Source organism: Rhipicephalus microplus, chromosome 1 (assembly GCF_043290135.1).
Source record: "Rhipicephalus microplus isolate Deutch F79 chromosome 1, USDA_Rmic, whole genome shotgun sequence".
Lineage (NCBI taxonomy): Eukaryota > Metazoa > Arthropoda > Arachnida > Ixodida > Ixodidae > Rhipicephalus > Rhipicephalus microplus.
In genome coordinates this window covers 155,630,766-155,919,123 of record NC_134700.1, presented here as the reverse complement: position 1 = coordinate 155,919,123, position 288,358 = coordinate 155,630,766, and the positions used below count along the sequence as shown (strand labels likewise).

Below are 288,358 nucleotides of genomic sequence, written 5' to 3'. Positions count from 1 at the left end.
GAGCTCTGAGCGCTTTCATTATCAGAGAATTGCTCGTTAGTCTATCCTGAACAGAAAAATTCTTGGTTAGATGCGTGAGCCTTACCGGAGGGCTCTTCATTATTCTTCACTGCTGAGGTTCCTTAACCAGTATTTAATTGTACGAGAGGAGTGTTCACTTCCCACGTCCTCCCCCTTACACGATAGGGAACCACATTCATGGCCGCGTATTGAGAAAGATGACAGTACAGACATCGTGAGCACGAAACGAGTCACATACATTATTATTGTTTGATTGCTGAAGTGGCGCTATACAAAAATGATTGGCTATAAAGAAATTCTCAATGTCACTTTTCATTTCATTTTGAGGGTCTAATTATGATGTTAAATGCTTTCTCTGCACAACAATCTACGTTAACGCAGAATGAAACATTTATGAGCGATTTCACGAGGCAGCATGCTATACATGGAACTCCTAAATATAGAGAAGGCATGAGTTTACTGTGCTGTGACAATGGCCCTTTTTTACGAAGCCTCCAAGCAAGCGATCTAATAAACCACTTCTTTGATCATGACAACGCAAGTACCGTTTGTCGATTCGGAACCTTTTATTGATGCTGTTTACAAATCATTTACGGTTCAATACATCAGCGAAAATGAAACAATAGCGTCACCATTATGCCAGGAATTGTAATGGAAAATATCTCGGCAACGATGATCGAGTGAGGTTCATAAATAGACACCGTGGATGAAATGTAGTGCGTCTGCTTAACCACTTGTACCATTATTGGGCCACCATCATTTAGGCTGTGAACAAGGAGAGGCACCAGTAAGACACAATCGTGGTACGCCTCGCTCCAGATCGACCTTGAAGAACAAGTACTCGCTCTGCGAAAAAGATCGACAGAGCGAGCCGCAAGATTGCTTCTGCCATTTGCCTGAGGCGGTGCGTCCATCAGTCTAGACATGCTGTAGCGTTGCTTCGATCATTACAAGGTTTGATATGTATATACAAGTGCAAGTCGATCGGTGCAGACGCTAAACGAATGGATTTCTTCGGGGGTGACAGGAACGAGGCCCTATGTCGGGGATGATTCAAGCAGGAACAAATGAACGTTGACATGCAGGAACGCACCTTCCAAGCGTATCACTGGAACGTCTCACGCAGTGGAGGAGGAAAGCATCGAAAAGTCATGATAGAGCCACTGTATTAATGCGTATAGGCTAGTTCGGCGTGAAGTGTATAACAGTAAGAACAGTGCATCATGGTGCCAGTACAAAAAATATTTTGAAAAACACAATTTATAGAATCCACGCTACAGCAATGGGAATTCTCAAACTGCTTCCTCTTGGACGTATTTAGCAGCTCACATGTATTAAGCACTGGTAAGTTAGGCATTTGGTCTAACAAAATGTGGGGAAATCTTTGTTTACAGAGCTCTTATCCATAAGACTACAAAATACAGAATATGCCTCCGACAAACTTCTAAACTTCTAAGGAAGTCCAGTAGACCGGGTGCGGCAATGAGGTTAAAGAAACCAACATCCCTCGAGTTTTGGGCTGGTTTACTACGCAGGAAAGATGTGAACAGATAACTCATAATTGAGGAATCTGAAACTCTGCAGCAGCGCAGCGAAAGTACAAAACAGGATTCCACTTACGAAATGTCGTGACCTCCTTGTGTGTCTCCACAAATAATTCAACTAGGGAGTTATGTACGAGTTAGAATGCATAGATTCGAACTTTCTAGTGCATCCTGTGGTAGTACGGTCAGCTGGTAGCAATAATTCATTTCTGATATTTTAGCCAAACGCATCTCAGTGTGAATGAGCACACAAGTGGCGTATAATGAAGCAAGACAAGATGCATACGGAACTTCCGTGCTGTGATGTTCTTACGCAAGAACATGTCGAACGCGCCAAGAAAACAGGGCAATGAGGTAATGTAGCGCCACGGCAGGTGGTATTAGTATTGCGACTGCATATGTAAAGACTTCTGCCGGCGTATTTGTGGTGATGGAAGTGGTGAAAGCAAGGATCAATAAGTATAAATGTGACATCGCACTATCACGGGCATCTGCTTTCTCGTTATTCATATGCGGCAGCTGTGACGAGTTGTATGTATATCGCCATGGCTTTACGTTCGTCGTTATTCTTCGCAGCTGGATGCTAACCGCGGTAAGCGCAGAAATCAGCCTTTTCCTGGTCATATCAAAGCCTGTTCGTGCAACATTCTCTGCACGACAAGGAGTAAAACGGCACAAAGCTGCACCACTATTTCTGTTGAAAAGATCTTATTTTGCATTTTACGTTCTGAAACACTGAAGTGATGTGGGTCCAGTGTCAGTTTTTTTTTCTCCGTTTTTTTAACTGTGCAGTGGCTGGGCCGTCCTATGCAGTCATCATCGCTTGTCGTAACAAAGCAAAACTACATATAACTTACAAACGCCTTTAGTATACTGAGCACACATTCAGGCCAAAGAGCAGCCTTCATGGCCTTCTTTTTCGAGGGCTAAGATGATGACATTAAGGGTGGACATTACCAAAACACAACATAATCGACGTATAAATACTGAAAAAGAGGAAGCAACTGAAAAATACAGGAAAAGATCGAGGATGACAAAGTTGTTGCATTACAAATCCAACTCCTAATGAAGCGAATTATCTTTTTTATGAAGTAAAATGCTCCTCCTTTGGGAATTTGGGCTAACTGAACTCAAGCTTGGGGAACACGCTAAATCGTAAAAACTATTTTTTATATATTGTAGCGTTTGTAGCATTTTGTATCATGTTGCACCTTACATGCATGCCATGATTTTATATCAGCACCGGTCCTTATGCAGAGGTATGTCATAATAGCAATTTTTGGGTGTACCGAGTTAAGGAAACAGCTTTAAAAGCACCACGGCTGTGTATAGTGTAAAGCATACTATTCGGGACTCATTAGACATGATTTTTATATGGTCAGCCGATTGTGTTCTTCACACATTCCTGTTATTCCATACCACTTTCAGTATAAAGAGCGGGACGTAAGGCGTTTATAGGTTGAAAGATAGATTGATAGATAGATTGATTGATTTATATGTGGGGTTTAACGTCCCAAAACCACCTTATGATTGTGAGAGACGCCGTAGTGGAGGGCTCCGGAAATTTTGACCACCAGGGATTCTTTAACGTGCACCCAAATCTGAGCACACGGGCCTACAACATTTCCGCCTCCATCGGAAATGCAGCCGCCGCAGCCGGGATTCGAACCCGCGACCTGCTGGTCAGCAGCCGAGTACCTTAGCCACTAGACCACCGCGGCGGGGCATTAACAGATAGATAGATAGATAGATAGATAGATAGATAGATAGATAGATAGATAGATAGATAGATAGATAGATAGATAGATAGATAGATAGATAGATAGATAGATAGATAGATAGATAGATAGATAGATAGATAGATAGATAGATAGATAGATGCCAAAAAAGCTTGTAGTACGCAATCAAATGCTTCATATTTAAAAGATACCATACGAATGTCATGTAGTGGAAGGTGGCTCCTTAACGCATGCAATATTTAGTGGCAGAAGCGCAGAATTGCAGAGTGTGTCACAACCTGTGAATTGGAACAAATGGGGCTTTGAGAACCAGCTAATTACGAGGCGCTGAGACGTATTCAACATTGATCAGCTACAAAAACATCAACAGAGTGAGCAATGGCGATGGTTTGCGTGTTGCTTTAGGGATGCGTCGTGGGTCCTTCACTGGTTCTCAGAAAGAGTTGTGGTGCAGTGCGCACTTAAAAACATTACTTGTAGTGGGCATTCCCGTTAGAAAAATAAAGTTCTCTCTCTCTCTCTCTCTCTCTCTCTATCGCAAAGTTAGAAGCGGTCGGAGTTTCGCACATGGTCCTTCATTTCCATACGGCACAGTTTATACGTGCATCGAGAACGGAAGCCAGGCTAGCACTTGAGAGGGCGAAGTGCCTGGTGCCCGATTACGCTATCCCGTGACATTCTTGAAAGCAAAGCTAAAGACTTCTCCAAGTATCTGATTGTGCGAAATTCGAGGCATAAATTTCTACAAGGGCACGCACATGTCTTTCGGTGACAGCGTAGATATCCAGGTGTGGTGACGTGAACGTCAGGATCATCCCGTTAGAGGCGCTGTAGTCAATTGACACTTTATTTAACTAGTTTAAGAAAGTTGGTTACAAGAGTCGCACGACTTGTTTCATGGTAGTCATGTAATATTTTAGTGCTTCCACTCTAATTGGAGTCAGACCAGACTTTTACAACACACATGATGACTCTCAGCCAACAGATAGTTCTCGTGTCTCCTGAAAGAGAATCACTTACGAGGCAAGTATTCATTCAACAAAAAAAATTAACATATATCCTTTTTTTCACTGCTCTGAACAGTGTTTCGAGAATAAACGTTTATTTATCTTTCAGTGCGTAAAAGCTGTTGTCTTGCGTAGTTAGGGACAAAAAGTGGTGCCATTCTTATAAGTTTGATTCGAATCGCTCATTGAAAACACCTCGTAACAGCCCTCTTGAATATTTCTGAAAATATACTCGCAACCAGATAAATGTTTACAGACGCTACGTAGTTACAGAACACGTGCAGCGACCCCACATTACACGCAGTCACCACGACGAAGTATCCCAGAACGAGCTTCTTGCGTGGAAGCTATGCAATCGCTGAGACGGAACTACGTGACGTTTGCTCCTACATTGGGCAATCTGCATAACTAAACGGGGCATACTGGAACAAAGTCTCAATTGAAGATCACATTGTCGCAGCACATGAATTGACTACACAAGCAAGAGTTGTGGCATAGACGCAATCAACACCGTTCTCAGGCAGGGATGCTCTGTAATATGGCAAACTCTTTCCCTTAAGTTTTAACCAGAAGTTCGTTAAAACATTAAGTCTCTATATACTGTGTGCGGTCAGGAAATTTAGTTCTTATTCTTTCAAATATTGGGGCTTCTCCCAATCAATATTCATTAAGCGGTGTCGTAGTCACCGTTTGTTTACAATTACTCTCAGAGAGTATTTTCACGCAGATTTTTTTTTCTTAATCTCATACATAAACTATTGGGCTGGCGTGCGACTGATGCCGGCGCGGCGAAAGGCGCTTGTATATTGTTAATTCGGTGATTCGCGCGCTTTCGCTTTGAGGCCTGGTGCCGTACAGAAACCACCATGTGTGGTAAAGCTCGACATAGAAGCAGTCCAGTTGGTTATTTTATGTATGATGGCAACTGACGCTGTTCGAACAACCGTGGGTGTCAGCTTTTAACTGATTTTCAAAGCACGGCGCTTTGTTTTATAGCACTGCGTGCGGGTGCTTGTCTCCACGGCAAGTACTGTGCAATGTTAAATTTTAAAAGGCATGTATCCATTATGGTAACTGCATATTACTGCAGTTTTATCGGCCTTCCAAGGCTCATGCCTAAAATATAAAGTTATTATGCGCCACACCAACCAGCAGTCTTATGTTGTAATGGAAATTAAATTTTGAAGCCGTAAAACATGTGTGGTCTCTTTTCAATAACAGGATTCTGTGAAATTTCTTGCACTCCACTTAAATATTTATATACTAGGTTATGCTTGGCGGCAAAAATAAATATTTGAACTAGTTCGGAGTTGTAACTAGGTTTCTAATTTAGAAACATTAACACAACGCAAAATGTAACATGAGCTCGACAGCAACTTCAGACGAGCAGTGAACACATAACTTGCTTGATAGGTTACAAGAAGAGATTGCCTCAGCCAGCTTCACACTTGTTGATTTACACGCGTAGACATTGACTCATCCTCATTTGTACGAACAGCGAGCATTGGCCACTTCATCGCAGTCGATCACGACGGAGACGTCGTGTGCCGGGTTTGCAAGTCCACTTATTTGCAGGAAGAGAGTCGCAATGGTGATGTGGTTTCCGTTGACAGCCTCGACCGCGCATTCAACACCGTAGCCTGCGTCGTAGACCGCCTTGCCCTCGATGTGACACGGCGATGTTTCACGAGCTTTATCTATGCTTGTAGTTGCTGGAGAAAGGCACGATTACTGAAACGTAAAAACATTCCTTAACAGATAAGCATCATATGGTGGAAAGTATGGTGTGACAAGCGAGAACGCCTACATATGAAGTTTCACCATTAGTTTCACTTTCTTACCCGCAATGCGGTCGGTGGCTTCGGCGCACTCATCGGCCATCCGGGGGATTTCCTGGCACTCTCAATGGGGCCGCAACTAAAACAAGATTGTAATTGCACTCTAAAACGGTCGTTGAAAGCGTTCGTTGACCTCCGCAAGGCTGTTAGTTCGATTAAGTTTTAGTCTGAAGCAGATGATCTGCGTACAGGCCGGAGTTGTGGCGGCTGCAGCGCGTTGAAAAGTGGAATCCTGAAATTTACGTCACATTCTAAAGGGCGCCACTCAAAGATCTCGAGGCCAATGCTTTGGGCTAAATCTGATATAAGGATATGCCATTTTCTTTCTTAACGTGCTTTCTATACGCTTCCTTTCCATTTCAGTGAACTTGCTAGTCGCTAGCATCACCAAGTTCATCGGCCAAAGCTTGATGACCTGCACTTCGCCACTGCTGGAAGCAAAAAGCAAACTGGAAGCTGGAACATGTGGTAACGTGCCGCAGTAAGAACCACAAATATCACACGCTATGACGTTCGCGTGACTACTCCAAACGTTTTAAGCATACAAGGACACGCGTGTGATAGGAAAAGCTGTAAAGCAGAAGTTGTTGCAGCAACTAGCTTAGATTTGAAACGCGGGGTAAAAAGGCAACGCAAAGACCACAACGCAAATTACTTGCACTGAAATGCAACGCACAACATATCTTGGTGAGTACTTCAGCAATATTGGTGGCGAAATGGTGTCTACGACACAAAGGGCACGACAGGTTTACGGTCTAGGAATACACATGACTTTCGGGCAAACGAATGAGGTCTAGCGCGGACCAACTAGTTTTGGAAGTGAGTCAACCTCATTTTTAGGTTCACATGACCTTGCTGTGTGACAAAGCTATCGTAAGCCGGGTAGCGTGCATGAGCGAGCCCCTGAGTGAGCACTTTCAGCGACAGCGCGCTCAACTGCGCGCCGCATAGAAATCGTTCTCTCGAAAGCCCAGGCCACACCCACGAATTGAAGTTCATGGCTGCTTGTCGGTTGTGAGTTTCACTATGTCTCTGATCTTCAAGCAGCTTTTTTACAATACCGGCACGTAGGAATGCTGACAGCGGGATCCCTTGAAAACATTCAGCACTGCGGCACCGATCAGTGGCCTACCACTCTTTAATGACAGTGATCAATTGTACTTGTGGTTCCAAGTATTTTTAAGCACCCACCCAAAGCTAGAAAATCTTCACACATAACTAAAACCAGCAGGTCAAACGGCACTAAAACATTTCCTTTTTAGGTCGCTTCAGCACTCCCGTAGCACCTGTCGCAGCCGCTATGATCACGTGATATCTCACGAAGCGTCACGCCTAAAGGTGATGCCCACTTTTCTAGCAGTAGCCTTCACCCCTAATAGAGGGCATACGATCGAAGCAGCATTACTTTTGCTCTGTCGCTGAGCCCATAAGTGATTCGCAGGACACAATTCAAAGCCATAAATACAGTTCAACGCATTGCATTGCATAGGATGTTAGCTCCACACACTTTCCTTAGACGGCGCTGTGTATGGACGTCAAAGCAGTCTATAGATGAGTACTTAAGGTGTTTCTTTAAATGCATTAGAATAAAAATTTTTCCTAACTGACTGGCCTCATTACACGCATTACCAATACCTACGAAGCCTCTACCAGTGAAAAAAATTATTTTGAAAGCATTAACTTCCATGCTGCCTCACCGGACACAATATTCTAGAATGTAAAGGCACGCTCTACAGATATCTGCTTTGTGGCTTCTTCTTTCAATGGCCCAAGTTGGCAGCATATGTTATCGTAGGAACATCATTCAATTCTCGGCCTTTAGGGTTTTCTAGATTGCAATTTTGTTTGGTTTTCCTGCGGGGAAGACGCTTGTCATGAATGACCAAGTAGACCAATTGATGTTTGTGGGCTATCACTCAGATTGTTGTGAACATGCTGGAGCGCAAATCCACGGCATCAAATACGAAGCCGATCGGACATGCAATGACTTGAAACATAGCTTTGTTCCTGCAAAACGCAAGAATACACATGTACATAGAAAACTGCAGGGAGGTTACTCGCACGAGCACAGGTCTCCGTCAGTAAACTTCTTACAAAGAGCTATCGCGGCGTCACCGCCATCGGGTTCTGTGATAGCGTACCACAGGGCTAGCAATTGTTCGCAGCACCTTTGCGCTGAAGTGAGCCGCTACAGCTAGTATCTCTAGGCGATGATATTCGCAGATGTTGTCCACATGAAGCACAGGGATGCAGTTTGTAATCACGGCAGTCAGTCTTCGACTACTCTATGACATAACTGGCGTATCATATATATATATATATATATATATATATATATATAAATATATATATATATATATATATAAGTTTTGTTTATGGCAGTGGATTTATTGACATACATACTGTCGCTTGCAACCCTTCACTTGAGTGCATGTGTTTGCTTTCCCCCTTGCAAACTCTTTTTACAAAAGGGGGGGGGAGGTCAATAAGGAATCACACAAGGAGTTCTTTAAATTAGTTGATGTTTTCAAGCACCCACTTGTTATCTGAAAAACGTCCCTGACTACAGGCTTGGTGTACGTGTTACATCAACCTGCAAAAAATAAAGTTTCACTATATATTGTCACGAGATCGTGACACACGCCGCACTTGAGAGGAAGCACGCAGGAGTCAGGGCGGTGTCAGGCGAACTGTTTATTGGGCGAACTTGTGCCCAGCAAAACAAGGCGAAACACAACTCACAGCAACAGCGGCGTGAACAGTCGTCGGCCGACGGAAAAAGAAAAAAAAAAAGACCCCCCAGTGGCGCACTGCGCCGGCTTTTATCGTCACCCCCGGAAGAAGATTTTCCGGGGGTGACGCTTTTATACACGCGTCGTAACGCGTTCCAGAGTGGCATACAAGATAAACGCGGCCTGCGTTGCGCTTAACAGAAAGTGATAGCGGCTTTCATCGTAAACCAAAAGAACCGCACGTGTCAGTCTTTTATACACGCGTCATAACGCGTTCCAGAGTGGCATACAAGATAAACGCGGCCTGCGTTGCGCTTAACAGAAAGTGATAGCGGCTTTCTTCGTAAACCAAAAGAACCGCACGTGTCACTACCCCCCTCTGAAAAAGCATCGTCCCGATGCTAAAGACAGAACATAAGAGAGAGTACATGCAATAAATTACATTAACAATGCGTCACAGCTAATCAGCGCGCGTAATAAGGTTTAAGTCGCACCACGTGTACGACTTCGGGTCGTGCACGGCGTCGTTGGGATGACGTTAAGCCATCGGGCACGACCTCATAGTCCAGTTCACCACGACGTCGGACTACCTTGTAGGGTCCAAAGTAGCGTCGCAGGAGCTTCTCAGACAATCCCCGTCGTCGTATCGGCGTCCAGACCCAGACAAGGTCACCGGGTTGGTATTCGGTGTGGCGTCGTCGAAGGTTGTAGTGGCGCCTGTCGACCGTCTGTTAGCTCTTGATACGCAGGCGGGCTAGCTGTCGAGCTTCTTCAGCGTGATCCAGGTAGCTGGCGACGTCGAGGTCTTCTTCGTCGGTGCCGACCGGTAGCATGGCGTCAAGAGTCGTTGTTGGGCTCCGTCCGTAGACGAGCTTGTATGGAGCAAACTGCGTCGTTTCCTGCACGGCCGTGTTGTACGCGAAGGTTACATACGGGAGTATGGCGTCCCACGTCTTGTGTTCGACGTCCACGTACATGGCCAGCATGTCAGCGATTGTCTTATTTAGACGCTCGGTGAGGCCATTCGTCTGTGGGTGGTACGCGGTGGTTCGGCGGTGGCTTGTCTGACTGTACCTCAAGATCGCCTGCGTTAGGTCAGCCGTAAAGGCCGTACCTCTGTCGGTGATGAGGACCTCGGGGGCTCCGTGGCGGAGGACGATGTTCTCAATGAAGAACTTGGCGACCTCGGCGGCAGTGCCCTTGGGCAAGGCCCTTGTTTCGGCATAGCGGGTGAGGTAGTCAGTCGCTACGACAATCCATTTGTTGCCAGAAGTTCACGTCGGGAACGGCCCCAGTAAGTCCATGCCGATTTGTTGGAATGGCCGTCGAGGTGGTTCGATGGGTTGCAGAAGTCCGGCTGGCCTAGTTGTCGGCGTCTTGCGTCGCTGACAGTCTCTGCATGTCTTTACGTAGTGGGCGACGTCGGCAGTGAGGCGAGGCCAATAGTACTTCTCTTGTATTCGTGACAGTGTGCGGGAAACACCAAGATGTCCGGCTGTCGGGTCGTCGTGTAATGCTTCCAGAACCTCTGGACGTAACGCTGAAGGCACCACGAGGAGGTGGTCGGCGCGGAGCGGCGAGAAGTTCTTCAGGAGGACGTTGTTTCGCAGGAAAAACGAAGCCAGTCCTCGGCGGAATACTTTCGGCACGTCGGCGGTCTTGCCTTGCAGGTAGTCCATGAGGATCTTGAGCTCTGGGTCAGCTCGTTGGCGTTCCGCGAAGTCGTCGGTACTTATGGGTCCCAGGAAAGAGTCGTCGTCCTGGTCATCCTGGGGCGGCGGATCGACAGGGGCGCGAGACAAGCAGTCGGCGTCGGAGTGCTTTCGTCCGCTCTTGTAGACGATGGTGATGTCAAATTCTTGTAGTCTGAGACTCTACCGTGCGAGGCGCCCTGATGGATCCTTCAAGTTAGCTAGCCAACACAAGGCGTGGTGGTCACTCACGACTTTGAAAGGCCTGCCGTACAGGTAGGGGTGGAACTTTGATGTAGCCCAGATGATGGCAAGGCATTCCTTTTCTGTCGTGGAATAATTGGCTTCTGCCTTCGAAAGTGACCGGCTAGCGTAACTGATGACCCTTTCAAGTCCGTCGGTCCTCTGCACGAGCACGGCGCCGAGCCCTGTGCTGCTTGCGTTCGTGTGAATTTCGGTGTCAGCTTCTTCGTCGAAGTGCGCCAGTATTGGCGGCGTTTGCAGGCGTCGCTTTAATTCTTGAAATGCCTCGACTTGCGGCGTTTCTCATTTGAAGTCGACGTCGGCCTTCGTGAGGTACGTCAGTGGCTCGGCGATCCGCGAAAAGTTTTTCACGAAGCGCGTGTAATAAGCGCAGAGGCCAAGAAATCGGCGTACTGCTTTCTTGTCGGTGGGTGCAGGAAAGTCGGCGATCGCAGCTGTTTTCTGTGGATCAGGGAGCACTCCCGACTTGCTGATAACGTGGCCAAGGAACAATAGTTCCTCGTAGGCGAAGCGGCACTTTTCTGGCTTCAGGGTAAGTCCCGAGGCTTTGATTACCCGAACAACAGCTTCAAGGTGCCGGAGGTGCTCGTCGAAGTTGGAAGAAAGTACGACTACGTCGTCCAAGTAGACGAGGCAAGTCTGCCACTTCAAGCCTGCGAGTACTGTGTCCATAACCCGTTAGAACGTCGCAGGGGCCGAGCAAAGACCAAAGGGCATGACCTTAAACTCGAATAGGCCGTCTGGTGTTATGAAGGCAGTCTTCTCTCGGTCTCTCTCGTCTACTTCGATTTGCCAGTAGCCGGTTTTGAGGTCCATCGACGAAAAATGGCGTTGTAGAGTCTGTCCAGAGCATCGTCTATCCGTGGGAGGGGATACACGTCTTTCTTCGTGATCTTGTTCAGGCGACGATAATCGACGCAAAAATGTAGGGTTCCGTCCTTCTTCACCAACACCACGGGTGATGCCCACGGACTCGTAGACGGCTGAATGATGTCGTCACGCAGCATTTCGTCGACTTGATGCTTGATGGCCTCGCGTTCCCGTGTAGAAACTCGGTAGGGGCTCTGACGGAGCGGACGGGCATATTCTTCGGTTATGATGCGATGTTTCGCGAGAGGGGTCTGACGAAGCCTCGATGACGACGAGAAGCAGTCCTTGTATTGGTGGAGTAAGGCTTTGAGCTCCTTTTGTTGCTGCCTGGAAAGGCTTTGATTGACGTCGAAGGCGGGCGCGGACACTGCTGTCGACGTTGCGGCTCCCTGAGAATCGGTGAGGGCGAAGGCATTGCTCGCTTCCACAAATTCGCTTAGATGTGCTACCGTCGTGCCCCTATTCAAGTGCCTATATTCGTTGCTGAAGTTCGTCACCATTACCTTGGCTTCGCCGTTATGAAGCTTGGCTATGCCTCTTGCGACGCACATCTGACGGTCTAGGAGCAGGTGCTGGTCGCCTTCGATGACACCTTGTAAGTTGGTAGACGCTTTGGTGCCGACGGAAATGATGACGCTCGACAGTGGCGGGATGGTTACCTGCTCTTCTGTTACATTCAAGGCATTGTGAGCGACGTTGCAGTCTGACGCCGTTGCATTATCCGTGGACAGCGTGATTGACCTGGATCTTAGGTCGATGACTGCGCCTTGCTGGTCCAGGAAATCCATGCCTCAAATGACGTCTCGCGAGCATTGCTGCAGGACCACGAAATTCACAGAATACGTCTGGCTGTGAATCGTGACTCTTGCCGTGCAGGTTCCAGTCGGTGTTATAAGGTGGCCCCCTGCTGTTCGGATATCCGGTCCTTCCCATGCAGTCTTTACCTTCTTGAGCTTAGCGGCGAAGAGACCACTGATGACAGAGTAGTCGGCGCCGGTATCGACTAGTGCGGTGACACTGTGGCCGTCGATGATCACGTCGAGGTCGGTGGTTCGTCGTCTGGCGTTCCGGTTAGGTCGGGGCGTCGGATCACGGCTGCGTCGGCTTGGTCCGGTGCTGCTATGTCGCGTCGGCGGCGAGGCTTTGTCGTAAAGACTCTGCTCAGGCGGCATACTGCGACTACGTCGGGAAAGTTCGTGCGTCGTGGTCGTCGTCATCGGCAGCGGCGGCGGCGGCGGAGGAGGATCTTCGGCATTGCGTCGTGCAGCAACCGCACCTCCATCGGTTGCTGCCTTTAGTTTCCCGGGTAGGGGCTTGGGGATCGGCCCCGGTTAGGGCCGGTGTACTGGCGGCGATCCGGGGAGACGTAGCGGCCAGGCGAAGGTGAACGGGATGGTCGTCGTTGTTGCCACTGCGATCCAGCGATGTAGTCGGCGATGTCGCGAGGTCGCTCACCTGGGCGCGGACGCGGCGCGTTCACGTCGAAGCCACGCAGTCCCATCTCACGGTACTGGCAGTAGTGGTAGGTGTGCCCGGCTTCGCCACAGTGGTAGCATAGTGGGCGGTGTCAGTCTTTTATACACGCGTCATAACGCATTCGAGAGTGGCATACAAGATAAACGCGGCCTGCGTTGCGCTTAACAGGAAGTGATAGCGGCTTTCTTCGTAAACCAAAAGAACCGCACGTGTCAATATGTCTTCACCAGCTCATTGGATTCGTATTTCCTTTGCTGGCGCTGTAATATTATGTCCTTCCTTTCAGCTAGCTTTTATGAGAGTTGCTGTTCCCAAGACCTGAAAATGAGCCAGAACTGTAGCCAAAGGTGCTCAAAGTAGCAATGCCAGTATATCATTATGGTCAATTTTGTAACAAAATAGACCAAAAGAGATATTATGAGTACAGTCATTGACATTGGTCACCTAGAAGATTTTGAATAAGCAATACCATGAAAATAGGACCACAATCTTTTTCTTGCTAGGTTTTCAGCCCACAGATAAAGCGCATATAAATAAACGAATGTCAATAACTTCATTCACCACACGAGCATCGTGTGGCATGCGGCACAACACCGCATGCCACACGATGCTCAACGCTCTGTTAACCTTTCAGGCGATGGTGTCCTGGCTCTCTGCTAATGCCCCAGTGTTTCCCAACCCACCACGGGTACCTGGACTGGTCCGTGAGCTTCAATCCTGGAGCTTCGAACTTCCCTTGAACCCACCAAACCCGCCCGGAAATCCAGTTTTGGCTGCATCCCGCTTTGCATGGCAACAACCACCAGCTTCAACGTCATCGGTCACATGGCCCGAAAGAACGCAATATATTCTTGCAAGTGACGCCGTCTGCTCGAGGCACAACACCGCATGCCACACGATGCTCAACGCTCTGTTAACCTCTCAAATTAGTTACCTCGACTGTTCGAAACAGTATCGTTCTAGCGATCGTTTTCTCGTGTTGGTGTTGTGCCCCGGCAACACTCAACACGTTGTCATTTTTCTTTTGTGCTGCGACATGCTCACCTGTCTTTTGCTTTCTGATTTGATATTACTGCTTTCCGGCGACATAGAACTTAACCCCGGACCCCCAATTGCTGTTGACCTCCCATATGTCTTGAGCACTTTTAGGCAATCAGAGAACGAACAGGCAGCATTGCGCACTGAACTAAACCAGATTAAAGAAGCATGCAATCAACAATCCATTCTTCTGACATCTTTTGACCAACGCGTTACAGCACTAGAAACAAAACAACCGTTTTCACCCACGCCTTTAATTAATGCTGAAACAGGCCAGCTAAAGCAAGAAATTGCCACGCTTAGAGCTGCTAACATCGACGTAAGCAATGGCATGTGTCGAAATAATCTTCTTTTTTTCGGTCTTGATGACGACCCCAAGAAAACATGGCAGCAATCGGAAGATAAAGTTAAAGCGTTTTGTTCGACGCAGCTCTCCTTGCCGCTGCTTTCAAGCAACATCGAGAGAGCCCACCGTATCGGCACCTTTACGGCCAGCAGAAAACGTCCTGTTATTGTTAAATTTTCCAGCTTCAAGGCTAAAGACAGAATTTTATCTTGTGGACCCAAGCTGAAAAACACCAACTATGCGAATAGAGAAGATTTCGCTGCCGCCACTCACTTGGCCCGCTCCAAGCTTCTTAAGTACTTACGTCCCGCCAAATGCGCTTTTAAACTGAAACTTGATAAACTTCTTGTAGGTAAACGTGTTTACTATTACGACTGTGTCAGCGATACCGTTGTAGAATGCACCCAAAATGTCTCTTCTGAGCCTTCACGTACTGAATCATCTACAAATGCAAGAATTATCACTGATTGACAACATGTGAAGGCGTCCACGACCTTGCCACGCTATATCGGCCCTTAACATACCATCTTTTTAACATCGCTTTCACGAATTGTCGCAGCGTAATCCCCAAACGTGACCACCTCCATAGCCTAATTGAAGACCTTGATGCAGACATCGTACTCTTAACAGAAACGTGGCTACATCCTGACATTAGTGATAACGAAATACTCCCATCTAATCTGAACTTCAGCATATATCGTCGTGACCGGCTGCACAGGAGAGGGGGTGGTGTTCTCATTGCTGTCCGCAATACCTTGTGTTCCACTTTTTTATTCCACGACGACACCCTCGAACTAACATGGATCTGTGTACGAAACAGCACAGTTACGGCTGTGTTTGGTATCTGCCACAGGCCTCCCGACAGTCCGAATTCTTTCTGTTCATTCTTCGAGCGCGCCTCAACTAAAGTCAAAGAAAAACTTCCTGATGCCTCTATCTTTTTGTTCGGCGACTTTAACTACCCTTCAATCAGCTGGCCCCTCCTCTCCACTCCAAACGCCTCCCCAACAAACGAAGCTGATCAGTTCATCCACCTTACTCTAGACTTTAACTTGCACCAAGTCATTCATGCCCCACTAGAGGGAACAGCACAATAGATCTTTTACTAACCACGAACCCTGATTATGTAAATAGTGTAACGGCGTTACATGGTATCAGTGATCATAGCGTTTTGCACATTTGCTTATCCTTGCCTCTCATAAAAATGTCACCCAAAACTAAAACGATCACAGATTACAAAAAAGGAAACTACGACGCCATAAATATGGGACTGACACAATTCCACGAAACCTTCAGGCATTCCTACCAAAATTGTACCGTCAATGCTGACTGGGAACTGTTCAAAAACAAGCTCATAAGTCTCAAAAATACATTTATCCTTACTATTCTTATCAAAACCGACTCACTCAATCAGTGGTTCACTAAACGCCTAAAATCCTTACTCAACAGAAAAAAACGCCTATACCGATCAGCGAAACTACGCAACAATACCGACGCCTGGGAAAAATATCGCCTGTGCACCGATCAGTACATGAAAGAGGTAGCTGAAGCAAAAGCTAAATACTTCTCAGTGGATCTGCTATCTATCCTAAAATCGAATCCTAATAAGTTTTGGCGTTTGCTTTCCCCAAAATCAAGTAGCAACCAAATCGAACTTGTTGATTCAGGAGGTCAACCGATAAACAGTGAGGATTGCGCATCCGTCCTTAATGACTACTTTGCATCAACATTTAACCCCGCCAATAGCACTGCCATCTCGCCCTCTCCCTTCAGTTCCCCTCGAGAACTCTCCCCATTAGTCATAAATCTTGATGGAATTTCTAACTTAATTCGTAATCTTAAATCTTCTTCATCGGCTGGCTGTGACTGTATCACCACCAAGCTTTTGAAAAACACTGACCATTATTCTAGCCTATTACTTTCTCTAATATTTTTGCAATCCTTAGAGCTGGGCACTGTTCCAGACGAGTGGAAAAAAGCCCAGATTATACCGATCTTTAAGTCAGGCAACCGGTCAATCCCAGCTAATTACCGTCCAATTTCTTTAACGTGCATTTGTTCTAAACTATTTGAGCACATTATAGCATCTAGTCTCATGAGCCACCTTGAATCAATTAATTTCTTCCATCCACTTCAACACGGCTTTCGCAAACATTTTAGGGGCGAAGCTCCTAATGGCGTGGCTTGGGCGTCCCTCGTATGTAACCACCAGAGGCACATACCCGAAATAGGTATAACACTTGACCTCCAAGGTGGTGCCAGTGAGAGATTTCTTCTGTGCGTTGTTTAACAATAAAAATAGTGCTCAATGTACATGCCAATGGCTGCTAATGGGGAATGAGAGACATGAGCTTTCGGCTTTTAGTCAACGCGCACGCTGCGATCCCCATTAGCAGCCATTGGCATGTACATTGAGCACTATCGGACAAGAAAGGGATGCTACATTATACTCGCTAGGTGTAACCTCCTTAGCTTTAGAAAGGTTTAGCGAGCGTTGAGCCGCAGTGCCACGAATACAATGAACTTGTATATACCATGAATGAACTCAAGGTGGTTAAAAATGAGAAGTAGATACGAAGCGCAAGCCGTAAGAAAGTAAAAGCCGAATTCTCCTGCCTCTGATTTCTCATTAGCAGCCATTGGCATGTAAATTGAGCCCTATCTGACAGGGAAAGGTTGCTACGTTATACTCGCTGGGCGTAACCTCCTTGGTTTTCGAAAGGTTTAGCGAGCGTTTGGTTGCAGTGCCATGAATACAGTGAACTAGAATATACCATGAACTCGAGGTGGTTAAAGGTGGGAAGTGGACCCAAAGCGCAGGCCGTAAGAAAGTGTGCGTGTGCCACCTCTCGTTTAGTCCTTGGAATGTCCGCTGGATGGCGGTGCTTCTATATGGGGAATATATGATAAAAAGATGCGAGATGGTGGGACTTGGAGTGTTGAATAGATGAACAAACGGACACACAAACAGATGCATGGATGGACGCATGAACGGACGCAGGGGCGGATGCATGAAAGAACGCAGGGATGGGCGCACAAACAGACGCATGGACGGTCACACAGACGGACGCATGGATGAACGAATGCTTCGCCCCACTCTCCATCATTCACTCCGTGGATATGCTGCCATTTTTTTCCTGTGATACCCAGCTCACCGAATTTACGCACGACTTACTTAATTCCATGGATAATAACCTTCAGACAGACGCCATTTTTCTTGATTTTGCAATAGCCTTCAACCGCGTACCTCACAATCACCTGATTCGCAAGCTAACTTCTCTTGGTGTTTCTCCGAATTTATTAAGCTGGATTAAGCACTTTTTAACGGGACGCATGCAGTTCACGTCAGCTAATAACTGTCAATCAGCATTTGCTAAGGTAACATCCGGCGTGCCGCTAGGTGCCGGTGTATTACCCCTTGTGTTCCTCATCTACAATAATGACTTGCCGGCTAACATTAAATCTAATACCCGACTTTTCGCTGACGATTGCGTCATCTACACCGTCATCAATAGCCCTGCCAATGCTAATAAGCTACAACGCGACCTCGACTCAATTGCTTCATGGTGCAATAAATGGCTCATGCCCCTAAACATAGATAAGTGCAAATCATTATCATTTACTCGTAAGCGTGCCGTACTTGCCAACATATATTCTATTAACGCCGTGCCCATAGCTTCCGTATCATGCTACAAGTATCTTGGCGTCCACTTGACTTCATCGCTATCCTGGATCACCCAAATCGATTCCATCTGCTCTACAGCATCCCGTACACTCGGCTACCTTCGACGCAACATGAAGTGCACATCCTCCGACGTAAAAAAACTAGCTTTCATCACCTTCGTACGACCTAAACTTGAATATGCTTCAGCAATCTGGCATCCTTCACAAGCTTACCTAACAACTAAATTAGAGTCCATCCAAAATCGCGCAGCTCGCTTCATATCTTCGCAATACTCACACAAAACCAGCGTTACCGAGCTGAAACACTCTCTTTCCCTTCCAACTCTTGAATCCCGCCGCTTGATCACCCGTCTATGCCTTGTGCACCGCTTCTACTATCATGCACGCTCAAGACATCAGTTGCTCCAATCTGCTCACAGAACTTCATCGCGCAGAAGTCACAGCAGGCCCATTGCACGCATAAATGGCCGGACGACAGCATTTATCACCTCATTTTTTCCTAATGCAATAGTCCTCTGGAATGCCTTACCGGATGACTCCGCTTCATGCGCCGATAAAGAAACATTCCCCGCAAAACTGAACGAACATTTTTTCAAGCCTCTCTCCTGATAATCCCAACTACTTCGTGTTCATCGCCAATCGTTTTAAAATTGTACTTAGTTTTGCTCTGCAATTGTTTAACATATGTAAAGCATTGTGTATTCTTTTTTATCTTGTTCTAGTTCGTTCATGTGATTTCTGATTCCTGTCTCCTGTGTAAACGTATTTGCTTTTATTCATTTATTTACTTATCCTGTTGAACATTGTACCCTATCTTGTTACTTGTCCCCCCTTATGTAATGCCTTCGGGCCTTTAAGGGCGAAATAAATGAAAAGTAAAATCTGGTTGAAAATGAACACCTCAGCTTCATATCATCGGGGATCTGTGCCTTCGGAAGGTTTACACGAAAACGTTCTGCACCTCAGTATTAGAAGCTTTCACGTAGCATCAGCATAGACGGCGCGTAGCATCAGCATCGAGAGGGCCATGCGTTTGACAACACGCTCTCAGCTTGGCTGCTTCCTATATATGCAGGCACCAACCAGTGCGTTAGGTGGCTTCATTGAGCACCAGTCGGCTGAGGATTGGAGGACGCAAGCGCATTGGCTGAAGCAGCGGAAAACCTCAAAAAGAGTGCCTTTAGAAGTTTAAAACTAGCCAGATAGTAGCCGTTCAGCAAATTAGAAATGTCCGGCATGAAGTGGGCTAAAAAATTACCTGGTTTTGGTCTGAAGTAACCACGCATGGCCACATTTACCTATCTCCGCCTGCGAGGCGACTGCCATGAAAATGAATTAATGAAACTGCTACAGAAAAAAAAAGTCTCAGAGGAAACATTTGCCTACACAACTGTTCCATTTCTCTTTTAGGTTTGTCAAGAAAGCAAAACAGTAATCTGCATTGTTCATTGTACTTCGCAGGAGGTAGTACGGCAACAGATGATTGCTTGTTATCGTCAGAACAATTCCATTTTAATTTCTTTTTGCACTTGCCTTTGTGCACGCAACTCATTCGACATAAGATTACTGTTTTATGGTGACAATGTATATTTATTTCATCGTGTATCACACACGCAAGCAGCCGTGGCCTTATCACATATTATCAGAGTAATAGTATAAATAGTGTGCGCGGAAAAGAGGTAGAGATATGCAAGGAAAGGCAGGGAGGCTGACCAGGAGCAAGTCCTGTTTTCTACCCTGCAATGGTAAAAGAATAAATAGGACGAAAAGACAGACAGAAGGGGAACAGAAGAGAGACGCACAGAATCACGGGCACACTAACGGTGGGAGGTTTTCCTCGAGGCCCGTTTGTGCGGTTTTTCTGCATCTTATCCACCTCCATTTATCACTATGTACATGTGGATTTGCGTAAAAGGACACCAATCAATCAAATAAAATGAACTACTTGAGGGAGCCCATTCAGTCAACGGGGTATCGTCCAGATTTGTTAATGCCTGCGCTGTTGAAGCACACGTCTGAGGTACCAGAACCTTCACTGCAGAAAATGGTCTGGAGTCCGGCTGGTTCAAATGCATCCGGCGTAGGCACAACTGGGCGAAAGGGCGAGTGCAGCTGCACAGGACGTGTTTCACTGTCTCTTGATTTCCTCGGGAGTCGCATGTAGAGGGATCCGCCATATTAATGTGAAACGAGTGCGTCGATAAAGCGAAATTCATTTCCGAAGTGGGCGACTGACTGATTTACTACAGTTAAAATACGTGGGCTGTTACTCTGTCTGTAAACTGTAACGACAGGTCTATATACGCCTTCTCAGCAGTTGCCAGTTAGTAGTGAACACCGCACATTCTCTTAAAATTAAAAAAAGCAGCGTAGCCTGTTAAGTTGACAGAAGTTGACAATAAATTTTGCGGCAGGCCTTTTTTTTTATTTCGCATTCGTTGGAGACAAACTGATTACCTTTCTCCAGCGCTGCTTCCAGATAATAGCAGTGCTGGTGGATGATTGACTATCCGCAATCATCACTTACAATGCTTCCTAACACCTCAAAGCGACTCACGCTATAACAGATGCTATCCTGGAGGATATACTTTCACTGAGTCGAACCCTCGCGTAGTTGAGTCAGAGGGCAGCGCTTAGAACACGTGTTCAAATGGTTTATTGTTTTTGTCGCTCCCGTTTCAGCGTCGCTGCATTGGTTCCGCTGCGTTGCGGCGGAGTAACCATACCTTTGAAAGACTATGGTCGAGCGGCTATCTTTGCACGTTGCGAGGGGCCCGCGTGTGTACAAAGAGCCTCCCCGGAGGTGCGCGTCGTTCGCGACATCAGGGAAACAGAGACGTGGGCCACATCTGGCTTGGCACGGAAGGCACAGTTTGCTATGTATTGGGAGCGACTGAGGTTTTGAGAGGAATGTGGCCGCGCCGGCCCAGTTTCATGTAAAATGGTGAACGAGAGGAGAATGCTCGTTTCGCCGGTGGTGAACAGGCGTTGATGTGGCGGGTGGCATCGTTTAATGAGGGGAAGCCCGAGTTCCAGCAAAGGAGATCCTTCGGCAGCGCCCATCTATGACTTCAAAAGGACAGCAGGGAGGAAAGATCTCGCTTTGGCTTTGCGGGGGTGAAGGACAAGCTAAGTTTCTTAGGATTGGCGACATCCTAGCCAGCTAAGGGACTCACAAGCGATGTTGTCGTGCTAGGTCCACCAATATACAAAGCCTAGCTAACGAATGGAAAGGCTTCCCGAACGCGGGGCAATCGCGCTATTCCGTTTGGCTCGTTAGGCAAAGCCGAAGTGTTCTTGAAGTTTTTGATGTCCTCTTAATGTCTTCTTAGCGGTGGAAAGAAAAATGATAGGTGTAACTTTAAGAGACAACAAGAGAGCGGAGTGGGTCAGGAAACAAACTGGAGTTAAGGATATAACAGTTGAAATCAAGAAAAAGGGAATGAACAGGGGCCGGGCATGTAGCGCGTAGGCAGGATAACCACTGCTAACTGAGGTTAACTGACTTAAATACGAGAGATGGCAAGCGAGTTAGGGCGAGAAAAAAAGGTAAATGGGCAGATTAGATGAAGAAGCTTGTGGGTATAAAGTGGCAGCAGCAAGCACAGGACCGAGTTGACTGGCAGAACATGGGAGAGGCCTTTGTACTGCCTTTGTACCGAAGTGGACATAGTCAGGCTGATGATGATGATGATGATGATGATGATGATGATGATGATGATGATGATGATGATGATGATGATAAATGTATAGTGATATGCTTAGCAATAAGAGATCGCCGACTTCAAGCGAAACAAATTGACCAGGAAACACCAGGCCTGCGTGGAACGCGCCACACAGTCACATCTAAAGCTAGAAGAGTGGCCTTTCAGAGCCTTTTCAACAACTATTTAAGCACACTTCCTCGTTACCCACCACGCCATTAATAATCATAAGTTTTGCCACATTCACTATGCTACGCTTCTGCATTCTTTCGAGAAGCGTGGTATTCGCTACACACTTGTTAGGAATGTGCAACTTTTCATGCAGTGGCTGACGAAGATAAAGAATTATGCCTGAAGTGGACATGATCCAGAGTTCTAACTGGTTGAAGCATTGGACGACTCACTCGATCGTTATGCAGTTCTGATTGTGTGACACCTGCTTGTTCCTTCAATGCTCTAAAATGCTTTATTACTCGTTTTAACGCAATTATTCTCCCGACATCAAGCCTGCGTAAGGCCAGTTTAGAAACAAGTTCCAAGCATTGGCGTTACTCAGTCGTAGAATACTGGGCTGGCACGCAGCGGACACGGGTTCGGATCCCATTGCGCCATTGGTGTTTTTTTATTTACTGAGTTTTGTTGTCCTTCATTCTTGCGATACTGGTTACGGACCCCGGCGGTGGCGGCGCACAACGACGGTGCCGCCCGTGAACCGTGTTCTGATCTCATAACAGCTATCACTGCAAAAAACAGGGGATCACGTAGAACGAAAGAATGAACGCCAAGAATGATAAATGCAGCAAGAAGCGCCACAATTTAGGTATGTTAGAATTTTTCATAGTGGCAAGCATATTATAAAACCACCTTGCGCATAAAAATGTAAGTTTAATATTATTGCGTTCCTCCTCCACCAACATAAAAGTTTGTTGTGCTGCTGCTGCAGATGATGGTGATGATGAAAAGAAATATTTTGATGTATCACGCTTGATTTTAAACAATGAATTGTACCATGCATCTGTGCAGAATGACTGCAATCCTACAGCAGAGGGGTCTGTGGCTTTATTTGCAGGTTTATTTTTGTCATACCTGCATGTGATTTTTTTCACTGGTAGCTGTGGTTTCATCAATACTCTCACGACCAACTGTAAGCATTGACGAAATCCTAGGTCGTTTCGACGTACCTACGCTTCAAATGTTCCTCTTTGCTTGCGCAGATTCTGGAAGGACCTTTCAGCGGTGCTTTCCGTGGTTGCTACAGCATCCTCTTGTTGCGGAACCGCCTTCGTTGCTGCCACACAATGAGTCAGGCACTCTCAAAGTGGATCGATTTCCCCCTAGGGAGTATAATCATGGCGCCATGGGACACTTGGAAGAACGAGGTCAGAGCGTTTTTTTTTCTTTTTTTTTGCTGGAGGAAACAGCGTGACAGTGGAATCCGGGTTGGGACAAATTGTTTGCGAAATGTGGGAGACAGCGACTTTCTGCGATGCGGCACTATTCCGCCAGACACGCGTGATTCGATGATAGTTTGGAGATATAGCTGGGCCGTACACTAATACTAAAGGTGCCTCAAGGTGTCCCTTATGGATCGCTAATGGATAGCTTAGGCTAGGTACGGTTAGGTCCAGGAGTGCGCGCATATTACAGTGCAAGTGCAGTCGACGCACGAACTTGTTTGCTGCAGTATGTCTTTGTACCAAGAAGCCAGGCTAACTGACATAGTTAGGTTGGGGTAATGAGCCATTAAACGGCTTAGCGCTGGCTAAAGTCACTTAAAAGCGCGTGGCTGCGCCCATAAAGAAGGTGATTTTCAACAAGCTTACTTTAATGGGACAACATGAAAACATAAAGCAAGCACGACACTTCAAAAGCCTTAGCGACCTTCCGAAAGTGCACGGTGCAGATTTCAGGGTAAATGTGTTTACTTTCATCCTGCGTGCACTCGTACGCACCGTGCAGTAACTCGGCTGTTTGCTCATGAGATACAATATGCAAAGCCACCGCGGCTACTCTCCCACATCCTGCTGACGCAAAGAAGTTCGAGATTCTGGCGGTGCTTTGGTATTTGCACAGGCCGTCTCGTTTGCCCAGCGTCCGTCATGCGGAAGCATTTGGTGAAGGACGTCTGAGAGGGTCCTGCGAGTCGAAGAAAGAGCAGAGGAGAGGTTTTGTCACTGAAACGTGCGCAGTCTTCTTTGTTAAGATGCTGACGTCAGTCGTAGACTGACTGAAGCGACCGAACTCAAACAGTTTTGCTTCTTGGGACTTTCCTCGATGACAGTACACGGGGAAATCGGGCACCTGCAGTTACTTGCTATTTAGGAAGATGTGCGTGTTTCCTAACTGCAATGCTGTATGACATTGTGTGATTTCACTTTCAAGTACACCAAAGCATGTATAACAGCTTAGTGTGGCGTCGCAACTTATATACATCTATTACGCCTCCATTGGATCGACCGTAAGTTTAAGCGGTGGCGTCGATGATGCGCCACGTTGCTTATTAGCATTGCCCTGACTGCATGCCAGCAGCGCGAGTGACTGAACCAGTGGGGTATAAAAGAGATGACTCTCTCAGATATGCGATTTCTTCAATATATTTTTTGTTGAACTGCTATATAGCGCGAAAATCAGGGATGACAGATAAAAGAATTCGATACACACAAGTGTTATGAATTAGAAATATCACTTATCAAAAGCTTGGGCTAGTTGGTGCTCTATTGAACTTGTTTATAGCGCTAAGTTCAGGGACAATAGAAAAGAGAATGCGACACGCACAAGTCTAGTGTGTGTTACATTCCCTTGTCTGTCGCTTCTGCAGTTTGCGCAATACAGCAGATCAATGGACTACCAATCTATAGCCCAAGCAAGCACCTTGCTGAAATACTCTTCATTCCAGATTATGACCTTTAATGGCATTTTCTGAGCCAGATTAGCAGTATCCAGCAAATACACGTTCTTCAAGTTAAGTGGCACATATAAGAAATCTCGAATGTTTCTATTTATAAACAAATGTTTATGTCGCCATTGCATAATGCACGGGTGTAAGGATGTCTTGTCCACCCATGAACCATCCGCCTTATCTACTTGACAGGAATACGTTGAAAACTTGCAAACATTCGTGCAAGAGTTGGAAGTTTGAGCGAAACAACATTTGTAATATAATGCCACAACTGCAGATAGCTATGTCTTCGTGCGTGAGCTTCTATTAAGGCATCTCATGCTGACATAAAATACGAAGATGATCAGAACATCTCTCTGGAATGTTAACCGAAAAAGCAGCCTTCACTACTTACGCCGCAGAATTCTGACTAGTCTTTATGTTCTTTTTTCTTCATTTTTTAAAAAGTGATTTTCCTTCAAAATTATGATTCCCAGAGAACACGTTATAATAAATGGGCCGAAAATAATTATCACATTTATTCTGAAGATACACCTTTTGGACAAAACTGAATGTTTCTTATTCTCTGAGGTCAACGCAAATCGTATAGGCATGACGTCTATAATTAATTTGAAAAGATAAAAATGTCCACCTTCTTTGAAAGTGTAGATATTCTGGGAGCTGCCACAATTGCAAGTTACTTATACGAAACGCTTGAAATTGATAATTACGGCATTCACTTTCGCATCGCCCTGGTACACTGTAACGCAAGAAGCATACCGACATCCAACACACAGAGCAGCATACATAGTAACTCAGTAAGTACACTAATGCTTAGTGAACTGAAATCTGGGCGAGTTTGTAATATTGCAGACTTAAGTAGGTAGCAAAACATCCATGATATCTAAACATGTACCAAACCGAACACTATTCTCCGAATACACGTCTCTTATCAGTAAATCATGTGATATTATTAGCTGTCGTTTCCAATTCACTTCTACCACCCCGACACGGAAGTTTCGCAACCAGAGTTGGAGTTTGTTTTTGCTTCATTAAATACTACACAAAGTTAAAATGTATAGATCACATTGACTTAAGGTGTAGTTTATTGCCACCATTTCGCCATTTGCGCAAACTTAAGCCAATGGGCGGCCCCTTTGTGCGAAGAGCGTAGAAAGAAAAAAATAGGAGCCCATCATGACAGCTATAGAATAACGTTTAGATTCCATTGGGAAACACAAAACAACACATGGGTCGAGAAGGACTTTCTTCAAGCGTCTGTCTTTCGCTTCCGGGTCCTTGCACTAAGCGAAGCGCAATAAGTGGTATTAATGGCTCCCACTCTAGACTCAAACTGTGTGTAGCAAGACACAGTCCATCAGAGTCCACTCTCTTCTAAGCAGTGGAAATACTCACAGCCACTTGGATCTCGGTCGAGCGCACCATTATACACGCCTGAAGAGGCAGATGGTGCCGGCAGCGATTGCGAAAGGGCTTCTTTACTGTTCATTTGCAATGAGCTCTTCACGCGGTGACAATGCTTGAACCCAGCGCCTTTATACTTACAGCATTGGTAAGTTTGTCGAATGACATGGTCGTGTTCCTTAACATTGTTTCTAGGAAGCTGATCGGAGATAGTTGCAGCAGGATAGTTTCGAAGTTGGACAAGAAGACAACTGAGCGCTTTTAGGGATCGTCTTTTGCAAGACAATCATAAAAAAAGCTGCCGTAAGAAATCTCATCAGATGAACTCCAGCAGAATATAAAGAGATAAACAGAGACCAGTGGCACGAAGCTCTCTCGAACTGGTTTCTTGACGTTCCAGGATAGCTTTGAGTGCCAGGAAAGACCGTTTTCATAAATCAAGAAAGTAAGAATGAAGCTTGCCTCAGTGAATGAGAAATAACAAAAAGATGAAATAAGCATGTTGCCTCGCTGCTAATAAACAGAGTGTAACCGCGTGTGCGATGGGAGCTCATCACAGCCCTGCCGCTACGTTTGCCTTTGTTCGGATTTAGCAGAAAAGGTGCATCGAGATCATTTGTGCAAGTTCTCGTCTACGGAGGCAGGGCTGTCCGATTATAAGCCAGGCCAGGAACATGTGCCGAAAGAACACATTTAAACTTACGATGGCATGTAACATAATGACGGTACGATATGCTATGCTCCGACTTGTATGGCAACAAGAACAACAAAGCAGTGAGAAACTAAAGCATCTTGTAGGGTACGTACTTATTAATTCGTTTCGCGACTGCCTGTGTACTTTACTTCCCCGCAATTATTGCGCCACTTTGCCAGTAATATTTCTTTCACTTCTATACAAGTGCTCAGCTTACCCTCAGAAGGCTTCTTTTGACAGCTATAGCTGGAGCGATACAAGTTTACTTATTTCCTTTAGCGACCTACACACCTGAATACATATGAGCACCAACTTTATTGTTCTTTTTTTTTAATCACGTGGGGATTCAACAGCCTGTGTACTTTACTTTCCCGCAATTATTGCGCCTTTTTGCCAGTAATATTTCTTTCACTTCTATACAAGTGCAAAGCTTACCCTCGGAAGGCTTCCTTTGACAGTGATAGCTGGAGTGATGCAAGTTTACTTATTTCCTCTAGCGACCTACACACCTGAATACACTTGAGGACCAACTTTATTATTATTTTTTAATCACGTGAGCATTCAACAGCCCCCTTACATCTCGTTCAGGCTCAGAGGGAAAACAATTTTCAAGATTCTAATATATTTCTCTCGCAAGAACTACTCCGCGTGAAGGAGAAGAGGCTGGCGAGTACGACGAATCAATCGATAGCGCAGGCGGATATCTAAGCAGATCACAAATTTATGTCCCTATCCAAGGAGACAAAATTTATGCCTTTGCTCCCTCATTCGATGGCTCATGAAGAAACCCTAAAGACGTTGGCATGCTTTCAACATGGCTTTCTGCACGAAACTCGAGAACAGATTGGCGTAGAACGAAAATTTAAGCGTGCCGCGTTGTGACAGCTCTTGCAGCTTGAAGTGATAAGTGCCTTTTTTCTTATCTCGCTAATAACTTCTGTCACTACACACCTGCCAGAATTGTGCAACCCTGCCATTCTTTTTGTGCACGTTTTAACAACCTAGCGATATAAAAAGTTGTGAGGGACATAGGTGAAGGCGTGTTTGGTTTGCGTAACATTATATACTTTCCCCTATTTTATAAGACATTATTGCTGATTACACGGGCCCCCAATACTTTGGTGGGGGGGGGATGCACGCAGTATTAGTAATGGTAGTCGCATACAGAGCTTGGCTTCAAAAGCAATACTTTCGTACTGCATTGCTGCACGTTACACTTGAGAGCGTTTGAGAACGAGAAATGCGTGCTAAGTAAATACACTCGTTTGCTTTTTTTCTTTCCTGGTCTTGCTTTTTTTTGGTTGCTTTTATTTGGACGCAAAAAATAATCAATGGCATAGCTGTGGAACTATGTTGCTCGCTCTTTATGCTTCCTGCGTATTTGACAGTTTCTTAGCGCAATACATAAACACCTTTAATTTTTATTTCTTTGGCATGTCGCCCGAATGAACACGTCTGTGAATTTCGCATAATCAAGAGAGATATACAGAGACATGCAAGGAAAGGCAAGAAAGTTGACCAGACGCACGCCCAGTTCCCTACCCTGAGAGAGAGAGATACAAGGTGTGAAAAGTGAGACGAGGAGAGAGCTGGGCAAAATAGCGTGCACATTTGGGAGAGCACACCCAGCCTACTGCCAGTGGCTCAGATTTATTGACTTCAAGCACTTCAGTTGTGCATGCTCAAGCCAGCGTAGAAACCAAAGGTCAACAATCCATAAAAATACATCTGACGCACCGTATCACTTCTTTAACTCTTTATAGCCTTACCCTCCTCAGTCCCAAAAATGCACAAATGAAAAAAAAGCTTTTTGCAAAACTGTATTATTTAATTTTCTGTTCTTGCAAACAAACGCAGAAAAAATATGAATACGAAAAACTGAACGGTTGTCTCACTATGTGATGGTAGCCATTTGATTGATTGATATGTGGGGTTTAACGTCGGAAAGGCACCTTATGATTATGCGAGACGCCGTAGTACAGGGTCTCGAAAATAGAGACCACGTGGGTTTTTCTACCGTGCACCCAAATCTGAGCTAAAGGGCGCACAGCACTTTCACCTCCACCGAAAATGCAGCCGCCGCAGCCAAGATTCGATCCCGTGACATGAGGGTCAGCAGCCGAGTACCTTAGCTACTAGAACACCGTGGCGGTGTTAGTACTCGTTTGCGTACTCCTGTTCTTTCGAAGTCTCTAGTATTCAGTGCAACAAAAATATCAGACCGAAATAACTTGCAATGTGATCTACAGGATGTTCACAGTTAATGGAATGTACCATAGACGTTGTCGTTCGCGCTGACACTAAGAAAAAAAGCTTTCACTTATAAAGATGATGGAGCTGAGCACTCGTGCAGCACGCATTCGAGCTCTCGTGCTGTAATCAGTGGTTTTTGTTCACTCGTTTTGCGAATATGACTTAGACACAAGGCACCACTTCTCTGGTTTTCGTGAAAGCAACTCATCCATATTTGTACCAATACAAATTTGGACACACGGGTACAGATTTGCGATGATCTGCGGCCTTTAAAACAACGGTACCCGACTAGGTAGCCAGGAACCGAGGACGTTATTCGCGTGTTGAAGTGGATGTCCTATGCCACACGTAGCATCTCATATGTGTCGACGCGTAATTTGTGCCTACACTCACGAGAGATATATGCGTCATGTTTTCTACCTTTCTTTTGTTTTTTGTTTTTCATTAGCAACTTTTGTCTTCGCTTTTTCCCTCGTATTTTAGAGTGCAGCACATAAGTCTATAGCACACGAAGTCTTCTTCGAAGTCTGTGCTGACCTCACTCTGTAGCGCCTCTCGTTGAGCATTTCTTAAATAAGAACGTACTGGGATTCTCCAGCTGCAAGTACATTGAACTACAGCGCTACCTAGTCTTACAAAACCAATGTACTGTATGTTGTCTCCTATATTTAATTCGTAATTTTACACACATGCGGAGATCATTTGGACTTGAAATGCGTGATATTTCCAAATATCAATAATTGTGCAGTCAAACTTACCATATTTATGTATAAGTCCAGCATTTTGTCGAACAAAATAGGCATCACTGATGCATAGCCCGGAACGCATGTTAGTGGAGACAGCAAGATAGCAATCATTGTGCATGTGGCGAGTTCAGTTCTCTTTAGAGAAATAGGCAAAGTCAGCAAGTATGTCATAACAAAAAGAAAAGGCAGCAGCATGCACAAACTGCACGAAATCTTTTATGCCCAACTGTAGTTTTTGAATACTACTAAAGTTAAAACATTTTTATTTATAAAGCGATGGCTATTTGTGCAATAACAATTCTTTGATGACAATTTGTACCCGTATCTCAGATTATTTTTTATTGCATTGGATAGATATGTGTATTTCCCCCCTCTATATTTTTTATCAGGTTAGTTTATCGCAATATGGTCACGCCAGGAGAATACGAATTATTGAATGCATAGGAAACATTAAATGTGTTATTTTCTTTAAAAGAATGCTAACTGTACAATCTCTATCTTTATTGGTGTTTTTTTTCAGGCTCGTATATAAACAATATGTAAATTGTCAGACGCTGCTTTTCGTAAATGCAGTAACTTACCCGTCAAGATTGCGTGAAAAAAAAAAGCTAGCGTGTTTTTTTTTCTTTTACCGTTCCTAAACTATGAGATTTCTTTCGTTCTTGGCGCCTACAACCTATTGAACATCCCCGAACAAAGACAACACTGTGATCACAGAGTTGTGTTATTATGTTTTTTCTGCTTGCTTGTTTTCTCTCTGCTGCGTAGCGCAAAAGGCTCGGAATACGTCGGTTGAGATGTATATTCCCGATCGCTACAAAGCCGGATTATAGGCTTACGAGACACCTTACTGAATAGGGCTCAGATTTTGGAGGAAAGCGTTTGCATTATTCAGCAGGCAATCATTCCTTTTGGCACTGATATGGCAGCTGCTCTGGCGTTTCGTCGGGCTGCCCCTTTTCCGAGAAATAAAAATCCTAAAATAAGCAGGGCCTTAATTAAAAGCAAAAGGAACGCGGATTCTAAAACGAAATGACACTTGAATTACACTTCCGTCCATCTTGTACTGGTCTTGCTTGCTCGCTCGGTGATAGGAAGGTGGTTTTCTCCAGTTGGAAATAATTTCTTTTTGTTTCAGTACATAGAAAGACGGCCTATTTGGAACAAAGGTCGAAACCTGCATCAGTGCCGCTCTTTGGTCTTCGTCCCTCATGCTTGGTCACGCATGAAAGGAACAAGGGCCACGCTGGCGCCAGAGAGGACTGTATTGGACGCTGGCTGGGTCAGGAGGCTGAGCTTGCAGGAAACACCCTGGCTTTTGTCGCGGTATAGGAACGACGACAACGTGACACGGAGGCGCAGGATTACGCGCTAATGAAAACTGCAGCCTATAGGCTCCCGCCTTGCTTTCTCATCCGGGTCAACCGGGTTGGATGAAGACGAGAGGTCCGGGCTGATGGCCGTATTCTCTGCCTTCACGGCAACTTGCACCCGTCGGGACCAAGGGCGAAATATGGGATCCTCCAGTACTGTTGATAGAAAAGAGATTCGGAACGTTGTTTTTTTTTTTTTCGTGAGGTGGTACGAGTGCGCATGGATGTGTGTGTACGTCTGCGTGTACCTGCGAATACGCGAACATCGTTTGCGACGTTTGCGATAATTTATATAGGCTGTTCCGGCACGTGCTCGAAATAGATCGGTCGTCAAGCTTTCTATTGCACATTGCTGTTAAATAATATTATTTTTGAAAGGCAGAGGAACAGCACTGAGAAACTACTTTGTCTTTTATCATTATGATGAAATGGGTGAGGTTGGTGCCATTATAATGGCACCAGCTACTCCTTCTTTTTTTAGAATACAAGATATATGCCGTAAGATAAACAATATGGGTACAAAATGCGAGACTGTAAACTACTTCTTGCTCCCGTTTCTTGCCCCCTCCCCCTCCTTTAGTTTGTTTATATTACAGTTTTGTGTAAATTATTTGTATAATTCTCTAACAGGGTTCCAAAATCTTTAATTTGCCTCCGATTCCCTACGCATGCGTGTATCGTAAATGGAAGTGGGAAAATTTACAATGTTTATTATTATTACTATGTAATTATTATTATTATTATTATTATTATTATTATTATTATTATTATTATTATTATTATTATTATTATTATTATTATTATTATTATTATTATTATTATTATTATTATTATTATTATTATTATTATTATTATTATTATTATGACGATGCTTCTAAGATGATTGACACCTACCCACTCGTAGAGATTGGCCAACATTTGTGTGGATCACATAATTGTTTAAGTGCTAGTGGAGGTTGCAGTGTCAGCTAGAATGCACTCGGTCACCGCGGGATACGCCTACCATTCTCGCCTCCGTCGAAGAGTATCCACCCTGTTATCTACTTTGAAGTTTTCTCACGAAGCTACCCACGTCATGGATTGCATAGGGTTTGAATTCGATCCACAGCTGATGTACAACGCAAGGAGCGACGTTATTTTGGGCTCTCGGTGATAACAATTGTGTTAGAATTCTGTCCATGCTGGTAAAAACTGCAGGAGAAAGCTTTTTCTTTTTTTTCAATTCAGTCCCGCTTCGAAAGTGCGTGAAAGCCAGTTTCGGCTTTCCGTCAGCTGTGATCAGAATACATCGAGGAATTTCAGAAATGACTTCGACCTTATGACTGTAATAGTTGCCTCATACTCTGTCTCGTCAGGAGTTCGCTGATCTCTTCAAGAGCTTATTATAAGTAGTTGGAAGTTAGTGCTCGTGTCCTCCTTGTCTTTTTGTCGTCGTTCTGTTCTCGCGCTATAACTATCATCATGTCATACCAACTAGCCCAAACTGCCACACTTCTTATTATGGGGCACGTATAAAGCAACGCCCATTTCCGGAGTAAATACCTTTCCTCTGCTATTTTGTTTTGAAGGGGCCCAGCAACACATCTTCACAATGGCCTCAGAAAACGCTGACGACTCATGACGTCAGCCTGCCATGACGTACGTTGAGATTCTGGAGGCGGACCAAATTAAGATCGCAGGAGACGCGTGTAACATTAGACCTTCGGTACACTTTACGATGAACCAGACGGAATTTGTTCACAGTACATCGATTTCTAAACCAATAATGTACCCACTTTCAAGGTATCCTAGACTGTTACCCTGTTTGCCAGCGACATGGAAAAAAAACTTTTTTGTGGCAGTGTTTCTTGCCAAATGCGCATGCGCATAAGCTTCCTTGGCGTGAAGCTTTCTGGAGTAAATCCAAGTATAAGTGAACGTCGTTTCTGTCACGTGTTCTTTTCTTGACGAAATCCGCGCTCTCCAAAGCAAGTGGACGTTACTGCCTCCCTATACACCTCGGTATTGCAGTACGCGCAGAACAGAAACGTCATAGGCAGATGATGCAGCATGAAGAATGCAGGAAAGAAAATCATCGCCCAAGCACTCTGTACAAGTGGTTAACCAGCAAAAGGGGAAACGTGCGGCCCCGGTGTATAGCAGTGGGTTCAACCCGACGCTACACTGGAGCCTTTCACAATTATTGCTTACAATTACGTGCTTCTTAATAAGGTCTGACACACGTGTGGGCTTGGGTTTACAACAGTGCTCATTTCACATGCCGCACGCTGTGCCTCGCGTGATCGTGGTAATGGTGGAGCGTAAGGCGAGGTTATTGCGTTTCGCAGTGCATTATTCATGGTGGTTTTTCTCGGACGACAGGTGGTCGAAAACGTCGCAGCCGAAGCCGAACTGCCGCTGGAGAAACTCCCGTTAGAGGCGGGAATTCAAATCATGATCCGCTGCGTGCCCGCCCGGTATTCTACCATTTAGCCACGCCGGTGCTTGGGACTTGTTGGCAAACTTGCCTTAGGCAGGCTCGATGTCGAGAAATCAGTCGCGTTAATATGAGTAATAAAGCGTTTTAGAACAGCAAAGAACCAATCAGGCGTCACACAATGCGAATAGCGTAAAGAGTGGGTAGTCCGATGCTCCAAACATTACAAAAGCTTGTTCTTGATCAGCTATTACCTTTGGCGCATACACACTTCAGGCATACTTCTTCATCGTCGTCAGCTCACCGAGGAGTCGACTGCATGAGCAATTAGTACAAAATTCCTTGCAAGTATTTAGCGTATATACCACGCTTCCGCCCCGCCGCGGTGGTCTAGTGGCTAAGGTACTCGGCTGCTGATCCGCAGGTCGCGGGTTCGATTCCCGGCTGCGGCGGCTGCATTTCCGATGGAGGCGGAAATGTTGTAGGCCCGTTTACTCAGATTTGGGTGCACGTTAAAGAACCCCAGGTGGTCAAAATTTCCGGAGCCCTCCACTACGGCGTCTCTCATAATCAGAAGTGGTTTTGGGACGTTAAACCCCACAAATCAATCAATCAATACCACGCTTCTCAAAAAGAATGACGAATGATATCATAGCGAATGGCGGCCAACTACTCAGAAATTATTAATGACGTAGTGGGTACCCAGCAAGTGCACTTGCAGCTGTTACCCAATGAGTGTGTAGAAAAGGCTCTGAAACGCCACTCTTCTAGCTTTCGCTGTGACTGTGCTGCGTATTTCACGCAGGCCTGGCACTATTAGTGCCTGGACTTCACCCTCACCCCGGCGAATGCGAGCTCTCTCACGTTTCCACTGTCGACGTTCTTCTAGATGTGTCCGTGGCTTACCCATGTGGAAGCTCTTGGTAGAAACTGATGCGCGCGTGCTCGGCGCCAGGTCTGCGACAAGATGGAGGACGTCACTCACAACGCAGCCAATGGCGTGCCTGCTTGGCTACGACGCTGAGAACGACGTAACTAATAATACAGCCAATGGACACCTGTCGTGGCACCGACGCCGAACGGTCGTTCGTTTCTCCCAGCCAAAACAGGCGGCGCACTGCAAAATTTACCAGCTTTGTGGCTCAAGGAATCTTCGGGACGTCAAGTCAGAGAGGCTGCTTGAATTGAATGTCTTTTAAAAATATGCAAATGCAAACACAGAAAAGAAATTACTAACCAAGCCGCCATTATCGATCATTTGGTTATCGACATGCAGGCCGGCTACCACCATGTGAAGCATTCCTATCTCTGAGCTTACGGTAGCGAGAACTAATAAATGAACCAAGAGCTTGATAAAAAGTTTAGGACGGCTCATTTTACCCCGTACTAAGTTCGTGCATATTGGTGCATTTCAGCAAGCCACTGGGGCGCAAAGCGCCAGTAGCCGAGCTGCATACGTAATAAGAAAGAAAAAGAACGCAAGAAACTATCAATATTTGCTCTATCTATAGGCTATATATATATATATATATATATATATATATATATATTCCTTGCAAGTATTTAAAAAAGTGGGCCCGGCGGCACGTTAAGGATGCATCGCCCTAACTGGCTTCGTTTCTTCGTAACGCAGCTCGTCGTGCTTTCCTGGCAGCCTTTCCCGGTTCGGATCGAGAGGCAGCCCGTCGGTGTTCTACAGGATGCCGGCGTTCCGCACCCCGGACCTGCAGAAACACTCAACAGTGACTACAGTTTCCACGAGGATGGCCGTGATGACTGCATGCCTGCACAAACAGTCTGCGCAGAATCATCTGCGCGGCAGGCTCATCTTTGGTGGTACGGCCCGCGCATGGATCGGACTTACTACGTGCTATCTGCAACCAGCATATTACCCTCCCCCTTGGAAAAGTCTATAAAGCCTGGTGAAACCATCGCCGCGACCAGTGGGCCCGGCGGCACGTTAAGGATGCATCGCCCTAACTGGCTTCGTTTCTTCGTAACGCAGCTCGTCGTGCTTTCCTGGCAGCCTTTCCCGGTTCGGATCGAGAGGCAGCCCGTCGGTGTTCTACAGGATGCCGGCGTTCCGCACCCCGGACCTGCAGAAACACTCAACAGTGACTACAGTTTCCACGAGGATGGCCGTGATGACTGCATGCCTGCACAAACAGTCTGCGCAGAATCATCTGCGCGGCAGGCTCATCTTTGGTGGTACGGCCCGCGCATGGATCGGACTTACTACGTGCTATCTGCAACCAGCATATTACCCTCCCCCTTGGAAAAGTCTATAAAGCCTGGTGAAACCATCGCCGCGACCAGTGGGCCCGGCGGCACGTTAAGGATGCATCGCCCTAACTGGCTTCGTTTCTTCGTAACGCAGCTCGTCGTGCTTTCCTGGCAGCCTTTCCCGGTTCGGATCGAGAGGCAGCCCGTCGGTGTTCTACAGGATGCCGGCGTTCCGCACCCCGGACCTGCAGAAACACTCAACAGTGACTACAGTTTCCACGAGGATGGCCGTGATGACTGCATGCCTGCACAAACAGTCTGCGCAGAATCATCTGCGCGGCAGGCTCATCTTTGGTGGTACGGCCCGCGCATGGATCGGACTTACTACGTGCTATCTGCAACCAGCATATTACCCTCCCCCTTGGAAAAGTCTATAAAGCCTGGTGAAACCATCGCCGCGACCAGTGGGCCCGGCGGCACGTTAAGGATGCATCGCCCTAACTGGCTTCGTTTCTTCGTAACGCAGGTAACGAATCAGCATTGCCTCTATGCTAAACGTACTAGCTCTCGTGCATTGTTTGTGCTGCCGGGCCCACGGCGATCGCTTGTGATAATATATGACTGTACATGCATGCTGATGAGAGTACTTTTGTTAGCAGGTGATGTCGAAACTAATCCCGGCCCCGCTACTAAAGCGTCGGGCGACTTACTTGAAATGCTCAAAGTGTTACAAAATGGGCAGTCAGCTATGATCGAACAATTAACTTCCATTAAGGAGACGCTGTCCGAAAACGAAAAAAAGTTTAATGACATCAATAACAGACTCTACAAGATTGAATCCGACCTTAAGTCAATTCAAAGCATCAATCTCAAGCTTGAAAATATAGAAACAGTCACGAACAACTGCGGTGTTCAGGTGTCTCAGCTGACTGCTCGCGTTGAAGATATGGAATGTAGATCTCGCCGATGCAACCTAGTGTTCTATGGCCTCGCAGACAAACAAACGGAGACGTGGCGCGATTCAGAGGAATTAATCATCCAGCATTGCGAAAAAAATCTTGATATAACAATTCAAGCACGCAACATTGAAAGGGCTCACAGGCTTGGCGCTTTTAAAGACAGAAAGAATCGACCAATAATTGTCAAGTTTGCCCATTTCAAGGACAAAGACCACATTCTTTCTAAAGGCGGCAAGCTGAAAGGCACTGTCTACGGTATAAGTGAAGATTTTCCTCCGCATACGCGCTTGGCCCGTAGACGCTTGGTTGAATTCGGCAAGGCTCAAAACATGCCCATCAAACTGCGCTACGATAAACTTATCTGTGGTAACAAAACATACGTATTTGATCATCCTACTCAGACTGTTGTCGAGTACAAACGTTAGCAACTAGCAAAGAAAGTCGGCAACCCAGATAAGCCTTCTAAACATGATGTATCAATTCTTTACAGTAATATTCGTAGCCTCATACCGAAACGTGACGCCATAAGCAGCCTCATTTCATCCTCTTCTAGTAACGTCGTACTAATCACCGAAACTTGGCTCAATTCTCTGGTCTCAAGTCCTGAGCTCTTTCCCAACCTGCCTGAGTTCGATATCTTCCGCAAGGATAGGGACAGTTCTCGCGGTGGCGGTGTACTAATAGCCACTAATCGTCAATTGCAATGTTCCCTTGTAAGCGTGCAAACGCCTTTAGAAATGTTGTGGGTCCGCAGCCACGCAACCACGCCGCATATGCTCATTGGCGTCTGTTACCGTTCACCCAATTCTGAAAGTTCGTTTGCATCTGATTTTCATGACGTATTACATGAGATAACGCTTACTAATCCTAGTGCTCCCATCTTGCTTTTTGGCGATTTCAATTTTCCTTTCATTGACTGGTCCAAGCTATCCACCTGCCAAAACACTGATAATGTCTCCAATGAATTCTTACACACGTGTTTAACGTTTGGTCTATCACAGCTTGTCACTCCTCCTACGCGCACAACCGATCATTCAAGCAACGTTCTTGACCTTCTGCTTACGTCACATCCTGATAACTTTTCTTCTCTTTCTTATATTAGCGGTCTCAGTGACCACACCGCGATCCACACTACGTTTCCCGGTAACATGATAAAAAAAAGCGTCAAATCGAAGAAATTACTGACTCTTTACGACAAAGCCGACTATGTCGCTATGAACAACGACTTAGCAGCCTTTTATAGTGAATTTTCCTCAACTTACGATCAACAATCCACTGAATCTAATTGGGCTTTATTTAAATCCAAGATGCAGGACTTGATCAAACTTTACATTCCAACAATCACTATATGTGAAAGATCTCGTTCTCCCTGGTTTAATGTCAGTCTAAAACGTATGAAAAACAAGAAGAAACGACAGTTTCGTTCTGCCAGACAATCGAACTCTCAACTAGCCTGGGACAAGTATAAAAGTACAGCCAAAGAATACATGGCATTATTGGCATTGGCAAAGAGAAACTTTTTTTCAACCACACTACCCAACATGCTTCGGGACAACCCACGCCGCTTTTGGAAAATAATGAAACCGGATGATAAAACTACACTTTCTCTTTGTGACAATTCTGGATCCCCTATTGCCGATTGTGACGTTCCATCTGTCTTGAACTCTACATTTTGTTCCGTTTTTACTAACGAAGCTAGCGGAGAACTTCCTGAATATCCGCATTTTGCTTTTCCGCAAATGCCGAAGATTGAGTTCAGCTCAGAGGGAATCGTTAATGTAATCAATCAATTAAAAAATTCTTCATCATGTGGTATAGATGGCATCAATGCCAAAATTCTTAAAAATACTAAGCATATCTCTGGTTCCATACTATCAATCATTTTCCAACAGTCGCTCGATACAGGTGAAGTCCCATTGGACTGGAGAATTGGGAAGGTCATTCCGGTCTTCAAGAAGGGCGATCGTTTATCTGCAGGTAACTACCGCCCCATCTCGCTCACTAGTGTTTGTTCTAAGATCATGGAACATGTCATCTTCTCTCATGTTGCCAGCTTTTTATCATCTGCAAGTTTTTTTCACCCAAACCAGCATGGCTTTCGTAAAGGTCACTCCTGTGAGACCCAACTAACATTATTCCTGCATGACATCCATCTCCACATAGATCGTAACATCCCAGTTGATACACTGTTTCTAGATTTCGAAAAAGCATTTGACAAGGTGCCTCACTCTCGTCTCCTACTAAAAGTCTCGCGTCTAAGCCTTCACCAGTATGTTTTCAACTGGATCAAAGCATTCTTAACAAACCGCAAACAATTTGTGCATGTTAATAACCTTTCTTCCAACCTCTCCCCAGTTCTGTCTGGCGTGCCCCAAGGTACCGTCCTCGGGCCTCTCCTATTCTTGATATATATTAACGACATTCCACTTTCTGTTCAATCTAACATTCGCCTTTTTGCCGACGATTGTGTCCTTTACCGTCCAATACATAACTCTACCGATGTTTCTTCCCTACAGCATGACCTCTTACGCATTCAACAGTGGTGTAACACTTGGCTGATGTCTCTGAATACGAATAAAACATTGCTCATTTCTTTCCATCGTCGCAGAAACTACGCGCCGGCTACTTACACCATCAACAACTGTCCTATAGCTGCTACTAACTCAATCAAATATCTAGGTGTCCATCTTTCGAGCGACCTATCATGGGGTGACCACATAGATCACATAGCTCACTCCGCTAACCGTGCCCTTGGTTACGTACGCCGCAACATTTTCATGGCACCACCTTCCGTTAAACTACTCGCTTATATCACCATTGTCAGACCTAAACTTGAATATGCATCTGCCGTCTTTGACCCCCACCAAACAAATCATATTAAAATTCTGGAATCTGTCCAGAACCGAGCAGCCAGATTCATTGCTTCAGATTACTCCCGTTACTCTAGCATCTCCAACCTAAAAAACCAGTTAAAGCTTCCTACCCTCGCTTTTCGTCGTCATATTGCACGTTTGTGCCTTTTCCACAAATTCTTTCATTCAGCCACACGTGACAACCAGCTCATCCAACCAGTCCATCGAGGCCATCGCAGAAGTCATCCAAACGCTGTAATTCCGCCACGTGCTCACACCACATCATTTCAACAGTCATTCTTTTTGCGCACCGCCCGAGACTGGAATGACCTTCCGGAAGAGGCGGCAGTCATCCGAGATTCTGCGCGCTTCAAGAATGCCATACAAGCAGCAGACTCAACTGCATCTTAACCATTACTTTTGATACCGCCTTTCATCGCCCACCCCTCATGTAAAGTTCCATACGGAACCTTTGAGGATATAATAAATAAAATAAAAAATAAAATATATATATATATATATATATATATATATATATCGTAAAAGGAAACCGCAGATACGCTCCGCAAAGTATAGTATGCACACTGCTCCGGCACGGCGCGCGCAACTCGTCGAAAGTTGCAGCGAGTATGCATGCAGACATAGGCCGAAAATGCCATGGGCGAACTAGGTTTGCTTTCGCATGCGAGATTTAGGCCTACTCGGAGGGATTCCACGAAACGCAGTCTCGTGTTTCCAACGGGCTGCGAAACTCAAAACGCCGCCGCCTGTCTCAAGTGGCGTTGTTATATAACAGCCGTAGTGCACCGCCGCTTCAGCCTCACCGAGAAATCGACTGCGTATAAGTCACGAAGAAAATACGAAGAAAAGAAAACAGAACAGCCTAGACAGTATGGTAAGCACGAGCACGATGTTGGATCCACATTAGTAGTTGCCGTCAGGCTAGAAATATCTTATTACTCGTGCGGTGGGCGCCATACAGTCGCCTTTCCCCTGCATGAACACGCACCGCACTGCATAGAGCACACAGCTGAGATGAATGCTCGCGCGAGAGTGCTTGCTGAATATATTCCACACAACCATTTCGTTATCTTCATTCCCGTGTGACTATAGCCACTGCCTTCATTCGCTTGGTATAGTTTTTTTTGTTTTTGCCGGGTCCTAAGGACCCGTTCAAGTTTTTTATTAAGAAAACTCAGTGCCCTAACCGGCATTCGCGGTTCACTTCCCTCTTCCCTATAAGTCTTCGCCGGAAGTAATAGGGTCAGCGACCTATCTATCTATATATATATATTGTCGTTGGAGAACTTCACTTCACTTCACTTCGTTTCCTTAAAGACCCCTCAAGGGGGTATTACATAAGGTGTGGGTATACAGTGTAGCCAGGTGACTTTACTCGGTAAGAAAATTTGTTACTTTGTCCAAGACGTTTGATGGATTAGTAATGGCTGCAATGGTGTGAGAAAGGCTATTCCAATCTGTTGCTGCTCGGGGGAAAAATGAAGAGTAAAATGTGAGGGTGCGAGCACGTGGGCATGACACTTGCAGTTCATGTCCGCGGCGATGAGGTATGTGCGTAAGGTGAACGATGTAAGGTGGATGACAGAGATCACTGTAATAAAATTTCTGGAATAATGATAGCGTGGCAATACGACAACGAAGACAGAGATTAGATAAACCGGATTCCGCTTTCAGTGATGATACGCTAGATCGGTAATAATAAGTGGAATGAATTAATCTAGCAGCACGGTTTTGGACAGCTTCCAGGGCATATGCGAGGTAGGACTGGTGTGGGCTCCAGATAGCGCATGCGTATTCCAGTTTCGGTCTGATGAGTGATTTGTAGGCTAGTAGTTTTACGTGCGTGGGGGCATGACGAAGATTGCGTTTCCGGAATCCCAGTGTTTTATTGGCAGATGCAACGATATTTTGTAATATGAGTGCGCCAAGATAGGTCATTGCATAAGGTCACCCCTAAATATTTAAACGAGTTAACGGCTTCGATGCGAACTTCAGAAATTGAATACGGAAAAGAAAAGGAAGCAGAAAGTCGAGAGAAGGTTACAGATTTACATTTACTAGGATTTAGAGTCATTAGCCATTGCTGGCACCAGTCTATGACGTGGTTAAGATCAGTCTGTAAAGCATGTTGGTCGAGAGGGTTATTTATAGTAGAATAAATGACGCACTCGTCTGCGAACATTCTTATGTTATCTGAAACTGTTGAAGGCAAATCATTATTATAAATTAAGAACAGAAGGGGTCCAAGGACGGATCCTTGAAGCACACCTGAGGTTACTGGGAGTGGGCAAGATGTCGTGCTATTTATAAGAACAGTTTGAGAGCGCTTTGTTAGAAAAGCTTTTATCCATTCGAGAATATTGGGATCTATGTTTAACTGACCAAGTTTTAGTATTATTCTCTTATGGGCTATTTTGTCAAATGCTTTGGGCATAATCTAAAAAGATGGCGTCAGTCTGAACGTTGAGGTCAAGGTTAGTGTGTAAATCGTAAAGGAAGACGACTATAGTTGGGTTTCGCATGATAGACCTCTGCAGAAACCATGCTGTGAAGGGTGAAAGAACCGGAGCAAGTCTGGATGATTCATGATGTGAGAGTATATGACGTGTTCCATGATCTTGCAGGGTACACTGGTTAATGAAATGGGTTGGTAGTTAAGTGGAGAGTTTTTTTACTGGCTTTGTAGATTGGAAGGACCTTGCCGACTTTCCAATCCTCGGGTAAAGTGGCAGTGGCAAGACACTGCCAAAATAACAAACATAGATAGGCAGCAGAGATACATATAGTATTTTTAAGAAACTTTGACGTGATTTCATCAATGCCCGCAGACGAGGAGAGTTTGATCTTTTCAATCCGAGAAGCTATACCACAAACAGAAAGAACAACCGGTGGCATTTTCGATTGAATGAGGCCGGAGAGAACTGAATAAGAAAAAGACGTATCATTCTCTATGGTATAAACAGATGAAAAACAGTGATTAAATTGATGAGAACAATCAGCATAGGACAAACCTTCATCGAGCTCATTCGTAAGACTTACTGTATGAGCACTGTGAGGGTTAATTACTTCCAAAAACTTCTTAGGATTATTTTCTGATAGTTTGGGAAGTTCAACATGAAAAAAGAGATATTTAGCGGTTCGAGTTTCTTTCTAATATAAATTTTCAGCTCCATAGTATTTTTCCCAAGCGTGCGCACTGTTTACGAGTTTAGCTGCACGATAAAGCCGTTTCTTTTTGTTTTCTAATCTTTTGAACGATCATGTGAACCATGGTTTTTGAGAGTTAGAGTGAAAAGTGACTTTAGGTATGTACTTATATACAAGTTCATTTATTTTAGCTTTGTAGACGGTCCAGTTTTCCTCACTGCTTCGGCTTTGAAAGTCGACTTCAAACAGAGGATAAAACTTGATTAAATCGTCATTGATTGCTTGATAGTTAGATTTATCATAAAGGTGAATGGTCTTTACAAATGTGTGATGTGGAACTAACGCAAACTGAAATATGGCTTGGATAACTAATTTCTTTCATTCTAATTTCTAAGGTAAGTAATGGATGATAAGCATTCGGGACTGTTTGTTAGTATCAAATCCAAAGTGTTTGCCGATTCCTGCGGGATGCGTGTTGGTTCAGAGACCAATTGTGTAAGATATAATTTAAGGCAAACGTCAATGAATTTGATTGCTTCGGAGTTTATAGTGGAGACTTGATTACACCAGTCAATACTTGGATAGTAAAGGTCACCTAGAAGTACGACACTGGCGTTACTGTGTGTTGTAAGAGGCTGGCTTAGCATATCATTCAGTTTCTCTGGAAAGTAGGGGCTGTTTTGTGGTGGTCTGTAACACACGCCAAGTAAGACTGTTTTTGGTCTAGCCCGGCATAAAAGCCATAGTATTTCTACGTCAGTCACGACATTAATAACGGAGCATGAGAGTTTCCGACTAGCAGCAATGAGCACGCCTCCCCCTCGGGAGCCCTCGCGGTCTTTTCGGAAAATATCGAAATTTGGCAAGTCAGTGAGAAGTTCGACGTCGTTGACATCATTAGACAGCCAGGTCTCTGTGAGTACTAGCAGATAACTAGCGGAAGACGATAGAAGATTTGATATGGCCTCCCTTTTTGGTAAAAGCTACGTATGTTTGTGAAAATGATAGAAAAGGACAGATCATTTGAAGGGGTGGTTTTTGCGTGACAGTGCGTTTTCTGTTCACGAGGTGATTGCTAGATAGTGGATTCTTTTACCATTTGGGAAGATGAGTCAAAAATGTAATGGTGCTGCCCGATGTGTAGCGTTTTGTACCGCAGAGAAAAGGGAGCTGCTTTAGATTTAGCAAACGCAAGAAGGTGTTTTCACGCAGTACGGACTGCAGCAGAAAAATCCTCTCCCACGTTGTATGCTGTGCCCTTGAATTTGCGGCCACAGGAAAGAATTGCGAATTTCGTCTTGTAAAAGGTAAACTTCACTATTATAGGACGACGTCGGTTTTCGCCGAATTCACCTAGACGGTGTGCACGGTCGATTTCCTTTGGGTCTACACTAGCGCCTAATTGATTGCGACAGATGTCAACAATTAATTGCTCCGACTGGGCGAAGCTTTCTTTTGTGATTGCTTCAGGAATACCATAAAAATTAGGTTATTTCGGCGCAAATTATTTTCCGCTTCATCCAGACGGGCTTCAATATTGCCAACTAGCTGTTTGCGTACAGTCAGCCCTCAAGCTATCAATGTCGGTCCTGATTGACAGGAGGCTTTGGTAGTGAATTTCCAAGTCAGTTAGGCGTTGGCTTACATTACTTATCGCTTGTTCGGTAGATAATAGCTGATCTTTCAAATTTTTTACCTCCAAGATTAGTTGAGACTGTCCGGTGGTTAGTTTTTGCAATTCAGACAATACGGCAGATGTATCAGGACCAGGATTAGACTCGATATCTCCAGCAAGTAACAGTAAACATCGAATTGCATGAGCGATTTCAACATCAACAGCAAGACAACACCGTGGGTCCGGTAGCTGAACTAAAGAGTAATTGCTTGTTCGTTTAGTAAATAGGGAGTATTGATTACACACCAGTGCGGCAAAGACGAAAGGATCAGTGGACATCATTGTGGCACAGCCACCAAGCCCACGAAACGTTGAGTGCGGGTGGTGTTCTTTTATAGGTGACTGAACGATGAGTGTTGATGACGATGGCACCTCCCAAGCAGGACCGAGGGATGGATGCCCAACAGACAGCGCCGCCGGGAGGCCAAACGCAAAGGAGCAGAATTCGTTGTCGCGTCCAGTGCGCAGTAGCTGACTCGTTGTAATGCGGGTCAGGCATGCATTTCCAAGAGAGTACAAGACGATCTGCGTGATTACGGGAGCGATCACCTGTGCGGCGAAGACGAAAGGATTAGTGGTCATCATTGTGCCTCAGCCACCAAGCCCTATTGCTTAGCATTCTCAGCCGCCTTATTTGTAGAGCAGACTGCAGGTCTAATTCCACGCAACTACAGAGACGAAGGTTACGCGGAGCGCCCGGTGTTGCCTTGCCAAATTAGTTATCAGTTTAAAATTTTTTGCGAAGAACCAGAATCTGTATTTCATCCTTTCATGGAAATGCAAACCACGAGGCCTTGATATGAACCAGGTGCCACGTCCATGTCGACGCAGTTTTTTTTTTGTTTTTAAACTGTTAGTCCGTTGCCACGTTGTCACAATGGAAATGCGCAATTCAATTCTTTACGCTTTTCAGCAAATGAGTTGTGTCGCAGTACTTTTTATCTGCCGTTGCTCCAGTAGCGGCCGTCTCAAACGGTGAGCTGGCCGCTGCGCCTTAAAGGATCTCGGTTAACCTCTACGAAGGAAGCCTGACGACTTTCTTGGTAGTTTGCTGCGTGTTTTTAGAGCCCATTTGTATATGGCTAAGGTATTCTACTAAGTGCTCGCACTGCGCTGTCTCGTCATCTCGTACCCTCCTTAGTGCGGTTAACTGGAAAATCCCCTCAGTATGCCCGTTCGATTTTGCACGCATAAAGTTCGTAACGCCCTCTAGGCATCACTGAAAAAGATAAGTTTTACCAAGGCAACTCGAGTCATTTGAGCGGCACCCCGTTGAATCCTCCATAAAGTGGTAAAAGAAAACCATGCAGTGGATTGAAAGAAATCCCGTCATAAAGGCAGGGATTTAAAAATGGAATGACATACCACACCCTGAAGGCAAGTTGCTTAACCATGGCTTGAATTTGATACCACAGGGGTTAGGACCATTGATCTCTTTAAATGCCTCGAAAAGCAACTCATCTATGAGGAAACGCGAAGAGAACCACTCAGAAATCCTGGAGTAATAACAATAACGTACAGATGCCTTTATAAGTTGGTATAAAATTGCCTATATAGCCCCTGGAAAAATAGCTTGCCAGTAATACAGTTGGGTTCAGAAATGAAACCTAGACGAAGAAGATGGGCGCAATTCGTCCTTCAAAGCTGGCTTTTCCACATGTGAAATTTCATATTCGCCGTTCTACAGGGCGGCTCGGGATATTCCAATGAGAAAGTTGAATATTAGTCTGTAAAAACATCGGATAAAAAGTGCTTAGCCTAGTATCTACGAAAAAAATATTGTTATTTTTCTTCTACCTGTATATGCCAAATAAATTGCAGTGCTCCGTGAGCTTCCGCCAGCAAACAACCATAACATTCGGCCACGTCGGCGACGGCTTGAAAAGGGACACGACAGGCACGATGATGGTGGATGTGCATTGAAAAGCTGTTGCCTGCTGCATCGGAGTGATAACTGCTGGTCTGCGTATCGGTGCCAGGAATGACTTCGAAGGAATCATATCGTTTATTCGCGCAACGTTAGGGAGCACCGCATCAGCGGCGTGCAGGTAGGAATGTTACGTAGCATTTATTTACTTCTAGGTAGCAGAAAAATTCTAATGCGCATAAAATGTTATAAAAAACTGTCAGATGGAACTTACTGCTAAGCGAACTACAGTTTTTCAACTTCAATCCTCGCTCTCTTTTCTTGCTTTGCCTGGTTAAGCAGTTACGCAGAGCGCGAAAAATAGTTGACCTCACTCCATGCGAAAGTGAGTGACATGCATATGGAAGCATCATTACAAAAAGAGGTGGCGTGCTTTTCAGTTCTATAGCTCGAGCTATCTATAAAACCATGCATATCCACAGGAGAGTGGCACAGGCGTCACTGTTTTGTGTGCATGTGTGTGTGTGATTGATCGATTCATTGATATGTGAGGTTTAATGTCCCAAAACCACTATATGATTATGAGAGACGCCGTAGTGGAGGGCTCCGGAAATTTTGACCACCTGGGGTTCTTTAACGTACACCCAAATCTGAGTACATGGGCCTACAACATTCCCGCCTCCATCGGAAATGCAGCCGCCGCAGCCGGGATTCGATCCCGCAACCTGCGGGTCAGCAGCCGAGTACCTTAGCCACTAGACCACCACAGCGGGGCGTGTGTGTGTGTGCGTGTGTGTGTATGTGTGTGTATGTGTGTGTGCGTGTGTGTGTGTTTGTGCGTGTGTGTGTGTGTTCTTGCATGTGCGTGTGTGTGCGTGCGCGGGCGTGTGTGTGTGTCTGTGTGTGTGTGCATGTGTGTGTGCGCGTGTGCCTGTGTGTGTGCGTGTGCGTGTGTGTGTGCGTGTGTGCGTGTGTGTGTGCGTAGGTGTGTGTGTGTGCGTGTGTGTGTGCGTGTGTGTTTGTGCATGTGCGTGTGCGTATGTGTGTGTGTGTCTGTGTGTGTGTGTGCGCACGTGTGCGTGTGCGTGTGTGTGCGCGCGTGTGCGTGTGTGCGTGTGTCTTTATTTGTGTGCGTGTGTGTGTGCGCGTGTGCGTGTGCGCTGTGTGTGTGCGTGTGTGCGTGCATGCGTGTGCGTGTGTGTGTGTGCGTGTGTGTGTGCCTGTGTGGTTGTGCGTTTGCGTGTGTGCATGTGCGTGTGTGCGTGTGTGTGTGCGTGTGTCTGTGTGTGCGTGTGCGTGTGTGTGTGTGCGTGTGCGTGTGTGTGCATGTGTGTATGTGTGCGTGTGTGTGTGGGCATGCGCGTGTGTGCGTGTGTGTGTGTGTGTGTGTGCGTGTGCGTGTATGTGTGTGTGTGTGCGTGTGTGTGTGCGTGTGTGTGTGTGTGTCTGCGTGTGTGTGTGTGTGTGCGTGTGAGTTTGATAATGAGAAACTAAACTTGCTGACAAAATCTGCCGTTTTTAGGAGTTTTGTCACGTTTTCAAAGTTTACTCGGCCGAGTTTGCTCCGGCACATGAATCGGTTTGATGTATAATTAAGTAAATATATGAGGGAGTTAAGCAAACCAGTTGTCGTAAGTAATATGCCTCACTGGTTTCCTCGGGAGTAATTAGCCTGTGCATCCTTTGCAGCACAGCAGGGGGAAAGAATGTGCAACTGTCTAGCAAAAAAAATAATATATCTAACGCGTGCTCTGAGAGCTGTCGGAGTGAAGGACTGAAAATTATGTTTCACTGTGCGGAGGCAGGTGCGTTATGTTTCACGTGTTTACCTGGCTCCTTCTTACTTTGCAGATTTAGGTGCAACCACTATTGCAGGAAATGAAAGCTGGGGCGTTGAATTCAAGTAGAAATGCGATGGGTGGTAAAAAATGGGAGAATTCCGGACAAGAGCTGTTTTTTTTTTCGGCACAGTTGAAAAAATCGGACTAAATTTTTGTGGGGCGAAAAACGCACAGATAAAGGTTTAGGTAACACCCAGAGTTGAACGGGAAACCAAAACGTCGCACGAGATACCAAAACACCAAACGACGGCTGACCAATCTCCATCGACATCACATAAAGTCCACTTCGTTGTTTGGGTCTGGTGATGTTTGAGACGATTTCTATTGCTTTCGTATCCGCTATTGTGCAGTTTCAACTTTCCTTCCTACACTTCTGTGACCTGTGGTGAAAGTCAGCTTATAAGGCTGCGTGCCAGCAGATTCTGCTATGGTTGGGCTAATTACCGACGTGCGCATGCACTTCACGGTATAAGGGAGACTGTTGGCAGAAAACGGTGCACGCTGTCTGTAAGCACTGCAACAGCAATTACGCTTTTTCCGACGGTACATCTTAACACGATGAAGGAAACTACAGAAGAATGCAGTGAGACCGACTCTAAATGATAGTTTGAACTTCATTTTTTTGACATCTTCATGAATGTTTTCACAGTCGAAGTGACGACGAAATAGACGTTTCTGAGTTTTTATTCTAACTGCCATAACGATTTTAAGAAGCCTTAGCCATTCACAGAGAGCTATATATAAATGAGTTCCCGGTTATGCTTCTGGCCTGCGTTCGATCTGTTAATGTCGTATTCGTTAGAAAAAAGAAAAAGGGCATTTCACTTCTGTTATTTCCATAATGAAAGTGAGTGATTTTGGCCCTTCACACAAAACTACAACCATATCACCAAGAACTATTCGCACATGCTAAAGAAAATATGTTGTTTTTCGTTTTTTCAAAATTTTAGGGAGAAAAAATGTGAAAATAAACAGTTTTTTATTGTTACAAATTTCTGAAACTTTTGCATCTATAGTCCACAGACATTCATATAGCCAACTGAGCTACTAACTTTTATTTCACGGGTAAAACAAGCCCCACCATAGTGGTCCAGTGGCTAATATAGGTACTCGGCTGCTGACTCGCAGTTCGCGGGATCGAATCCCGGCTGCGGCGGCTGCATTTCCGATGAAAGTGGTGGGAATTTCCGGAGCCCTCCACTACGACATTTCTCGTAATCATATGGTGGTTTTGGGATGTTAAACTCGGCATATCAATCAATCATCGCAGTTAAAATAAAATATCAGTCTAGCCACAGGACGTAGTTCCGTCAGCACTACAACAACAGCGAGTGATCGTGTTACATAGAGAAGTAAAGAACGCTACAATGCGTCGTTTCATTACGGTGAACCACGCTGGTCGTGTATTTACCGGACAAACTAAACTCGTACACGCCGTCTCCCGTACACGATATACGCCTGGTTTCGTTGACCGCAATACGGTAAATGAATGCAACACGAGTAGCGCTGTCGACATTGCACGAGAACGTATATCGTTCCTATGGGACCGATTGGATTTTACCGAGCGCTCCAAGCTCGCCTCGCGCGGCCAATAGCCACCGCTTTCGTCATCGCCGTTGAGCAATGCGCGAAAGACGGAGGAATAAACATCGGTCACTGTCCGGACACCGGTGATTTTACCGACACACTTACGCTTTACATTTGACTACGCTTTTTTTGAAGTTGTAACAGTGTCATCAAAGCTGCGTGCTGGCAACAGGTCGTCGTGCTCGCCGTGATCCTATTTCGCTGCAATTCGTCGCTATCGCGCGAATTGTGATGCAAGACACTGGGTTGCCTGTGTATCTGTCTAAAGATGGTTCTCTATTTCTTGGTCACTTCTATGCATAGCTTGGACGTCCAGCAGTACGAAGTACCTTACGGGTCCTATGACCCGAGTTACTAGTTGCTGCGCTGGAGAAGTGCAAGACCGCTTTACGAAAACGTTTTTTTTTTAGCGGCATATTCTGTTTAAGGATTTTTCAACTTCTCTTTTTCGAACGAGGTCAAATGTTCCACAAAATAGTACATTCATCCTCATTATTCAATGTTTGTATAACAACTATTTGTGGTCCTAACTCAGCTTCACTTGGCCTTTTCTGTGGAAAACTTTGTTACATCCCTGCGGCCTTCTAAGTGTAGAGGGGAGTGACCTCGGGCAACATAAAAATGATGTCAGAGAAGACAGTTGCTGTTACGAGAAGAATGAATATCCGCGTAAAATCTCTCGCTGCAGCCACACAAATTGTTTGATGATTCTTGATCACTTGTTCCCGTGACCTTCTGTCTTATTTTAACTATGCAACACGAAGTTTGGGTTTACGAGAAACCTTGTGGTCTTGTTCAAATTTTCTGACTTTTCGACTAACGCATCGTCACTTCGCCAAACTTCGGGACACAGGGCAGGGTAATCAAGAAAGAAAAAAAAACAGAAATGTTTGTGCTTGTTTCAAATGACGAGGACTTTGTGAGTTCTTGCATGTGTTGATGGAGCAAAAAGACAATGTCTTTGAGACCAGCTAACGAGCATTGAAGCCCTCTTCTCATAAAACGTGCATTACCTGACCTTTATGCCACAAGTGACTTTTTTTTTTAGCCTGAGCTTTGCCGGTTTTTGAAATGTGTTCTGGCTGCATTCGGGAACGTGGTGCAGTCTTCTTTATTATCGTGGCATTTGCTGAGTTGCGACGAATATGAGTAACGTGAAGGTGGCTGAACTGACCATGTCAATCTCGTCACTTTATTTTGAACCGCCGTAGTGGAGCTGCTGCGGCTGCCGGCATCTTGTGCACCAGGATCACGAGCTCGTACTACTCAGCTAGCGCCTCGAGCTCTAGAATAAGCTGCGCAGGTGGTGCGGTGCGGTGCGGTTACTAGTAAAAAAGGCGATGGCGATAAGGGGCGGTGACGAGATGCTACAGCTGAGTCCAGGTTGCCTTGTGTTTGTAAGACGCTGTTCTGTGAATTGTTGCGAGTTTAGTAGCGCCTTTATTGATTTTGTTGTGGTGGCAACAGATATTTTTGTGTTGGAAATTTAGAGGAACTGTTTATAAAGCTTAGTGTGATTGGAAGTCGCCCCGATTCGTGTACTAACAACAAAAAAAGACCTGTAGTAACCGTTTGAGCGCTTGAGCATAGCTTGTAGACTATGCCCTTTTCTATCACGCTGTCCGGGCATTGCCCACTGATAACAGAAGCCGATGTAAGCTTTGTCTTGATTCCGCGAGGCCGCAAAGACAGACCCTTACTTTTAGTTATAATTTCTACGCCTTGATAGATGTCTTGACCATACAGAACGTGATTAAAAGACACTGTCTGCACAGAACGTGGAAGAACTGTGGTACTCACAGGGACAACAATTTCCCTTAAAATTTATGCCCTCAGAACAGCCACATTCGAAAGCATTCAAACTTTCGAAAATTTCTGCGATGCCCAAATGAACGTTCTAGAGAATGCTTAGCATATCACCGAGCTGCAACGTTTCAAGAACTGATACCGACCAATAAAATCAACTAAACCGGAACACTCCGTATATAGTAATTTAAAAGAAAAACTGGTCTCGTAGAAACCCTAAAGTACATAAAGGTATAGAGCCAAAGTGTGCCTTTCAAAAGGTGTGTGCTGGAATGCGAAGCGGTCTGATATATCCAGCGCAATTTGTTTTTCTCAAATGTACCAAATATGCTCATGGCTGGTTAGTTGGCAAAACAGGTGCCAACTGAGTCATACCTTGTCTTCGAATAAGTATATTTTAAAATTCAAAATGGGTGGCCTTACACAGTGACATGCCTTTCTGTAGAAACATGCCTTCTCCATGTACCATTCAGCGTGGCGGCTGTATTGACGCATCCTCTTGGCTCAGGCTCTTGGTTAAGTGCACCGAAACATCAAGTGTGAATTAGGGTGTGTGTTAGAAGCACGTCTTGCAGATATGTAAACCGTTCCTACAGCGATCCTTTCTTATGTAGCACCCGCCCCATCGAAATGCATCGGATGGGGGGGAGGGGGGGGGGGCTGTCATGTGTGGGTTTGCAGCGGATATAAAAGTACGGCTTTAGAACAAATGAGACTCAACGGAAACGCATTGTCTGCAGAATATGCAGAGTAGCAAGTGTGCTACTACCATACTAAAGAAATAACATTTGATGAATGGCACCGATCCATGCTACCAGACATAGCTAATGGATTCGACCCTTCGATGAAAAGGTGTTTTTGTTCTAGGATAATAATTTCCTGCTATCTTGTTGTTACGAAAGCTACACAGACACAATGATCTAGAACACAACTCCCTTCAAAGGCTGTGAGAAAACAATGAATGTACTTCCAATCAAAGGGTTACGATCAGCCTTCCACGGGGTGCTGATGATGATAGGTAGGAACAATATGAGGTTCTATAGTGAAGAATGGAAACAGATGACGCTAAATGATAACACGGAAGCTGCCATGGAAAAGAAAGACAGACAAAAATTACGTGCGCCTACAAGGGGATAAAATAATCACTCAGAAGGTCCTTGGGTATAAGAAACTTTTACGTCTATGTCATCGTTCACTGTAACTAAAAGCTGACAACTTACACCGCCCAACGAGTGTCGATGATGGAAGGCAGGGAAGATATAAGGCTTCATGATTAGGAGCAAAATCAGTTGAAGATAAGGAATAATATTATGACAAAAAATAAAAAGGCAATGGGCAAAAAAAAAAGAAAGAGAAGGTTAACCAGAAGATGGTATCTGGTGTATGCCACCTTGCAGTGAGCTGGAGAAAATGGAGAGTTCAAAGACAGAGAGCTATAACAAATAAATAATAAAACACACACAGGTACACGCACATGCGTACACACAGAGAGACACACGCACGCACGCATGCAATACGTCGCAACACGCACATACACGAAAGTGTCCAATCGCAGTCGTTTGACAGGCCAGCAGATCTGGTGATGCCTATAGCAGCAATTGTAAGGCTTTCTACTGCGACGTTATGTCTAGTCGTCGGTGCACTGGTCTTCTGATAGCACCTGGTAAGCTAATTCATTGAAAGCACAATAAAGAGACTCTCTCTGTGTGCTATGGTGCAGACAGAGAGCACGTGATCTTGTCATATTATAACACATGAAAAGGTCGCCGCGTTTCTGGAGAACCTATAACTAAAAAAAAAAACTGGGATCGGTTTCGTAGCATTTTCTTTCAAGGCTGTCCCTCAATGCTGGTGAGTTAAAGAGAAAGCTCCTTTTTGATGTTATAAACTGTACCACAGAACGTCGATATTTAGGTATTCGAATGAACAATTGCGTGAATAAATTAGAAAATTATCCCACGTGTAGTTTTGATTACATCTCTATAACGCCTCTTACAACAATATTGGCTGAATAAATAATTAAATATTATATTTTCACTTATTATACTTATTCATATTTCTATAAATATTGTGATTGATAGATAGACAAGTTGGGATTTACGTCCCAAAACCACCATTTGATGATGATGGACGCCGTAGTAGAGGGCTCCGGAAATTTCGACCACCGGGGGTTCTTTAACGTGCACCAAAATTTGAGCACACGGGCCTACAGCATTTCCGCCTCCACGGGAAATGCAGCCGCCGCAGCCGGTATTTCGTCCCGCGACCTGTGGGTGAGCAGCCAAGTACCTTAGCCACTAGACCACCGCGGCGGGACACTGTTCAACATGTTCTAAATGCTACCCGATGAAAGTGGTAGCCACCTAGAAATCTGCTTCTTGCTATTAAGTAATGTAACACTCGGTATACGAACACCCTAATGTCACTCGAAAATGCAGCCAGACACTTTTATGAAAAAAACGAAGCATTCTTGCGGGCGTTACGCATTAGCACTGGAAGAGGAACGCGGGGGAGTTGGACTGTGATAACGATCGGAGGACATAGCAGGATCGTGAGGAGTGTCGTCCCCATTTAGGAGGAGAACACTGCTTTGACGGCGCAGGACGCACCCGACAAGGTGTCACGACACCTGCGCCTGGCGGATCGCATGGGCTTCTCGTTCGGCGTTAAGCTGGTGCGCGGTGCCTACATGCACGGCGAGCGCAGAAAGGCCAGGGAGCACGGCGATTCCGAGAATGTCTGCTGCAGCTATCAAAAAACGAACGAGAACTACGACAGGTACGCGTAGATCCTTGCCGCCGCTCATTATTTGTACGAATTGCCAAGAAAACGATGGAAGTGTCATTTCTTATCTGCGTGTGCAAATCCTTGGATCTGCGCAGTCGGCCGTTGTCAAAGCATACCGCGCCAAGCGAACGTTACGATCATGTGATGTGTAATTATATGAAAAAAGACCCGCAACATGTGCAGCTCATACAGTTCGAGCAGAACTCCAAGAAAAACTCTGCATCGTTGTTGCGAATGACGTTATTTGGTCGAAGTACAATGTTAATACGTTATTTGGTTGCCCTTGAAGTTGCGGGTTAAAGTGGTATGCGGAAAAAAAAACTGACGTGTACTTAAAATTCACTAAGGTTGAGCGTTGGGCTAGTCTGTATCGCATAACTTCAGCGTTTAACAGTGACAGCAAAATGCATCCTTGGAGCAGGCCGCAGGCCGTGCCTGCGCTTTATTCTCTTTTGTTCGGCGCGTCGGGACGCCTTATCTCAGTGACTGAGCATTGTGTCGAAACGAGAGATGCACGTAGTACTTTTCATTATTTTTTGCATTTTCGTATTTGTAAACCGAGCATTGCTATGTATTCCGCTGAACACTGTTTAAGGTTTGTAAGAATATATACGCAGCAGTTCGACACACATACTGGTGAACTATTCAACATGTTGATGATTTGATGATTGATTGATATATGGAGTCTAACCTCCCAAATCCACCCTATTAATATGAGAGACACCGTAGTGGAGGGCTCCGGAAATTTCGACCACCTGGGGTTCTGTAACGTGCACCCACATCTGAGCACATGGGCCTACATTTCCGCCTCCATCGGAAATGCAGCCGCCACAGCCGGTATTCGGTCGCGCGACCTGCGCATAAATGTTGTGGTATAATTATTTAAATAACTACATTTATTTATGTGCGTTTGCGGCTGACGTTGAACAAGTAAGTGATGCGGTTGATGAAGAGGCAGAAGGTTACACCTTTGCTAGCTATACCGCGTTGCCTACATGCTTGTGCTGATGCAGCGGCGAGTACAGGGTCCGTCCAAATTTCCCAGTCCCCTTTGCAATGAAACCACATGGAATAGTGTTCTGGCAACTTTCGATCGACCCTGTGTATGGAAATCACCAAAAAAAAAAGAGTTTACCTTTTCACCCCTTTCTGACACCTACTACGAACGCTAATTTGGGCATTTCAGTCACCTTACATACACACACATCTCTCTCCCTCTCACATAGTAGCGTCACTTGTTGGATTCGCTGCATGTGAACAAACTTCAACCTCTTCATATACCAGCATCGACATCGCCGGTATGAGCTCTTGGTTCAGAATGAACGGAATGGCCGGCGTCATTGCAGGCGCCACTTCTCGAAATGAACATATCAATAGGGAGAAAAAAAGGAAAAATAGAAAGCGTATGCAGAGATGGCGCCGACCATCACAATAGAAACGCGTTCGTTCCGTGTGCCGGGGGTGTCTGCCGTCGGCCACCACCGAACGACTTGTGTGAAAGCGAAGTCGAGACAAGGCAACGCGTGGAAAGAGAGAGGGAGCAAGTGAGAGGCAGAGAGGAGGAGGGGAGGACGCCGCTTACCGTCGATCGCCGTCAGCGCCGGCACCGAGCGGGCCGCTTAGTTGGTAGCGACCGCGCGACCGACAAACAGTGCGCCGTAGTCGGCTCTTGCAAGACGTGCGTGTTGGTGTGTCTGTTGAGTGCGTGCGCGCCCCCATCGCACGCGTTTCGAACGAGACGAAGCGGCCGCTCCAAATAAACACCAATCATCGGCCTCATCTGTCATTGCTCGCTGAGGACTCCGCTGAAAGGAAGCTAGAAGAAGGCCTCCTCCTTGTCTTGCGTGGAAGAGCTCCTCTTTGAAAAATTATCCCCCGCCTTGTAACTGCTTTATCTCAGTTCAACATCGCTTCCCATTGGTCGCCCGGAATTTCCGTTTCCACGTACTCGCACTTTCTATTTTGAAGCGCGCCCAGAAAGTGTGCGTCCCGTGCAGGACCGAATGCCTTGTCTCGCTTCGCTCGAAGCGATGTAGCGTCCAAACGCGCGCGCCGAATTCATCGGGGTGTTCGGCTCCTACGTCAAACCTCCATCTGACTGTCTTCTTCGCTTCCTCGTCTCTGCCTCTATTTTTTTTTCCGCTGAAAACCGAGGACGCCAACATTTCTCCATGACCTGAAGACTGCCAGAACAACTAGTGTGTGAATGTGACGTACTACCGCTTAGAGATTACTTTTTCGCTTTCGGCGTCCAGTGGATAGGTGCGACAACGTCAACAAGCACACGTCCAAGACGTCAGTCGCCTACCGACCACTGTAAGTCACGTCAAGTTTATTCACAGCCTTACATATATTTGCCTCAATTCATAGCTCTCCCGCTTACCTTTGAAAGACGATGTTCTGTTAACTGCCGGCGCGAATGTCATTCTTCCTCCAATTTGCCCGATTCTACGATTCATATGCAGATAAGCATAAGAAATAAATGTCCTACGCCACTAGTTGCGTCCGGTATGTTGCACTGAAACTCATTTCATTTAGTGCTCCGAAAACTCACTGGAAGATTAAGCATGCGGAACTATAATACATGCAACATGCATACACAAGCTTGCATATATATATATATATATATATATATATATATATATGTGTGTGTGTGTGTGTGTGTGTGTGTGTGTGTGTGTGTGTGTGTGTGAAACAGCGCGCTATTTGGAAATAAATAAATAAATTTTTATCGAAAGAGCGCGCAAGGCATGGCACACATGTATGTAGTCTATCTAAGTGTTTGAAAAGCACAGGGAAAATAGAACCTTTCCATCGTCACTTAGCGTGAATACGGACAGCTGTATGCGAACAGATCGTTGAACCGACGCTTACGTGTTGTTAAGCCATTATTTGAGTTCAGGTACGTCGACATCGACAATGATGGCAAGACACTGCCATTGATTGAGTTCTGTGGATTTTTTTTTTGTGATGCGTGTACTGCATCCTACCAGATTAAATGCAATGACAAGCAGTATACAACATGAGTGCAATTAAAATGCCTCGCTTATGACCTATACCTAAAAGAGATATTCGGGAACAGAATTTTTTTGCAAGTTTTGCTTCGATACAAGATGCAAGTGACGATGCAGGCGATGGCATGACGCGTCAATGTTTGCGGGGTTTGCAAGTCACTCCGTACAAGCCACGTCTAATATTCACAAGTGTCTTGTGCTGAAATTTTTCACACGAGAATATTTCAACCCATCACGATATGGGAGGCCTAATGAGCGAAGCCGGCTGATAAGTGGGAAAAACATTCAAGCAAAATTCGCCATGTCAGTGCCGAATTATTTATATGCAAATGCAATTTACCGACTCAGCGTCGAAGCGTAAGCGAGTTTTCATTGCGACAGCAGTGAATTGCTCTAATTTGCTTCGCCTTGCATTCGTCCAGTCTAGCTCATCTACAGCGAGCTTCTGTCGACGAATTGGCAATGATGATTCTTTCAGTGGTCATTATTCATTTGCTTATTTGTAGATCTACGCGGCATTGAAATAGCCAGAGAGTTAAGAAAAGTTTTCTCCACTGCTGCACTGGACTTCCACACGTACGAGTGACGCAAGGCTCGTTTGAGAGCGGAGTGCGATAACCGCTGAGCCACCCAGCTTTTTTTTCTATCTCTTTTTCGCGTCCTAGTAATTTCTGTTTGCATGTGAAAAACCATCGCAGTGGATGTGGCATCAAGCACGTAAACATTATTAGTAAAGAAAACTTAAAATGCGCCGTTCACTGTGATGCTTGTAACATTTGGATAGAATCTATGGGGCTTACAGTTATCTCAAGGTGCTCTACAGCATGCACATTGAGCGGCGCATGTACAAACAACACCGAAAATGGACGGGACCTAGTTCCCGAAGAGATGGGAAATTTTCTTATTCGATTATTCGCTATTCTTCAAAACCAATCAGTTTAACGTGCAGGTATCAATAACGACTTTCTGCCGGAGGTCGTGTTCTTGAGTGAAGCGAGAAAGTAGATTTCTGGAACACTTCAAGCCTCACAAATTTTGCTGATGGGCGTAAATGTACGCGTAGGCTGGTATAGAGAGAGAGAGAGAGAGAAAGGAAAGGCCGGGAGGTTAACTAGATATTGGCATCTGGTTTGCTACCCAGCGCTGGGGGCGTGGAAATAGGGGCAAAAAAAGAGGGGGTAGATGGAGAGGGGAAAAAAATAAACACGCACGCGCACTCATGTGAAAACGAAAACACACACAGGAAGGGCGTCCTATAGCTACAACTGTTCAGTAAGGCCGGTCGATCGCAAAAAGTGTAGTAGCGCTTTCAGGGCCTTCTTGTGTGAAGTTGCATCTTGTCGATATTGTAGAATTTCTTGCTCCGACAGAGGTTGATTATCTAATTTGCTGAGTTTCTTGCGAAGGCATAGTCGTTCTTTACTATGCTCTAGGTTTGTGTAAATTACTGTACATACAATGAGCTCTCATTCTCTTCGAGGCGGCTTGTGATGCACGCAGTGCAGTAGGCTTTTTGTCTACAGGTCTGCAGCGTGTTTACAAGTACAAGTACAAGTACATGTTCAAGTACAGTACAAGTACAATACATGTACAAGTACAAGTACATGTTTACAATTACATGTACAGCATGTTTAGAAGTACAAGTACAAGTGATGCGCTTGCTGCCGCGTCAGAGCGTAAATTGCTTGAAAGAGGCATGCAACAGAATCATGACAACTAGCCAAAATCTTCGAACACGTCCCGTACAAACGTATCAGCGCCCGTTAGTCATGATAATGAGCAACGATACGAGCATTTAAGGTTTCATCAGGCGTCACACACACGGCACGGGAGAACGTCGAATTCATTGGGGATGACACTTAAAAAGCTAAGATAATGTGATGAACAATGAGAGACAATAATTTTTGTATTCATTTCTTGATGCCCCATACTTAGAGCATACGTCGCATCACACGCTTACATCCTCGTTGAAGGAGAAACTTACTAAATCTCATTTAGCTAGTACGAGCCTTTACCTTGAAAATGAAGTAATAACGCAAAATGGGGTAGGTGAAATGCGCTACACTCGCAGTACAGTAGTGCATATTCTAATCGGGGAAGACAGCTTCGTCTTGCTTTTTTTACAGCATAATCCTCATCGCAAATCAAATGGCTGGATGAATATTTTCACAAAACATTTCTATGAATGTTCTGGGCTGAAATCTTTGCTTTGCCGCAACGTGCGAAACAAAAATGTGAAATTTAAAAAAAACTTACATTCAGCAAGATGAAGTTTCCGTACTGACTCTAACCACTGTGACAGTGTGATTCACAGATATTCTGAAAGCGTCCCTGCACCACGTTAACTTGAAAAATAAGACAGTAGTCTCTATCACCTTCGCTTGCCTTCTTACCATTCCTACCTCCCAATCGCCACTTATTTCTGCTTAAAACACCCGGAATGTCACGACTAAGCGTTGAGCCAGACAGCATTTCGCGCTTCTCACTGTATACGCTGCTGTCTGCGCTCAGTGCGCAGTCACAGATACGTAAAACGAAGTGAAATCAGCTAATCGCTCCTGATAGGCACGCGATATAAAATAAAGTGAATGAACATAGAAAAGCAGGGTATAATACAGCTCACAACGCATACATCTTGTATATTGACCAATCAAAAGCTTATTTCATCCGGACGTCACCGGAGCAAACTGCTGGCGTCACAAATTGTGTCTTTCGCGTCCTTAGGGCAAGAGAGAAGACCGCGCTCGTTTTTGGTATATACAGAGGCTGTTCAGAGCTCTGGAAAGTTACAATGAAGGGCAAATTTGATCATATGTACAAAATTTTCGAAATATACAAGGATTTTGGAGTGCCCGGAGGGATTTAGCCGCGCATATAACCTTTCTGATGTCGATTCACCGTCTTTGCGGAAGGTAATGTGCTTCCTAATGACTCGTCGAACGAATGCAGACTGGCCGAGAGGTAGCACTACTAAGGTGAAATTGTCTTGGCGATCGAGTAGCATCAGCTCAATGTGGCACTTGTATTTCTCGCCAGACCTGCGATTGTTGTCGTTCTGCCTAGAACATATATCTAATCTACTGCTGTTATGGGATTTGTACACATGCGCTAAACCTTTATCGTAACTTAATGCCTGCGGTTTTACGTGCCAGCAGCATGATGTAGTTACGAAACACGTCGTAGTGGGAGGGCTTCAAAAATTTGCATCATCTGGTGTTATTTAGCTTGCGCTAGCATCGCCATAAGCGAGCGTAGAGTTCGCCATCAGGCGGCAAAGGGATAGATAGATAGATAGATAGATAGATAGATAGATAGATAGATAGATAGATAGATAGATAGATAGATAGATAGATAGATAGATAGATAGATAGATAGATAGATAGATAGATAGATAGATAGATAGATAGATAGATAGATAGATAGATAGATAGATAGATAGAAACGAGAAAAAAGGAAGGCAGGGAGGTTAACCAGATGCTAGTATCCGGTATGCTACCCAACACTGGGGTTGGGGAATAGGGGGTTGAAAGAGAAAGGGAGAGTTAAAAAATAAATGAGAGAAAAACACCGATACACACGCACACACAAAATCAGTCCACTCAGAGGCGTTCCGACAGGCCAGTAGTTCGTAAGAAGCACAGTAGCGCTTGCACGGCTTTCTTCCGTGACGATGAGTCATGACGATGGCGCAGTATACTTTCTTCTGACAGCGGCTGGTCATCTAACCTGTTTAGTTTATTAGAAAGGTGTTGTCTTTCCAGGTTGTATTTCGGGCAGTCACACAGGATACGTCGAATTGTTTCTTCATCTCCGCAGTGTGCACAGTCGGTGGTGTAGGCCCTTCCTATGCGGAACGCGTACGCACGAGTAAACGCGATTCCCAACCATAGTCTGCCTAGAGCAGTAGCGTCGCCTCGTCGAATTTTTGTTGGAAGCTGCATGGGAAAAGGGAAATTTATATTGCATTGGCCCCCTGCCTCTTAATCAAACGTATCGGGTATAGACTTCGCGCCCGTCCCTCTTAGACAACTGAAATGTGCTACCCCAGTCATCGCTCTTCTATCAGCCCATGGCCCGCGCGTTATAATACGGAAATCGCACTGTACATGGTCCTCCAGCATTTTAACGCAATCGAAGTGCGACCGCCGCAGCCTAAATCGAAACCTCGACATGAAGCCGACCACAGTATACCCAGTGTACCATGGGCGTATATAGCCAGTCGGAGAAGGGGTCGAAACTCCTTCAGAATGTTTTTTCGTTTCGCTTGCGTTTATATATACACGCACACGTACAAACGTACGCCGTGATGGCTGAAATACCCCCCTCCCTTCGAGAAAAGCATTTGTGGCTACGCCTTTTCACTGTTATCCAGGCGGACTGACCGCCTGTATTCGAAATTTATTTAAAGTTACATCGTTTCAGAGTGTTTTTTTTGTGTGTGTTAGACAACCACAGGAATATTTGCATATACGCCTTCATGGATTCTTTTGATGTTGCTTGACGCCGGGTTGCAAACTACCCGTCGGCCGCAATATTATAGGTGAACCGAGCTCCTCACATTCGATGAAAGTTGGCATGCAACAAAATTTACATGTATATATATATACATATATATGCCTTGAAAAAGACGGGGTTCTCATCGAAACGTCGGCACAATAAACAGTTGTTATGTGAAAGCGCATCTACTTTCATATATATATATATATATATATATATATATATATATATATATATATATATATATATATATATATATATATATATATATATATATATATATATATATATACTTTCTCTTGCTATGCCGGCCACGCCACAAACACTGAGCTAATAGTAATTAGGTATTCTTGTTGCCTAAAATCCGCTATATCACTCTTTGTCCAAATATGTCGCCACACGTGATAGATTTGGTGCAGGCAGTGCCTTTTTCAACGTGACGATGAATGAGGGGCGTTACGACTAAGAATTCAAAAAAAAGTTTGTTTTCACATTTTTTAAATTCTTGCTTCCAGCAATACTTACCTCACGAAACTTGAGTTTTCTGTTGAGCTCAGCGTATGAAAAAATGTGGCATGACTACTTGCTCAATAATTAGATAAATATTCCCAGTTTAGTTGCTATGAATCGCTGTAAAGAACACCAGACATGGACTTGCTTTATATGTATACAGTCTCGTGAGCTTTGGCGTCGAGGTATGCGAATTTCACGCACTTATACTTAGATGAACAGTCCAGCATAACGTGTTTCACGAGTGGTTGTAAGGCAAAATTGTGCTGTGAGATCACACCGATGCAATAAAACTCTTACTTGAATTAGAACCATAAATTTGTTTGCAACTTCATTAAAAAAAACTGTCCTAATAGTTGGAAAACCGGAGGAAAAGGCTTGACTGGAAGAGCTTAGAACATAAACAAGAATGTCGCTGATGGTTCTTGCATTTCAAAAAGCAATACAGAAGCCGCGGCTATGGGAATTATGAGCCTCAGCGAATTCTGCCGCGTATGTTTTCGTCGTATCATTTCACAATTGAGTCGCGCTGGTCTTTCAAAATTCGCGGGTCTTTACTGCCCCCCGCGACTCCGCACACACTATCTATCCTCCGCTCGTATAACTACTTGTGTAACTTGCAAGAAGATAAGTGGCGAGGTGGCGCTCAGAGACGACGACGCAAGCATGCTTGAAATAATACTGATTGTTGGCCTAGTTGGTATTTACTTAATGGCATGATTTGGCCGCAAAAGAGACACACACAAGAAAAGGAACACCCGCCTGTGCTTGTCGTTTGAGTGTTCCTTTTCTTGTGTGTGTCTCTTTTGCGGCCAAATCATGCCATTAAGCATGCTTGAATTCCTCGAAACCGCGAGTCCCGCGCGCCTTAGATCCAGTGTTTTCTTGAGCGAACAGATCCAAGCGCGAAAAGCAGTGGCGTCATTCGGCGTATATCCAGTGGGACCGCTGTCTTTCTCGTTTGGTCGTTTCTTTGTGTTCGCTCCGGCGTTTTGCGGCGAAATAGCTCCCTTGTTTCCCCTGGTGAAGCACCTACCTAATAATTCGCTGTGGCTGCGGCGTCATTATAGAGTCGCAAGACAGCGCTGTCGGGTGGCGCATTATATGGCGGCTTTGATGGCCGCCGTGGGACGCCGTTGCTGCCAACGTTGGTTGCAACGTCCACATCGTCGTTAACGCGCTGATGGGACCCGAGCAGAAGAAGACAGCCCGCAGAGAGGTAGAGGGAGAAAAAACGAAACTCTGTTTCTGAAAGCAACGCCATAAAAGTAATAACAAAAAGAAAAGAGTAGTATATATCCGAACATAAAGCGTAGCTGAAAGGACTAATTGCTCCTTTATTTTGTCTCCCTACACGGCAAGTATGAGAGTTTCGCTACCTGAAAACTGGTTCTTGTTTTTTTTTTGGCGCCGTGAAAGATGAAAGGCGAACGATAAGATGATGAAACTTGAAGCCCGGCTGGGAAATGTCGCAGTCATGTTCAAGAATGATGTGGTACTCCTCTTGCATTCTAGAAAAATAAAAAAGACAGTCATTTGAACCCCCTCCACCACCACAACCTCTTTTGGCCGCGTACATTATTCTCAGATATATATATATCTTATTAAAGAGACCCCCTTAACTTTGGTTTCCATAGTCGTGCGTCCAGAAAGTTTCGAAGACAGAGTTGATATGACTCTTTAGAAAGGGTTATATAAAAAATTGAATGACTCTTTTTTTCTTCCTTTCTTTTCTTTTAGGGTGCACATTCAAAGTACATGTACTTCGTTTGGTTACCCTTTCCTCTTTTTTCTGAAGATTGCGCAAACATTTTTTTTGTGCAAGGGGATCAGGATTGATCTTCGTGGACTTGCAAGTAACAAAAAGTGAGACAGTTACCCCATTTTAAGGAAGCAGCGCACCGTGTCGTTGAACTAAGAAATGGAGAACGAATTCGGTTCGTTGATACCACCTAAGTAAGCGATAATGCAGGGTGTTTTAACAAGATTGCGTAAACATATTAAAACAAACGTTCGCGCTAACGTGTAAAGTTGGCCGGCTATTGTTTCGAGGTTTATGCAGCACTTTGCACAATTTTTTTTACAGCGCAAGCTGTTATGAGATCCCAAGGGTCCTGTGCCCTGTAGTTGCCCGCCGCTGGTGTCCGTAGTCACTATCGTACAAAACAAGAAAATAAAGACTGGTAAATAAACACACCACGGACACAACGAGAATAAAAACCCGGATACCCTGCGTGCTAGCCCAGTATTCCACCGCAGAGTCATGCTGGTGATTTAAACCCCATTGCGAACTTGGCATTAGGAAGGCCTAACGCCGAGAAATTAATTGCGTTAGTGCGAGTAATAAAGCGTTTTAGAGCAGCAAAGGAACAACCAGGCGTCACATAATGCGAATTGTGTAACGAGTGGGTCGCCCAATGCTCCTGTCCATTACGAAGGCTTGCTCCTGTTCACCTATTACCTGTGACGCATATCCAATGCAGGCACAATTCTTTATCGTCGTCAGCCACTGCGTGAAGCATTTCCGCAAAATTACTTCCAAGTCAGTAGTGGTGGCCACGCTTCTTCGAAGAATAACGAAAGATAGCGTAGTGAATACCGTCCTATATACTACACAAAAACTGACTATTTATGGCATAGTTGGTGTCCTGCTAGTTTGCTTGTAGCTGTTACCCAAAGAGTATTTAGAAAAGGCTCCGAAAGGTTGCTCTTCCAGTTTTCGCTATGACTGTGCTGCACGTTTCGCGCAAGCTAAGCGTTTTTTTTCCAAGCTGCTAAGCTTGATAATGAACAAATATTACTTTGTTAACTTTACAAATGCTATCGCTATAGCGAATAGCCTCAACCGCAAACGTTTTAGCTCTTGCACCTAAATGTCAGATTTTTCATCAGCGCTAAGATGACTACCAGTCCTCCATGATGCTTAGTTTACATAGTTTACCCAATTTCTATTTAAAATACCCACTGTCAGTGGAAATATTCAATACACAGGTCATAGTCCTTCTTCGGGAACGTCAGTTAATTTAACCTGTGGTAAGACAACTGCCACCAACTGCAGAGGCGTAGTACTGTTAGTGCTCCACTACTTATCCAAAATTCACGAGAAGAGGGCGACAGCAGATGTGAAGATGTAGTTAAAAATGCTTGAGGTCTGCTTCTTGGATTTATCTTCATGGTAAAGATATTAGGGTGGTTGATATTTTCGGAGCAAACCCACTATGGTGTCCCTCATTCATATCGTGGTTTTAGTGCGTTAGTTAGATAAGGACCTTGTTTCATTTTTCCCCGCCTTTATCTAGAATGCGCGAACCTTTAAAAAATAATGCTGTGAGCCGAAGGGCCCAGCGGCTTCTTCGCGGCTAGTCCCTCGAGACTTCACTACTGTTATTTGTCTGTATGCCTGCCTCAAGCTAGCCAAAACGCATTAAATAGGGTATTTTACAAAGCAATAAGGTCAATTTTCCTGACGATAGTTATAGCGCGAGAACAAAACGACGACACAGAGACAAGAAGGACACGAGTCTCTGTGTCGTCGTTTTGTTCTCGCGCTATAACTATCGTCATGCCATACCAACTAGCCCAAGCTGTCACACTTCTAAGTTTATTTTCCTATTATGGTTCACTTTGACAAGCATAGTTCTCCAAGCACTTAATTTCATTGCAATCAAATAAATTATATACGCTAAGTCGTCATGGTGGTAAGGCAGGTGAAAGGTTTTGAAGATATAGTTTTCGATTCCTAACCTGTGAAAGTTTCTACGTTTATATAGACGGTACACTGTAGAGGACACCTCAAGGTGTTATATCTTTCCTGTATAGCTATAGCTGTGAAAAGATTGTCTGATCGATAAAAAATGTCACATAATCTATGATGAGATTTTCTTCTAACACGCAATACTGTATGTACGAACTCACATCTCCATGGTGGGCTATTAATTTGTGTTATGCGGTTTTTTAATAGTTTAGGCTAGTCTATCGTTTGTTGTCGTACGTGTGCAACTTACTCATTGCTGCTCGAGCTTGACTAGTGCAGACCTTGAGCTTCTTTGCATTGAGGGCGTCCACGCGTGACTTTCTTAAATGGATCGCCGCTTGTTCAATATTTATTGTTTGCCTCAAAGCCAGGGACGCTGAAATCCTTATTGTGACGCTTGAAACGGGGTGTTGAACAAGCAGGAGTTGACTCGATGAACGAGAGATAGTGCAAGGCCTAACTGAATGCAAGTGAATGCAGCCGCCACAGTCGGGATTCGATCCTGCGACCTGTGGGTCAGCAGCCGAGTACCTTAACCACTAGACCACCACGGCGGGGCAACTTATCAACTTCAAAGACTATATAAGCCATTTTCTGTGCGTAAATAACGCGAAATAAGAAATCTACTTTGTAACAATCCGTAAGGCGTAGGCGACAGCTTCGTAAATTGCTCCGAGAGGGGCGTTTTATTCTGCATGAAGAAACCTGCCTGTAAGCTAAGAGAGGACAAACACATATCTGTAACGACACGCGTGAGATTATGACACGAAATTCCGGCAGGTATATTTTTCAACGCGTTTTCGCCGGTCACCTTTAACGGCTCGTCGCCGCGCGATCGTGTTACCCCCGAGCGCAGGTAAATCAGGCGATGCGATACGGTGGAGGCATTTTAGAAGGGAGGAGGGGGGTTCACTGACTGCATTATTATTATGTTTTCGCACGCAGCGTATGCGTATGGAATCGAAAGATGCACGCATATGGTACTACGAAGGCGATGAAGAAAAAGGAGCAACTTCGGAACACGAGTCCGAGAGGATGACGCCGCTGACGCAGACGCCGAGTATCACGTTTCCTTCGCGTCATACGCCAGGCCTCTCTATCCTTTACGACACCGGGCGGCACGAGACAGAATGAAACGATGACACCCGCCTGCTGCGAAAAAGCGTCCACCGGACGTCACCTTGACGGCAGCATCGTATATTGCGATTCAAGGAGGCCCCGAACAGTAGCAGATGAAAAGAAAGAAAGGAAGAAAAGAAAGAGGAAAAGAAAGAAAGAAAAAGAAAAGGAGAAAAGAAAGAAAGAAGAAAAGAAAGAAGAAAAGGAAGAAATACAGACAGACAAGAAGATAGAAAGAAGTCGTGTGTGTCCTGTCTTAATATTTGCGCTTATGTAAATCTTGAACGACGTTTGGCATGGCGTGTTGGAGAGTAACAAGGCGAACCAAATGGCGCGCTATGGCCCACAAGAATATTCAAGTGGAGAGCATGCGGCGTAGCTGTGCGCACGTATCTAATGGCCAGCGATTTCTCATACCATGCATTCATTCTGCTCTGTCTCGCTCGCTGTATATATATATATATATATATATATATATATATATATATATATATATATATATATATATATATATATTTCCAAGCATGAGCCTTTGCGTTCGTCCGCCATAGTTCACCTTATCAGGAATTATAAGCGCCCTGAAGGCCTGGACGCCAAACCGCTACCGGCTGCGTCTAGTAGCCGGCCGGCTGTGCCGTTCGGAAAGATCGGTGCGCGATAGCGATTGGTGCTGGCGGTGCAGGGACGGACGAGAGGTGTGTACGCTGCCCGAATGATGAAAAAGAATGGCTGCATTGCCTGAGCTCCACTAGAACGGACCGTTCGGCTTGCGTTTTTCCTGATCGTGTTAGGACACACATCCATTAGTGCACTTAGGTTGTGTTTACTAGCGTATACCTCACAAAACAGGTACGGGGGAGGTGAATAGTTCCTAAGCCAATATCCCATGTATTTCTACAGGTACCGCATACTGAACAGATGGAGCTGGGTAGCTCACTGTGTGCCGTCTCAAAGTATTTGATAATCATCGTTAGGGGCACGCAGGAAATAGACGCGTGCTCACGTCCTGTGTGTATTCCGGCTAGAATCCGCCGTCAGATGCAGGGCGCGCGCGTCGCGTTCCATTTTCATGGAGTCCGTCTCAAGGTTGCTTTTAGATGCGGAGCATCTAATACTCGAGGCTTGTAGTGCGGCGCCGTCCGCAAGCTTCCTCCTCCTTCTTCCACCATCTGTGCATCCCTTCCTCCTCTACACACCGCGCGCGCTTCACTCCTCCACCATCTGTGCACCCTTCCTCCTCTACACACCGCGTTCGACATCTACAATTCTCCTGATTCTCCAGTGGACGCGCATGCGCCGTCGCGCTTCGAGAACATTCAACAGCTGACAGTGCATGCGCCGTCGCGCTGTATATATACTCAAGGTCGGCGCTCGCTCGCTCAGTTGCCGCTCGTCGGTTGGTTTGTACGGCGCGTCGACGTCCAAGGTCGCGGTGAAATGAATTCCAACGAATCCACAAACACAATGATCGACGTCCCTTCGACCAGCGCCGCCCTTTCGCATACGTGTGTACGTGTTCACTCATTTAACACCCCCTCCTACAACCACGTTAACCAATTTAGCCATCGACCCAAGTAAGTCGCAATTTAACACCCCATTTCACAACCACGTTAACCAATTTAGCCATCGACTCAAGTAAGTCGCACTTTAACACCCCGTTAACCAATTACATGCTCCGCATCCTCCTCAGTGTTCCCCCGAGGGAAGCTGCGGGCAATTTTTTTTTTATCCGCTAGGGTATAGAATCTGGCGCTGCAGTCAGACTGCAAAACTCGACTGAGCGGTGCTTCAGCGTGGCCAGGGAAATTTTGACCAGGACTGTACATTATGTCGTATAACGTTTCATACACCTCGGCCTTTATTTAGCGCGATGAGATTTCTTAGTCGACGCTGTGTTCCTCAGAATATAAACCGGCATATAGTTCACAAGGCATGGGCGCGCGCATCTTAATCATATTGTCATTTCATTATGCAGTGCACTACCAAGTAATATAAAATAAATAGTGCACATTCACGTTTTAGGGGCGAAGCTCCTTATAGCGGCACCTATTTGTCCCTCGTAGTCGTAGTAGTCGTCGTAGTGTGTAACAAGTCTTACATTTTGACTTTCAAGGTGGTGCCGGTGAGAGATTTCTTCTGTGCGTTGTTGAACAATAAGAAAATTCGCAGCGTGCGCGTTAGCTAAAAGCCGAAATCTCCTATCTCCCGTTCCCCCTAAGCAGCCATTGGCATGTACATTGAGCACTATCTGGCAAGAAACGGTTGCTACGTTATACTCGCTGGGCGTAACCTCTTTGGTTTTAGAAAGGTTTAGCGAGCGTTGGGCCGCAGTGCCATGAATACAGTGAACTAGTATATACCGTGAACTCGAGGTGGTTAAAGGTAGGAAGTAGACCCGAAGCGCAAGTGGGCCCCAACGCTCTCTGCGTAGCAACGGAAAACACTGTACTGTAGTTCTCACATACACTCATCACAAGTCGTATCCGGCATGTAAAGAACCGCTGTATACGCCTGGAAGAGGTTGGTTGGCTGGTTGATTGATTGATTGATTGATTAATTATTTGATTGATTGATCGATTTATTGATATGTGGGGTGTAACGTCCCAAAACCTCCATATGATTATGAGAGACGCCGTAGTGGAGGGCTCCGGAAATTTCGACCACCTGGGGTTCTTTAACGTGCACCCAAATCTGAGCAAACGGGCCTACAACATTTCCGCCTCCATTGGAAATGAAGCTGCCGCAGCCGGGATTTGATCTCGCGACCTTCGGGTCAGCAGCCGATTACTTTAGCCACTAGACCACCGCGGCGGGGCACGTCTGGAAGAGGTCCATCCGTAGTTTTAAAGAACAACACCAATATGAATATGAAAAAAAACATACTTAGAAGTTGAGTAAGACTTGTTGGGCGAGTATGTTAACATCTAAAGGGTACATTATAACACGACCTTACAAGAGAAACATTCGAGAAAAGAAGTAGGAGAGAAAATTACTTATCTCTAAAGAATAAACAGAATGCGCACTTCCGTACGCATTTTCTGGCATTCAGATGTGAACGTCAGCTTCGTGCAATCAAGATATTACATGCAAGAGGATGGACACACCAGCGCAAGAGTTATTGAAGGAAGACAAAAGAGAAAAACTTAATTTTTTAATGGAGTGTGTAGAACATGGGGAACTAAGGAACATATTGGTTGGCGCGCAAGTGCAGGCCCCACTTTCTTGTACCGCTCGCCTCTGACTTCACTCAGAAGCACTAATTTTGCATTTGGGTCCCAACAGCCAAGTTGTGCCTCCCACTATTCCAGACTGCTTCAATGCGTTTGCCTAAAAATTATTTAAGGTTCCGTAGCTTTCCACCACACTATCGAGAAACGCGGTGTAAAGTTGGAAGCGTTTCACATTCAGAAGAGGTGCACGAGTTGCATCAGTGATACGTCCATATCGCTTTTTCTAGATGAGATGCAGCTGCTTAATGTGTGAGTGTGGGCACAATTTGACGCACGCATGCCCATATAGCTGTAATCTGGTGATTTGTTCTTCAAATAAACAGTTGAAGTTAGCGGTCAACCTATCTGCACATACTTGCTTTCTCGCATGTCTTTTCTAAGTTTTTATGTGCTATTATAGGCAACCCTTAATGCGGAAGTTGGACACGCACAAATTGTGATAGTAACAATTAACGTTCTTGTGCTGGTGCAGCCAATGCTTCTCTTTTCTTTCGCGTCTTATCTGGTGCGGTATGAAGTTATCCCACGCAGCATTTGTCCTAGACAGAGTCAAGTGAGTTGGCGAATTTAATTCCGTATGGTAAGCACCACGCACCTTGACGGATACCATTATTTTCTAGTTGATCGATATGTGGGGTTGAAAGTCCCCAAACCACCATATAATTATGAACGACGCCGTAATGAAGGGCTTCATAAATTTCGACCACCTGGGGTTCTTTAACGTGCACTCAAATCTGAGCGCACCGTTATTTTAGAGTTGAAGATGTATGTAAGACCGTATGCGAAATTTCATTATGCTTACTCTGGCAGCCCTCAACGTCAGTTCTTGAGGGCTTCAATGAATTTTTGTCATGTCATGTCTCCATACCAGGTGGCGATGTAGAAGACGTGGATAATGAGCTGGTACACGAGTAAGCAAACGTACGTTATAAAAGAAAAAAATCGCGAAGGTTGCTTGAAAAAAAAAAGAACACTGATAGCTATAGGATATGCTAGACGGAATAATAAATTATTGTGACCAATGGTCCTCATCGGCAACCCGTTTGGATATGAATGCAAATCAATGTCATCTTCTACATGAGCTTCATCATAAGGTACTACGTGCCACCACTTCTGACCTTTCGATTTGAAAGAATCTGACAAAGAAGCACTTTGGGAACGAAAAAGCTTCGACTTGATCGCATGCATTCATAGAAGCGCGATAGCTAGCCCGAGTACGCAGCACCTCGAGCAAAGAGTGTACAGAGCGTAAAAAGAAAAAAAAAGAAAAAAAACACTCATATATTTAATTATGCGAAATGAATAACAATTAAGTGCTGGATATTGTGATGTGATATTTCTCCCTTTTAATCTTCGTCATCTGTTTCCATCGTGAATTTCAGCTGATATTCCTAATACACATTTCTTCGACAACTTACGGCAGCGAATTATCCAATCTCCTTCGATTTGACATTTAGAAGTATAAATTTATTAGTTTGTTTTGAGCGCGTAAATGAGTAAATCACAACTGCGAAATACGCTGAGACGCACAATTGCCGCCAATAACAGACTTATCATATGCGCAACAAACCTAGCAATGAAAGGAATTGAGAAAATTATCGACGTTGTTAAGATGTATACCATGCCTAACCATCGATGACAGGAGTTGCTTTGTTCGAGACAAATAGTGTTCAAAGGCGTCGCTTAAACTTTAGCAATTGCACCACTTCTACTGTTCTAGATGTTTAGATTCAGTTTCAGTTTTTCGCAATTGAACGTACAATGATCGGTACAAAATATGGGCGGATGAGGTTCCCAAAGTCGGTGATGGCAAATGGAACCCTCGGTTAAAAAATACCCACAGGTTGCGGGATCAAATCCCGGCTGCGGCGGCTGCATTTCCGATGGAGGCGGAAACGTTGTAGGCCCGTGTGCTCAGATTTGGGTGCACGTTAAAAAACCCTAGGTGGTCAAAATTTCCGGAGCCCTCCACTGCGGCGTCTCTCATAATCATATAGTGGTTTTGGGACGTTAAACCCCACAAATCAATCAATCAATCGGTTAAAAAATACAAAAAAAGCAAAGTTGTACAGTAAAAACAGAAAAGATAGAAGATACAATTAAAAAGAAACAAATATAAAAACATCAAACAAGCAACATTATACAGGAAGAAATGATCAAAAATGATTGCAAATAAAGCTATTGATGAAACCATTTACAAATAACATGAAGCTCTATTGCACGCCTAAATCTGTTTGAAGAAGTTGGCTGTATAAGTGATAATAGATGGTGATTCCAAATTTTAAGCACGAAAAATGATGATACCATTTTACCGTGATTGGTGTTAGATTGAGGAAGCAGAAAACTTGGATTGTGTGCAAACCTAGTCCAGTTTTTATTACTATGCAACCTAGCATCACTAAATACATCAGGTAGACAACTATGCATTTTTTAAGTGGATATATGAATGATAGTCAAACAAACCATGCACTGATAAAATAAAGTTATTCAGCCGAAGTATGGAAGCATTCAATTGGAACGAACTATTAGTGATGATACAAGAAGCCATGTTCGGAAAATGCTGAATAGATGAGAGGTGAAGAATGTGCGTGTTTCCTTATGGAGTGATCCCATAAGTAATCTGACTATGAATTAACGCAAAGTATAAAGATATAAAGCTTGCCGTAGAAAACAATTTTGTGCTTTGATTACTGTGCTTATGCCAAAAGCAATTTTGTGTTTAATGAATGCAATGTGGCGGGTAAAAATCAAGTTTGAATCTAAATTTATTAAACGAATTGATACACATTCAGTTGAAGATATGAAATGATTGTTGATAGTTACTTGAGGTAAACCTGACAACAACCTCTGATTATATATAAATAACATGAATCGAGTTTCTTTAGGGTTTAAAATTAGATGATTTGTCCTACAGCACTCAACGACTCTTTCTAGCTGATCGCGTAGTTTAGGAGTTATGAAGTTATGAACGTATCATACACGAAAATAGTTGTGTCATCGGCATATAGAACAGTGTTAGGGAGCTAATCAGGTGAATCATTTATATATAAACAAAACAACAATGGACGCAATATTGAACCCTGCGGTACGCCTTGATGCAAAAGTTTCGATTCAGAAAATACTCCACCAAAATATACTGATTGTTCTCGATAATATAAGTAACTGTTCATGAGAGTAATAGCAGGGCCAGGAATACCTAAGGATTAAACTTTAGCAAACAGTGTTGTTAATGTTTTCGAGAGCTTCACTAAAATCTAAAAACTCTGAACCAACAAATTTGCCTTGCTCAATAGAACTTCATATAAAATCGGTTAACGTTATCAAAGCTAAGCTGGTCGAGCTGCTCGGTCGGAAATCAAACTGGAATGGGTTCAATAAATTATACTTAGCGAGATATTTATGTAAATGTATTGAAAACAATTTTTGAGTGAGTTTCCTAATAAATTACACAATTGAAATGGGACGATAAATACACACTTGAGATTTGTTTTCTTATTTAAAGACAGGAATTTATTTTGCTTTTTTAGAGATATGCGTTACATACCACTTTAAAGAATAAATTAATTAGATTGCACAAGCATTTGGAAACATTTCAAACAATAAGTATTAAGTGATAAGCGGAGATGTTATCTCTACCAGATCTGGTGTTCTTGAAGGGGTAGTGCCACCATTTTTGTGGCTTGCATGTTCTTTGCTGCAAGCGTTTCCTATAGCTCCACGAAGCAGGATACATGCGCCAAGATTCGTTTATTCTCGCTAAATAAATCTATATCGCCTCTTCTACACGTGGACAGTTTTCGGTTTGTGGGCGCCGAATCGGGCTGTGACGTGCACGGAAGCGTAGCTTGGTCATGCGGCCACGCAGGGCACGTCGGGCGGATTATCGTGTGCTCTCGCTGGCTTTTTCGTACGCACACGGTGCCGCACAGCAGCTGCAAAACGAACGTGTAGCAGTCGTGACGTTTAGCCGGGCTCGGCCGGTACTTACGTGGCGGAGGTCTCCGAAGGTGAGTCACCTCGCTACAATAGGCATGCGCACGAGAGGGGGGTAAGGGTGCGGCCACTCCCATGGTCACCTACGAGGAGGCGGGAGGAGGGTTTGCAAACACATTCCCACATATTGACCTTATAGGGTGGAGGCGCTAAGTCAGACCCGTGCATTGACATAGTAGGGAGGAGGTGTGCTGCGATGAACCTTTGTTCGCCGTGGAAACCTGCGCACGCCTACGCTCACTACAGATCTGGTGCGACGTCACTTCGAGTTTCGTCGCCCTTCCTACGGATCTACGACAGTTCTGGATGCGCTGTAAATGGGCTTCGGTCGAAAGATTGAGAATTCAGCCACAATTTAGAGGTTAAAAAATATGTGTTTTAAACGTTTGATGTGTCCGATCATTCGTGAGGCGTGTCCTACCGTACAGAGGAAACCCACAAGAGGCTTGTTTTAGCTTAGAAATTTGATGGCACAACCCCTTCAAAATTCAACATTACAGAATAGAATTCGTCGGCTGACACTTAAAAAGGAAAAATGCATGATTATAAGAATCAGGCAGAAAACAAGAATCTTGCGGGATGTTGTTGTAAACATCATGAAAGTGATTACTAAATGCATTAGCTATACAATATGATTCAGTGTAGCCCATATCTTGATAGTATATTTTATCTATTGCGACGAGTTGTTGGCGAGTTAAGAAAACTATTAAAAAGTTCTAATTGCTTTTTTTTTTGCTGTTCTTAGCTTCATGAAACATTTTTCAGAGTAAAGCCTTTTATATTCGTTAATTAAATTGTTAAAAAAAGTATTGTAGTTTCTATAGCGCTGCAGAGCATCAAAAAGTGGTTTTTAGTTTTCTTGCATAGGTTATCTTTTAACGCAAGCTGGTTAACAAACCATTTGTTGTCTGAGGATTGTGAATGAATTTGTATATATTTTTTGCATTTTACGCTTGAAGTATTAGCGTACATGGCTTTGACAAATACGGAGCAGAATTTATGTAGAGCTATTTTAGGGTCGCATTGGGCACACACTGATGACCAATCTACCTAACCTATTGAATTAACGAAGTTATCAATGTTAAATCTGGAAGTAAAATAACTTTGGTTGCATTTAGGTTTATTTGTATCAAGAGTAATAAAAAAAGGTGATGATATGTAATTTGCATGTCCATAACCCCTGCAATTGGAGAAGAAGTGATAATACACAAAGCTTGATCAAGAATAGTGTTATTTACAGAAGCAGAATACCTAGTAGGAAAAGTGGTCAACAATTCTAATCCTGTGCGCCTGATTTTTGTCAGCACAAATTAATTTAATGCTTAGATTTCTCTATAGCCAGTGCATGTGTCACTGGTTATTTTTTTTTACTTTATGGCACTACGGCTACTTGAAGACCCAAAATAAGGGCATGATAATGGTTTGCGTGTGTCGACGTGATATGGTTACTTTCGGCGTACAGCTTTTTTTTAACGTTTATTGGTGTTAGAGCCAGAGTAAATGTGGAAATAAGTACCTTCGTTTTTTTTTCTATGTGCATGTGCTAGCGTAAAATAAAATGAATATAGCAAACAAACCATACATATAGAAACGTTACAGCTTTATGTATTTATCTGTTCTTTTTTCGAATAAGTGCCAAAACGATTCGGCGGGGCTTCGGTCCATCAGTTCAATGGCACGTTTATTCTTTATACGTGTTGATTCAATGAAGGACGGTGAATCAAAACAACATAAAAAACTAACATTTGAAGCCCAGAATTGTTCTCTGATAACATTAGTGCGCGCGCTTTTAAAATGTTTTCGACAGACTGATTGTTTCGGAATGAAGAGCCACGCTGGAGAAATCTTGCTATACGGCGTTCATTGCGCGGTGCTTGGCCGCCGAACCGTGTCGCAGAACTTGCCCTGCACCGGTACATTTACGACTCTCGCGAAACCACGCACGTATACCCACGAAACATAGCACGCAGGTGAATAGAATCGGCTGAATTTCAAGTAGATAGATATGTATGTGGGGTTTAACGTCCCAAAACCACTATATGATTATGAGAGACGCCGTAGTGGAGGGCTCCGGAAATTTAGACCACCTGGGGTTCTTTAACGTGCACCCAAATCTGAGCACACGGGCCTACAACATTTCCGCCTCCATCAGAAATGCAGCCGCCGCAGCCGGGATTCAAACCCGCGCCCTGCGGGTCAGCAGCCGAGTACCTTAGCCACTAGACCTGAATTTCAAGTATTCGAATGCATCTTCCCCATGGCTCACCATTCTCCGCGCTTTGTGATCAGCGATTGTTTCAATCGCTTTTTTTTTCATTTCGGCTTCTCCGCCCTTGTATTCGTCGCGCTGCTCGTAATGTGTGTAGACAGACAGACAGACAGACAGACAGACAGACAGACAGACAGACAGACAGACAGACAGGCAGACAGACAGACAGACGGACGGACGGACGGACGGACTGATGGACGGACAGACGGACAGACGGACGGACGGACAGACAGACAGACAGACAGACAGACAGACAGACAGACAGACAGACAGACAGACAGACAGACGGACGGACGGATAGATGGATAGAAGAGTTGTGCAAGTAAGCCTTTTGTAGCGTAATCAGTAGACTACGCCGAAATCCGAAACTAGGGCATGCTTGGTGGAAGAGACAAAGCTATGCTTAATCAACTACATTTTTGTTACCTGCTACAACCTGACCTCTATCGATGTTAATAATATGCATGGGCCGTATGATGCACGCGCCGCGTATGTGGGCCGCGAACGACGTTTGCGTTTTCAGCGAACGTTGGATGCGCGGACAGCGCGATGCGAACCACTGCACGCCTAGTACAACTGAGCGTTTGGGTAAACACTTCTTCCAAACAAACGATGTGCTCGGCTATCCTTGTATCTATTCGATCGCATCGAGGACATCTTGTATACTTGCTCCCCATAGTCCAGCTCTTCTGTTTACGGAGCCCACCGAAAAAAGAGAGAGAAAACACATGGTAGTTTTCACGAAGGCTCGTGAAAATGCAGCCGCGACAGAGCGCTTCTTTGAGTGATATATCGTGTAGCTGCGGATGGGATTTTGTATGCTCGCGTGGTTTCGCCATTTGACTTCCGGCCGTCGAAGGCATCCCGCTCGCGTATTTCGTGAACGAATTGAATACATTTTTTTTTTCTTAGCGTAGACGCCTGCATACGTTGCTTATTTACAATAGATCTTGGTGTTTTTCTGCATTGTTTTCATTAGGGAGATAGACAACGCATACCAGACGAAGAAACAAAACATAATAGTCATTAGCAAAAGATTTCATCGGTTAAAATTCCTAGCTATAGGCGATGAAGATAAACTCCACTATAAGAACAAAAAATAAGGGAGAAGCGTACTCAAGAAGAACCGTTGAAAAAGTGTACCAGGACAAAAGAAAAATAAAACGTTCTGCCGTCATATTTGAATAGTGAGTGTTGGTGCGAAATTTTCAATCACAGCTAACGTGAAAGTCGGTTTCCGTTTGTAATTGTGCTGTGAAGCATGTACATCCATGAAGTGCCCTCTATACAAGCACAGGAAGGAAGCCGATGAAGAATTCAGCAGCTGGCGCTCGTTATTTCCTAACGTGACGGTTCTTTCTAACTTTTGAAGTTTCACTCGGTGAGGGCATTCTCGCCAAGTTTGCTGGAAGTTTGCCTGGTTTCCTGTAAAACGCAAATGACGCAATCTTTTTTTCCTATGTTGAGCGGGTCGAGATAAAGAACGTCGAGGATAAGCGACAAATATCTTCTCTCATCGCGAACGCTGTTTGATTCATTCTCTTTTATTTCTTATTCTTTGCTTCAGTAATTGAGTTATCTGCATTGAACACATTTCTTCGGCTCTCGAAGTAAGAATCAATATTTCAGAATTTTCGAAGTAGGTATCGTAGCCATTTTGCGCGCTTGTTAATTTCGCCAAACGTGCTATCGCAATTTGTAAAAGATGTAAATAACGAACTCGCACCTATAGGTAATTAAACACTCTCTATTTATTGTCAACTGACACATAAACAGCTGAAAACTTTACATTGGTGAGCTATATGAATTAAACTCCTTCAGCAGGGATAAAAGATTTTGAAATCTCAAATGACTGCTGTCATCGTCGTTAACAAATGTGCTAAAGCCACTTATCGCAATTCTCTTCAGGCACAAATTGTGCTCAACTTTTTTTCTTAACGCCGCGTCTTCTAATCACGAAGACGCACAATGAGATACGTCATCGGGCCCTTTCACACACACCAAGATCTGTGTGAAATACTTTATATCCTACAGAAACTATGTCACTTCCAACCACGATTCGGCGAAAAAAAATTGGAGCGCACTTGGACTGACCCTCACAAAAATCTGCCTTAACCGGATTCACTAGTACATAGGTTTACAGAACTATATCACACCTGGACTCACTCGGACCCAAAATCTCGCCTTTAGGGGCATAGTCAGGCAATGGCACACCGGGCCCATGCAACCCCCCCCCCCAAAAAAAAAACAAAAACGTCCATGGTTTGCCCCTGGACGCCCGACTTGAATCTGAGATTGCGTGAGTGAATTTACTCATGATTAGGTTAGCCGTATCTATCATGCTGCCAATGCTTTTTAACGCCAGTATTGCACGTAGTCCGCGCTCCACGATACACATTTTGATCTTTCACTTGCCGAAAACCAGTCAATAATGGTTGCAATCATGTAAGGACATTACTATGAAGTACATGACTCACGTGAGAAATCTTCATCAAGAGCTTTCTATGAAAGAGTTTCCGAAGGAAGTCACAGCAATGCACCCCTTCCCTCCCACACTTTGTAATTCACACCTGTGATGAAGAAATATTTAGGTGGTGCATGAATGCGAGTGCATTGAAATATGTGGGAATAGACTTGACTAAAAACCGATGCAAGGCTGATAGTAATCAGTAAGTAATCAGTAATCATTATGTATATAATAATCATTATGTAATGATTAATTATTAGGTCTACAATCAGTATGCCCGCATTATGATAGTAATCATAGTAATCATCAATCATTATGTCCGCAATAAAAGATGGAGCTCACTCGGACTAAATCAAGAAGTATATTTTGCGCTGAGGGATCGCTCGGAATCAGGTTCAACAACATATTGCAATATATATAGTGAATTATGTACTCAGTTTTCGTGATGAATAAATGTACTGTCGAAGCATGTGTTTCCTTTTGTTTGCTAATAACCGACTCACTCAGGCGGCCTTTAACATCGGCAGAAGAATGCTGCTTAATTGGCTCGGAGCTCATTCCGCTAGGCTTTGTTTCAGTTTTTGTTGGGAACTTCACCCGCTTTGCGGCATGTGCTCATTTGTGGGTGGTTTTACGCCAACATAAACTGCTCAGCTTGTACTCGAGCGAAAAGCTTGAAAGCTCACGACTTCTGCCATCTTGTAAGTGCAAAGGAGCATGCGACATTGGGTGTGTAAACATTCCTGCCCACTCTTCAAGGATGGCCAGGTTCTACTGAGCAAGTCAAGAATTATACAAGCGCGACACAATAACTGAAGTGAATGCAAGATTCTGTAACACAAGGCTTGAGATGTGATCCAATTAGAAGCAAGACGAGTCAGCATCAAAAACAGCCCATAATGAGAGAGAAGCCGCGTCGACCGAACGTGACCGGCGTATACGTCTGCGGATAAACGTCGAGCTACAGAGTAGTGCCGAGGCCGGTGCGAGAAAACTGAAGTTGATTAAATTAAAGTAAGAAATTTTTATAGCAGGTGCGTTTTTTTACATTAGCCTCTATATTTGCTGCTACGGCATTTCTTCATTTTAAGATGACTTCTGTCATATTTTTGTAATACGCATAACCGTGTTCGATGTGGAGCTAATACTTGCATTGATATTAAATATTGAAATAAGAGCGCGCGCGCGCGCGCGTGTGTGTGTGTGTGTGTGTGTGTGTGTGTGTGTGTGTGTTTCTACTAAGCCTCACAATATGAATAGATGTGTTTGAGGAAGTAAGCAAGCCATTCAGAGTGTCATCAGCATACTTCAAGATAACAGTGTAATATCTAATGTTTTACGTCCCTAAAACCACGATATTGGTATGAGAAACGCCGTAGTGGTAGGCTGGGGTAATATCGACCATCTAGCGTTCTTGAACATGCACTGACATCAACACTGCCCAGTCCCGTTCCACCTCCACCAAAATGTTTCCATGGTAGCAGGGACTGAACCCTTGACTTTCGGGCCGGAAGCTGAGCACTGCAGCCACTAAACCACCACAGCGGGTCATCAGCAGACAGACTACTTCATAACCCAGCCTTGTGGCGTGGCAGAGCCCCAAGCTCCCTTTACTGTGCGTCGGTTACCTTCAAGAATGGTATCTTCATCAATCTTAATTATTGCCGGGGCCATACGATGCACGCACGCGCAGTGCTTTTGGGAAGGTGGGCGAACAGAGGAGAGGAGAGGTGAACAACGCCTAAGTTTTGTTTTTGTTTGTTTACGCTCAATGCGCGCGCAAAGCACGATGCGAAACGCTGCACGCGTCAGCGGTAACCGAGAGTTTGCGAAAGAACGCTCACAAACAAGCGATGTACCACCGAAAAACCGCAAATCGGGTAATACTTCTTACAGCATGAAGCAGCAGTGCTTTTGGAAGATGACTTCCGCACAGTTCATGTTAGGCGAAGAATCTTCAATACCTTCACCACGGCCACAGTTTTCTCATTGCATTGCCCATATACCTAAGGCGCCTGACATTCAGGAGAAATATTTCATTAGGAAGTTATATTGATTAATTTACGATCACCAGCTTCACATATGCATTAGCTAGGCACTGTTCCCTCTGACTTTGTCTGTATGTGTGCTGTGTTTTTTTCATCTTTCGATCTCTCCCAACCCTTTCCTATGTGTAGGATAGGAAAATAGTTATTATCAACTAGTTGGATAATAAACTTTCCTTCTCTACTAGTTCTCTATTTAGGTCATTATTCAGATTGCTTTTTGATTGCCTCTTACTCGCAATTGAAATTCTGAATATATACACTGGAAGATGATATAGACTCCAACTTTTGGTTGGAGTCTATATCATCTCCTAGTTTCACACCCAACAAGACAGACTTCTGTCGAATGTTTACATTCAAATATATACATTGTATGCAAGCGAAATTATCGTGAGGCTATCGCGTACGCATAACCTGATATTGTACTGAAGTCTACATGGTATCTCATTATGGAAGTTGTGCCCGCCCCCTTTTTTTCAGAGGGCTCATTTCGAATTATATCGCAATGCTTCTAAAGTGCGTCGATATTAATCTTGTGCCTTTAGAAAGGCGTGCCGATCAAGAAATCACTCTTATCTGTGCTAGTGCCGTATCCTTACATTTATTTACTTTGCAGAAAGCTTCCTTTATGCCGTATATCTCCATAAAAGTTGTTTGGGAATATATGGCATATGTATGGAATATATACGGAGCCTCTAAAGAAACCTACGGAGTTAATCGAATGGTATCCGGATTCTTTCAGTGTACGGTTGCGTGTGATTCCTGCATTTTTTCCGCCTTGAATGCTGCTACGGGTCTGTGTGGCTTTCTGAGTTATATCGAAACAGCAAATTCGTGGTTTGCATGTCAAACCCATCGTTAGACGAAAAAAGAATCTTTGAGGGGGAAAAAAAGCCAAATTCGTATTACCAAAGCATTGACGGCACTTTTACGGGGGTCCACTTCACTCAAGACGTGATCGAGTACGGGAAGTGTCTATATATAGAACTTGGGGCCGCCGTAGCGCGCCCTTCAAGGTAGTAGCATCAAATTCCCAATAGGAAGGCGTGCCTCTTTCGACCGTTAGAAGCACAAGAGTACTAAAAACAAAATGCGGGCAGTGTGCCACTATGAATTGAAGATGACTCGAATTCACCTAATGTATTCCGGGTAAGTCCCGTGGGCTTATCTGTAAATCCGCGAGTGTGTTTTTATTAGAACAATCTTATTTCTTTTCTTTGCACTCCACGCAAACGAACAAAAAGTGCGCTCAAAAAACCAGCGCAGAAATTGTGACACCCCGGTTCAATCATCGTATGGTAGGTGTTCCAGTAAGTGTGCTCAATATTGCGTAGCGAGCAATAGATGAACGCCAAAAGGTGATACGGCAGGTACATTGAGTTTTAGTCCCAAAAATAACCACCAAAAGCTTTAGACCTGTACTGCGCTCGACAAACTGTAGACACACATACTGCATATTACATACTCGTATACAGCATTGATATTGACAGCTCGCGAGTTGTGACCGACAACAAAAAACGGCAAAGCAAATTGCTACAGGTATATGACGTTATCGCATTCACTACTGATTATTTATTAGGATTTATCACAGTTGGTGAGAAAGGATCCCCGCAAGGCATTACGTCTGCGCTTGCGTAAACAGCATGGCCACCTGGAAATGTGATGATAAACTTAAAGAAACAATTATTAATATTAGCATTACGAAGGACAAAAGAAAACAGCTCGAGGGCAACAAGTTAGGTTACGTATTGAAACCTTCCCAAGGTTTCTGGAAGGCCCGTATACATTTAAAACGCGTCGGTCTTTATTTATTCATTTATTCAGGTTACCCCTAAAGGCCCTCTAGAAGAGGGTATTACATAGGGGGGGGGGCGGACAATACAACATGGTTTGCCAATACAACATACAGAAATACATGGGGAATACAATACATGGGGTCAGAAATACAATACATGGGGCCAATACAACAAAACAGAAAAAAAGCAGTACAGCAAGATACAGTGCAACCTGACAACCGCAACAAAGCACAAACGCCGAGGAGCTTCCCAACTAGCGCGCATGCGCGAAAAAGGTAGCACGAGAAAAGCGCGCGTTCGATCTTCTCATCCGTATTCGTCATCCAACCGGCACGCCTGAACGGAAACGCCGCGATATCTTTCCGCTACGCTCGTTAGGCGGCTGCGTGGGCCCGCTCCGCTTTGATCAGAGTCCGCGACGAACGCGAGACACAACCAGGACACGTGATCGCCCGTGGCGGGATCATTGGTGAATGACGTCATTCGAGTTATTTGCCGTTAGGCCTGGCCTAGCGTCGCTTTCTGGGACAGGATCGCCTTAGATAAATCAGAGATTCATAGGAAGGAGGGTGTCGGCAGGAAGCATGATGGAATAAAAATAAAAGAGGGAGCATTATGTCGCACGAGTGAAGTCCACTTTGTCGGCCCAACATGTGATCAAAGCGTCAGAGCTTGCGGTAGGTTTTAGTACTCTCGGTGCTGTTCCGTCTTTGAACCATGCACCTGCGTGAGCCGGCCTGTCTGCGTCGAACCAGCGCGTTTCAATTAAAAGCTAACGAGCACCATGCTCCAAAGTATCGCCAAGTCTCGTTGCTGGCGTGAGTTTGCGCACAAGGTCACGTGTTGGGCCAACAATGCTGGTTTTAAAGCGGCACAGCTTGCCAAGGCGGTCCCCTTGACGTCACGCTCCCTCCTTTCTTTTTTTTTCCATTCATGACAGGGATGGTAAACGAAAACGAGAGACCTGTTTGCTACAATTTATATATAGTCGCCTTGGGCTCTTAACGAAATGTTCAACAAACCAAGGTGGAGGCAGCGTATATCACGAAGTGAATTGATAAAGTCACGTGACGACACATGCACGGACTGAACCGCTCTCATCTAAATGCATCAATCATATACCAGTGTTGGTTTTGGCTATGGCCAAATATAGCAGCATCGAAACTCATTCCGTAAGATTGGTTTTCCCTCCACAGTATAGTGAGGATGGCGGGAGGCCCTTGTTTAGGATTATAAGCAAGCGAGATTGCTGATACCGATCATAGACTCGGGATTTTCTCGCTTCAGTTCGAGCCAAGAAGAAGTACAATTTTCGTTTTCTATGATCAGCGTAGAGTTTCACACTCACAAGGCACACCAAATACCACTCTGGGGTATGACATACATAGATTGATATGTGCGGCTCAAAACATCTCAAAACAAACAGTCTCAAAAGAGCACATGAGAGGCGCCATTGAGTAAAGCCTTGGGGATTTCAACAACCTGTTTTTTTTCTTTTTTTTGACGTGCACTCAAATCTGAGCACACGGGCCGAAACACTTTCGCCTCCATCAAAAACGCAGCCGCCGGAGCCGGGATACGATTCTGCGACCTGCGGATCAGCAGCCGAGTACCTCTGCCGCGGCGGCGCTACCATCCTCGGATGTTGCGAATGGGCCCTTGAAGTGCTAACCGAACATTGTGCTGTGCTTCCATTCTAGCCTACGTGCGCCAGCGGATGAGGCGTGAGCACTGATAGAGGCGACGTGCAGTGGGTACACCGTATACTGTTTCCTACGTATACAAGCGCGTCGATATCGAAAATGAACCTGTATGCGTGAAACAAACAAAAAGCAAACTAACAGAAGTTGACAACACACCTTTGTTTTTGTGTACTCATATATAAAGGTCACCAACAAGCTTGGAACAATGCTTCTGTTTAGTCAATCCAGCGTAACAGCGACGCCTTCAAGGGTTCAAAGGCGCATCCACCGGCCATAGCCTCGGCTTCGCTCGCGATATGACGCAGGGGCAACTAAACGTGAGGTTACGGCCGGGTTACGGACGGCATAGTGGAGTACAAGAGCAGAAATGGTCTTAGTAAAGAAAAGCTTTCTAAATGAGAACCCTCACTTTTTTAAAACACAACTCAAACATCCTTAGAATTACGTAATAATGTACAGCAATTGTTACGCCTTTCAACCAGGTAGCATGGAAAATCATCAATTTTATTGTGTACGCGTGTTCTACAGGTACTTGGGCTGGCCTTCTGTATAGATGAGTTTCTTTCTATTGTCATTTGGCGTAGTTCTTTTTTGCGCGACAGTTGTCGACGATGTCCGGGTGATACATGACGTCAAGGCTTCGTGGACATTTGGAACCCATGTAGTCCTATGTTTGAGTTACAGACGTTTGCGACAAGCAGCAACCGGTACGGAACGTCACTCTTGCAAGAGAAGCCGGTGGTTCCACGAAGAGCCGCCGCCTAACAAGGTGATCCCCGAACCGTAACGTCTACACGCCTCAATACGTCCCTTGCGTATTTAGACGAGACCAAGCCGTATTTATTTCGCGTGCTTGCCGAACAAAGCCCACGCGTTGGACAAACGATGGCGCGAAAAACTTGCGTTTGAGGGGCGTAAATTCGGGAGCCCCGTAATTTCACTGAGCACGGTAAATTGATGGCTTTCGTAACACGTCGCGCCGCCTGCCGTTCATGGCCCTTCCCGAAAACAGCTTGATAGGGTATGTGCCATTTACAACTATGCAAGCGTGCGAATGAATCTTTTCTGTTTGAAGTACCCTGAAAAAATGTCACTCGCGTGAAGAATACAACGTGGTTTGCCCGGTTGACGTAGATTACATGGACGGGTGGCTAGCGGAAACGCAATGAATTCCAACGTTAAAGTTAGCTTCTGAAAACAAAAAGTGCAGTGATTCAGTTTTTTTATTTCTTGACATATTAGCTTAGCGAGAAGCTAAAACTGTCATGTTTGTGCCGCCTTTCTCTTTTCACCCTTTCTTTACTTTTCTTCCAATCCCTTCTCCGTATGCGGGGTAACATATCGGTTAAGCTTTACTGGTGGATATCCCTGCCTTTCCTCTCACTCTTGTTTTCTTTCCTTCCTTTCAAACACCAGTATTCAGGAAATGATCCCAGTGTCACTGTTCAAGGCCGAAACGAACACGATTTCGCTAGCTCAACTTGCAATCAACAACTTCACCTGAATTGTGCGCCCTTGTTGGTGCGAGAATGTTTGCATTAAATTGAACGTTTCCACGTTTTTGCCTTTTGCAATACTTGCGGCGTGGTGTAAATGGCACTGCGAGCTGCTCAACTGACGTTTTTATTTCAATGTCGCTTGTCGTAGATGGTTGTCACAACATACCACGCAATGTGAAAAAAAAAGCTGCTCATCTCAAATCATCGATAGCTCTAGTATACACCGAGATTGACTACAGTTACACAATGACTACAATCACACTGACTACAGTTAATCACAATGACACAATGACTACAGTTACAATGACTACAGTCACAATGACTACAGATACACAATGCATTAGCGAATACACGACGGTACATATTATAACTCCTCATTTTAGTAATCCCAGAAAACCTTCGGTTACAAGAGAGCTACTTTAATGTATCTTGAAGAAAAACCAACTTCACAAAAGAGTAAATTGTGAGCCATTTAACTCTGAACTTAAAATTCGTTTCAAGAAATATTCCAACACGCCTGCAGCCGCACTTAAATGTGCAAAACGAGAATATTTTTTGAAAATTTTTTTGGGTAATGGCAATGATACGAGGCGCAACTGGAAGGTCATAAACGAATTCTTAAATAATAAATGTCGTCAGCAGATAACGAAAATTAGAACTGAAGCAGAAACGTACAGCCATCCAACTGATACCGCCAATGCGTTCAGTGAGTACTTTAGCAGTACCTGTGAATCTCTGAGAAATTCCCCATTACCAACATCACCTCGCTAGCTTTATTCTTTGTTCTTGCGACCTACGAGTGCAGAGGAAGTTCTTCGTGTTATAACTTCGCTCAAGTCCACGGTACCTGGTCTTGACTCTGTTCATCCATCTCACATGAAGTTAGTCTCTAGTGAGCTATCTCCTGTCTTTGCAGATATTGTTAACAAGATGTTTAAAGCAAGCATATTTCCAGATTCCCTAAAAGTTGGTAGAATAACACCTGTTCACAAAAAAGGAGGATCGCAAATGTCTGAGTAATTATAGGCCCATTTGTATTTTTCCATTTTCAGGAAAATAATCGAACGTCTTATGCATACAAGATTAATATCCTACCTGACAAAGTTTAATCTGTTTACATCTAAACAGTACGGCTTTCGGCCTGGCTCTTCCACTGAGCTTGCGCTTCTAGCCCTCACCAATAAAATAAAAGGGGCAATCGACCAAGGCTTCGTAGTTGGTGGCGTATTCATAGATTTAACAAAAGCTTTTGACACAATTAATCACAAAATTTTTTACATAAACTTGAATCGTATGGCATAACTGGTCCTGCACTTCAAGTTATATCTAGTTATCTGTGCAATCGCACTCCAGTTGTTCAGATTAACGGTAAAGTTTCAGCAGCTAAAAAAGTCAATCAAGGTGTTCCTCAGGGCTCGATCCTTGGCCCACTGCTCTTTTTGCTATTTATTAATGATCTACCTAATGTTATGACCGCTACAGACTGTATCTTATATGCAGATGACGTGACCATTTTTACTTATGCTAAAAATGCCGATGAGCTAAAACGAAACATTAACTTGGATATACATAATATAAGTTCCTGGTGTCGAATGAACATGTTAAGAATTAATCCATCAAAAACTGTTTTTATGGTTTTTCATTCCTTCCTGACTATACTTTCAAAATCTATATCTGTACGTTTCGACGATAATTTAATTCCCATGTCCGACAGTACAACGTTTCTCGGTGTAGTTCTTGACCGGCATATGAAATCCAATCGTCACGCACAGTCACTCATTCGCAAGATAACCTTTGGAATACGCGCCATAATCAAAACTCGTTCATATTTTCAGCCACACATAATCCACTCCCTTTATCACGCACATATTCACAGCCATTTATCTTATTGCATATCAGCCTGGGGTAACACATATTTGACCCACCTCAACAAACTACAACGCCTACAGAATCAAGCACTTCGACTCATGTCTTTCAGCCATTTCTTAACCAATTCAACGCCACTTTATCAGGATTTAAATATATACATACTCTTTATCACCTCTTTCAGCTGAAGTTACCAGTTGTCATGTATAGGCTTTTTCACGGTAATGTGCATCCGTGTACTCAGATTTGGGTGCACGTTAAAGAACACCAAGTGGTCAAAATTTCCGGAGCCCTCCACTACGGCGTCTCTCATAATCGAATGGTGGTTTTGGAACGTTAAACCCCACAAATCAATCAATCAACGGTAATGTGCATATAGACGGCAGTGTCGTGGAGAGCCTTGTAAAGAATATTATTACTAGGTTTTATGAGCTTGATAACCGCCTTCTGCCTAAAGTTCGCACAAACTATGGCAAGTTAACTACCACATTTACGGGAATCAAGCTGTGGAATTCACTTCCTTACGTAATAAAGTCATCAACCACACAACATGCATTCAAAAACCAAGTAAAGAAACATTTTTTTGCAACAGTTGTCTTCATTTTAGCAACTGCTTTTTAATGTAGCGATAATAATTGCAACATGTTATATTGTCCCTACGGTTTGTATTATAACTTGCGCTTGTTTGTTCTTCAAAGTTCTCTTTTTTTTTGTCTTGCTTGACATATATGTATTTTCTTCTTACGTTTTCTCGCACTGTACTTTTTTTTCTTGCTGAAGATACCGTAACAACTGAATGTTGTATATTTTGTTTCTTCTCCTGTTAACATCATGTATGGGAGCACCCCTGACAGTTTCTAACTTTGGGTCTCTTGTGTGTGTTACCAATCCTGTACGCACTTTTCTGTAAACTGACATCGTTGTTGAATAAACTTGAAAACTTGAAACTTGAAAACTTGAAGATCAGCCGATTGGGCAGTGAGCTTACATGTCGCGTGCAGTGGAAATATACTTTCAAGGCTGTAAGCGTATCATTGCAGTGAAATACCCTCTTGTTCAGAGTGCACCAGTCAACAAACATTGCGGAAATGTCTGCAGCCTTCGTTGCAGTGGCGCCTTCGCGTCACAACTCTCTCAGTCATGGTTAGATCCCACCGCGAGCACTGGACTAATTTCAGGAGCACGGATCGTATAGCGTGACCCTATTACTTGCATTATAGCCCCATTCCTTTACACGGTGAGCTAGGTGCGTCGATCGGACATATACGGATTACCTCGTAATCGCATCCGTCTGAACACAACCGGTCTCGCCTGAACGGCCCCAAGAAGCAAACAGACCGATCCGTTTAGGGAGATCGAGCACCCGACCATTTGATTGCTTTCTTTTATCTCGTAGCGTTATTGTTATTTTTGAGACTGCTACCCCTCCCCCCCCCCCCTCTAGATGTTCTGTATGCGAGCTCACAATAATTTCGCACCCTCGTTCCGACCCACAACGTTCATCCTGGCGGAAACGAACACTGCAGATTGATCGGTATCCACTGCCGAGAGGCAATAAAAGCGGCGCTGCAACCGTACCGATTTTCTCTGACTTATCGGGGCCATGCAGGATTACTAGGGTGCTTAACAACGTGGGAAGCAACACGTGCACACATGTACTGAAGGTTGCGCAGCGAAAAACAGCAACAAAGATGACAGATTTTAAGCTAAAATGCTTTACTTAATTTAAGCTGAAAAAGAGCAAAAAAATTAGCCAAGCTTTTAGAAACAACGTAAACCATTCTGACGACTAATCTGATTGCTTCTGTAGGCTATTTGTGGAGCTTGGCTAAGCGGGGCAGCTTCTAGGCTGCTACTATATCTAGGCTGCTACTAGGCTTTGCCTAGGTGAGGTTAGGTTGTCTTTGCGTTGATACTCAACGCAGGGAAGTTCAACACCAGTCACAGGCGTGAAAAGTTTGTTCACACTCCAGGGAAGGAAACGCGCTGAAACCGAGTGCTAGCACCTCTAATAAGTCTGTGGCGACTTCGTCGTTGGTGTAGGTCTTTCGCGACCTCGTTGTCTTTTGATAGCCTCTGTTGCCTTCGTCTTTTTTAATGAAAAACACACACACTCACACACACACACACATATATATATATATATATATATATATATATATATATATATTCATGTGTGTGTGTGTATTGATACTGCACTTTTGACGAAGTGTAGAAGAGAAGGAGGCACTTTAATTGTATTTTAGCTGGGGTTAGCGTTCCACGACCACAAGACCACACAGGACCTCGCCCTGTAAGATAAACATATCCAACCGTAACAGTATTGGGGGCGGTGAGGGGTATGTTTATTTACTATGATATCATAGGCTAGGATGGCGTACAGTCGGCAAATGACATCGTCCGACATTGCCATACCTTCTAGGTACTTAAAACTCGGCGCATTTCAGCAAAGTTTGGTCGGCTTCCTAACGTCACCTTTGTCGCGAGCACTGACGTGGGCCCTGCATCCAGTGATCTGGGGTCAACTATACGGCACATATATAGTCCGTGAAGAACTCGATCGACGGAACGCTGCCGCTACGTCAACATCACATGTCCAGGGCGCTTTTATGCAGTGTGAAACCCCGCCTGTGTCTATCAATACTGCAGGCTTCGACAACTCAAGGGCGCCGGAGCAGCCGCGTCGTCATACCTACAATTATGAGCCGCGAAAGACTGCGCCCAGACATAAGCTCTCTATCATTACAGCGTAGCAAGTTCCCGCTTTCTACCTTCGGCCGCATGTGGCGCGTGAACCACCTGTGTGCTTCCACTGCGGCATCCGTGGAGTAGCTTTTGCTCGGAACGCCGTCGTGCTCCTCTATACTGCTGTATGAACGACCGCCCGCATCCTCACGGTGCACAAGAACACGAGGTAATTATCGCAGGCCACTGAAGAGCTACCGCGGAAATGACTTCCCTCAGAACTACCGCAGTGATTCGCCTGCTTCTGTGCGGAGTGTGAGACAACCGACTTCCCGCCGTCCTCAATCACCGTCACCAGGCCGTCGACACCACACCTCGCCTCCTCCACCGGGAAACTATATAGAGGCCATTACCTATATATGGAGGTGAAGACATTTTTCACTGCACAAAGACATGCCTCCACCAGTTTCCATGCTTCATAACACGGTCAGCGTTCTCGTAGATGATGTTCCAACGTCAAGTTTAGTCGACACGGTAGCAGCTGTTTCTGTTATGAGTAGTGGTATCAAGCCAGGAAATGATGTTTTCTTGGTGAAGTATAACAATGTTTTATTCAGTGAGTGGAGGAACGTTGTGCCGAGGTGAGAGTCTGTACTGCAACTGTTATTTTCGGCACGAAATTTTTCGAGGCAAAGTTTGCAGTCCTGCATTATTCTATATTTACAACGTTTACCTAGAGATCCACTTGGTTAAAAAATGCGAAGTCACTGTGAACTGTGTTGCTGGTGAAGTTTCACCGTCTACATTTTCAGCGGAGCTTACACAGTGACAACAGGCTGTTGTCATCGTTGAGGACATTATTCTGCCGGCGCAGTTCATCGTTCGAGTGCCTGTTGATGTCTGTATTGTCGCATCTGATAACGTTGATGTCATAGTTTAGTCAATCAAGCTTAGCAGTGCAAAAAAGAATGTAACTGTACCACGTTGTGTAATTTCCACGAGCAGCAGGAGCCCGTGTGCTCAGATTTGGGTGCACGTTAAAGAACCCCAGGTGGTCTAAATTTCCGGAGCCCTCCACTACGGCGTCTCTCATAATCATAGAGTGGTTTTGGGACGTTAAACCCCACATATCAATCAATCAATCAATCACGAGCAGCAGGAAATCATTACTGTGTGTAACTAACTCCGTCTTTCGAGCCGATTGTTTTGCCTAGCGAAATGCGGGTGGCAGTGTTTAAACAGGACTCCAGGGATAACCTTACCAATGCGGTAATTGGCGACCGCAAAAATATGCTTCCGATGTGACGTACCCCTGCGATGAGCTATTACTGAGCACGTTGAATAAGTCGCTATCTTCAAAGATTAGGGAAACATTAGTGAGAATTTTCTGCAAGCAAGCATTCGTCTTCGATTTTACGCTGAATGACCAAGGAACTTCTATACCAGCCTCACGGACTAGCCATGTTATCAATACTAGTTCCGCCCATCCCATCCTCCACAGATTATACAGAGTATTTCCGTCTGACCACAAGATAATTGCCCAGCAGGTGGAAGGCATGCTATAGCAAAGAAAGTTGTTCAGGAGTCGTCTAGCCCCTGGGCAGCACCTGTTATACTTGTTAAGAAGAAAGATGGTTCCGGGAGATTTTGGGTGGATTACTGGTGGCTGAACCCACTTACAACAAAGATGTATATCCGCTTCCTCACATTGACAATGTCATCGACTGTCTACACTCAGCGTATATTTTTCGTCCCTAGATCAGAGATTTGGATTTTGGTAAATATCTAAGCACCTTGCCGAGAAGGAAAAAAACAACGCTTGCAACTCCAGTCTACTTGAGATTAATGCCATGCCATTTGGTTTATGCAATACGCCTGTCACCTTGAGCGTTTTATGGACACAGTAATGCGCGGATTAAAATGGAAAATATTTCTTTGCTACCTTGACGATGTGGTAATCTTTGAACGCACGTTTGCCGAAAACCATCGTCGCACACTATTCTAACATGCCTTTAGAAAGCGACTCTTACCATAAATTCGAAAGAAAAAAAGAATGACTTTGGTGACCGTAATACTATTATCCTTGGGCGTCTCGTAGACAAGCACGACACCCTATCTGATCCCCATAAAGTAAAAGCGGTGAGCAGCTTCCCTCAACCACGTTCACAACGAGAGCATCGCAGCTTCTTTAGTCTGTGCTGATACTTCCGGCGCTTTGTGTTTAAATTCGCTTATATGTCTGAGCCCCTTCCTCGTCGGCTCAGCAAAGTTCAGCCGCCCCAGAGAACGAAAGATTGCCAATAATAATTTTCTAAGCATAAGTTTCAATTAATTTCCGGGCCTGTCCTTTGCCACTTTTACGCATAAGCCTGCTTTGAAGTGCTCAGTGATGCCAGTGGAATCGGCATCGGCACAGTCTTCGTCCAGCGTCACGGACCAGGCGAAGATGTCATTGCCTACGTAAGTTGTTCTTTGAGCAAATCTCAACGCAATTACACCGTTACAGAGACAGAATGTCTGGCGGTCGTCTTCACCGTGCATATGCTTCGACCATACCTCTACGACATTGCACTAGTTTTCCACCATCACAGACCACATCTCACTCTGTTGGCTCACTGGCGTACGGAAACCTTTCAGCCGCCTTGCATGATGGGCTCTACGTTTGCAAGGACGTGAATTTGATGTGTACTTTAAGAATGGTCCCCGTCACGCAGACGCTGACTGCCTGTCATGGCTTCCCCTTCCTTCGACGTAATGTAACGCCGACAAATTTGATGACTGCCTGGCAGCTCTGGACACAGCGTTTCTATATTTGGCTACACTTGTGCTGAACAACATGAATAATATGGTTTGGATTCTTTTTTCTCACCTGCCATTGTGAAACTGCACCAGTCCAATTGGCCAGTCCGCTTTTGTTTTACAGGATATTTTTATAGGCGAAATTTTTCTGCAAAGCAGACCCGCCTACTTTTAGTTGTCCCTGAAGCTCTACGATTCACTGTGCTGCAAGCTATGCATGGCGACCCAACATACGGCCATATGGGATTTGCCTGGACCTACGACCGTAAATTGTAACGTTTGTATTGGCCGATAATGCGTCAAGCTACAGCTAAGTACATCCCGAGCTGTGAGCAATGCTAATGATACAAACGTCCAATTAGTGCACCACCAGGACTTCTCCATCCCATACCACCTCCACGTTCCTTTCGATGTCGTTGGTATCGACTTAATGGGCCCTTTTCCGCGGTCTATCACTGGAAACCGCTGGATTGCAATATGCGTCAATCACCTCACTCGTTATGCTAAAACCGCCGCGCTTGCCGCCGCTACGACTGACCACGTTTCCGACATTATCCTCCGGCATGGGCCCGCTCGCGGCATTATCACTCATTGTGGCCGACCGTGTGTAGCCGATGTCGTGAAGAAGCTGCATCGCACGTCTGATTATCAGTTTTGACACGCCGCTTTGTACTATTCACACACTAACGGGCCCACTGAGTGCGTCAGCAGGACACTCATTTCTATGCTTGCTATGTACGTTGACTCTAAGAACAAAAAATGAGACGCAATTTTACCTTTTACGACATACGCCTACAATACTGCACTCCACGATACTACCGGTTTTAGCCCGTTCTACCTGCTCTACATCCGTTGGCCACGCACAACTCTTGACAGATTTATCCCGTTTTTGAAAAAAAAAAAAAGCCTTCTCTTGCTGAGTCACTCTTTGGCGCAGAGGAAGCTAGGCGCATTGCGCGTTTCCGGACTATTGCATCCAAAGACCGTTAGAAGGCTTGCTGCGATAAGCGACTATGATATTTCTCTTACATCAAAAAAGATGTGGTGTGATTGCGGCTTCCATACCGCAAGCGAGGTTTCTACCAAAAGTTTCTGGCCCTTACACGGGTCCCTTTGTCGTTTTGTCTAACTTTAGCGACGTTACGCACATCGCATTATGGCTTCACATCTACCGGCCATCGCTCCATAAAAGCGGAGGTTGTGCATGTCCCCGTTTGAAGCCACATCCCGCTCGCGATACTGACTGACTCGCCCGGTGGGCATCGTCTGCACTGGGGGAACTGGTACCGTACTTTCAACGAAGTGTAGAAGGGTAGGAGAAAATGCAATTAGAATCTAGCTGTGCTAAGCCTTCCGCGTCCATCTGTCACCTCGACCTGTAAAATAAAGATATCCTACCGTAAGAATATATAGCTCCAAATACACCCAACAACTATACATAGTCTTCATAGATTACAAGAAAGGATTTAAACAAGTAGAGTTATCAGCAGTCGCGCAGGCACTGAGGAATCAGGGTGTCGACGAAGTATATACGAACATCCCGGAAGAAACCTACAGTGGATCAACTGCCCTCATAGTGCTCCATAAAGAAAGCGACAGTATACCAACAAAGAAAGGTGTTCTACACGCTTCCCTCGCACCAGTTCACGACAGCGGTAATCAGTCACAGTGGTTATTGCTTTTGTGGCCGATAGCAAAACGTGTTCATCGTAAACCTCTTCACACCACCATTATCGTTCCGGCTTTGCCGAGACAGCAAAACGGGGCAAATGGTCGTTCGTACGAGGAACGTTTGCGAGCACTAGAATCATTGTGCGCACTGGCGCACGAGCGGCTTTATCACGTGGTATTTTTCGCATTTCGCGGGCATTTGTAATTAGCAAAAAAAACACTAATACCTAACAGATATAAACTTTAAAACTGTCTAATCGGACGTTTTCCAAACCGATCTACAACTTTCTTATTGAATTTTTTATCTATATTCGTTTCTTCCAAAGTTGGTTAACTAAACATATCTAATAAACAATATTTGAGAACACAAAAATAGTCTCACTAACTCCAGGCGAGGGTGAGCAACATGCATTTGGTTGCGTCGTAATTACAAGTTCCGGCATATTTTTAAACTCTGGCTAAAGTTACGTGGGACACCCTGCATATACACCGCGTACCACTGGAGGTCTTCAGAGTGCGGAAACTTGGCGCGTTTCAGTAATCAGTAGCGAGACGGCACGATGAATGTAGGTTGGGCACGCGCGCTCTAAGGTCGTCGTGCCCGGCACCCCGCACGTCGCGGTGCTCGCGCACCTCCATATGGCGAGGTCTAAGTGCGTCTCTATGTTTTCCAGCGTGGTAGTACACTCGCGCGATTCTGCTTACCACGGGATTCGGCTGCCTTGAATCTCTTGTGCTTCCATAGCAAGTTTGCTTTGACGTTACAATAGATAAAGAGAGCACGACGTCAATTCCCTCGCAGCCGTGGCCGCGTTTACCAAAGAAGCACGCGGCTCACAAACAAAATGAAAATGGTGGCAGTTGTTTGTACGTGCTTGCCCTGTGTATACTTATTTCATGCGCGTTTCCTACTTGAGGTGTACGCTGCAAGCTTCGAGCTGCTTGCCGATATTCGGTGAACGTGCAATTAAGTACTGCAGCATTCATTCCTTCGCCATTGTGGCTAAACAGTGCACAATTAATAGTGAACTATGCATTTCTTCGAGAACATGTTTCACTTTCGTGTTATACCGATTCCGAAAAAGAGGGATCAACCATGTTTTTGCATTGTTTCACAACTGCTCCATGTTCGAGAACAATGATACGATTATGAGACACGCCGTAGTAAGGAACTCTTCATTAATTTCGGCCATCTGGGGTTCATGATCTTTTTTTATATATAGGCAGATGGGTGTTTTCGCATTTCGCTACAGTCACAATGCTGCCTCCGCAGTGGGGAATCGGGAAGTTATTTCTGATAATATCATTACTTACTACACATTTTTATTGCGCCATATCTGCACTGTTATTCGCATATGCTGGTCCTAAATGTTTTTAATATTTTGATATTTTATCTCGATGTGGTTTTGATACCTTTCTAGTTGTAATGTTTTCCAATTATTACAGTGTATGTTGCGCTTACAAAAAAGTTAGTTAAATTTTGAGAAGAACCTATTCGAATGGTATACTTAAAGTTTTCGCTTTTCGCGCAAGCGCCATATTACTGCTTTTCCCGAATGTACTTTCTTCAGAGAGTCCCAGTAAAGACTAGTCTAACTAGACGACCACTCAGCATAACATGCATGTTCCATCACCCGTGTGCAGCGATTACATTTTCGCATCTACTACATTTTCATTATGGAATTTTCAGTCATGCGTAAAATCCTTAAGATTCGGCCGAAGAAGTTGCAGCTGGATGCACTCCCACTCCTAACCTTGCACCTACTACTAAAACTAAAATTGAGCGTGCAGGCGATACCAGCGTTTAGAATGTATACTCATTTATATTTTGGAGAAATAAAGCGTTCTGGCCAGACCTCTGACGCATCGCACCACTCGCTGGCAAAAAAACAACCCATAGAAGTTGGAATGTGCGCTGAATAGTAAAAGAGTTCCATGAGAGGTTAGACGAAATGTCACGCATAAAGCAATTTAGGATTAGCGCATGTAAGATAGTGCTCTGTGTGACCCCCCCCCCCTCCTCTCCACGTGGACATTCCTGGGCCGGAGCACGTAAGGAAACTGCACTCCACCCTTCCACCCTACTTCTTCCACGAAACCGCGTGTCCGGTCTTGGCGAGTGTGAATGACCGCGGGCCAGGCAGGGAAGGAATGAAAGGAGTGGTTAGGGGAGCGAACGAGGTCTTTTTGGGTACAAGAAGCTTGCCGGCTTGACACCGGCCCTGCTGCTGTCGGACCCACTAAGGACCCCGTTTGCTGTACATGCCTGCATCAAGTTCTTGTTCTCTCATCGTCCAGCGGTAATTCGGCTTCCTCCGAAGCCATGGAAGACGGCGGCGATCGCCACCGCAAAGCTCCGGCTCGGAATTGCTTCGCACGGAAAGGACTTGCGCAAACGCCTGCCATTTGGATGACAATTTACAGCGCCTTTCGGGTAATGTTGGATTCTCGGCTTTTGTGTTTCATAACTAATTAAGGTGTGATCACGAATCAAGCCGCAGTGGTGGGTTTCAAATTAGTTTTGTCCGCTTACGTAAGCGCACCTAAGTCAACACACGCGAGTGTCTGTTTCTTTTTTTCTTTTTTTTCACTCTGGACCCTGATCAGAGTATGCTCTCTGTCACCGGAAGCCATGAAAACTAGCAGCTTAGCATCGTAGACGCCAAGCCAGCCGACTGTTTAGATCTCGAATGACATTAAGCATAAAATGCGGCAACGGACACTGAGCCACTTGCTTTCCAGATAACTCAAAAATATGCACGAAAACTTTCGTTTCGTAACAGATAATACTTTCATCAGCGAGCTTAATTTTTTTTCTTACTGATGACGCGCTTTCTTAGTGCGTTCGCTGGATTATAAACGTTGTGCCGCATTCATATATAAGAGTGAAGGTGAAGAGCTGCTTATCATTCGGGCCCAATTTTTAATGCATCCCCCCAAAGAGGCAAAAAAAATAGTTTTGTATGCGTACAAGAGCATAATGTCCGTGAATAGCATACCGGCGCATATTGTGCGTAAGCGTATCCGCCCTTAGAGTCCTTAGTGCACATCATGTAAAGTCGGAGCCGTGCTCACGATGCGCAATCTCAACAAGGTTTCCCCCTTTGATATGCCGCGGTGCACTTCAGTGATTGAGTGTAATGATATGCAAATTTCTTTACTAGAATTCCCATGACACGATACTGAAAGGCGATGTTTCGTCATTTTTCAATGGCCATTAAGCCGCCGATCCTTCCGGTTTTCAACAGCCCATGCATGCAAGGCGAACGTGCTCCCTTCAAAAGCGACCGCTCAAGAGCTGCCATGCCCTTGTGCGCAAATATCGCTTACAATTTCTACAGCATCTTGTTGTAAACTCGCTGTGGGAATTTTGAATTACTATATTCTTTCCTCCAATTATTGTCAAGACCTTTTATTTATTTACTTTGTTCGTGTGTGTGTGTGTGCGTTGCGCGCGCGTGTATGTGACGCACGTGCACCATAAATACGCGACTTAACATCACCCTCAATGGTGTTTCAACTTCACACTCGACACAGTCTTAATAACGCAGCCTCGTCATTGAGAACGTTTCTCTAACTCACGTTACGAATTCAATTTAAGCCTGGTGACGTGGTCGAAACCTTGGTAAGGCCGACACAACATATATACGCGGTGAATGTAGCCCACTTTTCTTATACGGACAGCAAATACGCTGAAAGATCGCAGAAAAAATATAGGAACAAACGTTCTGTTTGTTTTTTCTCTATCGTTACACCACGAGAGCTCGATCATGGCCGGACAGTGAAGACTGGCGCAGACAGCGTTGTGCGGTTGTAACGCGGAAGAAGATTGCATAAATGTTTTCATATCCATATTCACGCCGTTGCCGACACAGAAGTTCACGTGTATGTGCAATAATGAACAATATTTACGTTCCACTTCTTCCTGAACACACTGAAATGGTTTGAGAATAGTTCGCACGGCGTACAAGTAATATGGCTAAAGATTTAGATAGAAACAACCACAACGAGAGACCACCATGAAGCGAGCAAGTTCTCTGATAGTTTCATGTCGTGTACCTAATCTCTGCTCCCTCTGGTTTAATGCGCACTTATGGCAGGATATTCGTTCCCAGCATGCGTATAGTGGCAGCAAACGCCGTGTATGTAAGTTAATTTTTAATGACATGGGTAAGGGTATATTGGCGCACTCGTGCTGACGAGTAATGAAGTATATCCCTTATGCATAACATTTTGCGAAATAAGTCCTGCAGTTTAAGCGGATCAATCTTTACTTAAACGTAATTGTAGGCATAACAGTTGGAACTATACGCCTACAGATTGCAGAAACCTATAGTATATAAAAAAAGAGAGTGCACAAAAACAAAAAGAAAACTCGGCCCATCTCACTTACATTAAGAATAAATGTTATCCGAAACATGCGGAGGGAATAGGTGACCGTTTCAATTTTTTTATCAAAAGTCACGTTATGAAATAACACTAAATATATTTAGAAATGTTGCACGCACCTACGAATGTTGAACAGTTGCCGATGTTTATATAAAGATGTTTATATATAGGTCCAAGCCAGTTAGTTGTTTGCACTTGTGCAACGATGCGAACAGGAACACCAAAAGCGATAAGCTGATATGATGCACTGTGCTCGCGAGGATGGTAGCCCTGGGCACTGCTACCTCAGTCAAATTCAGGGGATGGCACCTAACTAAATTCATGTTGACTCGATATGACGGCTGTATTATAGGACTACATAACTAACGCTTATGAAACTGCATAGGCTGCACTGCAACAATTGACGTTTCACGAACATTACGGTCTATTTGAAAAGCATTTCCGAGCCCCGGTGTGGCTCTGTAGTAGAATACTTGATTCCCACGCAAAACGCTGAGGTTTGATTCCTGCTGGGACCTCGACATTTATTCTTTGCTTTACTCGGGAAGACGCTGCAATTGTCAACTTTTTCTTAGCGCTTACGCGTTAAGAGTAACCGTGTGTGTTTTCGCCATTCCTGGGTAGATACTAACTGTCAATCACCTGTGGCACATATCCTCATACCAGAAGCACATACCCACCAGTGGTGATGTGCTACTGTTTGGTGGGAACAGTAACGACTTACGCGACGACATTGTGACACGGTCCATGTCTTGACCAGTGCGTCATATTTGTCAAACCATCTTACCCTCCCATACCAGTCTTCATTCACTTTAAGTTAAGGAGGTGATCACGGGAGCACCCATACTTAACCGGCTCGATAGATAGATAGATAGATAGATAGATAGATAGATAGATAGATAGATAGATAGATAGATAGATAGATAGATAGATAGATAGATAGATAGATAGATAGATAGATAGATAGATAGATAGATAGATAGATAGATAGATAGATAGATAGATAGATAGATAGATAGATAGATAGATAGATAGATAGATAGATAGATAGATAGATAGATAGATAGATAGATAGATAGATAGATAGATGCCAAATATACTTTCAGTACGCAAAGAAATGCTTCGCATTTACAAAAAAAAAGTCAATTTCGAGTGGCAACGTCAACTTCGCTGCCGCTGGGAGGCGGCACTAACCAGTGACGACATGGCCGACCAGCTTTGGACCGTCCGGCAAGCCGAAGATGCCGCCCGGCACCAAAGACTTCGAGCGGTCACCTGGAGCACCGCCACCATAATCGACGGAGGGTGGGAAGGCACAGGGGTTAATCCCCTCTTCTCCCACCTCGCCCGGAGGGAACTGCCGGACATAAAATAAAGTTCATTCATTCATTCATTTATTATTTCATTCATTCATTCATTCATTCAAATTCAAACGGATGTACATAGGTTTATTACGTTTAGAGGTGCCGTGGTTGGTGAAGCAGTCTTGTGGCGCGGGTTGAGTTGGGTAACTTCAGCTGGTTCATCCTTAGTATGCTGTTTCCACTTTTTCAAAAGTCTGTAAATAGCTTGTCCGTTACATCAAGACACTTGCCCTGCTGGCTTGCCCAATATGTCTGTCGACCACCAATGAATGTGGCGTCTCTTTATTATGTTCTGCATTATTAACTCCCGGAGACTCATAAGCATTACAATAATACCATTGAGTGACTGTGGAGCCGGAAAAAAATAAGCTTGGTGCCAATATAAACGCCTCTCTGGTGGCACCTCAGCCATTGCAGGACTTCTTCCAACCCGGCAGCAAAGGCAGCGACGAGGAATTAATTAATAATCTCGGATTCAAACAACAAGCCGTTGTCCAGAAAGCTACAAATTAAATAACGCGACGGCATTTGCTGGATACTCGGCCATTGCGGTGAAGACACGGAGGCCTGAGCTCTTACTATGTACATCAAAGCCCATAGCCAAATGCTCACGATTGGCCTACAATCGTAAATGCCATTCGTTTTCCCGAGTCTCACTTCCGCAGAGTGTAAATGAGTGGGCCCGTGTACTGCGGAAAACTCAAAGTATCTTCGGTAGATTTATTGCAAAGACATGCATTCAAATTTTATTTCAAACAAGAATACGGCTCTCGGCCGTAGTTTGAGAATAGGTGGAGAAGGGATTGTTAGTTGTACAGCATAATCATTATATACTAAATTGATTTGATGTTAATCTCTTTTCAGTAGAGGTTCAACAGAGTCGCTCTCGCGTGATATATTCTACCTCTTCTACACCACTCGAAACAGGCCCGTTATACCAGCATAGGTCGCAAGTGCTTTTTGTGCTTCATGATGACGTTGTAGAACAAGGCATAAGCTTATTTCATCGCGGGGAAGGTGTTGGATGTGTGTTCTTCCTGGCGAGAAAGCTGAGCAAACCCAAATCTGCTTTGCATGATTCTTGACTATGTGGGCATCGAAGTGAAGCGTTTGCAATCACTTCTCTGGTTCCAGTTTTTTTTGTCAAGTACACGTGGTGTGTGTGCTACATTGGCCATAGTCTTATTCAGAAATATCTCGCGCTGGATTGTAAGTCTGCATTTGTCGCTTAAAGTAGGGGCTGGTGTAGTTTTTAATAGCCTTCATGTACTCTCTCTTTTTGATTTTACACGAATATAAGGCATAGATGCTATGCTAGAAGAGCCTTGGCACAACATTTTAGGTAGAGCTAGAAGGGGTCCGGCAGCTTTGGTGAAGAACTTGCTTGTGGGGTGCAGAATGAATAGTCAAGCCCACTCGCTTGCTCGGGTGGTCATTATTGGGCACTGGGACACAATGGCAGGGATGTTTCAGTGGCACGGATTTGTCAATATACAAAGTTATTTCGAAGAATGTCGCTTGCAGTGTTCGCTGCTGCAATAAATAAATAAATAAATAAATAAATAAATAACTCAAAAAGTTCTGACGAAGTGCTCTGTACAGATGATTAACGAGTGATGTTCAAGTGTGAGGTACCGGTGTTTATTACGAGCTAGGATCTGTCGAAGCGTATTCAGTTGTAGCGTTTGCTTTCTCTATCAGTGCAAATAGGGATGCAATATTCCAAATATGCGTTTGATTACGTCGGCTTGATGGGATACCAAACAGAAATACTATTAGTCTAACATTTTCCAATTCATATATCAATACTTCAGAATATCCACTGTATTCTTTCTGCGGGAAAACACTTAGCAGCCCAGAAAACAGGCGAGAAGATAATGAAGCTTCCGACCCCCCATTGAAAGTCCCGAACCAATGGCCATGACATCAGAGATTTGGAAAGCCTGCACTAGGTCACAGGCAGTTCTTATCATTCAATGAGCTAACCTTCCTGTCTAACCGCTTAATTTTTTCAATGAAAATCAAGTAATATGTCTCCTAATGAGGCCATAATCTTAACGAACCACCTTTCAGGCAATCTTATTCAGCTATTGTTGACATCTAAGAAAAATAAATATTGAAATTCGGAACATCGTGCATAAAAAATTTGACGCCAAACTTACGGAGGACACTTGTTTTTGGTTTTCTTTTGTATTTAAAACCAATGATTGTTTAATATGTCGACATTAAGGTTATCCAAGTTCAGTTTCTTACTTTACCAAAAGATTTTTATGTGGAGCTATTGATCCCAAGCGGCGTGTTTCCTCCTTATGGCTCTATAAGATGACAGAATCTGAAGAGGAAAATTATGGACCACCTCCCTGAAAGGAAGCCTAATGGGATGCGAAGCAGCACTGGTGCGCACAGAGTTGACCCGGTTAAAACGGGCGTCAACGCGGGTGGTGGAAGTACGGTTTGAAGTGAAACTTGGTGTAGCGCTTACTCGAACAGACGTTTGTTGGGAAAGCAAATACGTGGAAGTCGAGTTGGGTTTAGTGTAAGTTTCATCGCAAATAAACGCGCAGAAAGAGTGTTTCTACTCGATGTGTGGTTGAGCGTTGCGAGCGGGGGAGAGCGTGAAGAGAGATAGATGTTTGTTGCGAGTGGGCGGAGGAGCCAGCACCTGCGGGCACTGCGGCGAGCGTGCTGCGAGTGAGGGAGGGAGTGACGTCAGCGTGCACCTGCGAGGGGTAACGTGCAACGTGCAGGTGTGGTGTGACCTACTTGGCACCGCTCCAACAGTTGCGGTGAGGGGAATGCATTGCGGCGCGTTCGTACGGACACATGTACGTACGGCATTACACATATGAGTTAAAGAGCTGCTTCGTATCTAGAACAAAAGCAAGTGAGGAGGAGGCCTTCCTAATTATCGTATGCTAGCAATGCTTCTCCACAGTTCTTGTGCCCTTCCTCACCCTTTCTCACGGCCGCACTTCCTCCCCTTTCAGCCATATAAAGCATCGTTGTACAAAATTACACCCGTCTGTCTGCATCCAAAGTTAATAGAAAGAAGAGAAAGAGAAGACGTTTATTATTATCATGGGTCAACAGTGGCAGCTCTGAATCAGAAAAAAAAAAGATTTCTTTGCCCGCCGCTCTAACAATATAATATTTCATCCCGAGCACTACAACCGATTTGGGATGAGTATGTCGTATGGCCTAACATTCAGCAACATATAAGGTGAATCACCCCTCACGTAATTCTCCCACGGCGTTCGGCTAGGACATGACGTGTCTTATCCTTCTAGACCCCGTTGTTGATCATTTAAAAGTCCACTCTCAGTCGCGTGCAATATTCGGAGGCCGTGATGAACAGCCCATTAGATAATCTTGCCTCAATAAAAAAATTGCCCGCAGCTTCCCTCGGGGGAACACTGAGGAGGATGCGGAGCATATAATTGGTTAACGGGGTGTTAAAGTGCGACTTACTTGGGTCGATGGCTAAATTGGTTAACGTGGTTGTGAAATGGGGTGTTAAATTGCGACTTACTTGGGTCGATGGCTAAATTGGTTAACGTGGTTGTAGGAGGGGGTGTTAAATGAGTGAACACGTACACACGTATGCGAAAGGACGGCGCTGGTCGAAGGGACGTCGATCATTGTGTTTGTGGATTCGTTGGAATTCATTTAACCGCGACCTTGGACGTCGACGCGCCGTACAAACCAATTGACGAGCGGCAACTGAGCGAGCGAGCGCCGGCCTTGAGTATATATACAGCGCGACGGCGCATGCACTGTCAGCTGTTGAATGTTCTCGAAGGAGAAGCGCGCGCGCGGCACAGATGGCGACGGCGCGACGGCGCATGCGCTGTCAGCTGTCGAATGTTCTCGAAGGAGAAGCGCGCGCGGCACAGATGGTGGGCGACGGCGCATGCGCGCGCGTCAGCTGTCGAATGTTCGAGAAGCGGTGCGGACGGCGCGGACGGCGCACTACAAGGCGCGAGTATAAGATGCTTCCGCATCTAAAAGCTAAGCCTGAGCAGGTGGTAAAAGCGTCTTCACATAAGCGTAATCTATATGGCATCCGCGCGTTGGCAAAGACCATTTGAGCAAGCTCGTTTATCCGGCAAAATGCTGCTGTCAAAATCTTCCGTTTGGCTAGCTGGTTTCGGCAACGTGCGAATTTCATAATGTATGACGACCCCGCCTGAATGCTGTCCTGGTATTTTGTATACGAAAAAAAACAAGCACTCGAAGGAGGCCCGAAAGTTTTGGAGATGTGAAGCAGCGTGTGGCGGAATTGAATGCGTCGTGCAGCTTGACCACCCTCTACACATTTTGAGAATGGTCAGAAAAGGCTGCCGATCTCTAGTAGAGGCTCTGGAGAACACACGAGCCAAATGTTAAAGCACAGCGCGCGGCCTGGAATTCACAATAAATTATCAAAGTCAGCTGAACATTGCTTTCTCTTTCCTCGACAAATGACGGAACACGCTTAAACGTCACACGTAGATTGCGCATCTATCAGCCATTGGCTGATTCGAACATAGCACGCTCGGTTGTCAGAGCGTGTGTTTCAATACTCTCCTTAGACGGCTAAACAAACAGCTAAATGAACGGCGGCCATCTTAAGTCCCATTCCAATTTTCACGTAGCCGTCAAAATAGACAGCTTCGAGAAGACCGCATCGTAGACAAATACGTTTCAGGCTACTTTGCTGTCTGAACAAGATGGCGGCTAATCGAATCACTCAGATACATCGGATCTCGCCGAAATGGTCGTCTGCACACAAGCAAACGCTTCTCCAGTAGCTCAATGTAAGTAACTTTCAGTATTTTTGAGATTTCTATACGAAATAAGCCAGAAAATGCAACTGTTACGTTTGTTTATTATGGCTTTTTCTTCTCGACGCGAAGTGGCACCTTGTCACCTAAAAGCCGTTCAGACGTGTTCCGCTTCTCGGACAGCATGGGCTCGATGCAGTCTTCTAAGCTGTCTGAGTAGACTGTCGCGCTGTCTGAGAATTGGAACACAGCCACAGAGATCGTCGCGAGAGGCCATCACTTGTACGCTCGTGCACACGCCATTGCACTGAAAAAGCCGCGTATTCAAAAAAAAAGAAAACGTGCTCAAGGTTACGAGGCGTGCATGACGTTTTCTGTTTGCCTTTCCGACCCCTCGTTGCTTAGCTTCCCCCGCTGTCGTCGGGACGAGAGAAGAGAGAATGCGATTGCAGCATGTGACACATCTTTGTAACTCCGCTTGTACTGGACGGATTCTTAAATTTTTTGCGGCGTTGAATTTGTGAGAAAATATACTTTTCAGTGAATTAATTTCATAGTTACTTAAAAAATTGTATCAGGGCCTCTTTAAGAAACTCTCACGGTCTAAGACGACTCGCGGGCGAGAGAGACATCCACTGAGGCCATCTTAGCTTGCATTCTGTGTCACCGGAATGCCAGCTGTCACCTCAATTATTAATGAAGTCTTTAATGAAGCCGGCGTTTTTTACCACTGATGTTTCTTTTCGTTTACATGCAAAAAATCGCGAGTGCTCAGCTCTTTTTTATTTTATATACCGGCCTGAAGGTGCGATGGCTGGTAGGCAAAGTCAAACAGCTGCCAGGCTACTCTGACGGCAAGGCACCGACGTCTTGTCTGCTTACGGCACACAAGGGAAGGTATACTTGCAGTTACAAAAATACGGCGTTGTTTATATAAATATATATATATATATATATATATATATATATATATATATATATATATATATATATATATATATATATATATATATATATAGTGAGAGAGAGAGAAACTGCAAGAACTTGCGTTATGATTGAGGAAACGCCATACGGGGCGGGCCTCAATTTGCAAGCTCCCAAGTGGCGGCTTATTGCTTCCTTATGTGTAGCATCTCGCTACGCCGACGTGTTTGATGTACACACTTTGGCCCACGTTGCAGCGATGCCCTCAGGTGAAATGAAGCACCGGTCATTTCCTTCTCGTGTTTTCTTTTCTTGTTTTTTTCTTTCCGGCAAGCCTAATGATTGCGCCAAAGGGAAAAATCGCAGTCTCTGTTTTGTTACCCTCGTTGCACTTGCCATGCGGCTGACGGTTGGGAGCTGTGGAGGTGGTTTGAGGCACAAGACTCGGATCAAACGAGCAAAAAAAAAAAACAACAACACTGACCCGTTGGCACGCCTCGTGCAAATGGTGGAAGATTGTACGCGGCGCACACACGGTATCACATAATGACTCGCGGACGCAATCAGAGAGACAAACAGTCTCGCTTTCATAATCCAAAATTTCACTTTTCCATTAGGCAGCACGCGGAAAACTAGAAGAAAAAGAAAACTGTGACATTATGGCGTAATTGAAAGCTGCGAGCGAGCAGTATACCTGCTTCTACAAGAAAATGTCCCATAGAAAAGCAAAAAAAAAAATGTAATTGACGAAAAGAATATAGACTAGAAACTATCACTGAAAAGATTCAATTATTCGAGGCCTAGGAGTTCTTTAATGTCACCGCCAGGATAGATAGGGTACCACTTAATTTTGAAGGGCATGAAATCAACAAAACAAAAGTGCATTTTTACAAAGTTTTCTGTTGTTATGCTTGTAGCTCAGAGAATAAAGCGTTGCCTTGCTAAGCTCACACACCGGAGTTCAATTTTCAGCCACAGTGGCCGCAAGTTGATATAGGGGGAATAAAATAATAAGAATACGAACAAGAAGATGAAAAAAAAGAAGCATGTGCACTGCTTCTTGACGAGACTAGTCTCAAGCATAGTTTTCGTGAGGACCCTCATCGAGTGACCATGCAACAAGTACTATATATATTTCAGAATTGGCTAGATTTCAGTAATTCTGTAGATCAATGTCAATGTCAAATTCACGAGCCTGCGATGTGGGGGTTAGGCTTGGTCTAACTGCCCCCCCGTGGGAGCGGCATGCGGTGTCGCCCTAAGGGGTGGCACGTCTTTGGATCCTTAAAGTTGTTCGTACAGTACCGTATGTGCACTGCTCTTGGTTCATGCTATGGAACCATTGGTGGACAAATTAACATACAGTTTGCTTCGACGGCACTATCCTGATTTGAGCACGCAAAGCCATGAATCAGTTTGTTATTTCACCTTTCTAAATACTAACGACGTCTCACAATTTGTAAAACTGACAGAAATGCCTGACTGATGCTCAACTGGGATGAAATTATTCTATCCTATATTGCAGAATTCTCAAGCACGCTGTCCGAACCACACTTGACTGTCGGTCATTGCCACACCTTTTCACTTTTTAAACTAATAAAATGCTCAGGAGCTACCGAGACGTGACTGGTCTCAAGCATAGTATTCGCCTGGATCACCATCGAAGGATCACGGGTACAAGCACTCTGTATTTATAGAATCGGCTAGACCGGCAATCTAAACTCCGAAGATCAATATCAATACTATCAAAATGCGACGTCTTATCACCTCCAAAAATTACCCATAAGTTGTGTCAGATTAAAATGACAAAAGAGACCTTATATTTGAACGGCACATCTTTTCTTTTTCGTCAACTGAGGAGACAGAGACGTGCTCTTAAAACATAGTACTTGATGTATTCGTGTTATATATGCGCTGTTAGGCCTATGCAGTGCACGAATCGAATCGGTCTTTTATGGAATCTGTCGTCATGCATTCAATTTTCTTGCTCTCTATCTTTTTAACGTCTTGCTTATTGACTGAAGGAGATAAAAGCGAGTGGTAGCCGCGCAGTGTGAGCTTGTGAGCTTGTTTTAAGAACTGATGTACAGGCGACGAACTTCCCCGCTTTATTTCCGATAAGCATTCATTGTTACTTTCGAATAGTTCAGCACCTCGTTTCCTGCAAGGCAAAAAAGACAAAGACAATGCATTCCACCTATTAACAGCTGCGGCCCAGACAAAAGGACTTATTTTTGGGCTAGTTGGTGCATACTTGGTGCAGAAGACTGAGGCGCAAAAACATAACGTTATTTTTTCACGTTACGCTTAAAGTTATGTTTTTTTGCGCCTCAGTCTTCTGCACCAAATACCCAGACAATTCGCTTTCTAACAGCCCTTTGGCTGCTGCTAATGGTGTTTCATGCAGCGGCTATAGCACACCTCATTTAGCAAATACTTGCAACAATGTATGCATACCTTACACGGCGCCAGCATTGCTCCCTTGGTGTTTTCGGAATTCCTGGCTGCTTATTCAGCCATTGGCGATATACTCCACTATATGCTCCCCCCACCCCCTCCACGCACCGTGTGCGACCTTTATGTTGTTGCTGCTCAGACGTACAGCGAGGGGGAGATGAGGTAGGTGTGCGAGGGGGGGGGGCAGTTCTGTGGAGGCCTCTGACTGATAGCCCATTAAGCGCATTCTATCAGCCGAAATTGAAACGCCCCCTAATTAGGCACGAAGCGGGTCAGGGGGAGTGGAACTATGAGAATGCGTCACCCTCTCATTCCTCTCCATTCGCTCCGTGGTGCGATTTCGTAGAGCTTCGTTAAAGCACCCACGAATAGTGCTTGTTACATCGCCCGTACAGCCGTGTAAATAGGAGCGGCCGGAAATCGGTTGACATTGGTGGGTGTAAGGTTGTGCTACGTGTATACAGTGGTGCGTTCGGTCAGATATATACTAGTCAAGTGGGAGGCTTTTGCCATGACCGATATACTGTGGCTCAGTTTGGTTACAGCTGCGGTTTTGTTTCTACACTGCGCGCTTTCAGCGGCTTTCAGAGGTTACAAATACGTAATGGCTAACTCCAATGACTGCGTCCGGCTGAGTCATTGGAGCAGAAGAATAGTTCGCTTCCTGGGTAAACATTGCTGACTAGAAGAAGCTGCAACATACTAAATATTTTGCGTGTAAGCAGAGGCACTGTTGTGTAGTTCAGGAACATTTGTTTTTATTTTGTCGCTCTATAAGTAAAAGGTTGCAGAGAAAAAAGAAGACCAACAATCTGCGATTGGTTCAAACAAGAGATTGAGTAAACACAATAAAAAGAGAGGATCTTTCAGGGGCGAAGCTCCTTATGGTGTAGGTCATTTTCTCCTCGATAGTAGTAGTATAGTAGCAGTAGTAGCAGTATGTAGCCACCTCTAGTTTACGAAATGCTCAATAAATGGTGTTGTGTGTATGTGTGCTTGGAAATAATAACACTAGATGACGTTAGTGGTTTTTATATAGTTTATGGCTTCGTAAAGTTGACAGACAGACAGACAGACAGACAGACAGACAGACAGACAGACAGACAGACAGACAGACAGACAGACAGACAGACAGACAGACAGACAGACAGACAGACAGACAGACGGACGGACGGACGGACGGACGGATGGACGGACGAACGAAAGGATGGATGGACGGATGTTTCGTCCCACTCATCATCATTCGCTCCGTGGATATGCTTTGATTTTTTTTGTAAATGAAAACTGCGTTTGAATACATGCTCCACGTGAGTTTCCTTTCTTTACTCTGCTCATTTGTACTGTTTGCCCTGCGCAGTAAAGATGCGTTATTAGACATAAGCGCTGCATACTTACAAATTACTGATTGCGGTACCGATGCAGACCATATCTCTTATTATCGCAGAGCTTGCAACGCCGAATAAAATGCTATACAAAAAATCTAATTTGCAGAAACATACTATAGCTTATTCAGTTACGCCGCCATGCCTGAGCTGTGGTAAATTTCCGCGAATAGCCGTTCCTACTATTTGGTTGATGCCAGCGAGATGGGCTCCATGTAAATAGGTGTCCCCTATTGCACCAAATTTCTCATTATTTTTATCGGAAATGACTTGCACAAACAGAGCAGAGCTACGCAACTTGAAACGTACGGTTCGGCACGGGAGAGTACTCAGGAGTGCGTGATGCCGTAAGGGAGAACATTGGACGAACTTGTGACAATGTTTGATTACCGCAGGTGACCCCACTCTAACAGTTCTCTGAACTTTTATGCTGATTCGGGTCTCCATCAATAGTTCGAATGTCTTCGCTCTTGTAATAGAATGCTTTCAAATGAATTTTAGATATTGCTGTTTTTTCTAGATAATTATAACATATTCGACGGGCGAGTGAACATGTTCCCACCTAATGCAGATATGCAGTACATGGATCATGCCGTTCGTAGCCAGGAGGAGACGAGGGGGAGATAAGAGGTAAGGCATTGGTTCATTGATTTATCGATTGATATGTAGTGTTTAGCGTTGCGGAACCCCCATACGATTATGACCGACGCCATTGTGGAGGGCTCCAGAAGCTTCGACCACCGGTGGTTCTTTAACGCGCACCCAAATCTGAGCATACGGGCCTACAGCATTTTTTGCCTCCATCGAAAATGCAGCTGCTGCAGCCGGGATTCAATCACATGACCTGCGGGTCAGTAGCCTAGTACCTTAGCCACTTGACCACCACAGGCGGGACGAGAAGCAAGGCAGGCAGCTTTACCAGTCCTGAACTCGGTAGTCAACCCGATACTGGACAAGGAGGGAAGAGGAAGAACAGTTAGAAAGGAAATGAACGTTCACTTTTGCCCTGCGCCACGGCGTCTCTCGTAATGGTATGGTGGTTTTGGCCCATAATACACCAACAATTGATATTACTGAATGTCGCTGTTGGGCGCCGATGCAGCAACAGTTCCGTGCTTGATACCACAGGAGCACCTAAAGCGTTTATAAAACGCCGTGAGTGCTAAATTTTCGGGAAAAAAACGCTATAGATACTCAGACTATAGGTCTGTAAATTCAATCATACCTTAACACTATCCGGGAGGTCACATTACAAATAAACGATATGAATATGAAGCACCACGTTGTGGACGTTAATGAAAATTTTGACTATCTGGTGTACTATAACGCGCGCTCGCACCGCAAATTACGCGGGTCTGTTGCAGTTCACCGCCATTAAAATGCAGCCGCCACGGCCGAGATCAAACTCTTGACCTTTGGGTCCGCACGCGAGCACTGTAACAACTACACCAATGCGGAGGACATATACTTTAAGTTGGCGCACAAAAACATCATCGCACTTTGACTTCGCCCTTATTTTCGCTATAAATACTTATTCACATAGAAACAAACAATTTGATTGATATGTGGGGCTTAACGTCCCAAAACCACTGATGATTATGAGAGACGCCGTAGTGGAGGGCTCCGTAGAAACAAACAATTTAGGCCGGATATAACCACATTGTGATTTTGAAGGTCAGGTTCACTTTTCAAATGCCGACGATGCTTTCTCAAAAAAACTTTTGACCAGATGGATGCCCGTACTCTTTGCAGACCCTTGTTATTCGAGGGAAAACTGTGACGCGAAGATGCACGTTCCGAGACTATAGTATACGTGGAGTGTCATGCAGCTGTTATTAGATAGCTATCTATTTGATTCCACCGCAGAGAACTCAAGGTGCCATTTAGCTTCAGCCAGGTTTCCCTGTGAGATATACCGGCACTTTCTGCGCAAGCGCACTCTTGATTATGCACATTAATCACGCTGCACGTCAACTGCTCTCATGGACATTTTTTATTTCTTGGCGGTAGAGCATGCGGGACTTTGGTTTTGTTCTTGGCTAAGCCTTGCAAAGATCCTTCCAGGCCCTCATTATACCCATAGACGTCTAAGCGGCATAAGTAGAGGTCTCTCCAGGCTTAACGTACGGCGCACTTCGTGAAGTCCTGTATCATGACGCACCATCGATGACCTGGTTCGATCGACACGCCCTCCCATTCACGCCGTTCCAAAGTGCGAAAGGCTAAGTGCGCGGCTTCTTTCTTAGTGCATTTCACATCGTTCGGCTCCCTAATCAAGGTTGGCACAGCCCTGCTTCCGGAGAACAGCGCATATACTTGTGTCCTACGTCAAAGGCATTACTTCCTAGAAATATCGTGATACAAAAAGAAAGTGTCGCCTGCGGTGATGTATGGAACTTTCATGCATGCCCGCTAGTGTGGTCTACAATTAGCTTGGCGCGCAGGTGTTGAAATTTATCTATACCACCGGTTCACTTCGTTGACGGTGCCCTCGAGGTGCGGATGCATTATACTGAAGGGTTGGAGGTCGTCGAAGTAAAGAAGAAGAATGGGTTTGGTACAAAAGCTGCCATTCGCTCAATAAGTCACCGATCTATATCACTTTTTTCTCTTTTCCTAGAAACCGGGCTAGGCGTATAATGCAATTACCGTAATCTGGATCCCCTATCTTCTTTATATTATGCCGATATTTGAATTTCCTTGTGACCTTCCACTCACCTGCTTCAGAAACTACAGGGGAGGAGAAAGGAAACTAGTCCCGGAATGCAGTGCGATGAAATGTGGGGAGTATGTGAGACATATCGTCACCTACTTGACTAGCGTGCAAATTCGTAAGAAATTAGACGGCAACTGGAGGTGTCGGGGAACGCACTGGGATATTTTACTTATGAATGCGATGAATCATTTGTGGTGACCTAACTGGATTAACGACAAAGAGACTAAACTTTGTCAGTTGGGATCTGTCGAACTTCTGCGATATGGTGAAGAATAAACCTGCGAGATGATTTTTCTTGTTTATCCCCTTCAAACTCTGATGGCAAATTAGACCTTGACGCTTCCTAAGTGCTGAAGGCTAGAAGTTCACGCTGCCTCTCCCTTGGCGCTCAACGGAAACACCGGTATAAACGGGGCCGGAATAGAAAATGCTTTTTTCTTGCACATTTGTTGTGAGTGGGGCAACTTCGCTAATAATATATTGAGAGCAACACTTTACTCACTTGTTTGATCCTATTAATGCTTCGAGCAAATTTTTCGTCTGTGCATATCATTAGCACCTGTACAGCTTCATTTTCATCCACTCGCTGAATACAAAGTGGTTCATTATGCTACCTACAACACCGAGAATAACATTACCCTACTGTTACGAAAGCGAACTTTATATGTCTAACCTCACTGTTTCGTGAACTTTCTAACCACGTCACGCCGTGGTAGTCGCGCCGTGGTAGTCTAGCAGGTGAAGTGTCTCACTGTTAAGCTCGATGACACCCTTACGTCGCACTTTTACAGCCATATCATTTCAATGGCGCTAGAACTAAATAAGCACTGCGCTCCTAGATTTAGGTGCACGTCAAGTAAAACCTATGCTGCGTATGTTATTCTGCCCCTGCCACCATGATGCCTGATTATCAAACCATAGTTTTGACACGTAAAAACCGCGCAAGGGTCAAGATCGGCTCAAAATTTTGCCTCTTTCAGAAATCCCAGCGTGTGAACTAAGTTTTTGTCAATAAAAGCCCGTATTAAAAGCAAAAAAATGTTTCTGAACACGTGCGGTGGACAAGCGTCATGAATTTGTTTTCAGCCTTCTGTGTTATTTTAATAGCCCATTAAACAGACTCACTAGGTGCAGCACCTTATGTTTATTGAAACTGTTGGATAGCTCAGTTAAAATTTATTCCGAAAATGGTTTTCTTGTTTTGAGATCATCATCTTGTTAACCACTGCACTGTAATATTTTGCTTTACCGTTTTGTATTTAAAAATAATGTTCTAAATGAATTCTCTCGGGATGACGTAGCCAAAAACAAAGATGAACGCTTTCATTTATACCCTACTTCAATTTAAATTTGAATGAAAATTTGGGATAAGTTAAAAAACGGCTGAATTAAAAGTTTTTATGTCATGGGGGCGCAATCAAGATGACATTTTCTCTGCACTTTATACGGTATTTCAGGGGCGATTTAAAAGCTGTGTTCCAAACAAACTTTCGCAGCAAATGCTGCATTTACTTCAATGCTAACACGTCAGCACTCGTTTGCAAGTTTATTCGTACTCAAAATCAAGGCCTTTATTTACTTTCGCCGTTCCTGACTAAACAGAGCAGCTTCGTAGTGGCATCTACAAGGGCCTTTGGTAAGCCTCCTCTATGTAAGATATTCGGGAGCGTAAATCATTCGTGACGTATTGAGACACATATAACAAATGAGCGAAACATTATTACGCAGACGTACGCAACAGCTTATACCAAAAACGTTGTCGCAATAAAATGGCTTTCATAAGAAAAAAAAAACCTACCTTTGGCATACTCAGAAGAGCGAGCAGTTTAGGCTTACTTGTCACAGCTTTTTGGCAAAAACTTAATAAATGAAGTCACTAATTTGCTGCCTATTTTGGCAAAAAAGATAACACAAGAAAGTGACAGTTTTTCTGCAAACCAAACAAGCGCGGCCTTGATTTGCCTGTTTTTCTTTCGCTTTCTTCTGTGAAGCCATGTGCGATGATTTCATTCTTTCAATAAAAACGGCCTCCAACTCGCGCAAGGTTTCACTCCTCCCTTTTGCCCCCTATTAAAAAGCCAAACGTCATTTAGGCAGTTCTCGAACCAAGCAATTAAAAAAAAGTTCCTGGAGTGAAATTAATTGCCCAGGAGTGAAGCCGTGCCTATGGCAACATGGCGGCTGCGGTGGTCCTCTTACTAGGGGCGCAATTAACTATTAACGTTTTGCGATTGGAAACGAACTATCTTCCTCGCACGCCCAACAAGTTTAACGTGGAAACTTTTTCGCGTCACATAGTACTTCAAGTGCATCTTAGGGTTACTAACTTTCAGTTTCAGTTTATTTAGCATTTTTTTTTCAACAATCGCATTAAATGACAGTGTTACAGTTTCAAACATTGGATGTTTTCATGCAATGACAAAGGTCAACACAAAATATTGCAATTCAGATTAAAAAGTGCAAAAAGATGCAAGGACAAGAATTCAAAGCTTCTAAAAAGCAGCTTGACAAAATTCCTGACCTTAAAACAGTTTGGCCTCAGACGCATGGCCATGCAGAAAAAAAGCAATACAAGCAAACATACAAATTACAAGCAAGCAACATGCAAGCAAGTTAAACATAAGCGAATTCAGCAGCAAATAGTAACTGAAGGTTCAATGTAAAAATTAGGAAACACCGAAAATAAGGTACAGATATAGAAGAAGAAATTAAAGAATATAAATGAAGCATATATATAAGGCGTTTTTTTTTTTTTCTAAAAGAGCCAGATGCAAAAACCGAAACTTGGCCAAATTTCTGTGGAACGCAAAGCATGCCTAATTATCTTGAATTTCTAGAAGAGTTATAATCAAAATGGGGCAATTCTTTATTGTAATGTCAGCTCAAAAAGCCAGTTTTTAATCAAAAATGAGCCAAGTACTCTAACTGTTTCAATCAACGTGAGGTACATTCTTTAAACAAGCATTAAGCCAACAAACATGATCAAAACAATCAACATTGTCCCACCCAAAATGTTTCATTTGTCTCTTAGTTACTTTGTTATCGTGTTTACATTTGACAGGTTTTTAGCGCGGGTGGGTGTTCACTGAAAGACATGATGTTTAATGAAAAAAACTCGATTGTAAAGAGTATGAGGCTGACTTGCTTACTACGTTTTGCATTTTACTGATTCTTTTCGACTTTAGCGCAACACTATCTTGTCCTCCGTTCACTCCAACACGGTATATTTGAAACAAAGTAGGCACCAAATAAAATATTGGGCTTCGCTAAATAAGAAGTCGTCAGAAATGGCGTCGCATAAAACTAAGTGGAACACTTTTCAAGGCTTTTAATAGATGTCAGGAACAAGAAAACGCCGATGGCAGTTCAGAATAGTGCGCCTTTTTGCCAGGAAGGACCCCTCGCTCTTCAAGTCAAGTAATCGCCATTACGCCCGTGCGTCGAAGCACTGCACCGGCTGAAGCAAAAGTATGATGTCGATTCTATCGCAAAATACTGCTATACCGTGCACTCGAACCATTTTACACTTACTTTAGGAGCTAATTCGTGTTAAACGAATTGTTTCAATATATATAAGCCAAATACAAACTTTACTCCCCCAAACTGACGATATTTGGCACTGTATATTTTAGCCACAATATAGATTTGTGGTATTCAAGGGAGAAGAACATACTGGAAAAAAGTTGTTTCAGCAGGCCCAATGATAGTGTTAGTAGAAAAAAAAAGTGCGTTTTTTTTAGTTTCATTTAAAGTGCATTTGGCTCTTTTAGAAAAAAAAACGCTTCCTATGAAAGATAAACAATATTGCGTAGAAATGCTACGCATAACAAAAACTTATGTGCATAATACAGCTCATGCTTTGGCATATACATATGAAAAAGCAAAATGTACTAGCTACTAATCAAACTTAAGTAAGCCTCAAATTGAAGAAAAATTCATATTCACTCATTCATACTTGTTTCTATGTGTAAATTGGTCGGGAACAACTATCTTCAAATATAGAATTAACGTAGCATTTGCACTAACATATCAAAGCAACTTGATATTTTACTGGGCACTACAAAAAAGAGCATGTTTTCGACATCTTTGGAGGGCAAAAGCTGGGTTCATATTTGCTGGCAAGGCATTGAGAGAGCTTCCACTCTAGCAATTCGTTTCGAACAATTTCTTTTCCGCGTGGCGAATTTGTAGTCGCGTGAATGACAGGCGCCAAAAAGGTCCTGCACCACTCTCTTGTCATTATTTTTTTTACCACCACCATTTACTTACTGCCTGCCACAGTTCAGTCGTTCCATAGCGAAAACACGCAAGATCGAACGGCATTTATAAAAACCAGAGTTTCAGCACAGCAAAACAAGTACGCACTTTCGCATGAATTCGAAAGTTTGCTTCAGTACAAGTAGAAATAGAGCCAAAAAGCCATAAGTTTCATCGAATGTAAGCTGATTTAGTTCGTCTTTTTTAAAACGATTGAACTTTGCCTCTGCTAATTGAGAGTGATGTATACGCCACTTACTGAATATTTTGTCACTGCAAGCACAGTTTTGTTACAGAAGCTGCTTTGTTACGTCGCCGCTAAATAAATATTCCCAGTTTTTCAATCTAGTCATGTTAAACGAGCAATATTTAGCAAACTATAGTGAAATTATCTGCTCAAGATGAAAACTGAGGGTCCTTGAACGAATCAGAAACAAACTGCAAGTGAGCATTTGTCACAATACTTCCTGGTTTATTAAGGTCACCATAACAAACATTCACTTATACGGACTCAGTATCAGAAGCAGTAGTCAGACGTTGGTTTCAGATAGGAAAATAACCTTATTGTTACGTGACCTATAAATGATCGTAGAACAGCACTGTTAGTGAGAAAAGGAACGGTCACATTGTCGAGGTCCCCCGCATCATTCAGCACCCGGTCAATATCAGGAACATCGGTGGGCACCAGAATCGGATACAGTACACCTCGTTGGAGGCGTACGTTTCAACCTAAATGTTAAGGCATACCTATGAGTTATGCCTTAAGCGATAATGTATACTGGCGTGTGATGAGTAGGCGAGTTGTGCCGAAGGCAGATAAAATGGTATAGCTTGAGTTGAATTCTGTATGTTGTATCTCGCATGCTGCGTACTCTATTTATCCCACTCTCATGTAATTAAGTATATCTAGGACAGACGCTATCTAAATGTTCGACTCAAGGCGCATGACTTTTCTTTGAAAAGGCACTTAAGTCCTAGATCTATATCGGCACATAGAAAGGGTGTGGGTTCTCACCACTCTTTGGTGATGATTCGACTTTGTTTAGAGAGCATTTTAAAATGAAAGGTCAAGGGAGCTCGTTGAGGCCGCTCATATCGGCAAGTAGTCGCAGTTGTGACCAGCCATCACAATTCACGAAAGAGAATCACATTATCTGAGACTTGCTTGAAGAGTAGGCCACGTGTAGTGTGTCGTAAGTTTTTACACATCCGGTTGCATCTCGCCTTCTCTCCCTCCCTCTTCCCTGAATCTCTTGTGTATTCTTTTTATTTTCGTGAACTTTTTCGGCATATTGGCTTGTTCTTAGGAATGAGGCTTCGGATAGTAGCAGTGCACGTATGTGTCTCGTTGTCTAGAATTCCGTACTTTTTCTTCTTGTGCTGTTCAGCGATTACTATCAATTGACCAAGCTTACCACGCCTAAACATGGCCACCATTGGCAGCGGTGGTCAAAGAGAGCCACCGCTGCATGTGCAGCAGTTTCCCTTCTTTCTAACGAGCTTACTCCTTCACTGAAGTATGTGAACAAAAACAAAAAACCAAATGGTAACCACGGCTATGCAATCAAAAGAGATATCACATCGGAATATATCTCGTGTATCTGAAAGCGTACGACGCCGATTTTGGTGCCGCGGCACAGCCGGGAAATTCAACGACGCCATTTTATCCGCTCCGCGGCTCTTGGTGTATAGCTCGCGTCATTTAATGTTCTATTCCGAGTGACGCCTTCCACTCGCCGACTGACCGGGGGCCCCGAGCCGTGCCCTGGATGCGTTTTGTTGCTCCACTCCGAGAGCCACGTTCCAGCGGAGCCACCGGAGCGTGTCGAAATGAGGGTTGCATCTGGCTCGGTGTGGGCGAGCGCGGGCGCAGCCTAATCCGATCAGCCCGCTGTCAAGCCTATCAGCGGGGCCCATAAATAAAGTGCAGCCAGCGGCACAGATGTTCACTGCCGCGCGGTGCTCGTGGTGTCGGCCAACAATCTCGGCATCTTCTGCTCGCCCACCACCTCTGTACAAATGCTGCTCAGATTGTTCGGATAGCAATAGGAGGCAAGGATAACGTCATTGCACTCATGACTTATACGCTTAGATATTGGTAAAATTAGGCTGCGCACTTGAGGCGTAATTACAGTGTTTATGCAAATGTTCAGCTCAACGGGTCGAGCTGTTCTGAATGCAGAGCCCGTCTCTGCTTGACGACACGAGACTGTGCTTGGATCAAGACGAAGCAAAAAAAAGCAAGTGCATTTACGCAGATTTGCATCGGTGGTTAGAAAAAGGAAGACTCGAAACCCCGAAATCAAATTTCAGCTATCCGCTATAAGACATCAGTCGTAGTATTCGCGCCAGAGGTAAGTCAAGCATGCAGGCGCAGTTAGAAATTGAAAGAAACTAACGATGCTTGTGCACGTTCTGCACACCACTAAATTGCTTTTGACCAAATATTGTATTTGCGCGCTGTCAGCGTTTACGATGTTGCTTTGTTTCAAAGGTATTACCGAAGATGCATTTGGTTCGTATACCTAATACGTATGCCGTCCTAACGTACGTGGCTGCCGTAGGATCCGTATAACTCTTTCGAAACATTCACGGCTTCAAAAAACGATAACTTTGTGCGGCCCCCCTCAAGGGCCTGCGGCATCCACTGCAGATATTTATTGCACTTTCGCAATGTATGATCCAATGCAGGCGCACTTTGAATACTGTTGTGTGAGCTATTCCACTTGGAGCCAGTCATTTTTTTTCTGTTTTACTGGAAGCGCGCGATAATGCTCGATGTTTGGCGCTCGTAAGTGTTGTTATGCTAAAGGAATAGCCAAATAATGGCGTTTTATGAATGCTATAACCACGACATGACTATGACCCAGGCTTCTTACGCCCGAATATTTTAGATCCCACCATGTTTTCAACGCTCCACTAAACCTAACCACTCGGCTGTTCTTGCATTTCGGCAGTTCGACTTCATCAAAATGTGTTCAGCATGACTGAGAATCGAACCCTGGACCTTGAGCTTAGTGACTCTGTGCTTTAACCTCTAAGCTTCCATGATGGGTTCGAAGAAGGCGACCAATTATCGACTTAAGTGCCCTATAGTTGACAATAAAAGCAATAAAATGTAGAACTTTGTCGTTGCATTATTATGAAAATATGGCAAATGAAAGTAATAATATGTAAAAATAGCAAATGAAGAGTATTAGGTCATGTCGATTGTTGTGTAACCCACAATTTACAGTATCATAGAGGGGCCGCAGTGTAGTAGAAGGTTATCAGGTGTGGCAGCCATACTTTTTGAGGTATCGAACAGATGAACCACGTACAGAACTCGACTGAAGGAAGCCCGGTGTACTATCCTGAATACTGCCCAAGAGCGCCACACTTTCAATTTCTGTGTTGGTAACATTTTAGGCCAATAACAGAAGCTGTAGCATCTCCCTGAGCCAATAAGTGCTCTAATATGGCTAGTTTGATGACGTGGAGCACTTGGCAGTATCGAGAATAATGCCACGTTTCATTTCCCAAGTTTTTGTTATCGTCCCAGAACACCACACGATTCTTAGCGCAAACCGCGCCTGCAGTTTTCTAGAAGGTTCCGGACCGTAATAGATCATTTCGATAAGATCACGCCCAATGTGCGAACGGTACAGATTGTTCTGGAAGCTACGTCACCGCCAGCGATAACGCTAGAACATTCGACGGCAAGAGTATAAACGCCGACGCGCTTCGCCGCTGGTCAGTTGTTGATCGAAGGCCGACGCTGCGTTCGCCGCTATCAGTCCGAGACTGCTATCTGTGCAAGACTGCTGCTGTACTTAGACTTTCTCTTTACCGGGCACAGGTTCGCCCAAATAAACAGTTAAATACCAACACGAAGTTTCCTGTCTTCGGCCACGTCACGACCCCGTGACATCTGGTGGAGGTGCTGCTTCGTTCATGTACCGGACGCCCCCGTCAAGCCGTGAACCCAGCCCCCGTCGCGGAGAAGACACCGACGCCAACCAAGGGCAGCGAACGAGCCGCCGACAGCAAGGTCTCCCACCGGAGTACGGCCTTCTACAAGACAAGCCGCGGAAGACCAAGACCATGACCTCGACTGCAGCGACAATGACAACCGGAGCGTCCCAGCCCGCGATCGTCTTTCATCAACCCAGGGAACCACCAACGTTCCATGGCTCATCGTTTGAAGACCCGGAAACCTGGTTAGAAACATACGACCGTGTGGCCGCCCTCAACCACTGGGACAACGAAGAAAAGCTCCGTCGTGTGTACTTCTACCTGGAAGACACCGCAAGGACCTGGCTAGAGAATCGGGAGTCCACGCTCCGAACGTGGGATGTCTTCTGCGGCGCATTTCTGCAAACGTTCGCGAGCGTCGCTCGCAAAGAGAGGGCCGCTGCTCTACTCGAGACCCGGGTTCAGCTACCAAATGAAAAGGTTGGAATTTTCACAGAGGAGATGACCCGCCTATTCCGTCACGCTGACCCAGACATGCCTGAGGAAAAGAAAGTTCGTTTCCTCATGCGAGGGGTCAAACAGGAGCTCTTCGCGGGACTAATGAGGAATCCACCGAACACCGTCCAAGAATTTGTATCCGAGGCGACCACCATCGAAAAAACGCTGGACATGCGCACCAGACAGTATAATCGTCGCCTGACTCCAGAATGCGCTGCTGCTCAAGCCAGTGACTCCGACGACCTGCGTGAAACGATCCGAGCGATCGTGCGGGAAGAGCTGCGCAAACTGTTGCCTTCGGCGCAGCCTCAAGTGGATTCGATCGCAGACATTGTGCGAGAAGAAGTCCGGCAATCGCTTCGAATTCCCGAAACACCGCCGCCCGAGCCAGAAACTATGAGCTACGCCGCTGCAGTGCGCCACAACGCTCCTCCCCATCCACGCCGAAACGCCGCTCCGTCGCACTTCCGTCGCCAGACGCCACCGCCGCCACCACCCCCACCGACGTCCTACCGTTCCCCAGCGGGCCGGCGCAGCGCACCGAGGAAAACGGACGTTTGGCGTGCACCTGACAACCGCCCGCTCTGCTACCACTGCAGCGAGGCCGGGCACACATACCGCCGTTGCCAGTACCGACAGATGGGACTGCGTGGCTTCGCCGTCAATGCACCGCGTCCGCGGCCAGGAGATCGGCCACGTGACATCGCCGACTACCTGGCAGGAACTCACTGGACACCACGAAGTCCTTCCCGTTCGCCGTCGCCCAGCCGCCGCATGCCACCGCACCTCCGGCAATACTCTGGCCCAACGCGGGGCCGGTCTCCTAGCCCGTATCCGGGAAACTAAGGGCAGCAACCGATGGAGGTGCGGTTGCTGTGCGACGAACTACCGAAGATCCTCCGACGACGACGACGCCGCGACGGAGCTTTCCGAACACAACGTCAAACAGGCAAAGCCCTGACGGCGAAAGCTCACTTACCGAAAGTGGCCTGCCGACGCAACATGGAAGCAGCGGAACAAGCCGACGCAGCCGTGACCCGACGCCACGCCCTAATTGTAATGCGAGACGGCGAACTAGCGACCTCGACGTTCTTATCGACGGCCACAGTGTGACCGCTCTCGTCGATACTGGAGCCGACTATTCTGTCATCAGTGGGTCGTTCGCCGCGAAGTTAAAGAAAGTTAGGACAGCTTGGAAAGGCCCTGAAATCCGCACAGCCGGAGGTCATCTCGTAACGCCTGCAGGAATCTGCACAGCGAGAGTCACCATTAACGGCCGTATTTATCCTACAGACTTCGTAGTCCTACAGCGTTGCTCGAGAGATGCCATCCTTGGCATGGACTTCTTATGCCGCCATGGTGCTGTCATCAACCTAAAAACAAAGTCGATAACGTTATCCACAGAAGAAGCACTACCGCCGCGCACGCCGTCAGGACACCATGCCTTGAATGTGCTGGAAGAACAAGTCACCATTCCGCCCCGCTCAAGCGTCATTATTTCAGTCGGCGCTCCTAAATCACCTGACTTGGAAGGCGTCGTTGAAGGCCGTCAGCATCTGTTGGTCACCCGGAATATTTGCGTCGCAAGAGGAATTGCAGAGCTGCGGGGAGGCAAAGCAACGGTGATGCTCACGAATTTCAGCAATGAGTACAAACATGTGAACAAAAGAACAACGGTCGCATACATCGAAGAAATTATCGAAGCCACCAGTGCTTTCGCCCTCGCCGATTCTGCGGAACCTGCTCAGAGGAACCAAGCCCCTCCCATAGCTTTCGACGTCAATCCCAGACTTCCGAACAATAAGCAAGAACAGCTCAAGGCTCTGCTCCTGCAATACGAAGATTGCTTTTCGTCGTCATCGAAAATTCGGCAGACCCCAATCACGAAACATCGCATCATAACCGAAGAAAATGCCAGACCACTCCGTCAGAGTCCGCACAGGGTTTCGACGCGAGAACGTGAGGCCATGAAGAGACAAGTTGATGAAATGCTGCGGGATGACATTATCCAGCCGTCCAAGAGTCCATGGGCATCCCCCGTGGTGTTAGTGAAGAAAAAGGATGGGACCCTACGTTTCTGCGTCGATTATCGCCGCCTGAACAAAATCACAAGAATGGACGTGTATCCTCTCCCACGAATAGACGACGCACTTGATCGGCTCCATAACGCCAAGTACTTTTCGTCAATGGACCTCAAGACTGGCTATTGGCAAATCGAAGTCGACGAAAGAGACCGAGAGAAGACGGCGTTTATAACACCGGACGGCCTCTTCGAGTTTAAGGTGATGCCCTTCGGCCTTTGCTCAGCGCCTGCAACTTTTCAACGCGTTATGGATACAGTACTGGCAGGATTGAAGTGGCAGACTTGCCTTGTGTACTTGGACGACGTCGTCGTGTTTTCCTTGAGTTTTGACGAGCATCTTCGGCGCCTTGAAGCTGTACTTCAAGCCATCAAGACTTCCGGACTCACACTGAAGCCAGAAAAGTGCAGATTTGCGTATGAGGAGCTCTTGTTTCTGGGGCACGTTATCAGCAAGTCTGGAGTTCGTCCTGATCCACGGAAAACAGCCGCCATCGCCGACTTCCCGCCGCCCACCGACAAGAAAGCCGTGCGCCGATTTCTGGGCCTGTGTGCCTATTATAGGCGGTTCGTGAAAAACTTCGCCCGCATCGCCGATCCTCTTACTAACCTTACCAAGGCCGACGTGGAGTTTAAGTGGGAAACGCCACAGGAACACGCTTTCCAGGAGCTTAAACATCGCCTCCAGACGCCTCCGTTACTTGCCCGTTTCGACGAATTCGCCGAGACAGAAATACATACTGACGCAAGCAGCGTAGGTCTTGGCGCCGTTCTTGTGCAGAGGGCTGACGGACTTGAAAGGGTTATTAGTTACGCCAGCCGATCGCTATCGAAAGCAGAAGCAAATTATTCCACAACAGAAAAGGAGTGCCTCGCCATCATCTGGGCTACGTCAAAATTTCGCCCCTACCTCTACGGCAGGCCCTTCAAAGTTGTGAGCGATCACCACGCATTGTGTTGGCTAGCCACCTTGAAGGACCCTTCAGGTCGCCTCGCACGATGGAGCCTGAGACTTCAAGAATATGACATTACTGTCATTTACAAGTCCGGCAAAAAACACTCCGACGCCGACTGTCTCTCTCGTGCGCCTGTAGACCAACCGCTACCCGACGACCCGGATGACGACTACTTCTTAGGAACGATAACTACCGACGACTTCGCTGAACGACAGAGGGCCGACCCGGAACTTAAGGCCCTAATAGAATACCTCGAAGGCCGGACCGCCGAAGTCCCGAAGGTATTCAAGCGCGCACTTGCGTCGTTCTTTCTACGAAACGGTCTTCTACAAAAGAAAAACTTTTCACCGCTTCGAGCTAAGTACCTCCTTGTGGTGCCTTCAGCTCTGCGACCAGAACTCCTGCAGGCCCTGCACGACGATCCGACGGCAGGGCACCTCGGTATTTCTCGCACGCTCGCGAGGATACAAGAAAGGTACTACTGGCCACGTCTTACCACCGACGTCACTCGTTATGTGAGAACATGCCGGGACTGTCAGCGACGCAAGACACCGCCGACAAGGACAGCGGGACTGCTGCAGCCAATTGATCCACCTTGCCAACCTTTCCAGCAGATTGGTATGGACCTACTGGGGCCGTTCCCGACGTCGACTTCCGGAAACAAGTGGATCGTGGTAGCAACCGACTACCTCACCCGCTACGCCGAAACAAAAGCCCTGCCAAAAGGCAGTGCATCCGAGGTAGCTAAGTTCTTCGTCGAAAATATCGTCCTACGTCACGGCGCCCCGGAGGTCCTTATCACCGACAGAGGAATGGCATTCATTGCCGACTTAACTCAAGCGATCTTGGCATACAGCCAAACAAACCACCGCCGGACGACAGCGTACCACCCACAGACCAACGGCCTCACCGAGCGGCTTAACAAGACGATCGCCGACATGCTGTCAATGTACGTCGATGTCGAACACAAGACGTGGGACGCCATTCTTCCGTATGTGACCTTCGCATACAACACGGCGGTGCAGGAGACGACGCAGATATCTCCATACAAATTGGTCTACGGAAGGAGCCCGGCAACGACGCTCGATGCCATGTTACCCAACGTCACCGACGAAGAAAACCTCGATGTGAGCGAGTACCTTCAACGAGCCGAAGAAGCCCGGCAACTTGCGCGTCTCCGTATCAAGAATCAACAGACGACCGACAGCCACCGTTACAACCTTCGACGACGCTTCGTGGAATACCAGCCCGGTGAACGTGTTTGGGTGTGAACGCCGATACGCCGACGTGGACTAAGTGAAAAGCTTCTGCGACGGTACTTCGGACCGTACAACGTGGTTCGACGTCTCGGCCCACTTGATTACGAGGTTGTCCCCGACGGCATCACGAACTCTCAACGACGCCGATCGCGACCTGAAGTCGTCCATGTCGCGCGCCTCAAGCCGTTTCATGCGCGTTAACAAACTGAACCAGTGTTTTTTTTGTATTATTGTTGTATCGGAATTTATTCATTGTACTTTCTTGCATTATTATTGAACTTTCATCTTCAGTTAAAGCATCGGGACGATGCCTTTTTTTCAGAGGGGGGCAATGCCACGTTCCATTTCCCAAGTTTTTGTTATCGTCCCAGAACACCACACGATTCTTAGCGCAAACCGCGCCTGCAGTTTTCTAGAAGGTTCCGGACCGTAATAGATCATTTCGATAAGATCACGCCCACTGTGCGAACGGTACAGATTGTTCTGGAAGCTACGTCACCGCCAGCGATAACGCTAGAACATTCGACGGCAAGAGTATAAACGCCGACGCGCTTCGCCGCTGGTCAGTTGTTGATCGAAGGCCGACGCTGCGTTCGCCGCTATCAGTCCGAGACTGCTATCTGTGCAAGACTGCTGCTGTACTTAGACTTTCTCTTTACCGGGCACAGGTTCGCCCAAATAAACAGTTAAATACCAACACGAAGTTTCCTGTCTTCGGCCACGTCACGACCCCGTGACAATAACATACCCCGGAAGATATCTTCTCCAGAATTTCGAAGTTTGCAGCCATTACGCGAACCATTGTCTAGATTTCTGACTAAAGAGCCGTTTGTTGTTATGAATAGAGTGACGAAATGAAGCGACACGTTCATGTAAGGCGATGAATAGGATAGATGACGCCAGAGGGCTTGTGAAGACGGCATCGCATGAACGACGAGTTCCTGACAGCAGAATTGCGCTTAGTTGAGGAGGGAGAGGAGGGGAGGGAAGCCTTTGTTTCGCGCAGCTTTCACCTTTAAAATACGACACGGGCGACATTGGTCGACGTTTCCGAGATCATAGCAGTCCCACTTTTCAGGCGGGACGTGGTCAACAAACGGTCTGCTCCGACGGAACCCGGTGTTGCGGCGGCAATGAAATGGTGCGAACGACGTTCGCCTGAATTGGAACTAAGGAATAACGTGACAACATGTGCCCGTTAAAGGACCATGGTTTGAAGCCAGCTTAGCCCGAGTAGCCTTTTTTCTTTTTATTTTATTCATCAAGGGAGGCATGGTGAAAGATGAAGCAGTACGGAATGAAAGGGCACTCCATCAACAGCGATGCTTCAAGAAGGGCGTGTATCGTAAAACAATAAATTGACGCGGTCATTCTCCCTCGAAGAGTGGGTTTTCGCTCAGTAACGTAAACGTTTTCGCATACATTGTGGTTGCTGGCGCACTCACTCGAGAAAGCAGGGTACATCTAGTTCGTGTTTATTGCCATGAAGGAGTCGGGGTGTGCTTGTTTATTTTAGGGTTCCTTGAATGTTTCTTAAACGACCTTTCGAAACACAACAAATAAACGCGTTATTCTCTCTTGGCGCTTCCCTTCTTTTCGACAGAATTTGTGACGCAACAGTCTTTTCATTTGATGTCATGCAGAAATCACTCCTCGATTGTCTTGTGTACCAAGAGTACCAATTATAATTTGATTGATATGGTGAATTTAACGTACAAAAACAATTATATGATTATGAGAGGCGCCGTAGTGGAGGTTTCAAAATTTTTGACTACCTGTGGTTCTGTGACGTGCACCCAAATTACCAGTTAAAGTTTGTATTAAACCCGGCTTTGCCAGGTAGTCGTACACCCGTTGCTGCCTTCTCTCACATGTGCGCGATAGACTGGTTTCATTTTGTTTTGTGCAAGAAGAGACAACAGCGTGGAGCCAGAAGAGCGCGCAATCCTGATAGACTGAACGGTTAGTGCGGGCATTTGTCGACGTGCTTTGTGAAGAAATATGTAGTGAAAAAGAGTTAGCGCCTCTGGGACTGGCATTGAAGGTGAAAAGGAAACCTCTGATGCTTTTCAAGCCGGGGTGGTCTGGGGTTTTGCTAAATACAAATTTCAATGGCGCATTGGGACAGATAGCTGCGTACGGCTGGGGGACATGAAGTAGGTGCTCCATTCGACCAAGACAGCGGCTGCTCCTTATCGCAAGTGTTGCGCCAGTGTTCGCTCGTCGTCAACTCTGACGTAACCGTGCCCCACTGCCCTGACACTGATTGCACCGACGAGTAATGTGCTGAACGAAAACTATGCGCGCTTGATGTAAACACGTGTTTAAAGAAAGTAAGTGGTATATAAATAAACCAGTAAAAATTTCAACCAGCCAAGGCAAAATAACTGAGCCCGTTATCTAAATGCACGCTTCAAAAGACTGTTATGTGCTGGAATTCCTAACCCACGACGCAGCTTAAGATGTTTGAAGCGACAGGCATCATCATTATATTTATAATTTAGTGCCCTTAAAGGCCCTTTTCGGAGTGTTACGTAAGCAGGGGGCAAGATTATAAATAACACTATGGCTATGGTAGTGCAAACATCACACGCGAAGGGCATTTAGTGGCAGCCCCACCACGGTGGTCTGTATACTCGGCTGCTGACCCGTACGTCGCGGGATGAAATCCCAGCTGCAGGGGCTGCATTTTCGATGGAGGTGAAAATGCTCTAGGCGCGTGTGCTCAGATTTGGGTGCACGTTAAAAAAACCCAGGTGGTCGACATTTCTGGAGCCCTTCACTGTGGCGCCTCTGATAATCATGTGGTGGTTTTGGAATGTTACACCCCACATATATATCAACCATCCAATCAGTGGTGACAAACTTGGCAAGTTTGTCACATGGTTAGCACATTTCTATATTTCTTGTCAGGAACCAGCGGCACTCACGCCCCAAGTCTCTTTTTATAGCCCAGCATTCGAGCACCATGCAAGCGTTCAAGTTAAACAATTTCAAGAAGGAACATAGAACAGATGGTGGCCATGTGGACTTTTTTTTTTCGGTGACGGCTGCTACCAGGGCTCGTGTAAAATCACTTGTGCTTGATCTCTTGTCAGCAGTCTTCGGTGTCTGTTGTGTCTGTTTAATATAGAAGCATTTTATTCATGTTATTTCACATTGCGACCAACCACTCAGCTCGAAATAGCTGCTTTCACGAGAGTGCCCTGATTTTACCTTGATTTTCGCGTGAACACTATTTTATTTCTTTGCGAAAGAGGAACTTTATTTTTGCTTTAAACCGTTGCACCCTACAAATTTAACTAAACCATACGCTGGCTTACACCACCCACGCGTTCTAGACTTATGTGGTTTTCTATTTGGAAAATATCTTGGCAACAATTCCTCCAGTCTCTACCTTGAACACAGTATCAACGATGATGGCCGTTTAGTGCGGAGAGAACTTACATAAAAAGCAACAAGGCATTGGCAATTCAGCCAATATTTCCGCACGTCCGTATGAACCACGTGTTTTCTTGTGTATGGACAAGTGAGTTATTTTTCACCTTTACCACCAACATAGTATAGATGCGTGCGCGATGGGTTACTTGTTGAAGAAGTCGTCCAAAGCAAATCAACACAAGATGTCAGTGAGATATAATGGGGCAGATCACCAAGAAATGAGACTCGACTGCAAAACCACAGGCCGTGGGATGAAATATCGTTCGCGGCAACCACCTTTTCTATTGAGGCGGAAACACTTGAGGACTGTGTGCATATATTTAGGTTCACCTTAAAGAACCCCTTGAGGTACAAACTTCCGGAGCCCTCTTGCAGTGTCTCCCCAAATAGTATTGTGGTTTGGGACATTACACCCCAATATTCATAATTATTAGCATATTATTAGCACCAAGAAATGCGAAGAATGCGCGCTGTCGATAAAATTGTGTATATTTCTTCAAAAAAGTTCAATTCGAATTTTACACAGCCTACGTAAGGAGGCCATAATCATGTATGTCTCATGGTATGCTGAGAATTTGTATGTAAAAATTTGGTCCGTGCCCCCTAAGCAGCAAGCAGCACGTGACATATATTTTGTAGTATATTCCGCAATAATCCAAGTTTTTCAGAACATAGCTAATTGATTGGGCCATGAATTAGAAGCTAGCGGACAACGCTCCTTCTGCCCGTGCCTCCCCAAGAGCATAACCATGAAAATCGAACAGTTACAGGACTTGTAACAAAACACGGGAGTGTGTACGTAATAGAACAAACACAGTTATATAACAAGTTGCTTGGACAGTATCGTACTTTGCAATTTTAGCGGGATGAAAAGCGTCGCTACATTCGGTTGAATTAAAGGGGGAAAAGAGCGAGTTATGAAATGCTACTTGTGCTGTTAACTTTCAAATTTCGGGCAAATACCGTTGAATGTAGCGCGCACTTCATACACTTTGCTGATAGTTAAGCTGAACTTGATGCAAGTCAACGGCGCTGTACATACATGGTGAGGCATTTGGTTTGTTTATGCGTTTTATGTTGATACACCCTTTGACACTAACGCTTGGTGGTACGCCAAGGAGACTTTTAAAGCACCTGAGGCGACTACCGAAAGCTGTTTTCAAATGGCTTTTCGTTATGGTGTGGCGTGGGTGTCAGTGGAAGTACCTGCGCCGCGTGGAACACCTCGACACCTCATAATTATGTATCAATCTCGGTGCCAACCTTATTTGTGACGTAGAGATTTCTTAGCCATGTCTTTACGAAGTAATAATCATTCTGATGAGCAGCGGTACATGCGATAGCAATATATACGGAGCGATGAGAACGAGACTGATAAGGACGTCGACGACGTGAGTGCAACGTTATCTTTTTGTGGTCCAAGATGGCATGTCTACGAACTCTGCATGTACTGGTAATGGTTCCTAATAGAGTTGTTGCGCGATTTGCTCATCGGAATATCGGTCATGCCTTAAATGCATCGCCTGTTTGCATGACCAGTTGCCGATAAATCGTGGCCTCGAGCAACTGACCCTGAAACTCAGGGGTCAACTTGCGTTCCTGTTTTGTGAAACTTCTGAAAGCGTGCCATGCGTGAACTGTTTAGATAGGGTCTACTTAGCCAATACATTTTCTGCTGAGACAAAGATGCACCTTCGGGCTATGTCGAAGAATTCTAGGTATTGACAAGGGGCATGAAGAAAGCATGCACTCCAGTGCATGTTTTCGAAAGAAACTACATGTGGTTTCTTTCTTACCTAGTTGGGTTGGGTTAAGAGGGTAGCATAGTGAGCCCGTGTAAGTACTCTCCACGTGCTTTTTAATATTCTGAACTTGCACACGGAGCTTACGTAATGCGTCAACGATAAGAAAAAAAGATACGTAAGACAGTGTCCATTACCGCTCGACACGGGCTTACACGCGTATACCTACAAACGCTGCTCGTTTCGAGACCTGGCATCAAATGAAGACGAAAATGAACAAAATAGATCTTTTTTGTTCCTGAAGCTAAAAAAGAATTCCATGTGGCCCCCAATATTTCTTTGAACAACCAACATAAAGGTAAGCTAAACTTCCAGGCCCAATAATAGCTTAGAGGTTTACGCCTCACAATATTTTTTCCTGCATGGTGGTCACTCCAGCCTACCACTTTTTCTTCATTTTTTCCTCGGGAAACATGGGAGCCCCGCGCGTCGGATTTTAAATGGTGGATATTTTAACGTTTACAGCAACCTGAAAGAGATGATGTTACGTCGTTTGGGCTTCAATGTAGCGTGTTACGTTTTCTTTCTTCCCACTGTCATCGTCCTCAGGACGCGCTGTACGGTAAACTCGAGATATTTTTATATATTAAAAAGTACGTGCTGTTCTCATGATGTTGATAATGCAGGAGAACATGTTGTAAGAGTAGCTAACGCTAAGAGCCCCACCGCGGTGGTCTAGTGGCTAAGGTACTCGGCTGCTGACCCAAAGGGCGTGAGTTCGAATTCCGGCTGCGGCGGCTGCATTTTCGATGGAGGCGGAAATGTTGTAGGCCCGTGTGCTCAGAATTGGGTGTACGTTAAAGAACCCCAGGTGGTCTAAATTTCCGGAGCCCTCCACTACGACGTCTCTCGTAATCATATAGTGGTTTTGGGACGTTAAACCCCACATATCAATCATCAATCAATCAGCTAACGCTAAGAACCACATAAATGAAGGACTGTACTTTCACCCAAACTGACCAGTAGGTCTTTACTGTATGGTGTTCATTTCAGTTCACTACGTCAGATCTTTTGAACTAAAATTGCCCATTTTTGTTCCTTGCAATAAATTGGCAAACACCTTTAACATTAATAGCCAATTAAGTGTCAGTCCTCAATCTCCAGCGGCTATCGCGGACATAGTGGTGCTGAGACCTGTGAAGGTGCAAAGAATCAGTTGAATACACTGATAAGCTAGTTGGTCTTGCATTTTGACAACACAAAAAGGAGCTAAGAATCTCCAGGCCTGAAGAGCTGAATCTGAACTTGGCAATAACGACCGCTAGAACGTTATCTATAGCAATATGAGCCTATCAGTGCTATTCCAGGGACTATGGAGCGTTAAATAGCCGGTACAAGCAAAACAGTGCAAAACGAACAAGGACTAAGGAAAAGTGGACACAACAGAATTGCTGTCTTAGTAATTGTTCATTTCACGCTCTTTTGCTTATATCCGCTGTTAATCGTTGCAGACTTGCCAAGTTTATTAATCCTATTTGGTGTTAAACGGGATGTAACTTATGTAATATGACTTATGGAAGTTAGGACAGCAGATGAGGCTTATGAGCTGCTAAACAGCGGACAGGTGCTATGCTGTCATGGCTCTGGTGGCAAAATAGAGCAGGGTAGGGGTTCTTATTCTTAAAAATGTAACTGGTGTAGTGGAGCATACGCACTAACGTGTATGCGCCTTCCAAAGAGAAGGACAAACCCCGTGCTCTGATTGCACGAGAACCTGGGCCGCCTTTTGCCAGACTTGTCGTACGGCCATTTTTCGTTGCGACATCGTTGCGACTTCTCCGGTTCAATAAACGTCATCACATTTGGTGGAGGCTGCTGAGATCCCCAAGCAGACCTGGAGCTCCGCTCTCGCAAGTTGCCCGAGAGACCACTGCAAAACATGACGCAGTCGCCAACCAGCCCATCCCAGCCCAGCCAGCACTTCCGGCTGTCCCGTCTACCTGCCCCGGCGCTACTCGCCAACGCGACCCACCAATCTTCAGCGGCAGTGGTGAGCAAGACGTCGAAGACTGGCTCTCCTTGTACGAACGCGTAAGCGCCAGCAACAAGTGGGACAACGACTCTAAGCTCGCCTACGTTATTTTTTACTTGGCAGACGTAGCTAAACTTTGGTTTACGAACCGCGAAACCGCCATCGCCAACTGTTCCTCCTTTAAGACACTCGTCACTGAAGCGTTCGGCCGACCAGAGGTCCGCAAGCTCCGCGCTGACCAGCGCCTGCGCCACCGAGCCCACCAGCCTGGCGAGACATTTACCAGTTACATAGAGGACGTGCTCGACCTCTGCAGGCGTGTGAATCCACCTATGCCCGAAGAAGAGAAAATTCGGCAGATTCTCAAGGGCATCGAGGATGGCGCATTCCAGATGTTGCTAGCGAAAAGCCCGAACACGGTGGCAATCCTCGTAAGCCTCTGCCAGAGCTTTGATGAATTGCGCCGTCAGCGTTCTATCGCTCGACAGAGTGTCCCACCGCCGGATTCAATCTCGGCCGTCGCACTCACAAATGCCAAGGTTTCCCAAGAAAGTCTGTCCAACCAGATCAAAGACTTCATCATGGAGGAAGTCGCCCGACAGCTCTCCCTGCTGCCGCATAGCGACGCGCCCACCGCAAGCCTGCCTACGACACTGCAGCAGGCCATACGCACGGAAATTTGTGATGTCCTCCCTACAGTGCAGGCCCCTTACCCATGCACTTCAGTAGCACCTAATCTCTCAGCTGGCGGCTACGCACCACCTTCACCTCTCAGCTACGCAGCTGTGGTCGCGCGGCCCCCACCGCATCCAGTCGCCTTATCAGCTCCACCTCCTCCGTCCTCGCCTCCAGTTTACAGGCCTTCACCTCGCTTTTTCCGTCGTCCTAATGAGTGGCGCACCCAAGACAATCGTCCTATCTGCTTCGCCTGTGGCATCGCTGGCCACATTGCACGCTTCTGCCGCCGTCGCCCCACACCTGCAAACGCATACTTCGGAACTCCTACCTACGCGCCGCAGCAGGCCACCACATCTGCATATGAACAGAGGCACTCAGACTCGGATCGCCACCCATCGACTGCTAGTTTCCCATCCCCTCGTCGCCGGTCGCCATCGCCTATGCGTCGTAGACCACCTCCTGAGGAGGGAAACTAATCAGTGCAGTTCCGGAGGCAAGAACTGCAACTCGTGCGCAATTCCCAAGGCCTCCGTTTTCGCCGAAAAATGTTGTTGATGTCGATGTTGAGGGAGTCGCCACATTAGCGTTAATTGATACCGGGGCCACCGTTTCTGTGATGGACGACAAATTTTGTCGGAAACTGAAGAAAGTGACCACATCTCTCTGTGACATGGTGCTGTCCACGGCTAGCACGCAACGCATTCATCCCTCGGCTCTGTGTACGGCGCGCGTCGTCATCCAAGACGTTTTGTACGTCGTACAGTTTTTGTTCTGCCATCTTGCTCTCATGACCTTATCCTCAGTTGGGATTTCTTATCAGGTCATGAAGCTATCATCGATTGTTCCCGTGCCGAAGTGTCCCTTGTGCCAACATATAAATTTCCACCACCCGACCGGTCTCCTCGGCTCTGCAAACTCATCGCTGACGACGACATCACCTTGCCCCCGGAAGCTTCGGTCCCTGTAAGCCTTTCATGTGTGGCGCAACCTGACGCCACGGTGGTGTTTACGCCATCTCCTGTTTTACTGAACGCAAGGGCATCGTTCTCCCATTTGCCGTTCTTACAATCGCATCTGGTTTAACCGTAATGCTGGTTACCAACCACTGCAACTACCCCATTGGCTTACTTCGTGGTAAAACGTTGGGATATGTGCAACCTGTCGACCATATCGATGATATTATTCTTCCCGACGAAACGCCATGTCACATTGCCACAATAACTCATGCGCCTGAGCCATCAAGTTTGTCAGCCTTCGACAATGCTATTGACGCAGACCTTCCTCTCTCGCATCGCCGCCAACTTGTTGCTCTCCTTAACAAGTTTCGCTCTTCTTTCGACTTTCAAGAACCTGCTTTGGGCCGCACCACGACTATCACTCATACTATTGACACCGGCTCACATTTGCCTCTGCGACAGCGTCCTTACCGCGTTTCCGCCGAAGAGCGCCGCGTCATTACAGAGCAAGTAGACGACATGTTTAAACGTGGAGTGATACAGCCTTCTCAAAGCGCTTGGTCATCACCTGTCGTTCTGGTAAAGAAAAAAAGATGGCACCGTTCGATTTTGCGTGGACTATCGCCGCTTAAACAAGATTACGAAGAAAGATGTCTACCCGCTACCACGAATAGACGATGCTCTTGACTGTTTACAAGGCGCCGAGTACTTTACATCCTTGGATCTGCGTTCTGGGTATTGGCAGGTGCCAATGGCTGAATGTGATCGCCCTAAAACAGCCTTTGTAACGCCAGATGGCCTATATGAGTTCAAAGTGATGCCATTTGGGCTCTGCAACGCACCTGCCACATTTGAGCGCATGATCGATACCATCTTGCGTGCCCATAAGTGGAAAACTCGCTTGTGTTACCTGGACGACATCGTAGTCTTTTCGTGTGATTTCCCGACACATCTTGTTCGCCTCCACGAGATTCTGACGTGTCTAACTTCTGCGGGCCTACAACTTAACTCCAAGAAGTGCCACTTCGCAGCACGAAAACTAACCATCTTGGGACATGTCATCACAAGAGACGGTGTTCTTCCGGATCCCAATAAGCTTCGGGCTGTCGCTGACTTCCCGTTGCCCACATCACTGAAAGCCCTAAGAAGTTTCGTCGGTCTCTGCTCCTACTTTCGTCGCTTCGTGCGCAACTTCGCGTTCATCATCGCACCTCTCACGAGTCTGCTTTCCAACAGCAAAGGTATATCTGCATGGTCACCTGCATGTGACGACGCATTTCGTCAGCTGCGCCGCCTGCTGACCTCACCACCGATTCTTCATCACTACGACCCCCCTGCTGCCACAGAAATTCACACCGATGCAAGTGGCATCGGTCTTGGTGCAGTTTTGGCACAACGGAAAGGCAGCCAAGCCGAATACGTAGTCGCCTATGCAAGTCGCGCTCTCAAGAAGGCTGAATTGAATTACTCCGTGACAGAGAAGGAGTGTTTGGCCATAATCTGGGCCTTGGCGAAGTTTCGCCCGTACCTTTACGGCCGCCCTTTCGACGTGGTCACAGACCACCACGCTCTATGTTGGCTGTCCACATTGAAAGACCCGTCCGGACGCCTGGGACGTTGGGCACTTCGATTGCAAGAATACGACATCCGTGTAGTATATCGTTCCGGTCGCAAGCATGCGGATGCCGATGCACTTTCACGATTGCCATTAACCCCAGATGTGGCTTCTCTGTCACCACTTTTTACCACCTTGTCACCAATAGACACCACTGACATGCTTTCAGAGCAGCGTAAAGATCCATACGTTGCATTGTTACTCGACTACCTTACCGATCCGTCTGCTGTCCCTTCCACGAGAGCGCTACGCCGACAAGCAGCCCACTTTTCCGTGCGAGACAGCATTCTGTACCGCCGCGACTACACGCCTGGTGGTCGGAAGTGGCTCCTTGCTGTCCCAACTCATATGCGCTCTGCAATCTGCATGAATTTCCATGCAGACCCTCAAAGTGCTCACGCAGGTGTCCTGAAAACCTACGAAAGGCTGCGCCAACAATATTACTGGCGAGGAATGTATCGCTTTGTGCGGGAATACGTTCAGTCTTGCACCACTTGCCAACAAAACAAGACACCTCCGCGGCACCTTACTGGCATGTTACAGCCGCTCCCATGCCCGGCTCGCCCATTCGACCGCGTGGGTATCGATCTCTATGGCCCCCTCCCATATAGTCGCTCTGGAAACTGGTGGATTATTGTCGGCGTCGATCATCTGACACGCTACGCTGAGACTGCAGCTCTACCAGCAGCGACCGTCCACGAAGTTGCACTCTTCATTCTCCGCAGCTTCATTCTCCGCCATGGGGCTCCATGGGAATTACTCAGTGATAGGGGTCGAGTGTTCCTGTCGGAGGTCATCCAAGCTATTCTCGCTCAATGCAACATCGTCCACCGGAAATCTACCGCATACCATCCACAGACGAATGGTCTCACTGAACGGTTCAACCACACACTTGGCGACATGCTGAGGATGTACACCTCCTCCGACCACACTAACTGGGACGCCATCTTGCCTTTTGTTACCTTCGCTTACAACACCGCGACGCAAGCAACTACCGGTTTTTCCCCGTTCTTTCTGTTGTACGGCCGTGAACCATCCCACCCACTCGACACCATACTCCCGTACCGCCCTGATGCATCGGAGTGCTCCCCGCTTTCGGAAGTCGCCAAATACGCTGAAGACTGCCGTCAGTTGGCTCGGTCTATGACAAGTGAGGCTCAAGGTCTACAAAAAACCCGACATGATGACGCTCATCACATAGCGCCTACGTTTCGTACTGGCTCCCTCGTGTGGCTTTGGGTGCCCCCGCACGTTCCTGGCCTGTCTTCTAAACTTCTGGCCCGGTACCATGGTCCATACCGTGTCATTGACGCAGCCTCACCGGTGAATTACATCATCGAGCCCCTAACACAATCGCCAGATTTGCGCCGTCGAGGACGCGAGACCATACACGTCGACCGTCTCAAGCCCTACTACGACCCCCTCATTGTGCCCACTCCCTGAGTCGCCAGGATGGCTACTCTTCAACCCGGGGGGTATTGTAGTGGAGCATACGCACTAACGTGTATGCGCCTTCCAAAGAGAAGGAAAAACCCCGTGCTCTGATTGCACGAGAACCTGGGCCGCCTTTTGCCAGACTTGTCGTACGGCCATTTTTCGTTGCGACATCGTTGCGACTTCTCCGGTTCAATAAACGTCATCACACTGGTAACATAGAACGATATTATATCATCAATGATGAAGTAACGAGTATGCTATTGCAAGTATTGAAATCAGTAAAATGTACGAGATGCGGGAGAGGTGGTACAGGATAACAATCCTTCATCCAGCCAAGATGACCGTTTAGTTGAATGCTTCGATGAAGACGTGGAATCGGCATTGAATATCGTAAAAACATAGCATACTGTGCTTATTGGCAACTTTAATGCCAATTCAGGCAAGAAGCGTGCTGGAGACCGGGCAGTGTGGGAATACGGCATCGGTTCTAAAAATACCAGATGGGACCTACCCAGAAAGAAATGACTATCAGATCTTCAAAATCTTCTACAGAAAACGGGGGAACCGGAAGTAGATGCTGAGGAGCCTAATGGCAGAACTAATAATTAAGTTAAGCTTGTATTGTGGACAAACCATGGTATTGTGCAGTATGTGGAAATGCTTCGCAAGATACTCAGCGTAACTCAACGCAACTATAGTAGAATAGCGACACTACAAAAAACGCCAAGCCTGCGTGGAAGGCGCAGCACAGTCACAGCAAATGCTAGAAGAGGGGCCTTTTAGAGCCTTTTCAAAACACCCATAGGACAACTACTGCCATCACACTTGCTTGATACCCACTAAGGCTTTAATAACAAAATTTTTTAAGTAGTCGGCCGGCATTCGCTATGCTAGTTTTCGTGAATCTTCTGAGAAGCGTGGTATCCGCTAAACATTTGCGAGGAATTTTGTGCGAATTGTTCATGCAGTGGCTGACGACAGTGAGGAATCATGGCTGAAGTGGGATGCGCCACAGTTTATAGGGGAACATGAACAAGCTTTTGTAATTGGTTGGAGCATTGGACGACCCACTCGTTACGCTATCCGCGTTGTGCGATGACTAGTTGTTCTTTCAATGTTTTAAAATGCTTTATAAGCTGTGGCATTTTCTTCCGGGATAAGCATCACCGGTGAACCTTTGCATAGCCCTAAACATGGCGCAAACACATCTTCGAACTCCTTGAGCAAAGTTTGAAGTTCCCCTGGCTCGTGCAGTCTTTCTTGCGCGTGTTGAGGTTTGCGACGACATTTCCCCTCAACTTGGCAACTCCACAATTGTTAAACGGCTTGATGGTATCCCTTCCGCATAACGCTGGTCTAGCTGTATCGACAATAACCAGGGTGCCCTGTACGTCGTGCGCCTCACAGGTTGCTTTTATGTTCACTTCTCCAACCACTGTAAGTTCTCCTAAAAAAATACACTACAATTTCAGAGTGGTGCTGTTTGGAGGCGGCCATCTGCTTTGATTCTGCTTGAACACGCTCATTGAAATAGCACTAACAGTTGACCCCGTATCTATCAACATGGTAACCGGCACACCATTCCAAGTAATTTTCTTGAACATTGTCTTAACCATGCGGCCAGTACTCATTTTATGAGCCACTATAGTATAGAGCTTTTTTTCATGTTCCGAGCTATGAGCTGCTGCCGACAGGAAGTAAGCGCTTCCACTGGGTTTGTTCTCGGCACATTCGAGTGACATGTCCTCGTTTACCGCATCGGCGGCAAACCGTACGGACGTGATAGCACTGCTCGTTCGAGTGAGTTTCGTTCCCACAGCTAGGGCAGGGTGTCATGCCTTCGGCCTCCGATTGCCCTTTTCGTGGCCTGTTGTCGGCGCATCAATTGGATGCTACTCTGATCGGTAGATTGAATGCTCTTACATTCGCGGTCACACTCTGAGCTGCGATAACAAAGTCATCTGCTTTCGTTATCGTCAGGTTCCTGAGAGTCAGCAAGTGTCGTCTCACATCTTAATCTAAGACTCCACACACGATTCGGTCTCGTAGCATGCGTTCGAGCGACGATCCGAAATTGCGTTTTTCTGCCAGCCGCCTTATTTCGGCAATAAATTACTGTACCCTCTCTCCTTCCAATTGTGATCGAGTAAAAAACATAACTTGCCGCTATTTCGTTGATTTCTCTGTCGTGTCCACTGTGATCATGCGCTTGCCCTGATGGTCCTACAAGATACCTGGTATCTACCTTTTCCGTGACCAGAACGTTCGTGTCCATACACGCTGTCCTACCGGCCATCGTTGTTCTCGTTCGTCGCATGGCTATCCTCTAACATCATCTTTGGTCGGCGTAATGAAGTCGAGTTTCATTCGTATTTGATACCCCAGAAAAAGCTTCGCAGAAGACTTGCCCTCCTTCGCATGCGTGCGCCGGTAACGGAACAGAAATCTTGAAAGTGGAGTTTGCAGCGGAATTTCTGTTTTTCTTAAAGCCTTCCTTCTACGTTCTTACGGCTCGCTCCGCTAAACCATTTGATTGGGGAGGATAAGGCACTGTCGTCAAGTGTTTTACTTGGTTCTTAGCTAGGAAACTGCGGAATCGGAAACCCGTGAACTTAGGTTCATTATTCGTCACAAGAGTACGCGGTAGACCTAACCTCGCAAACACTGCCCTCAGGGCCTCCACTATTACTTCTCCTGTTGCAGATTTTGCTAGAACTGCTTCCATCTACTTCATTTCGGCATCTACAACCACCAATATCGTGTGTCCTTCATAAGCACCTGCATAGTCGGCGTGCAACCGGCTCCATTTCTATTCCGTCGTGGGCCATGGTACAGGTGTTTGCGCGGGAGGCATCACCGCAGCCCGTATACAAGCAGAACATCCACGCACCGATCGCTTGATCTCACTGTCTACACCGGTAAACCAAAACAAGGATCTTGCAATGTTCTTCATGGTCGCCATGCCTGGGTGTGTTTCATGGAGCAAGTCTAAGATGCGTCGATTTAGAGCCGCGGGAAGCACGATGCGGTATCCCCAGTAGACTAAGCCGTGGTAGTAAGTGAGCTCAGCCTTCTTGCTGAATTACGGCCGGAAGCAGCTCTGCTCTTCCAACAAAATTTTTGCCAGCCCTTTTTTAATCCAGAATTTAAGTTGCTGCAGCAGAGTATCCTTTACTGTAAAATGTACCACATCGCTGACACTAATCGCTTCTTTTTTCCAAGCATTCCGAGTACGATACATACTCTGGTGGATTTTCTGTGCTGGTATCCTGTAGTGTGTTAGGTAATGGCAGGCGACTTAAGGCATCGTTTGAACTTTTAAGAAGGGGAGAAGCTGTGGCATCGGGGACTACCATCATCATCACCAGCAAGAAGCGTGGCTCACCGGTCTCGTGACACTCGCGCTGCGTGGGAGCTCGGGTTCGCTGAAGCTCTGGCTGACCTGGAATAAACGACGTGCCACCTATGTTCTGTCGAGTGAGTGTCGTGCATTGTAACATAAGTCGTAATAACGCGATTGCTTTCCCAACATCAACCTGCTTAAGGAAAGTTTGCCAACAAGTCAAAAGCACCAGCGTAGCCGCTGGGTAGAATGCTGGGCTGGCACCCATCGGACGTGGATTCGTGCCCCACTGTGTCAATGGTGCTAGGTTTTTTTTTTCAATTTCACGCGATGTGGTTAAGGACACCGGTGGTGGCGACGGCGGCGGTGGCGACAACGGTGACGGACAACTGCGAGTGACCCGAGTTGTCATCTCTTAACAGCTTTCATTGTAAAACGAGTGCTGCATATTTTTGAAAATTATACGTAGCGGATATCCGGGATTTATGCACCCAGGGAGTATTTTTGCGACATGACATGCCTATGGCTGATCATATTTACCTTTGTCCGTATACAATGCAGCATATACACACCTCAAGCATATAGAAAGATTTCCGCTTTCCCGCTTTCTATTGTTTATGTACGTCCGCTGTACTGGGGTATTGATATTCGATACATACATGTAAAGCGATATAAAGCTCTGGTTAGTTTACCTAGCACGTGTATACTGTACGAGCGAGCAATCTGTGTGATCCACTTGTTAATGTTACATGCATAAATATTGTTTATCCTGTGTTAACTATGTGTAAATATGTATTCTGTGTGATGTAAATATGCAATATTTGTAACCAGAAGAAATTGATGCCATCTTCTGGCTTTTCTCGGTTGTATATTGAGTGCAACCTTTTTTTTATTTATTGTGCACATTATTGTAGATTTTTTTGAAAATGCTGTACGAATTGAACGGGGGCAGGAGCCTCGCGTGGCTGTTTAAGCCTTTAGTCGCTGTCTTCACCAGAAATAAAAAAACTTTTGATTTGACTTTGAAAAAAAAGGAAGTATACAATGGGGTGACCATAGAAGGGTAGAGTCACAATTTTTTTTTCAAGCATAAACAAGAGATATTACAGGGAGTTACGGAAAGGAAAATGGTAGGTGTAACCTTAAGGGACAAAAAGAGAGAGCAAAGTGGGTCAGAGAAGAAACGTGTGTTAAGTCCATTTTAGTCAAAGTCAAGACAGAAGAAATTGACATGGGCAGGGTATTTAGCCCGTAGGGAGGAGGAACGCCTGTCATTAGGAGTAACAGAATGGATTCCAAGAGAAGGTGAAGTCTTGATGGCGGCAGAGCAGTTTAAGTGGAAGAAGAGAAAAATTCGGCGAAGATAAAGTGGTCCAATAAAGCGCATAACGGGATTGATTAGCGTAACGTGGGAGAGGCCTTTGACCGGCATAGAGCGCAGTCAAGCTCTTAATGATGATAGTGACGAATTTTTCAGTTGTGCTTATTCTTGATTTCTTTTAGTTTTTTTTCGGTGCAAGGGGTAGGAGGCCGGGAAGGAACTGGACTTCTTCCCGGATTCTTGACTCCGGAGTGGCTGAACCTACATTAGGTGCCCCTGGCACAACTCGACTCCTCGTTGAATGTTTATTTTGTGACATTGACTAAAACAGCCCCCCTGTTTGTCCTGTGGCACTGAAGGTGTTCAGTGCTTACCTTCACTGCGACTTCTTCAATATGAACGAGTAGCTTATCTCAATTAACCACCAGTGCATCATGCATCCATCAGCTTGCTTCTTTGAGTAACTAAATTACGCGTGTGACTTGGGCATGCGGTGAGGAAGAAGCCTAAGGGCTATTTTATTATTTTGCCGAAGTAACGGTAGATTGATGTCAGCTGCACTACTTTACACTGTTGGTGCGTGTCATTTGGGGGAAGCTGACGTCCTTTTTATATAAAACGCATGGCAAACTCTACATGGCCAAGTCTATACAACGTCTGCATGGGTGAGTTCATGTACCGTGTTCTTCTGGGGAGAAGGTACGAAAGGTTACCTAAAGCTTACGTTGGCATGTTGGTTGTTGGAATGTTGGCATATTTTGGAACAGTTTACAGCCAAATTTCGCAAACATAACCACACGTTTGTTGCTGAAGAGATTCTCTAACACCGAGAACATCGTACGTTTTCTTATGTGTTCTTAAAGGTAAAAGAAGAGAAAAGTGAGCCCCGTAACTGTCTGCATCAGAGTGCGACACCTCAACAGTAGCTCAGAAGGGATGGGGTAAGGAGAGATTAAAAGTATAGGTTCAAAAGGTAAATAGATAGAGGAAGGAGAGAGCGAGGCGAAGGGACAGCGAGCGACGGAAGTAAAGAGAAAATAGGAAAGATGGACACGGTCACTAGAATCCGAGGACGGGGCGAGAGCTTTTGTCGGCAGCAGCAGATGACGTAGGGTGGGCCAGTCGGCCAGAGCTGCACTGTCGTCGGAGATCGCGAGGGCACAACCGGTCGGCATGAAATCCAGCGAGCGAGTCCCATTGTACGCGGTCTACATCGTTCACTACATTCTTACACGCGTTGATCTGACAAATGGTACCTACTATGTATTACATGATCGGCGATCTAATTGATCTATGAAAATATCTTCTTTGTGCATGCGCAATTTATACTACTGTAGCTGTATAGACGCTGTGTCTTGGATTGCAACGTTGACAAATTGTCATTATCATCAACATGAATGCCAGCAAAAAGAGAACAGCGTTAAACATTTAGCTCACCCTTGCGTATTCATATAGGTGATTGTCACTTCATTTTTCAAGTACCACAAGGACTTCAAGTAATAAACTAGCCTCTCTCTCTCTCTCTCTCTCTATATATATATATATATATATATATATATATATATATATGAATAAATATATATATATATATATATATATATATATATATATAGTCTAGTAGATCCTCCGTGAGCGGTCACAACGTGGTTTATTTCGACGTTTCGGCCTAGAGTCTGGCCTTCATCAGGCCAGACTCTAGGCCGAAACGTCGAAATAAACCACGTTGTGACCGCTCACGGAGGATCTACTAGACTATATGCAACGCTACGGCCACTCAACCACCATGCCTGCCTATATATATATATATATATATATATATATATATATATATATATATATATATATATATATATATATATATATATATATATATATATATATATATATATATATATATATATATATATATATATATATATATATTGCCGGGTATCTAACTCTCGTTCAAGTTATGTCGACGACTCTCCAACAAAAATATGAGAGAATCTCCAGAGCGAGTTGTCACATCTCTTAAAGGACAGTCTTTTACTCGGCAAGTAAAGGCTCGCAGGATCAACTAAACCAGAGTGTGTTCTTTTTCTTCTTGAAGTGCATTGCTAGCCACGCGTAAATACAAGAAAATTCTTGCACATGATTACACGCCTTGCACCGAAAAAACAGGTTTTCTTGGTGGTACCATTACAAAGAGCCACAATAAGCTCCCAAGTGGTGACATAATGACAAGCTTCAGTGGTAAGTAACGCTTTGAGGCCTCCATGCCACTTTCAGCCGTGTCGGCGATGACGCAGAACGTTAATGATTCGTGTTTTGTGACGCTTACGCAGCTCTCCACGGCCGTAAACATAACCACACGCTTACATTATACGGTCAGCTAACATCATGCGACATCACGCTGTGATGAAATGCCTGAACAGCTTGTTTCAGTAACTCTCTGTCCACTGCAACATCGTTAACAACGACTTCGCTGAAGACGCTGCTCGTTCTTCTCAGCTAGGTCTAGTCTGCCCGAGATGCTGCTAAATTTATTTATCGAGCACGCGCACAGCCGAGAAACGATCGCTATAACAAATTAGAATTTTCTTCAGTTCAAGAATTCTTTTCAACTGCAGCCAACGCAACGTTGCCTATTCGCTAATGTATCTACTAGAACCAGCCTCGTCATTTCACTACAAAGCATCGTTCCTGTACCACTTATATTCTGTAGCAACGATAACGAGCACTTGTTCTTACAACATTCTCGAATGGCCGACAGTGTAGCATGCTATTTCCGTTGAAGTGCATGCTGTTCTCAGAGCGACTCTTGACGGCGTTCAAAGCAATTCAACTGATGCCCCACTATGATTTCGTTACCGCGGAGAAACTACTCAAATAATTTTTTCTGATTTGCTCATTCAGAACACAGTAGCAAAATAACACGCATATATTTGACGTAGATATGAAGGTAGTCGCGTTTCACAGAGTTGTGTGGCGTCCTTTAAAACGTTGCTTTTGAATGATAAAATAAATTTAATAAAGTAGCTTAAACTAATGGTCTACAGTTTGCGCTTAAACACGTGAATGCTTTCGAATATCTATATGCTTTAAATAAGTTGCTATATCTACCTGTATTGAAGCGGGAGTGCAACCTCAATGTATAGAGGTCAGCACGTAAAGGAGGGCCCGGAACTCTCCACATGTGTATGCATTCATGAGCTTCAGGAGGTGGTGGCGGTGGAAGGCGAGTAGTGCAAATATTTATGTTCCTCAAGTAAAGCTCCCTTCACCACCACCTCACTCTCTAGCCTGCAATGCCGCAAAAGCAACGCTCTTTGTTTTACCCGAACAAGCCACTTGGCATCGCATCCAACGAAGGTCGCTGCCTATTCCTCACTTTATATGTCGCTGCGTAAGCTGATGTTAGTACGCCATAGGCGATGCTGTAGCTCAAGCGCCTGCATTAAGGGCCCACTGTTTTTAACAAAAAAAAATGCACGTGCACAATATACACCAGGTACAAGCCTGAGTCGCTATACTTATAAGAGCACTTGCTTGGCCGAGTTGCTAGATATTCATTGTTACGTCTTTGCGCACCGCTTAAGAGACGAACACTTGAGATAAAGGATTAGATGGACACAATCGCTACTCAGGGATGGACCACGAGCAGCGATTAAACTGTGCTGGCATTTACACAAGTTTGAATTGATCAATAGTTTTGGCAAGCATGACTCTGTACTGACGAAAGAACAGCGAAGGCACCATCACGTTTACAGCGTTAAATGAAGGCTGCTCTCACCGCACACCATGGAGCACACAGCGAGCAGTGCTGCTGAAAAATCAGCGGACAGACCCAACCTTCAGGGGCAAAGAATGTTGTCACACTGTGCGTGGTTCGTCTGGCTCGATATTCGCCAACGTCACTTAAAGGTCGATCTCTTTGTGGTGGTGATCGATCGTAATTGATTTTTTCCGCACAGTTTTAGGATAGAAGAGGAGAGTCCACAGAGCTTTACCTGTTTTGATTGATTTGTTCCTACTTTTAATCTACGTTCATCAAAGTTGAGCGACCAATGCAAACACTCTGAAAGCTAAACCACCGTTGGCGCCATCGCCTGAAACTTTGTGTTGTATACTCAACGCATACTTTGGTGGAGTAGTTTATCGGGCATATTAGAAGAGAGATTATTTTTTTCTACATGCCAAAATTTGAAATTCCACTTTGAAAAAGTTTAGATAGCTAAAAGTTCATTAGATGAAGCCGAAATTTGCATCGCCTAAGAACGTTTCTGGGTCTTTGGTCGATATCAGCTATGGCGTCAGCAGAAACTTTGCCCAAGTGGCCATGCAGCCACAAAGCGGAACGTGGGGTAACCTCCCCACATAAGCTTTGCCAAAGGATTCTGTAGAACTCAACCACTGTTCGGTTATTCTGTGCAAAGGATTACAGCGGAGGCTTTTAACGTTAACATTTCTTCCGCAAGAAGAGGTTGAACGAAAATGAATGCATTGCTGTTCCTTTACCATGACATGGACTAAGGATGTAGACGCGCGTACGTGGCTCACAGTGTATGAAGCATCTGAGCATTATTATTGCCGTCAAGGACACAGTCACGCAAATGTATGCCTCAAGTGCACAAGCTTGAGTCATCTTTACTTTCCTTGGTGCACGTTGTTAATCGAAATACTTTGAAATTCATCAACACCGCTTTTAAAATAAAAAAACAAAAATAGTTACTTGGGGCGTAATATACATGAAGTGAATGCAAACATATTGCCATTCAAGGGTACATTGGGATTTTTTTACGAAGAGTGCTTGAAACCCTCTGTATACGCATATGTGACTTGCTACGTGTGCGTGTATTTATATTCAAACTGTGCGAGAAAAGAACAATGATGAAACCCTTAGGTTCTTTGTTGTGTAGTGCAGGAACTCAACCAACTTTAATAAACTTAATAAAGATCACATGAATTATGGTTCCAGCCCAAATCGAACCCAGGTATCCTGCGCAACAGTCAAGTGTTTTAGAATGGAGCCCCACCGACGAAAACACTTAGAGAAAAAGACATACCGTCGTCATGTCGAGGAATGGGTCTCATAGTATTTCTTATAGTGCGTGGTATAAAAGCGCATAATCACATGGAGGTTCGCACAACGTAAATCTAGTAACCAGGGGGTGGCCTAGAGCTGCCGATCCACTAGAACGAAATAAGCTATGATTCAACACCATCATCTTAAGCCATAACACCAATAAAGAGTGAACCGCCCTCGAGACGTTCGATAATATAGCTGATAATATAAGCATACCGCATGCATGGCTCTCACCTGCGAATAGTCTTGGGTGGATATTTTGGGGGCGGTGGAAGCCTTCAAAATTCCATATACCATCGTCCATTTACCACATTCATGCTGGCAATGTAAAAATTACCTTACTTTTTTTTTAATATCGCATGACTATCTCCACCATTAGCCTCCACCGTAAGCACACTCAATGAGCCCAGCACGGAGAAAAATGTGCCAAAAGAATAAGACCACTCTTTCTCATTATGTCGAATTTCGTCAACTGAATCAGCAATGTACTACGGTGAAAATTTTTGACTCTCACATTTGACACTGTCGATGTTCGCTAATATTGAATGGTTGTGTCTTGAACAGACGACGGCTTCAAATTTTGGAGCTGCGCATGGCTGCGCATGGAGCCTTTTACTCGAACCTGTTATAAATGGCTCTGACGCGCAGTTTTTATTTGTAATTTGTGGCTCCATGGAACTCACGTCATGCGCTTGCGACCACATCGCACTAGCTGTGACTCACACATCGAGCACGTGGAGACCGCATGCCCATGACGAGTGTTATAGCACCGTCTGCATTTCTCGCTTTTGCGCACGCATTCATCTCCAAAAAATTCTTGCCTCCACGTGAATACTGCAGTACGTAGTCAATTAATTAAGCATGACCATACACAACATGGTAACAAACATGGCATCCCCAATACAGTCAGAGCTCAGGTCGTCTCAAACCCAATACCGAAAAACATGACCCTCATTATCAAAGTGGACTGCAGAAGACACCGAGCAAAAGCACTCCTGAAAACATTGATTGATTTGTGGGGTTTAACGTCCCAAAACCACCATTTGATTATGAGAGACGCCGTAGTGGAGGGCTCCGGAAATTTGGCCACCTGGGGTTCTTTAACGTGCACCCAAATCTGAGTACACGGGCCTACAACATTTCCGCCTCCATCGAAAATGCAACTCCTTAAAACACACGGCACGAACAGAAATCGCTTTTTGTAGATGATAGCCCATACCCTGAACGAAATGCTCACACTTCTGTCGTGAAAAGCACTTAGGACATGTGTATTAATGCGTGCTCTGTCATAACAAACAATATAGAGGAGGCTGAGAAGGTAGCCACAGTCATGGCTATCACCTTCAAGAAACACACATTCATACTTAGCGATTCGCAATAGCCATCAAAAATTTTACGCAAGGACTAATTTCACAACAAGCCCTCAAAATTCTCGTTAATAGCCAAGAACAACGCAAAGATGAACCCAAATACCTCATATAGTTCCAGACGCACACAGAAACTGATACATTCAATCCGAAGGAGCTGACTCACGAGTTGTCGCGAGAATTAACCCACCGCGCGTCCCGACCACACCACTCGGTAGTCAACCCTGGCGCCGCTGAAGTATTACAGAAAGACCTATTTACAAGCTACGCAGAATACACGCAATACTACAGAGAAGCAATCCGCGTCTTCCCCGAACTTCCCACAAGTCTAGACAGGCAACAAGCATATGAATACCGACAGCTAGAGACAAACTCTTACCCAAGCGGTGTGAACCTCTACAGGAGCTACCTACACTTATGCCCGGACAATTAATGTAAATTATGTGTAACAGAAAGGGCGTCTTACAAGCATATAATATGGAAACGCCCCAACGTATTAACATGTTCTCCTGAGGCCTTCTGAGAGCGATGGATACTAGTGCTCCTAAGTTCGGAGATCTAAGACCAATAATTAGCTATCCAGCAGGCCAGGGAGACTATACAGAGACAAGTTTTCCTGCTACGTCTTTGTGGGATCTAGCCCGGACCATGAACATGCTGGATCAGGAAATAAAATTTATTCACTCACGTATCATTCTGGCCTTGGCGCACTGTAAAAAGGCATTCTTGCACGTTCTGCAATTGTTGCAAGCTATACGTGTCGTGACTAAAATTACAATCATATCACTTGAAAACTCGTTCAAAGCGCTCTCCTACTTTGCTGCCTCGTACAGAGTGTACTTAAGCTTGCTTATTGGAGCCTTAAACCACATCGGGTTCAAAAAAGGCGGATCAATTTGTTTGTTGCCTTCACCAATCTGCTTAGAAGCGCTCTTTTTAGGGCCGCATATTACTTCAGCAAACACGTTTAGGGTGATAGTGAGCAGTGCGGGAGTCCCAGTGAAGAAGAATACAGAAGGCGGAAGAGAGATTCAAAGCTTTGAACGTATCAGGACTTGACACTTTGTGGCTATAGGCTGTTATCTAAGTTTTTTACACAATCGAAATCTCACAAAAAATGGAATCCGTTGATCGCGCACCATAATAAAGCTAGACGCTGCAGGACGTGCGTTCGACTACCAAGCCGAACGTGGGAGGTAACAATTGACTGCTGGTATCTATCGCATCCATCATCTAGAATATTAAGAATGGTGTGGAGCACATTCGGCAATCATTCTCAAATCATGAATGGTAGTATATTCCCACTGTCTCTCAAGAGTAAGGTATGTAACTGCTGCATCTTACCGGTATTTACTTACGGAGTACATACCTGGACAATTACAAAAAAGGTTCAACTTAACTGGAGGACGACGCAGCGAGTAATGAGAAAGAAAATAGTAGGTGTAACCCTAAGGGACAAGAAGGGAGCATAGTGTATCAAGAAACAAATTGATGTTAAGGACATCATAGTTGAAATCTAGAAGAAAAAATGGTCATAGGCCGGGCACGTAACGCGCGAAGACTGCTGGTAATGAAGAAACCGAGAATGGATGTAAAGAGAATGTAAGTGGGTGGGGGAAGAGAGAAAGTTGGGTGGGCAGATGACATTAGAACGTTTGCGTGTATAAATTAACAGCAGAGAGCACAGGACCGAGTCGACTGGTGGAACTTGGGAGAGGTCTTCGTCCTGGAGTGGGTGCAGCGGGTGTAGTCAGACTGCTGCTGCTGATGGTGATCCATCATGTACGTATCACTGGAAAGCATATATTTTCAAGGCGTCGCGTAAGCAGACCACTCACGTCATGAATTGAGCTTAAAGGAGGAGAAAAAACGCAACAGAATAAACTGCTCGTTCATTGATGGAAAGTGTAAACTAATGGGGTCATTTTGTTTGTTAAACACAATATTACTGAGAACTAACACACAATATTGCTTATTAGTATCTAGTTCATATTGTGTTCACTATTTGTATTTTGAGAACTCATTTACGGGCTTTCTAAAAGCCACTATTCGAGGGCACTGCTGCGAGTATGTGTTTCTTAGCGAGAAGAGCGTGAAAATCACGAGACTTGGTCTAGTGACTGAGCAACTGATGCGCCTTCTTGTTCTTTTTTTTTTTCTTGATTGAATCCGGATTTACCTGTGAGTTTCTTCTGGCAGTTCACGCACTGACTCCTTAATCACGCACAGGCCATGCGTGGCTCAAAATTCGTTCACTTGAAATCTGTTCTCGCTTTAACTTCTTGATGACAGGTCCCGGTAGGAGCTACACCGCTGGCCTTGATGAAACCTTACAACACAAGCGATATATCACAATTAAACAAAACAGAGGCCCCAAAGTTGTGCCAAGTCTCGCTTTAACGTAAATACTTGTGTTAAAATAACTCCCCTAGTTAGCAGTTGGTATATTTGTGCATTTATGTAAATTGATATATATTATCTTTAAGGTTCCGCACGTTGGTCGTTCGTTACGTTTACCTCCACACAAACGTTATGTGTTTTTTGACCTCTAGATGCATAACTAAAGGCACTCAAAGTACAAAAATATGTGTTAATCTTGGAGGACAAATAAAAAGTGAAATCTCGAATGGTCAATAACTTATTGTGTAAATTGTGGTCACTCCACTTTGCTATATACGGTTTCACACGCAATGCTTTTTCGATTGCCCTTTAATTCAAGACAGTGGTATATCAGAAACGTCTAATAAATATTGCGACCGCTCTTGCTAAGTGAATTCTTAGTGAAACTTAAGACAGGGAAAAAAGCGGGGGGAGAAAGAAAGCTCATTAAAATGGGGAAGCCGGGTGCTTCTGTACAGAGGCGTTCATCTTCGGCCAGCTAGCTACTTGACACCTTACAATGAAAAAGCCTGAGCTGCAGTTGCAGGGGAGGCTCCTGGCTTCTCTGTGACCATTTTCCTTTCGCAAACTCTCAATCGACGCATATGAAACTACTTTTAAGGCGCCAACGAGGCGGTAATAAACGTCCTCAAAGTCCCACTCAGGCCACTGTTTACGACGCCCTTAACGCCGGCTTTTGAGAGGCTCTTTTGCTGCGATAGACGACGCCACAACGGTGCAGTGCGGTGACGTCAGCGTGGCTAAATTCGTCGCACAGCAGCCGCCTACGCGAGGCAGCGTAGAGTGAAAACGTAGTAAGCGAAATAATCTACAAAGTAAAACGCGGTTCACCCAGATGTCGTTCTGATTCGGACCAATCTTTTAGGATCAACAATTTTGCGGGCACAAAATGTATCGAGAAGCTTTCGCAAATGTGCGCTTGTGTATAACGCACTCTGCGCTACCCATTCATTTGTCGTTCGCAAATATGGCATGCATGGTGGCTTAGCTGTCAGCGTGCTGCGCTGGCAAGCCTGAGGACTCTAGTTGGGGCGAAAATAAAATAACAGTTTTTTCTGTTTTGTATATGGCGTGTATATCTCATCGGACTTGCCTTTAAACCAATTTGCATCAGCCTGTAGCACCACATCCTCATATGTTTTGAAGGCGCAATTGAATTCTTGTTACTTTATTTTTCTTAATCTCATGTACGCCACTCTTTTCTGTAAATCTTTGTGCTCTTGAAGTAGCACAAAAATGAATTAAAATGAAAACACTGGTACACTTTGATTTATTGGCATATTAAAGAACCACAGGTGGTCAAAATGAATCAAGAGCACTAGCTACGACGGGTCTCGTAATGTCATGGTCGTTTTGTCACTCAGAACTATACGCAGCTGAGTTGAAATTTTGTCACTGACAGGATGAATGGATAGATGAAAGAACTCAATAATGTGAAGGGGGCAGTTTCTTTAGGAAAGGTTCTGATACACCAATGTGTTACTTGTACTAGTACGTTGGCAAAAGGATGACAGCCTTTATCACGAATTTTAGACTCTTGTTTTCGATGACTTTGCGCTTGTTTCGTATTCGTGCGCTATAGGTTGCCAGCGAATCGTTCTTGATAGGTGGCTGCGTGTGGTTCTAAGCCAGCACGAACTCGGCTGGAACTAAGCACGATATATATGAGACCGATGGCTTCTAAGCAAATATTTTTATGGCTTTCTACACTTTGTCATTTTAAGTTTGTTGTGGTTGCGCGGTATTTTATATCAGTAACTGTTCGCTCACCGCACGCACTCCCGCCGCATGTTCGTGCGCACTCTGCATAGGAAGACCATTGCGCCTATGGGTGGTGAGGCAGTGGTGCCCGAAAACCGTCGAGTACGCCAGTTGAAGAAATGCAAGAGTTATAAGAAAATCTGCCTTGCCTCTCTCTCTCAGAATGCAAAAATGCTTCAAATTTTGCGATTTATTCGTCATCTTGGGCGGAGTATTTGGCTTGAAATGTATACGATTACGCATGTGCAGCCTGCCAAATGTTTACCTATCGTGCATGAGTGGCAGTTTTTCCAGTGTATATTTGTCAGACGACTGAACTAAATTTCAAAATACTTTACGACCAGTGCAGGCCTCACAAAACACATGCCCCGCAAAATGTGATTTTTTTGCAATTTCGTTTCATTGCATGGCACTGACAGACAAAAAAGTGTCGGCTACGTACGATAGCTAATGTTCTCGCCGGCTGTACACACATATTGGTTGCGCTGGCGTACTTGTACAATTCAGAGTGTGTAGCCATTTAGAAAAATGTGCAACTAAGGAACTATAAGAGTCTTTTTTTTATTCTACAAGGCGCAGTATTATTTATAATCTGTTGCTGTGAATCAATTCCCATGGTGGTGCCCACATTTCCTCAATCAATATTTGCAAGGGGCCACACGGTGTATGGAGATGAGCATTTTGGTGTTGTGGCAACCATATATTCACTAAAATCACTTGTTTTTTGCTCTTCTCTGTCCATCCTTGCACTTCCAAATAATGACAGGAGTATGAATACTTTATCAGCTTCCAGAACATGAGTAGAGCTAAGTAGGCTTATTACAGCGCACTCTCGCTCTTGTAACTTGTCCAGATGCCAGATGCACTGACGCTTAAATCTACGTGTGCTGCCCTTTGATACGTGAGCGAATCGTTGCCATCTGTTTCTCACGCACGTGCGAACAAGCACACGTGGTATAGCAAATAAATAAATTATGCTAACAAAGAACGCATGCTGAAGCCCTTCAGAGAGAGCGCTGTGTAAGCATTCAATTACGCATATCAGATTTACAACGAAATGTCTTCCGTTAAATTAATAAATTAATTCGTTTCACCGTCAAGATTCTCCAGAGAAGGATAGCTTCAAGTCCATGTGATTTCCCGCCAAAGTCTTCTTCCGTTATTGAGCTACGATATAAGGCCCGAACAGCAAAGACAACAAGAGAACATGGGAAGACAACCACTAATTAACATTTTGTCGGCACAATACAGTATTTTTCAGTATTTTTTATGTCTTAAGAACGTCGTGCTCCTGATTTTTATGGTTTGTTTTCTGTCATTTTCTTACTCTTTACGATTGTTATGTTTTGTTCGACTGTTGTAATGCTTTATTTCTTTGTCTCTTGTTTGTGCATTTCTACTTCTCTTTTTCGATTTTTCTGGCGTTCCCGTTGTTTTGTTCGGAAAAGATCACAATACACACAACTCCACTTTGCATAATGCGGATCCAGATGCAATGTAACCACGTTATATCTTGAAAAATGCAAACAAGCAAAACAATCGTTTGTAGAAGTAAGCTGCCTGATTACTGCAGCTTTGACACAGGCTTTCTTCTTAATTTCTCGCAACATCACCTCGCAGCGAAGCGGCGACGATTTAACTACCTGGCACTATCATTCATTTTCGATGTAGAAGCGGGGGAAGAGAAGATAACGAACGTCGAAAGTTGGGTAAGCAGGTGAGAGATGTTCTTGCAATAAGCTGTTTTTCTTCTAATGCATGCTGTCCTGCTGCACAGTTTGCTGGAAGAAGAAGATAAAGTACGGAATGGTCTTATTACAGCCGCAAACTTTGTAAGGCGCACTGCCGGCAACTCATTCAGAGGGGGAAAAATACACTTTTTTTGAGACCAGGCTTGCCTTATAAGGACCAAGAGCAACACCAACACGACGTCACCAGGGCCAAGAAGGCATAGAAGGCCAGAGGGTTTCTGGAATGAAGAGGCCTTCCACCCAGGGTAGAAGCGGGACTAAGACCGAGATATCGTTTCGAACACTAAATGTTTATTCCTCCTAATCCCGCCTAAGTAACCAACGGCGCAATCATGAATGATAAAGACACTACAATATACAGGTTTTAATAGGCATAGTAGAGGTACCGTCTACAGATAAGAGAAAGAAATCAACATTTTTTTAAACAGTGTTCCGAGGGATGCCCGCTATCACCCTATAGCGTGGGAGGGTTCCCTAGTCCAGGAACCTTCCGGCTTCGACTGTTGTCCTCTTGGCCTTGGCGACGAGTTGTCGCTGGTCTTCTAAATCTTCGAAGACGAGCTTGGCCTACCGCGTTTCGACTATGGGTAGTCGTCGTTCATTTTCGGTGCTTGGTTCACGTACCGCTCCGGTTGCATGTTGTGATTTGCATGGCACTGGAATTTCAGGAGCAAGTGTGCTAGGGTGTCCGGTACGATGCAGAGCGGGCACATGTAGTCATGTGTCATAAGGTAGAGGCGGTGAATCAATGTTCCGCGTGTGTGCGTGTTGCTTACCTTTGCAGTCGACTAATGATCACGCTTTCTTCTTTCGTTTGTTCTGTGTGGGCTGGAGGGAACACCCGTCGCTCCAGTGTTGCAGTAGCGACGAATAAGTGTTTTCTACCACCTCCATCTCTTCAGCCGCGGGTAGGGTATCACGTGGCTCGAGGGCAGCCCGGCTGACGGGCTCACGGGCAGTGGCATGGGCCGCTTCATTTCCTCATAGACCTTCGTGTTCTCGAACCCATATTACGCAAAAGAAATGAAAATATGCTTGAGATTCATTTCACGGTTTCCGCCAAGGGCATTATTCCTGCAATGATGCTACATTTTTACACACTTGCTCAAGCCCCAACGCAATACCTCTAAAAACCTGCTGTGGACGATCTTTTATTCAATGTTCTCAGAACATTTCCACGTGAGTTGAGTCATTGTTTATAGCTTTCGATGCATGGCGTACTCTGTTTACAAAATCTGTATCATGTTTCTCCATGAGTCCACAAGGTCGTCTTGCCCCGCCGCGGTGGTCTAGTGGCTAAGGTACTCGGCTGCTGACCCGCAGGTCGCGGGTTCGAATCCCGGCAGCGGCGGCTGCATTTCCGATGGAGGCGGAAATGTTGTAGGCCCGTGTGCTCAGATTTGGGTGCACGTTAAAGAACCCCAGGTGGTCGAAATTTCCGGAGCCCTCCACAACGGCGTCTCTCATAATCATATAGTGGTTTTGGGACGTTAAACCCCACATATCAATCAACAAGGTCGTCTCGTGCTGAAACACCGAACTACAATTTCATCAGCAAGAATAAAATGCGGATATATACCTTAACTTTACATACCTGATTCTTCGTATGGCAATAGTGGGCAAAAAAAAGACTTGTTGATATTGTCCGCGCAACATACTCTGCAGCAGCTTGCAATATCGGCCGCGACAGTGTGAATAAGTCATCGTCGAATGACGCACAGTATGACGTCAGTCGACCTATCTGTCTCCCAGTGTTTTTTAATGGGAGCAACGCCGCAATGTCGCAAGGCTTACGTAGCTTTATACGATCTCAATCATTGTTCCCGATAGCTCTAACTAACATATTCTCAAACAGAAAAAAAGAAACGCACACAAACTGAGCATACCACAATGTAGAATGAATTTTAGGTAGTGGCGCGTTCTTATTCAATGAATGTTCTCAGTACACTTCATGCCAGTCTTCTTCTTCAACAAAATTTATGCTATTTGGGCAGTTTTGAATTAGTGAAACCCCTAATTACCTACCACAGTTTCTGAAAACGTGATGCGTTAACTAAGCAGCATACATAAGTAAAAATATCAGCCTTTTCGCTACGCCCTCATTTTTGCAATGAAATGTTAGGGACCAACGCGCACAGAAGAGATTATTCTTCTGCCCACCGACGGTCGTTATTGCATGAATATTGTCTAATATGCATGTTCTTTCTTTTTATAGTTTAGCGAATTCTTTTGGATCTGTTTAAATTCACTGCCCTACTACGCATCTGTTTGAATGCGTTAAAATTCAAAGTGCTTTTTTTTTCCCTCTGAAAGTCGGAGGTCGTAAAAGAGGCTCTTAAGGCGTGTGTGCAATTGAAACATTTTTCTGCCTGAAGCTGAGCTTTTCGACAGATAAGATCACTTCGCTTTAATGGAGTCATGGACTTATGTGAGCATGGAAGGGTGAAGTTTATACCGTCCAATACCACGACTAATTTTAGGGTGAACAAATATTTACCCAGGGAAACTGAAAAACGTAGTAACATATTTTCCACTTTTCTGTTTGGCTACACCTATTCATACAAAAAACATATAAAAGGTGCTGATCTGTTCATTCCAGACCAAAAATGAGTAAAAGTAGAAAGAGTAAAGCAAGAATAATGAGACAGTGGGAAAAGAGGCGGATCAGACAAAAATGATTCCAGCCTTTTGCCTAATGACGCTGCTCTAGGAATGTTGCCCTTTTCCCCTGGTGCTAAAATGTAATGCATAGTGTTTCTTTATTTCTAATATCCTCGCTTTGGCTACTCGTGGAATATTTTCATAAAGAGATATTTTTCGCTGGATTTCAGCCGCATTGCTTATAAATTACAACTAGGCAATACCACTTTGGGTAATTTTTTTTTGTCAGTGAAACTTGAAACTTGATCCTGTTAGGCCAATATAAATCTGCGACAAAAAGCTGCGCCCGACAATGAGCTTTTACTTCGTCGCCATAAGCATGTTCATTAGCAGTCTAATTACCTTCGTGCTTTGTAGAATGAATGCAGGGAGAACTTTACGAAGAATTCGTGAATGCGCGTGAGATCTTCGGATCGCAAAAAAAAAGATAAACCTCTGGAAGGAAGAAAGTCTAGCCGACTGCAGAAAGAGCAGACGCAAGCGTCGGTATGTAGAAACTCAGAACGTGGGTCGATTGGGCGACTTTCTTGAAATAATATTGTAGCTAAAATGAAACAGAGAGAACAAATAGAACACCCAGTGTTTTATGTGTTTAGCTTCCTTTGTTTTAGATGCGGAGCATCTAATACTCGAGGCTTCTAGTGCGGCGCCGTCCGCAAGCTTCCTCCTCCTTCTTCCACCATCTGTGCATCCCTTCCTCCTCTACACACCGCGCGCGCTTCACTCCTCCACCATCTGTGCACCCTTCCTCCTCTACACACCCAAGGAGGATTAAAAAAATTGCTGGAGTGGAAATGATTGCGCAGATGTGAAGCCGTTCCTCTGGCAAGATCTAACTAGGGGCATGATAAAGTGTCGCCGTTCAGCGATCGAAAACGAAGCGTTTCCCTCGCACGCCCAACGAGTTTAATGCAACCAACATTTTTGGGGTCTCATAGTGCTCCAAGTGCGCCTTAAAGTCACTAGTTTTCCGTAGTGAGCCTCTAATTGGAGGCAAAGTTCTTTGAAGATTCAGTCATCCATATTTGTTTCTGAGTGTTATTTCGTCAGGAACAACCATCCTTTAATATAGAACTACCGTAGTATTTACATAACGTATCAAAGCCACTTGATCTTTAAGCGGGCACTACCAGAAAAGAGCATGTTTCCGCCATCTTAGCAGTGGCAATAGGTGGCTTCACTTCTGCTGGCAAGGCATCGCAGGAGCTTCCACTCCAGCAACTTTTCTTTAATTCTCCTTGTACACACCGCGTGCGCTTCTCCTCTTCACGAACATTCGCTAGCTGTATAATGTAGCGCGCATGCGCCGTCACGCTTCGAGAACATCGGCAGCTGACGCGCGCGCATGCGCCGTCGCGCTTCGAGAACATCGGCAGCTGACGCGCGCGCATGCGCCGTTGCGCTTCTCCCCCTTCTCGAACATTCGACAGCTGACAGTGCATGCGCCGTCGCGCTGTATATATACTCAAGGTCGGCGCTCACTCGCTCAGTTGCCGCTCGTCGGTTGGTTTGTACGGCGCGTCGACGTCCAAGGTCGCGGTGAAATGAATTCCAACGAATACACAAACACAATGATCGACGTCCCTTCGACCAGCGCCGCCCTTTCGCATACGTGTGTACGTGTTCACTCATTTAACACCCCCTCCTACAACCACGTTAACCAATTTAGCCATCGACCCAAGTAAGTCGCAATTTAACACCCCATTTCACAACCACGTTAACCAATTTAGCCATCGACCCAAGTAAGTCGCACTTGAACACCCCGTTAACCAATTATATGCTCCGCATCCTCCTCAGTGTTCCCCCGAGGGAAGCTGCGGGCAATTTTTTTGAGCAACTGATTCTTCTGGGATCTTGTGCATTGTAATGACATGACTCAGGGTATTGTGCACGTTTAAGAACAACAGGTGGTCCAAATTTCCGGAGCTCTTCACTACGGCGTCTCTCATAATCACATCGTGGTTTTCGGGACGTTAAACCTAAACAATCATCCTCATCCTTTGCGTATTTTGCTCTGCGTGGGTCTTTTCACGCTACCCTGTTGAGCGTTCACGACACCACATGTATAGCTTCGGAGAAAGGAAGTCAAGGAGGTCGAAGGAAGTCAAACAGTTACACAGCATAAAACGTATCCCCAAATCTGTGCGGTATACTAGGGATGAACAGTCGTTTTACCAAAAGCAAGCGCAATGTCAACGCCATAGAATTATTTGCGGTTGTATGTTGCTCATTACCGAACCCAATGCAAAATGTCAGAAAGGAAACACTACGATAAAATGTTCCAAGAATAGAAGTGTAATGATAAATTAAGCAGCCGGCTATAGTTGCCAAACAATACTGTAGCTCTTCCGAAGAAGGCCAGTAAGTGCCACATTAAAGCCACTTGATTGAGTGCTATCACATGTTTTATATGTCTAAATTTCCGTACGAAAATTAGGCCCGCCCTGACAAGGTGTACAACACGCACCATTTATTGCGCCTCCTAAAAAATCATACCGCCACGGCCGGATTGAAAACCATGACATTCGGTCACGAGCAGCGCACCGTACTCACCGTACCACCGAAAACAGTGCGAATAGCAGTGGCAGGACCACAGCCATATTGCGCTTGAATCGTGTGTTCCAGCGGCGTTCTTGCGCCTGATATTGCGCTTGGCGTTAGCACGTGCATACATATAAAGAAATGGTGTATGAAAAAAAAATTGCCCGCAGCTTCCCTCGGGGGAACACTGAGGAGGATGCGGAGCATATAATTGGTTAACGGGGTGTTAAAGTGCGACTTACTTGGGTCGATGGCTAAATTGGTTAACGTGGTTGTGAAATGGGGTGTTAAATTGCGACTTACTTGGGTCGATGGCTAAATTGGTTAACGTGGTTGTAGGAGGGGGTGTTAAATGAGTGAACACGTACACACGTATGCGAAAGGGCGGCGCTGGTCGAAGGGACGTCGATCATTGTGTTTGTGGATTCGTTGGAATTCATTTCACCGCGACCTTGGACGTCGACGCGCCGTACAAACCAACCGACGAGCGGCAACTGAGCGAGCGAGCGCCGACCTTGAGTATATATACAGCACGACGGCGCATGCACTGTCAGCTGTTGAATGTTCTCGAAGCGCGACGCCACATGCGCGTCCACTGGAGAATCAGGAGAATTGTAGATGTCGAACGCGGTGTGTAGAGGAGGAAGGGTGCACAGATGGTGGAGGAGTGAAGCGCGCGCGGTGTGTAGAGGAGGAAGGGATGCACAGATGGTGGAAGAGTGGGCGACGGCGCGACGGCGCATGCGCGCGCGTCAGCTGTCGAATGTTCGAGAAGCGGTGTGGACGGCGCGGACGGCGCGGACGGCGCGGACGGCGCACTACAAGGCGCGAGTATAAGATGCTCCGCATCTAAAAAAGTATAACAGCTTGTTCTTTGACTACGTCATCAGGTTTATTATAGGCCTGCAACGCTATTACATTCGGTGTACGTATTATCTTGGAGGAAAGACGAATGGGCATTTCGGTAAAGCCTGCTTAATTGGCACTTCCCTGTCACGACAGTAGCCGTCGTGTTAGAGCTGTATATACTTTATGACCTCGAAGGAGCGCCACCTTTTTGCGTGTTCACCATTTGTTCCCATGCAGGCAACTGCAAGCGTTTTAGGATCCTTACTCTGAAAGAGTGACCGCGGGCTATTCTTCAGTCGCATCAATCTTCCTTGCCCTCACTAGGAGAGGTGAATCTGGGAGGTCTCACGAAGCAGTCGGTCGCAAACATAATATGCTGTGTTACAACCTGTGAAGAAGCGTATAGCTCCGCCCACAAATCCACGGCTGCCCTACCACTCACCTGTGAAAAACGGTCATGTTGGGTGGTTTCCAGTCACAACGTAAATACTTTTCCTTGCTAACGTCATTATTACGCGTATTAGGAGTTAAACGTTCGTCGTCATTGCCTATAAAACAGTATATTTTGCTGAGTATCAATGTCATAATCTCTCTTGAAGTTTCATGATATACATCCCGGCTTCAATGTCCCAAAACCTTTATATGATTATGAGAGACGCTGTAGTAGAGGACTCCGGAAATATCGACTACCCGGTGTTCTTTAACTTTTGAAGTTTACTAGAACGTTCAAATTTCGAACAAAAAAAAAACTTATAGTTATTTTCGCTATGTAAAAACACCGACTCTCTTCGGCTTCCGCTTTAGTCCATCAATGCAGCTAAAGAGTAGTGGAAACCCTTGAACATTAGCTCGCAGACGTCCGACACTTTTCTCTGTGTGTTTAGCATCTCACATGAACAATATTTTACTTTAAGCTTTAGACAAAATTTGGACAGGTTTTCCTGCATTGCGCACGCCCTTCTTTTTCCCGAAAATGGAAGAAGAGACTTTTCTTGTTCTCAGACAACTGAAAAACATGTTTTACGCTTCGTTGCTAGAGGATGTAAATGAAGTGACCGGAAGTGTCTCGAGGTGCAACGCTTGTCGCTTCCAAAAGGCTAATAAACTGTTGTGAACGCTAGAGAAGTGCATAACGTCACAAAATGAGGAAGCGCTATTGGACGGAGCACTGATGCAAATTTGGTTTGGGATGTACGGCGACTGCGGTGGGTGGAGCACACATTTTGATTAGGTTGCATCCGACCGTAGTGCACTAAGAGCCGAAGTGACCGATGGTAAGTGGTCAGTTGCAGTCGCAAAGCTAGCGATCGCAACTGACCGCACAGCTTTCATCGCAACTGACCGCAACTGATCGCATAGCGTTGCGACCGCTACTGATCACTACATATAAACACTGATAACGTTTCATACCGTACGTACCGAAAGAAAAAAAAGTAATGTCTTCCGCTCGTGCTGAATGTTCTCAGCTTTCGCGATTTTTTAACGAGGATGGATAACAACAAATCCCTTTGCGTGTTTATTTATATTATTTTATTTATTTTACTTTTTTATGTGCTCATTTTTCTTGGTTGTGCCTACAAGCTATATACGGTTTCAATGTAACAAACACCAGGACGTGTCATTTTGAGATAATACTTGTGACGCAGCTATTACTTCGATTTCCTGTCAATTCTTTATATCGTTGTTCAGTTGGAGTTTACTTTAGTGCAGTAACAGTGTGACAGCTGAAGTAAGACGTGCTCCACTGCTGACCTGCAGGTCGCGGGATTGAATCCGGGCCGTTGCGGCCGCATTTTTTTATGGAGGCGATCGACAACGCTATAGAGGCCCGTGTATACTTAGACTTAAGTGCACGGCAAAGAACCGCAGTGTGGTATAAACTTTCCTAGCCCTCTATAATATGGCGTCTCTCATAATAAAGTGGTACTTTTGACATGACAAAGGCCAACAATAGTTACGATGCCCTGAAATTTCTCACAGGGTGAGCTGCACATATAGTTGCAATAGTTGCGTATAGCAAACTATGCTAACTGCGTAGTTAACGATGCAACAAACATCGAACTTTCCCACTACTAGACAAAGCCTGTTGACAATAAAGGGCCATATGCTGAAAAAGTGAATCCAGTTTGGGGCAAACTTCGCCGCTCTTACAAAGGGGCCCGAGTGCGTGCAGTGTAGGTCCGGGCAGAAGCGAAAGACCCGTTTTTCGGTATTCGTAAATGACGTCGAACGGCGCAAATTGTATCCTTCAACTTTTCTTTCCTTTATTGATGCAGCGCCAGCTTTCAATCCCCATGAGTTACCGTACTTCCCAGTTTTATTATTTAACTTTTGCGGGTCCACACGGCGCAGGCAGTTTGTCACCAAGAGGCATTGACTTGCAGATGTGGGCATGCGAAATGATCGACGGTGTCGCCCTTCTCGCGCGCTTCTTCTTCTGTTCTTATTATTACATTGTGCGCCAGCCTTCGGACCAACTCATATTGGCGCGGACCCTCCCTGTCTGTCGATCACGAAAAAAAAAACAGTAATCGCGACAATAGTGCTGTCCGCCTCCAACTGGACAGGCGCTTGCTGTCACGAGGAGGGATGACCGATTTCACTCAGTTCCTTTCTCATTGAAACGCAAGGCCACGTCCCTCACGTCAGCTTTCTTGTAGTTATTGTCTTACCGCAAAATCAGAAGACAAAAACTCAATCGCAAGGGCATGCCGGAAAATGAAGGACCATTGCCTGTACGTTTGTGTACACAGCCTCGGGATGTAACGATTATTCCATGACAGGTATCTGTCCGATAGAAGGTGCGTTTCAAAGCTGCACACACAGATCCTCAAGGTATGTTTTGCTATTGTTCTTTTCTTGCTATCAAGCCATATTGTTTTGCTATCTACCTTCTTGCTTCCGTATGACAATTTCTCAAGATTTAAAAAGCAGAGTCACGCACGGTCTTTCAAATACACGATATTTTAAATAATTTAATGCGACAGCGTTTAGGAGCTGGTTTTGTATCGGTATTGGGGTCGGAATCAGCGTCGGCGTCTTTGTTTGTTAGCAATAAGTAAGTGCTGTCCGTGAGCGAAAAACAGAGAAATATGCAAATAAAATGAATAAAAAAACCTTCCGTTTGGGTGGGAATCTAAATTAGTCCTTCTGCATTGCCAGCAGATGGTGTGCCAAGGAGCCACATCATTTTTATTACCAGTTTGACAAAGCTTACAAAGAGTTATGCCATTGGAGGTCACTATTTGAGAAAAATAAAATAATATGTTAATGAATGTTAACGAGTGTTAATAATGATAATATAATGTTATGTAGTAGTTGGAGTTTTCTAAACGCCTCTATTTGTGCATAGAAGAAGCGCACAGTCATGCCATGTTGCAAACTTGTAAATCGCACAACGAGTGAGTTTTTGAAAGGCCCACCTATTACAAAGCGCTCCGGCATATTAGTTCAGCAGCAGCTGCATAAGTTCGGGTGTGGACTTAAAAACACTAAGTGGGTCTTTCACTAGTTCGCAGAAGGAGAAAGGTTGGTGTCATGGACACTTCTCAAATGTACTCGCCATAGGGAAATCAAAGCCTGAAAGCGGACCACAAAAGTGTCTTTTCTTGCGACATGGATAAGTGTCAACCGACAAGCAAAGTAAGGCTAGCGATTGAAAAGACGATGCGAACACGTACCATTACCCTCTCGCGTGCTACTCTTAAAAAGGGAAATCTCAAGCACACGAAGTCTGCCATGTGAACTTTCACGTTTATTCCGATCAGAACACTGTGCATGTGTGCATGTGTATTTTTTCCTCAACAATTTTTTTATCTCTCTATATCCTTTTTTCGGTCCCTATTTCCCAAACCCTGTACAGGGTAGCAAATCAGTTCTTCTAAGTTAAATTCCCTGTCTTTTCCTTTTATTTATTTCTCTCTCTCTCTCTCTTCACGTATATTACCTGTGTGCATGTAATTAACGTCCAACGCGAACGTTGAGAAACGCACAAACTAAGGTATTTCGAATACCCCGCTAACATGTTGAAAGAAAAGTGGAAATGGTGGAAACGTATGTAAAGGTAAAAGTAAGAACATAGTTTATTAAGTGCTGTAGTTTAACGTTGAAGAAGAAAGTCTACAGAAAAAAGGTGGGGAGGTTAACCAGTACAGGATAACCGGTTTGCTACCCTACTCGTAGAAACGGGATGAGAGAGATTGAGAGAGTGATGGAGTGTGACTGACTGCGTGCTTGAGTGTGATGTGTGATGTGCTGTCTTTACTTATTTTCCCTCTCTTTTCTGTCCCTCTGTTTACCGTGAAAAAACGGCGATGTGATTATGGAGATTGCCGCAGTGAAGGCTAACTAGTTCAACCAGGCCTTTCGAGCTCCCGGCGTTCTTTGAAGTGCACCTACGGCTAAGTAGGCGTACCTGAAGCGTTTCACCTCCGTCTCATCTTCAATGTGGACTCCGCGACCCGCATTTGACCTCGCGAGCATCGAGAAAAACTAAATTCAATACCCGGTATGAGCGAGGAAAAAAATAAAAAGATATTTGTTGAGAAATATAAATAATCAAATGAAATCCTGTAGTGCCCCACATTTTTTCATAATCAAACGAATTTCCCGTGTATCGCTGTAGTCATATTTTCTAGAATAAAGCAGTGCACTAAGCTTCGATAAGCAGCCTAGTTTCTGTGCTGCTGTAAGATAAGGGCCGATGCAGCGGTGGGAAATGACTGCGGAGACGTCCGCGCTCATGTAACAACGGTAGGCTTGTTTGTGTGCTTTGCTCGAGTTCTTTTCCATCATGTGCACGCAGGAAATTTTCCGGAGATGTAATCAGTGCTTAGAGATATACTATTCCTCGAGGGAGAACCGGAAGCATGAGTCTGCAATGAAAAAATTTCCATAACGCACTTGACTAGACACTGTTTCTGATCTCTAACTTCTTTGTCTTGTTTACCAAGCTCACAAAAAAAGTCCATTGCAGAATCTGCACAGCAAGGCGGAAATTCGTTTGGTCTGTTCAGAAAGAAAAGTACTTAATGATTTAGGGTACTTAGTACTCCACTATGGGAGAGCATGCCGTCCCAGAAGGTAGATCTGTTGGTTCCAAGAGTAAGATACGACCGTGAAGTGAAATTAGGAGTCACTTACAGACTGAATGATGACTAGAGCCTCCGCATACGTTCGCAGTCGGTCGCACAACGTCGCCATTATTAAAATCTCAATCTGCCCACTGAAAAAAATTTTTGTTCGATTTGTTCTAAATTGAGAACGCCTACACTTTGACCTTATCGTACGTGTTTCACGTCTTGTGTAGAAAGGAATTAAAGAAAAAAAAACTGAGCGAGCCTGTAGCTTCTGTAATATTTTGGGCCATTTCATTTGATCGTATTCGTATTCTATTGAATAGCTGGCTCTAACGTCACCTGCATTACTATGCTACTGCAGTTGCATAAAAAGAAAAGGCTGAAAGAACAAGACGTGTCAATCAAGCCCCGGTGTGCACTTTAAAATATCTAATGTAATTGGTTATATTAACAGTTCCGAAAATTCACCGTTTCCATATCAAAAGTTTAGAACGAACATTTCACAATGTCCCCCGAAGAAAAGCCTGACTTTTTCTTCGAGCCCCCGCAAGGCGTGCGTAATCAATTCGGTGTCACAAGAATTGTTTACCGTTTGTGCATTGACGTCAAGCTATTGGAGAAAGTGAAGCAGAAACTAAATTACTACTAATAATAAAATCGCGTGACAAGTGTCATAGAATCTACAAGATGTTTTATCTCGACCAAAGCTCCCCAGAAATTCAAGAAGTGTCGGATAGACTGCAAACTTGAAAAGTATCTACGATATGGAACTTCCGCTACGTTATATGTGCATATTCACTAAAACTAAGTCATTTCAGAATGATTTCTTTCCCAAAACTATATAGCATACTGGAACATACTTTCTTCAAATACAGTCATTATGTCGCCAAACTTCGCTCAAGCTCTGGAAGAGTATATTTTTTGTTAGATTGCATGTTTTCTTAGTGCAGATGTTTCATTTCTCTACGTATGAGCGCTATTAATGTTATGCATTCATGTACGTTCAAAACTGTACTACTGCATTTATTAAATCATCCTTCTTCTTTTGTGTGTTCTGCCCTCTTGCATGCTAAGTCCAAGTTGGCCTGCTGTACTTTGAAATAGATGAATTGATAAGTATTACACGTGATATGCTTTATATTTATTCTAACAGAAGCTATCTAAACACGCTTAACGTTGGGTCAATACTAATGAATTTTTTTCAGAAACCTTGCTTCTGAGTGCGGTTTTACGCTAACAGGGAGTTCGCTTGCTATATTTCGTTGGAGGTGTGTGTCATCACCAACTTCAATCTACGGTTCCAGCGCTTGTGCTATAAGCTCGAGTCAAAGATGCTAACGCACATATTTGCGTTCTCGCAATTAGAGTTCACCCCTTGTATTTAAAATTGATTTTTTCTCAGTGTGCATGGCTTCAACGGGCCTATAGCTGTCGTTTGCGGGCATCACATGCTGCCTTCTTCGCTAGCGAAAAACGTAGGTAATACCACATAGTGCATAGCCAGCTGTTGCATAATGAGCGCACGCTCACGTCAAAAAGAGGTCGTCTTCCTCTTTTTCTTTGAGTGCCTTTATGATGATATTAGGCACGCGCATTGCTACAGTGACTAGAGAAACAGAATATAAACTAGGTATAAAGATTGGCAGATGAGAAATAGAGACAAGTGTAAAATAGAAAGAAAAGTAAAAGCCAGTAGAAGAAAAACAAAAAATGCAGAAAAAAATGGAAAATAGAATAAGAAATAAAGAGGGAAAGAAAGAAAGAGAAAACAAAAGGGAAATAACAAAGGCTGCCCAGCTCCGCCATTCTTTCAGGCTTGTCATTGGTATGGTGAATCTGCATGCCTTCATTTTTAAACGTCGTCTGTGTTTCCATTTCCATCCACAAGTCATTGTTAGCAGGCTGAAGTGTAAAGGCTATTTCGATATTAAAATACACCGTCACCTGTTGGTCTTAGTCAGCGTTGTTTGTGCCTAAAGTTTGATCGCCGATTCCGTATAAGTTATGCTGGCCGAACGTGTTAACCACTACGAAGCCACTTGTTTTTCGTTATTCACGTTATGGGCCCATAGAGGCCAGCCGGCGGCATACCTTCATAATTACATCATTCCTTGAATCGATTCTGCTGAAACTCATCGAACAACTGCATCTCCAGGAAAGCATGTCACGTACTCTGAACGCGACTGTTTTCTTCTTTTTCTGAGTCCCTGTCGCACTAACCGCAGGGGCTGTTTGGACATGGCCGGATGTCGGGCGCCAGGCTGCCGGTCCCGTTCCAGTGGGCGCCATGTGGTCTTTTCGCCGGCCTTGTCTTGCACCTTGCGGGCACTCTGCGGCCATTCTGCCGATCACGTAGCGGGTCATCTCTGAAGAGCCACCGATTACGAAGATAGAGAGAAACAGAGAGGGACAAACAAAAGGAATAAAACCACACACACACCCCGCAATAGCAGCAGCAGCTGCTGCTATACTGCTGCATCCGACGACCAGCCGGCCTTCGGTAAGTTCATACTAGCACTCGCTGCTGCTGGCAACACTGCATACTTGAAACTTGCCATGCGTAAAGACAACGTTTCAATCATAAGGGGATGGAAGTGCAGAAATATATGAAATTAGTTTGTTTGGTGTGAGGTGCGAGAGAGAGAGAGAGAGAGAACAAAACGAGGGAAAGGCAAGGAGTTTAACCAGGAATTGGAGCATCCGGTTTGCTACCCTGCATTAAGGGAAGAGAGAATGGGGAATAAAGATGGGAAAGAAAGCGAAGAGTGAAGTAGACGCGCGAAATTGCAAACATAAAAAAAATGAGCTGAGGTGCTATAGCCTATTCAATACGCCACTACCACCGCGAAAACTTAAGTGAGGCCTTCACTGATTTTCTGTGCAAAGACAGATTATGTCGCCTTTCAAGCATTGATTGTTCTGACAAAAAATCTCTCGTCAAGATGAGCTAACACAGCAGCTAGCTGCCATCTTTCCACGCTGTAACTAGGGCAAAATAATGACATAAATAGGAGGAAAATCGTAATTGGTTCGTTAATTAACCTTCATTCAAGCACATGGGTGCCATTTAAAATTGTCCCTTTCTGAAATGCAGCTGCCGTGTCTGGGAAGAGGGGAAGCAATTTCTTGGAATCTATTATTCAAGGCGACCCGCGTTAACGCTGACAACCTTCGTGCCCGTGACCCTAGTTTAAACAAGCACAGGAGGGGTCCAACCACAGGCCTATGCCACGTTCCTCTTCAGTGGGGGTGGTGAAGGTTCGTTGCAGCGGCCTCCTCTCTGTTACTTCAATGTGTGGGGCTGACTTTGCCCTCTGCTTAGGTTATTAAGAGTCCCCCACCCCCCGTACGCACGCTTAAGAGCTTATTAAGCAAAAATGGTGGCTTGTCTTAAAGATCCCCTTTGATGATTAGGGGTGGGGGCCCACCCCTTCTACCTCGCACGCATGCGTATGGGCAGAGTGGTACCTCGATACGCATAATCAGAGTCGAAGTGCAAATGAACTGTGTTAAAACAGTCCCTGGATGAGAACATTCGTTGGACTCTAACATGAAGTGGCTACGAATAATTTTATACACAGCACTGTTCATAAAGGGGACAGGAATCACCATAGTGATAAATCATTTGAACCACATATCTTTTTTTGGGAGTAGTAACTGTTTGCTCCATTCCCAAGTACACACAATAGGCATTTTCTTCTCGTTTTATATTTTTTTCCAACACACGAGACTACGAAGTCGAAAGTTTAGGTAACACTAACTCTAGCAACACAACGAGCCGCCTGCTAGAGAGCCGGCTGCCGTCAGTTACATTCCTTTTAAATGCGAAGCATTTCTTACTGAACATCGGCGACATTGAGCACATCTATCTATCTATCTATCTATCTATCTATCTATCTATCTATCTATCTATCTATCTATCTATCTATCTATCTATCTATCTGGCACTTACGTTTGGGGGGCCTCGTGGTCACCCCCTTAAATTAGAATGGTAAGGTAGGATGGTTGACCATGAGAAGCGCTGGTCAAGACATGAATATTGTCACAATCCCGTGACGTACGTCGTCCAACACTTCCCGCCAGACAGTGGCATATACACATTGGCGGGTATGTGCCGCTGGCATGCGGGTATGTGCCACAGGTGATTGACACTTAGTATCTACCCAGGAACAACGAGAATACGCATTGGTAATTTTAACGGGCGAGCGTTAAGAAATACCCGACATCGGTAGCGTTCATCCGACGAACGCAAAGAATAAATGTCGGGGTCCCAGCTGGAATCGAACCCAAGTATTTTGCGTGGCAATGAAGCATTTTACCACAGAGCTACGCCAGATCTCGGAAGTACATTTCAAATAATCGCATGTTTTATAGACGCTGATCTTTGTGAAACGTCTATAGTTGTTGCAATGCTGCATACCCAATTTTGTAAACATTACTTATGTACTCCTTTGAAACAGCCGTCACGTTGAGTTTACGTCAATTGGGGTTAGTTGTCATGTGCTCAAGTTGATTTATGTAGCAGGGTCCAGGGCGAGCATCTTCGCGAGCATCAGCGCTTCATATCCGCTTCTGGTGTTGCTCATACGCATGTTCCAGTTGGCATGGTAGCGCATGTGCGAAGAACTGGTTATATAAACATCTGCAACTCTTCAACTGTCTGTGCGTGCAACATTTGTACATATATTTAGCGTCATTTCATGACGTGTCGCTCAATAAAAAAAGTTCAACGCGGTCACCTTCCCTCCGCATGCTTCGCATAACGTCGATTCCCAGGTAGTACGTGGGATCTTCCGAATGTTTTAGCGTGGTTGTAATGGGCGATTGAGCCAGTGACACGTCACTGCTCGACTTAGCTGCAAACGTCGGAACACTGGACACTTCTGTTTCCTTTCGCGTAGCTTACGACACTACACACCAAAGCAAACGAACAAAAGAAATAAAAGAGTAGCTATGTGCTGGCCGGATTCCTGTATGGTTAACCAGCCAATGAATGTCTCTTGTTTTTGTGTTGTCCATTCATCGAATGCTGTGAACTGATATTTTCGGAAATAGAGGCACCTACGTCTCCAAGCATTACACACGATTAAGTAAGCAGCACGTTCCTTAAGACAAATCGTCCGATGCACATGCGGCTCCTATCTTTGAGGGGCAGGTGAATAATAAAATAAATGAGAGTAGTACGGCATTTGAAACACAGAGCACGAGGTAAATGTTTCGTACAAAGAGCCGAGATTAGCTGCGCACAGGTAAAATGATGGCAGGTTTAGTGAAATGAGAACTTCTCTGATAATTCCAGGGTCGAGGAACTGAACCGCAAATACCATCAAATGAGTCGCGCCGAACTCGCGTGCGCATTTTCGCTAAAACAATGCAGCTCCTCGCGTTGTCGTTTGAGGAGTATGGAGCAAAAAAAATTGATACTGTCACGGTTGAATGCGGCAATACGAAAAGAAAATGTACAGGCAAGAAGGCAGAGTACGCGAGTTTCCCCGTCTAAATGATGCCGCAGCGACGGCATAGGCGACGAGCGTCACAGATTCTCCGCAGATACGCTTGTACCTTCGCACGATTTCTTGGGTGCCGTGGCATTCACCGCCTACACTACATGAATTTTTCTGGAGTACCCAGATGGAAGGCGACGCCTGTGGCCTTTCCTATACGTTCGACTCCGGTCGATGGAACCCCATTTGCTTAATGCCGGGACGACGCCAAAATAGCGCCCGAGACGATGAATATTTAGGCCTATCACTGTCATCTTCGTTGATATTTTCTATCCCGCTGAGCATATGCTAGATGAGGCCTATTCATTGTGTCCATAAGCTATATTGCCTACACAGATGGGCTATCTAATGAATTAAGCGTTTAACGTTGTCAAGACGCGGTGGTCTAGTGGCTAAGGTCCTCGGCTGCTGACCCGCAGGTTGTGGGATCGAATCCCGGCTGCGGCAGCTGCGCTTCTGATGGAGGCGGGAATGTTGTAGGCCGGTGTGCTCAGGTTTAGGTGCATGTTAAAGAACCCTAGGTGGTCGCAATTTCCAGAGCCCTCCACTACGGCATCTCTCATAATCATATGGTAGTTTTGGGACCTTAAACCCCACATATCAATCAATCAGCGTTTAACGCTGTGCTTCCATAGCATCTTCCGCCTTATGGAGAGACGCCTCGCAGCTTTAAAACGAGAATTAAACATAAAAAAGTTTAGCTTCAGTGGTGAAATAGACATAAAGTGTACAAAATACGGTAACAGGTGCTTTCTAAGATAAACAAGCTCGGTACCTATTGATCCACGTAGTCTAATACTTATTACGTAATATAGAGTAGGCTAGTGTGTAGGGGCCTTCTCAATTGTTGGAAGCTTGATTTCGCTCAACGCGGCTCTGAATGTACACTGCACATACGTCTCTCTCTCTCTGTTTGTTTTCATAAGTTTTGAACAAGGGATACACTATCACGGAACTGTATCCGTGCCTTCTTAGTCCCAGTAAAGGGAATGAATAAATTGTTCCTGCCTATTCTAAAATCACCTAAGCGAGGCTGGTATGACTGATAAAGACAGCATGATACGCAGTAATACAACCTATCGAATAATTTTGCCAACTGACGTTTGCTCGTCTTCTTATAGCCTCGAAGGTTTTGCGTCACCTAAAGTGAACTAAAATCTTTATGGCAGTAGGAAAAAGTTGTTATAGAATACCTAAATTATGGATGCGTGATACATGTTTCGAATTTTCAACAGGTTTTTACTGCAACCTCACCTGACTTTGGACTTCCGTCCTCGCTTATGAAACATGCAAAGGATATACATAAGTTACACAACAGGGCTTTAGTGCTTCAGGGCTTATACGGCTGCAGCGCATGCTCGTTGAAGCTAGTGTAAGGGCTGAACATCCGGTAAAATAACGCTTAGGGCGCAAGAAAGCACAACAAACTCTAACCTTTAGCGAAAAGCCGATGGCACTGCGGCTCGAGCCTTGCGTGGAATAAAACTGAAACTTTTATTGTTCCTATAAACGCACTTTTGGGTTTTCCAGAGCCGTTGTTATAGCTTCAGGCCAGTAAGGTAGTTGGCTAAGAAAAGGACACTTTGTTCATTAGTGTGTAACCATGGTTGCCCGTGGTTCTATTTCTCATTGTTTGGGGAAAGAGGAAGGAACAGGGGGAAAAGGAAAGGCATTGATGTTAAGTAGTCTAAACAACCGATTTGCTACCCTGCACTGGGGACAGGAATAAAGAAGTTTGAAAGATGGAGACAGAGAGGGGGGGATAGGAGAGCAAGCATACACAAAGTCGCACTTTGGTCATCATAAATGTTTTAGGGTAGGAGGGAGTAAAACAGAACAAAAATTTAAAAAGGTCAATATTATTTTTATTTCACTCATTACAATTAAAAGTCAATGCAGAAACTTTCGTTTCTGTACAAAATATGTGCTACATAAATATGACAATGTTGCCACAGTTGAAAAGGGTGTTTCAAAAAAATTCCGCCATATCCACGAAGTGAATGATGATGAGTGGGCGAAGCTCCGGAGGTAAACCTGGTAAACCATGAATCCTCTGTACATTTTGCCCACTTGATTTTATTACATCGCTCCCCTAGCGTACGTCGCCGCACTAAATCGAACGATTGCCTTCAACCAATGACACGCGCCATATGTGACATCATTCCTATTTTATGAGATCTTGCGTCTTTCATCAACTACAAGTACCGCTTTATAGTTTATAACATCTTGCATCTTTTCATCATCAGCTACAAGTACCACCATCTAGTAAACACTACAAGAACTAAACGAGAGGTGGCTACATACAGGAGACGGTACCGCCATCTAGTGAACACTGCAAGAACTAAACTAGAGGTGGCTACATACAGGGGACGGTACCGCCATCTAGTGAACACTGCAAGAACTAAACTAGAGGTGGCTACATACAGGGGACGCACAGCCCACGCCTTAAGGAGCTTTGCCCCTAAAAGAATTAGACAATGCACCAGATGTCTCATTTTGCCCCAACCTGTGCAGCAAAGGGAGACACAGCGTGGGGCAAAACTAGTCAGTGTGAAAAAATTTTATGTCTTCAGATTCTGCAGTACAAGCACCTGAAATTCACACCGTGAGCCTCTACGCAGTCTTCATGAGCCCATTCCTCGCACTCCACTCAATGAATCCAGACTAAGGCAAAACCTGGGGCTGTGTTGCTCCAAAACCGATCAAGCCCGCCCAGTCTTTCTTTGTGCCAATGGTATCTTTCGTTAAATGCTCACACATCATTAGGTTATTAAATTATTGGAGGCTAGATCTCCTTTTGCCGTTTTGATGCAGAACTGCGCGGCCATTTTGTCTTTCATTTTAGTCAGCCAGGCTTTGTGAGGTGATGAATTTCGGATTTTTATCGCTTGTTATTTTAAAAATTTCAGTATCAAAATTATTTCATTAAAACTTGATTCCGAGACGTGCTTGTGACCACCTTGACTAGGAGATTCTTTTAATGTTTTCATGCAACTCTTCAGATCATCCTCGGGAACGCGGAACAGCTTTATGTATACCGTGAATGAAGTGAGTCCTGTCCTCAACAACAGCAGTCAGTGCTTTTAGGGGTGAAGCTCCTTATAACGGCACCCGTTCGTCTCCCGTAGTATGTAACAAGTATAAGATTTTGACCTCCAAGGTGGTGCCGGTGAGAGACTTCTTCTGTGCGTTGTTGAACAATAAAAAATAGTGCTCAATGTACATGTCAATGGCTGCTAATGGGGAATGAGAGACAGGAGCATTCGGCATTTAGTTAACGCGCAGGCTGCGATCACCATTAGCAGCCATTGGCATGTACATTGAGCATTATCTGACAAGAAAGGGTTGGTACGTTATACTCGCTGGGTGTAATCTCCTTAGCTTTAGAAAGGTTTAGCGAGCGTTGAGCCGCAGTGCCATCAATACAATGAACTTGTATATACCATGAATGAACTCGAGGTGGTTAAAAATGGGAAGTAGATACAAAGCGCAAGCCGTAAGAAAGTAAAAGCCAAATTCTCCGCCTCGCATTTCCCATTAGCAGCCATTGGCATGTACATTGAGCACTATCTGTCTGAAAAAGTTTGCTACGTCATACTCGCTGGGCGTAACCTCCTTGGTTTTCGAAAGGTTTAGCGAGCGTTCGGCCGCAGTGCCATGAATACAGTGAACTAGTATATACCATGAACTCGAGGTGCTTAAAGGTGGGAAGTGGACCCGAAGCGCAAGCCGTAAGAAAGTGTACGTGTCCCACCTCTCGTTTAGTCCTTGGAATGTCCGCTGGATGGCGATGCTTCTATGTGGGGAATCTATGATGAAAAGATGCGAGATGGTGGTACTTGGAGTGTTGAATAGATGGACGAACGGACACATAGACAGATGCATGGATGGACGCATGAACGGACGCAGGGGCGGATGCATGGACGAACGCAGGGACGTATGCACGAACAGACGCACGCAGGGACGGGCTGATGGACGCATGGACGGTCACATTGACGGACGGAAGCAAGAACGAATGGACGGACGAATTCTTTGCCCCACTCTCCATCATTCACTCCGTGGATATGCTGCCATTTTTTTCATGTCGTTTTGCACCAATGAATCTCTAATAATACTCTCTTGCACGTTATAACTCTCTTAAACAAGAAAAATAATGTATAATTAGTATGGGTAATTGGTTCACCTAACAAGCGACTTCCTGAGGCACTTCAATGCCTTTTCGGCGCGCGGATCCAACGGGCAGAATTCCTCCCCTTTTTGACGGGTCACGAAGACACTGAGCCCAGCCACGTAATTTTCCCCGCGAGAACACTCTGAACAGTATTAAGCTTTTACGCACAAAAAATATACAACTACAAGCACCTATTGCTGAAAGATATAAAAAAAGAAAAGTACTTATGCGATAGCTACAGAGGTCAGCAAAGTCAAACTGTCGCGTTTCGCCCCAACATACCCTAGTCCATAACCACCAGTGCAAGTCTGTTGCTTTCAAGACGCTGTGGACTGCTTTCGTCACGTGAACACACGATTACCTCTCTCAACGACATCCCCGAATGGTTTCCGCCATCGTCGATGTGCGATCTATGCGAGCTAGCACGACTGCAAGTACCTTTCTATATGCATTGCAGCGAGAACCATTGAGTCATCTATATGAGGTGTACATCTGAAGCCCTCACATATTTAAAACTTATAGTAATCTGACACCTGTTTTTAATATGAAGGCGGGAAAGAAAGCACTCAAATTTTGCACGAAGGTGCACGCGGTTTAATTATTCAACAAAAGCAGCTGGCAATATAGGGCTTCAACACAATGATTAGATGTTGAGAGTCTGTGCAAACATCTGCCTAAGCTCCTCAAGGCAAAAACCACTTGTTTTCTTTCAAATACTGACGTTATAATGAAAATTCTTGTCGTGGAGTGCCATGTTAACCATTCATCCTAAATTTTCATGCCATATTGTCGTTTACAGAACACACTATGTTTTTTTTTTCACATATTTTTTGGGTGTGAAATTATTTCTTCGCTTTAATGTCATTTAGACAGTCCCTGCAATTTTGTTTTAGCTAATGTTTTTAACATGAAAGCGTTTTATGCTGGAGTTCCCCAAACTTCCGTGACATATTTCCGTCATGGAAATCACGTCGAAAAAATATGCACGATCACAAGACAAACGTTGCATCAGTGGGATTCAGACCCACGACTTTCTAGGTCCACGAGATCATATGCCGGGCACGCTATCTACAGCACCATGGCCGCATACTTTATATATACTTTAAAAAATACGCCTTTGAAATCTACCATGGTCTTCTTACAGCGTCCTTGGTAAAGTACCGTAATGCCTCATGAGTGAGCGTGGAATCCACTATTAGTTCCTACAACGCGTTGTTTTTTTTTAAGCGTCCGTCACATTTGGCGCCTTTCTAATATGAGAGGTGCAATATAGGGAACGCCTTCAAACATCCCCAGTGGATAACATTGCCCTCGCACTGGCGTTGCAAAGCATCCATCCATTAAAGTCCCATCAATTACAAACAGCTCTGCGACGCCCGCCCGATTTGTCTGGCTTCAACTCCGCGTTTCCCACGTACGCTCACCCCGCGAACAATCCTGGTCGGCCAAAGAGAAGATTGAATTGAACTTAATTGAGTTTTGTTGACATAAAAATAGTGTACAGATGAAACGTGCGCTGCGTTTCCCTTTTGTCGGGCAGTGGTGTTTCACGCCAACATGACCTTAACCCAAGTTTAGCGCCCAACTAGTCATGTTCTTGAGTCAGCTGTGGGTTTGAATGTCCCAAAATTGCCATATGATTATGGGAGACGCCATGAAGGGCTTCGCCGAATTCGGTCACTCGGGATTCTTCAACGAGCACCTAAATCTGAGAACACCGGGCCGGACCCATTTCCGCTTCCATCGAAAATGCAGCCGCCGCAGCAGGGATTTGATCTTGTGACCTGCGAGTCAGCAGCCGTGTACCTTATCCACTAGGCCACCACGGCGGGGCTCAGCCACGTTCTTCTGACTATCACGTCGTTTTCTCTGGTTCCGCTCTCACGTTTGACTATTAAAGCTACCACAAGCATCTATGGTAACAAGGGTTTGTTTAATGATCAAAGATGAAGCCCCACCGCGGTGGTCTAGTGGCTAAGGTACTCGGCTGCTCACCCGCAGGTCGCGGGCTTGAATCCCGGCTGCTGCGGCTGCATTTTAAGTGGAGTTGAAGATGCTGTAAGCCCGTGTGCTCAGATTTTGGTGCTCGTTAGAAAACCCCAAGAGGTCGAACTTTCCGGCGCCTTCTACCACGGCGTCTCTCATAGTTATATGATGGTTTCGGTACGTTAAACCACACATATCAATCAATGATTATTGACGAATGCAATCGCCAGGGTGGAGTTCTATGACTAAGCGGCTACGCGGATGCTTCCACGTTCAGCAGTTTTATAGCTGTCAAACACCAAAAGACATTGCGCAAACTCTTTCATATCAATTTATAGTAAGCAATGAACGACTTCTGTGAGGACACATTTTACTTTTTTGTTGTACTGATTCCTATCAGGGAGGGATAAATCAATTTTTGCTATTGTGTGCAACTGTACAACAATCTATATGAAGTGAGTTTAACTTTTCTTACGGTGATAATTTAAAGAAAACACTTGCGTACTGTTACATATCCACCTGAATTCATCTTTGCGACGAATATTTTGCACAATCACATTACAGCTCATTTAATAAAATGGTATCTGAAACATACTGGGCCAAACCAATGTTGCACCGGAGGTTTTGGGGGAGAAAAGTTTATTAGGATGTATGAAATGGTGCATACATGCTGTGAGTGTCAAGTCTTGCATTTGAAAGAGAAAAGAAGTAGTGGAAACAGGAAGAGGAGTGATATTTAGCGAAGTGTCATAGAATCTCGGGACGACAACTAACAAAAACAGAGGACCCGTATCATTTGATGATTGATCTCTTGCTATACTGTTCTGTTCTAACTGGCTTGCCGAGAAAAGGTTGACCTTTATATCACCTCAGCTGCTTCATTTCTTCAAGTTCACCCCTAAAGAAAAAATCCAAATCTTGTCCTAACCCAGGCAAGGCTTCAAACAGCAAACTCGACAATTTTGAAGACTAATCTGGTGACTTCTAGATTGATTCTAGGTGTTATTTAGATGATGCAGGTTGTTACTATAGGTTACTTCTTCGCCGCTGCTAGTCTTCTGTAGGGTGATGTTGGATTGTTCTTGTACGTTGATTCTGGGCGGCACAGGGAGGTTCGAAATGTACTGGAGATAGTCACAAATACGACACGCTGATGTCCAAACACCCGAGACGGAACCTCGCGCTGGCACCCAGCGTTCGCACCTGTCAGTCTACGGGCACGGCGTCATTGGTATTCCATCTCTTCGAGGTCGTATCGCAGCCGTCGTTGCCTATGCGGTTCCCTAGCATTCTCTCGTTTTGTGTACTCGGGGTCTGTGGCTCACTGCCATCCCTGTTCCTTCTTCATTAGTAGGGCACCAGCGGCGGGTATTGAGATTTACAAAGTTTCTGTGCCGTATGACCATTTTTTAACACGATAATTTTTCCGCAATCAGGACTGCGTATGACAAACAGGCTTCGCAAATAACAGCTTGCATAAACAGCTCTCACTGAACAAATGAGCATAAAAAACGTACAGCAAACAGAATTTGGCCTTTTCTAGCAAATTACAAATATGACACACACATCTAGGGGATTATGGGTTATAACTAATAGGTCGAATGACTCGGGAGTGCAGGAAAGTGAAACGCATCTATTGTGGTAGTCACGGTTTAATCTCGCCTGTCTTTTGCTCAACTGCGTCGAATTTTACTTCCCCTTGAACTATCCCATGTGGATGTTGATATTTGTCGACATGGCATCATCAAGTATTAGCCCCACTAGACGGCTTTACGTTCTCCCTATAGAGTACCAAGTGCTGAAAATCGCATCTAAACGCAATTTGTAGCTTGGAACGCGTGAACAGAAAACAAAATACATAAAAATATTACGCAGAGTATCGTTGAGCGTGAGAACACGTTCAGTGTTGAAGTCATATGCAAACGCCGAGACATGACCGATCCACCTAAGAACCGTAATAACAACGAAGATAGAACATTGGCTTAGTCGTTCTAGAAAAATGTTATTACTTATACTTCTAGACTGGGGCTTAAAATTTGTGTCACGCGTCAGATTAGCATTCACCCATACGTGCCTGAATTTCCTTAAGTTTCGAGGCTGGATCTCTCGCGATGTCTTCGTTTCCGCGCGTCGCTCCTACCGGGGAAACCGCCTTCGCATTCAAGAGAGAAGACTTTCGAAATTATGCCTCACTACTAAAGACGTCTAAAGACGTCAAATTTTTTCGCACAGAGCTTACAAAAAGAACCAAGACGCAAATCATCAAAGAATATAGCACGCGTAACAATGTTTTTTTTCCTCTTATGTTATTTTTTCTCCTTCTTTTCCTCTAAAATCAACTGCTCGCTCTGAGCTAAACACAATTACGAACTACGGCTAGCTCACTCAACATTTTAGGTAAGACAATAATAACATGTGAGATATTACGAGCACGAGCCAAGATATTATAATGCACGCCGTATAAAGGACTCCAGAAACTCAGGCAATCTGATGATTATTAACGCGCACTGTCATCGAAAAGCACACGGGTCATTTCCATTCCGCAAGCACCCCAATGTTCGTGCCGCAGTCGGTATTGAGCGGCAACATTATGATCAGCAGCCGAGAATCCATCATTCATCACTGTACCACAGAGGCGGACATGTAAGACATTAGACGTTCTTTTCATTCTGTTGTCGTTGTTGAATTAAACCGTCGGTGAACCGTGGAAGAGAATGAATCACTTATTTTAGTGGAAACATTTGTTTCTAATAAAGTCCATATATATAAACAATAAGTACCACAGGGAATTTATTACACCACCAAACTGTCATATTGCCGAGGTTCTTGGCATCAATGTCCAACTATGAAGCACAGTAGGCTGATCAGCTCGGTTAGCGGACAACGCTTGCCCATGAAGCACATAATATTGATGAATTCTGCGACAGGATAGCACCTTACTGATGATGGTGCTTAGCCGCTATAAAGTTGTTTCGCTGAGCTTGAGGACGCCAGCTTTGTTCAGCGCCAAGTTCTCCTTACTTTGATGGAAGCAAAATGCACAGACATCCGCCTACTTATGGTTGTCCGATAAGCAACCCGAGGTCATCGAAATTAAACAAAGCTCTCCTCTACAACGTCTCTCAGAGTCACAATAGTTTCGAAACGTTAAATTATACAAGTCAACCATTCTTAGGCATGGTTTTGTGCTATCCAAAAAAAAGTTGGCAGATCCTACGTACAGTGAAAATCGATGATATGCGAAGCACGAATGAGAAATGTTGATATGTCACTTTAAAAACAGCACAACGTTACGATTCGGAGGTATATGATACCTTACATGGCTTCCGTACATGATTATCATGTTTGTATGTGTCGCTTACCTGCGACATTAATTCACGTCACGTGACACCACATTCAGTATATGTGGAGCTAACGAAACGGCCACGAGCACGCTATGAGGGTGGTATGCTGTCATGTTCTTGCATGACAAGCGTGTCAGGATTATCACGTTTGCGCCTGTCATATATTTCGTCATCCACTGACGTCACGCAATACCAATTTTGTTACATGTAGAGCTAGCAAAACGGCCACGAGCGCATCATGAAGGGCCTAGTATACTACAATGTAGCGTTGACGCGCGCGCACGCTGGGTACAGCAACGTTACGTTAGCAAAACGCGAGCTCTCTATAGTCTGACGCCAGGTGCGAACAGCGTCCGTCGGGGCGGCCCAACGGTAACCGGCGCGAAATGCGACATGCTGCATTTCGCGCCGATGTGCTACCAAGACAAGACTGCGTCTCCCTCTTTTCGTGATGCACTGAAAGGCGCATGCGTCAAAGCAACGCAGCGCGACGCGCGCCTGTGAGTATATGGCAGGACTGGCGCCTGGTGTGGCAACGCCGGCGTGACGCGACGAAATGAACGCCGCCGAGCACGCGCACCGCTTCATGTCGAATTGTATTGGCACCTTGACTGTGGCATGTAGTCATGTTCTCACATGACACGCATCTCATGATTACCATGTTTGCACCAGTCACATACTTTCGCCATTCATTGGCGTCACGTAATACCAAACTTAGCTTATGTGAAGCTAGTTGAACGGCCGCGAGCGCATTATTAGTGTGGCATGTAGTCATGTTGTTACATGATACGCATGTTATGATTATCATGTTTGGATGTGCAATTTACCTATGTCGTCCGTTCGCGTCGCGTAATACCAAGTTTCGTACATGTGAAGCTAGCGAAACGGCCGCGAGCGCATCATAAGCACATCATGTAGTAATGTTGTTTCATGCCACGCATCTCATGTTTATCATGTTTGCACCGGTACATACCTTCGTCATTCATTCACGTTCCGTAATACTAAATTTGGTATAAATGAAGCTTGTGAAAGGCCGCCAGCGCATCATGAGCGTGGCATGAAGTCGTTGTTACACACGCATCTCATGATTATCATGTTTGCACTAGTCACATACCTCCGTCATCCATTCACGTACTGTAATATCAAATTTGGTATATGTTACGTTAGCGAAACGGCCACGAGTGCATCATGAGCGTGGCATGTATTCATGTTGTTACGTGAAACGCATGTCATAATTTTCATGTTAGGGTCTGTCGCTTGTGTTCGCCATGCAATCATGCCATACCATACCAGTTTTGCAACATGCGATGTGAGCGATACCACCACGAGAGCTGTAGGACCATGAATTGTAAATCATGATATTCATGACATACATGCCATGATTTTCATGTTATGACTAGTCAAGTATGTTCTTTTCACAGTCATGTTATGCCGTACCAAGTTTGGTATTGATACGATTATCTAAACGGCCAAAAGAGCTAAAAGTTGGAGGTGGCTGGATGATAGATATATAGATAGGTATAGACTCAAAGTCGCCGAAGTTCGCTAAGAAATGCTTCGCATTTAAAATCATCGCCATGTTCACAAAGTGAACGGTGTTGCTCAGAGCTTGACGAGGCGTTTCTTGGCGAGACCATTTCTGTAGGAAGGTTTAACGATCCTGCGCATCATGTGTACAGTATGTTGGAGACAGCGTTGTCGGGCGTGTTCCACGACCGGCATTGCACAGTGTTAGCTACGTCGATCGGCATGTTAACCACCTGCTCCTTTATGTCATATTGGGTGCTGCCGTGATTCAAATATCCAGCGCTGATAAATGGCATACGTGAAGCTGTCAGGCGTTCTTGAACGAGGTTTAGAGCAGGCAGAGGAAGAGGCTTGGGGGGATGTCGGTACCCTTGCGTAACACTCATCGTAATGCTGTTGTCAGAGAGGAAAGAATCGCGGCGCCCAGATGCACTGTATCCCAGAGTCTCACATAACTGATCAACTTATCATGATCCTGCATCATTCGTACGTCTGTCCCGGCACTACCTACTTCCCGGGGTTGATGAGGGGCAATATTTGTTTTGGGAAGACGGCCATGACTTTGACAATGGGGCCACCGCTTTGGGCCAGACGCCAAGCAGACCAGGGAGGCCCGACCAGAGAGGCCCCTCGCCACGGTAACTTCAGTCACCGCACACATAATCACGTTCCCTGACAATTTCGCACGGCAAGAAGCCGTGAGGAGCTAAGCGTCTAGGCCATCGGAAACCGACGCCTTGTAAAAAGCCTTCATGTGCGCGTCACCCCACCTAACCCGGCGAGCACACGAAGGCTTCCTAACGATGGATGGATGGATGGATATGGCTGTACCCTTTAGATCGGGCGGTGGCTAGCGCCACCAAGCCGTAATACCTAATGAACCAAAAACTATATTTATTTTTTTCCCTTAAAAAGTGAGTTTGAGGATTCGTACTTTGCAGTGAATAGTTTAATTTTCACTCGTGCCTTGGCTTTAGCCACCAATCAGATAACCTCCTTCCAGTTAAGTCTACCCGCTTAAAGTATATTTTGCCCTCCCGGTCCCTAAACCCCAGTGCTTTGAAAAACTCTGCGCCATCATCCTGAACTATAGGGTGAAGCCCTTTACAGAACATTATCAAGTGTTCGGCAGTTTCTTCCTCTTCTCCACACGCACTGCATACTGTGTCTACCCCTTCGTATTTGGCCCGATATGTCTTGGTTCGCAGTACTCCCGTCCTGGCCTCAAACAGTAGAGAACTACCCCGAGTATTATCATAGATCCTTTCCTTGGCAATTTCCTGCTTAAAAGTTCGATAGATCTCTAGTGCGGACTTCTTAATCATGCCCATTCTCCACATGTTAGTCTCCGTTTCCTTCACTTTCTTCTTAACCGATAGTTCTCTTTGGTTTGGCCACCTGCTGTTTTCTAAGTATTTACCAGTCAACTTCCTGGTTCGCTTCCTCCATTTTGTATCGGCATTCTTCATGTACAAGTAGCTGAAAACCTTCCTAGCCCAAAGCTCTTCCCGCATTTCTCTCAATCGCTTCTCAAATTTTATCTTGCTGCTAGCTTCCCTGCCTTCAAATGATGTCCATCCCATATCACCTTGTACTCCCTGATTTGGTGTATTGCCGTGAGCTCCTAAAGCAAGCCTACCTATTCCACGTTGCTTAATTTCTAATCTTGCTCGAACTTCTGATCTCATGCACAAGACCGCATTGCCGAACGTCAGCCCAGGAACCATGACCCCTTTCCATATTCCTCTCACAACATCATACCTATTGTAATTCCACAGTGCCCTATTTTTCATGACTGCTGCATTCCTGTTACCTTTAGTCGTCACGTATATTTCGTGTTCCCTCAGATACTCGGTCCCATTGCTTATCCATAAGCCCAGATATTTGTATTTATCTGTTATCTATAGCGTGACCTCCTGTATTCTAAGCCCACTACCTTCGTTGTCATTGAAAATCATGACTGCTGATTTTTCCTTACTGAATCTAAAATTTAATCTATCTCCCTCATTACCGCAGATGTCCATCAATCTCTGCAAATCTTCCTTGTTGTTGGCCATTAGCACTATATCATCTGCATACAATAATGCTGGTAGTGCCTGATCAATAAGTTTTCCTTGTTTGACTAAAGAGAGGTTGAATCCCAGTCCACTTCCCTCTAATTTCGCCTCTAATCCTTGGAGGCTCATCATGAATAATAAGGGTGACAGGGGGAACCCCTGCCTAAGCCCCCGTTTTACCTCTGCAGGCTTGGATACCTGTTTTTCCCACTTTATAACTACCTTGTTACCTTTATAGAGACCCTTTAAAAGATTAGTGACTACATGTTCCACGCCTAGTGTGTCCAGTATTCCCCACAATTCCTCTTGAACCACGCTATCGTACGCTCCCTTGATATCCAAAAATGCTAGCCACAGGGGCCTGTGTTCCTTTTCTGCTATTTCGATGCACTGCGTCAGTGAGAACAGATTGTCTTCCAACCTCCTGTGTTTCCGAAACCCATTCTGCAGTTCCCCCAGCACCTTCTCATCCTCTATCCACGCCTGCAGTCTTTCCTTTATAATCTACATCGCCAGCCTGTAGACCATTGATGTCACTGTTATAGGACGGTAGTTGTTTATGTCAGCGTTGTCCCCTTTTCCTTTATAGATCATGCTCATCCTGCTAAGTTTCCATCCATCGGGAACTTCACCATCGATTATTATTGTGCTCACTGCCTCTCTCAAAGCCTGCTTACACTTCGGACCTAATGTCTTTATCAGCCTAATTGGAATGCCATCTGGGCCTGTTGATGAACTACTAGGAACCCTTTTCTCAGCCCTTTCCCACTCTTGTTGTGAAAATGGAGCCATTGCACCACTTGATTCGTCCTTGTCTATTGTGGTGCATAAAGTACTTCTTTGTTGAAATTTTTCTGTCACCCTTGTTCGTATATATTCAATAGCTTCGTCCCCTTCTAGCCTAGCGCCTTGGGCTGTAGTTATAAAACTCTGCTCTAGGCTCGTCTCATTTCTTAGGGAGCTTAGATGGTTCCAAAATTTCGCAGCTGCCTTTCTATCTTTTTTATGTACTTCTGCCAGCCACTGAGCTCCCTTCCTTCTAATCTTTTCATTGATCAGAAGGGATGCATCCCTTCTACAGCTTGGAAAGATTGCCCATTTCCTTTCAACATCATCTGTCGGTTCAGCCCGCTGCTTAGCATGTCTGTGTTCCCTAGAGGCTTCCTGACGTTTTGTTATGGCTCTCTTAACTTCCTCATCTCACCAACTTTTGGGTTTGTGTCTTCTTTTCCGGCGTGACTTGTCACGCGTCTTAGCAAGCTCTAGCTCGAAGAGTCTAATGAGATTCGTGTATGTCCACATTGTCTTATTATCCTCCATGATTACTTTCTCAATTTATTTAGTGGCTATTTCAATTTGCCTTTCTGGATAAAAATTTTCCTGTAGTTGCTCATCTTGTCTCCTTCCCACTTTCACTGCTCTTTCAAAACTTAGCTTGATACGTTTGTGATCGCTACCCAGACTTCTGGAGCCACCTTCATCTATGTGCATTCCCCTGAGCTTATCATACATCCTATTTGACATCAGTGCATAATCTATCGTCGACTGAAGCCTTCCTACCTCCCATGTTATTTGCGCTTCACACTTCTTGGTACTGTTGCAAATGATCAAATCAAGCCTTTCATACATATCCATGATCATTTTGCCTGTCGGGTCGGTATACCCATCTATATCTTCTATGTGCGCATTCATGTCTCCTAGTATAATTATCTCGCACTCTCTTCCTAACTCCTGAATGATCTTTGATATACACTCTACCATTGCCTGGTTTTCCTCTCTCGCCTTTGCTCCCGTCCACAAGTACACAAAACCAAGGAGTGTCATTTGACCTGCCACTTTCCCTTTTATCCATAAATGTTCCTTGCACTCCTGCTTGACCCTTTGCCAGTCTGTACTTTTATGAATGAATGCCCCAATACCACCCCCCTTTCTGCTGCCTTCTGTTCTATTACAATATTCCCACGCGTAGTCCGGATTGTTCGGAGGTTGTTCCATGTCCCTGAGATGTGTTTCTACAAAACCGTATACCATCGGCCTCTCTTCCCTTAGCTGTTCTTCTATCTCTTCCCACTTCAGCCTGTTCCTACCACCCTGCATGTTAATGTACCCTATGTCTGAATTGGCTCGGCGCTCGTGGTTACGTCTATTTATGCCCCGGACTCTACCTATCTTAGATATTGGTGCCACTTTGGAATCGTATCTGTCCATACCGCCTGTCGAAGAGTCTCCCTCGTTGTTTTCCTCGTTACTAGCTATCCTGCACCCCGAAGGGCTCGCTTGCCCCCCAAAAAAGCTACTGCGCGTCCTGCAAGTCGCCAACCCACCTCATGACCTAGCCGCCCATCGAAGTGAATTCTGTCTCGTTGAAAACCCCCCCACCTATGCACCTCTCTGTTTATTTTCACCACCTCAAAGCCTTTCTCTCGACTCATCCGCCATATCTCTTGGTTTGCGTTGACCACCGCTCTTTGCAGGTTGCTATCACGCACCGGTACCTCCGGTATCGTGCATATCACTGCCTTTACCTGAGGAGAAGTGGCGCGCATGTCATTGACGTCTTTCGCCAGTGTGGCTGCTAGTCCTGCTGCATCTTTATTTAGGACATCGTTTAAACCGCCTGAAATGATCACGAGGTTTCGTCTATCAGCGGTCGTTTTGAGCTTTGCGCTCGCTTGCCTCATGACTGCTTCCAGCTTGCTTCCTGGGAACGCCCCCACAGCAACCCTCTTGTCACCTCTTACCCGCTTTTTGATGGCTTCTGTGCATCGATTTAAATTCGAGTCCCCGGCGGTTATCACATGCTGTGACTTGTGCTCTGGGTGGCGGCGCTCTGGGTGGCGGCGCGTCATCTAGGGAGCATTGTTGGAATCACCGCCTTGAGCGGCCACCAGAGAAGTGTACACAGGCAACACTGGCGTACACACCGGCAGCCGGATTACGTTGCCGGACAACGCGCCAGCATTAGAAGCCTGACAGGCAAGCTCCGAAAAATATTCACGCCATCTCCCCGAAGGGAACCCCGATGGAATGCCAAGCAGCAGCGTTTCCCCACGGGTGGCATCACGGGTGGAACGGCGCTAACGCGGGTGCTGCGGTGAGCGCTGGAAGATTCGTTTGAAGGGATGTCTGGCGTAGGTCATGTGACACGTACAGAAATGTTTCTATGCGTGCATTACGCGTGCGTCAGGTTTGTTGCGTGTGAACCAACGAGTCAGCGTTTTGGCGAGCGGTGGTCGTGGTAGTGGAGCGAGCGGCGGTAACGGCAGGTATCGCGGGAAAACGGACGAGGCGGCAGGTGCAGGGGCTGAGGTGAACGCATGGCAGGCGGGGGAGAGAGTAACGTCAGCGCCATGGAGGAAGGGAAACGGAGGAGAGGCGCTCGCTATCCAAGCGGCAGCAAAAAAATGTGGCGGAAGTCATGTGCTTTCTCACAATTGCTGCTATGGCAATGTGGGCACGCCGTCGATGTCCCGTCATGGCCCCATCGTATCGCGTCGTCGGCAAATCACACCTTTGATCGGCTTGCTTGTGAATCTGCATTTATATGAGATCGTTGTGTTCGCGGATGACGTAAGGTTTTAGAAGTTCATCCTACAGTGAGTGTATGTCGTCCAAGGAGGATTAAAGAAAAAATTGCTGGAGTGGAAGCTCCCGCAACGCCTTGCCAGCAGAAGTGAAGCCAGCCTTTGCCTCTGCCAAGATGGCGGAAACATGCTTTTTTTCTCATAGTGCTTACTTAAAGATCAAGTGGTTTTGATATGTTATGTATATGCTACGTCAGTTCTATATTAAAAGATGGTTGTTTCCGACGAAATTACACACAGAAACGAGTACGAATGACTGAATCTTTAAAGAACTTTGCCTCCAATTAGAGGCTCACTAAGAAAAACTAGTAACTGTGAGACGCACTTGGAGCTTTATGTGACCCAGAAAAGTTTCCACATTAAACTCGTTGGGCGTTCGAGGGAAACGCTTCGTTTTTAATCGCCATCTTGCCAGAGGAACGGCTTCACTTCTGTGCAATCATTTCCACTCCAGCATTTTTTTTAATCCTCCTTGATGTCGTCACGGTTGCGTGTGCAGCATTCAGCGTGCCATCGCGAGGGGTTTCGAAGCCCGCGACAGCCTCTCCGAGAAGGCTTCGCACCGTGAATTTGCTGTTTTCCTTCGACACTGTGCTGATGCACTGCTCCGCGATGAAAGGATACATTTCCGAGGAGACAACGACACCTCCAGTGGCTCTTAATGTTGGAGACCGTGGTGACCCGTTTTCGTGCACGACGGTGACGATTGGAAAGCACTGGCCCGGTGTTCTCGCTAAAGGCTGCATCGTCAAGAGTAGAAAAGACGTGCCTAACCCAATTGTGTTTGACACAAGAAGGCGATTCGCGAAGCTGCTTGACGCGTTCAGATTCCGTTGCATTTTGTGCGAGATAGTTTGACATGGGCCCAATTCTCTTCGAAGCGGTCATACCCGAACGACCGCCTCACCCCACAGTAGCTTGACGGAAGTGCCACCACGTCGGTGCGATTGTATGAAACTCTAAGGTGAGCATGTTATAACTCACAAATGCAAGGGATAGTCTGGAGGGGCAACATGCTTCTATGGAGGAAGGCCAATGCAGATGGCGCTGTTAAATTATGTCGCGTACCCTTAACTTACTGAATCACCTGAAAAAAAAAGTCTACGGCGATTACCTTGCCGAGTTGCACAGTTTCTTTTTTGCATAACTAGAAGTTTATTTGAAAATCTCAATAGCAACGCTTGCACTCAATAAAACTTTGTTCCATTTCCTGTACACTTGCCTGAGCAATATACCGACGTATAATCATGCAGTCAATTTACATGTCTCTCCAGTAAAGGTCGGGCATTTAAATCTGCAGTGCTCGTGTCGTTGTGGTTTCTCACGGCAGAAAGAACGGCATCCTCGCGAAGGCAAACTGCCACTGGTGCCCCCCAATTTAAGTACTAAGGTGGGAAGTGTTTTGAGCACACAAAAGATCGACCATTTCGTTGGTTCCCAGTCGCGTTGGCTGGGTCTAATGGCCTCGATTCATGGCCTCCTTCGACAGGGATATTTGGAAAACCTACAGGAAAGCAATTATAAATGTATACGCAAATTCGTTGACATTATTGACACATGGACAAATAGTCATGAATAAATTAAAACACATCGATATCACGATGCGGACAAAGCGAACAAAAGAAGAAAATCCAGTGCTAGCTGTGGCGTGACGTCAGCGTCGTGGTTAATTGTGCTGCGTTTTATTGCGTTCAAGAACTGTCAGCAGGAGCCGTAGATAAACCCCAGGAACACTATGCTGACGCATGCAGTAGCATGCAATATGTTCTGCGAGTATACTCTCGATCATACCGTACGTCGAACATAAAGAAAATTCAATTCACTCAACTGTGGAAGCTGACGCCTGGTTCCCGTTTTATCGAGGGCATCGCAGCTCCTTAGCCGATTCAATCAGATCTATGGCTTTCCGGCTCGGTCAGCTGGCCATGCCCCTGCGCTCTGGCCAGCGCGACGTGATATTGTCTTCTAGTAACCAGATGCGCGTTCCCACAAGTGCGAGGAGGAGCGCTCCTACTCTTTCCTACTTCCGGCTTCACAAAATGTGACGTCACGGCCTCTCCTCAGTTTTTTTTCTTCCTCCATGGTGTGCGCGCGCAGCAAGGGGACTGTGACGTCAACGCGCAGCTGCCGCGTGACCTACTTGGCACCGCTCCTACACCTCCGGCGAAACGAACGCACGTACGCACGGCGTTACACACGTGAGTCAACCAGCTGCACATCTAAAAAATTCACATAGCGAAGAAGACTGATCTGACAAGACAAGTGCCGGACTTACAACTAAGCGTTTATTTAAAGACGGCCGCTACAATCGGCGACAAGTTTTCTTGGCACTGAAGGGAAAGCTATGGAGGTGGAGCTTCTGCACATGTAGCACTACGCGAAGTAGTCCGTTTCGGCGCGCTTCTCGTAAAACTATCGAAAGTGACGAGGGCGCACCGTCAGCGTTTTATGTAGACGCAGACGCTTCTTAGCGTTTGAGGTGAACATAAAAAGATGGGACTTCCTCGCGTGTTCAAAAACGCCAAGTCACTACAAATAAATAAAGCATATACTACTATCCTAATGGTCAGAGCTGCGTCCTGTCTCAAATAGCTCCACGTACAAAATAAAAGGAGGAACTTCTATATTTCACGGTTAAAATTGGGGTGCTGTCATGGAACTACCTTCACTGGCGGTAGGATGCCCGCGATTTGTCTCTGTAGCCTTCGCTCCAATGCATAAAACAGTTGTCGCTGAGTATACCCGTCCAGCGGCAGCAGCATCGGCGTCGCAGAAAAGCTGACGAGACACTCGCTCTTGCATGAGGCAGGTGTCGCTGCCACGGGCCTGCGTTCTAGAAAGTCAATAAATTAATTCTTATCACAGTGGTTGTGTCGGCCTTGCTTTCTCCCTTGTAAGATTGAGTTTTCGCAGTTCTGCAAAGTCGCTCATTTGCCACAACATGAACCAGTAGCACATGCGTAAACAGGACATTCATATGGGTCATGTCAAAACTGCGCACCTATAAATACAAACTGATAAATTATATCAATATGTAGAAACAGCTTATTGTCATGGACCATCAGAAATATCAACGCTATAGGCTTCAGTAATTAGAAAACACAAATCCTTCACCTGCAAGTAGAAACTGAGTGATCGCGACGATTCGCCCTGTTTTTTTACTTCAATAGTTTCGCTATTGTCCGTTTCATAATAATTTCGGGCGGCCAATTTACAAGCATGGGTTCCTGGTTCATGAGCGGCAGTATTGGTAGCTCTATTCAATAAACATTTTGCAAGTCCAGGGTTTCTCCTATCTGGTCGTTTTTAATCACTGTTTTTTATTTTATTGCTTTCTTCTTTGAAATACTATAAACAAACTCAATCGGAAAGCTGCTGACTCGTCGTCAATTTTAGGAAATATCATACCACGTGTAGTTCTTCACTTTTTTACGTTTTGTATGTTTGAGAAGTGAAAGAAATAAAATGATAATGGGCCAAGACCGCTTGCAATAAACTGAGAAAACAGCAAAGTAAACAAGCTGCATTTCTCAACAGAACGCATCAGAAGTACATGTTGGTGCTTTCTAAAGGAGCATCAGACGCTGAATGATATGCAGTAGATTTTGAAAAGTGACCTTTTGTTAGAATCCAGATACAAAAACCGTTCCTTGTCAATAGTATATAGTACTGTTCGCGCAGTGACCATGTCAAGCACGTCAGTCAAACACAAGGAATGTGGCCTATTGTGATCTCAAAAGTCACAGAGCCCGAAGATATGGGTACGCGCTGCATACGATGAGCTACGGAGACTCGCACATTCAGGGTAACATTGAGAACGTCCGCATTACAGGAGAAAGATGTTACGAAAATAGCCGAGATTGCCGAAAAAGCGGCAACACTCGTTTTTCTCAAGCAGGACATAAATGTTGATAACTTACAGAAAGCTTTCATTGGACAACTGGTAGGCGGCGCCATGGTCTGTGAAAGAGCGAATATGCACCCTTCAAGATTTCGTCCGAAGGTGTGCAATCACTCTTGCTGTTCGCCCGTCATATCTGCCAAGTTTGATTGCTCGACTTCCTCATGCGCGTGGTTCATAAACTTCACCTGTGCCGCATAACGAAAATATCTTTCACATACAAAAAAAGAAAAAGTGCAAGCTAGCAAGTTCCTTTACGATTGTTCTAGTAAAAACAGAAAAAAAACTCCCTAGTATTCTAATTACTCTTTCGACGAAGAGAGAGAAAAATGTGTGTGTGTGTGTGTGTGTTTGCGGCGTGTTTACGTGTGTGTGTGTGTGTGTGTGTGTGTGTGTATGTGTGTGTATGTGTGTGTGTGTGTGTGTGTGTGTGTGTGTGTGTGTGTGTGTGTGTGTGTGTGTGTGTGTGCGCGCGTGCGGGAGCAGGAATACAAGTCGTGCTGCTTTGCTTTTATTTAACTTTGGGTTGGCGTGGTTCAGAAACAAAGGACACCAGTAACGAACAAAGCCTTGATCGACTGCGGTCTTGGTGCTTTTTCTGCCGAAGGAACTCCAAGAAAGTCTGCATCACTTGAGGCAGTTACGAACCCAGACCTTACCGAACCTCATTCATTTCAGGACGATGGATCCGAGCATCTATTCAGACGAGAGCTGTGAACATTACGAATTGACTCGTGCATCTCTTCGACAGAGTCTCAGCGGTGCAAGGTTATGGACAAATGAAATTCGCTCTCCCCAGATGAGGCTGTGGTGCGGTGGATGGCTATGTTGTGCAGCCTGAACCTCCAAGATCAACTACATGGGCCGCCCAAAAAGCCAAGCCTATAAGGCGCACAAAAGACACTTTCTCTGGTGTGACCTACGCACAAGCGGCACGTTTGCCGTAGTTCACACTAATACTATCAAGTTCAACTTCTCACACTTTGTCGTGGGCTATATAAGTAGGCATCTCTTATGAGTAAAGGCGTTCTGTTTTCTGCCAAAGGAGAGCGCTCAATTCGTACGTGGAAAGAGAAACAGGCTGACATGAAATGTTTCTCTGCAAATCTGCTTTGAGAAAAACTGTCCACTTGCATTTGAATTAGCTGCCACCGGAGCTGGTCTCTCTAAAATTGAATAAAAATACTGTCATGTTACAAGGGAAGGTGCAACAATATATAAAATAAAAACAGCGAATAAAATAAAGAGCACCAAACTGTAGAACGAATCGATAGGGGCGGTGCTCAGGTCCTTTAGCCACTATATATGCATGGAACGAGAATTAGACATCTGCTCCTTTGCAGAGTTGAAATAAAGGCAAACACGCGCGTGCTGACTCATTTATACACATAAACAAATGTAGGACGAGAGAAATGCACAAAAATTGCGACGGGCAGCAGGTGTAGCCTTTCTCAGTTACGCATTCAGACTTTTTTTTATTTTAAACACGAGAAACTTGTTCGCGCTTTCGTTATGTAGTCACAGAAGCAATGCGATGACAATTTTATTATAAAACGGTTTTGTCAGTTTGGTACGAGGGCAATTTAACAGAAAAAAATGCTCTGACAGATGGGATACTTCGTAATAGCAAAATTTTTGCTTATGATTTAGTGCTTCATTCAATATCACTATATATGCGGAAACAATTTGAGAAGGACATGCACGTATTTCTTGGTGGCATGAATTAATTATTTCATCGATGACGCAAATGGCCGAGTCTGAAAGCAGTGGTGCTTAGCCACCTCCGGCCGTGTCAGCTTATTTAGAATGTTTTGTTCTATTGTGTATTTCGCGTGTTATACGCATTATGATTTGCGTACAGCGCAGTGCCAAGTATGATCAACGCATGTGCTTAAAGCATGAGCATACCACCGAAATTAGCAGTCGGCTTCGTCAACGCTATCAAGCAGCCATAGTGCACTTTGTAGGTCCTTAGCCCTAAAGTGATGCTTTTATTTGCGTAAAAATCTTCTCCTCAAGCTTTTCCATAGCTGGCGCCAAGTCGAATGTCGTCAGCTGTGGCGAACTTTATCAGGTGTCAGGCTATAGTGAGTGAATCGCTTTTTTGCTAACCACTCGGGAATTTCATTTAGCTACGGCGGGTAGTACCCGAAGCAATAAGGTATACGAAGGGGCGTACTTCAAATACCAGCGCGAATACAACAAAGACAGTCTCGAAAAGGAAGATAAAAAGAAATAACTCAATCGCACCGTGCGAATTAAAGATGACCATTCCAATTGCGAACAGACCTACCCAGCCCATATAACTTTTGAGAAGTACTACGTGACGTGCTTTTGTTTCCCTGAGAGGCCATAGAATCTCCGAAAGACAAGCAGACAACCTAAACGCTGTTCTATTTGGGATAGGACGTAGCTCATAACCGTTGGATCTTTATTTGTGTATCACAGGGGTGAAGCTATTCGGTTTTCAAGATCTAACACTCGTGAGCGGAACAGCATTCTTGACTGTCTTGCGCTAGCATCACATGGTCCTTTCAATCAGGCTTACGGTTGCGTCGCAGCCTTACGGATACCGAAGGGCTGTAGCTATTGTACAAGCACTCGTCACAACAATTGCGAACGAATCAGGCTACCTTTCTGTGGTGCCGCCGAACAAACAACTGCTTCCTTTCCACTTCCCGCCTTCTCGGCCATTTGCCGGTCTATTTACCCAGCTCTTGTCGCCACGGGGCTTGAGTTCGCTCGGGAGGACTTGCTCGCTGTTGACGTTCCTCGCGCGTGCCCTTGGCTGGCGATTATTCTTGGTCGTCTCGTTCGGGGCGCGCCTTGGCTGATCACTGTTTCTTTTGCGTGTTTCCATCAAGAGGGCCGGCCATTCGAGAACAGCGTAATTCATTACCGCGAAGTGGCCCACGCCTTCCTCGAACGTACCACAATCATTCCCGCATCGACGTGTCAAGGCCGTTGCCATTCGATTCTGCGAGACCGAGCGTCCAGGTCAAAGAAAAAAAAACAGACAGGACGCTACAGTTTGCACTTTGGTGGGACTGTAACACATTGCTCGCACTTATTAAAGCGAGCATAGGTGTCTCATCTATCAAGAGGATTGGGACGTCGGTGTCATTCCTCCGTGACGTGGTGCCAACTGCAGTGACATTAAATATTCGCACCACTTGACGTCACTAAAAGAAGACCTCATGGCACCACACGTCGCCCAGGTTTGTGCACCGTGTTGATGTAGTGGCTTGGGTGCTCGGCTGCTCAACACAACGTGGCAAGTTCAATCCCGGCCGGTGATGTAAGTGCACGTTCAAGAGCACCAAATTGTCGTAATTTTTAGCAGCCCTCCACAACGGTGTCTCTCATATCGATACCCTGCTTTTGGGGACTTTCAACTGCAGCTATTATTATTGTAGGGTTGCCCAAATTTGTGACGCTACCATGACGTCCTGATGACGTCACTGTAGCGCTGCGTGACGTCACGCGACTACATCATCACGTGACACGATCGATTCATCAAACGTGGGCCTATCGCAAAGAGAATCGGAAACCAGGTAGTGTGCAGGACGCTTGCAATGCCTCTAATCTTAGAGGCAGTGCGAAGCCATGTTAGCCGCAGAAGGTTTTTGATAGGCGGCGCGGGAAGATCAGTGTAATTGCCGACAGTGAAAAAAAAATCGAAGTTAGATTTTGCCTTTGAGTAGTCTTAAAAGAATGTACGAGGGACATCGGGAAATTTGTTCACGTGTATTTTTCAGGGCAGTGCCTTCATCGGCCTCATGCGTGCATGAGTAGAACCCTGTAAGGTAAAATAGGCGTCGATCTCGAAGGGAGCGAAGTGTAGGAAAGCCTATCACTACGTAACGTGATCTCGACTGCCGCGTCAGTTTATACCACCGGCAATTTTCACAGACTAATTTGAACGAACCTTAATACAGACATTTTTTACTGTATATCTTGTCACAGGTGATAAAATGACTCAGGTTAGAGCAGCGATGCCTAATGTCTACCCTCAGTTGGCCAAAAGAGGCCTATACGGGCTCTCACGTGTTATAACATTATATCGCGTCTAATCTACCTATGTATCCAACGATTCAGTTGCGTTCATTCAAGGCAGTTTCTCACAGGAACGACTCGCTGTTAAATGTATCCTTGATACATCTGGAGATGAAAAAGCTGCTGTAGCTGTACACTTATTTTCTCACTTTGGCCAAATGTAGGTCCTAGTTAAATGACCTACAGAATTCTTTATTGATGTAGGCATGCAATAATAAATCCCAGAGGCACGTCGAACACGACATACTTTGAGTGCTTCCTGTGGGCCACTGCTCTTTTCGTATTCTTGTAAGCCGTTCTATCATAAGCTTCTCAAATTAACAGACGTGTAAGCCTGGAATGTTTACATGAACTGGATGCAGGATTGTTGTTGGCCACCTCACATTTTTTCTTACAGATGAGTACTTTGTTCACGTACGTGGGTTTCAAAGTGAATGGACAGTGAGCTGGCAGGGGTGTTTCTTTTTTTTCTTTTTTGGGGGTGGGGCGTATGTTAGGTGCAACGTTCTTCTTAGTTTTGTGTGTTGTGGGCATACAAATCACATGCGACTGCGCAGTTCAGAAAGCGAGGGTGCGTACACTTACGTGCATTGCATTGAAACGTATAATATGTACTTATAAGACGCTGAAGTATAGCTTCGCATTAGATTAGTCTCACTTACGCGATGCACCCTAAATTATAGCTGTTTCTACGCTGAATTTTGTTGTAAAGGGATGCAAGCAATTTGTGTTCGTCTCTCTCAATTGACTGGGTCAGGAATCCTCGTCACTGCATGAAAAAATGCTTGCTCACACCTTGCCTAAAGGGGTGACATGCGCAAAATAAATAAATCTAAAGTTTTACCTGCGTTTGTTGGAGGGGTGAATAAAATGCCAACAGTACGTGAAGGAGACGCTCTCAAGCTTTCTGTGATGTAAAGCGTCAGAAAGTGCATGGTATAGACTGGTTCGTTATAATTATTGGATGTAGTTTTTTTCATCCCAAAAACCATGGTATGATTATAAGAGACGCCGTATTAGAGGGCCTCAGAAATTTTGAACGCATAGTGTTTGTCGTAAAAGAACCGCATAGGAATGCATATACATGCTCTGTTGTGCCCGTATCTTATGCTGCCGAGTTTTAGTTATCTTTTTCCAGATGAAAAAGAGTTAATGGATGTCATACGCAAGGGATGCTTCGCTGCTGAACTCGGTTACCTCAGCTGAGCTGTGATGTAAATTTGGTTATTCGAGAAAAGACGCATTTTGAAAACAATGCACTGGATGCTATACAAAGACGGATCTTGCATTAAAAAATGTTTCTCACCAACACCATTGCGTTGTCGGATGAAAGCATCCGCTAGAGTCTTCACGTCTCAGTGCTTTTGTGCTTCTTTGCTAATGAAATGCTCCTGCGACCCAAAAGAGCACGAAGATTTCGAGTCTGAATTCAACGTGACCGAAGTTTGGGAGTGCAGATAAGAACGCCAGAGATCATCCGCGCGAGTCCGTTTTCAGATTTGTTTAACTGTTTTTATGGCTTACTGAAGACACCAGGGGAGCCCAGTTCATCCATAACAAGTTGAGGCGTCCGCTCATTTGAAATTCTAATCCTCAAAGCTGCAGGATTAGGCTGCTCAACTCTTCGGCTGTCTACAAGCTACGACACACAGTTTGGAACATCGCCAAGAACGCTCCCCTCGGGACATACTACGTTAGATAAAGTTGCGCTGTGGTCTAAGTAGCAGGCTTAAGCAGTCTTTGATAACCTAATTTCACTATAAGAGCGTGAACTTGTCAAAGCGTAAAGTTACCGAAAATGAAGGGGCGTCTCACTGGGTCTAGAACGAAATGGCCCAGGGTGCACTGAAGCGACACACTAACTCCGTTTATACAAGTGCCATTTGTATGACAGCCTGTATGCCTCTGTGTTGAGAATATATGTATATCTAAAAGGGGAGACTCTTTTCTTGCCAACTAGCCCCACAACGAGCATCACTTGACCCTTGCAGAAATTCAGGACGGCTTCAGTGACCTATCATCCACTGGCCAAACCGCATGTGTAAATTTCTATTGTGTTATTAGGTTGTGGCTCTTAGTGTCATCTTAGTCTCCGAGCCACATCACCATTTTTTTACCCACATTTTCCCCAGTACACGAACGTTGTAAAGGAGTGTAGTAGCGAAGCACGCATATAGGGGGCCTTTTTTTTTCGCATACGAGTACCTTGTTGCTAGTTACAAAAGCTTATAACATAAAAGGCAAAAACGTCGTGGTTGAAATCCGACCTAAACGATTTGTTTCGGTGCAAGGAAGTGGGATAATACATTTTAAATGTGCTTTTTTCAAGACGACCTGGTCGTACATAAACATAGTTAGGAAAGATTCTTGCATTGGGCATGTTTGTTCTTTCTCGATGAACCCGAAGCTTCTCAATATGATACAGGGAAAAGAAAATCTCCGAGGCCGGTGCGAAGATACTTAGTGTGTGGCCATCGGTGCTTCATTGTTTTCGTATTCCCTGGGTGCACGCTAATCACTTACAGCTAAATATGTTCATATATTCGTACGCCGCTTCAGTATACTATAGGATAACATTTTTCACTCGTTTAAGGTTATTACTATGGGTATTAGGTGCACAAGTAATGTTTCAGACGAAAATGGGGTGTAGTTACCCATATCAGAAATTGCGTAACCTAATAAACCAGCTGTGTATCATTGTTAAGCAGTTGGTGTTCAGAGAACAGACAATCATTACTCGATTACCGCGGAAGGCAACTGGTGACTAGACACGCTTGCAGTGACCAACATATTTTGTCTAACTTGAACAGAAGTTGCAAGTTATGAGCGTTATGATTTCTTTTAAATTTATGACGCAAATACATTGATGGTATTTTGGTGTTGCTTATTACAAATGCCCGTGAAAAAACTTGCTGTGGATCATGGAATTACAGAAATGACGTGCGTTGTAGCTTTGCGGTCAGTGACTTCATTGCATGTGAGGATGTCTGGTAGAAAGGAATCAGAAAAACTCAACGCCCAGCGGGGAAAGAAAGCCCTTTATTCCACCATAGCCATAAGGTGGGCTCCTGCGCACATTGACGATTATAGTAGTGAATACGACACTGGCGCAGCAGATATTGAAAAAAATAAGCAGCGACCTTTGTTTTTGTTGAGCAACTTATGAGAAAATCTCTCTCCCACTATGAGTGGGCTTGCCGTTTCTGAGTAGGCTTCCGTAGTCAGTTGATCGCTTCGAAAATGCAAGACTTTTCAGGCAAATTGGTGCCCATTACATTCCCATCACTGCGCCACTTAAGGCTGATTGACTGTTTTACCGCACAGATGGTATGCCTGTCGAAGGTAGAAAACTCGCATAACCATGAAATGTGACCGCACGCTCAGTCGCCACGCGCTCAGTCGATGCCCGAGCGCTCTGTACAGGTGGTTAACTAGAGAAGCCGAATCTCGGCGATTTTTTAAAGTATATCTCAATACTTGGGAACGTCTGTACACATATCTTAAACGCTGTTTGCCACGAGTTTGTTTTAAATGATAATGTACAGCAGGGCCGTAAGTGATTGGCCCGAATCACCGTCGCCCATACGTTGTGTACGAGTTTACAGCATGAGTGTTATAGTCAAGGTGGGCCGTATGTTGCAGACATATTGCAGAATAATGGCTAGGTAGGCTGATTCGTTTGGCCACACGGATGTAATACGGCAAAGCGGGAACGAATACAGAGGAAAAGACAAGACATATCCTTTCTTAATTGTGTTCGTTGTATTCGTCGCCGTGTGGCCTTCATACGTAAAAGGTATGAGACTATCACACACCTTGCCAAACTAGGCCCAGCTAGGTGTTCAGCAGCTCTGCTGTGAGCCAGCTTTGAGTGGCTTAGTGCTAGCTTTGTAATCTTTTTTTAAATGCGAAGCACTTCTTAGCGAACTTCGGCGACTTTGAGCGTATCTATCTATCTATCTATCTATCTATCTATCTATCTATCTATCTATCTATCTATCTATCTATCTATCTATCTATCTATCTATCTATCTATCTAGCCGCCTACAACCTTTAACTTTCCTGGCCATTTCGTTATTGGTATCGATACCGAATATTTTATAGCATAAAATGATTGTATGATCAGCATAATTCACTAGCCATAACATGATTATCATTTTCACGGTCTTGCTGCTCTTTCGGTGGTTTTGTTCACATGACATTTTAGAAAACTAGTATGGTATGACATGACTGCATGGGGAACACAAGTGACAGACCCTAACGTGGAAATCCTGATATGCATTTTACGTAAGTCACGAGTCATGACTACACGCCACGCTCATAGTGCACTCGCGGGCGTTTCGCTAGCTTCGCATATACCATGCTTGGTATTAGAGGACGTAAATTCATGACGAAGGTATATGACTGCTGCAAACATAATCATGAGATGCGTGTTGTGTAACAATATCACTACATACCACGCTCATGATGCACTCGCAGCCGTTTTGCTAGCTTCACATATTCCAAATTTACCGTAGCTGTGGCATTGCACGTACGCGTCCGCTTCAGCTACGGGAGGTGCGGGGTTCGATCCCCAGTGCCGGCCGGCCACCCACCGGTACCTAAACAGGGTACAGGCGGGCTTCGAGGGGCTGTGACGCGTCGCCCCAGTGGTGAAGGTTACTCTGCCTGGATACTCCCAACACGCTGCGTGGGGACCCCGGTATTCCAAATTTGGTATTCCTTGGCGCGAACGGACGACTAAGATAAATGACACGTCCAAAAATGATAATCAAGACATGCATGTCATTTAACAACATGACTACATGCCACACTGATGATTCGCTCGCGGCCGTTTCGCTAGCTACACATAGGCCAAATTTAGTATGACGTGACGCCAATGGTTGACGAAGGTATGTGACTGGTGCAAACATGGTAATCACTACATACGTGTCATGTAACAACAAGACTACTTGCTGCGCTCATAGAGCGCTTGTGGCCATTTCGCTAGCTTCACATATAGCAAATTTGGTATCATGTGGCGTCAATAGACGACGAAAGTAAATGACACGTCTAAACATGATAATCGAGACCAAGAAGTGATGTGCGGCAGAATTTACATCCACCTCGTAATGTTGTGCTGATTGTGACCTATCAACCTTCTTCATCCGTGCTTCGCATATCATCGATTCCCTCTCTAAGTGCGATCTGCCAATTTTTTATATTTGTAGACAACGCGGTGGCGTCTTTTTCACGGAGATGGCATGTAGTAAGCTGCGAGACAATTTTTATTGATATTTAATGTGTAAATATTCCTGAGCTGCTTACCTCGGACAACCTTGCCCCGCCGCGGTAGTCTGGTGGCTAAGGTACTTGTCTGCTACTCGCAGGTCGCGAGATATAATTCCGGCTGCGGCGGCTGCATTTTCAATGGAGGCGAAAATGCCGTAGGTGTGTGTGCACAGATTTGGCTGCACGTTAAAAAAAAACCAGGTGGTCAAAATTTTCCGAGCGCTCCACTTCGGCGTCATTCGTAGTCACATGGTGGTTTGGTGACCTTAAAGCTCACATACAAATCAATCAACCTCGGACAACCAAAGCGTCTGTGACGTAACCTGCTACTGTTCCTTGCAACACTTCAGGAAATGCGCAACTGTAGCGTGCCCCAGCTCTAATTAGGCAAGCTTACAGAAGATAAAAATAAAAAAAGTTGTTAGGTCAACATGATGTTTCTTAAGAAAGGTAAAGAAGTCAACGCTAGTAAGGAAGCGGTCTGGTATATAACGTGCATTAATGGCGTACACAAGCTCAACAATATTGTATCGAGCCATGTATTAATTATCAGCCTACATGAGGTCTTGAATATACTAATGAGGTGCTAACCTTATGCGTGGGGAATCCTGTAAAGTTTTCATAGCCTCGTCATTATGCTGAATTTTTTCGCACAGATCTACTTTAAGTTTTCGTACTTTATGTGAATGGGACTGTCTCGCTAATACAAGCGATGAATGAATTGCCTGAACAGACAACCTTCATCGCCCTTTATTGTTTCCATTCTGCAATTGTCATTTTATTTATATCTGTATTTGTATATGTTATACCACCCTACTCAGATCTTGGGTCTGCAGTTTTGAATAAATAAAACAAATAAATAAATATACATTAATTTTCATAATGGGCCCCACGGGCAACACGGGCCATTATTTCTTGTAACATGGGCCAGCAACTGTTGCATTACGAAATCATAACATAGATTACGGGCCCACAGGAAAACAGACTCCTAACGTTTACGTCGTGGTGGAGCAGCGGTTATGGGGCTTGGCTGGTGACGCGATGGTTCCGAGCTCGATACCAACCGTGGTGGTTGCAGTTTATTACCCGTGAAATACTAGATATCCTTTTACTGTATGTTGTCAGTGCACGTTAAAGAACACTATAATGTGGGAAATTACGAAGCCTTCCACTACGGTGTCTCTCATAATCATATCCTAGTTTGGTCACGTAAAACTTCACTTATTAATGTTAGTATCGTTGTTGTTAAGGTTTTACGTCTGAAAAAACAGAATATCTTTATTAGGGACGTCGTAGTGGAGAAATGTATGAAGTTCGACAGCCTGGTGTTCTCTTAAGATGCACCGAAATTAAGAGGAAGATAGACCACTTTCTCTTGCATCAAAATGCAACTATCGAGGCCGGGGTTCGACACCGCCACCTTCGGGTCACAAACTAGTTTCAATAAATGACCCTCTTCCGGGTTCACCGAAGTTCATAACGTGCTTTCATACGCCGAAGGAGCTGCTATACGGTGCGCGGCACGGCAGCTGCCACGATGCGTCATCTCAAGCATACGTATTAGGACGGAAGCGGCGAATCAATCTTGTATGCCGGCCGCTTATGGCTGCGGATCGATGGAGCTGCCTGACAAGCGTGCATACAAGCTGCCGAAAAAGAACAGAGAACAGCTTTTTTTTATACTGCAGCCACCTTATCGCATGAGACACAGCATGCGCAAGTTTCTTACATCGTTCGTGCTGTTTAGCGTTCCCTCTCTCCTCTTTTTCTACGCGTTCCTTGTCCTTCTCATTGACATTTTTTTTTCACACAGTAATACCTATACGAAAGCTTTTCAGAGCGGAACATCGATTTCTTCGCAAAAATATCTTGAAAACAAGAAATAATAAGTATACACTGCATGGCGACATTATTATTCATACTCTAGGCCACACACGCACATCATGGGTTGGTAATCGTTCTGCTGTATACATCGCAAAAACTTTCTAGTAAATGTCGTACAGCAGTTTATATTTGTTTTTTTTTTACTTTTTACGCCTCATAATATCAAAATGATTTTGACAGAGGCTGAAGTGAAGGACTTTAGACCATGTAAGTCATGAGAAACCACTTTCAAATATTTTGGTGTGGTAGTTTAACAAATAGTTCAAAATAACTGCTACCATGACTACAACTATGACCTCGTCTTGGAATGGCCATGAAACCCTGAGGAGTTTGTAAACTGAGCATGCTATCTCTTCTCTCGCAGATTAAACCACCCTGTGTGTCACTATGAGTGGAGGTTCTCAAGTGTCCGTCACTCTGGTAAGATCACATTCCTGATTTGGTTCACTGATCCCTGCGTTCTTTGTTAATTGAAATCACCAAAATTTTGATTGTTTTTTCTTGTACATGGAGGGGTCATCCCACGAAAACTCGGCTTTGCCGTCCGCTTTGTAACCATTTAAACATTCACTATAGATATGTAATAGTTTTGTAGCAATTGTTTTATAATATTTGCTTTTTAAATCAATTCGGTACTCTAGCATACAGTCCGTAGAACCTGTGTGTTAATGTGGCATTATTACTGCTTGCAAGAAGTGGTTTGTCAAGTAACAAAAATAAAACAGCAGTCGAGCATGGTTCGTGCATAATATTTTTGCATCATTTACACCATGGCTGCAGTACGCATGTCCTTCGCGAGAGATGCAAGGCCGGCTTGTTGGTAGCACATCTTCAGTAGGGTTTCTTGTAACGCACACGAAAGACAGGACAAGCGCAAGCACATATGGAAAGACAGAAAAGGGAATTTTGTGCCCTGTCTGTCCTTGTGTCGCTGCCATGGTGCTGTCTTTTATGTGCGCTGCAAAAAACAATAAAAATATGTAATGAAGTAGGCTCTTTACCCGCATTTTTATAATTGCATCCTTACTTCGCCTTTTCTTGAATATCGTACGTTTCACGCGAAACACTTCTCCATTATTACTTCTACTAAGTTCCGAGCTGGTGCTCATATTTCGCAAAACTGCGTATTTTCTAGTGAACTTGGCGGACTTGTATGCAGTCTGTTATGTACTCTTTGAATTACCTTGAAAAAAGCGTTTACTGAGCTAACGAAAGGGGACGACAGAAAGAAAGAATGTCGTAATTAAGTTGTGTCTAATGACGCAATGGGGACAAGAATTTATGAAATTAGTAATTATATAGACTAGTTTGTACCATGAAGCTACAGAAAACCCATGCTCGTTTCTCAGAGAGAGCAACGGTTAAAAATATGTGTTGGTTCTAGGTTCAATCCCCGGACCTGGGCCGCTCTATCGTCAAATAAGAATATTTACTTTCTGAGATATCAGCGTGAACGTTGCATAGATTTCGTTGTAGTTTTTTGGTGCAAAAGGTCGGTTGCCAGCTTTCCCTTTCATAAAATATGGTATGCCGTGTACATGTCCGCGTTTCGTCTTCTATCGGCCATGCTTTCAGCCCAGTACGAACCTGAGTAGAGCCGACTATCGCTAGCTCATGCTAACTTGTTGCGGCTTTATGTCTGCATTACACGTGCACATTGGAGCTCTATATTAACATTAGTGGTCTCGTCTGAATTTGTTATTTGCTCTACTTTTTTTACTGCTGAAATCAACAGCTCCGTTAGCTCTTCAATTATTCTCTTCATACTGTTTCACTTTATTATTCTTTTCATACTGTTTTACTTTAGCTCCTGTCAGCTTGCCTGCTGCCCTGGTGCAGCACGAGTGTACACTGCTCGCGCACCGAGCGTGTGTTCGCCCAGCTGAAGGCACTGCGTGAATGCGAGCAACGTGCACTCTTTGACGCTGGCGACAACGACACCGGTGAGCATGGCTTGTAAAATACTCATTTTGGGGGAAAGGACAAGTTCGTCGAAAAACCGGAAAGATGCACCTTATGGTTCGAGGGATTTATGTGCGCCGGCCCGGACACAGTAAACAAATAAAAAAATAAAACTAATGTTCGCAGCAACTAACATGAAACTATTAACATAAGAGATCTACGCGACAGGTTTTCCGCGTGTAAATTGTTTTATTGCGAAATTAGACAAACAGGAAGAGGCGATGCATTTTGAAAATGCAAACTTGATCCCTGAAGCGAAGCCTACAATGCCCAGAAAAAGTGTGAATGCAGTCACTATGTTCTAAATATAACATAGCAGAATTCTCTGGTCTCGTCACAAGCTACACATTTTGCAAAAGAAAGACTATTGAAATGGGTGCATGGCATGACATGTGAGAAGCTTCTATACATCGAACAAAAAAATGTAGTTTTGCAAGATGCAAACTGCCATGCAATCGGAGTCAGAATATTTTTTTGTTCATTTCATCAGTAGCTGGCGCAGTACGGCAATGGCTGTCGACGTTTGCACACTCTGTGAAAACGCTTTAATTACACAACAATTACTTCCGTAGCTTTGTCTATACTACACCACTCTTGATTATGCAGATTTAGCAGTAAAGATAAAATAAATCATGTGAACATGGAAGATAAGCTTTGTTTTGTACTTGTGAAATGTGATGTAGTTCTTGTGCAGACAGCAGGAAGACATCGGGTGTTTGCCTCGTGTTTACGTGTTTACATTTACATTACGTGTTGACAATACGTGTTTACGAGTGTACGTAATTACTATGTGTTGGTAAACATCTTATGTACTGAGAGCACGCGGCATCGAAGAAGTCTTGAATTCACCTCATTTAGCAGGCTACAGTCATAACATTTCGTGCCATGAGGACCGAGATAGTGATCATCCCTGGAGGAGACAAGGAGGGGAAGAGATTTCGTAGAAAATTTCACTTGACGTTCCTATTTGAAGAAATGCCTATTCTATATGTGACATTTTAAATGGTAATAAGATGACGCGGGCACTGTATAGTAATTCAGCCAATTTCTCGTTTCCTTCTGTTTTGCAAACCCACGCAACCTTTCTCCGTGTGATTCCAAGGGTGGCGTTTTTGAGACTCCTGTAATTAATGGAGACAGAAATGCGGTGCTAACCAGTATTTTGACCGTTAAAGAAAAAGAAAAGGTATGGTAATTTCGCACTTGTACCCAGCCTGAAAGAAGAGCGGAGCCTCGCGGCTGACCTGCCTCGCCTCTTTTTCTTTTTTTTTTTGCTCTGTGTCTTTCTCCCTCTTTCCGTATCTCCTTTTTTTAGATGTTCCTTTTTCATTTTCTTCCTCACTCTCTGTGTTTATTTCACTCTCTTTTGCCTTCCATCTTCATTTCTTTTCCTTTCTGTCTCTCTCTCTTTCTCTATAAATCCATCGATTTTATTAAATCTTACTGTCTCTGTTCTTTCTTCTCTATTTCTTTGTTCTGCCTGTTTCCCTCTTTCTTTTTTTTCGGTCTGTTTGTTCTTGTTATTTGTATTAACTCTTTTTTGTGTGTCTGTCTAGTACAATCACTCTCGTTTTTAGTGTTTTTCTCTGTCTTGATCTCTTTGTTTTCTTTTTCCTTCAGCCCCATGTTATACTCAATCTGAGGGGATTGGCAAGAAGGCATAGTTGAAAATTTAAAAGGTTATTCGAATAATGTTAGGTCATTTACAGAGAAATAAAGAATGGAAACGGCTATCGTGCGTAACACAATGAATTAGGACTGCAAGTAATATGCTATCGAACTCGTATTCGAAACCTGATCGCAACAGTTTTGCGGAAATTAGGTAGATTTTTTCGCCTTTTATTAGGAAATATTTATGAAGACAAGATTTCAATTGTACTCGTTTAGCGGTTTGAATATAATTATACATGACATCAAAGGCGTTTCAGAGGCAGTATTCCGTGCCTAGGGCCTGAAACCTTAGTACCATTTGTTGAACTTCTCCACTTTTTCTTCTTATTTCTTCATATATTTTTTCCTCTCCTACTTTCTTTACGTGTTCGTTGATTTAATGCTTGCGCCTGCTCTACGGGGTAGTCGGAGACCTGACAATTCCAGTGGGAACCCCCCCCCCCCCGAGGGTGCTGTTCGCGTTGGACAGACTATGGCTGGCCTAAAAAGCTCCGATGTTGAAACTCTCTTCATCAACGCGACCGTGCAGCTCCGTAAGGAGTCGCATAGAAATGCACGTACTCTCCCGAAATTAGGGTGAATCGTCTAATTTGGTGCTCGTCTTAGGTTGTATTCTGTGTCTTCTTTTTCTCTTCATCAACTGGCAGCATCGTGTGACTGGCGATTCGACGGTTGGCAGTGCTGGCCTCCGACGCCCCTTGGAGCCACGGCCCGCGCAGCGTGCCCGGAACTATTGCCGGGAGAAGTGAATTCCACCGGTCAGTACGCCTGACATTGTCACGGTGAACGTGGACTCGCGTGCGTCTTTTTACCAGTTCTTGTGACCTCTAATTCTTACAACTGGTGTACCGAACTGCTCGCAAGTATTGTGTGTTTATGCTAGCATGAACCACTGCCGCATTTCGTGACATAAATACGTGAAATTCATGTTTCCAGTGGTGTCAAAATGACTGCCTCCACAGGAAAGATAATTGTTAAGGCAGAGGACAAATGGTGCATTTTCAATTTTTTTTTGTTTTATTATATTGGGATTCGTTTATCGCAAAACCCTGCATACTGTGGTGTTTCTCAGGGCAAGCTACGAATTTATCGCAATAGTACTTATTGCCGTTTTTTTTAAGGTTAATATTCCAAGTACTTCAATAAAGGTGTCTGGATAGTGCAAACATATGCGCAATTTATTGCGAGATATAGCTGACGGTTACAAAAAAAAAACGAAGTCGTCGCAGTCATTGCGTTCTATCAGCTGCATATTTGTATAGGGTGACGGCTCCCAGAATAATCTTTAGGCAGAACGAACTTTTGCAGTCTCCTTTGCGTTTTTATGTGTGCTTGAAACCTGCGTGTTTATAAGTATAGGAGATGCCACAGTCTTTGCGGTGTACAACTTCATGCTACCAGGCTTTTTGGTGCGCGCTAGAAATAAAAACAAAATGCTGGAAATAACTCCTCCCACTATGTGCTCTGTCCGCAAAACATAAGCTTGGTAATAGGCTCCAACAGTTTTTTGTCGAAGCTGCTATTTTGCCTTGCTAGGCAACTTACGATAATATGTTTGCCATTACTGTGTTATTCTCCCCCACGTGAGCAGTATGCGACGCGATTGTTGATATGAGAGCGCGTGACCCTTTGTTTTTACTGACTCACTCCAGCAGTGGCTGTCAGAGGCACATAAGTTTGTGAGGCGAAGCTTTGCAGTCTATTTACAGGAGCATTGAACCTATGAATCTTCTCGCGAGAGAAGCACGCAAGCCACGATTTCCTACGCGAGGTAGGCGGCATACGCCATTGCACAGGTCCGGAACGCCTTTCCGCAATGTTATCTTACGGCGACAGCGACGGGGCTGCTCGCTATAGACTCTTGCCAGATATGCATATGAGAGCGCATTTTGTTCCCAGCTGCTGCGTTCCTACGAAAAGAGGCTTAGGCAGGAAAAGTGCCGAGGAAGATTTGCCGTGAAGCGCTCAATATTCAAGCCCCCCCCCCCCCTGTCTTCCCGGTTTTCTTTGTACATGCACTGTGGTTACGTGCTGCTGCAATTTCTTTTAGAAAGTACTTGTTAGGTATGGAAAGTCCAGCCACACGCGCATACTAACAAAGTATTTGAACAGAATGTGAGATCCTTGAAGTCTTCAGAATGCCTTATAAGCTATAGCCAACATAGGAGGTGCCTTACCGCCGAAATGCCGGTTCAGAATTTGAAAACACACCCATTGATTATATTGAGCCAGTTGAACTCGTGATCTGTGGAGTTAGTACATTGCTCCAGTGAAGACATAGAAAATTGAAATCTATCTTTGTCAAGTGAATTTTAAAGCATTGCACTTATGAATCGACCAATTGAAGTGCTTGTTCGTGTAGAATGTTTGCTTTTAGTGAACCTAAATTGAATATTATAAAAATCTGTTTCAACTATATATTTGATAACCACGTTAAGGGGAGACGCTACTCGAAGAAAATGCTTACTTAATCTGTAGCCTACAGCAATGAAATATTTGAAGTGTGCAATCGCCTAAAGGCTGATTCCAAATATACAATAGGTTTTATAGTAGATTGCAATGTTTTCGTTCTGTACCATCACTGTATAAAATATAGCTCTTTTTGGAAACACTTTTTCTGCCTCTAAGCGTTTATGGTTATGCGCCATCAAGGACGCACGTTGCTCCCAATTAACATTAGAATGCAAATCTAATAGAGAAGTTTGTATAAAACATTTTAATGAACAAAAAAATTTGAGATAAGAATAGTCTTTGAAGGTCAAGCCCATACTATTGGCTTATTTAGGGTACGTGAGAAATATGTGTTGACAGGTAATATAGAGAATAACTGCACCCTCCACAAGCTACAAAATGTGAGGAAGAACTTCTAATTCATCTGGCCATCAGAAGCGATGGCCCGATGAAGATAAAACATGATGTACAAACTCAAAAAGTAGCTAAGAATAGCATTTAGAGAAAAACGCATTTTAAACGTGAAAATGGAAGCCCATCGATGTGGCAAAGGCATGCTTCTTGAAATTACTTTGTGCGTCAATAGAGCTTGAAAATTACGGCTATTTTTCGTATGCGGCTTTGGTAAACTTCTTACGTGAAATGCCATAGGCAGCAGCCATGTGACAATTTTTACAGGACTCTATCGACAATCAGCTCTTCATAGCTTTATTGGCCACCTTGTGCTCTTTAAAATCAATTTTAACCTACTTCAAGTTAAATAACAGCCTTAATTTCTCTACCATGAAATTAAGAAAGTACATAAAGCAACAGGTGGAAGCTGGCTAAAACAACAAAAAATAATTTTGCAAAAAAAAAGACACGTCTCTTCGAGTAGCTTCTGTCCATAATATAATAATTGTCTCAGATAAGATTCTTGTGGGATTGATTGCACGCTTTTAGCGCTTAATTACATTCAAGTACGCCAATATATAGAGTTGCGTGCTAAATGAAGACTGTATGGTATTGCATCGGTTGAATATTAGAGCAATAGAATTACCAAAACATACAAAGAGGGATATCGAACAAAGTAATTCCTCTCTGAACGGTTTGAGAAACCTGCAAAAAATGAATAACCACGAAAATTTCCATATTGTATGAGCACCGCAAAATAAACTACATATCTTTTCAAGCTTTCATCCACACCCCAATTTGTGCGAGCCTGGACTTTGTGATCTCGTTTAGAGGCTCCAATCTATTAGCTTGCGACGTGTCGCAGCAATGAATAAACAATTTGTTGGTTCTGCACTATTTAGCAGGAGACGTGCAGAATGATCAAATAAATAAGCAATGCAATCCGCCGCTTTCAACATGTCTGCAATAAAGTTACGACATGGGATGGGCTGCCTTTTTGCAGCCGCTCCATGATCAAATTTGCTGTTTTGGTTCGTGTTTTATCATGAGAAGTTTTGATATTTTTCTAGATTTCTAGAGATTATGTACAGATTTATCGAGTATCCCACAGCACCGTGAACAGTAAAAGGTCAATTATATTGTAGCATACTCTCCTAGATTGCAAAAAAAGATCCTCATTGCAAAAGTGCAATACGTCAATTAGCTAGCCAGGATGAGAATGTTAAAGTGAATAAGCTAGTCTCAACCCACTTTATTTTGTAACAACTTAAGTTTCAGAATACTTGTCAGAATAGAAGTTACGAAAGATTAGAGCCGATTTCTGAAACCGTGTAAGCGTCTTGTTTGTTTTTCTTCGACACTGATTATCGAAAAGGGGGTCTTTTTCTTCATTCCTTAGTTTTGAACTGCATGCCACTCCCTACTGCGGGATTTCAGAAACTGTGTCTTACTTTTTATTGAAGTGACGCGTAAACATTAACATCCTTTTAGTCGATGTGTAAGCGATACGACCCAGTGGGGAAAGAAACAAGGTTAGAAGAAAGAAGAGGCTAAGCGGAATTCAACTCTCGCACTTTGAAACCCTGCGCTTTTCAAGAACTACGTAATCCCGAAAATTATAAAAAAAAGAGAGCGGAGAAGTACGGTATGTGAGCTGATAGATGAACACAGATAGATCAACACACATGATGTGGGTGTGTTCATCAGACACATGATGTGGGTGTGTTAAACGAGCCTTGCATGCTTGAACAAACTATCACCGTCGTCGCATTTCTGTGGCCAGCTATTCTTAGGCTGGCTGCCACAGATTGTGTTGCCGAGACAACGTACTCACTCCCCTTGAGGCTTAGCATTAGCTATCCATCGTGTCTAAATGCGCTACAGTCTCTACAATGGCTATCAAGGCGTTCAGCCATTTTGTCGCCGATAACATCATCTTAGTCCTTTAAATTACGCAAGGCTTGTTTCTAAGTCTTGTGTGTTAACGCAAACATTTCCCGCTGGTCGCGTGATCGAATCCCGGCTCCGGCGGCTGCATTTTGATGGAGGCAGAAATGCTGCAGGCCCATGTGCTCAAATTTTGGTGCATGTTGAAGAATCACAGGTGGTCGAAGTTACCGCAGCCCTCTACTACAGCGTCTCTCATAATCATATGGTCGTTTTCGGACGTAAAACTCTACATATAAAGTCAATCAATGCAAACATTTCAACTTTAAAGCATGGTACGCAAGGTTATATTAGAAGAAGTTTATGTTGGACGAATTTGTGCATGTCTTGTTGTAAGATATGTTCGCAGAGATTGGATGAACACAGGAAAAATTGGCAGACTCCACGTATTGCGGTATTCCATGATATGAGAAGCACGAATGAGGAAGGCTGATACGTAACCCTAAAATCAGCACAACGTTACGAAGCGGGCGTAAATTATGCCGCACATGACTTTGTTGTCTTGAATATAACACTTAGACGTGTCATTTACTTCATCGTCTATTGAAGTCATGTGATACCAAATTTGGTATATGTGGAGCTAGCGAAACGGTCGCAAGCGCGCTATGAGCATAGCGAGTAGTCTTGTTGTTACATGACACGCATGCCATGTATAAAAGTTTTGGACGTGCCATTTACCTTTGTCGTCCGTTCGCATCACGTAATACCAAACTTGAAATATGTGAAGCTAGCAAAACGGCCATGAGTGCATCAGGAGCGTGGCATGTAGTCATGTTGTTACATGACGCACATCTCATGATTGTCATGTTTGCCCCAGTCATATACCTTTGTCATAAATTCACGTCCCGTAATACTAAGTTTGGTATATGTGAAGCTAGCAAAACGACCGCGAATGCACTGTAAGCGTGGCGTGTAGTCATGACTAGTCATAAAATAAAAATTATTACATGCATGTCATGATTTCCACGTTAGCTTCTGTCACTTATGTTCACCATGCAGTCATGTCATACGATACCAGCTTTATAAAATGTCATGTAAACGGAACCACCACAAATCCAGCAAGACCATAAAATTAAATTATGACATTCATTACATACTTATGATTTTCATATTATGACTTGTCAATTGTGCTCGTCATACAGTCATGTTATGCCAAACCACTTTTGGTGTCGATACCATTATCGAGATGGCGAGGAGAGCTAAAACTTGTAGGCAGCTAAATAGACAGATAGATAGATACGCTCAATGTCGCCGAAGTTCGCTAAGAAATGCTTCACATTTAAAAACGAAGTAGACCGAAAAATCGCGATTTCTGCCTACTTCGTTTTTCCTGTGTTCGTCCGATTTCTGCGCACATGTCCTACAATAACGCAAGGTTATATATTTTGCACCTTGTCACTATGGGTAGCGGTCATATTGCGGCGCAGGTTAAAAGTCACATGCCTATGTACCTGAATTTAGGTGCACGCAAAACAAGCCCAAATTGTAGGAATTTCCGGGAGCCGACACAAAGGCGTGCCTCAAAATCATGCCACATTATTATTATATTATTATTATTATTATTATTATTATTATTATTATTATTATTATTATTATTATTATTATTATTATTATTATTATTATTATTCATTAAGCGTAGTAGTGGCGTTGCGAGAGTGATCTGAAATCTTCGCCAATATAAAGGTATAACTTTTGACGAAGCTCTTGCATCGGCTTGAATCATATAGCATCATTATCGCAGCATGCGCGCATTGATTTCTCAATCCTTGCCATGCTTCAATTTTCTCTGAACACCTGGACCACGAAGTCAGCTGGAAAAAGAACATCTGTGCAATATATTGATAGTCACCGTGGTATAAGCGGTTAAAGAACCCCAGGTGTTCAAAATTTGCGGAGCCCTCCACTACGGCTTCTCTCATAATCTTATGGTAGTTTTGAGACGTTAAACCCCACGTATCAATCAACCAATGAAGCCGTGGCATAAGCTGTTGTCAGAACAGCTGGCAAATGGCCACTGCGCCACAGTACGTGCTTGCGAAGTAGCAAAGCAACCACTACGCCTGTGTGAGTGCTTTGTTTCTTACTTTGTCTCTCAGTTTATGATCATCATCCCTGAAGAGGAAGGTATATAACAGCTGTATCTTGCCGGTACTTAGCTACAGAGCAGAAGCCTGGAGACTTACAAAGAGGGTTTAGCTTAAATTGAGGACAACGCAGCGAGAAATGGAAAGAAAATTGGTCGGTGTAACCTCAAGAAACCAGAAGAGAGCGCAGTGAATTAGGGGACAAACGGGGTTCAAGGATATCATGGTTGAAATAAAGAAGAGGAAATGGACATGGGCCGGGCATGTAGCGCGTAGAAAGGATAACCGCTGGTCATTAAGGGTAACAAACTGGATTCCCAGAGAAGGAAAGCGGGTTAGGGGGAGACAGAAGGTTAGGTGGGCAGGTGAGATTAAGAAGTTTGCGGGTATAAATTGGCAGCAGCAAGCACAGGACCGGGTTAACTGGCGGAATATGGGAGAGGCTTTTGTCCTGCAGTGGACGTAGTCAGGCTGATGATGATAATCATTATAGTGCCTATAATAATGGTGGTGATTATGATGATGATAATAATAATGAAGTACTGCTGAGGCTTTTCGTAATCAATGAACAGGTTTAATCCATTCACTAGTCATGCTATTCGGAATTATGGCGCATGTCCGAATTTCACGTTTCTGCCATGCAATATTTTACCAGTTAATGTAAATCCGTGCCCCACACGACGCCTGTATAAGGTATTTTACTAAATAAATGTCTTTTCAGGCACTCACGTGCCTTTGTGGCACAACAATTGAATGCCCCGCGCAGTGCTGGTGTTCCATTCTGACAGGATACGTGAATATTATTCGCTAGCAACAGGGTGTTTTGTACACTGTCGACACTGCCGAAACTGACGACACTGAATATTCAGTGACATGGGCTCTTTAACATTACCGTGTTAATATTCTCGAGCGAATTGAGTGGAATACGAGCATGACCTTCATAGTACTTCACATTCTAGTAAGAATAGACCGATTCTAAGACCCAATCTATCTCGTAGATACTTTAAGCATTGAGTGATATACTTTTTCTTTCCTTTACTGCAGGCACGGCGAAATACCGGTGCCAGTCTGATGGTTCTTGGAATGGTGAAACAGGCAACTACAGCTCCTGTACAAGCTCACCTTATCAAGTAAGCACCGGGATGACCTTTGCTTTTTAAAGTTACGTCAAGATTCGCGACGTCTATGCTTTTTTCTACAGAAAGCGTCTCAATTTCTTGTTTAATGTTAACATTTACTACACAGAAAAAATATACTGGAAGTATGCAACGATTGTTATCCTCGCTAAAGTTGGTACAAGATGTGCTCAGCGGCTCTGAAATGTTAAAAGTAGGAACCGCATTACCTTAGTGTTGGCACAGCAAATTCAGAACTGTAATTGTCCGCCATCAAATAGAGAAAGAGATCAAGAAGAAAAAAGCCTAAGAGGTTAACCAGACAAGCATCTGGTTCGCTAATTTGCACATGGAGTGAGGGAATGGGGATTAGTAAGCACCAATTTACGTGAGTAGCTTTCGTTTTGTCTCTAGTGGGCCACTAAATGCATTGAATGGTTCTCGATTTCCTTAACATAACACATCATCTTTCAAAGCATACTCGAAATACTCATATCGTGGAAAAAAATAGTGTTTATGCGCTTTCTATTTTTTGAAGAAAACACGCTTCCTTAGTATATTTTCATCGGACCTCGTAATCCGTTTGCACTTGTTCATTGATTCACTCGGCTATAAAAAATGATGAGACCAGAAGGTGCATGGCTAAGAGAACACAAGGACAGACCACAGACGACAATATTTCTTAAACGCAACATTATTCAAACGTGTTTCTCTGAATAAACGACATCCCATTCCAAACAAAAGTCACCATTTTGGAAAAAAAAATGGACAGTCCAGTCAGATGCGTTGCTGTTTCCGATTTGGTGATCCGGCTTTTATTGTCACGAGGTTATCACCTGGTATATAGCTGACCATGGAATACGTAATACTCTTCAGAAAAGAGTTGAGCGCATTTCATTGGCTATTCCGAAATATGTCAGGGCTCTTTCACGCACGCCTCGAAGCGTGGTGACAGGGAGCGAAGGGAAATATCATCCCGTATTCTGTAACTGCTATGTTTGCTTGCCGCGTGGGCCGGTCATTCTCGATGTGTGCCCGTCCTTCCAGGATACCGAGCTGACGCTGCTGCGGGCAATCGCTCACGACATCGGCGAGTACGTACCGTGGGAGCAGAGCTCGGCGCGCGGAGAGAACTGGATGTGGCAGGAGAAGATCGGCCACTTCAAGCACTGTCTCGAGCACGTGCTGCTCAAGCCTCCAGTCGAGAACGGTACGAGCCCGGAGCTTGAACGGAGCCACGCGCGTCGATAAGTGGCGAGGATGGAACATTTTTCTTTTATCGAAGCACGCTCTTTTCTCGCAGATGGGAACCAGACACTTTGTCCGCGCACTTGGGACGGCTGGAACTGCTGGGACGACACGCCTCCCGGTCGGACGGTCCATGCGCCCTGCCCTCAATTCGTGGCCGGGTTTCTGTCGACCAGTAAGTTGATTGCATCTTCAGTGCATTGGCATTTCCGAGAAGATGTGGCGTGTTTTGTGACAAAATGCACCCGTAGCACCGCCAGACCATGAACACTGCCACAAGGTGACCAGAGTGAGGAAAAATAACTAGAAACCAGAACAGACCGTTTTAGGCACTACCTCAATATCACAGATATATATTTATAGCGCTGTATCAAAGGCAGAACTGCTTCGTCAGATTAATAGAAGGGGAGTGAATCCGCCTATTAGATATTGATGATGCAGGCAGTTCATTCTTGAGCAAAATGAGCAGTGTTATCACATTCCGTTATAACGGCAGCACAAATTTTTTTCGAAACCTGACAGAGCCAGGAAGAGATTATTACAGGTTAAAGAGCTTGCCAAAGGGTGAGGGGTGGATCTTCATTAAATTTTTGAAGTTCTGAAAACCTTTCCGATTTTTATTTTATGCAAGACATAACACTAATACCTGTCATGAAATTTTCTATATCTGTAGACTGGTAGATTTTCACGTGTATGCATAGAGTAGCTAAGAAAAAAAACAATACAAGTTGGATAACCCCCATTTATAAAATGGAAGATAATCGATCTATGAAAAATCGGGCTTATGCATTGTGCACATAAGGAATTCACATGCCCTTGGAAATGCATGAAAATATACAGGTGTTTCGTAATACAGCTAGCAAAGGCTGGACTTCGTGGTGAAATAAACGCGTACATCACCACGACTATTTACGCATGATGCACGTATTTTTTCTATATTCTACTGCCGACTGGTCACATCACGCAGTCCATTTTTTACCATTTTTCTCCAATTTTCTTTCAAAGGGCAAGCGCACAAACTGTGCACTGCCAACGGCACGTGGTTTCGTCACCCTGTCACCGGACTCGTGTGGTCCAATTACACAGCATGTGTGGATACTCATGATTTACAGGTACGTAAGGCACCGAGGTTACCCATTTTACGGACAAAAAATGCTACTATGAGTGTTCTGATACTGATCACTCTTAAGAACATGGCGACATTTTTGTTGAATGTTGAGCAAATTATTTGTGAAGCACTGTAGTTAGCTCTACCGCTGTCAGTTTTTTGATTCCTTCAGAGCGCATCATTTTTAATCTCAATATCGCTCAAAAACAACAACAAAAAAAAGATGCTCGAAGTTAGAGAAGAGATTCACACTAGGTAATTGAGGGTAGATAATGAATACATGAAGAAAATATAGGCTTACCACATCTTACTGGGCTTTTTTTTTTTTGCTAGCCTGGAAATTGCTACGGCTGATTTGGACATTACTGACTGAATGTGACAGACACGGACGTGTGCTTTCCTGAAGCTAAATGTAGGAATAATTTTCTGAGTTTTATTTTGTCAAGATTCACATGTTTGAAGTGTACAGCGGTTTATAAATAAGGGACCATTTGTTGCTGCTACGTTTTGTTTGAATATCAGCTGAGAACGAGACGCAACAGTCCGCTCCACACATCAATATTTATGACATTCGTGAAAATTACTATCACAGATAATGAGATTCTCATGAATTACGGGCGGCTGCTGTGAGCGATGGATCGAGACATCACGCTTCAACAACACAATCCTTTAATAAACACACACACGACACACCCTCTATGGTAAAGAGATAGAGAACCAATATTAGTAACTTCAAATTCATACTAAGCTAAAAACGCTTACGCTCCAACTGCGCTTGAAATTAAATCGTGTCATCATCGGGCATCTCTAGCGTCATAGTTTCGATCAAGATTCTTGTGACCTCTGGCCCCGCCGCGGTTTTCTATAGTGGCTAAGGTGTATTCGGCTGCTGAGCCGCAGGTCACGGGATCAGATCCTCCGGCGGCTGCGTTTTCGATGGAGGCGAAAGTGCTGTAGGCCCGTGTGCTCAGATTTGGGTGCACGTTAAAGAACCCCAGGTGGTCAAAATTTCCAGAGCCCTCCGCTATAGCGTCTCTTATAATGATATGTCGGTGTGGGGGTTTACACCACCCACATCAATGATCATTACTTGTCACCTCTGATGATATTCACCCATTGTCCTGATTGGTCGTGTCAGGTACCTGTCGGGGATACCGAGGCTCCCCACGAACTTCGCCGTTAGTGGCGCTGCCTACGTGGTGACCCGTCGTCGTCGTCGCCTGATATCGGTGACGTGGCGGATGTCCAGTGGTTGTGCCCAGTGGCTGCACGCGATACCCGGTGCTGCACACTGACGTGGCTACCAATAAACTGTTTTCGTCGGCTCGCTTCGACGGAGGCTTGCGCCAGGAGTTTCGGCGCTTACTCTGCACGGCTGCTGCATCCCGAGCAGCCTGCTTCGCAGCAGGTCGAGGTCGCTGTCTACTTCTCGGGACGCCCGCGTCACAGGTTGCGGAGTCACCATCCTGACGCTCCCATTGCCAGTGAGCTTGCTGGCAATGTGACCTTCTCCTTGCAAGTCCACGTTGACCATGCCAGCGCATCGCTGCTCGCGCACCGATGGCAGCTCGGGTGACGCGCCTCGTCCTTCACTTTTAGGGGCGCGCGCTAGCGCAGTGGCGACCATTCTTCTGTGTTGATAGTTCTTACAAATTCTCTGTGCTTTTGGAACTGTCTCATTTTGTTTTAGTTCCACGCGTTCGACATCCACCCTCGGATGCAGATCACTCTTTCTGGCGCTCTTTGCAATTATCTTTCGCGAATGCGTCCTACTTTCTATGTCCATGAGCGAACAGCCATTCTTTGTCTCTAGGCTATCTGTATAGGTCGCATTCACTTCCTCTAAGCACTTCTCTACTAGATCGGCGTGCCATTCGCTAACCACTACAAGCAATCTGCTACTACAAGCAATCTCTAACTCATTTTCCTTGCATTCAATGTCACAAAAAACTGTTACCATTGGCACAATGCCTGTGCCCCCTACCCACTTTATCAACTGAAGCGCTGGCATCAAAAGCGGGCACACTAACCTTTCTCGATAAAACTTTCGTGAGCGCTCTCTCATGCTGTCTTACTCCGCCTTTCGTTTGTACCGATCTCAGCTGGCGTTCTAGTGTCTGCTTTTCTCTAGCACGGATTGCCGGCATTTCGGCGCGTTTTGACTGAATTTGGGCATTCTGCTCCTTTCTCGTGAGCTCTCACTTTTCTCGAACACGCTTTCTCTCTTCTTCAATGAACTTTAAACCCTATTCCTTCCTCATATTTGCTCTCGAGTATTCGTTAATAATTTGTCCCAATGCATCCCTGCCACAACTGATAACCAGTGGCTGGTCTAGATTGAATCCTGGCTGGCTGGCCAGTTGTCACGGATTGCGGGCGGGAGATGCGGTCGACGGACCGAGATAGGATATGGCTAACTACAAAACCCATTTATTAGGCGCTCATGACAAAAACATGAAAAAATGTACAAAACAACTAGTAATAACTCCAAACTAAATTACAACGAACCCATAAACAAACCCCCATACAGACTAAACTGTCCTAAATATCGTCCGGCCACCTGTGACGCGGGCGTCCCGAAGAGAAGACGGAGACCTCGACCTGCTTCGAGGAAGACTGCTGAGTATGCAGCAGCTGTGCAAAGCAAGCGCCGACGTTCCTGGTGCAAGCCCTCTTCGAAGCAAGCCGCCGAGGACAGTCCCCGGTTGGCCACGTCAGCCTGCAACACTGGGTATCGCCATCCCCCCCCCCCCTAGGCCTAACCTTTGAGACCACCGCCACGTCAGCAATGACTTAAGGCGATGACGACTACAGGTGACTGTTTCAGCAGCGGCAAGGACTACGATAGTGGTGAAGATCTTCGAGAACACAGACAGGTATCCGACACGACAGATAAGGCCATTGACAAGAAGAGCGTCTGCTGTGACAAGTAAGGTCGAGCAGAATCATTAGGGCTATAGAGTTGCCGCACTATAATTAGGACAGTTTAGTCTGCATGGGGGTTTGTTTGTAGGTTAGTTGTTATTTAGCTTGGAGTTACTACTAGTTGTTTTTTTTCATATTTTGTATGTGTTTGCCGTGAGTGTATATTAAATGGGCTATGTCGTTAACCGAGTCTTGTCTCAGTACATCACCCGCGTCAGCCGCCCGTGATTCGTGACAGTTATTCACGTTGAAAACATGCGTGCCAGCACATTTCAGACAGTAGAGTGTTGCTAAGGCAATTTTCGTATTCTAGTAGAGCTTCAAGTGAGAAAAATAACTTTTCATGCAATATTTCCCACGAAAACGTGTTCTGATATATTTTGCTAGAGTGATGAGGGTTCGAGCCTTCAAAACTTTTTCTGTGCAATTCTCAAACGTGATTGATTAGCGTTGTGGAGGTATGAAATTTCAGCGATATTAGTAACAATAACCGACTGATTACAAAACGGTGGCGACAGTCATTAATTGCGAAAGTTTTGTTAGCACACACTTCGATAAATGAACTGCGTTGCAGGATACGTGTTTTGAAATGTGGAGTTCACAAATACTCACATGACTTTTTTTCTTTTTGCAGTTTCGAAACTTGGTCAACTCATTATACGTCACAGGATACTCAGTATCACTTGTAGCTCTTATTTTATCCATGGTCATCTTTTGTTACTTCAGGTGAGTCTAAGTGTTCAAACTTAATTTCTTCATTTAAATGCCTGTTCTCGAACAGATGTGGTATTGTCTGAACTGTTACGTGAAATAATCAAACCCGAGTCAATTAATGAAACCCACAACCAAAAAAACATTGCATGATCCGTGAAAGTCCTCGCATGTATCAAACTCAGTGCTAGCGTTTCCTGTTGAATTGAATGATTCTCTTTTTGATTGCATGACATTGTCCTATTTTTATACACTACCGGATGGCATTCACTATTTGGCGTTTCCTATACTCGCGACACAATTCGAGACGCCAGCAGTTCGTTTATGTGATGTCAAAATGAAATGAGCTCTTGATCGCTCTATGTATCAGAAATACAAAAAAAAATATTATTTGGAGCTTTTACAAGTGATTTGGCTTGCCCGTTTTTGCCACCTTCGTGTTGAAATGTATTCATTTTCGTCGAACAGCCATCAACAGTAAATTATTTCAATGTTCTGCAGGTGTGCATATATGTATATTTACATGAATGCTACATATATTATAATATTGCAGGTCACTTCGCTGTCGGAGGATCACAATTCACAAGAATTTGTTCACATCCTTCATTATCAACAATCTTTGCTGGATACTATGGTACATTCACATCATAGCGCAGCCACACGTTATCGCTGAAAATCCGGTAAGCAGCGGGGAAAAAACATGCTTCCCTGGAGAGTAGTGTAAGCTAATTACGCGCGATCGACTGACTTAGCAGTCGGACCGTTGCACACGCGAAAGAACGTTTTACCTAAACGACGTATTGTTCCCTGCGACAGACCTGGTGCCAAGCTCTGCATGTGGTGACGCAGTACTTCCTGTTGTGCAACTACCTGTGGATGTTCTGCGAGGGCCTCTACCTGCACACGCTACTCGTAATGGCATTCATTGCCGAAAATAAAATCCTCAAGTGGTTCCTGCTCATCGGCTGGGGTGCGTACTTAACGAAGTTGGTTGTGAGAAGTTCGGGGAAGGCGGCATGGGATGTTTTACTCTTTTTCCCGCTGAAATGCGCGTGTTCTGATAAATAAGAACGTCTCCTCTACTAGCAGCAGTTTTTTTTCGCAGGGATATCTGCAAGACCTTCTATTGACATTTGCCCGCGTGTTTTACCTGCTATGTAGGGTTAGCGGTAACGCTGTTTCGTAGCTATAAGTGCACTGCCGGTATAATATTCGGTAATGATAGTCGCGTCACGAAGGCGGCTAAACGCAACGACGCCTCTGCACTTTTGTTTCGCTGCATGTTATGGTATAGATTTTACATTTATCAACCTTGAGTGGTACGAGATACTCGAGAGCCCCGAACTAGGCATGACTGCGGTGTGTAAAATTAGGAAAAAAACACAGAAAATTATATTGCATCTGTGCGAAATAAGAGTGACTGAGAGAGAAACGAAGGCAAAAAACAGATTGTTCTGCGCTGGTATTATCGAAGTGTTACTATCAACAGAGAAGGCGAAAAAAAAATTGGCCCCGTATCTGCATGTTACACTGCAAATGTCGTCGAAATATGATAGTCTTGCGCCTGGAGAGAGTGCAAAAAGCGTTTATTTGATGTTCTGCCCAATAAAATCGGTGAGTCGTATTCTGGAGGCACTGCGTTAAAGTGCGTCGAGCAGGCAGCGGAGGCGAACGAGTGCATTAAGTCACGTCACACGTGAGACATGAGCGCTATCTGGCAGTTTTCTTGGAAAATGAAGCGCGTGGCGTGCGCGCCGTCTTGGAGGTGATAAGGTGTAGAACGTTAGGCGACGGGTAGGTGCCACCACCCGTCGCCACCCGTCTTAGCAAAGCGTTGGAAACACTTGCCTTTTCGTGCAAGAGTTGCACGTTAAGCGCGGCATGATGAACTCTATGGTCCTTAGAATTACTTATGTATGCATTTTCTAGTAAAAGACATACATACAGAATATGGACGTGTTGTTATGATGCCTGAGATATGCGCAATAATTGCTTTTTAATTGACAATCGCCAATATTGGTGGGCGCTGTGGAGGGGGTCGGCCGTTTGTGGTACCGTCCAGTGCCTTTTTGGGTACTGTTGAGGGCGGACAAGCAGACAGACAGACAGACAGACAGACAGACAGACAGACAGACAGACAGACAGACAGACAGACAGACAGACAGACAGACAGACAGGCAGACAGACGGAGGGACGGATGGACGGACGGATGGACGGACCGACAGACGGACGGACGGACGGACGGACGGACGGACGGACGGACGGACGGACGGACGGACATACAGACAGACAGACAGACAGGCCAATATTTTTGCGTTGAAGGTTCCCAAAAATGACTGACATCTTTAAAAAGTGCTTGCAGAGTCAACTACAAAAAGAGGAAGAGCGGGAAATGTAACCTCGACTACCATCGCGTTGAAATACCTGTATGCTGCTTAAGAGCGTAAGCCAGCAACGCAACACAGTTCTTAAGCGCTTCCCGGACTCTTCCTTGACGATGCATTGGAAATGTAACAAGAACAAACATGTCCATATTTTTATTCTTACTTGTGTGCAAAGCCTAAACATTTGAGTTGGCCTCCATCTAAGCATGTTTTCAAAAACACACACTTCGGCGTTTTATATTAGAAGCTTCGAAGCAATAATATCAGAGCGTTTTTTATTCTTTGTTTGCCAACTGAAGACTTGAACCTCTTTAGCACACAAAAAGTTTTGTTAGGAAAGACCTAAGCACAATGTGGACCACCACACTTTATCGAAACAAGGCAAGCAGGTTACTTGGCATTGTTACGCATTATTTAATTAGGGAACTCTAAGTGGACTAACACTACGAACTTGCGTTTTAGCATAGCACTAGCCCAGCAACAGTTCTACGGCATAGAGTAGGTACACGTGTTTTTAGATAGCAACCTTGGAAGTCGTTTTCTATGGTGAGCAAAACGCTGACGGCTTTATTCTGGTATTTGTCTTGGAATCGCCCTTGTATTTCACATTCCTCCTTGAAGTTTCGATTGACTGCTGTGATAGGTGAAATTTCGCAAAACTGTTTCTCGTAAGTGTAACTCGCACTGTCATTTACGAAGTCATTAAACTCGTTGTGAGTTGGACAATTTCGACTCTAGATTTCTGTGCGTCCTGCGTTCTCACTCATCAACGAATTCGCAACCTCCTCACCTCTCCGCACACTTATTGCACATCAGAAAACCTGAATCTGATAAAACGTTATTCTCATGTTTAAATGTAACACTGTCAGAGATAACTGTTACAGTAGGCTATCGGTGCTGTTGACAATATATAAGTTCTTTATTTCGTGATTAAAAATGTTTAATGCACCACATTTGCTGAAACTATTTGGTCTAGTTTTCAATCCTCAGCATTTCAAACGTCTGGATAATTGCATGAAATACATCACACATTATGTTTTTGAACTTGTACCCTTCATAGGTTGAGTATCGTAGATGGTTTTTACGTAGTTTTGTCGCCGGCTTTCTTTATTACTTTATCAGAACTTTTGTATCCTAATAATCAAGAAAAAACTCTCCTGGATGACTACAAGTGAGACATCACTTTTTGCAGGTTTTCCTTTGCTACCAATAATTGCTTACACAGTTCTGCGCTCATTGGATCCAGAAGCGTCAAACATGTAAGTGAATATCGTCCTGCTTCCTACCTTGCAATCGTATATATATGAGTTCTTCCACGTAACGTACATGTGGTATAAGATAAGACTAAATATTAAGCGGCCTCAGACGTGAATCGAACCTAAAGTTAAAAAGAATTCCTTCGTGTCTGCCTATAGCATTAGGGTCAGCAGAACGCAATAGCAAAGCTGCCCCAAAACAGCGCGCATGGCGTGCGGGATAACCTTGGGCAAGTTGTTTAGGTGAAGCTACCTTAAGTGCTAAATCATCAAATCACATTAATAATTTGTGCAGTGGATATTCTGTTTTTGTTTTATGTCTCCACGCAGGTGCTGGGTCGAGCATGACGTCTGGTATACATACATCCTCAGTGTTCCTGTTTGCTTCTCAATACTGGTACGTTCTCAGCTCTCGTTGTACATTACAGTTTTGAATTCCGAAATAAGGTGGTAACGAAAATGTCATGATTCAAAGACAAACTCTCACGTGCTCAAAGCTTGTTTCGCTAATTTCTACAGCTGAGCTTCGCATTTCTCGTGAACATCGTCAGGGTCCTGGTCACAAAGCTTAGAGCCGTGAATTCTCCGGATAACGAAAGCACAAGGTACGTATATTCGATTTGCTTATGAGCTTTGACTTCATGAATATAACCAGATCATATAACCTGATGATCAAATAAACATTATTGATAAATAAATAAACATACTCAAATAGAGATCGCAATCGCAAAATAGGCAACGAAACGGAAGCACGAATACTTCAGTGTTTTCTTAATAATTTCTTGCAATAAATAGCTGACCCAGTCAAGGAAAAATGTTGAAACGTTGAGGGCTCATTGCCGTAGTTTGCTACAATATCAACGTGAACTAACCGACTAATATGCCTAGTCTTGTATAGGGGGTGTTAAGAATGTTACGTATATCAAGCGTGTACCTTCGGATTTTAGTTAATCCTATAGTTTGAAGGTCGCAGACTACGTGTCCGGCTGTGACCCAGCAATGTAATTCTATAATAGTGGAGTTCCTGAACTGCATATTATAATGTAACAAAATTGACGGAACGTCTTTATTCAACTTTTTCCCAAGGTATTCGATTTCCGGGTCAGCAAAATCCTATTTATTTATTTATTTAATAAACTTAAATAAAAATGCCTGAATGTAAACTTAAGATAGACAAGCTGAATAATTTGCTAGATAGTAGCTGTATAGTACATTCATCTCGGCCTAATATTGAAAGGCCAGCCAACTCAGGAGAACGAAATCCACTCAAGAGTAACGTGAACGGTGCACATATGGCATTCATTTTCAAATGATCAGCTGAGCTAACTTGCCATTGTCACTAAAGCAGAAAGTGTACATCCCAGGTACCCATTTCTTAGCGAACTTCAGCGACCTTGAATATATATATATATATATATATATATATATATATATATATATATATATATATATATATATATATATATATATATAAATTCAAAAAAAGAAAGCAAATTCAGAAAAGACTCCAGCATGCGAAATCGAACGTGAGATCTCTGCGTCTTGAATGTGAGGCCTTAAGCACTGAGCCACCGAGGAGCGCGTCCTCTTACGTTCAAACGGCAAGCTATTTATATCTACCACTTACCCTGCTGACGGCACAAGGGGGGTGGGGGGGGAATCGTCGTGGTTTCAGCATTACCAGCAAGATGACGCAATGAGAGCGCGTCGCCACATCGCGCGGCGGCACGTACTATTATCTTAGAGGAGAAAAGTGACCGCTTAGGGGAGGGGAGCAACGCTCTCCCGAGCGCCCTTATCTCGCGGGGAGGATCGTACGTCTTGGCAGGCCTCGAGCTTTACATGAAATGATCCTGTTACCGGGCGCACAAAGGTCACTGCATTCATTGCAGTCTCCGTTTGCGAAAAGCGCGCGCTTTTCTGACACATCGAAGTAACAACTGAGACGTTTTTTTCATGTGCATCTGTACATGTGAATACGTTTCGTGCGTAATTTGCACGTGCGTAATCTGTCACCTCTTGCTCGACTGTCCTAAACACGACACACACCGAAGGCGACTAGAACTGGAACTCCGTAAGTTAGATCCCGAGCGGCCAATTGCGTTGAATAAAATACTAGGTATATGGCAATCCAAAACGAATGGCGAAGCAATGAAGGTGCTGCAACACTTCTTCAAAAAAACGAAGATTTGTGACGACTACTGAGCGGACAAAAGTTAAAAGTGAGCGTGGCGTCTACGTGTTTGTTCTGCCATAGGAGAACTTTTGCTCGCACCCATGTAGGACTGTATGCTATTGTTTTTTTTATTATTTTTATTTGTACCAATCAAGTCGAAAGGGGTAGCCGTCGCCAAGTAATGGTGACAAAACCTCTTTCGTTTAATTTCCATTTCAAAAAAAAAAGAAACGAAGACTTTGCGAAATATTTTTGCCAAACATTCTTTGCTCGGGACAGGCAAGTCGAAAACCTTGCTTTGTTTTCTGAAATAAACCTCAGTTTTGTAATTGCATGTTTTAATGCTAGTATAGTTGCTTGCATTTCTGTTGATCAGTTCACTTTTTTTAAATATATTTTTACCAGGAAAGCTGTTCGAGCCACTGTGATCTTGCTTCCCCTCTTGGGCTTGCACTACGTGGTGACTCCGTTCAGACCAGACAAAGGGTCCATACTGCTCGCCTACGAGATAATATCAGCACTGGTCACATCATTACAGGTACACCACATTGTCGTGCTTTATTAGCTTCTACTTGTTATGTGTTTCCATGGTGCTGTAGTGCCAAAATACCTGTTACACCTATGAGCAGGATGGAAGAGTAATTCGAGAAAGCAAATAAGTACTGAAATACTTTTTGCACTCTTCAACTTAGTTTATAAAAAGTCTCTAGCACGCTTCAAAGTCATGAAATGTAGTTCCGAAAGGGCGAAGACACGAAAACATTGGAGCGGGAGTAGGGATGAGGGGGGCCCAAGAAGGAGTCTGAAAAAGATGTCCACTAACGTAACCATTTGAAAGTATGCATTTCCTATATTTTTCATATTGCCCATCTATGAAGGGCATTGGTCGTCACGGTTCGAGAAAATATATCGATGCCAATATTTAGAATAATTGAAATATGAACAACGATACTGAAGTATACACTGTTTTTGTTCGAAGGTTATGTTTAAACACACATTGCTGACATGGTATGACTCCTGAAGAAAAAGCATCCTAGAGACTATATATATATATATATATATATATATATATATATATATATATATATATATATATAGTCACAACTATGTAGCTCATTAACATGCTTATTAAGGAAATAAAAATAATTTGGTTCGTAGACAGTAACGCGCAGGCCACAGGCCACTGGTGAAACTCCCACAGGCCGCATGCGGCCCACTGACCACGCATTAGAGGCTCCTCTCCTATGTAATGCCGAAAAAATTGCTATATCGAAAGCTTGAAAATAATTGTCCGGACAGTTCTTTAGATCTGTTTTATTAACGACACGATGACATCTAATCCCGCCACGGTGGTCTTGTGGTTAAGGTACTCGGCTGCTGACCCGCAGGTCACGGAATGAAATGCCGGCTGTAGCGGCTGCATTTTCTAGGGAGGGGAAAATGCTGTAGGCTCGTGTGCTCGAATTTGGGTGCACGTTAAAGAGCCTCAGGTGGTCGAAATTTCCGGAGCCCTCCACTACGGCGTCTCTCATAATCATGTGGTGGTTTTGGGACGTTAAACTCCACATATCAATCAAATCAATCAAGGATAACATTCAAGTTGACATCTATTGTTCTATTATGGAAGCTGTTTAGGCTTAGAGTATGGCTGGTCAAATCAGTAAGGCTAAAACGGCAGTAATTTTCGCAGCTCACCACCAGACACAACAGAAGCCAAAAACAGGACAGTCCCGTCTTCATGTATACTCTCGCGTCTATGTGTTTGTATTTTGCGCTGAAAAACTGATTGCCGGTAAAATCGGTGTCGCAGATAAAAACTCGTCCTGTACGTGCCACAGAGGACGGATATGTGCCAAGCAGCTCCTAGCATATGACAGCCATTATAGGCCTGCGCAGCGTTTCCATTTAGGGGGGGGGGGGTCGAAGATTCTTCGCAGCGTCTCTTCTCCTTGTTATGTCAATTTATGCGGTGCCCCCGCCCTTTTTAAAGGGGCCCTGAAACACTTTTTTCACGTAACGATAAAATTTATTCACAGGAAGAGCTTATTGCCACACGAATTCAACGCCGCAAAAATTTTAAGAAAGCGTCCACTGCGACTGGAGTTACAAAGGATTGACGCATGCTGCAATTGCATTCTTTCTTGTCTCGTCCCGACGAAAGCGCTGGAAGCTAAGAGTGGGATGGCGGGGCCACAGAAAAACGTCACGCGTGCTTCGTGACCTTGAACCCTTTTTTTTCTCTTCGAATGCGTGGATTTTTCAGTGTGATCGCACGCGCACGCGTGGTCATGTAGCGGCCTCCCGCGGCTATCTCTGTAACAAGCGAGTGTGCCATGTTCAAATGAGCCAATGGCTAATAGATGGGTCTTTGACGCGTGATTTTCGGGCATATAGTGCGATTTTTGAAGACAATATAAAGCAATATTTAGCTGACCTTGATAATTTGTTGTGAATTCCAGGCCCCGTGCTGTGCTATAATATTTGGCTCGCGTGTTGTCGGGAGCCTCTACTACCGATCGGCAGCGTTTTCTGACAATGCTGTAAAAGTGTTGCAGGGCCCCTTTAAATAGGCAAGCCTATGACAGCTATGCATCGTGATGTATGACAAGGGGGTGGAAACTAGAACTGACGGTCACCTAGAAGAAAAAGAGGTTAGGAGAGAAGGAAGCATTCTTCACATTTGCATTGTATAGGTCATTATGGGTACGATAGAGGAAAATAAAGTGAGCAGGAAAGAAAGCAGGACGAAAAGTAGATGAGAGAATGCGTAATAGCATAGCCATGGGCAGTCGCGGCCACTGTTATGCCCAAACCACACGTACCCCGGGCGCGGTTCGCAAGGAATGGCGATTTTCACCCACATACTACGCGCGCTTACCACAAGCAGGCCGGAATAGGCGGGTTGCGCCACGTGCTCAGCTGTTTGTGAGCGTCGAAGTGATTTATATGAATTTGGCCACTATTCGAAAGTCCAGGTGGTGTTGGACCGAGCCATGCCGCACCACTAAGCACTGCCAGGCGAGCATGAGTACGTACACGAGCGCACTGCACATCGCAGCTAAGCGCACGGCCCGTAGTACACCGCCGGCAGCTACGCCGAATCCGCCGCGACGTCATCGAGCGCAACGAGTGCTGCTGGTAAAAACTATTCAGCTCTACAACGCATCTCTACAAAGCCTGACACGAGAACACACTAGGAGGAGGAGTAGGAGGAGGAAGGGAAGAAGTGAAAGGCAGGGAGGTGGTGGTGGTAGTGGTTAGAAGGAAGAGGAAAAAGGCACCTAATTTCTGTCTGCCTTCAGGCGACACGGCGCAGTGCCTTATAGGGGTGGGGGGGAGGAGGGATAAAAAGAATAGAAGGAAAATACACGAAGAAGAAGACAGGCAAGTGACGGAAAAAAGAAGGGGATAGGAAAGTGGGGATTCGGTCGAAGCAGTCCAAGGGCGGGGCGCCACAATGCGAGAGCTGCACGGCATCAGGAGACCGCGGAGGGCGAACCAGTCGGCGGGAGCTACGCTGGCGTCGGAGATCGCGAGGGCACATCCGTCCAGCTTGAAATCCTGCGAGCGAATCCCAGGGAGGTCAACCAGACGCACGTCCGGTTTGCTACCCTGCACTGGGGGAAGGGGTGAGGGGATTAAAGGAGAAGAGAGAGAGAAGTGAAGGGCAACGTCTGTGGATGTGACCTTGTCCATTGCACGCTTATAAGCGGTCGCGTAGTCCGGTCGTCTTTTGACAACTTAGCAATGCCCGCGTCGCTTTAATGGCCAGCGACGCGTAGAGCCATGAGCCAAGGATCTTCTCTTCGGAAAAAGGTCTACTGTCTAGTGTCTCTAACGTTTCGCGTAGCAAGTTGCGTTCGCTCGCAAAACGTTCACATGAACACAGTAGATGTTCTATTGTCTCGTCAGTGTCGCACGACTCACATCGAGAGCTATCCGCCATTTCTATGCGAAAGCAGTACGCCTTTGTAAAAGCTACTCCTAACCACAGGCGGCACAGTAAAGTTGCATTCTGGCGGGAGAGGTCCGATAGAAGTTGGAGCTTTCTCGATGGGTCCAATTTGTGTAGGCGGCGGTTCCTGACAATGGGGTCACTCAGCCAAGTTTCCGACATGGTGTTAGCGAACGAGTGAAGACCCCTTGCAGCGTCGGTAAAGTGCATAGTGTGCATATAGGCATACGATGTGCACGACGCGTCGTACGAAATAGAGCTAAGCTGTCTCATGCAGTCATGTATTGTGACGAAACATGTATGAATAGAGCTCGTAAATGAATATATATGGCTGTGAGTATATATATATACCTGTCCTGTATGTAGGAATGTAAAATGTGCACGAAAAGGAAAGAAAAGGTAATCTGAATTGGTTACTACACGCCGACTAGGTCAATGTCTGAGTACAGCCATGGTGTTGTTTCGTATCTGCGGGGCTCCAAGCGCGGCCAGCACGGCTTGGCGGAGTTAGACAGTGTCCAGCACGGAGGAAGGAAAGGCAGCAGGAGAGGGCATGCCCAGCCGGCGCAGGGCGTAAAAAAATGTGGCGGAAATTACGTCACAGCGGCCATAGTCACTGGGCACAATGGCGGCGTTTTGTTATTGTTGATGTAGTGCGGTGCGGCACCGTTCAGGCGGTCCAGCGGCGGTGTGCGCGTTTTCATGGGCCTCGCACCTAACCGTGACGTACTTCAGGTGTTCGACAGCATCCATTCTTTGTGCCTGTTTGTTAGCTACGCGATTTTCCTCCGGTGGTGGTTGTAACCAGGTGTCTGAACTAGAAACCACGGAACAAGCGTGCGTATACGTACTCCGAATTTGCAGCGTCCGTCAAAACTGTGTCTAGCCCACAGCCTGACCGAAAATTTCATAAAGCCTAAATAGAAGCGCAAAAGTGGGAAAAGGTGATCTGAAACAAGCTGTACAAATTTCGGTGCCTGGTTCTTCGCGCGGATATGTCCGAAATATCAACTTTATTTTCACGAAGAACACATCAAATTAAAAAAAAAAAAAACCTAACGTGCCACTTGCCGTGTTTATCGTAAACGCCAGCAGTGCATGAGTACAACAGCCATACGCAGAGATTTCGTCAACCGTATCGTGGCAGGACAGCTTGTTGAAATCCGTTCCGTTGGTTTCGGGTAGCACCGGCGCACGCGGCGCGCAGGCCACGTGCTTTTTGAGACAGAGAGGGAGACGCGCCTTCAGCTTCGCATTCATATGTAAACAAGAGAGAAGAATTTGCCCAGTCAATACGGCCGACTTCCGGCTTCATCGCGGCTTCACAACGAGTGACGTCAGGTTCTCTCCTTACCTTTCCTTCCTCCGTGACGCGCGCCGTCTCAAGGGCGAAATCAGATCGCCGCAGACACTCGCGTACGCAGAGCGTTTAGGCGCGCTTACGACATCTGCGCATGCGCGACTCCCGGAGCGCGTACCGCGCGTGCTCGGGCAGCGTACGCTATGAAGGAAGGCGTGGAGGATGGAGGAAGGAAACAACTCATTCCTTCCTCCGTGGGTTCGGGCTTGAGAGGGAACACCAGCATTCACCAGCTCGAGAGAATGCTGGTGAATGCTCGAGAAAAGACACCAGCTCGAGAAAAGAACCATAACAGCATTCACCATAACATAACAGAACCATAACAGCATTCACCAGCTCGAGAAAAGACATTCACCAGCTCGAGAGAATTCAAAGGAAAGCAGTTCGCTTTATTTTTGGAAAGTATAGGAGACACGAGGCTATCTCAGAGCTAATGCAGAATAATAAGATTACGCCCCTGGAAACACGTAGGAAGATAGCCCGTTTGTTTTTCCTGCAGAGCATTCTGGGCAAAAGGATGAATATAACGCCACCGTCATTTCTAGGGCAGTTGACATCAAGAAGAACGCGGCACACGTCGACCCATGCATTGAAGCCTATATTTGCTCGTACTGTTGCTTTTTATAATAGTTTTTTTCCGAGAACTATATCGGAATGGAATAGTCTACCAGAGTTCGTCGTTCAAGCACACGATTTTCATCAATGTCTAGAGGAATATTTGTTAGTGAATATATGATTCCCCCTTTTTTTGATGTGTTGGTTGTTTTATGCGCCTTTTCATTTGCGTCCACTTTGTAATCTTACCTATGAATGCGTTTGTTCGTCTGTCTATTCAACCTTTTTTTGAGTGTGTAAATTCTGGACACGCTTGTTCACGTTGATGTCGGTGATATGTATGCCCCTCCTGCTTTGGGCCGGCACTCGGCCCGCAGTATGATGAAATAAATAAATAAATAAACACGGAGCGGGCGACCGCACTCTGCGGGACGCCATGACGGGTGCCGTGCGAACTACTGCGGCGCGAGCGCCATCACAGGCGGAGTTAGCTGCGCGTAGTCTGCAACGGAGCCTCCCATTTAACCTCGAGCGCTGAACCCTAGATTGCGCGTCTGCGAAGTGGTAGGCACCCTAGCAGATGATGCCGCCCAACACCGCCTCTGGGGCTATTTCTGCTTGCGCCGCCATACTCCGCAAGGCGTCTGCTGAGCAGCCACGCATGCCGCGCTCACTCTAACAGTGGTGGCGACTGTAAATATTTCAAACAGCATAGCAAATGTTTATAAATAGAAGTTAGGAAGAAATCGAGTTATGCGAGTGTTAGACGGAGAGGATGAAATATAAAAAAAATATTAAAGAAGAAAGAAAAAAATAGCTGTAGAACAACATCAAGGAAGAACTCAGTCTGCGTACATCAAGTGATGTTGCTTAGTTACATACTCATTAACTTTAATTACTGAAACTCACAAAACATTCCTTCGTTTTCTTTTTTTTGGAATGTAATACTGTCTGTCTTCAAATTATTCAATCCAAATTTCGCGCATTTCTGATTGTCGATCTTAAGTCGTGACTGAAGGGGGAAACAGGCAGCCTGTAACGTGGCTTCGCGGTTCACGTCCACAATTTTGTACGTCGTGAGTGTATACAATGCAATGCAATGAAATGCAATAAAAAGATTCTAGTGCAATTGGAACGAAAAGTGAATCATGTGCACAACCGCTTGATCAATCATTTCATTTATTTCTTCCAGGGTCTTTGCGTCGCACTTTTGTTCTGCTTTTTCAATGGAGAGGTTAGTAGAATTTCGTATCATTTTTCTGAGACCATGCCCGTAGAGAAGGCTAAGCACAACTTACAGCTGTCCTTTCAGTGCCTGCTCAGGTCTAATTCAAATAATAAAATTTGTCTTTCGATATGATTCAAGTTTATCAAGTCATTTTGATTGCTGGTGCCCACGAAACGAATTAATCGCGCAGCTCAACTCCGAAACACTTCCCCGCCTACTCAATATTTAGTGCCGGCGGATATTTGAAAGGATCGAGAAGTTCAGAAGACGCTCAAACAAAGCGTGATATAAATAAGCGTACATGTAAAAACAGACGTGATGTTTGGTGGAATACGCAGCCCAACACTTGTACATGTCCTTCTTGTTGTGAGACTTTTACAGTCGAGGTTACGCGAGTACCTCTGCCTTCTTGAAAATGCGGGCAAACGTCAAAATAACACTGGTCAGTAATACTGAAAAAAAAAACAGTACAATAAATATGTTGGCAGGACTGACCAAACCTGGTGACATGTACGGCTGTATCTTTCGTTTCAGGTTTTGGGCGTCCTGCGGAAAACGTTGTCGCAGACGCCATGGTTCAGAAACAAAGCTCGTAGGATGTCGTACGCGAATACCAGCATCAGTGTAAGTCGATTTAGAAAATCTCCGCAGAAGTATAAATGCGTCAGCGTAATTTGAAGCCGCCGAGTGACGAGAACAGAGTTCTAACGGTGACTCTCTTTGTGTTCCACATGCCTCCCGAAAAGCTTCCACCTCTGTAAAAAAATAAATCGAAAAGGAAGAGCGCACGGCATTTTCAAACGTTGTCGCTTTTCCGCTCGAACGTTGGCATTCCTCACATAAGCATCATATCGCATGGCTTCCAGCACGAAGAAGTGGAACGCCCATTGCCTCCTGCTTCTGTTCTTTCACCATGGTGCTTCTAGTCCTCTCAAAACTGATATGTTAAATGTATGTACGGTGCTCACGGAAGGAAACACGTCAATTTAGCGCTGAGTAATGAGCGTACTTTCATTTGCACTGTTTTCAGGTGGTAAGAAGTGGGCACATATTGACTCGTGACCTTACGTAGCTGATGACGTTACCATTCATGGTCGTTTTCGTAGCGACATGACGGGTCATCTCGAGCAACTACGCATACCAGTAGCTCTACACGAACATTCTAAACTGTTCGATTCCCTGAGCCCCGTACATTGTCCAAAGGCTGGCGTTGTTTGTGCTGTGCTGTATGTGCCGTGTCAATGGAACCATGCAGCTTAGATTTCTGTATATTCGGCTAGCAGGGTATGTACTTTTGTGTGCGTACACATTCCTTCCCCACTGGAGTGCCTTTTTCTGATGCCATTGTATCTGAGCATCCCAGCAGCACCGTGACTAGTTCATGTAAAACACATAAATGGCGATATTTTTGTATTGATTTCTCAATTTTCGCCTATTGTCTCATGGTTGTTGTGTTTGAGTGACCTGTACTTACTGATAACGCTACTCCTGTGACCCTCTTCTTGCATTATATCTTTGCTCATGCATAGACTAGTGCGTTGTAAAAATGGAGAAATTGTACAGCTCTCTGTATAAGTTGTCTTGAAGGGGACTAGCAGCACTGTTCACATAAGTATGTGTGCTAGTTGGCTACACGTGCTGTCTTGAACATATGCGCGAAATTTTACAGACTACTCAACATACTGACTGCCCCTCTGAAATTCCGGGATATCCTGCCCTCTTCACACTTACTTGAGGCGCGTATAAGACGGAGTGTCACTGACTGAACTTCGTGAGTAGGTCTTAACTAAACAGTTCCTTCCACTACCTTCGTCCTTTTCACTCCCTCCCCCTACCAAAGCTACAACAAATTTCAGAGAAGCATTTGTTTCATGAATAACGTCAGTTTGAGCCGCGGAACTTGATACCAGGGATAGGGAGACTACAGACACGGACGTCGCTGTGCCCTCTTAAAGATGTCCGTCGTATCAAGTTTTACTGCTCAAATCAAGGATAACCATGAACAAATTAGCTCCGGTTAATACCGTTTTCGTATTTTATGAATTCCGTGCAAGCTTATGCGATTGCATTCGCACACACGCCGTTGGACTCTAGTACAGAGTTTTTTTTAATTATTTTAAACGTTTATCGTAACCAATGCCACTTTCGTGAGAACATTGTTGGATATGGTTGACGAATGCACATTATACATTTTGTCCAAGTTGTGGAGATTACGTCTGTTTTGAAGTTCAAAACCTAGCTACACAACATTGATGAACTCTAGAAACCATTTCTACGCAACATTCATTTGTAAATTGAGTAGATGGCGGAAATGCGACCCCACTTGACGTAACAATCATGCGAGTCTATCGGAACACCTGTGAGTTACACATGGCGAGTATTTCACGAGAGAATGGCCAGTGAGTGTTAGATCACATGTTTCCAGTGTACTTAAATGGTCGCCCCACAAAGCATCTTTGTGCAAGGCACTTCGTGCTGGAAATATCTAAAAAATGATATACTGACTCAGTGATAAGCATCCCACGTTTGATTTCGCAACTGGAAAGAGTCTAATCAAATATTTTGAAACCTATCGGTGTAATGAATTTTCGAAAAGAGCATCCGAACCAGCTAAACTTCATGAAATAGCTAGTAAAATCTTTCCATACTGAAAATTATTGAAAGCTAGTTACCTGGAGGTTGGTGACACTACCTGCTGATTGGGAAACGAAGCACGTGGTTACCACTTGCCAGGTGTCAACTCAAAGCAGGGATGTCCGGCAGTGCAACGTGATCTGAAGCTTTAGAGTTTGCGCCGAGAATAAGACAAATAGTGGTTATGACACCTGCAAAGACGTTGCACTGATTACGTTTCGTAGGCTATATATACTTCCATACTGAACACATTCAAGTAATATCTGTTTACTTGGACATTTAAACAACACTGACTTTGAATATGAGACATCTGCCCTGTTTTCCTTCCGCTGTGTTGCTGGTCCCCTTCAACAACAATCTCACAACTCAAATGTGAATGTGATTGTTTAATTTGTCATTCACTGTTGGTGTGAAATCATTGGCGGTGTACTAAGTGAAAACACAAAGTGCTAAGGCAATCTGTACACTGTGATCGTTTGTGAGCGTAATAAAAAGGCCAATTGTATGGCAGGTATATATCAGCCCGGCAGAAGCCTTTCGCTTGTCGCTGTATAGCATGTCCCGCATCTTGTCTTGTGGCTGCTGCATTGCTATATAGTCTAGGGCTCCCTAACACGCATTCAGTGACGATCTCTGCTTACGACAACCTTTCCTCTTGCAGCCCCGTTATCACTGCTTGCATCCCAATTTATCCCTACCCCGAGTACAAGCCCCTTCCCACTCAAGTGAGAAGCATTTCCTTCGCATTTTACCTGCTACATGGTACACTATTGGTGTTGTTGGAAGTATGCTGTGAATAGCGCTGTGTGCTGATATTGTGGCTTGTCAATACAATAGTCAACTATGTGACCCCATGTGTTACCTTGGTGCTCCGGCCATTCTTATGTTAAAATTTGACAGCGAATTTCGCACTTGAGAACGTGTAAAATGTTTCAGCGTATGTCAGAATATTGCGCAGAATTACAGTAAAAACGGTTACAGTGAACCCGTTCGTGCATTATAAAAATCAAGTTCTCAAATATTAGCAAGACGGTACAAAGCCTAAATTACCCAAGGCGCTTAGCGACGTGAGTTAGTGCCGAAGTTTGTTAAGCATGTCGTTTCGTGCACAATGTTCGAAACATGGCAAAATGACTGAGAAAAGAGACTGGCGCTTTTCTGTTTTCTTTTCAAGGTTTTAATAATTGCGCTAGAAATACCACGTTTGCTAAAGCTGCCTAATATAAGAAACGTTAATCGGTGCATATCATAGAACAATGACCCTGCCCAACATCAGCATGGTTTTGTGAAAAAGAATTCACACCTTGTGGTTCAGCAGTTTTTTAAGTGAACTGGATAGACCAAGTTCAATCCCCTTTAACAGTCAAGTGATTCACTGCAGAACTCTAGGTATCAGTGTAGTACCGTACCTTAGTCTCTCTACTAATAACAGTGGAGTGTTCAGACACATAAGCTCTGCCTTTGCGTCATTTTTAGCTCAAGTGTGCCGTACAGTCACGACTTATTTGTGGACGTGTAGGTGACCCTCGTAATCGCGTTTTCGCATGACAAAAAATGAAAAATTGCAGATGTATGTAATTCGAACACACTAAAGATAATATCTAGTAAGCGTGGTTACATTACCAAGTATTTAAAGCTATGTACTTTATCTAAGGTCGCAAGGCTGTCTCCTCAAATGCACCCCATTCGGCAGGCACTGACGAGATAATATAACTAGACTATGCATTACATATTTTGAGGCAACTGGGAGAAGTGCTGAAATAATCGACGTAAGCAAAAATGATGCCAGTTTCTGGTGCACGTTTAACACATGGAGATTTACAATTTATAATAGACGCTTCATCTTTACTCAAGCCAGGCGCTAACATAAAGATAAGCATACAGTCGTATTCATCTTTGTAAGTGTAATATTTAAATATTCACAACAGAAGTCAGCAAGCTTTTGTGGCTTAGAGCTTAGTTGCAAACATGCCAAGGGTCAAACAGCGAATTTAGGGGGATTTTTTTTTTGTTGGCCTCTGTTGGCAAGCAAAAAAAGGTGAATTGATAGTAATGAATAAAATTGCAATAGAAGTGATGCTAGTCTATTACGTAAAGAGCTCCTTCAACGTCGAGATAGGACAATACAGCCGACATAGAAACATTACAGTGGAGGTATGAACTGACAAGGAGAGGGGTGTGTGCTTTGACGTCGTGCTGAGAGCCGCATCATAGTGACCCACGTGTCGAATATGGCCCGAGGGCCACAGGCTGCTAACCCCTTATCTAGAAAACAATGTCACCTGCAGAATTGGTTACATTAAGTGCAGCTAAAATCGTGATAACACCAGAAATACACAGTCTAGTTTTGTGTGCACCATTCAGATGTAGTACTTAAACCAGCACAAAAGCATTTTTCTGACGCAAGTTCCTACTTCAAGCGAATGTGGCAGAGAGTCGAAAAGTGCATATGCGTGGAGACCAAAGAACGTATCTCTGGAACTTTAATTATTCTTAATAAAGAGACTTTAAACTTCCAGAGATTGTGCTATAACCAGGGTATATTGTTTTCTGTACCCATTCTACGAACACATCGCTTTATTGAGTCGGGTTTGTGACAGTTTATGTTTTACGGGAAAAGTCACTCTCACCCACCTTGTCCGTATAATCCTGTCATTTCAGTGTGCCAAATGTGCAGATTTGCTGTGCTCTTTCGTAATAATACTGTGCACTTTCGAAGTCAATCACTGTGTACGATTTGTACAACTTGGACCAATTGGTACCTGTGTAAGAAAGCAACATCAAATAGCGGATGGTTGTGTACAGTTCAAACAGTACTGCTCAGATGCTCAGTACTGCCAGTACTGCTCAGTAATATCAGATGTGCGAGTGGTACTTCGACGAATCAGTGTAAAAACCCTAAAATAAAAATTATCTTTGGGAGTTGTCCATCATACTTGCTTTATGTCTGATTGTTTTATTCTCCTATTATGAATGGATGTTGGATTTAGGTGCAATGTTTCTTACAGTAAAACGAAAGCATGCCTTTCGCTGCAAACATAGGGAACGACAATTACATGGCATGCACTCTAGAACGCGACGCTCAATTGAGCCGCTTATTAATGTCAGTACTTAGGGCAGTTTAAAAAATATTATTAAAATACACATCTGGCACATGAACATAAAATTTTACAATGATTGTCAGTAAAACGTATGTAAAATAAATATTCATAATCCATTGTACGCAATGTAATGAAACAACACATTACGTGGGATGCACTTGTGCATAACAAAGAAATGTTAGGTATGCATATAAAATATTCAATATTATCCATTTTGAACTACCCATATGCTCATCAGCATTTGAATACTGCGAGATCTGTTGGAAAAAAAGTAGATGCACCAATGAGTTAAAAAAAATCGAAAGCATGGTTCTCTATTTCCGGACTTGTTAACATAACTTTTCTACCGACTAACTTATATTGAAATAAGCAACCACAAACCTTGAGCCCGGCTTTTAAGCTTCTGCATGTTCTGTCAGCATGGATCGAGCTACAGACAATATTGTACTCGAGAAAAAAAAGCAAGGCTATGAAAAAAATGAACATTGGAAGGAACGAATCCGTCATCTTCCTACGCAACTCTTTTTTTTTTCATGTTTAATAATGAAAAAAAAGCAGCTCAATTCAATGCTGTACTTCTGAGAATGTGTTCAGCAAAGCTCTGTGCTTGAATCAGTCTTACCATAGAACCACCAATAGTCATTCGTTAAAGGGCAGGGGCTGAAAAAAAATATACACCAAGATAGCATCTTGGTGGTTCTTTTTTTTTAGTTTTCAAATCTTCTTAAGTAATGTTACTGCCAGAAAAGCTTGGTTTTTTTTCAAAGCTTTTTTAGCAAATATGAGGCCCAGCTTACAGAGTAGCTATTTCCTTTACAGTTTCTGCCAAGACGCCCATCTGATGGCAGAAGTCCGTCTGTGTCGCCAAATCACCTCCAGCAGACCTTGGTGTGAAAGGAGTGAAATGCAAAGCAGTCACAACGATTGAAACATTTGCGTCATTCTTAAATTTGTTCCCCTCCAACACAGCCCCGCCGCGGTGGTCTAGTGGCTAAGGTACTCGGCTGCTGACCCGCAGGTCGCGGGTTCAATTCCCGGCTGCGGCGGCTGCATTTCCGATGGAGGCGGAAATGTTGTAGGCCCGTGTACTCAGATTTGGGTGCACGTTAAAGAACCCCAGGTGGTCAAAAATTTCCGGAGCCCTCCACTACGGCGTCTCTCATAATCAAATGGTGGTTTTGGGACGTTAAACCCCACAAATCAATCAATCGATTCCCCTCCGACACAGAGTAGGGGCCAGGGAGCAACTCAAGAAAAAAAAATGTTGCCATTTCGCTTTATGAACGTCATTCAACATTAATGCCTGCACTTGTGAGAATTTGTGAATTTCAAAGCACCACATCTCCTCAGATAATCATCCATCGTGGTGTTAGAAGATACAGTTCTACCAGGCATAGAACGAACTTAATCGAGAAACTCACGTCAATCATCATTGGCTTGAAGGCATGTTGGCAATTATTTGAACATATCGCACGCTGATGTAACGTTATCATCATTACAAATTGTCTTGCGTTGATTGGCTCATTTATTCAAGATAGCGTGATTTAGAGTAAGATATACCACCTCCGTCTCGCATCTGCTGTATCCAGCAGTTAACAGCATGAGAAAATTATCTAACATCCACATGTGAATGTTCTGCAAGATTCTAAAGGTGCACACCACTGCTGTGCTGACTTTTGGGCTTTCGTACGTTTTTGCAAAACATTCTTTCGGGAAGCCACATACAGCAATGAACACGAAATGAACAGCGTGCATACCATTCCATGGCTCTTACCAACAGTGCGATAACTTACCCTTGAGAAATCGGTGGCTCTTCAGTGTCATACACGCGTCTTCACTAAAGGCTTTGCCATCTAAGCTCTTGATTGGACAGGAGGGTATCAATAGACCACCATAGGAGGTTGCAGTGTGTCTGCACATTAAAACGTGGCTAGAAAAGCAACCACCGGCTTTCGTAGGATGTGTTATAAATCGTGTGGCTTCGATGTATTTTACGGTTCAGCCTGCATACGAAATTCTGTATTCCGCGTCCAAACCTTCTCGTCATGTCTTCTAGGCATAGTTGTTATTTATGTGGGAACACATTCATCACAATGAGCTTGATGAAATTCAGTGCGCGCTGCACACAGGAGATCTCAAATTACATGACATAAAGTTCAAAGACACCAGCGCATTCTTCACACCGTCGCTGAGGCTAATTAATGCAATACTCTCAAGCAGGTGCATTTCTGTATTGAAAAGAAGTGGGAGATCAAGCATTTTGCAAACACTCTTTTTGTATTTCTTGCAAGAGGCAGTTCGCAGTTCAGTCAGAGCCGCAATACTGCGGTGTCGTCGTACGACCGGCAGAAGTCATTGACGCAGTTCTCAGCGCGCAGCACTGCAACTGTTGTGTGCGTTCACTCACGCTTTTTTCGTGTGTTTTTTTAGGTATTGTGATAAATTACGAAGTAAACAAAATGCGCAAGTGAGCCAGTTGATCGTTCATAACTAGGAGAATTATGTTAGCGCGAGTAATGAAACAATGGATTAGAAGAGTAGAAAGACGAGGCCTTGTTTTTGGCTCTTTTTTAATATTGTCTTACTATTTGTAATAGTATGTCGCAGAAGTGGAGTGGTTCGAAATTCCTGCCACCTGCAGGAAGCAAGTTGTCAAGTAAACATAAAGGGGGGCTCATTTCTACCACATTAATAAATTACCAGAGTGCGCGTGACACACTGAAAAGCACCCAAAAACTTTTTGGTGAATGGGATGTGGTTTCGTGAATCTGTTAAGTATGGAACCAAATGCGCAAGCTCTTCCGAAAACTGTCGAGTTGTATGCGTGGCCATGGTGTAACACGAAGTTGAAATCCCTACCTCCTCTGTGTTGACGCACTGTCACAGTCATTCGTTCGAAATTATGCGTTTGTTCAAGAATAAAAGGTAAGCTTGCTCTGCGTACTCCAAAAAGGTGAGTGATATGAACAACGCTCCATGTCTCCTCAGGTAAGGTTAAACTTGTTTTGCACGTAGACTTGCCAAAACACCAAAGGGCAAATATTGACTTTGTACACTATGAAAACACCACACAACTGGGGAACTCACAATATGCCCCACGTCGCTACATAATAAAGTGAGCAAATCATAACGAGCTGTGCTGCATAGCTTGATTGGTCATATCTGGTTAAAAAATAATATTGTGATGTACCAAGACAGAGCTTAAAATGAGGTTTAAAGTGACGAGGTGCCGTCTTGTTGGTGTGACATAATGCCAAGCGCTTTAGTAGACAACACAGCGCTCTTGCTGTGTTTGCTCGTCTTACCATTGTACAGTAAAGCGTACTGCACTGTCGAGGTGTAATGAAGTGTTCATCACACTCAAGCCTAGTCAGCCAAGGCATTCTCGTAGCATTTTGACGATGTGTCAGAAGAAGAAGATTATACGCAAAAGCAGCGAAACACCGGAACTACTAAGCTACCTGAACAAGTTCAAATTCATCTGTTTTGTTGATTCTAATTATTCTGAAACTTGTGCTGTACTCACAATACTTCAAAAGTAACAATTGCACATTTGAAAGTTCCTACGCTATGATCTTCCGATTACACGCCTCACGGCCTTGCCGTAACAATAATTTTTTCATAAGTTACTTGTGCGACTGGCCGGCAACTTTCCAAAATATGACCAAGAGCATTACGGTTGGCAGAAACAATTCATGAGAGTCAATTTTATTGTGATGATCATTTTTTGAATAGAGACCTGGATTTTCTTGCGAGTACGTATATTTTGTTATATACAATTTCCTTAATTCTATTATCATCTGGCACATAGTCCGATGTTGAGTTATGCTGAAGACGATTTCCAGCGCTCGTCAATGCTGTGACCGAACTTCAACCTACCCAACGAGCTAATAGAAACGTCAGAGCTTCGTCCGGAACCTCAAATATAGAAAGCAAACAGATGTACTTGAAGAAAAAGCAATCATCAAACACATTAAGAGATTTAGGAGGAAGAATGAATTTGTTGAGATGCCTCCATGTGAAAATTGTACGTGGACGGGTTGAAGAATGTTCATAAAGCTGCTTCTTGCTGAGCTAAAAAGGAAGCACAAGAAAAGAAATGACGAGCGATTTGCTGGTTTCTTATTAAGCGAAAAACTGCCCATACCTTCCGTCAGCTGCAAAATGTCGACATAATTTTCCGCTTCAAAATGTACGCTGTCGTCCTTTATGAAAGGGAACACGCGAATGCGTGGCCTTCGCTCTGCGGCGGCTGCCTACAGCACCATCCACTGACATCGAAAGGAAACACGTTTGCTTTCAGCGTCATCTGTTGTCAAAAATAACAATAATAACCAGTTATGGCTAGTAGACAAGCGCTGTTATTTTGCACCCCATCTCGGCTCACGCGTGTAGTACGTAGTCTACTGCCAACATATCAAACGTTGTGCGCGACCATGGCGCGAGCTGCAGTATAATCACCCGATATCGCGCACAGCGCGAGCGGTGATGGAACGTTATCTAGCAGCGCTTGCCTACCGGCCATGACTCGTTATCTTGCTTGGCCATAGATGACGCCAAAAGCAAGCGTGATTTCTCAACTTGTCGGTTTAAGGTGCTGCAGGAAGCCGCCACAGAGTGCAGGCCACGCGTTCGTGTGTTCTCTTTTATAAAGAACGACAGTGTACATGAATGCTTTTGTATGTCTTTTGTTTTCTTGTTCAAATCAAACTGTCTACAAAGTATAATGCTTCAGTTGAAAGTTGAAGACTCCCAAGCTGAATTGAATTCGAAGGCCGGAGATGCTAGTCTCTGTGCCCGGTGCTGGACCTTCCACCGCCTCAGAGAAGGCAATGGAAATTGATGAACGAACATCAGCGTTCATCGACGCCCAAAGATCAGTGCTCTTTCGAGCGCAATAAGTAAGGAAAACATCCCGCAACCGCTCCACCAAAGTATTGGTAGCCTGATGGGTAACCTTTCTTTAACACATCTCTAGCACGTTCATCTGAACACAGGACACACACTTTTACTCGATATGGCCCCACAAATACTACAGTGGAAGGCCAGGCGCATGTTTCATAACCTTAATGATATCGAAGACTTAGTAAATGATTATTAGCCTGAAAAGTTATGTGTTCAAGAAACTTATTTAAAGTGAACTCACACGAATTTCTTGAGTCAATACGTGGTTTTTCGTAAAGATCGAAATGCTGGCAATTCCTCTTCAGGAGGAGTGGCAATCATTGCATAAAGAAGCGTAGCATGCGAGCACATTCCGCTACAAAGCTCTCTTGAGGTTGTGGCTGTTTGCGCTATTCTATTCAATCATTTGATAACTCTTTGTTCTATTTACATATTCCCCAACGAATTGTTCAATAAAGTAGGGTTCGAAAAGCTGATTGATCAGCTCGCAGAAACATATGTCTAATTGCAAATTTTTATGCTCCCAGTTTGTTATCGGATGATACCAGTTTTATAACGCGAGGAACCGGCAACATTCTAAGAACAAGTGATAAGTTTGTTACCGAACACACACGTATATATAGCCAAAGAACACGTAATAGGCCGCACAGCAATGCCCACACAGGATGCCCAGGTGACATGTGACGTCACACCACAACACTCCTTCCCCCACGGATTACTTTCGAAAGTCACTCGGCTGTTATCTGTCCGGGCCACGTCGCACGCGTTCACTACGCCGAAGGGTTGCACGTTCGGCGGCCGATGGCGCACCTGAAGCACCAGGATGGTCCGAGGAGCCAGAGGCAGTGATTTCGGCCGTTGGCGATGCAGTTGCCGGTAGGGGAACCGTGGCAGATTCTGTCATGCGAGGATCTTCGAGAGGCAACCAGATCGCAGGCCCACATAGCCCGGGAACCATCGGAGGGGTGGCGTCTTGCGAGGTTTGAACAGGTTGCACTTGTGTACAGCTTGCGAAATACGGGGTTGCGTAGTGGGCTCTGATGTTGTCAGCATGCGCAAATCGCAGCGCCTGCGATACTTTCACAAATAAGTTACGCGACTAACAACCTGTGTTACGACACCTTCGTCTCACGACCCCTTCTCACCTCACACCGTGTTCCCCCGCACAGCGTCCCCCACAGCAAAACTTTGAGAAACCGCACGTGACATGTAATTTGGCAGTTTGGTACGTTGCTGCTTCTCACGCATCGAGAGCTCAAAATCAGGATTTAATTAGCAAATAAGCTTTACCCTTGGCCGTCTTTTCAAAAAAAGTTCTGCGGGGTCTGGCCAGTGGTACTGTGTGGAGTGCTCCTATAGCTCATTAGATAGTTGCCTAAACATATCAATAATGTGTGTTTGTGGTCACTAGCCTTGTCCTGTAAGAAATGCTTTGACAGGGCTTGTTTGGTCGTCTGCACCAGACGTTCGGCCGCTCCGTTAGAGGCCGCATGGTACGGTGGCGTCTTGACGTGCGTTACCCCATCCAGCTTAAAAACACCCTGAACTCGTCTGAAATGAATTGGGGTCCGTTATCACTCAACAGCACCTCTGGCAGACCATACGCGCCCACATGCAACGTAGCTTTTCAGTGTTTTTGTTAGTATTAGTGGACGGCACAGGTAAGACCTCGATCCGCTTAGAGAACGCGTTGACGAGGACTAGGAACGCCTGCGACCCTTTTACAGCATAGTACAGGTACACGCGTTGGCCAGGGCTTCGTGGGGTAAGTTTATAGTTGCAAAAAAACCGGGGGAGCTGTTTTAGGACGGCCTGGAACACGCGACATTGTCAGACATAGTTCTCAACAGAAAGGTCGAGGCCAGGCCACCACACATAGCTTCTTGCAAACGCTTTCATGCGGCTTGATCCTGGGCGCTCCTAGAAGAGCTGCAAAACTTGTAGCCGGAGCTTATCTGGAATGATTACTCTTGATCCCCAAGTTATGCAGTCTTGCTCTTCCGATAGCTCGTCGCGCCACGAATGAAATGATATAAAGGCTTCAGAGCACTCTGAGGGCCACCCATTTAATATGAATTGCGTCACGCGAGATAGAGTGGGATCACGTATTGTGGCTCTCACCACCTCATCCGAACTGATGGACATGCTGTCAAAGAGGAAGAGACATTTGGAAGGCTCGTCGACAGCTACATTAGGCAGTGGAAGCTAAGACAGATCATCAGCCACCTCAAAAATTTTTTCCTTTCGGTATTTTAGTTTTGAATTGTACACTCCAGCGTTATTTCCCATCTTTGCATTCACGCGGTGGCAAGTGCCGGCACAGGTGTGTCTTTAACTAAAATTCCGAGAAGTGGTTGATGATCTGCATAAAGAGTGAACTCTCTGGCCCAGCAGCGGGGGACTAGGGGCTAAGGTACTCAGCTGCTGACCCGCATGTCACGGGATCGAATCGCGGCTGCTGCAGCTGCATTTCCGATGGAGGCGGAAATTTTGTAGGCCCGTGTGCTCAGACTTGGGTGCACGTTAAAAAGTCTCAGGTGGTAGAAATTTCCGGAGCCCTCCATTACGGCATTTCTCATAACCTTATGGTAATTTTCGGACGTTAAACCCCACATATAAATCAAGAGAGAGAGAGAGAGAATCTATTTACAGAAAGGTAGAGAGGTCGGCCTGAGCTATAGTTTGCTCTGGCCTGCTACTCTACACTGGGTAATGGTGACTGGGGAGTGAAAAAGAGATGAATGACGATGGTAAGGTAGAGAGATGATATGTTCTTATTAGGCTGGGTAACTCTACAGACGTGCATCCAGTTCAGTGGCTCCTAAGAAAGCGATGACGGCTCGTATAACCACATGTGTGCTGCTGGCGTCAGGCCATGGACCTAACACAACCTTATCGCTTAATGGTCGACTAATATATCGGCCAATCGAAGATATCAGATGCTGACGTTCGCTTGCATATGCTGGACAGTCGCAAAATATATGTTCGAGCGTTTCTGGCAACCGACAGTGACCACAATTTGGACCTGTGTCATTACAGCCAATCAAGTGGGTGTAACGTCTCGTGTAAGCCACACTGAGGCGACATCAACTGACGATCTTATCCTCCTCGAGTCATATATTCGTGACGCATTTGTACACAATCAATACTGTCTGTCTGTTTTGAAGGCATATGATACTGCCTGGTGAAACGGAAGCCTGCAAGACCTATCGTCTTTCGGAATATGTGGCAGGTTTATGACCATCTTAAGATATTACCTGTCTGAAAAAACAGGCACTGTGTTATCGTACACATTTCTTCAAGAAAATGGAGTGCCACAGGGAGGAGTATTAAGCTGCACACTATTTATAGTTAAAATGAACTCTTTTCGCTCTGTTATTCCACCTGCGACATCGTACTCTGTATATGTAGATGACATCCAAATCAGTTTCAAATCGTGGTACTTGAGTGTGTGCGAATGCCAGATACAGTTAGGTGTTAAACACCTTGCGATATAGGCTGATGAGAATGATTTTAAGTTTAACACTGACAAGTCTGCTAGTGTGCTTTTCTGCAGACGAAGAGGTGTACATCCTGAGCCCTGCGTACTAGTGAATGGACATGGACATAGCTTAGTCATCGCGAAAGAACAAAACATTCTCCAAGTAATTTTCGATGCTACACTCAGTTTCATCCACCATACGAAGCAGCTGAAGCTAAAATGTCTCAAGACCATGAACCTTTATAAAATTTTATCGCATCAGTCATGAGGAACAGAGAGGCACTGTCTCATATCTCTGTTTAGAAGACAGGTTTTGTCACGCATAGACTACAGATGCCTAGTATATCAGTCAGCTTCAAGGACAGCACTCAGACTATTTACCCTGTATACCACTTAGGTATGCGGCTGGCACTTGGTGCCTTCTGTACCAGCCCTATCCACATACTTTATGCGGAGTCAGATCAATGGCCACTTGACTATCAGCGCACGTATTTAGGAGTAAACTATGTAGTTAGAATCATGTCTCTGAAGAAGCACCTATGCAAAACACTTATGAATGATGTGTATACCTAAACCTTCCTTTTATTGCACCACCATTTCCATTGGCAATAACACCTGCAGTAGAAAAACTTGGAATTTTTTTCAATGACTTACAGGAAACCGACCATGCCGAACACATCCCTCTCTGGCAGCAGTGTCCGGTAACTTGTGACTGGTCGTTTAAAGACTTCAAAAAGAAAAATTCTCCTAGTGCATTCATTGAGCAACACTTCTTGGTCCTTGAACACAAATATTTTTCAGCCGCTTTCTTGTCTGATGGCTCAAAGTCTCAAACATCTGTATAATGTGCATCCTACGGACAAATTTTCTGACACCAGAACAATGCATACACATACCAGCATTTTCACGGTGCAAGTCTAAGGTATCCTGCTTATTATACAACATAATATACAACAAATAATACAAAATTCTATAGTGCACACGGATTCTCTAAGTGTTGTCACGGCGATATCTTCTGGCAAGTAAAGCAAGTGCCCCACTTTCAACAAGCTCTTTAATGAAATCTCTACAGTCTCTAACCTAAAGCTTTCTTTTGTCATTTCCTGCGTTTCAGGTCATTCTGGGGTTCTGGGCAATGAAATAGTGCACAAGAATGCACGGGAAGCCGCTGATAGGCAAGCTATAGATATAACCGCTGTTCCGGGGGTTGATCTAAGACCTATTGTACCTGTTGTACGTAACCACTGGCAAGATGAATGGGACAAACAAGTCGACAACAAAATCCACCTTGTAAAACCTCAACTAAAGAAAGTTATCCCACAAAAACTCAACAGATTTGCCGAAGTAACTCTAACACGGCTCAGAATAGGCCATACTTATGCCACACATCAACACTTTTTACAGGCGCTGATCTGCCTACATGTATACACTGTGGAGAGAGTCTAACCGTTTTGCATGTCCTCATTTAATGTCCTGTGCTTCACCAAGCACGACTGACCCATTTCTGGGAGCTCTATCGGTATCGTATTCCACTCAATCTAGCGCTTTTTTATCATTAGATGCAATGTTTGACCTTAAGAGACTTGTTCAATATCTTGCGAAAGTAAAATTTCTAACAATGATATCATTCCATCCTAGAAACCAGGTTAGGCCTCGCGTGTGAGGTACCACCTGGTGCTAAAAACACAAGTATGTTTAATTCCTTCTCAGGCAAGGACTTCAGCTGTGAGGGTCTCGGACTTGCTGACTCATTTGTCATAAGACTCCAGCCTGTGAAATGAAGGCCTGTAACAAAGTGACGTTCCTTTTAAACGCACTATTTTTTCAATATTTATTAGACATTCCCTACGCAGTATTTGTTTTAAATTTTAGATTAATAGCCTGGAATGAAGCAACGCTTGTACTGGTGCTCTTTGGCCTTCGACGCCCTTGCGCCAATAAAAGTTAATGTGATAAAAATTAACAGTTTTCAATTGATGGAAGCCGCCCTCACACACGAAGGACACATGGGAGTTACATCGGTCGCAGACATTTTGTAAGAGTTACAAGATTATCTGGAAGCCTTAGCTCTCACAAATTACTCTTCTGCAACGCCTTCTGTCTATCGCCCTATCTGGGTCGGCTGCACGTTGGCGTCATCACCAGTCTTTTTAAAGTTGGTCAAGCTTTGAGTCGCTATTCCGCATCAAGTTTATTCCCGGATGGCGTCGTTTGCATGAAAATCGCACTTGACAGCCATACACAAGCTGAGAATAAAATCTGCCAAAAATATGTGGTCCTTATAAGAGGTTTACGACTGATTCACTCGGGCAGCGAAGCAGTGGCATCCCCGTTGCCGAGCCTACTTAAGGCGATAGTTAAAGCGCGAAAACAGAACGATGACAAAGAGACAAGAAGGACACGAGCTCTTGTGTCTTGGTCGTCGTTCTGTTCTCGCGCTATAACTATTGTCATGTAATACCAGCTAGCACAAACAGCCATACTTCTAACCTACTTAGGGTGTCGTTCATTCCCTTCACTCGATGTCCTCACTAAAGCAGCAGGTGATATTTAGGCCGCGATGTTAGCGGAGGTTGCATGCCAAGCCCGCCTTTGCCCAAATCCCCTCTCGAGCCACTCTGTGCGTGGAACGGTCCTTTCAACCCCACGGCCCCACCAAGGGCTCTAGACCCCCAAAATCCACCATTAAGCCTCCAAAATCTGCCTGCTCTGACCACATTCCCGTCAACGACCCAGGAACTTGGGGCACCCATACCGGGTGCCTTGGCCCAAAGCCAACTAGTAGTGATCGCTGCCCATTCTAGTGCCACAGGCACAAGCAGGAACCCTTCAATATGCGTCCAGTGTGAAGGACGGCGCACTACAAGAGCCAGTGCCCAAGCAGACCACGTTCTGGCCGCTGGGGAAACGACCGAGCGTGACGATGGTAGGTGCATACTAAACGCTGGCCTACATTCTATCGCTCCCTGGAGTCCTTTCACTATACACATGTCCCGGTACACCTACTGCAGCCCCAATGTGGACTACTGCTCACCTTCAGGAGTAGCCGGGTGTGCTGCAGAGGACCTAACGCCGCGTGTCTTGGTCTTCACATAATTCAGCTGCCTGGATGGAAAGTCGTGGGAAGCATTCCACAAAGCAATGCACGCCTAAAGAAAGAAAGCTGCATTCTTTCTCGCTCGGACAACTACCAGAGGAACAAGCAAGCAACGCTCCTGCAAAGTGCTCCCAGCTCAATAACCACCGTGGTATACTCGACAATACGGTAAAGCCTCTTCCATGTACATTTGTTTTCTCGTTACCCACAGTGCTAAAGCACAACTGGTGATGGTTTTCATGGCAGTAGTAAAGGTCTCGATTCATTTAAATACTGGATCAGCTGTTTCTGTTTTCGGGGATCAAATCGAAAACGCCTGCGAAATTAAAGCCTTTGCCTTGCGAAGCGTAAACACTGATCGGCACGTGGCCTCTTCTCATGTTGTTTCTGCTACGACTGCAGCTGGTTCAGTCTTTATACTCTCCATGGGCGAGAACTTCGACAACTTTTAGTACAACTACCCGGACCTTCCTGCCCAATGATGTTGGACGGCAATTTTATAGCCAAGTCGGTAATCGTGCTCGGTCACCGTGCGGGCACGTGAAGTCATGCAATAAATGCAAAGCCGCTCACTTTTGTGACTACTCCACCACAACCCCAATCTGATCTGCTTGCAACAAATGCGCATTCGTTCTTCGAGACCAGAGAAGATTTTCTTACTGGTATATAATCCTTCAAATTACCATCAGGGATAAAAGCCAGAATTGAAACAGCCCTAAAGCCCTTCGCAGCAATTCTCACAGAGGCTCCTGGCAAGGATAATGTGCTGGAACACGGGATCGACGCTGGCGACATCCACCCTATCTGTTTCGATCCGCGTTCTTTAAGTGTCCACAAACGAGCACTTCTTTACGCTGCCTTCGAAGAAATGCTCACCAACGGTGCTGTTAGAGCATCCAACAGTCACTGGGCGTTTCCAGTTATTTTAGATCCAAAGAAAGACCGCTCTGCGTGGTTGTACGCTTACTACCGGCGGTTAGATGCCGTCGTGGTTCGAGATGTGTACCCCATTGTATACATCAATCGACTCCCTTATATACTTCTTTGTGTCCGTCAGATTCTTTAATTTAGCAGATGCTTCCTGCAAATTTTGTTAGCAGAGTGCGATGCTGAGATAACGACATTTACTTACCACAGAGGATTGTTAGAATTTTCGGGGCCACCTTTCTGATTGTTCATATTTCAACGTGTCATGGACATTGTTCTTCGAAATGCCAAATTCAACTATGCTATGACTTGCATGCATGACGTGGTGACCTTCAACGAACACCTCATCCCTCTAACCACGATATTACAATGTCTGCAGGATGCAGGCATCACCATCAAAACCCAAAAGTGCAGTTGGTCTCAAACAGGATCAACCTTTTACGTTTCATTGTCAAGCAAAGTGCGATGCGGTCAAGTGAATAAAAACTTCAGGCTATCCTGACCACGAACGAGCGTTAGGAACCTACAACGGTTTTTGGGTATGGCGGACAGCATCTTCCCGGAAATTGCAGTTGGTCTCAAACCGGATAAACCTTTTAGGTTTCACTGTCGTGGTCTAGGGCTAAGGTACTCGGCTGCCGACCCGCAGGTTGCGGGATCCAATCCCGACTGCGGTGGTCGCATTTTTTGATGGAGGCGAAAATGCTGTAGGCCAATGTGCTCAAAATTGTGTGCACGTTAAAGAACCCCAGGTAATCAAATTTTCGGAGCCCTGCACTACGGCGTCTCTCATAATCATATGGGGTTTTTGGGCCGTTAAATCGCGCATATATCAACCAATCAATCTGGTTTGATGGCCAAGTGAAGCGCAATACGGCCAGATGATTAGACACTTCAGGCCGTACCCCGCAGGGGCATCTGCGCAAGTAGGCGCTTGGTGCGTAGCGACAACACGGAACCGAGCTAACGAGGGGGGGGGGGTCGACTTCCTTCTACGCCTAGCCGCGCGTCGCTTTGCCGTGTCCGGGGAAAAGGGGATCATGGAGGTTAATCCAAAGCCGAATGATAGGACCTTTAAGGCCCCCCGGTACAGGCAACACGCCTATTTAGCTCCGGCGTCACTTAGACGGCACCCCTGGGCTGACCCACCCAGGGGAATTAGGCAGTCGCCTTTTCCTGTCTCTCTCCCTACATCTTCGTCTTTATCTCTCATTTTTTGTTTGTCCTGACTACTTCTCTCTTTTGTTTACTTCCGGCTATTCTTGGCGGCAATGGTTGACCCCATGTGTTTACCCAACCTTGGGATGCATCACATCAGGTTATAGTGGCGGTGTACAGCTGGCGTATGCAAAAATTTCTTCATGTTTTGCCGCCTCCCCTCGTTGGGCTAGGTGGTGGGTGGCTGCCACCGCCAGTTAACACAATCTATATTTTATGTCCGAAAACGTCACTCTCTGTTGATTGCTCCCTAAGAAAGGTGCGCACCGAAGCAAGTTTTCAACTATTCCAACTAAACAGATACAGCTTTCCGCGCTACCACGTTATCCATAGTGCACACAAGCAAAACCTGCCAGAAAACTCCCCGTTCGTAGTTTCAAGGTGTTAATAGACACTCTTGGTACAGGTTACAAAGCAACGAAAATGGCCATTGGAGACATCCTCATTGAATTCCGAGACAAGGATCAATATGAAAAACTACTCAGCTTGAAGACTTTTGGTGATGTCATCAACTGTTCTAACACAACTTTCAATTAACAATGTCCGAGGAGTTGTGTGGGAGGATGACCTGACTGACTTGAGAGATGCGAAACTTCTCAACGGCTGAAAAGGAGAAAATGTAATAAATGTCCAGAGAATTAAGATGAAGCTGGATGGCAAGTCTAATCCTACAAAACGAATAATCATTACCTTTGGCTCCAGCATCTTTCCCGGAACACTTTCAACTGGGTACACAAATCTCCGTGTTCGACCATACATACCTTAATCCCGACGGTGCTTCCAAAGTCAGATATATGGCCACGGCTCGCAAAGCTGTCGTGGCCGGAAAACTTGTGCACAATGTGGAGTTTCGAGCCACACCTTCAACACCTGCAAAGAACCGGCGCACTGCGTCAACTGTACATTAAAATAGAGGTAAAAGAGCACCCAAGCGATAGTAGTACGATTGTTCTGAAAATTTAAAGTGATCAAAAACAGTGATGTTTCTTAGGCAAAGTATCACACTAGGTGACTGTTTAACAGCATGCTCGGAAATGAGTGCATAATAAATACCACCAGTCGTGTAATACAGTTATTGATAAATGCGCCATAGCTATTTCTTTGACTTTTATATTCTTTTCATATGAAAAATGCGGGCGTTAGTACATACAAAAACGTTGGAACGTAGTGAACCAGTGTTCTACTTCCATATCTTGTTGAGCATTATGGCCACAAGTAACGGACTTTGGCCTTCAAAGAATGGCAAATGACAAAGGGAGCAAGGAGTTTTTTGTAAAAGAAATATTTTAAGACCATCGTTTGCATTAGGATATCGCTGAATTTTGGTATCAGCAACATTTTGAGAATGTCTGGATCATAATTCATGCTCAGGTGATAAGATATATTTTCAAGATTGAATGTGTTATTCTATCTAATCAGTTGTACCGTCAGAGAAAACAATGGTTATTCCGTGACGCAATATGCCGTAAATAAAGCATGCGCTATATTCTTTCGTACTGAAAACGGCACTATCCTATACGATAAAGCAGACATGACACAGCACGAGGTTTTTTTGAAAACAAAGGCGATATGAGTATTCCAGGAAAAGTCGCTATCAATGCTTGAGAGCCGAAGGGCGAATTCACCGGCCCTCTAGCTCCTGACGTCAGTTCAGATTGCGCCCCCATTGCCGCAAACATATATTCATCCAATGTCAAGAAGCCAGCGGCCATGTTTTATAAACCCGAACCAGAAATTGGATTTCGAACATGGCACTCACTGTGATGCTAGTGCAAATTATCATCAGCCTGCCAACGTCAATGACCATTCGCCAGCTGGATGCAATCGTGGCACTTGAGATCAGCATCAGCATTTTACAAGGTCAATTTCTTTGCACATGTGCAAAGAAATTGACTGTATGGCGGCCACAATTGATTGTATGGCGGCCACAATGACACCAATACAATCATTTTGTATTGTTGTGGTAAGTAACTTTCTTACTCTAGCACAGAGCGAGAAAGAGGTGAATGTGAAGAACAACACTCGGTGTATGCAGTGAATTCTGTTTGCCTTTCACTTCATTGCGGTAAATGAACATTCTTGAAGCGGCATTTCGAACGCAGCTTTTTCTCAGCACTGGTCTTCGTAAAGCAACACGGACAAGCCCACACGTGTTTCGCTGCATGATGTCTTACTCCTAGGGAGAAGCTGATATGGCAATATTAGCAAGTGCATGTATTTCGAGATATCACAAAAAGTACAAAAGTGGTTGTGGTGGCGCCCTTACAGTGAAACTCTGTCGATTCCTGCAAGAATTCGTTGCTCTTGAACAACTGAGTCTATGTTCCTACTATAGGCAGGCGTGAATGGGCATATTCGGTATAGGCACTCCATTTCAGCAGCCATGAAAAGCATTAGCACACGTCTAGCATCTGAAATGCGTTAGCATACGTCTAGCGTCATGCCTGTACTATTAGTCTGCGGCACTCTATGTAAAATGTGACACTTTGCCTCATCTTCAGCGCTTGTCCGTAAACACTGCTTTAACATACGCTAATTTGCATACTGTGGTTTTAAATATGGCGAGATATTTAAATAGCAGTGAGAGTGCTGGTATTGAAACGCCCTATACGTGCCTGCTTTTTTTTTCGAGGGGCGGTACATTTGTCGAAAATTCTTGTGCTGAACCGAGCCGTCTCTTGAAAACACCACAACGTAATTTTTTATGGACGGAATAGGCGGCCAAATTAGCCAACCCCTTTTCCCGGTCACAAATTTCGCTGACGTTGTCTTAAAAGGGGTTTCTTTTTCTAGTTGTAAGGATAATAATGATTTCTGTCCCTCTGACTCTTTGCACTTGCAGTTACGACACTACAACATGAAAACAAGTTTCGCCTAGCGTAAAACCACACGGGCTCGAGCAGGGCTCTGCCGACAGACGTAGATAAATTGCGGTGTCTAGCTTCACGACCAATTAATCTAACGAACCGACGGCGTCCTCAGGCGGTCAGCGCGAGTATTGGGTTCACGTCCACGCTTCTGATTACGTACAGCGGGCATGCCATGTTCGTGATCCGCCTACTTTCATGTCTATTCTCTGCAAATAAGGTGGGCCTGTCTAGACTTTCGCAATTTGCCCTGAGGTGGACACGAACGCAAAACTTTACTACGGGATGTAACTAACTTACCTGAGTGCTGTAGTGGAAGTTCCGCATTACTTGAAACACTTTTTTAGGAGCATGAGGTTTTTAAGCACGAATTGCATAAGCTAAAATTTGTTTTCGGCTATATTTGATAACACTTTTTAGCTTACCACTACAGGTACTATTCTGCCGATAAAGCTAACCAGTGAATGGTTGGTTGGGTGGCCATAAGCATATGTAATATGCAGAGGCATATTTAATATCTCTCCAACCTCTGACGTCATAACGCTGCACGTAGGGGTCTTGCGCAGAACGTAATTCTATGGCAGCATGATGAACGCAGAATTGGAGTGGTAAGTGGCGCCTCAAGCGTCCGTAAGGAATTCAAAGAGAACAGCTTCTCCTAGAGAAAAAAAAAGTGAGACAGCTTTATTCAAGTGAAGCAAGAAATGAAGATAAAACTTGCGCAATGAAGGATCCAGGACTCCCAATAGCAGTGTCTGCAAAGTAAGCGGAGTAAAGGCAGTTTACTTTTTGTTTGACATACGTGTATATGGAAGACGTGTAGCATCCGCACGAAAACATGTGGGTATGTCAAGGCTCTGTTTGAATTCTCATTCAGATAGAGAACTGACATTACTAATGGTACGATAAGTATGCTAATTAAAGTTTTGATCGTAGTGGTTAGAGTACTATTGATGTTGTTCTCTACACACAGTCAGTCACGACACTTCATCATGAGAACAAGACCAGTCTAACGTAAGGCCCCTCGTACTCGGGCATGACTCTTGCGACAGGCGTAGATAAATCCTGACCTTTTCAATCAGAAACATTACACCTCACAAGAGCTGAGAGAATAGCCTAACAGGCATGTTCGTTAGAGGTAAAAGATTCGCCGCTATACGTTAGCAAGAGGTTAGAAAAAAAGCTATCTGTTTTAAAGCAACTGAGGAGGAGGAGCAGGAGAGGAGGAAAGGAATAACAGGAAAATTAGCCAGTTCTAATACCAGCTAGCTACTCTGTGCTGGCGAAGGGGGTAAGGGAATAAAAGTTGACAGAAAAGAGATGTTAAAAGAAAAGAAAAAGCAAAGCAGCTCGCAACAGTGCAAATAAATACACAAAAGAGTCGGCTACCGGTAGACAGATAGCCGGCTCTTTATAACAGATAAGCCGGCTCCTTAGATTTAATGAATGCCGCTGCGCAGCTCGCGTTCTATCACTACAGTACGACGTAGCATCTCAGTCGAATGAACGCGATGCATGGTCTGCAAAAAAAAATGCCTAATGTAGGCATCTTGCAGCTCTGGAGCAAGGCTGAAGCCAACAACAGAGCTAGTGTTCGCACTCCAGAGGAAAAAGCTGCATTTCCAAGTCCATGACCACGCCTGTTTAAGAGATTTGGGCTTGGCAGAAATAAGTCACGTGACTATTGTTGCCGGATTTTGGATGCAACATGGCCCGTCAATAGCGGTACGTTATTTCACTTCACCTCACGGTACGTGATCATGGCGGGAACAAGTCAAGTGACCACTGTTACGTGATTATATGCACCGCGCGTCACTGCAGTGCTACTTTGTCTAACGTCACCTGACTACTGTTTCGCCATTTAACCGGCAAGGGGTTGCGTGGGTATAGCGGAATATTTTTGGCAAGAACCTGTTACGTCAAATATATGTGTGTCAGAACTTTGCGTAGCGATCTCCTCTTTTTGTTTTGAATTGTCTTTATATCTCAAAATCCCTCTTTGTTATATTCTATTTCTGACTTTCTCCCCCTTCTTGTACCTCTCCTTCAAGCCCTGTTTTTATCCATCAAACTTATTGCATCGCACGCCAAACAAACCGGCTCACGTGTTGTCAGGGAGAAGCAAAAGATGAAAAAGAAGATTAAGAGAGAGCACGCACCCGTTTATGATGATGATAACTTCTGTTCGCACAGCCCGGTGTCACGAAAAGCTCAAACAGCTCTGTTGATAGAAACGATGGCAGCTCTAATCCCTCAAAACGTTGTTCGTTTTTAACTTGGACACGTATAGAATAACTGGCGCTGTTCTTGAGAAAGCCAGTTTCTTCTCACGTTTCTCTCAACCGCGTTAGTCACCCCCAACGTCTCTGTTACGTGCGGCGGGAAATTCTCAGCGGCACGTAGCCCACTCAGTTTCTGTCTTCGCGCTGTCACGCCTGCTCAGTATTCCGTACAAGAGGCGTATATTTACCTGGTGCCGGCAGCAGGAAACTAAAAGCGCGATATCCGGCGTCGGTCTGCTCGAATCGTGACACGTGGCCACTTCACGTGCGTTCGCACTTTCTGTCTTCTTTTTCGCGTTTCTCGGAGCACCATATACCACGCGTTGCGAGACGGCTTATGGCTGCGGTCACGTTCATCGCGATCCCAGAAGGAGTGTGAGCTATTCCAGGCATTCCGAAACGCCGAAGCGAATCTAGCAATGCCTACGCACGTCGGAGCGCGACAGCGGCTCTTCGGCGCCAGCGTTGTTTACACTGCCGTTTAGGATGTGCGCGCTAATATCGAAAGGCAGTGAAGTGTGCGCTGATTTATGACTTCTATTACGATCTAATCTTCGGTGTAGGACACAGGTGGTGTTTGTGTTCGTGTGAAGGGTGGTAATATGTAAGGTAAAGTAACGCATAAAAACCCAACCACCAAACTACAAGATAACAGTGTAAATTAGTTGTATAGTTCGTGGGGACACTTCTGTTTTAGGCGTCATTTGTTGACGTAGGTAAGGACAGCATAATTTGACTCACAACTCGTATTGCTGCATGTAGTTAAGGGATTTTCCTATGAACGCTGCTATAAGTCGAGCTCGCCAAATGTATCGTACATTTCTTTGAAGAAGGTTACAAGATTATTGAGGCTCTAGGCTTGAGTGTGCTTATTTAGCGGTGGCAAAGTATTATAGCTTTAGTAAAATTTTAAAAAAATGTTCTTTCGAAAGTGCGCAACTGTTCATTTTAGGAGAATTTTCTAGTATCGTTCATCTTTAAGCAGTAAGAAATCAAAGTTTTCATAACAAACCCTCCCGTGCCCCTGGAAAGCGCACTGAGTGTCAATCATTGCAGAAATCTTCAATATTATCTCATGCCACACAGCTCTGCAAAAAAAACAGTTTCATTACCATCTACTCTTTCCTTCAGTTTTACGTCAACTAAATCATTGACATATCATTTTGATAACTTCCAGGCTAGTATAATGAACGCTATATACCGGAGAATAAGAGCAACTGTTGAAGATAATATTGCCTAGATGTTGCCTGGCTTCTTTACTCAGAGTACATATATAATGTCTAGAAAACTGGTGATTATATAGCTAATAGTAACACATTGGTTTTATATAGCGGGGTTACTATGTATATGTAAAATATTGTCGAGACGTCAAAATCTGACACGCGAAGCATTGAGCGAGCGTAGAGTTACTGCACAGTTACAGTGTACGCTCGTCTAGGAGTTTCATGTTTGGTTGAACACACCGGTCACCGCCCAATTTTCGTATAAGATCACGTACGCAAAAAAAAATCAGGCTCTTGCATGAAGGCTGTCTTTATGGCTGCGTCTGCACTGCTTCTTGTCGATTCACCACCGTCATGAGCCTCATCAGATGCTGGTGTGTGGTACCTTTGAGCGCACTTTTTTTAAATATATCGCAGGGGTCCTCCTTAAGGCTACTCCAAGCGAATCTCTCTTCGTATATTAATTTTGGGTGTTGTCTTGTGCAAACTTCTTGAATTCAGCAAGACAACTTCTTTTTGCTGCTTCAAGGCACACAGTTTGGATTAATATACTGTGCGCCATACTTTCATCGACAAGGATGATGGTCATGTCATTGCACCAACACAAAGAAAAATGAGAAAGTATAAATATTTGTGTGATTACTTTGTTGGTCTAAGTACATCCCCCCTTTCAATACTGGCAGTGAAGGACAATAGTGTAATCTCTCAGTGTCAAAAGTCTCAGTGCTGCTCACTCTTGTCAATTGACATCTGTTTCTCCCATCTGCTATGCTATGCCTTTTAAAAGCGCAGAAGAAGCTTTCTGTTTTGTGATGTATCGCCAGGAAAAAAAAACGTGCAGAATGCTTGAGGTTTGTCTTCAGGAGCAAAACGTTATAGCTTAATAAAGGTCGGTGCACATCGCTTTCTACAGTGCCGCACACAAATGAACGCATGGGTGCGCAGCATTGACTATTTCAAGTTGTCCAAGAATGCCCGCTACAAGTACAGTTGAGAAGTGCCCCTGAATCATTACTATTCTTTTTGCAAACAGGCGAAGTACCTACTGCGCGATGATAAGGCGTCATGTGCATCTGAGAAGCTGTACGTTTCTCCACATATTGTAGTGGGTGTTCAGCTTTAAATCAGTGACTCGTAGCGTAAATCGCATGTTTTGACGCCTGGTATGGTTCTGAGATTCTGCCACATAAGATTGCATCTTCTACGCAGACCTCTCTCACTGGATACAGACTTTAGTTGTTACGGAAATACGGGAAGCAGTTCGGGACTTGGGATGACGTCCATGAGTATGTTCTACGCTAGAAAAATCTAGCATGAATATAAATAGTGTCTCAAGATATTTATACATTGCTGTGCGTATCAGGCGAACACACCGAAAGCGTCTAAATATTCGGCCCAGGGTTTATTGTCACCCTTGTTTATCAGTACTTGTTTTTACTTAGCGCCCTTCTTCTGGGATGCTATACGCAGATGTGGTGTGAAGGCTTTCTTTCGCCATGTTCTACTGCAATATTTATACCCAGTAAAGCGCAAAACAGCAGCCTCTTCTATTTTATGCAATCTATTGCGTTATCAAAATTACCGTATAGAAGCCAATGGTGATCGCACAAGGCACGCTGGTGATGCGAAGACGAGGAACCATGATGAGAAGTACATGATGGCAAGTGGTAGCTACTCTTACCTCCATGTGGTGCCAATGAGACCATCTCAGATGCGTGCTGGAAACTCCTAAGTTTCCTACTCTGAGGAGGAGCCAAACGTTTGTGAAAGAGCACCAACCTGTTAGGGCATTTGGCGCTGCCCGATGTTTCATGTATAAAATGCTCCAGATCTTTATATTCAGTGTATGAAGATGGTTCTGTCATGCCTAAAAATAACACTACATGAAAAAAAAATGATTCACTCAAGTTAAGTATGTCGATTTTGACTGTATAGTAAAAGGTGCAGTGACAGGGCTTCCTTTTGTTGGCTTTTTTGTTCACAGCGCTTGTACGTACCCAGAGTACTAAGCACAGCTGTTGTGTTTGATAGTATATGTAAGTAAAAAAATGTCTTCGGAAACAACTGTCTAGTATACAGTAGTTTAAATTTTTTACGAAAGCTCAATGACATTAAAGCCAATATTTTCCTCTGCAGTTTAACAAGCAGAGGTTTGTCCGCTGAATGTTTTTGCAAGTTTGACAACGTAAAGAGAGAGTTAGCGCTGTTTTATTTTTATTTATTTTTCAACAAGTACAACGAGGGGAGCAGCAGGGACTTAGTAAGGGTTTCATTATACCGTTTTAAAGCATTTTATCCACTGACCGCTGTATAATAGCGCGCTCCGAGGCCGACACACGGTAGAGCTACCTGGAATGGGTCGAGCGTCACCGGTATCAAAACGATGAGTTACCACGGATGTCTGACTCAAATTACGGTCGCCGAAGTCAAAGATATCTTGATAAGAAGAGAGGACGCGGCCGACAGCAAACAATTCTTTAGAAGTGAGTTTGTCCAGTATCATTGACGTGAAGTAGCCGCAACTTGAACATTACGAGAGCGAGGTTAAGTAAAATCGGGTGGCGAATAAATGGTCAAGGCGGAAAGTGTTTGGTCGACCAGTGGTGTCAGATACGTAGGTGACATGCCACGAAGAAGAGTTTTGCCGAGAAGCCAAAATTGAGGACGGCAGATTTAGTTTTGATTGTCCTTAACTGTCACCACCATGTTGGGGAGTGAGCATTGCGAACTCCCAACATGAGAGTGCGCAATGCCATCATGGCGCAATGCCGTCGCCATGACGGCATTGCACGTCATGGCGACGTCGGAATTCGGGGCAGCAACATAATCACCATCTGGTACTGGAGAGAATGGCGAGAGCTGGATTTGAACTGCGGCTTATGGCGGAAGTCAAAAAAAAATCGACCAAGCGCGGAGAATGTGAGCTGGCAGAAACGGTATCTGTGAACGAGGAAAGTTTGAGCCGACGAAGTCTTGCACAGCAGTCAATCAGCGCTGCCTGAATGGTCAGAAAGTCGTTTCCAAAGATAAGGTCATGAGGGCAATTTTTCAGTACAGCAAATCGAACTGAAGCTTAGAAATTGTTACTCGCCCATCACACATTCAAAGCAACGCAGAAGTACTCCCACTGGCTGTACGGGCGGTAGCTGCAATCGAAGGTGTCAGAACTTTTTGGAGGTGGTGGCGGAGGTCTGAGCTCATCGCAGATATTTGTGTACTGGTACCAATAAGACCAATTACAGGTAAACCATCGACGAGAATTCTAAGAAGGTTGCACAGGTGGTCGGGAGCAATCAGAGTATTCACAGTCCGAATCGTGTATGCAGCATCACCTCTTGGGGCTGCACTGGCTAGTTTTCGTAGCGACGGTCGCAGGGAGACCAAGACCGGCAATGTTCAGGCGAGTGGGACTGACGATGTTGGGGTGTTGGCGAGTGGCTGCTTTGATATTCTAGGCTTCGAACTGCTCTCGGCACGTTAGGACAAGCATAGTGCGCTTGTTCGGAGAGGTATTCCCAATTGTAGAAGCTTAGTGGACGTGATGGTGGTCTGGTTTCTATTCGATGGTACGTGAAACACGTGGGCTGGTAATCAGGTGCATGCCATTCGGCTGCGTTTTGTCGTGGTGCAAAGGTGCGGTTTGGAGTCTGGAAGAGCCGAGCTGGGAGCTGCATGGACATTTGATAAGGCGCCCAAATGCCCATATCCACGATCTCTTGGCAAACCACGGCCTATATTACTGAAACAGCAGCGAGACTGTGTCTGGATCACTGTTGTTGGGAGTATCGGGTACCATAGCATCGAGTTCCTAACGGACTATTCTTGTGACGTTTTCCAGTGCTGGTGGTTGATGTAGGATAGGCAAATAATGCACACCTTTTCAGGAGGACGTAGCTCCCTTGTTCAGAATGCGGTCAAATCCGTGAATGATGTGCCTTCTTTTTGCCTGTTCGAGGCGACGACATTCTGCTATGACCGGCTTCACCGTCGAGTGGTCCTTGCACAACAGAATATTGAGGGCGTCATCGGCAATTCATTCTAAGATGGGTCCGGCTTTGTCCTCTTCAATTATGTCTTTGTCTACCTTAAGGCAAAGCCAACACGTCGTGGTTGTGCGTGATGTACGTTGATGTCTGGGCACGAGTCGCGAGCTCCTTCTTTGTGGCGACTTGTCATCCATTGGGTTTTCCAAACAAATGGTGTAATTCATGCTTGCAGACACCTCGACTAGTCAACTAGAGTTTTGCCGTGCCACGCAAGCAAAAGATGATGTTCGCCAATATCAGCGTCGGGTCCCAGTGGTTGCTGCTGCTAACGCATACAGTACCAGCCAGTCGCTGACGTCTATCCCACTTGTGGCGTTGAATGGGCCAGAGTCGCGCGGATGTGCCACAATGACCGGTTGCGGGGCTGACAAATCTTGTTCATACTCAGTAGCTTGGTCAGTCATCGTGGTAGCAACAACGTACCCTCCGCTGCGAAGATAAAACTCCTCGGACGGTATAGCGAGTCGTACCCGGCAACTCCATTAAATAGACTACGGGGAAGAACGTATATACGCAGGATATATTTGCAAGCAAATGCGTACAACGCGGCCGCAGTCTAAGTGCATGACGCTCAACATTTCGTTGTCGTCATTTGAAGTTATCTTCTCAACCCGTGGCAATATCACTGGTAACTTTCTTGAGCACTGCTGTACGCGCGTGAGGGTGTACATCTGTTCCGTGAGCCAGGACAGCTGCCTTGTGCGTACAAGCCTATCCTGTAAGCCATGACAAGTGTTCGTTGCACGTACAGCTGCTTCTGGAGTCAGTACAAATGCCCCATGCGTGTTTTGATGGCCTTTCACGCCGTTTGATGGCCTTTCAAATGCGCCTACAAACTGCTGAATGGGCTTGTTTTCGTCGTGACACCTGTCGAACAATATGCGTTAATCAAACTTCTTTCACTACATGGCATTTATGCAGTGTTTGTCCCCAAGCAACTGCAAGTAACATCGTGGCTTTGTGGTACGACCCCTGCTTGCCACGCGAATGGCCCGGATTCGTTCTTTAATGAAACCAAAAAGTTTATTCTTTATTTTATTTGCTTCTTTCTCAAGTTTTCGCCCATGGACGATGTTTCGCGTACAACCAACGGTACCGATGCCGACGGCGGAATATCTGCGACACAAGCTTTCTAACTCAACCGCGTTAATGCAGCTATCCCGTTATCCAGAATAGCTGTTCCGTGCGTTTATAACTGTCCCGTGAACCAGGCCACACGTCCTATGCGTGGCCCTTCCTCGGTGGTCTAGCGGCTAAGGTACTCGGCTGCTGACCTGCAGGTCACGGGATCAAATCCTGGCTGCGGCGGCTGCATTTCCGTTGGAGGCGGAAATGTTGTAGGCCCGTGTGCTCAGATTTTGGGGCACGTTAAAGAACCAAATGGGGTCAAAATTTCCAGAACCCCCCACTACGGCGTCTCTCATAATCATATGGTGGTTTTGGGACGTTAAACTTCACATATGAATCAATGTCCTATGCGTGTACAAGAGTCCACAGATCCGGGACAGTTGTGTAGTGTGTGCAGCTGTCCCGTGATGCAGGAATGTAGCCCGCGAATGTAAAGCTGGCCCGTGAGCCAGGACAAGTGATCCTTGTGGGAGGGGCTGCATGCGTGAGTCGCTAAAGCTGTCCCGCGAGCACAGCTGTGTGGATATATTCCTTTGGCGATATATAAACGGGCAAAATTTGATAACTACGTGTATGTAGGCATAAATATAAAATGTTTCTTACTTGCATGTGACTATTTTCATTTGTTTGCTTCGTTTTTGTCTTGTTTTCATTTAATTTTCACATTTTCTGTTATGACGTCACCACCGAACGTCATTTATACCCTCCCCTTCCCCACCTCGAAGTTGACACTAAACGTCTTTGAACTACATTGATCTAAATTTTTATGCCTTTGTATGCAGTGTATGAACACACTGAGTGCACCAATTTTCTGAGCATATTTCTCTACAATATTTACTATCACACTGGCAGGGCTTCCCCACTTGCTTGACCAGATCCCCGATGTCGCCCATGCTATTTATGCGGATGACATCAGTATCTGGTCGACACGGGGCTCTGACGGAGCGATCCAGGACCGACTGCAAAAAGCAGTGGATACTGTCGTTGAGTACGCTAAAAAAGGAGGCTTGCAATGCGCTCCTCAAAAATCAGAGCTCATCGTCATTCGCTTTCGAAGCAGTAGTCCTCCTCCCCCAATTATTGTGCACGGTGATGGCATACTCATACCACATGTCCCTCGTGCCAGCATCCGTGGACTGCATGTCAAAGCGGATCGCAAAGCTGGCTACACCATTGGCCTTTTATCTCGACAAGTTGACCAAATACTGTATGATCCGGCGGGTTTCAAATCGGCGCTCAGGGCTTCAAGAAGAAAACATGCTGGGCTTGGTGGAGGCCTGCGTGATCAGCCGGCTGACATATCACTTGCCCTTCCAGCGGTTGACCCAATCGCAACAACGACGCATAGACGCCATGGTCCGCAAAGCGACAAAGCTAGTTCACGGCGTTCCGAACTACACTTCCACACGTCTTCTTCTTAAGTTGGGCACACAACACACTAAGCAAGCTGCTTGAGGCAGATTGGGTCAGTCAGCGCCAACGACTCCTACTCACCCCTACTGGCGGCAATCTTCTCTCACGCCTAGGATATCCCGTACCACCACTTGAGATTGAAACCCGCCCCATGAACATATCACCTGCGATACGTAAAATACTAACTGTTCATCCCTTACCACTTAACATGCACCCCCAGCATGACAAGGGCCGGCACAAATCCCGCGTACGATACCTCAGCCGTATGCTCGAAGACATCCCGGAACCGCATACTCTTTACGCGGACACAGCCCGAAGTCGCGAAGGTTGAACCTCGGTAGTGTTAGATGGCACCGATTCCCTGCAGGACTTGGCTGCAATGCGTGGAACACATGCCACTCACGGCGAAATTCTTGGAGTCACTCTTGCGATACGATACGCTGTCCGTGTTCACAGTGAGGTTTACATATTGACAGACTCGCAACAGGCATGTCGAGCCTTCCTATCAGGACATGGCATTCCAAGAGCGGCCCACCAAATTCTCAATCTAATTCCGCTGAGTGAAACAGTACTTTTCTCGTCCACTTACTCTGGACTCCTCGTCATGCCTCTCTGCCGGGCAATGAACGCGCACACGCTGTTGCCCGCGAAATTTCCCTCTGGGCGGCCCGGCAATGCGAGGAGAGGAGGCAGTAGCGTTACGACAGCTACAGACTAAAACATTTCCCAATCTGGTATCACTTCATAAATTCTACCCGCAGTGCTATGCATACCATTGCCCTGGCTGTGGAAACTCGCCCTCGACCTTCCATGTCTCGATCCAGCGCACTGCGAATATCTTTCCTGCCTTACCTGCTTTCCTTCACTCTTTACGTAACGAGGAGCTGTGGGATGATGCTCTCCGCGATGGACCTCCCGAAGTCCTCGAGTTTTGATACAGCGGCCCGACTAATCACTGGACTCACCCTAGGGACCCCGGACTAGGGACTCCTCCCACGCCTTCCTTCTCCGTGCTTTTGTGAAGAAAGACGTTTCTATCTCTTTCTCTTTCTCTCCAGAGCCTAGTTCGATCGGGTGTGCCATAATTGTTATCATAGGAGCACTTGGAACACGCACAACTGATACAATGATTATTAGTAACTGCATGACAGTGAAGAATGCAGTTGAGCCATATTCATCATTCGCGAAAAAGAACAACGTTACAACAGCCACTTTGAATCAAAGTATTTTGTTCATGTCATGTTTAAACAGTATGTAACCAAATATACATTTCTTAGTTTACGCACGGCCGATAGTATAATTTCCCAACGCCTGGTATGGTCAATTAAAGTTTGTTTTAATGCCATAGTGAAGACTCCTATTAGGAATATACAAAATATAAAAAATTACTATAGAATCACCTTTTTGTTCCTTGCGATGAAAGTACATTGGCATAAAAATCACTGCGAGTATATATCACATGAGTTTTTTTTTTACCAATTCAAGCGAACGGGGTTTTCTGGGTCACCGGGGTTTGGATCTTTACAAACCTTCAAATTTTAAGCCTACGGCATCTATGATGCCAATATACGCACTCTCATTTAACCCAAAATGTGATACGCATAACAAAAAAAGCCATTCAGGGGGATCACACTCGGATACTTGAAGAATTTGTGTCTCAGAAAGATCTTGTGACAATTTAAAGGAAGTGTCACCAACCAAACAGAAATTGGTTCTTGCAAAAATACATCATGATAAAATTGATAGTCTCTGTGCCTGCGTGTTCGCTAAAGAAAAATTACCAAGTCATTTTACGCATTCGCCTAAAATATGTCGAAAAGTAAATCTATCATCTTCTTAGCTACTTCTCTCAGTGGACTGTTCTGATACACCTACCACTGAAAGTTTTCTGCACTTTACGAGCCTTTGCACTGCCCCCGCTGGCGAAAACGGTGCAAGCTTTCCGTGTATCACGTGCTTCTGGGGTCGGCCCATTAACGACCAAGTACAGATTTTATGCAATGGTGTCGATTTCTCGGAGCGTGTTATGGATCGTCACAATTATGCCACAATGATGTTTAAATTTTAAAACTCCCTACGTTTCCTTCTCTACCACTTCTTTTCCCTCTTGGCAATATGTGACATTCAGTACATCATAGATTGAAGACAGCCCATGATATTTTTTTAACCACTCGCGCTGACACCGACGGTCCTTTTTCGTAATCAATGAGGCAGTTAAGGCTTTCAAATCACTGTCAATCCTCGAACCAACCAGTCATACGTAACTTATAAAAATGTTTACCACTGGATCAAACAAAAGACACTGTATTGATTACTCGTAACTTTGCGCACCCAATATGCGAAGGAGAAGGATGAACCGATGGTTCACAAAGGAAGCCTAAGCCGTCCTAAGGAACAATACGAAGCGGCTAAGAAACACACAGAAATAAATCAGTCCTACCAACTACACCGGGACATCCATATCATGAAGGAGGCGAGCGACATGCCACAATTGTGCGCTGCAGGCGGCCGTCTTCCTTTGTCAAAGAAGCATTGTCGCGGTTCTGTCGTGCGTCTACGCGATTTGCCTGTCCCGTATAAGGAACACTGATCACGGCGGCTACAGAAAGGACGTGTCGTGCATTCACTGCCAACTCCGAGAGTGGAGTAGGGCAGTGAGAGAAAGGGCGATATTGCCGAATATATTTTTAGTTCTATCACTTTAACGTGAGCTGGCTGCTAAAGGTACCGGAATAGAAATGAAAGAAAAACCGGCTAGCGTGAAACTAAAAAAAAACACAACACTTAACACTGAAAACTCTTATTCGTTAGAGTTATCTCGCATTACCAATTAGTAACGACCTAATAAGTTTCAGGATTAGAGAGCATGATGAAGCAGAGCTGGCAGAACAATGACAAACAAGGAATTTAGAGGAAAATTGAGTGAGCGTGCGCTGTCTTGTACTTTCCAAAAGCGACATAAACTTGTTGAAAGAGAGTCTGGTATTCAGGTTGGGAATTATTATGGATGCGTGCCTGCTTTGAGACTCTATAAAATTTCGTTTTCTTTTTCTCAATAAATGTATATTTGGACAACAGCACCTGTTATATGGTATTCTTTTCTAAGGCACCCTTGCAATTGTCTTTACATTTGTTGGCTTTTGCGTAAGCATGAATACACAACGCCTGAAATCCACTCGCATACATTTGTTTTTCGTCTAACACGCTAATTTTATACACCAACCCTCTTCCCAACACCCTGATCCCCACCTCCACCATCAATATTCTGTGAAAGTGCCCATACGCCAGGACACGCATACTTCTAATGTTTGACATTTTGTGCTGGGTAGTGTGGGGTTCCCTAGCAACATCAACGTTACTGCGACACTTTTTTTAATGTTTCGTAGAAACAGGGTAACTACTATGCAGAGATAGTAGCAGTTTTATGCATATAAATGCAGTGCAACCATTGAAACTCCTTCGGTACACTCGCTGCAGATCTCAAATTTGTTTTAGACTTCAAGGAAGCTTCCTAGAATGAGAACAAAGCAGAGGCCGCTTATTTATGGGAACTCCTAATTTAAAGGTCGAGCTTTCTCTTGCCATGGTAGAGATGGTCGTAGTTGTGATAAGTTAAAGAAAAATATAAGAAATGGCTCTGAGAGAAAACTCTGAAAGAAAAGAACCAACAAAAACTAGAGAAAACAAGAAAAAAATTCCGTCCTAGTTTAAATATCTGAGGATTTGCGTCATCGCCTACCACTTGCGTCTTGTGGCAGTGGTTCCATAAAAAATGTGTTATACTCCATCTTATCAACCAGGAAAAAAAATCTTGCTTGCCAATAAAGCAAGTGTGGTGAATTCACCCGCTATATGCCCCACAAAATTGAAGGAGTTGTGAAAATCAGTAAGAATACAGTTAATTGGTAAATCCGAAAGAGAAAAAGAGCAATGCCGTACTTTTATAGAGGGTCTACAACATGCCACATAAAAGTCGTCAGAGAAAAAACAGAAAACTATGAACTTTACTTTTATAAGTCGTAACTTGATATTTCTTAACAAGATAATAGAGTGAACTGGACAAAATGCATAATTCCAAGGCATAACGCGCCATTACAGTCGAGTTAAGCGCATATTCTCAGTTTGCCCAGTTCTGGTTTTAAGAACACTGCCATCGCTTTTAAGTCAGTTTCTAGTCTTGACCGCACAGAAAGCCAAGATATGATGCGTACACAAGTGTCAATAACTACTACACGTAAAACGTACGTTGACGGATTACTTAACTACCAACTTATTCTCACGTATGTATGACTGGCAGATTACGCAACAAAGATAAATTCCAAAATCAGGTTATTGCATATAGCGTAAGAGCTGTCTGCAGCGAGTTTTTTTTTTTTCAGGATATAAAACTTTCTTGGAAAAGAGGCGGTGGCCTGAGCCTTTAACATAGAAATGCGTTGCGTTAGTAGCTTGAGTATTTGTAGACTCTTTGGTGTTGCGGTGCTACGCTGCTAAAGCATAATAAAACATGCCTACTTTTAAAAGGCTGCGAGTTGTCTTTAGAGGTTCGTATCGCTAATAGGAGTACTGCAAGCCCACAAACTGGTAACTTCCATAAACTTTTCTGACCAATAAAAAGGGGTGTTACTTGCCATTAAACAAGGTACTTTTCAGTACGGTGCGACACGGTATACGTAGTCAAACAATATTAAAACTTGATGATACCAAATTAAACAAAACTAAATTATACTTTATATTGAAGCAGTTTGAAACGCGAGAACGCCACGCTTTAGCATCCATTCATATGAAAATATACGGCTTCGTCAAGCAAGCTTAACCGGCATGCATTAATACATCGAACATCCTGAAGCGTCAGCCAGCGCAAAAAGTCAACTTTTCCTTACGAAAGTTGACTTCTTTTTTGCAAAAAAAAAAAAATTTGGCCTTTCCTGACAGCAGGCAGGCTGTTCATCTTGAAAGGGGACTTCTCTGCATGCATTTGGGGGTGCGAGCGATGTGATTAGGAGGGCGCCAGCCGCATTACAAACTTTCTCAAACTGCTAATATTACAAACTAATTACTACCTAATTATTACAAATTACTATTTTCCGGCACGTGTTTTTTCTACGATTCCTCGTCATGGCGCTTGTCTACCGCTGACTCTTCCCTGATTCTTCGTACCCTCTGTCAATAAGACAGCTGTCGCGAAACGCAAGAACACGCTGTTCTCCCCAAGTGTATAGTCAAGATCAATGCAACCGAACGTGGACACCGTTGCGCACAGCATATTCCCAACTGAAAGTCGTGGAGAGAGGGCAGTGACGGAGAGAGTGAAAATATCTGCGTAATTTCGCAAAGCCCGCGTGTTTCTTTGTTAGTTTATTGTGAAGCACCACCGTGAAGCCAGCTTTCGCCCTAAAATTAACACCGAAAACAAGGTAAAATACACAAACGTTTCACATCAATATACGATACATCGAACTAATTCCGACGTGTTCCAAGTTTGAGAAAGCTGGGTGTTCGACTGCAAGCAAATGGTCAGCATTGTTCCCGAAGCCGCCTTCCCGTGTTTAGAAAAATCATGCTTAGTAGCATGAGCACTGAACGGGAGGGTATATGACACAGAACCGAGCGAAACATAAAAAAAAATGTAATGAAGCTACTAAGAGATTTCTTCAGAGATACATTTATATGGGCATAAACCTGCCCCCCCCCCCCAAAAAAAAATCTCACCTGTTGTTTGTTGGCAACCAAAAAATATGTAGCCCACAACTCCAACACTCCAAATCAATATAGACAGAACATACAAAACGCCAAACCGAGAAGGATAAAAGGCAATTTACCAATAAAGTGTGCACCTATCATGTTCCGTCTACTTTGATACTGTGCGACGCGAAGTTATGCATCATATTTTGTGACCAGCTGGTGATGGCGTGTGAAGTTTAACTCATGAGAACATGAAGCCATGATTGACACTTCCGTTTCATAAGGTCTTACTTCAACAGTTTCTGCGATGATATAGCATGTGATATCCACTGAGGAAGAGGAGGAGGAGGAGAAGGAGCAGGAGGATAAAAAGAGGAGGAGGAGGAATAAACTTTATTATAGAAAATAAATAATTTTTTAGATAAAGAAACAAGTTTAAGCCGAAGGTAAGTCCATGCAGAGCAAGCAGAAAATGGACGAATGGGCAAACGCCTCGTTTCTGGCTACATTATCTTCTGCAGTGCTCATTATGAGTGATAATTTTCTGTTTATGCAGCAGATATCCGCCGATTATTACCAACCGAAGGAAAGCAAGTTCCTGGAGTAGACTAATCTGGTTGTAAAAGTTGCCTGTGGTTCGTAGGGTACACTAGCTGCACATGACCAACATTAGGCCAATCAAAACTATGAAAGACGAGTTCTAACGCGCTGATGTATCATCCAGTGTCTACATATGCAGAGTGGGCAGTGAGCGGTTGTGAAGGTCGAGCAGTCGCCTCTATACTAGCTAACCCTGCCTGCGTCGGCCTTGTGAGGCGAGAGGGGGGGGGGGGGGGGTAAACAGTCAGCCCGAGACGCAAGCATGCGGCACGATACACGAGGCGCGAGCATGCGCAGTGGGGATGTGGAACATGCGCAGTGGAGGTGCCAATGCACGACGGGTAATATCGTGCGGCAAATAAATGCTCCTCATTAGAAAAAATGATGCCTTTCGCCTTCGAATCGTTCTATGTTAATGCATAATGCATGATCGACACAGAGTTTTAAATGCGAAGCATTTCTTAGCGAACTTCGGCAATTTTAAGCGTATTTATATCTATCTATCTATCTATCTATCTATCTATCTATATATCTAGCTATCTATCTATCTAGCCACTTGCGTTCGGGTGCTCTCGTGGTTACCCCACTTACTTGGCGTGAACCAAAATTAGCATGTGAGGGTAAGATGGTTTGACGAATAAGATGCGGTTGTCAAAACATGAATAATGTCACAATTCTGTCGCGTACATCGTCAAACACTTCCCGGCAGACAGTGGCGCATACCCACGGGCGGGTATGGGCCGCTGGTATGCGGGTGTGTGCGTCAGGTGATAGAAACTTGCTATGTGGCCAGGAATGACGAGAACACACATGGACAATTTTTACGCGCGGGTGTTAAAAAACACCCGACGTCGGTAGCGCCGACCCGACGAGTCCCAGCTGAAGTCGAACCCAAGCATTCTGGGTGCCAATGAAGCATTTTACCCCAGAGCTACGCCAGGTCTCGTAACTGTTTTTCGAATAGACGCTAATCTTCGTGAAACGCCAATAGTTGTTTCAGTGGTGCCTACCCAATCTTACAAACATTACATATGTACTAGTTTTATACAGTCGTCATGTCGGGTTAACTTCAGATGTGCTTAGTTGACATGCGCTGAAGTTGATTTATATAGCAGTGAATCATGTAGCAGAGCAATCATCTTCCCGAGCATCAGTGCTTTATATGTTGCTAATACGCATCGTTGCGTTGGCATCGTTGCGCAAGTGCAAGCAACTGATTATGTAACCATCTGCAACTCTTCAACATATGTCTATGTGTGTGACATTTGTACATTCATTTAGGGTCTTTTCAAAAGGTGTCGCTCAATAAAAAAAATTGAACACGGTCACCTTTCTTCCGCATGCTTCGCATAACGTGGATTCTCAGGTACGTGGGATCTGCCGAATTTTTTATTCTGAGATTGCGATGTGCCAGACATCGCAAGCACTCAAGTGGCTGTAACACGAAAAGATTGTAGTGGGTGAAAATCGGGAACGCATCATTGACGCTTTCACAAAGGTGGCGAGTACAATGCGCGGCATGTAAGTGCGGTATAAGGAAGTGCTTTGACTTACCATTCTGATTGCATGCGTTGGCATCACAAAAGCAGGCAAATCACCCACTCTCGATCTCTACTATGGAAGAAATCCGAGATATTTCCACCACTCAAAAGCGTAACAGACAGAACATAAGCTTTTTAAATGCGCAGCATTTCTTGGCGAACATCAGTGACTTTGAGCGTATCTATCTATCTCACCGCCTAGGACTTTTAGCTCTCCTGCCCGTTTAAGTGATGGTCTCGATACCAAACTTGGTGCGATATACCATGACTGTATGACGTACATAACTGACTAGTCATAACATGAAAATCATGACATGTATGTCATAAGTGTCATGATTTACATGTCATGGTATTGCTGCTCCTGCGGTTGTTTCATTCACATGATATGTTGCAAAACTGGTATGGTATGACATGACTGCATGGCGAACACAAGCGACACACCCTAACATCAAAACCCTGACATGCGTATCATGTAAAAACATAACTACATGCCATACTCATGATGCGCTCGCGGCCGTTTCGCTAGCTTCTCATGAACCAAATTTAGTATTACGGGGCGTGACTGGATGACGAAGGTATGTGACTGGTGCAAACATGATAATCATGAGATGCATGTCATGTAAGAACATGACTACATGCTACGCTCATAGCACGCTCGTGGCCGTTTCGCAGGCTCCATATATACGAAAGTTGGTATCAGGTGACGTTAATAGATGACTAAGGTAAATGAAACGTCCAATTATGATAATCTTGACATGGAAGACATGTACGGCATATTTACCTCCGCCTCTTAACTTTGTGCTGATTTTAAAGCGACCTATCGCCCTTCCTCATTCCCGCTTCGCATATCATCGATTCCCACTGTACGTGGGATCTGCCAACGTTTTTTAGCAACATCTTTAGAACAGTTTCCTACATGACTCTAAGTTCTACAATTTCGCTCTGCAGTTTTTACTGAAGGCAACCGGACTGCGTGGCTCCTTGTGATGATTTTGGCAGATAAAACACTGCAAGGACCTTAGTGATTGTTGGTCGTCGACAATACAGAATCCATCGTGTGCTGCGCAACGAGACCAAGTTCCAACCATGGGCCATCTGTGAGTGTTTTTTTTTTCTTACAAGGCAATCAAGAACTTCGGCTTTGTAGCTTTTTCTCAGCTTAATCAATCACGTGAACTTGCGTAGATATCGAACGGTACCTGGCAGTGTAGATTTAGGCACTGGAATCAGCCTCTGATGCGTGATATACACTTCATCCACTACGACTGGCGCGCCGCCACACGGCCGTCAGAGCAGACAGTCTTTGGGAGCCAGAGCAGAACCAAACGCTCTCCCCACACTCATTAGCACGTGTTTTATTGGAATTATGAACGACTGCGTAGTCCAATGTGCCAACAGGTACAAATCGTGGCCTGTGGTCAAAGACTTTTTACATCTACTCGAATCTTCCTTGCTTTATTTGGCAGCAATATAAGTGAATCGCGACTGTGAGACGTAAAAAAGTGTTCGTTTCCTGCTCTTTCATTCTGCCCTCTCGCGTTATGCTGCTGCATGCTTCAATTGGTCGGAAACACAACCTCTGCACGTTAAATAATATTTCTTGATGTTCCTACTGCCACAGAGCTCGAGCGTGAGAAATGTATGCTAGGTATTTATTGCTTGTCAAGGCTGATTTATTTTAATTATTTATTTCAATATACCGCAGCCCAACAACGTGGCTATCGCAGGACTAGATTAGTAATACAGTACAAAAGCACAGAGAAAAACAACAGCATAAAACAAAAATATATTAGGGCAGTGCGCAAGAAAACAACACATTGAATAAGTAGTTAGTACCGGCATCAATGAAATATTTTGATGGTAGTGAGCGAATCCTCCCCGGCAGGGAATTCCAAAGCTCTATAGTACGCGGAAAAAACTAAACTTGAATGTGTTTGTACGAGCAAATAAAGGCTTTATGTTCAATTTGTGGAAGCTGTGGGTGCTAGTTTCGTTCATAAGTTCTATGTTGTTACCACCAAGAATGCCAGTAGAGGAGTTGATAACCGTAAACAATAGTTTTAAAGATTCAATTCGGTAACCACAACGCAATGATACAATGTTTAGTGATTGTAAGGCCTGTGATGGTGCGAAGTTGTGGCTGTAGTTATGGCACATGAAACGGAAGCTTTACGTTGAACGCTGTAAAGCATTTTGAGGTCACCTTGTTTGTGAGGGTACCAAATTACAGATGCATGTTCTAAAACAGGCCGAATCAACGTTTTATACAGAAGTAGTTTGGTATTGCGGGGCGAAGTCGGCTAAAGTACAGCGCAAATAACCTAATTTTTTAGAGCTTTCCCGCTAATGTATTCCATTTGCCTAGTGTATAAAAGATTTTTTCTAAGAAAACACCTTGATATTTATATTGCGGCACTCTTTTTAGCAGTGTACAATCCAGATGATAATCAAATGAAAACGGGTTCTGTCCATTGGTAAATGAAATGACGACTGTTTTATTGCAACTGACGGTCATCTGCCATGTTTCGCACCAAGCGCTGAAAGAAATGAGCGATTGTGAAAGATTGTAATCATCTTTCCGAGAATAAATGGAATCGTACAATACGCAATCTTAAGCAAAACGTCTTATTTTAGATAAGGTGTAGTGTGGCGAATAATTAATATATATGAGAAACAATAATGGGCCAAGTAAAGATCCCCGCGGAACACCTGACGAGACGTCAGCAAGGGATGACTGTACTTATGGAACGTCTTAACGGACCTTAATTATTAACTCGCCATCTACCCTTCGCAGATTCGAGGAATGCATGGTCAACTAGTGCTCTGTTGAGTTGACAAGACTATATATATGTTTAAGCGTCCACTAACTTGCATGGCATATTACCCTAAACACAACTAGCATCCTAGCCACGCTATGCGCACACGGTAGGATTAAGCTAAGACGTTAATTGGCTGGTTGACCCTTATTAAACTGGCACAACCCACCATGGTGGATTGTCCACAAAATGAGTGGTGCCTTGTTTATGAAGTTAGTTGTTTAGAATCTCAAAATCTTTAACAATATATCGTTTTCGAAATAACTAGTTATTTAGTTATAGCACGAAAACAAGTCTTATATGGTTGAAGAATAAGGTTGATTTAGATAACCTTAGCAAGAAGAGCTGTGCGAGTGGTGGCGTAAAAGCATGATGAGTGTTGATGGTGCCGCAACAACTTCAAGCCAAGCACTTTGCGAGAGTCGGTGGCTGAAAATCGCCGTATCATGAAAAGGCACCAAACGAGCATGCCGCCTGGCCTTTCGCCATGATTTTCTAGGCGAGTGGCCATGGAGCCATCGTTATTTATGAATGCTCTGAGTATTTTGCAAGCACGGGGAATTGTGCATGCACCAATAATATTCTAAATGTGAAAGAATTAATGCTCACGGCGACAGTTATGAAGTGAGCATCTTGTATTACGCACACCTGACGCACGCATTGAGCCGTCAGTACTCATGGCGGGCCGCTAGGCGCTCACTATCGTGAAAAACGTGGCCGCTTTACGTTCAGGTTTTCAGATTTCTTCACGCGCCATTGTGGAAGAATGTATCTCTACGATATCTCCAAATTCTGCTCGAAGCACGGCCACGGGTGCTTGTGCACAGGTATTAAAGCGATGAAGCGCTGCTGTCTGCTAAGCGCTGCTGCTGCTTAACGCTGCTAAGCGCTGCTGCTAAGCGCTGCTGGTAAGCGCTGCTGTCTGCTTAACGCTGCGCGCCCGGCGGCCACAAGTGGCACTGCGCGTGGCTCTCAAGGCACCCCCTAAGGCCCCGAATGGATTACATTCTATGCAAGTAAATTTTAGCTGATGCCTGTGGCACTTGCATTGGGATGGGCACACACACAGTTTTTGCCGTAGCTGCACGAACCTTTCTTCTGCAAATGTTTGTAGCCCGAAATAAACACTTGCATGTTGCTTCATTTTAGTAAGAAATAAATAAATAATGGGCGTCACTTTGTGAGCAGTTGTAACAGCTGTCGTCGCATCCCATGTAAGTTGTTGATAAATTACAAAGGACATTCAAATCTTTCTGACTGCTTCTTAGGCAGTTTGATTGAATATTGGACAACTGAGTTCACAGCCTATGAAACTTTAAGAAACTACATCATAGTTATTGAAATTCGACAGTTACAAAGTAATACCTGGTGTTTCCCTGGAGTTGTGTTCCACAAACAAGTTCATAGAAGCGCGCCTACAAAAGTTTAAAAACAAAACAATACAAACAAACAATACGATTCAGTTCTCCTACAGCCTTTCCCAAATTGTACACGGCAATATGTGTTTCTCAACTTGAATATGCATCAGTGATGTGTAATAGCAACGCTTAATCTTGATGTGACGCCATTGAGCGAGTCCAATGAAACTTCATAAGCATTTGAAATCATCGTTTCGCTAAAAATGACTCAGGATCTTGTTCTAACTGTGCCAGATTATTATAATTGCCATCACATCACTACCAATGAAATCGTGCTGACCCATTATTCCTTCACAATCTAGTTCATAGTATGCTATCCAGCCTTTTATTTCTCGGTTGTGTGAATTTTCGGGTTCCGCGGAAGTTTACAAGAAAGAATAGACCATTTCATCTACCTGCCAACTTCTTTTAAAACTCTACTGCTAACAGAATACAAATTCTATATAATGTTAACTTCCATGGTATTGATGTCTTTCAGTCTACTGTCATTGTTCTTTCCTGAGCTCTGCACTGTCTTAACATCGTTTTCATAATGTACGGATTCTTCTCTTTTCTACTTTCAGGAAGGTTTCTACATAGTTGTGTGTATGCTCTTTTATTTTTCACTTCTTTTCTATGTTTAACGTCTTGTCGTTTTATTCTTCTCTTTTTGCACTGATTTCTTTTTTCTGTGTATTTTCACTCTTTGTTTGATTGTTGTCAAGAATGTCTGTACTGTATTGTTTGTGTATTGTTTTATTGATTTTATTGTTTATTTGTATTGTTTTATTTTCGGGTGCACTTGCACTAAGACCTCATGGCTGTTCCAGGGCACGTTAATGAAATGATTGATTGATTATCATTATTATATTAAACCTACGAACTCGCTCTTCAGTTTCGTGCTGCCGTCCACACTCCCAACCATGTTATTCTAAGGAACGAACCGCTTCTAATCACTGGCTTCTTCTGACCTTCATGAAGACATAACCGCGTATCGTATGTGTTATCATACCTTGACTTTTGAGGCGTTGTTTACAACTGTCTAAAGGGCAGCCCCAATATGATTCAGGTATGCCCGCTTATGAAGTTTTTGATACCTTTCTAATTGCGAAAAATGGTCGTTAGCGTCCCCCGTTGACTGGCACAACACGCATCACGCGAAAATCATGGTCGAGTGACGACGTCATCCCATGGCATCACATATAAAAAATTGTGACGTTATTGCAGCGTTGTCACACGTCACTGTGACGTAGCGTGACTCAAATGGATATTGTGAGATGAATGATATGTCGGGTTTAACGTCCCAAAACCACCATACAATTATGAGAGATGCAGTAGTGGAGGGCTCCGGAAATTGCGACCACCTGGGGTCCTTTAGCGTGCACTCAAATGTGAGTACACGTGTCTACCCAGCATTTTCGCTTCCATCGAAAATGCAGGCACCACAGCCGGGATTCGATCCCGTGACCTGAGGGTCAGCAGCCGAGTACCTTAGCCGCTAGACCACCGCAGCGGGGCTATGTTGTGACATGACATGGTAACTTTTCGAAAAGTGAACCAATTACGGAGGAAGTTAAAAATCAGGTTAAGCGTTGAAGTCCTCCGAAAAGGGCGAGGAGGGTGCTGTTGGGAGAGATTGGATCAATACATCCACTTAGATAAAAAGGGAGGCTTTCATGTTCTATTGGCATGAGGGTAATGAACACAGAATACTGTGTATTTTTATTCTGAGTTGTCGATTAAGTTGTCGGTTAATCAACAACTCAGAATAAAACTCAGAATTTTTATTCTGAGTTGTCGGTTAATCAACATGCTTTCATCCACCGCATGCATACGCATGCGGTGGATGAAAGCATGTTGATTAACCCATTGTTATGCTTGCAGGTGTTGGTGTTACAAAAACAGGCAAATAAACATTGATTACTACTGCATCTGAAATCTATTGCCATTTTGTCGCTCTTAGTGCCACACTTAGTGACAGCAGATATCCCCACCACTCTATAACCCATTCACATGGACACTTTTTTTTTTTTGAGGCGACATCTTTAGAATAGTCTCGCTCACGACTCCGAGCTCCATATCAAAGCTCCGCAGCGATTCCTGAAAGCAGCTTGACCCATTAACTCTCTCACACACCGCCGACAGTTCAAACACCTCGGCTACAACAGTAATTGTCACTGATTGGCAATACAGAATCCGACCCAGTGAGATCTACTGAATTCGATGCTGCGAATGTTACGCAGCGAGATCAAGTGGTTCCCTTTTTTTGCGCGTGGGTGTTCCTCTTGGTACAGCCCCAAGTATAATTGTGCCACAAGTTCTCTTTCACTAGCAAGACAATCAAGAACAGCTGGTTTGCAGCTCTTTCTGAGATGAATCGATCATGAGAGCTCCGGCAGACATCGAGTTATACTTGGCGGTGTAGATTTAGACGCTGTCTTCTGTTTCTCGCATGTAATCTACTGCATCAGTATGTCCTACGTGACGCATACGTTTTAATTGGCACACGCACAGCGTCCAAGTTGGTTTACAGACCCCCTATTTTTTCACAAACGCGTGTAGACTGTCGAAGGCAGTCGCATTGGATGAATTTTTTTTTATTTGTAAAAAGACAGAAATATTTAGAGTCACCTTACAAACAGTTATAACGCTTTTTTTTACATATCCGAGTATTCACGAACCAGTGACACTGGACACTGGACTCTCTGACTGCGGTTAGAAAAGAATATGTGACGCTTCTCTGGTTTCTCTGTTGTTCAAGCAAACTGACAGAAATGCACCTATAGTTATTCCTGAAAAAGAGAACAAATCTTTTTTTTTTGCAGCAGTGGTATTTTTCTCACCAGTTTCGAAACGGTGCAATGGTGCTGCGAAGCAGCGACCTGACCATAGCTTTCCCAGCCAGAATAACGGTGGGCTGCCCTATTAAACAAACTCTCGCGACAATGTCGACTTTCTTTCTTGCATGAGATACCGAACAAACCTGCAATGTCCCATTTTGAACCCTGAACGATCTGGTCTTTTCCAGCAAGCGGCCTCTTGCAGACGCTGGCTCCAGAACAGGGCGATGATCTTAAGGACGACAGTGTTCATTCTCAGTGCACTTCGAGGGCTGAAAGGCTGTTCTCGGAGTATTGGCCTCAATTTTCTAAGGCCTTACATGACAGAATGAATACCCTTGCCTTATAGTGGGTTGCCATCGAAGGTATAGCAAAATACATGAGCTCAGTCGAGTATATTTCAATTGCAGTTATGAAGGTTCGCCATTAAAGCCATGGCGGGGCAATCTTTGTGTTTCACTTCACGAAGGAGCAGCTCTCACTCGGCACTACGGCCATTATCAGAGCGATCACGCAGCTTCTTTGAATAGAGCATTTTCCGGGAAGACAATATCGCTTTCTTTAATACCTCAAATTCGTGATGTTCCTTCAGATTCTCATAGGTGTGTCTATGAATAGATGAACAGGGTGATTGGTGTCCTCCGGGACTTTAATGCTTCTCTGAAGTTCAGTTCAACCAGAGATATGCACCCAGCAATTTATGATATGATGACTGGCAAAAGGACATCCGAACTTCGCTTGTCAAAATAGGCGCACAGCACCAGTTCTTTTCCTTTCCTCATTTTATATCCCACATATATGACACTTTTTACGAGCGCAGAGATAACAACCATATGGTAAAACTATCGTTTTTCAATCTCCTGCAAAGCTCGTACGTAGCAATCTCGAGCTTTGTTTTAGCGGCACTCGTTGTTCATGATGCTTAGCATTTTAGACTATGTCGACTCAAGCTACGTGAATGCGAGTTGCCTGATGGACACGGCAAAATTCCTTGTTCCTTCTCTTCTGACAGGCGCTCCACCAGCCAACGCGGGCAGTATGAATTGAAGATGGAAATCGTATAAATCGGCGTGTATGATAAGTCCTAGTTTCTGGATGCTTGCGTTATTGCCATTTTCTGTTCACTTTTGCGGTGATTTCACTTCCCGACTAGCTGTTACAGTTCCGCCCGACTATGTGGACACGATTGAGGAGATGGATTAGGCTGGTTAATCTCCCTGCCGTTCTTTTCCTCCTATTTGGTGGTTTTGGGACGTTAAACCACACATTATTTATCTATCTATCTATCTATCTATCTATCCATCCATCTTTTTTCCCCCTATTTGGTGGTTTTGGGACGTTAAACCCCACATTATCTATCTATCAATCAATCTATCTATCTATCCATCTATCTATCTGTTTACGTTTGGGGGCTCTCGTGGTCACCCCCTTAACTTGGCGTGAACCAAAAGCAGCATGGCAGGGTAAGATGGTTTGACGAATATGATGCGCTGTTCAAAACACGAATAATGTCACAATCCCGTCGCGTACGTCGTCAAACACTTTCCGTCAGAAAGTGGCTCATACTCATGGGCGGGTACGTGCCGCTGGTAGGCGGGTATGTGCCACAGGTGATTGAAACTTAGCCGCAACCCAGGAATAACACACATAGGCCATTTAACTAATGAGTGTTAAGCAATACCCGACATCGGTAGCGTCGATCCAACAAAGGCATAGAATAAATGTCAGTGTTAAGAAAAACCTGACATAGGCTGCGTTGGCCACCCGACGAATGCAAATAACAAATTTCATGGTCCCAGCAGGAATCAAACCCAAGCATTCTCCGTGGCAGTGAAGCATTATACCACAGAGCTACGCGAGGTCTCGTAACTACTTTCCAAAAAGACGCTAATCCTCGTGAAACGTCAATAATGATTGCAGTGCTGCCTACACAATTTTATATTGTACTCCTTTCATGCAGCCGTCACGTCGGGTTAACGTCAATTTCGGTGAGGTGCCAAGCGCTGTCCTAAGTAATGGGCAGTCCAAAGGCAGTCCAAAGTAAAGGGCGAATAAACCTGAAATAAGGTTTATGAAAACGATGTCAAGCCCATGCGTAGCCTTGTTGAAAACGCCAGGCAGCATGCTACGCACAGCACAGTCACAGCGTAATCTGAAAGAGCCTTTGCAAGGCCCATTGTAAATTTTTAGGGCACCTAAATACGGTTTGAATTTGAATATCATTGTGAAGGAGCCAGTGCCTACTGCTCGCCGGTGAAAGAAACCGTGTCCCTATAGAGCTGCACACTTAGTTGCTTTTACGGGGGATGATGATGATGATCGCGATGATGATAGAGCATACAGCAGCCATTTGTAATGTGCCGACAGACTTAAATCACGCTTTCGGCGTTCAACTCAAGTACAAGGTGCCCAACTGCGTGCTTTCACTTAACAGAACTACGTCTCTTAACATGAGTCCTTGCCTGCTACACGGCCCATCCATAGAGCCTTGCTCGTGAGATCCTTAACGCACTGCTGTGGCTCTCCACCTGATTGTTTGATTGCCACACTGACTGCCTCGTTGAAGCAAGGTGTCATGTTTACAGTGACACCAGACCCAAAAAGATTAGATATTATTTTCGGTTTTGTAATTTATTCCTTCTTACAACAAAAAGTATTCACAGCATATTGACAGAGTGAATGATGCTGACTGGGGCGAAGCTTGGACGGTTTTATCGGCAAACTGTGAATCATCCCCTCGCTGCGTCCATCCATCCATCCGTGTGGACGTCTGTATGTATGTATGTATGTATGTATGTATGTATGTATGTATGTATGTATGTATGTATGTATGTATGTATGTATGTATGTATGTATGTATGTATGTATGTATGTATGTATGTATGTATGTATGTATGTATGTATGTATGTATGTATGTATGTATGTATGTATGTATGTATGTATGTATGTATGTATGTGTATGTATGTATGTATGTATCTATGTATGTATGTATGTATGTATTGTAGAATGGATAGGGTGCAATTTGCAGTGCCTGCAAAAGACCAGGAAGAGGACCATGGTTCGTGCTCGTGATAGCTCCGATTCGGATCGCTGAGCGCTTGAGCTGTGTTCGTTTTTTTTGATGAACACGTGGCGCACACAACGCTCAACGCGTACTACCAAGTGGTGGAGAGTGCTGGTTCTCTTTTTCACCCTGGAACTCCGTAGCCGGACTCTACCTCCACTGTCCATCATGCCTGACGACGTTGCAGCACAGCCAAATGCTGCCACACACCCCTCTCTCCGCTGCCCCGGTATTCCGAGGGAGCACGACCCAGTTCTATTCAATGGCACTGATGAACAGGACGTCGAGGACTGGCTCGCTTCGTTTGAAAAAGTGAGTGTCAACAACCGGTGGGACGATAACGACAAACTCGGTCGCGTCCACTTCTACCTGAGGGGTGTCACGGAGCTTTGGTTGAACAACCTTGAGGCTGAGATTACCACCTGGGCCTCTTTCAAAACGACTTTCGCAGACGTATTCGGCCGACCAGCAGTGCGCAAGCTCCGCGCGGAGCAGCGGTTGCGTGATCGTGCCCAGTTGGCAGGAGAAAGTTTCACGTCTTACATTGAGGACGTCGTAGGCCTCTGCCGGCGCTTTAATCCGGCCATGTCCGAAGTCGACAAAGTCAAGCATATCATAAAGAACATCGAGGACGATGTGTTCCAAATGCTTGGGCCGAAAACTCTTCGAACCGTCACAGATATCATTCAGCACTGCCAGAGCTACGACGAGTTGCGAAATGAGCGCATTTCCACGCGACGTCACAGTTTCGACACGACCAGCACGTCAGCACTGACCGTTTGCGCGATCTCTCCAGATCCGGTAGTAATGGCGCACCAAATACAACAGTTCATCCGCGAGGAGGTTGCCCGTCAATTGTCTATTGGTCTCTTTCTCCTTAGTAATAGTCATGGACTCCCCTCGTCCCTGTGCCAAACCATTGAGGAGCAAGTATCCGAAGCTCTTCCGCCTATGCACTAGCCACCGCCTGTATCAGCGCCGTTGACCTATGCCGACGTCGCGAGAAGGCCTTCACATGCAGTGCCATACGGCACAGGCTTTCCTGAACGCCCTCATGTCTTCTACGCACCGCGGGCGCCGACAAGCCCGCAAGTTTCGATTTATCGACGTCCTGCCACCCTTCCCAATAATCCTTGGCGCACACTGGACAACCGACCAATATGCTATTACTGTGGTCTACCCGGGCATGTCGAGCGTTTCTGCCGCCGCCGCGTTCCTCATCCAACTACCGTTGAAGCCAATTACAGCTACGACCATACAGAGCCACAACTGACAATGCCCTCCCACGCTCCTTCAAACACCCCGTCGTCGAACCGCCGCACCTCCCACTTGTCTCGATCATCCTCCCCGCGCCGGCGCTCGCTATCGGCAATGCTTCGACGCACCGCACCCGTCCACACGGAAAACTGACCACCGCAGTTCCCGAGGCAAGAACTGCGCCACTGTCAAAATCTACAAGGCCTCGTTCTTGAGCGAAGCAATGTGCCACATGTTGAAAAAGATTGCGACTCCGCTTTCTGGTGTTTCTCTCCGTACGGCGACCGCACATCACATAAGCCTTCCGTCACGTGCACAGCTCGTCTACTCATTCAGGACGTTTTGTATGTGGTTTAATTCGTCGTCTTTCCGCACTGCTCGCATGACGTTATATTGGGCTGGGACTTTCTTTCCATGCATCATGCCGTTGTCGATTGTGCCCGTGCCGAGCTTGAATTATCAGCAATCTCGGACATCGCTCCTGCCAAGTGATCTTTTTCTCATGTCGTCATCGCCGAGGACACGGACATCCCACTTATGTCGTCTGCTATTGTGCCAATCTCCTACGACTGTGCTTTCTCTACCGCCTTGTTTACTCCGTCAGCGAAATTCACTTCCCGTAAGCATTTTGTTCTCCCATTTGCTCTTATCACGATCGAAAACTCCTCCGCAACCATTTATGTCACGAATCTGCTCTCGGTCCCAACCACTATGTTCCGCGGAGAATGTATAGGGCAACTTGAAGACATTGATTCAGTCTGCCCTAACTCACTACCTGGTCGCACAGCAAGCCTCCAAGTCGCGAGCGTTAATCTCGATACCACGGCCAACACATCTACACCAGATGCCTTCCTTCCATCCATTGCATCGGACCTTCCCAGCGTTCAGCGAACGCAGCTCTTGCTTCTCGGCCGCTTTCGGATGTCTTTCGATTACAAGCAACCCAGTTTGGGCAGAACAACTTCGATCGCTCATCATATAGACACCGGCAGCCATGCACCCCTGTGCCAGCGTCCATACCGCGTCTCTCAAGCTGAACGTCGGGTTATTGAAGACCAGGTGACTGACATGCTTAGTCGGGAAGTCATACAGAGGTCCCACAGTTCCTGGGCATCCCCGGTGGTGCTCGTGAAAAAAAGGACGGTAGCATCCGCTTCTGTGTTGAATATAAGCGCCTTAACAATATCACGCGCAAAGATGTCTGTCCGCTCCCAAGAATTGATAACGTGCTCGACTGTTTGCGAGGAGCGGAGTTCTCTTCGCTGGATCTTCGGTCGTGGTACTGGCAGGTACCTATGGATGAAGCCGACCGCCCCAAAACTGCGTTCTTAACTCTTGACGGCTTGTACGAGTTCAACGTGATGCCGTTCGGCCTTTGCAATGCCCCGGCCACATTCGAGCGTCTTATGGACAACATACTTCGAGGTCTCAAGTGACATACGTGCCTTTGCTATCTGGACGACGGCGTGTTTTAGATGCGGAGCATCTAATACTCGAGGCTTGTAGTGCGACGCCGTCCGCAAGCTTCCTCCTCCTTCTTCCACCATCTGTGCATTCCTTTCTCCTCTACACACCGCGCGCGCTTCACTCCTCCACCATCTGTGCACCCTTCCTCCTCTACACACCGCGTGCGCTTCTCCTCTTCACGAACATTCGCTAGCTGTATAATGTAGCGCGCATGCGCCGTCACGCTTCGAGAACATCGGCAGCTGACGCACGCGCATGCGCCGTCGCGCTTCGAGAACATCGGCAGCTGACGCGCGCGCATGCGCCGTTGCGCTTCTCCCCCTTCTCGAACATTCGACAGCTGACGCGCGCATGCACCGTCACCCACCATCTGTGCCGCGCACGCTTCTCCCCTTCGAGAACATTCTACAATTCTCCTGATTCTCCAGTGGACGCGCATGCGCCGTCGCGCTTCGAGAACATTCAACAGCTGACAGTGTATGCGCCGTCGCGCTGTATATATACTCAAGGTCGGCGCTCGCTCGCTCAGTTGCCGCTCGTCGGTTGGTTTGTACGGCGCGTCGACGCCCAAGGTCGCGGTGAAATTAATTCCAACGAATCCACAAACACAATGATCGACGTCCCTTCGACCAGCGCCGCCCTTTCGCATACGTGTGTACGTGTTCACTCATTTAACACCCCCTCCTGCAACCACGTTAACCAATTTAGCCATCGACCCAAGTAAGTCGCACTTTAACACCCCGTTAACCACTTATATGCTCCGCATCCTTCTCAGTGTTCCCCCGAGGAAGCTGCGGGCATTTTTTTTTTCAAAAGACTTCGATACCCATCTCCAGCGTCTCGCAAGTGTCCTGGAATGCCTCACACAGGCTGGACTAGAACTAAATTTGAAGAAATGTCACTTCGACGCACGGAAGTTCGCAATCTTAGGGCACGTTGTCAGCAAGGACGGCGTTTTACCAGACCCAGACAAGCTCCGCGCCATCACCGAGTTTCTTAAGCCGTCGACACTCAAAGAACTCCAGAGCTTTATAGTGCTATGCTCGTATTTTCGACAATTTATTTCTAATTTCGCATCTATAATGATCCCTTTAA

The 288,358-nt window shown here is 44.9% G+C and overlaps 1 protein-coding gene across 5 annotated transcripts; it reads left to right on the top strand.

Annotated features, from left to right (window-relative positions):
- Nucleotides 1-56,146: 56,146 nt before the first annotated feature.
- Nucleotides 56,147-240,937, top strand: LOC119178092 (calcitonin gene-related peptide type 1 receptor-like). Of its 5 annotated transcripts, XR_012893934.1 has the most exons (22): nucleotides 56,147-56,820; nucleotides 111,272-111,330; nucleotides 168,684-168,958; nucleotides 204,108-204,163; nucleotides 205,551-205,686; nucleotides 208,024-208,134; nucleotides 215,296-215,381; nucleotides 216,414-216,576; nucleotides 216,670-216,789; nucleotides 217,620-217,726; nucleotides 221,282-221,373; nucleotides 221,912-222,038; nucleotides 222,175-222,328; nucleotides 224,935-225,001; nucleotides 225,329-225,395; nucleotides 225,518-225,603; nucleotides 227,580-227,712; nucleotides 234,237-234,278; nucleotides 234,807-234,896; nucleotides 235,942-236,043; nucleotides 237,568-237,631; nucleotides 240,827-240,937. XR_012893934.1 is itself a non-coding variant. In XM_075887533.1 (21 exons), exons 4-21 carry the CDS (start codon nucleotides 204,131-204,133, stop codon nucleotides 240,847-240,849), a joined length of 1,701 nt encoding a protein of 566 aa, XP_075743648.1. In that variant the 5' UTR covers nucleotides 56,147-56,820; nucleotides 111,272-111,330; nucleotides 168,684-168,958; nucleotides 204,108-204,130; the 3' UTR covers nucleotides 240,850-240,937. The 5 variants fall into 5 exon arrangements, 4 of the variants coding, with proteins under 4 accessions (XP_075743648.1, XP_075743651.1, XP_075743649.1 ...); XM_075887533.1 differs by lacking the exon at nucleotides 235,942-236,043; XM_075887536.1 differs by lacking the exon at nucleotides 237,568-237,631.
- The last annotated feature ends 47,421 nt before the right edge of the window (nucleotides 240,938-288,358 follow it).

Bases quoted from the DNA above. Each gene is read 5' to 3' on its own strand.
- LOC119178092 (XM_075887534.1), top strand. From the start codon at position 204,131: ATGAGTGGAGGTTCTCAAGTGTCCGTCACTCTG. The intron at 222,039-222,174 runs GTAAGCAGCGGG...TCCCTGCGACAG, and splicing joins ACGTTATCGCTGAAAATCCG to ACCTGGTGCCAAGCTCTGCA. The intron at 237,632-240,826 runs GTGAGAAGCATT...TTTCCTTTACAG, and splicing joins ACAAGCCCCTTCCCACTCAA to TTTCTGCCAAGACGCCCATC.